General features: G+C 40.9%; 2 protein-coding genes and 1 pseudogene across 5 annotated transcripts; 1 reads left to right on the top strand and 2 right to left on the bottom strand.

Moving 5' to 3' along the window:
- The first annotated feature begins 34,150 nt into the window (after nt 1-34,150).
- On the top strand, nt 34,151-87,039 carry LIFR (LIF receptor subunit alpha). Of its 2 annotated transcripts, none has more exons than XM_071425512.1 (20): nt 34,151-34,282; nt 54,204-54,358; nt 55,044-55,164; nt 57,432-57,574; nt 58,990-59,153; nt 59,945-60,119; nt 60,404-60,670; nt 62,756-62,885; nt 64,681-64,844; nt 66,481-66,626; nt 68,940-69,105; nt 69,260-69,330; nt 69,755-69,968; nt 72,699-72,878; nt 74,483-74,584; nt 76,139-76,306; nt 76,948-77,109; nt 78,253-78,346; nt 78,888-78,966; nt 79,636-87,039. In XM_071425512.1, the coding sequence occupies exons 2-20, from the start codon at nt 54,277-54,279 to the stop codon at nt 80,272-80,274; spliced, it is 3,267 nt and encodes a 1,088-aa protein (XP_071281613.1). In that variant the 5' UTR covers nt 34,151-34,282; nt 54,204-54,276; the 3' UTR covers nt 80,275-87,039. The 2 variants fall into 2 exon arrangements, with proteins under 2 accessions (XP_071281613.1, XP_071281614.1); XM_071425513.1 differs by lacking the exon at nt 34,151-34,282 and adding an exon at nt 34,445-34,731.
- Nucleotides 87,040-91,958: 4,919 nt separating this feature from the next.
- Nucleotides 91,959-167,667, bottom strand: EGFLAM (EGF like, fibronectin type III and laminin G domains). 3 transcript variants are annotated; one of them, XM_071425515.1, is made up of 24 exons: nt 167,389-167,667; nt 151,933-152,042; nt 149,879-149,962; nt 148,732-148,758; nt 144,238-144,355; nt 143,855-143,990; nt 137,318-137,484; nt 124,323-124,438; nt 123,792-124,086; nt 121,211-121,311; nt 119,879-119,979; nt 118,644-118,788; nt 116,601-116,790; nt 112,695-112,820; nt 111,714-111,957; nt 107,358-107,469; nt 105,684-105,800; nt 103,300-103,480; nt 100,952-100,975; nt 98,750-98,828; nt 97,764-97,907; nt 95,188-95,271; nt 94,034-94,137; nt 91,959-93,521 (listed from the first exon to the last, which is right to left on the bottom strand). In XM_071425515.1, the coding sequence occupies exons 1-24, from the start codon at nt 167,495-167,497 to the stop codon at nt 93,367-93,369; spliced, it is 3,069 nt and encodes a 1,022-aa protein (XP_071281616.1). In that variant the 5' UTR covers nt 167,498-167,667; the 3' UTR covers nt 91,959-93,366. The 3 variants fall into 3 exon arrangements, with proteins under 3 accessions (XP_071281616.1, XP_071281615.1, XP_071281617.1); XM_071425514.1 differs by having other exon boundaries at nt 151,933-152,045; XM_071425516.1 differs by lacking the exon at nt 100,952-100,975 and having other exon boundaries at nt 151,933-152,045.
- Nucleotides 127,832-130,624, bottom strand: LOC139588752 (small ribosomal subunit protein eS6 pseudogene; annotated as a pseudogene).
- Nucleotides 167,668-288,358: the final 120,691 nt, after the last annotated feature.

Consider the following 288,358-nt stretch of genomic DNA (forward strand, 5'->3'; position numbering starts at 1 on the left):
AAGAACAACAAGGGCCTTGGATTGTTTTTCAAATAGGTGAGGCAGTCTTTTGGTTAAAACCAGAAGAGAAGCAGTTTGAGTCAAAGTGCCACAAGAAATAAGCCAGACTTTCAGAGTCCCCAAGTCTCACTTCAGTTTGAAGCCCTAATTAAATCATCATTTTAGGGTCATTACTGGAGACTTCTAAATTAGGTCCTTAATGGGAGTATTTCACTGCTATGTACATCCACAGAATAAATATGTAAGATATATGTAATGCATGTATTCCTACAAAATAAAGCCATATATTACATACAGCTTTTCCTTCCTACCTAGCATTAATAAAGAGAGTTAAGCATGCCATTTTTCTTTTTTTTTTTTCCTCCTAAGGCAACCTATTTCAGATATGAACAATCACGTTTTTGCAAGTTAAAGATTACATGGTGAGTTATTAACTTTAAACACCCTTCATTCCTGAAAGCTATGTGGTAGAGACATTTTAGGTTCAGGCAACTCCGCTTACATAAGAGAGTTTTTCTGCCAAGCTATTACCTCAGACAATTTTTTGTGTTGTAGGTGAATATTTACATAGAGATTTCTTCTCCTCACACAAGGATACTGGAGAGCCTGGATATCCAGAATATGGCAAAAGCAGAAATAAGGCAGTCTTGGGCTTGAAAAAAACTGAAGAAAAACATCTCCAAAAAGAATAGACAAAATGAAACCAAATGCTGACTTGTAATTCTGTCTTCTGTGAAGTTTTCCTCCCTCCTACTGCTTCCAGCATAAGCAGAGCTCTCTTGACACCTTGCAGATACTTAGGAGCACCTGGCCGGCTCTCAAGGGTAAGTCTCAACTTGTCTATGAGTTCACTAGAAAAACACTAGCATGTTGTTCTTCTTCCACCTGATATTTATTTTCAGTTTGCCTACAAAGACTCTGGTCAGTGCAGTTTCTGCTTCTCAGAAATTACACCAAATGAATGCTGATATGCTTGGCTTGCAACTTAAAGTGCCAAGTTAAGCAGCTGTCCTGAAGGTCTTGGGCTCCCTTGGGTGCCTGAGGTTTCTGTGTCCTTACAAAAAGAATAGAGAAGATGACAAAAATACATCCTCCTTTATTTTTTTCTTTTCACTGGTTTGTTGGTCTGGGGACAGCATGTACTAGTTAACAAGTCCTGCCCTTTCCTATTGTTATCCTAAATTGGTACTCTTCGGGCAACTAGACGGCTCTGTTGTTAGGCTCCCTTTTAATGTGTATTTCGATTAGGGCCAGCATTAAAAGGCTGCTGTGGGTGTCTGGCTGGAGACATACCATGGAGTTCAGAACTACTCAGTAGCTCCCTCTTTCAATAAAAAATATTAGCATGTTTAACGGGGAGGAAAGTGAGGGGTTCCTCACTAAACTATTGTCAGACTTTTAAGGAGTGGTGTCTATGAATGAACTGGAGGAAGGATGAAAAATCCTGCATAGGAAAACTGCTTTGGCACTGAAAAAGAGGTGTGAGCAAAGAAACTTTCAGACATTGGCTTGCTTCTCACTCCCACTGGAGTCAGTGAAGATGCCTGTAATTGATTTCAAAGGGAGAAAACCATGCCAGCATTTGTACAGAAGTATTTTTTGTATACTTCAATACATGGAACCAAAGTTCTGGCCCTTCTGTAGCTTATGTAATGGAGTGATCTCCAAGGAAAGGGAAAATTGGCTGCTATATAGACGTGGAAACATTCATTAATCATTGGATCAGCACTCTAAACATTTCCTGTTTATATCCAGAATGACACTTCTTTAAATTATACTGCCAGCTTCAATTTGGCATCAATGTCTTATTTTGTAAAAACAAGCTGTTATCAAATTTAACAAAAATAGAACAGTTTCCATGAAGAAAATTATTCTGAATGGCCTTTAGTTCAGACCATGTTTCAGAAAACAAACTGTCTTCAAAAGTTTTCATCTAGTCACCTCAGACTGAAAAACTGAGAGGAAACTGGTTGAAAAAAAAAAAGTTTGAAATTGTCCTGTATTTTCCACTTTAGCGGAAAAAAATGAATTATTAAAGAGATGTGCAATTCTCTGGCTCAGGTCATAGTAAATGAGCCTGTGGTGGATATCTTTCTAAAAAGAAACTGAAATTGTACTGCTCACACATAAAAACATCCATTCTGATTATTGCTGTTTGTCCCTCCTGCTCTCTCAGAATTTCCATGATCAACAGTTCTTGCTCTCTCCCATCCTCAGCCTCCCAGACCTAAACCTACCTCCTTTTTCTCATCAGGACCCAAATAAGTCACAGATTTTAACATATTTCAGATCACTGCATGAATGTATAAACAGATTTTGCAGGGGGAGAGAGAGCAGAAGGAATGAGGAGAGGGGAAAACAGCACCTGAAAGCTAAACCTTCTAATATTCCATTTCTGTCAATTGTTTTCAGCATGACAAGACTGGGTTTTTCACAGTAAAGGCAGACTAGCAATATCCTGTGATAGGAAAACAAATCATTTTTGGCACTGAGTTTAACTGGTGCAGAGCAGCTGTGTCTATGCAGTTAAACAGTTTTGCCCTCCGGGATGGTTTGGCTGTATCCAGACCACTAGCTGTGACTGACTCCTGGAAGCATACCTGGGAATTGTCTGGGAGACCCCCACTTGGCTTCAGCTGAAGCTGTGCCCCACTGTCCCACTGCTTGAACAGTTGAACAGGGAAGGCAGCTCATCAAGAATCACTCAAGTTCCCTGGAGCTGTTTGCTGGTGTGAAGGCAACCTAGTTGTTCCCTGGGTTGTAAGAACTAAGGACACTATACCAAAATAAAAAGTGCAGTAAAAGTTTAAGTTATAAAATATTCTGGGTTCCAGGGTCTCTTTGTTGTAATCATGAAGTTTCATTTTGACAGTCTGATGTATCTTTCCTCTCCCCTACACACCTAGAAAGGGAAGATCCTATACGGTAGTGGCAGTACTGGCAAGCTCTTTATTCCCTAGGGTTTATAAGTGAAAAAGAAAAGGACTTTATGAGAGAATATAGTGAAGAATGCATCCAGCCTCCCAGTTTTTCCCTTGCCTGTATGTTTTAGCCATCACATAGCATGAAAACACCATGCCCAAATATCAAAATCCATGTCTTTCACCCCCTGGAAAACAGGTAGATGAGTAATTTACCTAAGGCATGGTTGGCTAAAATATAGCAAATACCAGAACACTGTGTCTGTTCCTACTTCTTATCTGTTCTGCTGTTTCAGCACATAAAAGAAACAGACTTTAGTGACATATAAACTGCTGATGAAAGTGTGAGTCTCTTGTCATATTTTGCGTGAAGTAATGGTGAATCTCAGAGTTTGGCTGGCAAGGTAAAAAGGTCTTTAGTAGTCTCAGCAGAAAATCATTGATGCCCCTGTGTCTTGGCATTTTTAAATCAATTCATAAATATTTCAATAAGGAAGGACATATTCTAATCCAAGGAAATTCTTCCCAGTGTAAGAGAAACAGTTTTAAATTCAATGGGTTGTATCAAAAGAGGCTACAGAATAACTTAATCTTGTAATAATTTGTGAAATTCAGGTTGCAGGATATGGCCAGCAGAACTGTAAAACTTTGGCTTTTTGTTTGAGCTGTCCTGACATACATTACCCACAACAAAGCATTTGGCCTTTGCCTCTACAACACTGGCTTGTTCTGTGGCAGAGCCAGGAATGTAGGAATGTGGCTCCCAGCCAGGCTGGTGGGGAGAGGAGAATGCCCTCGACCTGGAGGATTCTAGCTCTTTCCATGTCTGCATCTTTTATCCAGCACTTTATGACATTTGAAGAGGGTGCTTTCCCATGCTGCCCGCAGCTGCTGTTCCCCCTGCTGCATCTGCCACTGTCAGACTCCCAGCCCGGGTGGTCGTGCTGGGTTTGTGCACTGTGGGCCAGCCAGGATGTGGCTATTGAAAAGGCAAAAGTGGGGAAGGCCAGAGCTTGGCTATATGTGCACAACAGCAAGTCAGTCAGTGCTCACAGGCTGAGAATACCACAGTGTTTGAGCTAAGGGAAGCTCTTTGTTTGCTTTTCCTTGCACTAGTGACTGGGTTACTTCAGCCAAATAGAAGGCTCTTTATTTTATTTTATGCTCTGTGAACCTGACCCATCACAAATCAATTACAAAAAAGCTTATAGGTTCTTTCATCCTGCTCCTCCCAGGAAGGGCAGCTGAGAATAATTCATACGAATAAATCTGATAGTTCCCAGAAGACTGTACTTAGTGGGCTTGAAGTTCTTCCTTGTGCTTCAAACATCCACTGAAAGAGAGAGTTGAGTTTCGTGTGAGGTAGTGGTAGTAGAAGAAAAGATGTTTTACACTTCATTTTTACCAGTGGGCAATTTCTGACTGTTCCTCTGTAACTTTGGAAAGCATCATCACCTAGGGTCCTCTCAGGAGATAAAGTCAGTAATAACTGCAGAGCAGCAGGGCTCTTGACTCTTGCTTGACACTTCACAGTTCTCCCTGACATCTGAATGTACCAGTTTCTGGAAAGTTTAAGGTTAAATAAGTGAGTCGTTTATTCTGTTGTAAAGACTTTTAAAGGAACTATTGTGAATTCATCCTCTGCCTGTGGGTCCAGATGTTAAAATTGACTAAGGCCCACCTCTAATTCTAAACTCAGTGGTAGTCTACAGAGGAATTAAATTTATCAGCAAGAATTTAAATTACATCTTTTTCCAAAGCCTGTTTATATTCCTTTCTTTAATCATACTTTCATTGGGCCAGCAAATAATTACATGGTAATAACATCATGCCAGATAAGCCACTTCAAAACCAGGAAGAAAGAAAAATTACAAACACTGAACTGGCAGAGAAGACGACCACTAGAGATTGCCCAAATGGTGCCACAGTGTCTGCAGACATTACAGGGAGACAATGGGATACTGTAGAAGGGATAAGAACCAGTTCTGGAGGCACAGTGTTTATTCAGAACATGGAGAATCACAGACTCTGGGATTTCTATTGCATGTGCCATATTTAAAGCCATATTAAAAGAGTATTTAAAGGTTGAATCTCTGGGATTTTAGATGGGAGTGGAGATGTAAGTGCTTTTGAGACCTTACAAGTCACTATTCTGCTGCTTTAAATACTTTAAGAGTTTGGCTTTTTGAGACTGAGGGGTGATACGATCAAAGTTAAGGATTTCATATGTACCGAGTAGCCTCCATTCCCATTCGCACTGATGGGAGTATGGAGACGCTGTCCTCTGCCTCAGTGTTGCTTTGACCCATCATTTAAAATACCTAGACCAAAAGGTAAGCTCTGACCTACATGAAATTGCTGCAACAAGTGGTGGTTTTTTGCCAGCTTTTCAGTTTCCTTTGCACCTCCCAATGGGATTGTGATGCATAATTTGAGTTTGCTAATTACTCTGGCAGGAAAGCATTCTGACAAGCAATATGTCACAGTATATTGTGTAATTGAGTTTAGGCCAAACACAGAGAAAAGAAGCAGGAAGGAGGTCAAAAATTTATTTCATCCCTTATATTTCTGTAGGAAGAAGGTAGGTGGACCCAGCAATCTCCACATGCTGGAGAACCCAAGAATAGTTTTCACTTCTGCTTATGAAACTGTACTGGAAGATTTTTTCATGCCACTCACTCTTGCAGGTCCAACACACTTAGTGCCTCCAGGCTGAGAGAGGAGCCACAGTCAAGTTCAGGCTGAATAATGCAGATTGAAGAGATACCTCTAGCTATCAAGGGTGTCTCAGTCCTAGAACCTCCATCTGTTTAGATGACTGAAATGAGTGGATTAACTCCCAAGGCCTAGGAAAGGGAAGTTAGTTCACTACCAACTGCTAGTGCATAGTGAAGGAGATATGAACATTGGTGCAAGGAGAATACACAGCAAACAGCATCCACAGCAAACAACCTCTGGCTCACCACATGGTTATTAGCTAACTTCTTTAACTTAAAATTGCCTCTTAGTTAAAGGGAGAACACTGGACATTTGGAGTTTGTATATCCTTACATCATTGTAAGGAGCTAACAAGGAGGAGTGTTTAAACTCCCTACTGCAGCATGGACATCCAAGGACTGTCTGTCTTTTATGCTAATTCAAATACTTGTTGCTGCTTTGATTTTGTGCTTAGCCAGTCCCAGTAACTGATTGCAAGGAGAGAGCTGTTGCTGGCAGTTGAGAGCTGCTATTTGTGAGCAGGTGTGAAGTTGAAGGACTTGGACAAGAGAAGGAAGCCTGATCTGTTGCCTTCCTTCTCAGCTTTGAAGAACCCACATAATTTGTAACATATATCATGGTCACTTTATGAAGAGAAGTGGCAGCAAATCAGAGGGGAAAGGGCTTATACATGGGAATATACATACCTGTATGTTATCTTGGAATTAATTGTGTGTGTTTGTGTGTAGGCATGTGCATGTGTGTGCCTGTGCACGCACACACAAGAGTGTGACATGTCTCTGCCAGGAAAGGCAGGGAGGAATTCACAGCTGTCGATAACACAGATGTCCACAACTGAGCCAGTGACTGCACACTTCCTTACAATCAGTGCTGAGAAACAGGCACTTAGCAGAGCACAATTCATCTTATCATCTGAAATTAATCACCTTTTTTAAAAGGCTGTTTCTCGCCATTATCTGTAAATGAGCAGAGATCCTTGTTGCAGAGGTGTGACATGAAGTGAGATGAATCCCACCTTTCCTGTCTGAGCTCTCTGGAGTATTCCACATGCAATTTACTGCATTATACGTTACTTACAGTGCTCTTTGTGTGACCTGGGTGTTCACTTGCCAAAGCCAATGAGTAAACCCGATCTGAATCCAACTGAAAATTATAACAGATCTTTCCACACAACAACCTCATTATTTATTACAGTGGCATTTGCTTTCATTTGCTTTCTTAAATACAATCTGAAGTGTAAGAATTATTTGGGTTTTGAAGGGTTCTTTTTAAAATTAATTGTTCATTGATCTACATTATAATGTGATTGCACAGATTGCACAGTGTTAGCACAATCAAAAGAACTTTGGATCATGGCATGGGGCAAGAGGCAGGAATCTCTTAAACTAATATTTTTGCTAAACTTTCTGTTACTAGAAAGAGTGTGAAGAACTAATTTGGCAGACAGTTGTTACAAGGTGAATGACTTTACTTCATCAATAAAAGCAGAGTAGATATCTGCCTCCTGCAAACACAGCTGGCTAGAATGTTAAAGGGCACCCCCAGGAGGAGCTAAATAAATTGTATTATGTAAGTGTTCACATTTCAGTAGCATCTACATTGATCACAGTTTTACATGACATAATGGTTCCCCAAGGCAACCATTGGAATTATATGATTTTTAAGGTCCTTTCCAACCCAAACTATTCTGTGGTTCAATGATTATTTGGCTTGGAACTATATGATCTTTAAGGTTCTTCCCACCCCAAACTATTCTGTGGTTCAATGATTCTATAAAGGTGCATCTTGGACATGCTCAAGGCAGTTCAGGTCCTCAAATTATGCAGAAAAAATGTCAGATGAAACCAATCTGGTTAGACATCCTTTGCTTGTACACAGAAATAATGATACAGGCGAAAAAAAAGGGGTTTCTGAGATTCACCCAGATTCATCCTACCTAGCTTCAGATGCTGAGATGTTCAAGTCAGAAGTCTAGCTGTTTTAACTCACTGTGGAAGAAGGGACAGCCCCAAAGACCAACTCAGATTTTGATTTAATTGCTCTCCCTATCTCCCCTGATGATAGAATAAATAAGTATCAAATGCAGCTACTCTGGTTACATGGATGAACATATTTCTGTTAGCACCTTAGCAGTCCTGTAAGGCATTCGTAGGGTCCTCAGCAAGTCCATCTGGATTTGGTATGTCAAGGGAAGAGCATATTTTTCCCTAGTTACTCAAGCACGAGTTATCAGTTGCTGTGTTTGCTGATAATCTCAAGATCTCATTCCTGAGAGTGCTGACAGAGGCATGCGTGGTGCAGATCTCAGGCTGTGCTAGCTAGAGGGAGCAGTAGTTACCAACAGTTCATTAACTCCACTTGCATTAGGTACTTACACAGCGGATGTTTACAGGCTGTCTTGGCTGGATTTATAATGGCAAGTGGTTGCTAGGAGGCGGGAAGAGATTAATCCTAAACAGAAAGGAAGGCAAGAGAATCAGCTTTTGAAAGGGCAAGAAGGACGACCCGGGAAAATACAGGCCTCTCAGTCTCACTTCAGTGTCTGGTAAGGTTATGGAGAAGATTATTCTGGGAGGTACTGAAAAACACCAGGTCAGTGCAGTCACTGCTCACAGCCAGCACGCCTTCACGACAGGAAGGTCCTGCATGTGGAGAGCACTACTCTCTGCAGTGCTGGAAAGCAGACCACTGCATCAGGAACTGGAAGGCACTTTAACCTTTCTTCCCACTGTAACTAAGAGGGAATTCTACATACCCTACCTCTTTCAGCATGTTTGTAATGGCAAACAGAATTTTAATGACCCCATAGGGTGCTGTTTGCTATTGCTGGAAATAAAAGGCCTTGTGCAGAAATACTGGAGAATCCAGAGGAGGATCACTAAGGTAATTAATGTATTAGATCATTGCCCCTATTAGGACAAGCTGATAGAGCTGGGAATGTTCAGCATGGAGAAGGGAAGGCTCATGGAGGGATCACATCAACATGTACAAAACCTGAAGGGAATCTGTAAAAAAGATGGAGCCAGGCTCTTCCCAGAGATGCTCTGTAACAGGCTGAAAGGGTATCAGCACAAAATGAAGCACAGGAGGTTCCCTCTGGACAGCAGGATACACTTTCCTTTTTTACTGTAAGGCTCACTGAGTACAGAAACAGGTTCCCTGGAGAGGGGGTAGAGTTTCTAGCCTCAGAGACTCTAATAGTCTACATGTTCCATGTAACTCTACATGGTCCTAGGCAAGTGGTGACCTGCTTGAGCAGGGGATTTGGACCAGATGAGCTCTAGAGGTCACTTCCGACCTTAGCCATTATGATACTCTATATATGTTAGCCTGGGAAGCATCTGTGTGGATTTGTGGCTGTCAAAGCTCAAGGCAAGAAAGTTGCCCTTGCACATGCAAGAGGATGTGAGTGGGGAAAAGATGTGAGTGGGGAGGAGATCACTTCCAGCTTATCTTTGGCTGTCTCTGTCCTTGCAAGCTGTTGAGGAATTAACACACATGACAGCACTAACATTTGCAGGAGGATTTTTGATCTATAAAGCTACATACCTCCTATGCAAGAAAAATGGCTGAGAAAAATTGTTTCATTGTTCCTGATACTTGTTTTTACACTCAGGAATCAGCTTGCCTTGGCACCTTTCCATCTCTGGAATCCAGCTGCCAACAGCCTGGTTTGGGTTTAGCTGACCTATTATTTGCTTTTCATCTTGAATATCATAGACCCAAAAACTAAAAAAAAAGGTGAATGTCACTGCAGCAATGAGTAAGTACTAAATAGGTTTTCTTTCATATGCGGTGTGTTCATACCATGGGTGTTTGTTAAACACCTGGCCTATACCCTCCTACAGTCATGCTTGAAAGAAATCCTATGCATGCAGGTTACTCCTCTTCCTCAAAAGTGCAACCTGTGATCCAGAACAGAGCAGTAAGGACTCCTGCTGGCTTTTGCAAGGAACCTTACAACCTTTCCATGCAAATTCATCAGATAAATAATAAGCCCTAATTTTTCCTACTTGATAGGAAAAAATAGCTTTCACAAAACTTTCAAATAAGATGACATTCTTCTTGCTTGGACTCAACAGGAGGAAAGAGATCATGTGGAAATTACCTAGGGATAAATAATTCTGGGGGCCTTGGTGTGAGTAGTTTTCTAACTGAGCTGAAGCAGAGCAGACATAGTATAAGATCTCAGATCCATGTGGGTGAAATAACTCTGCAAATGGTGGACCCAAAAGATCCTGGCACAGCACAGTTCTGTTTTCACTGCCAGTTGCTATCAGAAGTCACAGTTCTCATTTTCCTTAGTCATAACTACAGCCTTTGCTACAATACAACTTTTTTCAGCCTGACACATATGCCACTTCCCAAGTTGTATTCAGAGACCTTCCCAAGCAGTTGTGGTAGGGTTCCCTAATATGGAAAGTATATTTGAAGAGTGGGCAGAAAATGAAAATGTTACGTGGTCCAGAATCCTCTGGTTTCATACCTTATCCTGTATATATATGAAATGTGCCAAATTGGTCTCTCTGTATGAACTGAGCAATGTGCAGTAACTATGATTTGTGTAGGGTAAATGCTTCCTGTTGGTATTTTAAAACATACAGAGGCAGGCTTAAAATAATGCACCAGCCCAAGAAGTTCTTTAAATAGCACAGGAAATTTGATGAACTCTGAGTACACCAGTGACAGCACAGGAAAAGGAAAAAAAGAGATCAGATAAGACTTTGGTGACAGGAATGACAGTGGGATTATATTCTTCCAGAGGTTATCACAAGCTTGATTCTGATACAGGTAGAATGTCACTAATAAAGAGGATATTCTACCAGGATGGGTTATACTCTCCTAATTATGGAGCTGTTTCTGTGGCAACAGACAGAAACAACATTTACCCTGGTTTTGATGGCTTGTTCCATCTTTAATGATGCTTCCAGGGAATTAAGGAGAAAACAGTGATTTGTGGAAAAGGTCAGCATGGGAACATTTTTGTCGGGTTGTCTTGACACTGCTTGACAGAAAAACTCTTTCTATCAGACACCATGCTTGGTTACAGTTTTAATTATAGTCCTGCAATTGAAATTATAACTAAAACTGTATACACTAAACTAAACCTATAACTAAAACTGTAACTTGGTTACAGTTTTAATTATAGCCCTCCATATTGGAACGAGGGGGCAAGGGAGTGGGGAGCCTTATTCTTATGGCTGGTACATTGCTGCTATTAACAGCCACTGCAGAGTCCATCTCCCTCCCTGCCTCCTTCCCTCCCCCTTGTCTGTTGATTTATGTGGGTGTTGCCACACAGAATTACTTGATAATCTCATTATATCTAATCCTGTTTACTCCTACAAAGGAGACTGGCAGAGCTCCCTTGTTTTCCTATTCCTCTTTTCCTTTAGTTATTTCAGAAATATTCTCTATAAAGCATGGACTTTCAGAGTCAATGCTTATCCTGTTTACTGTCCTTAATTCCAGACTCATCAAATTCAGCACCCTGCCCTATCTCTTTCGGTAAATATTTTCTTTGAGCCAAGCATCACACAAACATTAGCTGTAGCTCTCCTTATGTTCAGTTCACGTAATTGCATTATTCTGATGCAATTAAAGCTTCTCAAATGACATTTTGTGTTTACATTATCTTTTATGCCTTTAAAAGTGGTCTCACAACATTTCTTCATGGGCAATGCAGTAAAGAAGACTAAAAGCTGTAAATGTCTACACATACTGTTGGTAGTTGAATACTAAGGTGCTTACTAAGGTAGATTCGCTTAATTCAGGATGTTTCTAAAGCATAGGGAATCACAAGTATGGTTTTGGTGATTAGAACCTCTTAACAAGGTTTCTAAAAGCATGTAAATGCTGTTGATATGAATACAGGTATTAGGAGCATGCCCACATAAACATAAATCTAGATAGCAGTTGTAAGGCAAGATGAGAACCATAACCACATGTACCTGTTTACCTTTTTAAGTGCTGGATGTAGCTAGCAATAGCATGCTTGATTTGATAAAGATTTCCATAGATAGGCTTAGTAATTTTTGTTTTACCTATTTAGTGCTTGTGAAATGTCCTAAGGAAAATGAAGACTTTTTCCTTATTTATATAACCTAGATAGTGAATAAACCCATTTCCTGAGTTTGTTTTAATCAAATAATCCCATTGTGAAGTGATAACTTTCAAAAGTACTGCAGTACACACTCTTCAGCACTATACAAGGTTTTGGAGGAAAAGAAGACTCACAATTTCCTAGTCATTACTTTTATACAGTTCCAAAAGCTACATTACAGTTAATTGTACTGTAATTCTTCATCATTAGCAGCATCATTAGCAGCATCATAGAATTTCTATGCTAAATGGGGCAGGAATTGTAGGGGAAAGTAACATGACATCGTTGGCTCAAAAAAGCAGATGAGTTTTCTGGGAATGGAATAAGAACAGTTCCACTCAAAAATCCTACATTCAGTCTTTCGGACCAAGATGTATGTAAGAAGATTATTTACAGCTTAAGCACCACATCTATCTTAGTTATCTATTGTACCTGAGAAAACACTTTCAGCATCCAGTATCTCAAGACTGCCAGCCCAGAACTGCCACACTATGCATTAGACATTGCTGATCATTTTATAGCATCAAAGAGCACATTGAGGCTTTGATAGGGATCTCCACCAGGACAGTTTTCAAGTAGGAATGATTTTCTAAGTAGGAATGATTATCTGATGGTGACAATGCAGAATCTCACTGTGGAGGGGAAAGAAAAAGGTTTCAGCACAGCCTCTGAATTTACAGAACTTAAAGTTATGAGAACAATAAAGTTCTTGTATTTTAGGGCCCAGATTTCAGTCCCATGTTTCAGTTCAGTCACCACTAGGAGCTTCTAAAATTAGGTGCTATGTAGCTGTTTATCTGCTTAAAAGAACTGTGTTTGACTTCCTTCCTTTAACATTTCTGAAATTTCCACCATCAGGCATTACGTCTCTCTATCGACCTTCACTCAAAAATCAGATAGCAAGAGGAAGTCCCTGTAAATGGAAGAATTGGTTTTACATCCTTACTCCAAATCTTTTAAAGAAGAAAGATTCAAAATTGGGTCCTGCCATCCCCCAGCTAAGGTCTCCAGTCACTGGCCTCTGATTAGACGTTTTAGACTGCTTAAGTTTTTCTGCTTCTCATAAAATACTGAAATACCTCCCGGGAGGAGGGATAGAAATCACAGCACTCCAGAGCTGTGTCCACAGCAGCAGTTCTCTTTTTCTTCCCTAAAGACTATCTCAAAAGTTTGTACTGAGTGAGATAATGTCTACAGGAGAAATAGAAGACAGTTGCCCCATTTGACATAGAAAATATCTGCTCTCAAATTTGAACCGGCCAAGATCCCAGGTCACAGGCTGAGTGTTTTAATTAACAGGCTATTAAGTTATTAATGGAGGCTTTTTTTTTTTTTAATGAGAACAACTTATTTGGACACAAATTGATTCAGCTGAGATGTTGATTCACAGAAATTGGAGGTATACACACACAGACTCCCCCATCATGTGATAGGAAACACATCCCACTGAATGGTGCCAGTTGTGAGGGAGGCTGTGACCAGTACTGTCAATACACATACTCTTATTGTTCTGTCTCAGGCAGCTCTAAGCTCCAGTACTCCTGGGTCTCTGTCAGCTACTGAACCTCCAGTTCTTGGTTTGCCACATGCAAAAGATGCTGGGTGTTCAACCAAAGCCTGCTACTTTTATCTAGGTGAGAAGAAGTTACTCTTTCACATTGGTGAATGTTGTTGCAGAATTCAGCACCAGTGATGTTCTCAAAGATTCACAGATGTGGAATTATGTAAAGCTGAGCCCAGACCTAATTTCCATGCCAGTGTCTTGCTCTTTTCCTCTACTCATCTGCTTCCCTATAGAAATGATTCTTAAAGTACAGAGGCCAGATTTGCAATCAAATATATCCTGTGGTTGTATTACTGTATAATAATTTACCATAAGAATCCATTAGAAAATGCACCTATTATAATGGCATAGGAAGTATCCCAAGTACTTAGCATTTCAGAATTTTCCTCAGTTTCCCTTGTTTCTCTCCTTTAAAATTTGAAAGCCTTTATAGCACAGAATGTGAGTAGAGTGTATTCCCTGGGCACTTCAGGATGTTGGCCTCTGAGGTAAAGGCTTTTTGAGACAGCTGCTGTTCCTTCTGCTGCCTTTCTTGACAACACCAGCCTGTTTACTTCATCTCCCTTTGCTTTTACCCGTAGGAGTCTTGCAGAACTCTTCACAGCTTGGCAGTTAAGAAGCAGAGCCAAGAAAACACTTGACAATTGACACAATTCTGCAACTGACACGTGGGTGACAAACATAGAGAAGCTCTCCATGTGCAGCTTAGGAGAGTAATTTGGTTCAGGCTGCAGAGTGCTGAGTAGCAGAAGACTTTGTAGTCTTCTCTATTGCACTGAGTCATTATTAGTTTTGAGATAATGACTCAACAGAGCATTTCAGAATAGAGCTATGCTTTATTCTAACATCAATCTGCGTTCAACAGAGAAACTAAATATCCACTTGAGTTTAAAAATGCTTATATAATTTGCTGAATCAATCCTTTACAAGCAGCCTGATTTTACAAGCAGCACTGCTTTTCTTCCTATTCCATTGTAGCTGTGATCCTGGCATCTCAACAGCAGGAAAGAGTGACTGTGCCCTAGGAATACAAACAATGGAATTTGAGATTAAAACATTCTGAGGAGAAACTCTAGGTCATCGTTTCTCTTTATCAGTTAAATTAGATCTACAGTGGCAATCCCACCCTGCAGATATGCACAGACACAGATATGCAGACATCCAGAGAAAGGCATTCATGCTCTTTTTGCTTTGCAGGCCACATAGTGATTTTTTCCTTTACAGGAATTCCCACAGACTTCTAGACATGACATGATGAGAGCATGCTCTCTTTTGCCTAAACAGTTTCAATTGATTTTATTATGAAAAAGGAATATTGGAATAACAACTGCTGTAGAGGACAATATGCCTCTTCTTCTGACATAATAGGTGCTGACAGAAAGAGCATGAAAATGTATTTTCTGTAAGATGTCTCAAAATCTCTGACAGCTGCATTTAGTGTTGTGTTTGGGCTGTAATTTTCAAAGGCAAGCAAGGACAGAAGCACTCAAATTCTGTGAAGTGGGGCCTTCATTCATTAGAAGCCTTTGAAGCTTAGACTTACTGTTCCATTCTGAGGCTCAAGAAATATCCTCTGCTCTACAAATCCCAACAAGGCATGCAGGGAACATTGTTACCCAGGGCAGGAGTACTCCAAACTATAGTGCAGAGAATATAAAATGACATGCACATGACAGCCTTTTTAATGAAGTTGGTTATATCCATGCTGTCTTTCTCAGAGAAGACAAGCAATAGTTTAATTGAAATAACATGATGAGTGGTGCCATGAAAAGAGAAATATCATTCACAGGTGGTTCTACCAAATGGAGGGAAAGGTATCCAAGACTATTTCTGCTTCCTAGGGAGGATCATCATTATTTATTTTAGCAGCAGTGGTCAGAAGGAGGAAGAAAGTCAAGGAAGATAGGATTATGTCTCTCTATATCACCAATGATATATCATCAAGCCTCTGAAATTATATTCTCCATTTTTATAATCCTTGAAGGAAAAAAACAAACTGTCAGTACCTCAAGCTAGTGGAGCATCCTGATCATAGAGAATATAAAAAATGTGCTCCCAGCAAAGAAATCCATAAAAACTTACAAGATTAATTCTGCCTGATTGTGATAATAGTCTTCAAGAATATTGCAAAGTGTGGTACCAAATAGTGATGTATGGCTTCAGCATGAAAGTAGCAAAGAAAGATGTGGAAGTCAGGGATCTAAAGTTTATTAGATTTATTAAAGTTTATTAGATTATTAATTGGTTTTGTCACAGTTAGGAATACAGCACAAAAATGAATAGCACCAAAATGTTCTTAATAAAAATGTTCAAGCATATCCATTTATTGATCAAAGTGGTTCCCAGTAATCAGATTGTACAAGATTGCCTCTTTTTGTCTCAAGAGGCAAAGCAGTAGTTTATAAGAGTGTGATAGCACAAAAATGGTAAGAAAAATCAGTAGACAAATTACAGGTATAACACAACATCCTGGAGGTATCTGTAAGACAGTCTAGAATAGGTAGCAATTAAAAACAGGCTTCAGGAGACATCATGACTTAGATTAAAGACGATAATTCAGATAATTCAGGAGAAGTCTAGGTGTAAGGACAAAAAAGCATTGAAAGAGCTCATGGCAATGTAAGTGGAGACAGGCATGTGACAGTGAGTATAGGAACCCCAAGCAGGTTCTATTCTAAGTGTGAGGTAATCATGATTAGGCAAAAAAGCACCTAGAGGACCATGCAGGGTTTTCAGGATTTGGCGAAAAAAATGAAGCAAGAGGAAAATGCACATAATGTGGGAGTATTTTATGTGAGCTACAACACATGGAGACAAGATCAGCTGTGAATGTGATAGCAAGGATGCAGTTATGGACAGAGGGAGAGAGGGAGGGAGGTTTTAGTGACTTACTTAGTATTGATGTGTTTAAGATAGCTGAGCTGTTTGAGAAAGATAAGTTTATAGGAGATTTAAAAGGCAGTTTAAGCTTTCATCAAGAAAAAAAAAAAAAAAGAAGAGTGGGGAATTTTAGAACCAAATAATTGTAACCAGAGAGATGATGGAAAGAACTTTGTGGGATGATGGAATAAGATAGATCAAAGACTACAGAAGCTGGCTTTGTTGGTATGTAAATCGTTTTTCTCCATCATTTATAAGAAAGTGTTGAAATAAACAATAATAAGTGTCATAAAACTTCCTACTCATTGTACCCTTTTGTGACATTGTAAATACCTTTCCCTTACACAGAAGAGAACAACTCAATAGAAATGTGGTTTCTGGAAAATAGGAGTGGGAGTACACAGAAAGACTGACTTTGTTGTGTCTTCTTAAGATGTCCAGGGAATCAGAGCACAACTATAATATTTTCTGGAGGAACAGAAATCAGGTGATCTTCACTAGTCCCTCTAATGTCACTAGTAATTTTGGTGCTTGCAGAAGAAAAAAGATACAAAGAATAATTGGACACCTCAAGGACATAGAAAGAAAAATGTGACTTAAGATAAATGAAGATAAAGCCAACTCAGATAAGAGAATTTCAGACAAGCTTCTCTATCAGCTGATAATTGTAGAGATCAGAACATTGGCAGTTAAAGTACCTCAGATAATTAACAATCAGGATTTCAATGGGAATATGGAAATTAATATCAATCTGAGAAGGTAAATGTATTAGAAACATGTGTTACTTTATTTTTAAATTATAATGCCAGAGTTTAGAATATACCAGACAAATTTAATTCATCTTGTTTTACATAGAAGTGACCCTTGGTGATTTACTAAAAAGACAAATGAATGAAATAACTTCAGAAACAAAATACTGCTCAAGCACGTGTGGGTAAGAAAATTAATTAGGAATAATGGGGGGTCAACAGACAACATGAATAGTCATTTAATCCCCATAGCTTCAGTGGTCAAAGTGTGCGGTTAAGATGACCCAAGGCAGACCAAGAAGCATCTGGGTAAAGCTTTTCCATTGCTGCTTGAGGCTGGTCAATCAAAAGGAAGAAAAGTGGAAGCACTAAGTTAAAATTGTGTTCTTAACACGTGTGACAAGCTACAGAAAAAATGTGCCCTAGCAGAAGGAGTTTGGGGCAAACTGAGGAGTCATGAGTCACTATGTTCTCTAAATCCGTGAAGGGGGAAAGCAGCAAGTATGTGGGAATGAAATGGACCACCAGCAGAGAATTATGCCTCTCAGGCATACCCACATGCCACAGGAGACAGGCGTGTAACAGAGGAGCACATTGTGATTACGGTCTGCCAAGTGGTGAGCAGCCCAGATCCTAAGCCATATCACCATTTACATCATGCCTGAGTTTACTCATCTAGGTCAAAATAAACAAAGGAGGAGCCTTACATTTTAAGCGGTTCTACTTCAGCCTAAGCAGAAGTTTGAATGTATTCCCCAAGTCGAAAAAGACGAGGGGAATGTCTGGCTCCTGGTGTCTCTGAAGCAAAAGTGAGCTGTGCTTATCATGCACACTGTGCTGCTGGGCTGGCCACACAGACAGGATTGAAAGTAATAACAAAAATTGAGATGTAGCTCCCTACTCATTTGCTGCAGGAGCTTTTCTGCCCAGAATTATCAAGCAGTTTGTGGATTTCAAGCCAGATTTAATTGCCATTATGAAGGAAAAGCCTTTCTCACTTATTTTCTGGAGACTCTAGCTTTTTGCCTAAGTATTTGAGAATGCACCTACTTCTGCCCTGAAATACACAGTAGTGAATAATAATGTTCCTGGTTCTTGCATTTAAGACATTATGTGTGCTGCCAAATAACACCTCAGTATCAGTAAGGGTTATGAAGTTATATTGCAGTTTTCCTAATGCAATCATGTCACATGCCCTAAATTGGGAAAAACAGTGACTTTTTAATTTCAAGAGAATAAGTAAGTTTTAGATGGTCATGCTTAAGCATGCTTTCCAATTATCTAAAGAAGGAGTGCAAGAACTGTCCTTGTCTACTCAAATGCAGCTGATTACTATTGATTGCCAAACTCTTTATTCCATATTCTTTCATGAAATCATTAAGGAAAGTGACACCTTTGGGCTTGGAAATCTAGAGAAGGGTATTTCCCTCCTGTAAGTGATTTTATAGCAGAATTATTTTTTAACTTAGCTTTCTGCTAAGTTTTATCTACAATTGAATACAGAAATAAAAGATTCACTAGTGCTTTCTGGAAAGAGTGAGAGGCACAGAATGAAGATAAATTACTTTACAAATATCTTCCAGATTTGAAGACAGAGTGCATCAAATGTTACTATAAAAGCTGAACCAAAGTTGAAGCTAAATCTATATTTTAAGAATACAAAAACAACTTTGGGTGAGTCACTGAGAACACAAAAGCAACCACAAAATTTGTGCACAGTCTATACAGTGACCTTGACATGATTTCCAAAACCTTTAATTTCTGTTGGTTAGGAGAACTAAACACAATATTTAGACAAAATACTGTGTTTTTGCAAAGTTTATGCTTTGCAAAAATGAAAAGGTTACTGAAGACATTAACTCTTCAGTGCTGTACAAATGTGGGAAGGATGTGTACTACTGAAAACTTGCACAGATCACCTTGGAAATGAGTGGCTCTGGGCTGCAAAGTATTTTTTGAAGAGAAAGAATATTTTCCAGTACATTTTTTTTGTAGTTTAGAGCTTCTCTTCTGGTTGTATTTCAAGATACAGTATGATGAAGTAATTCTTGTTTCATAAGAATTAGATGCCTAGTTTGCACCAGACAACTCTGACTCCTAGTATGGCCAGAGGCTGGTTATTTAGGCTGTTATCATCACTGAATCACTAAGATTCCTCTTTGCGCAACTTTTGTCACCTACTGAGAACATATCATGGCTTCTCTGCAGATACTTGTCCAAGTTAATGAATCTATGTTAGTGAAGAAAGTTTTCTGGGCTCAGAGTCCAGGGAACTTATCCAAAGCCCACTGGATTCAAAGGGAGCTTTTCCATGAGCACAAAGATTTAAACAAAGCCTGTTACTTAAACAAAGCCTGTTACAGTAACATGCAGTCCTGAAGGGAATGGTTGCTGTTCTTAAAGACATGTTTTATCAATATCAATGTTGTTGTGGTGTCAGTGGTGTCAATGCCTTCTGTGGAAGAAGACTGGTGAGAAAGCCATCATTAACATAAAATATTTTCTGAGTTACTCTGCCTGAAATGAAGAAAACAAAAAAAATCTGTCATAAAGTCTTCTAAAAAAATAAATCGCACTTAAATGGCTTCTGTTTTACATGTGGTATGAACACAAGTTAGTGAGGATGGCATTAGTGAAAATAAATAAATAGTGGAATGAAAAATTTGCTGCTCCTAAACACCAGTAGAAATTCTTATCACCTTCTCTCCTATTTGCCGGAGTCATGAGTGTGCTATCCCTTCTTTTCACAAGTGGAATGAAAAATCTTTCACAGGTATTACAAGAAAGCCTATATAAATTTTTATGGACAAGTCAGCAACAGTGTGAACTGGAAATTATATATTTATTATGATATTTTTCAATGCCATGGGTATTTTAAAGAGTAAGTGCAGTTCTCTTTTGTGTAGCCTGTAAAGAAACTAGGGATCTAAAGTGTTTTACACATTTGGTAGGAAACTGCATATACAATGCAGGTATTCCTTAAACAGTGTGTGTGACACAAGCAATCGATATCTTTTTTTACCCCTTCTGTGAAAAACAAGTCATTCTATAGAAAGACTTCAGATCTCACCAAGCAGGAAAAAGACAGCAGTAATTCAGTAATTGTGGCACTTCCACTTACTAATGGAACTCTGGGTTCTGGTCCTGCTTTAAGGGCTATTTATTTACGTTAAATAGTGAGTGGATTCAGGGCACAGTTCTTGGAGCAGGGGTCAGAATTCAGATCGCCCCTTCTTGTGACAAGTATTCAACTTGACACATTCTAATAGGAATCTGGAGAAATCTGTGTTGTTCTGGTTTTGTATTGGCTATCTTTAGGCATCTTTTGCAATAAGAACACTGACTGAAGGCAGTTGCACTCAGTGCTCAGAGAATTATTTATGAAAGCCAAGTGCTCAAGGGCGAGGCCATGTGTGACTTTGAAGTGCCTAAGGAAGAAGCAGATATTGGAAGCCAGACTTTCCAAAAACTCTTTCAAAGCCTCTTCCAGCCCTAGTTCTCTTTGTCTCTCAGTAGGCACAGGAAAATAGCTCACAGCATCTATAACAGAGTAATTTCCTGTGAACTAATACTCAAAATTGTAAGCGTACATTCATGTTATGTTACTATATGTATGTTTGACCCTCTTACTTATAAATTCCAGTCTGCTAAGGATAAGACTGACAGAAAAATTATTCAGATACTGTTCAGAGTGCAGGAGGAAATATGCTGAATAGGTCATTATTTGGCCATCATCTATGTAATGCAGGGGCCAAAAATGTTGAAAACAGATTTTTTTTCTCGCTGTGTATATTGAAGAAGAAAAGGTTACCCAAGGTTTTCTATGCATTTGGCTCAAGGATGCTGCAATATGAGAACATGTGATTTGTTAGGGAAATCCTATGTGACTCCTCTACAGCAGCTAACCAAGTAAACAAGAAGTGAGCTGGAACTTTCTGTACAAGGACTTTTACTGGAATCAGTCGGAAGCTTTTGAATATACTCAGGCTTCCTCGGGAGGTTCCATCTGTTGCTGCATGCATCATCTCTCAAACAAATGAACTTTGAACAGCTCATGATTTTCAGATCAAGGATTTCAGAAAAGGTTTTTCATCCCCTTACAAGTTCAAGGACATCTTACCATTGTCATTTCTATGTGAGTTGATAGACTTTTATAAAATATGTTCTAGACTTCTGTTTTTAATAGGAAATAAACAGCATAAACCTTTCATTTAATAAACACTTAATCTTAACAATTTTGGTGATAATCTCCCTCTATAATATGAGTGTCTTTAAAAGGCAATTTTTTTTGCATATCTCCACATGTAGTTTTCAGACATTCAAGCTGGCACTTAACTGTGTTACTAAATATGAAATCATCCAAAACGTATGTTCTTATTCTAAGCCTTCATCTATAAAAATCACCACGTCATTTCTTTATTTTACTCCAATGAAAATCCTATGGGATCACTAAATACTGAATGCTGAAGTCTATCATTATCAAATTATGTCACTCAGGAGAAGTCAGTGGTAATGTGTTCTTAAAAAATCACAAGCTGAAGACATAAAAAATGGGATTATTGCTGAAAAAAAAAAAAAAGAAAAGAAAGCTGGCCAAAGCACCTCCGTTCATTCTAACAAATGTTTTTTAGCCTTCTTTCTGCACTGAAATTTCCAGAGGAACATCAAGATCTTGACAGATAATACAGACATTTTCTGATATGAAAGTGCTTGTATTCAGAAGTTGGTGACAGGTGCATTTCGGTGTATTTGCCCCTCTTTTACTCCTCCTCTGTTTCTTTTTGTTTTGTTTTCTTATTTAAGCATTTTCACATTATTTCAGAAGCAGGATCTCAGCTCGAAATTGTAGGTTTGTGATTGCAGAAATAAATATCAGCAGTGAGAGCTCATCAATTTTTAAATTAATCTCCTTGTCTCTACAGTGATTATCCTGTTTGGCTGAGCTCAGTAGCAAAAGCACAACAATATTTCATGCCAGAATTCACTAATCACTGGATTTGTAAATCTGTGGCCATTGTCCTGTGAGTAATCTTCCACCTTTGCACCTTAACAACTACAGCCCCATGCTTTCCAATTATTGTTTCCAATACAGAAATTGCCTGTGAAAATTACTTCTCATGTCATATATGCTGTCATTTCTAAATCATTTGACTGAAGCAGAGCAAAGCCCCAAATCTATTCAAAACAGCTTATACAAGACTTACTTGTAGATGAAGATTGGACACTCTGTATTTAAGTTTTCAGTTCAGTTGCCAGCTCTTTGGGCTGTTGTACCAACCATTCAGGTTGAAAGCAAAACATGACACTGAGCACCTGTCCAGTCTCCAGGAATTATACTTTGTATCTAGGATATTCCTAATATTCATGTATCCTATCATTCCTGGTAGTTTTTTATGAGCCTTACAGGTAATTTCCTCTCGGGTCCCCCAATTCATCTGAGCAACTAAAAAAATGTAGGCTGTTGTAGATGATTCATATTCAGAGAAGAAGGTAGTGACAGAGTCAGACCTTTTGTTTTGTACCCTAGTTTATGTGCAAAGACCCCAGTAAGCCTGTATTCCTGATCAGCCTCTAACAGCTACATGCTCTTCCACTGCTCCTAAGTCCCTGTTTCTTTCGGCCAGCACTCATAGGAGCTCTCATCTAACTTTATATTGCTCATGGCATGTTCTTCTGCAGTGACTTCTCCTATTTTCATGCTACTTTCTCTTCCTGCTCATTTATTTGTTCGTTGGCCATGCAGACCTTCACAAATATGTATCAGAAAAGTTCTTCTAGCAAAAGTTTGGGGTAGAGAAACTGCTTTTTGCTGTTTTTTCCAAATACCAATAGACTCGTGCATTCCCTGGACAAATATTGGTTTCAGTTCTGTTATTCTGAAGCAGTGGGAAAATGGGTAAATGTCTTAAGGATACTGGAACACCCAAGATAGTCCTGTGACTTCACTGGGAAACCAAGAACACAGTATTTTATATGTCTTTTTCAAAGATCACTGGGAGATCAGTGCCAAAAAATGTACTTTGTAGAGATTCCAAGCTCCTGTCATCAAAATCATGTCAAGAAGATCACACTCCAAAGAGCATCGGGGAGGTAGAAACTGCTGATGCCTAAGGCAGCTCTACATGTTTTATTTTCTTTAGGTCTGGATCTGCATAACTTCTCTTGCTTTTCACAAGCCATCAGGACCTTGGATTTTGCTGGATGAAGGAGTCATATATAAAAATATTGTCATGGGGTTCTTCTTCTGTTCATAGAATGCCACAAATTCTTCATTATCTAAATAATTTTGGATTATTTTAGATGCTATAGGTTCCTTTCTTCAGAACTTACTAGGCCTTAACAGGAGATTTTGAAGGTCACAAAAAACACAGACTGGAAAAGTAAAATGTTGTGAAATATAGTCCCTTTGTTGTTTTTTCTGTTGCCTATCTTTCTGAGTTCTGTAAAAGCAAACTAAATACTTTTATAATAATAAATCAAAAAAATATAGAAAATTTACCAGCCTGGAACAAAAAGTAAACTAAGCTTTATAACAGAAGCAATATGTGAAATTTGGATATTGATTGTATTTTGGGTATAGATTGATCAGCAATTGTTACTTAATTTATCAAGGTTATTCAGAAGCTGCCCAATGTTGCTTCCCCTTCAACTAACAAAAGAAGTTTTCATGAATAAAACCCTTCCTCAAGAAAAATCAAAATGTATAGATTTTGAAACTTGCAAATATTATTCAGTGTTGCATTAATTTCAAAAGCAAAATTGCAAAATCAAAAATTATGTGTTAATTACATTTGTTTCCAAAACAAGCATTAACACACACCCTTTAAACATCATTAATGGGCTTTTAGGAATAAAATTATGGGGAAGAAAGAGTCACAGTGATAAAGTAACAATCTTTCTAGTGATAATGTCACTACAGTTATCCTCTCTGCTCTGTTCATCTTTTTCAGGAAAAGTTTTGCGAGATATAGGTCTTATGGAATGGAGTTCTTTTCCCACTAAAACTGACAGCAAAGGCTTGCACAGGCCTGATATGCTCCTGAATACATCAAAGACAAGGGATTTGTCACTTTGCCTGGCCAGATTTGATATTAAACATACATGCTAGTAAATATGGAGATGGTTTATATCCCTCAATAAAATTTAACATTTACATAGCTTTATCTTTCCAAATTGCTGTAAGCTGCAAATGACTAGCTAAACAGAAAGATAACCCTTCCTCTCCAATCTTTAGAGTGCCAAGCTTCCCATTTGTTTCCAGTACAGAGATTTCCTGTGAAAGTTATCTCTTGCACAGTGCTGAAATTAGAGGAGAAATTTTAAGGCATCTCTGGGAGACTATTTAGTGGGTTGGTTCTGCAGCTTTTGTTTTGTCTCAAAAGTTAAGAGTAGCATCACATTTGGTCAGTGACTGCTGCAGAATAGAATGAGGGCTAGCTCCCTGGAAATTTCTATGACACTTGGCACCACAGACTATAGACCTTTGTAAGCAAGTGCTAGAGTAGCTTTTAACCAGCTTCAGAATAACTAAGCAAAAGAGCAAAGGAGAGGGGAAGGGAGAACAAAAAAGAAAAAAAAAAATCCAATTAAAACAAGGAGAGAAATAGAGAGGCAATAGTATTTGCAGAGCTGTAGTAGCTAGTGAAACTAACAATTTTGGGGTGTTTAAGGTAAGACTGCACCCAGATTTTCTCTTCTAAAATTCAAATGCTTGTTTCTGTGTCAATCTGAGACTGATGAGTAGCTCCCTTTGGAAGAAGAGTTATTGTTGTACTTCTTCTTACCAGCTGTGAGAACCCATCCCACTGGCCAACTGGTACAAATTCCCCCTGAAGCCTTTGGTACACTCCCTCTTTCTGGAGTTGGAGCCAGTTGCACTACCAGACCAGACATCACATCCATGTGCAATAACAGCAGCCTGCAGTCTCTCTGGCAACCACTTCTTGCCAAAAAAAAAGCAATGATTTATGCAACCACTGTCATCTGTGCAGCATATAAGCTTATCTCCTAATTCCAGAGCCTCTCTCTGGGGTTGCAGGCACCGGAGCTGTGAGATTCTTGCTCTGCTATCACTGCAGGACAGTGCTGCTCTGTACTCCCAGCTGGAAACAGAATAACCAGCCCTTAATTCCCCAGAGTCACCTTTTCTCACTGCTGCAGAGCTTTGGCACATAGTCATGGCTGCTGTAAATCCTGCCTCCTCTGGATGTAGGGAAGGCTAGGAAGAAGCCTTTACCACTCGGATGTCAAAAGAAAACATGTTAATGGCACAGCTTACATTACTGTCGAAGAAGTGGGAGTTTCAGCAAGTCTTTCTGTCCAGGCTTTCTCTTCTGTGGGTGGGAGGAGTCAGTCCATTCTGAAATAGCTCAACACAAAGGGTAGTGTTCCCGTGAAGTCCGGGAAAGTGGTAGGATTGCACAAGAGAGTTGTCAAGGTTGCTGCCTGTAATAAGGGACAGGGTGAATCATAGTCTGTCACGGGCAAATACAAGTTTCTTCCCAGCTTTCTGAGAAAGCCTCACTGTTCTGTGTGAAAAACGCACAGTTTCTGTACCCAAGTACGACGGGGGGAAAAAAGCATGCCCTGCAGCAGGGATCAGAACTTTGCACTTTCCGCTCCTTCACTCCTTCACTTCACTTCACCACCTTCACTCCCGCTTCAGCCCTTTCTGCCTCCACTGCGTCCCTCTTGGTTTTTAAGGGATGTCCACGCTTCAAAATCAGAGTGGACAGTGCCCTCTAGCCTAAGGAGGCGGCCAGAGCACCCCGGGGGCACGGAAAAGCCTCAGGAGCACCCCCTTCCCATTGCACTCCAGCTCTTCCACTTCCCAATCAAACCTTCAAAGCCTGTATGCATTTCTTGTTTCTCCCTTGTGACTACAGAGAAACAAATTTCCCTAGTGTTTAAATCCAAGAGAGGGCTTCAGGGCCACAAATGCCAATTGAGGCTTGGGTAGAACTGTTGAGTAGGTAGGGCAAGACACGACACAAAATATTGGTGTTAATGCTATCATCTCCAAAGCCAGAAGAGATTCCATCAAAATGTGACTTCACACGGTGTGTATATTTTACATCTTAACAGGCCGGAACTTTCAGAGTCCTCCTTAGCATCAGTTTTGCCAGCTACAGGCATGAGACAGAAGACTGCATGTGAGGCCAGGGGTCTGGAACAAGGCATGGTAGAATTGCTGCCTGTTGGTACACAAAAGTCAAAAGACAACAAACCTCAGCTTACAGAGCTATGTAGAGGAAGGCAAAACTGAGAAAACAAATGAAACAACAGGAATTTCCTTTTGGCTAGAACAAGTGCTCTGTGCTCAGCAGGTTGCTTCCTGAGAGCCTTTTCCTGTGTTCACTAGATGCTTTATTGTACATTTTAGGTTCAGCAAAGAGTGTGTCAGGACCTTGACTTTTAAGTTTGCAATTTTCATTAGAGTGAAGGAGAGATAGCAGCCTATCCAAGTAGGAGGAACATCAAATTCCCAAATGCTGCAGTGTCTATCTATATCTGTCAGGCTGCATTTCACAGCAGCCCCATGCATTAAGCAGGGAACAGGCACAGGCTGAAGAGGCACTCAATACTTAGAGATTGCAACAGCCAGAATGCCAAAACCAAACACCCTCACTGAGGCTTCACTGAACTACCTCTAAAATTGCAGATAAAAGCCTAATAAAAGCTTCTGGCATGTATGTTCTCCTCAAAGACAGGCATTACTCCCAGACAAGTTAGTTTCCCTGTTCCAGGAGGCACCCAAATGAATCAGTTATAGAGTTTTGTGGAGGGTGAGCACTGCTGTCATGCTCAGATGTGGGCTCACAAAGAGTAGAATCCAGATGATCTTTGCAACTAGGGACAGAGCTCACCTCCCTCAACTGTGATGCCTCAGAAAATGGACAGAAGGCAAGTTCCTTTTTTCCTCAGATTCCTACTGTCAGTTCATCCTGGCTATTGCAAGCCTGCTTGAGTCCCTGGCTGTGCCTGAAATACTCCAATCCAATGGCTAAGGCACAAAGCTGAAGTTTGAACTTAGCACCTCCACCAGACTAAGGTCAGCCTAGAGCCCAGGACTGTGGTTTGACACACAGCAGGAGCGCTCCTTCAGCTTCTGCCCTTGGATGTTAACTCCAGCCCTATAGCCCTTTAATCTTCGCCCTTGGCTGTTTATTCCTGTTTATTCCTACCTCCTACCAGCCTTCCAGAGGCATGATGTTTGTACTTAGTGTAGCTCACAGCAGGAAAACTATTCAGTTAAAATATAACTTGAGGGGAGGTTAATAAAAAAAAAAAGGAAAAAAAAAGAAATCTGAAAAAAGAAAAAAGAAGAAAAGAAAAAAGAAGAAAAGAAAAAAGAAGAAAAAAGAAGAAAAAATAAAAAAAAAAGAGAAAAGAATAAGTAATTGTTTCCTCAATCTGTATTACTGTGTGGAAATACATAAAACATTATGTTTACACAATTCAGAATCACAGAATAAGAGACATATGATAGATGCTGAAGCTCACACTGGTGGCAAAAAACGTACCTGCCAAACCCTAATCTAGGCCAACACATGCATCAGCTCATTAAGAGGCATGAGATATTGTGCCTCACTCATGCGCTCGCAGCACCTGTCTGAAGAATGCGCTTTGCAGCCTCCCAGGTGAGCTGTGTTTCAGAGCAGGGAGGACAGAACAGAGACAAGTGACTGTGAATCCATTTTAGCTCAGCGCTGACAGATGTGGTTCTGTGACCCCTGGTTGGTCTGCATCTCATGTGACCCCAGTGGGGAATGAATGCCTGCCTAGACATCCAACTTGGCCAAGAATGGAAACAAGACAAAGCATGCTCAGTCACACAATTTTCAGTATGTACGTACATTTCTGGTGTTTCCACTGCTGTCAACACATGTTCTAAAAACGGTTTTGCAAGAAATTGTTCTCTGCCTAAAGAAGCTCAGCCTTGCAGCACTGATGCTTCAAAAAATCAGGCCCTGTGCAGACAGCTCCTTTGGCTTTACCAGGTTATGCAGAGGCAAATTAAAATTGCCATTAGTCTTCAAATTACTGAAAGCAAAAGTGCTTGTTACACCAGATGGGAGGATGTAAGGATGTACACAGATATGTAATTAAGTCAATACTAGGTTAGAATTGTATGTCATTATAGAGTTTTATTATTGTAGACAATAATAAAAATAAGGTTGAGAACAAAAATAGGTCCACATTGGTGGAAACTCCTAGAATAGATACAGAATTTGCAGCAATAAGTAACCTCATGCAAAGAATTGCCTGCTTTTATAAAAACTTCTTTCAGCCTGACTTCCAAACATGCTGGAAATATCTGCTTTACTAAGGTTAGCACTTCTGTTTGTGTTCAAATGCAGACCTTTTATTAGCCTACAAGAGAACTGTCATTAACAAGGGTAAATAAAACACTAACAAAAAAACCCAGTATTTTTAAGTCAGGCCCAGAAAGGACAAAGTTTCTTCTAATAACTGCATTTTTCCATCGTATTCTCCAAGGCCACACCTTGAGACATCTTATTTGCATAGTGTTTAGTACTGTAACATCCCAAGCTTTGATGCACTGCGTCAGGAAGTATTGAAACCCACATCTGAAAAACGACATGGAAAGACTGGCAGAAGGAATGCTGTGAACCATGTGAATACAGAACTTCCTGTTTTCCTGAAAAGCATTTGTTACATATCTCCACCTCCTCTCTAGCTGAGCTCTCTTTGTCTCCCTACTTCTATGCTGATGCATAGAAATTAGCTTCCAAGGAGTGAGTGGGCTAACAGCTCCATCCAAGGATAGTGTTGGAGAAGTCATATTTCTTTCCCTGGATTCAGTTCAATGTGGGTAGAGAGTGTTGCTGCCTGGAAGCTTTGTGCAAGGAGAATTTTGAAAATTCTAGGGACTTGGGATTCACTAAAACTGGCAGCTCAGCTTGAGTTACATGAATTCCGATTGAATGGAGATCAGCTCTGGAGTGCATCTAAAGTTCATAACAGCTTAGAGCACTTCAAATTTATCCAACGTTCATCAGACATGTTCAGGCCATGGACTTATGAACAGAAAATCTGAAGCAACAACTTACTAAGCCTTGAAGTACAGAGGGCATTTCTTGGTGAGATCTCTTAGAAATAGATAAAGCATGGCAGTATGTAGCTGATAAATTGGTGATCAGAAAAGTGTGACTGTCGGGAAAGGCACTGCACTGGAAATAGAGCCAACACAACAGTGACAATGAGTTGTGAAATAAGGAGCATAGTTGAAAGGTGCACAGAACATGACAGGATGTTTGAATGTGATACACTGCTGTCAGGGAGCCAGTGAAGCGCCTTGTAAAATTACAGGCATATGAATGTCTGAGATGTTCTTGGTATCTTTTATTTTCAGATTTCCATGCTTCTCTGGCTATTACAAATCTAAATTGCTTCTGACTCTCATAAATCCTTTTTTTTTTCTTATGTAATTAGGCCCTCCCAGTACTGTACAAAATATGCTTCTTCAATTTCATACCTATAAATCATACTTAGTTCTAGGACTGATTCCACCAACTCTTCCACAATCAGCAATATTGTAACAATTTGTTGATGTTTCTTCAAAAATTTATATTTAGCTTTATTCATTCCCAAGAACTATTCTATGTCCTATATCACAGTCTCAACAGCTGACCTCTCATGCTACTGTATTAGACTCAGCAATATGATGCATCCAACATGATGATTAAGCACGTGCTGTACTTGACACTACAGTGTAAGCACCTGCAGGATGGCACAAGTGCTTAGACTGAAAAGCAGGCCTGGCCTGCAGCTGTTAATTGGTTACAGCATGGAGATTGTTGCAGCAGGGGAACTTCAGCACCAGGTCCCTTCTCAGGCACCAGTTGACTGCAGCCCCTGTAGACATGTTTAACTGAGGTGTTAAGACTTAGCTGAATGAAATACAAATGGAAATGCCTGTTTGTGAGAGCACCAGAAGCCACACTAGAGCAAGGGTGGAAAGAATGAGGATTGCTAGACACAATGGGCATCACCGACCTTACTCAAATCAAGGAATGGTGAGGAGTGTGCTGGTTACATCAAGATCACAAGATAAGACCAAAAGTTCTGTTCCCTCAGCATAGGCTACTTGTCAGCTACTCCCAAAACTGTGCTCTGATAACATGGGCTCAGATGACATCTTCTCAAAGGAAGGCAGACAGGAGCCATAAAAATGTGAAAATGAGGATATAAGGTGATGGGCAGAAACTTTCCCAAAGGTTCTGTAGAGCAAGGCAAGGAAGAGGAAGGGTCTGAGGCAAGATCAGACCACAGCTGCTTGACTCAGGAGGATATAAAAGACCTGTTCAAAGGAATTGTTTGCAGTTGCCAGTGAAGATGGACCCAAGGTACTCAGTGAAGACTCAACAGGTGGTACCCCCCACTTCTATCCTACACACAAATGCCCTAGTTAGACACAAAGATCTTGGCATTTGGCAATGTGTGGCAATGTAATCCATCTCCTATCACCTCTGTAATGCATGGGAGAAGCTTTACTTTCACTGCCAACAAAAAGGGTCCTATTATGGACAGTGAATCCAATATTTCAACACCATGTATTTCCCGGGCATCTGAGGCAGATTTTTTTCCCAGTGAAAGGAATGTGAGTGCATTAAATTTAATTGGTTTTGGCAAGTAGTGTTTTTCTTCCTATTTCTTTTTAAATTCATGGCACTATCAAAGTTAGTGCAGGTCAGTAGATCAAGTCCTTCATTGCTTCTCCCTGTAAACACAAAAACCACAAAGGGCTACATGGTTTTCCTAGTGACAAGAAAGACCAAGGAATTTTTTGAAGCCCTTTAACAATATATTGCCAACATGTCCCTGGTTTTACAGTCATAGGTCTTTAATGATGAAGAAAATGCTCTGTATTTGAAAATTATTAATTACCAAGAGTTTATTTCTCTGGGATCAGTGTCCTCATTTCCAAGAAAAGCTCCATGTCAGCTTGACAACAAGAGATGCCTCCACTGAGAGTTCATAGGAAAGAACTGCTGCTTTGTAAGTGCACAAAAATACATGCACTATCCCCAGTACTCGAGGTTATTCTTGGCATGAGCAGAGGTTACTCCTGCATTTATCACAGCCAATCTGAGTTTTGTTATTGGCCTTCCTGAACACATTTAGTTAGACCCAAATTTACTTTGTCGGTTGTATTATATAATTTTGTTTTAAAGAAAACAGGAACTGATAGCCCATAAAAACAACCATTGGCAGACCTGTGCTGGAACTACTATATATTTGCAATTTCTGGCTTTTGTAAACACTGGTAGAAGTAGTACCTTTCAAACTTCTGGTTAAACTGTATGGTTTGTAAAATGTGCACACAGCTTCTCAGCAAAGGAAGTTCTCTAATATTCTTTATTGGCTGGAGGAAAGTGGGTGCCAAATACAACTGTGAAATGAGAAACAATGCACAAAGGAAAAGTTCCAGAACATCAACACATCCGTTCCTTTTCTCTGCCATAAATAACCAACACACCCTGAAACACAAGACTATATGGCTCCAGGAAACTCTCATTAATGAAAATGTCCTAGCTGGACTTCTCACTTTCATTTGGAATTACATGCCTGAGAAATTTTTTCTGACCTAGACAGCAGATCTGTTGTTCTCTAAGTAATACTAAGCTCTGAGATAGACTAAAATAAACTGAAGCTAACCTACTTTCCATAGAGACTTAAACCTCTCCCTCTCAATGTCCAAAATATAAGTGTTGAAAGGCACAGCCCTGCTGCTGTTGACATCAATGACAAGATCCTACACTGACTATATTAAGACATAGTTGTGTGTTCCAGCATCTGTCCTTCAGTTTTCTGGAAAACACAGATAAGGCAGGAAACAATATAAATGGTTTTCTTGTATATACTCTATGCAGATAAATTTCCTCATAAAGTATAGCAGCTATGATATTTTATGGAGAAGACGTCATGATGAGACTGCATGCATGCATAGTATATTTACTGAAGATCAGAAGTAGCAGGGTAATTAGGCCACTCATTTATCTAGGGGATGTTTATATTAAAATTATCATATTTTGCTGTATAAAAAAGAGATAACTGATACCAACCATCTGTAGTCTTATCCTCTTGAAACTTGTGCTATACAGACTTGTCATAAATTGTACCAGACTTAGAAATTTCTGTCTCCTTAACTTCCAACTGAGTCACTGAAAATTGACTCATTATTACAATATTAAAACATTAATACAAATTCAGGAACTATCCCTAGCTCTTTTTTGTCCTAGAACTCTCTTCTAATTTCACAATCACACTTTTCTGCTTAAAAAAACCATCAAACATACACAGCTCCTCTATGAAATGTCTGTGAATTACAGGAAAGCTATCTGGTTAACAAAACAGAGGAAATAGTAAAAATTACCATTGTTTCATTTTGTGATATATGCAAATCTTCTGCCACTACTGATGGTATCATGCTATAGGGCTTTTGGACAAGTGAGATGCCTGTGAGCCTTTACTAAAGTTGAAATAGCATGAGCTGCAGAAAAGAAAGGTAGTAAAATTTCATTTAACATTTTCAGTGCCTTTTAAAGACAGTTCTTGTGTCATTTTCTTGGATGGAAGTGTGTATCATCCGTGGCACAAAGTACATGCTACATCCTCAAGAAACTTAAATGCAGACTCTAGAGAGGGCACCAGGCTGCAGTTAATGAGATCTGGAAACGAAGACAGAGGCAGTCCTCCCTTGAAAAGGTGTGTACAATGAAATGTCCACCTTCTCCTCAAAGCTTGTGGTGCTATGGGTATTCCCAGTTTCATTGGGATTTGGTTGCTTTTGCATGAAAGAAAGTAGAAGGGCTTCTGGGCTAGAATACGAACCAAATGGGAAAATGTTCTTAGGCAGCTGACATATCAAACCTCTTTGTGCCTGCACTGAAGACTTCACCACAGAATTAGCCATCCAGCAGCCTTTCTAGTGAGGAGAGATGTGGTACTGTGAAAAGATGACTGATGTGCTGGAAAGGCAACTGCTTGAACCTACTAAATAGAAGATCCCTAATAGGAGTCTTGTGATAAAGTCTGTCCATCCTTGGAGTTCTGAGTGTTTCAATGTGCATCTATGTTCTGCTTGGGATTCAGCCAATGGATGTGGTTCAGCATGACTGAACCACAAGGTTCAGGTGCATCTTGCTGGTCTACTGCATGTCCAGTTCTGTTTGCTCAACTAAAAATGCTGGATAGGAGATAAAACAGTGCCACATTTCTTCTCTACAGAACAGCCTGTCTTCACTTAGACTGTGCAGGTAATGTGCAGGATGGCAGGAGAGTCTGGATTTGGGGACTTGAAATCTACTCAGCCATCATGGGACAAAAGTCTGGCCCAGGAATTCCATGCAAGTATTTGCAGTTTTCTGTCATCAGGGTTGTGAGAGAAACAAAAAATCTGCAGCAACTTGGAAAACTGCACTAGGAAAATGTAGGCAGAAAAACACAAGGAAAATCCAGCACACACTTTTTCTCCCCATTCTCCTGTGGTTGACTGGGGCACAACAGAAGAGCCACAGGCTTGCCAACTCTTCTGATTTTACGGGTCTCGTGGCATTTTTTTTTTAATTGCCCGACTCTTGAGACTGTGGGATTGTGAGGATTTCAAGTTTAATTTACAAGAGAGGCTGACATGCAACAGTTGCGGCTTCAAAGAAATGCTGGAGGTCAAGTCTCAGACCTCAAAAACTAGTGGCAAATATAAAGATAAAATGAATCAAGAATTGCCTGCATCTGTGGAGCCAGGCCCACCGCGTCCAACCCTGGAGGTCTGGCAGCCCTGGAAGCGTTCAAGGCACTTTTCTATAAAGGGTGTTTGACCGCATCCCTGAGAAAACCCGAAAGGCTCAGATGAGCTCCGCGCCTTCACCCTCCGGCAGCACACTCGCCCCAGCCCGCGGGGACCCAGCCCCACCGCCGGCGCTGCAGTGTCCCCGCCAGCTCGGCCCCACGGCACGGCCACGGGCGCCGTCAGCCCGCAGTGCCGGGCAGCTTCGGCACGGCAGCACCGGGGCTGCTGCAGCGGGGCCGAACCGGGCCGTGCCGGGCGGCGGGAGGCGGCGGTGCCCGGGGCAGGGCCGGGGGCGGCGGCGGGCGGTGCGAGGCGCAGGCTCCTCCCGCGGGCAGCCCGCCAGCCCCGCTCCTCCATCCCTCCCTCCCTCTCTTTCCCTCCTTCCCTCCCTCCCTCCCTCCCTCCCTCCGCGGCTCCATCCCTCCTTCCTGTCGGCGCTGCGCACTGCTGCCGCCGGAGCTGGGCCGCGCCGCGCACCGCCCGCGCACCCGCGGCATGCGGCCCCCTCAGGGCACGGCCGGGCGGCGCCGGGTGAGTGTGGGGCCGCGCCGGGCGCCCGCTCCCGGCCGCTCGCACCTGGGAGGGGGCGGCCCGAGGGGCGCGATGATGGATGATCCCTCCATCCCTCCCTCGCTCTGCCCGCCCCGGGGAGGTGCCGGCCGGGAGGGGCGGAGGGGGGGTTGGCAGCCCCACCGGGACCCAGCGCGGCGGCGGGGATTTTCGGAGAGCCCCCGGCTGCCTGCCTGGTGTCGTGCGGCTCGGGGCTCGGCCGGGGCTGGGGACAGGTGGCGGCGCCGGGGGCGCGGCGAGGGTCGGAGCCGGTGCGGGCGCAGAGCGCGGCAGCCTCCCTCGGGGCGCGGGGGGAGACCGGCGGCTCCTCTCTGCCGCTGCCGGAGCCTGCGACTTAAATAGAGGCTGTGTTTTGTCAACAGCTCATTCTGCTGGCCGGCAGGTTGGCTGGCTCGAGGACTGAGCAGCGGGTAAATACTATTTATGCCTTTATTTTATTTTATTTCATTTCATTTTATTTCACTTCACTTTATTTTATAATAAGTAGTACCCTTTTGAAAAACCGAATTTAGGAGGGGAGTCCAAAACCCCTTCTGTATTTGGGGAGCATCCAGACATGCTGGGTGCCTCTCTGCGCACTGGCTGTACAGGGACTCTGGCACAGCGGCAGCTGTGTCTGTTTTGAGTGATTGAATTTCTGATGTGTCTAGATACCGTGTTTGAAAACGATCTGTGAAAACCTTTGAGGCAGTTCTGTAAAGAACGTTATTCCCTTGTAAGATTCAGCGTGTAAATTTGAATTGACTGTTTAGTACTGTCAGGCTGTGTGTTACTTCGGTAGGAATTGGTTATATGCTTGCTTGCTTTTTCAGTTGTTATTGGTGTTGAATGCCTGGGAAGTTTGCTATGAATGGGAGTGAAAATCTGGATAGGTATTATAATCACCTCTTACTGAGGAGAGTGGGATAGTGAGCTGATGTGTAGGAATTGTCACTCTGATTCTTTTTGACAGACTTTTACACTTAAAATTGCCATTGCAAAAATAGTCAAATATTTATATTCCATTATCAAGGCCATGTCCTGTCAAAGTTCCTTCAGGAAAACTTGGGAATTGGGTTGACTTCCTGCTGTATTTGAAACTCAGCTTGTTACCTAACTAAGACAGTGTAACTTGCCTTTGATATCTCACCTGGAGGTCCATTCTGCCTTTTCTCCTTACTGTAGAAGAAATATTTAAATTCTTCCTAAACCCTTAGTTCAACCCGAGCATGAACCCAGACTGCTAACAAGGCTAAGCAGGCTTAGTAACTGTGAGAAAGATTGAACTCTATGTCATGCCATGTTCCCTCTCAAATCAGCATGTGGCATTGCCAGCTGAGACAGTATGTTTTTTTGGTGTAGATCCATCAGTGCCCACGTGCTCTATATATAAAGCTTTGCACATCCTGTAGGGAAGAATGCATGAATGCCTTGATCTGCAGAAAGTCTGTGCTTGTCCTTAGCTCATCAACCATTTTATGCTGCATGATTTTGGTGATAAAGATAAGCTTTGATTTCTCTACATAAAGGTGAGAATAGACCTAGAAGTCTCCTGGATTTGGCCACAATTTGAATGAAGATCAAAACAAAAATTATCTTTGATGAGGGAAAGGATTGGATGTGCAAGAGACAGGAGCAAATGCCGTGAGTGTATCCACAGAATGAGTAGCAAGCACCGTATCTGCACTTGGCTATTATTTGTCAGCATGAGTTGCTGACCATTAGCTGGAGATAGATCTGCAGGTTACTTGGGAGAGGATTAAAAAAGACAGATAGTCTCAGTAGACTGCAGGGCTGTGATCTACCCTGGAAAAATTGCAGAAAGTCACAAAAGGAACACTTACAAATCATTAAGTTGGAGCTGGTTTGGAATATAACTTTTAGGGAGTCAGTAGATCACCCAATTTTGTTTGCTTTCTGTTTACTAAGTATTTGCATCCTTTCATCTTATCTCTGTTTCACCTATTCAAACTTTTATCAGCACTACTGAGTGATAACAGTTTCCATTGTGCACTCTCCAAACGCACCACTTTAGTCACCTAGAGCAACCAGCGGCAAGCATTATCTGTGAATTAGATTGTGCAAAATCCCTTTACAGGTGTGCTGAGGAAAGGGAGAAACTTAACCTTCAGGTGAGGGCATTCTTGCAGACTTGCCGAAGGCAAATCAGGAATACATGGGAGCAGCCATATGGGTGGAGATGCTTCAGCATCTTAAGAGAGGAAGACTTTTTCACAGGTGGCAAAGCTGCTGCTGCTACTCTAGCAGGTATTCATAGGACTTTAATTTCAAGCACTTGCTGAGTTACAGTCTCTGGCTATAAGGTCACATCTATTTCAGCATCATGCAGCTGAGGGTGTTGGAAAATGTTTAAAAAAATATCTGAATTTATTGACATCCATATATATCCATTAACATCCAATGCTAGAACAGAATCTCTAAATGTATTAGAAACAGCCCTTTTAGAGTATAAATGTTGGATTGCTTAATCCAATGAGTATCTGACAGCAAATTATGTGCTTTATGAAAAGATATATTTAAAGATGTATTTAAACAACCTAGATGTTTGTAAATACTGACTCTATCTTGCAGAATGCCGTATATCCCAAGGCTGATGCAGATGAATTATGTTTTTCTTTTGCCCCTGAGATTTAGTTATGATTATTCTTGACCAGTAGGCATCAAATTTGTCTAAAAAAAGAAAAATAAATTACTTCTAGATAAGACTTGAGAAGTGCTCTATGCTCCAAAGTTGGTTGATACATTTTGTTCCATAAACAGTTTAATGTAAAAGATGACAATAATTTTTGGGACCAAGACCTGGAGTCCACAATCCTGCACTTCCAGTGAGTGACATCTCACAAGGACATGACTGTAGCACTGAGTCAGTGGTTGCTTAGGCTTCAGAATCGACAGAAGGGCTGGAGGAGTCTTCATCCTGACTCATCTGGCACTTTGAGTAGCCTGAGGTGTTTCTGATACCCCCGCAAGTGCTGCAGTGACTTGGGTTGCTTCAGAAAAGGGAACATTCCTGCTGTTTTCTTCTCCTATATCTTTAAACAAAAGCAACAGCTTTTTTTCTTCGGAACCTGATTCTTTGGTTCTGTGCTCATTTTATCAGCAGGTACAAGCAGGGAGTAGTTGCTTTGTGAATCTTGAGTGTTTAAGCATCAGGCAAGTGGTGTGGTCCTGTCAAAGGTGAGACTGAATCTGTGCATGTTGATGCCTACTAAGTTTATCATCACCTCTCCTTTTATTTCATTTTTCTCTCTAATATTTACCTGCAACTAAGTGGGATTTTCAAACATGTCTCTATTAGATTGAAGCATCCAAATTTGGGTTTTATACATGCTTAAATGCATTCAGGCATGATCTTCCAGAATCATATGGATTTCTTCCAGAGTCATTAGCATGGCAATGATGAAGGCCATACAAATTCCTTGATGAACAGACCTATTTTCTTACCTGTATTTTGCAGGATTGAGGGGCAGTTAGGATAACTATCACTAGAAAACACAGAAGTCCGCTGTGTTCTTTGCCTTCCTTCTCTACTGACTTACAAACTAACAGATTTTAATTAGAACAAATAATCTTTGGAAGTTCTTATCTATCCCTGGGAAATATATTTGGGGGCTGTTTTTAATGCACATTATCATTTATTTGCTGCTCACTGCTATCCTCCTTCCGCTGGAAAATTTGCAGTCCCTACATTTACAGTCTGTGGGAGCCCTGCTGCTGTGTGTGTCCGTAAGGTCCTTGAACTCCTGCGAGCACCAGAAGCTCAACAGGGCCTTTTGCCACTTTGCTGCTGTCTGCCTTTCCTTGCTGCTGTCTCTTGGAATTATTCCTAGTAGCAGGTTTCACTGTAAGCAGAAAGTGCTTAGGCTAAAAATAGCTCCTAAGCCATTGGTATGAATGTTGGTCAGGGTGTAAGGTTTTGAAGGGCATATGCACCCCCTCCTTTCTGTGCACTGTCTGGAGCTGGCACTGGAGTGAGGTCAACTGTTGCTACAGCAGAACCAGCTTTCCCTTATCCCACAGGCAGGGAACTGCTGAGTTGTCAGCTGTTGAGTCCAAATTGTGCCTTTTACCTCAGGGAGCACAAGTTATAAAAGCATGTGTCATGGAAACAAGGACAGCACTGTGGCAATTCCCTGCTCCTTCTGCCTTGCTTCCTACCCTGCCAAAAATCAGACCCTCAGCACAGCCCAGAGCAGAGGATGGGCTGCTGTGTTGGCAGGTTGGTTTTAGCACTACCTCCCCCCTCTATTGTGTTGTCAGGGTGCAGTCTTCTTTCTCATCCGTATACCCAGGAATTCAGGGGCAGTTTCCTGCAAAACCAAAAGCACAGCCTTTCAGCCAGCCTCAGTCTCCTGAAATTTCCTTTAAGTAGATAAAGATGTGCTTTCTTGAGGTTGATTTTATGTTGCAGCATTCTCTCCCCAGTCAGCCAGTTTCAGTGATACAGGATCATTGGTTAGGAAATTATTGTGGGGTTTTTTTCTTCATTTTTGGTGGAGTTTTTTGGAGATTTTTTTTTTTCTTTTGTTTTGGAAGGGAATGGTTCTATATTGATGAGTAATGTTATGCTAGTGTTCTCTGCCAGTATAGCTTACTGCATTTTCATCAACAGTCAAAAATACTTTATTATGGAATATACGTATATTCCAAAAATAGAGGTGTGCATTTATGCTTGCTTTGTACCTACAGCTGCACTGATAACAGCTTTATAATATTGACTGAACCTTGATAGTTTCATATCAAGGTTGCCTGGTAATTTGTAGTGCATAATCATGAGATTTAAATAAAGCGATGTATTTGAGTGTTTTCTTTAGGTGATAAACACTCTCTGAAAAGTATGCTGGAGTGTTTCTTATGCTTGCATAATTTTGTTGTTATTGCATAGGTTGCTTAAAGGTATAATGAAAGTACAAGCAACAGGGGTGGTTGAGGGTGGTTTACTCTATCAATCTGGCTCAGAAATGGTCCATGTTTTACTTCTGGGCCTCAGCCATCCACTTAAGCTAGTTTTGCTCCCTGAATAAATCAATTACTTCCCTCCAAGAAGAAATGCAGGCTCAGTTGACTGCATGTAACTCAGGCACAGTTGAGCATTTTTCTGGATGGTGGGGGTATGGCCTATGGCGAGGTTGGCTAGGGTGGTGAGCAGAGCAAGTCAGCTCTCTCCCAGCTGGCTTGATGCCCTTGAATGCCCTCCACATTGTGCCCTTGGGCATGACACACTTTTCAGCCTAAAGCTTTAAAAAATTGCTCTTTCTTAATTTCAAACATTTTGAACACAGAAGAACAGGAAAAGCTGCTTTGGAGCCAGCCTGGCCACTTGCTGCAAAATTGTCTAGCCCAGACTCAGGGTGGTCTCAAACAGTGTGAAGGTGAGCCCCTCTGCAGCATTTAGGCTGTGGGTGAAGACACCTCCACACTGCAGTCCATCAGGGTGGTCTGAGAATATCTGATATACGTATTTTCTTTTCCTTTATTGGCTGCATTTCAAATTACATGCATGTTTGAGAGTTGCACATCCCGCATATCTTGGAGAATCCATAGGAAAGAGAAATTTGGACAAGTGAAAGAAGAGTCTTGACTCTGCTCAGCGTGGGGCAGGTCTGGGCAGTTGCCTTTTGGGGTTATTTGGTAGTATCTGCCTTAGCCTGGCAGCCCTTCTCCTTTCCAAACAGGATTTAGCACAGTCATCCAGAAGCTCTTGTGCCAAGACTGCTCATCATGTGATGTAACTATGTTTGTATGGCAGATCATGGTTTTGTCCTTCTTGAACTGGGTGCTCTAATGGCCTCTCTTAAGTGTAGAAACAGTGAGGACAGAGCTTCAAAATATTTTTCTCAAATAATTGGTTTGAATATTACTGCAGGGCAAAAATGCTTCCTAAATAAAATGAACTTCAGAAGAAAATTATAATGGTCAGTATCATAGGTGGAGCTTCTGCAGATTCTGAAGTCCAGAGGGTGAATGTAAGTTATAAGTATTCCAATTATAACTAATTTTCACAATAATTCATGTTTTGGATCAGGTTCAGCCCTTGTGGCAAGGGACGTGTGACCTCTGAGGTTTTTACAGCTACTCTGGAGCTAAAACCAAGGAGATAAGTTTCTAATGTTTAATCCTAGGCAGAAAAAAGAGAGGAGGTGAGAGAAAAGGAAGAAAAAAAGAAAAATATTTATTTTTGTTGCAAGCTTATGTGTTGTCTTGAGTTATGTGCAACAAGAACAGAAGTACTGTGTGTGTGAGGTGAACTTAAATGTCAAACTCCTTTAGGGCTTCATCTAGTTGTGAGGATATTAACAACTGTTCCCTAGATTCTACCTGTTCCTCTTCCTTTTCCCCTCCTTCCCCCTGTTCCAAAGGTCATGGCTGTGGGAAGCCTTTGGTGCACAGGTCTCAAGGCACGTAACTCATATTTCATCTGCTAGAGCAGCATTGTCACAATTCCCAATATAGAACAGCCTTCTCCAAATTAAAGGTGATTGGTGATTTGTTTTTCAAGATGATGGGAAATTTTTGACCAAATGTTGCCGCATATTTCAAAAGACAGGGTCAGTCTGGATGTAAATCCAGCAAGATGTTGGGTGACCCTTTTATTGTAAGTCTTACCTCAAAGTCTGTATTTTGTACCTTTCATATTTCTTCCTTCACCATTAAAATCCTTTCTAAAGTGAGATCTGTGCATGATTTGTGCTAATCTATCAGATGGAGTAATGTGAACTAAAGGCTTTAATATAGTAAGACTTGCATTGAACCCATATTTAGAATTTCTTAGTAATTAATACACCCAATCTTATTTTAATTTCAACCAGTTCACTCCTCCTGTGAGTACCTTTGCCAACGCTTAATTAGTTTTGCTTTTCACAATGTTCGCTTTTCAGTGGAGGTCTACTACATGGCATTTCCTCTCGTGTCTTACACAGTGACTTAAGTTTAAATCCTTTCTCTGTGTAGGTAGTTGAGAACTGTGACCAAGTAATCTCTCTGAATTAAATAGTTACATTGTGTTAGCCTTTGCAACAACAGACCCAAACTGTTCAAAGTAATAATTTGATCCTGAGTATAAATCGACTTTGTACTGGATGAAACCATTTCCACTGCTAATGAATGGCTAGTTTTTCTCTTGTGTTCTTGGATCAACGGCTTTTGTAAGGTAGCTTGATCCATACAGAAAAAGTTGTTAGGACTTTTATTTTCAATATCTTTTATGTATTTATTTGCTTGAGCTGATGTTTTGAAAACTGAACGTTTTCCAGTTCCTTCCTCATATTTCAACTAGTGAGTGGTGCAGCTGGTGTTAACATGCAAAGAATGCATCCTTGAAAACGTTAGATTCTTGTCTGCTATCCTTTTCCCCTGGTGTATGCATACTTGCTAATCAGTAGGTAGCTCTGGGTTGAAATTTGGTCAGTGATTACTGCAGACAGAAATGGGAGCAAGTACTCAGCATTACAATAGCTGCTGTAGAATTAGGTCACTAACAGGCTTTCAGCAAAATAGTGTTAATTTTCCTCTTCACACACTCAAACACATAACGTATCCTTATAATTTCACATATTTTCTGAATGATCCTCAGGTGTGGCATTCCTAGCAATGGTTTGTGTGAGTCTTTCAGCTTCAGGTGCTTCATGTGAATGCATTAATAGTTCAGCATTCAGCTGTCCTGTACTGAAGACTAAGGAAAGAGCTCCTGCAGTTGGGCTCCTGCCAGCAGTGCAAATGTGAGTTTGTGCATACCTTCATTCATAAGTTAGAATTAGTCATATACTTATGTTTCTGAAATTCCAGAGCAATATGTGTATATATGTGGTTACTGAGGCTTATTATCTTGCTTAAATCTGCAGTGAGTCAGTCACGAGCATCATTCCTTGGCTGTCAAATTCCTCTCATCAGAGGACATAGGTGACCTCTGATAGCATTAAGCAGCTTTTTTCATGAGACCTGAGAACTAACATGAATAAGATGCTGCAATCTAAACCCAGCTTTTTGATGAGCTGATCACTTTAAGAATTTAACAAGTATTGGTAAAAATTGCCTCCACTCAATCTCTTCTTTTCAGGTAATGACCATTAGTTTTTTGCCGTACTTAATGATAGTCACTTGGTTTGGTTTTAGTTTTTAAAATTTTCTTATTTGGATGAAATCAGGCATTTGTCACTTGCATTTCTAGTACCTACATAGATATCTGATCTTTTTAAGCTCCTCTACTGTGGTTTACAAATCTTTTCTGTATATAATATTCTAAAGTAAAATACTTATATCTATGAGGTGTATGTATTGGCATCTAAATATGTTTTGCATTTATAGTCCACGTGCAGATTCTGTGAATAATTCTTTAGTATGGGAAATTGCAGAAATGGGAAAAGCAGAGTACTCTCCAAAGATGTTTGAGGTGATGTTATTTGTGTAATGCTTTGTGAGTTCTAATAACTTGCTTCATGATGAGATTGGTGCAAGCTTTTGTAGAATAATATTTCACACAAGGAATAAAAAATTATGTGTTGGTGTTTCATACCATAAAATTAAATGTTCTACTAGTCTGTGGATTTCGACAGGTGAACCTGTAAGGATGTGCTTGGCCTTGTGCATAATGTGCCATGTGTCTGGATAGACCTGACTAGATTCATGAAGAGCAGAATTTTTCCTAAAGAATAGAATACTGGAATAGAAACTAAAAATAAACTGAAACAGAACTTCTGATCCATATAACTACACCCAGATTTTAGTTCTCCAGTCCTCCAGCTCTTCAGGTTCCCCTTTCCCCTACCTTTTCTTCCCAATGTCTGGCCACCTCAATTTGCAGCCACCAGAGAGACCATTGAGAATTGTCGCACGTCTCTTGCTCCGGCAGTCAGACTTGCTCAGCACTTTGGAAACAATAGCTGCTTCATCGCTGACTTGTGAAACAAAAAAGTTAAACATATCAGCAACAATGCATGAAAAATGTGATGAACAACCTTCCATGGGAAGAGGTTTTTCCATTCTACTGTGTAGGATACAGAGTTTATTGGTGTCAGAAGCTAATAAGTAAGAAATCCTTCTTCTTTTGTGCTTTATCTGCCAGGTCAATGCTGAGAGAATTAAACTGTGAGATTTACTAATAATAGCAGGAAGGAAGAACCCTGTTAAGCATAGATAGAAAAGTTGAAATGACTTATGTGTGTAAAATCCAAGGTGTTTTTTCCTCTCCTCAGCCCTTTTTTATAGTCACCCTTCAGAAGAGAAAGACAAAAGAGAGCTTCATGAGGTGAGTCTCACTTTCAAGGGAGGATTGAGGGAGAAGAGGCAGATGCAAGTTGCAGATGCAAGTTACAGATGCTATAATGATGGTCATGTGAAAGGGATGTGAAGATGTGAGACGTGGTCTTAAAAATTTCTGTTTAATTTTCTTATCCTAACAATGAATCATGTCAGAAGAGACTTGGGGAACTAACTCACTCTATGTCCCATTAGTAGCAGTCTCAATCTTGTATGAGCTGCTTTCAATTTTAAATGAGGTGTAGCATCACTACCCTTGCAGATGCTGCTTTCTCAGCACTTGCTGGTGAGTTATTTACAGGGACTTAATTTTCTTAACTTCTAAAAGAAATTGCAGAAAAGCATTGCTTTATTTTACAGCAGTAAAAACCATGGATCCTAGCCATCATGTGTATTGTTTTAAAATGTTCATATCTTCATTGCTTTGTTTCTTCTTCCGAGCGTTATTTTAATGGTCCAGAGTTGCCTTTGCTATTTCTTCCTGTTGAAACCAGGACAACATCCCTGAAAAGTACATTTATAGTAGTATTTTCTATTCTGAGACCCTCAATGAAACACCTAGACAGCTGCTAGGGTTTTTTACATCAAGGAAAATAAACTTTCTAAGATAGAAAACCCCATCCAACAGACAAAATATAAACTTTTCATTTATATTATTCTGAAAAACTTTGGAATTTTCAGAATCTTTTTTGTGGACTGAGAGATTTCAGTCTATATTTGAATTCTATTTACAGTCATCTAGCAAAAATTGAAAACAAAATTTGAACTTTCCTTCACGTTTTCTTTTTAGACCATCTGCTGCCTAAACTGAATGATCAGTCTAAATTATTGGAAACCGAAAGCTGGGTGTTAATTTACTTGTAAAACAACTGCATCTTGTGCCTCTCGCATTGCAATAAGTGGTTTGTTTTAGTCAGGGCAATACATTTAAGGCAGTGCTGCATTGTAGAGGGGATAAGGAGCACACTAAAACTGATGTGAGGCTGTATGTTTCTTGGCAGCATCAAAGTCTATTGGATGGGTAGAAAGGATAACATGAAAGAGTCAGTTTATTTTGAGGCACTGGGTTGCTGAGGTGCTACAAGATCTGCAAATGGACCATAAACCCTTTGCAGGGTTATGGTGTTAGAGGAGCAGAGCAGCAAAGAGGAGTAGCGTTGCCCTCTGAAAGCTGGGTTAGTGTGCCTGCATGTCTTTTGGGTGCCTGGCTCCAGTGGAAGCTGTGAGCAGCAGGAGAATGAAGGAGTACTGTTACCATAAGCAGGCATGAAAGTGAGCCCATGTACGTGCATGAACTGTGCAGTTAACACAAATTTCTTGTAGCCTGTGTCTGTGAGAATTAATCAGGAAAGAGACCGTCTCCAGTATATTAATTAGAAGTCAGTATTTGCTGAGTGCTTAGTGCTCGCACTTTGCCACCTTAAAAGGAGGGACGTGCATGTATATATGCATAAGTAAAAAAGTCAAAGGGTAACAAAGTACAATTAAAACAGCATTTGAAGGAAATACATGAAGGAAATACAACTGATATGTAATTACACATGGACTGACTTGTTCTGATAATGTCCTGCCGTATTGTAGACCTTTCTCCTTTGTCAAGATTGGAAGGGGAATGGCAGCATTGAGGGCCCATTTGTGTGCAGAGCAGAGAGGAAAGTGTTTGCCAACCCCAATGGAAGGGTCGTCATACATGATAATATGCTGCAGTATGTCTTCATGTGGTCCATCAGATACTTATTAAGAGAGGAACTACAACCGGTCTTGAGAGCTTTTAATCTCAATAAAGATTAGTACAACAGGAATTTGTCAGAAAATATAGATCTGTAGTTTCAGGAATTGCCCATTTCCTTGATTAGTAAAAAAAATCAATTTATTTCTCGTAAGTGATTCTCATTCCTTACATTCATTCTAAAAGCATATTGCATAACTGTTGTTCTTTATTCTCAATATATTATTTAATGCGAAAGCTGCATTTCAGCATTTGATCTATTTATGTGCTCTTTGTACACGTGAAAAGAGACTTACTTTGGATTTGGTTCATTGTACCTTAAAAATAATTTGGATACCACAGGTTTTATTGTAAACAATGAAGGATTCCAACCCTTGGGTCACTGCCGGTTTTTTAAAAAAACACACTTGGAATTGCTTCAGTAATTATCAATGTTCTCTTATAAAACTAATTAGGCTTTTCCTGTGATGGAAAGAAGATTAAAGGTTGTATAGTTCAAAGTAAGTTTTTGGATACTTCCAGATAAAGGAAAATAAACTCTCATTAATAAGGTCGACTTCTTAAATGTTTGTGAATTCACAAGGGTGTATGAGCTGAAGAAAACCGGCAGGGACAGTATTATGCAGATAACATGACTTCTAAGGAACAGCAATTTTATTCTGCAATCTTTATAAAGACTGAGTGATGTGGTCTGGCCCTTGAACCTGACATTGAATAAAGTGCAGCTGACAATGTGGGCAGTTGACATTTTCTTATGAAGATGTGCTGTTTTGAGAACTACACAGTGGCTAACAGTATCCTCCAAAACTGAAATGTGTTTTGAAATAATTAGATTATGTTTTCTTCCAGTTACATGTCAGTAAAATGCAATAAGCACTGAAGAAGTGGAAACTTCTCTGTTTTCATTGGACTCTTGGTTTATGTACTAAAAAAAAAGAGGTGGGTGCATTTTTTTTTCTATGCTTTGCACCTGTATTAAGTATTGAGAAGGCATAGTGGATAGCCACTGGAGTCATGATAAGACGTATTTTTTAGTAATCAGACTTCTGTGCATTTGCTCACTGTGCTTGTTCCATGCTGTGTTGCAAAGCACAAGAATTCAAGGAAGTGTGTTGATCATGAGGTCACCAAATTCAAGTATATCAGGAAATGTGTGTAGCTGAATCAGATTTATTAAAGTACATCCCTCGTCTCCATACAATATTAATTTGCCAGTTGTAGTAAGTATCAAGAAAATTTTTGAATGGGTTAAAACGCAAGTGTGTAAGTGACTCTGAGCTGTTTCCTTCTCCTGCACAGCACAATAACCTACAAGATCAAAAATTCTCTTTTGGCCAGTAGCATTCCTTAACCTTCACCCCTTTGCTTTGTTCTTTGTTCAGATGATTAGGTGTTTTCCATCTGCACCTCTATGGCAGGAGAATTTGTGCTTGTTAATTTGAGCTGACTTCCTAAGGAAGCTGGGCTTATCTGATAATGTGTTGTCCCCTCACCCTTGCAGTAACCTTTGAACACACTGCTCAAGTTCAGTTCAGTCAGGACAAGGAGGTGAGATCTCTACTGTGTCCTTACAAACATGGTGAAACTCAGCATCTGGATGGAGAAACCCTGCTGAGGAAATGGCTGCAGAGTGAAGTCAACCTTTACTGTTCTGCAGTCCAGACTTTTCCAGCATGCCTTTTCTGATGTCTAATAAGGCCTAGGGGTAATCTATAATAATATTGTCCTAATATGTAACAACAATAAATCACGAACAGGCTTGCAAATATCCCAAAACATATTTAGTCTATTTTTGGTAGTATTTGGGTTCACTGTGTTTCACAGAAGAGTTTGTTTTTTGTTGTTACCATCTGGAGAGCAGTGCTGTGCTCCTAGTAGTCATTGGTGTGCTTGCATTTAAACATGTACTTGATGACTAATTGATATGGCAAGGACTTCCAAAATCAGGAGTGAGACTCCCAATTTTCCTTTGAAAGTGTTCTCATTCTTCTGAAAAATCTCACGCTAGGAACACTGAACAATGCGTGAAAAAAATTACTCTAGTAGGACTAAGAGTTTTTAAGTTAGCATACAGTTTAATTGAAAACAGGCATAAATCAATGAGAGCAAAAGGCAAAGTGTCCAAAATGCATATTTTGCTTGAAAAACAAGAAAAGTCATCTAATAAGTTACCTTTTGATTGTGGTAGAAAAATGTCATCAGTTGTTGCAGTGTTTCTTTGCTTTTATTGCCTTTCAGTCCACTGCTCTACCTGAGTGATCCACCTCTTCAGTATCACTGTGCTTTTTTCTTTCTAGCTCATCAATCCCAGCAGGGATATTCTTCCCAGTGGTCTCTGTCTTGTTCTTGTTTGGTGGGGCTTTTTTGGTTTACATGAGTAACATGAAGGAGTCTTCCACTGTACTTTCCAAATCCATCTCAAAATTGTATACATTTTGCAAATATGAAGTATTTGATGTCTACTTCTGCTACATATTTTCCTTTCTTTCAAAAGGCAGGTCCTGAATGTCTCAATTTTTGTGTATGTGTTGTGCTCTCCAAGAGGTGCTAAATGCTTTAATAAAATCATCCTTGAGTTGTGGCGCTTGTTCATGAATTTGTCATCTCATGCCCTTGCCAGGGAAAGGTGCTTCTCATGCAAATCACCACCTGGAAATAGCCTGCAGCTTTCCCAGTCTGCAGTTTGCTTATTTGTATTTCCATAGTGTCTAGCAGTCCTGGAATCAGAAAAAAAAAAAAACGAAGAACTAAAAATACTGGAATGCAGATGCAGTTGCAAGTTGGCCTTAGAAGCTGAGACAAGTGACGTACTTACTCCATCTGGGGTGCACTTTTACCCTTGTTGGTAAAATTTCTTGCTAAAATACTTGTGTCTGTAGGTGGTGCTTGAGACCAGGAGCTTTGAAAATGAAACGCTGAGGTGTTGATCCTTGCACTGAGCTTGTCTCCTGACTTCTCACTTCTTCTTGCTGGAGGTGCCTGCAAGATTAACTGCAGTATCTCGGAGGTGATGCTGCTGTTTGGCAGCTAGGGGAGGCAGTGAGGAGGGAGTTTTTCTTCTTGTGCTTTACAGGAAGAAGACCCTAACAAAACAAATGTCTCATAGGACTGTAAGTTTGGCCTTGTGTACTCCTGCACATTTACTGAATAATATATTAACACCCTGTCTTTGTTTTCTTTTCTTCCGCTGCAGATTAGAAGACATTTGGTGCAGATAGGAAACTTAAATTATTTTATCAGCTTTCAGAAAAAGGAATAGCAGATTTTTAAATTAATTCCTCAGAACTGGGGAAAGCCAGATTCCCAAATGGGACTCAGTCTCCGTTTATAAACAAGTTTCAGTGATTCATGTCCTGCAAATCTTTAATAAAGTGGAATAGTGCCATGTTATAAAACAGAGGGAAAGCCTGCATCTAGATTACTAGAGATTTTTGTCTCAACTTCGGAAATTTTTTCAAGGAGGTGAAAGAATGTACTCTATTGAAAAACAGCCAAGCTCCCTCTCCCTCAAATAAATCTTATTAATTCTTTTTTTTTTTTTTCATTACTCAGCTAGCTTTAAAGTCAAAGACTGAAGCCTGTGGGATCAGCTGTGCTAAAGAAAGGCAGTTCATCTTCCGTTTCTGTGTTCATTGCTTTTACTGTCAGCTGTATTGGCCATTTGCTTGGTTTCCCAGAAATGTGTACTTCTGGCATGGTTTTTCAGATAGGGGATTTTTTTTGGAAGCTTTCAGTTGGCAACAGTAGAATGCATAACTTGATATATGCATTATTACCTGGATGTGAGTGTGTTTTCTTTCACTTTGAAGGTTGAATTAGTATCTTTCAGCAGAGACAAGTAAAATGATCTTTCTCCACCTGCTGAGGAGAGTAATTTTTCTTCTAGAAAGGTTTGATCTAGGCACATACATATCACCTGCATTTCTGCCTGATAGTATTTGGCATGATGGCTGTCTGCTATTGCCAGAAATGCAACCTCTTATCATTCTCTACAATATTTTGGTGGTATGCTATGTAATAATTTTCCTTGAGAGCTTTTAATATCCCATTTGGTGGTAAATTATTATGATACCTTTAGCTATGGAGGCAAAATAAAAATATTAACTTGAGAAAATTTATTGGCCAAGACACTTCTTCATTTGCCTTTACTACATATATTTTTACTGATTTCATGGTTTCATCTAGACTTCTTGACTTAGTTTCCTAAACCTTTTGTATAAGCTGTCTTTTTAACCATTTCTTTTCAGGTATCTGTTTATGGAGCAGAATTATATATATAAAAACTCTGGCAACTAATCCTCAATTCATAGACGTTTTTAAAAGATGTATCTGGAGGCTTGTGACTGTCAGATCAGGCTGCAGGCAGAAAGCAGGCTGGAAAGATTATTGATTTTTTTTTCTTTAGCTTTTTTGTTTGTTTGTTTTCAAAGTGGTTTCCAAGCACTTGACTATGAAATACATTCAGAGACCAGAAAACTCAAAAGTACAACAAAGCTTTGAAGAACTTTTGTGCTTAGAGAACTGGTCTATTACAACTGACTAAGAAAACACTTTTTTTTTTTTTTTAAGATAATTGAGCATTTGGGCAGCTATGCTAAAAAAGAAAAGATACACAGAGCCAGTTAAGCCAAGAAATAAGTAGTAACAAACACAGTCAGAAAGAGACATACCAGTTATTTTCTGCTTTCCCCTTTAAGAGGTTAAGTCTAAAGAGGCTGGTAATTTCTTAGCTGCCCTCATTTCTTTGTCACAGAACCTTTTACCTTCTTTACAGCTGACATGGTTTTGAGGCAAAGCTGTCCTCACATATTTTCCCATTATTGTCTTGGAGTAGTTTTCCCTTTCTGATCTATCTGATCATTACAGATAGATACAGTGCGTAGATGCACTGACTGCATCAAAATGTCTTTAAAAGTAATTTAAAAGTCCATGATGACTGTTGACCTTTTTTAAATATTGGCCGCCAACTGCTGGCTTCAGTGGTTAAGAATCTGAATCTAACTGTTCTTTTGCTATCTTGTCTGTGTAAAAAGAAATTCAGAATTTCTTTTTTCTGACCACAGGTGCAAAGGTAGCATGGCATAAAGCCCTGGGCAGAAGTCAGGGCATTCCCATGTGCTGTACCTTCCAACACTTATTATGGAATCCTGCTTGTAGTAGCTGCTCTTAAAGAAGGGCAGTTTACACTGAAGCCTGTCATTCATGCCTGCTGTTGTTATGGCATGAATTTGCATGTGAGTACTTTCTGCATGCACCCACAATTTTTTTAGCATGGATTTTTGGGAGGCTCTTTCCATATTTTAAAATTTCAAAAGTGAAAGACCTTTTCAGGCAAAGACTTTAAGGTGAATTTGCTGTGCAAACACACTCATGCTCAGTCAGGAGGTTTGCAGTCCATTTGAGGATGAGATTGGAGTCTGAAGTATTAAATAAACAGCTACGTGGCAGCTTTGTACAGTATCTGAGGCTGGATCACACACTGATATTGAGTCAACAAGGTCTGAATGTAGGAAAAAGCAAATATGTCATGGGCTGTGTAAACACATAGGTTTGCCTTAGGAAAGTTCCTTCATTGTTCTTGATAATGCTCAGGCCTCAGGGCAGAGATGTTTCAAAACTATGGATACAGCAGCTTTGGTTCACTGAGAAATGTTTATTCCAGGAATGATCAGAAATCTAAAAACTGAGACTGGGAAATGGTGAAAAAAATTGGAGCTTTTAAGGGAGGCGCTATTGGAGATCTGATATCAGTCATCTTCTATGTAAGAGGTTGCTGCAAGGCAGAGGATAAACTGTTCTTTGTCTGCTGGAGATAGGACAAAGTAATGTGCTTAAAATGGACCAAGAGATAGTTGTGGAGCACATTTGGAATGCTGATGATAGTGCCAGTGAAGTGACATGAATATATTGCCCAGGGAAGTGAGATTGTTATGGGATGTGCTATTTTTTTAAGATGGACAACTGTTAAAAGTGGTTTAATTCCAGTAGCTTTTTCTAGTGGAGACAATGGACTTAACACCCTTCATACTGTTTTTAAAAACAAAGAGCTGCAGTGTAAAGACAATTATATTTAGTAACAACTGGTCTGGTTGCACTCCCAGGCAACCATGGTCAAGGTTTTACCTTCTTGTGACAATGTTGAGCTCTCTTGAACTAAATAAATATCCATGCTTCTAAGAGTACCTCTGTCTAGAGGATAATATGCTTTTCATACCTTTCAGGATAAGGAAAAACATCCATGCCTTGTTTGAGTTAGTCTTGAACTCACGGAAGGCAGCTTTCATCCAAAGAAAGTAAACTTCCTATTTTTAAAGTACTTGAGTTATTTTGTAACTTTTTAATTAAAACAAGGCTATAAATGGGAATCTTTTCTCCTGACTAATGGCATTTAATTATGTGACATGTGGCTTCTAATTGCCAACTTTTCAGCAAGTTATAAAACGTGAATAAGAAAATAAGAGCTAGGGAGTTTATTTTTGTTATGAAAGGTCGTGGTTTACAAAACTCTCATCATACCCTGCATGAGACTACATAGGTTCACTTCTGTGCCTGACTCTGAAACTGAAATTAAAACTATTAATTTCTCCTAACTGCTTGAGTTAGGAGAACTTGGTATGACTCAGATTTCTTGTAATGCACTGCTATGATGTTACTCTTAAAACTTCTGCGGTAGGAGGACAACTCAGTGAGCTACATGTTGAAAGAGGTGCAAAAAACCAGATTTTCCTAAAATACACACACACATACGTAGTTGCTGAATCTACCTCATAAACCTGGCAGGACTGAGCAGGTTTTGCATGTATCTACTCAGGTAATGTGTTTAGAGACTTGGGATTAACATGAAAAGCTTGAGATTTAATGAACATCACAGCTCAGTTCTCTCTTCTTCAAGTGGCATCAGTGCCTTTTAATCTTTCCTTGACTTTACCAGCTGATAGAGGACTGTCATGTGATTGTGCTCTAGAGCTTGAAATTCTGGGTTTGGACTTTTCTGCAAACTGGAAATAACCTTTGAAGAAGTCCTCAGAAAAAGATAAAATTTACATATACTTCATAGACTGAAATAGAAATTAGTAATTTTATTCATGTAACTTCCAGGCCTGTCTGAGTGGTATGCACGCTTTTTACAAAGTTGGAGGTTTATGAGCAATGTTTAAACCTGGAGAGAACATTCCATATTTTCATTAATAACTTAGAGAAATACAATATGAGTACCCTGAGATACACCAGAATGCAGAGGGAGAATTTGGCACAGAGATAAATATATTTTCTGTGCTGGTAGGTTCTTGATTCATCTTTTCCTGGATTTGTCAACCTCTGCTCCTGATCTTGCTTTTAACAAGCTGCACAGCATGGATATTACAAATTTGGAATATATGAAAAATACTCTGTGGTGGCAGTGTATCTTAAATTAGTATTTGTTTTGTGAGGTTTTCTAATTATTTGAGAACATGCTGAAATTAAAATAATTACTCAGCTTTATGGGTGCCCCTCCATATGTAACAGTGGTCTTGACCATAGCATTTGTCTCATCTCTTGTGCTGCCTGGACCTTTCCCTCAACCTGGTTATTGCAGACCAAGAGAAATGGCCTCTTGTGAGCAGCTCTGAATTATTTGGCATAGTGCTGCTGTGTTTCTCCTCATACAGTGCAGATTGGTAAAGGACAGAAGAGCATTTCATGCATTTCCAACTGTCCCCTAAGTGAAGATCCCTTAAAAAAAACAACCAAACAAAAAGCCAAGCTCATAAAAATACAGGGAATGAGGGAGCACAGTCCTGGTGGTGCAGGGAAATTCAGTGTAAAGGGATTTCTTTTAAAATTACAGAGACTTTTACACAAAGTTTGTTATTCTAATGATGTTTATCTGGCTTTGGAAGATATTCTGAGTCAAGGTCAGGAGCCTTTCAAAATAGGATCCTGGACAAAATGGGAACAAAGCTGCTCTGTAGGACAGGTCATATTCTAACATGAAAATCACCCAGCTCCTGCTGTTGGTTGCTGAGAAGATCTCTGGCTACGTGGTCTCTGGAAGGGTGCTTATGTCTTCACAGACTTCAGGTAGCAGGGAAACCATGCACCAGGTATTGACTGAGCTTTTAGATAGGTTTTCCTGCAGTTTTTCCCTTTTGAGAACAAAATCTGACAGTGCATGATGTGTGGTTGGAAGTGAGTTCACCAGGGTCTTGCTGAACAGCTGACCTTCTCTTTTTAAAACAAGAAGCTTGTTAAATCTTCAATGAACACACTAAACATGATACTCCAGATAAGTTTTTACTCTGAGGTCAGTGGTTACAGCAAGAATTATTTTTTGAGAAAGAAATGGCTCCCTTTTTTTCTCCATTATTTTTCTTCCAGGGGTCATTAGTTAACACTGATTGAACCAGTGATCCTGGGTGGTCAGATCTGGTTCTGCAATGTCTTGGGCATCCCATAGCTTTGAATCAGAGCTTTTTGGAAATTGAGCAAAGGAAAGAAGAAAACAGATGGTGTGTTTGGTCTTAAGTGCATAAATTAATCAGAGGACATTTCCAGTCACGGTATACAATATCCTTTGTGGATCTGGCATTTCATCTAAGATGAAGAGCCTTATCCTAGGAGAATACTCTGCCATGTCTGTTCTGTTCTGATATTAGATAGTCCTGAAGAGTACCTATGAACTGCAGAGTTTTATATGTCTATGATTCTTGAGGAAATGTCTTACAGAAAATGCATGAATCAGGGAGTTGTTGTAACAGAGAAGAGGTTTGTTTGCCAGATGAAGGAAAAGGAGTTGCTATGCCTGGGAGCATTACTGAAGAAGAAAAGTATATGGAACAAAAAGTGGTATTTGTGGCATACCAGGTCCAGAATTTGAAACTTTTTTATTTATTTATTTATTTCTGTATTTAATTTTAGAACTGACCAGCTTGTTGGAAGATGACGTTTACTCCTGCTTAAAGCTGCTATTCTTAAAACAAACAGTAGAAGAATGTGGAAGAACTCAAGCCTCCGCTGCCTTTTAGCACTAGCTATTTTATGCTTAAGAAGCTTAATGTATGGCCAAGAGATAGGTAAGTTTATTGCAATGTAATTCACTAACTCCTTTTTCTCTGTAGCTTCTGTACCTTGTAATTGCATTGCTTTCCTACTATAAGTACGTTCAAAACCTGTCACCTCTGTGGCCCCACACCATCCCAGGATGGAGGCAGTGCCAGGCCTGGTCTCTGCTTTCCACCAGCACTCAGCAGCATCTTGGAAACCAGTGCAAAACTGGGTGTTAAATTCTCCATAGTAACCACTGATAGTCTGCATACGCATTGGTGTAAATGTCTGCATTGAAACCCTTTTGCTGTATATGTTGGCCCTCTTCAGCCATTTCACACATTATCATTAACTGTCCTTCTGTCATTAATTGCCCTTCATGTATGACATGGAGGAGAGCAAAAAACTCATTATGTTAAAATCAAAGCTTGTGGTTTTGCTATTGGCCCAAAGCCTGCTTATTAGGCTAGGCAAGGAACGAGTATTGTGGAAAGAGGCAGCTGCCTCTGTTATACACATGAGTTTAAATCCAGATCTCAGGTACCTCTGCAAGTCTGTGGCTGTCTAATCAGGCACACAAATCATTCAACAGTTTTAAAATACTGGCCAGACATGCATGCAATAAAAATTTAAGGAGAATGGCTGCAGATGTGAAAAATACAGTTGCTCATTTTTGACCTGCAGTTTTTTACTGTATTTTTTATATTATTTCAGGCTCTCCAGGGGACCCCCAGAATTTGAAATGTGTAACGCACAATTTACATAAAATGCTCTGTACTTGGGATGTCTCTTCTAGAGGAAGACATGGACAAACTGACTTTTGCTACACTACCAAGTAAGTCCCTCTACATACCTGGCTAAAAATACCAAATTGTGATGAAGGTACAGTTTTTCCTCAGTCACTGCCCATGGAAATTGTGATGGTGTTGTTTCCCAGCATCTCCCCAGCAGTTTTCCTTGGGTGGTGCTTCCCCTAGGCCCTGTTAACTCAGGCAATGGCAGGGTTTCTGGCAAAGCTGTTCCATGCTAATAATTTGCCTGCCAAAATCTGCTTGCTGTTTTCAAAGGACTGGAAGATGCTCTTATTTACTCAGACTTCTCTGTGTGTCTGCCTATCCCTTGCTCAGAGTTTTCATAAGGGATATCTTCAAAACAGGTTCTGTCCAAAAGGAAATGAGAGTTGGAAGCAGTGAATCCTGATGTTGTGGGCCAAAGCAGTAGAATATATGACACAAGTGTTGAGATTCACGTGGATTTTGTGTGGAAAAACATGAACAATCTCTCAGCGACTGCCTTAGAACCTTTATAAATATTAAGCTGTATTAGAGGAAACATAAAAATTATTTCACAATTGAAACAGCTTTTCTGAAGTGAATGCAAGTTGAGAATTTTGAGAAAAGTTAAAAAAACTTAAATCTTCTGTGTGTTTTTTCACTAATGAGAACTACATGTTCAATTCCCCATGCTGTGCATCTGCCAAATACTTATCATGTGCTAGGGATGAGTTCAAATCCATTCTGCATCTTGATCCTGCCCCCAGTCCAGATATTTGTACTGTCTTTTGTTTTCCTGCAAATTCTGCAGGCAGCCCAGACTTTTCCTTGGGGTCCCAGGGCTTGGCTGCACTTAGTCCACCTACATGCTTGATTTTCTGTGTCTCATTATTCCTGCTGCATTGCCAGCTATCATTCCTATTTAAAAAACACCATATATATGACTCTGTGGCCAGAGTTCAGAAGTGCAGAGTTCATGAGGTACTGCCCTCTGAACAGGAACAGTCATGTAGCTGCTGCAAAGCAGGACAGGCTGGGGTCCCTGAAGCAGAAAGTCTGAGATGAGCTTGCAGACATCTCTGAGGGAAAGAGGTTTTGTTTTTCAGTTGCCCAAACATCCTCTAATAATATCTCAGTACTGAAGAGGAACAGCCTTTCTGAGCACTCAAGTCTCAGCTGGCCTTTGCTAGCCCAGAATCTTGTGTGAATCTTAAGAGTTCAACCCAAGCTCTTGACTCCAGCTGATGGGAGCTCCAGGGTCCTGTTCCAGTTCATGAGTGAGTAACAGTCCCTCAGCAGGAAGTCTGGCATTGTTCTCTCTGCTTTCCTTCCTGCCGTCATTCCCCCAAGAGGAAGGTCTGGATTTTTCCAAACTTTCTGCCTTTCTAGTTGCATATCAGTGATAATGAGCAAAGGGACTTGACCCATCCATTATTGTTTCCTGTATATATCTACATCTTCAAGACAAAAGCCAGATCACATTGTGCTGAGCACTGCACAAACATTAAGCACAGGCTACATTTTCACCTGGGATCTTAGGAATCCTCTGCCATGCTCTCTGCTCTTTCCCTGTGAGCTGAGCAGCAGAAGGGAGCTAAGATCTGTTCTAAGACGTGGACGTGGGTGGTAATCCTTCTCTTTCAACCCATGTGAGGGCACATGGGTTTTAAAGAAATGGAGGGAGAGTGAGTCAGGAAACACAAAGGGAGGGGACGATGCTCTTAGGTTTGGTTTGGGGTTTTTTGTTTTTCTTATTTCAAAATGTTGATTCATGGTGACTAGGTTTCAGAAACATGTATTTTGTTGGCCTCAAGTTTAATTAGATGTTAAGAAAATTTTTTCACAAAAAGGTTGTAAAGCATTGGAACAGAGTGCCCAAGGAGTTGGTGGAGTCAGCATTCCTGCGAGTGTTAAAAAGCATATGGATATGGTACTTAAGAACATGGTTGAATAGTGAACGTGGTGCTTGTGCTAGGTTAACAGTTGCATTTGATGACCTTAAAGGTTTTTTGCAACCTTAGCAATTCTATGATTCTATGATTTTGGTTAAAAAGCAAGGTCTTCACTTTGAAGTGTTCTCTTAACAACTAGTTGGTTGCATTTTGCAGCCACTGCACAACCTACCACTGTGATAAAAGTGACCTGAAAGATGAGGGAATGCCATTAATCTGATATTAACCAAAGCCCAAGCAAGTCCTTCACAAACTCAATATGGAGTTTTCTGTTTATTACAGAGAATTTGTGTTTTATTAGTGTGCAAGAATAGGACTTAACTTGCCTTAGCTTCCTATCAGCTGAAATAACTGTTTAATCCTGTCTGTCCTTTTAGTGGCCTTACCCCTCAAGTGTGTTTTAAAACTAAGGAGAGAAGAGTTGAGATTCCAATCCCAGAGAGCTCCATCACAGTGACAATCAAAAGCTCTGGAACTGCTTTTGCTACCAGAGAATTTGTAATTCACCAGAAAGACATCTGTAAGTATCAGGTCATATGTGTGTACCTAAGGCCTTTATACTATGTTTAACAACGTTTCAGATGCTTGCAGGTTTCTTTGACAATGTTCCTATATGTAGAATGTTAATATAGTGATTCCACGAAAAGCTTCCGTATATTTTTATAGATTGTGTTCTCTAACCCTTCAAGAGAAGGAATACTCCTCTTACCCATAGTTCATAGCATAAAAAATCAAGGGCAGAATGTGAGAAGGAAAACAAAATACAACAATGTTGCATCCCTCACTCTTTTCCCTTTTTAGTCCTAGTATAAATTAGGAAGCATTTGTAAACAAATTCCTAAACTACAAACATAAGTAAATGAGACTTTTCCCCACTTCTTTCCAGGCAAAGAAGGAAATTGTAAACAGGAGATGGCAGTGATGCAATCTGCCATGCTTGCTCTAGTTTTTACCTTTGGTTTCCCTGCTTACTCCTTCAGTGTAGTCAGATTCTAACGTCAGTAATGCTTCTTATCCATGGTTCTGTTTTCAGTCAAGAGCAGCTCAAGAACTTATACAAAATGCAATTCAAAAATATTTGGTCAACATGATAAGTCTCTCAGTTCATCACAGGTTATTGTGGGCAGTGTATTGATTGTGCTGAATACTTTGTAGGCTCTCAGATCCTTGGTCAGGACTGAAGCTGGATGTATCACACGTATTTTTAAAATGTTTTAGCTTGCACCAGGCCCAATGAACTGCTGTAACCCTTATATTATCAAGGTTCTTCCCTGTTTCTCAACCTCTTGCTTCACCACAACACATTTTTAGAAGAGATATTTCTGATTAATCTCCATGTCCTGTCCCTGTCAGGATCTCATGCCCTTAATACTTCTTGTAGCTTAAAATCACTTTCCCTGTGATCTTCAGAACCTCATGTGAGCTTCTTCTATCCAGTGCTTCTGGTCTCCTTCCTTGCCACTCTCCCTTTTGTTGCAAGTCCCCACTTCCCTGCTGGTCTCCAAAACATCTTCTTTTGGGGACTTTTTTTTCCCGCCATTCTCCCTAGAAGCGTTCTCATGCACACTTCAAACACTGCCACCATATTTCCTTTATCATTGTGGTATTGAAGGAAGGTTGGGAGAGACGGGATATCTTCCCTAGTATGCATTGCAAAGAGTCATATTCACAATCAGTTACTTGCCCATCTACATGCTGAGGTGTTAAAAGAAAATGCTACCTGATGATTCATCAGCACCTATGCTTTCCTGAGAACTCTCATGCTCAAGTAGCCACAGAGCCTTGTTCTAATTAAACAGAGGTTGAGTTACATGTTTGTATGGCTACTAGCCAGTTCAGAGCGCAGGGATGTGGCTGTTAAACACCTGTAGGGCTGGTGCTGCTGACTAATGACCTGAAAATGACTTTTTTTCCTCCCCCTGCCTCTTTTTCAAGCCTTTATTCCTGTCACTCCACACATCCTTAGTTTAATGCCTGACTTTCCAACTTCCACATTGAATCTGAAGTGGAGTGATAATGGATCGGTCTTCCCATATGGACTGGATGCCCTTTGGCAGATTCAGATACTCCGAAAAGAAGCTATGGAGGTAGTCACACAAGTAAGTACCTTTCTTCTTTTATGAAAAATATATATACAGTTTTGCCTTTTGTAATGTTCTGAGAGGTCACTTGAACAAAACTGGGAACAATGAAGATAGTAGAGCTTTGCAGGACCTGAGTGTAATTATGCTTCTGGCAGGTAACTTCTTGTTAAATTTCACAGTTATGGGAACACTGGCTACTGTACTGTTGGTACTTGGTCACAGCAATTTATTTTTTTTTCTGGTACAGGGACTTTGGAATTAGAACTTACTCATGAATTTGGCAGATACTTTACACCATTGTCTCTGTGTCTCCAACAGTGTCTCCAGTCTTGGTCATCTCTGAATGTTCAGCTTGCTATTTTCTTTTTTTGTAACCAGAGTTCTTCCAGGCCAGTTTGTAGCTCTGTGCTATAAATTTTAATAATGGACAAAAGATGAAATGTGCAGCCTGGGAACTAATATTAGACGAGTTTTATTTTGGAGAAGTTGAAACATTTAGCTGCTTATGAGATTCCCAGGGTGCAGTATACCTCTTTAAATGCTTGGGAATCCTCTTGCTCTCCCTCAAATGTCTGCCCTCTGGTATTTCTGGCTGACAGTCTACCTAGCTGTTAGGCTGTTTAGCCACTTAGACTTTTGTCCAGGTAAAGTCATAAAAGTTAGGTAGAACACTCCAATAATCAAGGAGGATTTTATGATTTACTTCACGATTTGCCATTCTGTTGACACTTTGGAGATTATATGTCACTATTACAGGTGTTCATAAGCTCTGTCTTGGTTGATTTCTTGGTGCAAAACCTTTGCAGGTTACTTACTACTCAAAACTGACTCATGAAGATGCCATTCTTTCTTGGAGCTGGACATCAGATATGCCTTTGGAGTGCACATCACACTATGTGAAGATTCGCTGTTACATTAATGCAACACAGTTTGTTGGCCCCAAGGATTGGAGTGACTGGAGCCCAGCAAAAGTAATCCCTGGTATGTTTGTTCCCTTGCAACCACATGGACTTTTATTTCTTTATAAGAATTAAACCAAGGTCAGAGGAAGAGCATTAGGTGGTTAGCATTAGGAAGAGCATGGGCTGCTGCCTTTGAGACTGTTATGATTAGAGAAATAATGCAATCACTAGTTAATGAAACCTAGCAAATATTTATTTGTATGCATTGGAGTGCTCCTCAGTCGCATTTTAGCTGATCATCACTGTGTTTATAGCAAATTGTTCATGTGAGGTTTCTTGTTTGTTTTCTTCCTTCTCTGCTAGGAAAAGATACCGAGCCTGGTGGAAGTGGAGTGTTTCCTCTGGACCGTGTGGTGGCAGTAGGTTCAGATTTGGTGTTTTGTTGTGTCCATGAAGAAGATGAGCACATAAAAAATATGACTTATGGATCGAAATCCTATACAATGATGCAACTGAGCCGTCGAAGCCATGCCATCAGAGTGCTAAATGCCAGTGTTTCAAATACCAGCGGAACAAATGTAGTGTGCAGACTCGAAAATGGGTTGGAAGGAAGTGTCGTGTTTGTAGGATGTATGTATCATGATTACTAACCTTAGGAAAATCAAAATCATTTTGAGACTCTTAAGGTTCTGCTAGGAAAAGAATACTATTGTGGGTTTTTTCCCTCCCGGGGAAAAAAGTTTTGAAGTTTGGTTCTGAAGTTGAACTGGGGATTGTACATGTTTGATTTCACTGTGGAAAGGCTAGCTCATGGAAGAGACACCAAGTCTGAAAGGATGAGAAGGTACCCATGTAATCCCTCTTTAGAACCTGCCCCAGGTTCTCTCATTGTTGTAAGGTACTTTTTCATGATCTGGAATGCCAAGTATTTTATTGCCATATGAATATTCAACCCCTGCCTCTACCAGTCTCTATCAGTTTAGGTTTACATCTGTTCTAGTATAGTCCATGACTAGGTGAGAGTAAGAGCAAGAACTGTAAGTGCTAACATTCATTTACCAATCAGTCAAGTGAAGACAACAGTTGCAGCAACAACAGGTGCTCATCCAGGGCAAAAGCTCCTTGGGGGCTAACTACAGCAAAGGAAAGCATTCTTCTAAAACATCCTTTTAGTGTTTTCTTTAAAGATACTGACTCACTCTGTATCTTCTCTGTGTAGGCATGCAAGGCTCAGACATATGTTCAGAAACAGATACCTATTAAAACAAATGACTTAACGTACCTCATTCTTCTTCCCCATAATTGGTCACTTTAAAGTTTTTTATGTTTTTTCCTCACAAGGAATTTGAGAGTTGTCTTCCAATAGCTGCTCATTAGAATCCCATTCCCGATTACAAATGCCTGCCTTTGAACTTAAGGTCCTTGGTGTTGAGGAAAAGGACAGGAGAAACTGGAATAATTTTGAAAATGTGTTCCAATCTCCAGCCTGTGCATCCTGACTTGGTCTGTTAAGGATTCACTAGGAAATGTAAAACATAATTCAGCCTTTTATTACTTCTCAGTGATATACCATTTTTACGTTATGTGTGAGAATTTGCTTTTGTGGGAAAATCTTCCAGGTAAATAGATCAAGAATGAAAGCTGTGACAATCCCATAGGATTTTCCTTCAATTTTTTTTTAACAGATGGGATGCCAAGTCTGTTTCTTATCAGTGTTTCTTTTTGTAGTACCTGCTTAGTGGGGAGAGGTCTTGTTCTGGTCCTCTTGCTGATGAGGGGAAGAAAAGGTGAAGGAAGTAAATATGCATACATATGCATACATAACACTTTGGTTAAGCCTAGGTCTAGCAAAACAGGTATTCTTTTCTGGCTCACTGCTCATAATCTGAGCTAGGTCTGCCGCTGTTGTTAATTAACACTGTGTGTTACCTCCCCTTCTCTAGGGCAGAGAGAAGGGGATATATCTCTATGTGGATATTGTTGCTCTACCTTTGGCATACGCTTTTCCAGTTTCATACAACTCAAGTGTACAAGACCTGAAATAAGTGCTCTGCCTAGTCTCATGTTTGCATGGTCTGTTGGGAGCACTGCCCATCTTTTCCAGCAAGGCACTCAACGCTGCTCTAGTATGAACACAAAGAACAAGACTTAAAAGGAAAAGATGGAAACTTCCAAAGCCATGGTGAAGAGGATGAGCCATTCAGGGCTTGCTTTAATTTTCAAATTCAGTTTGGAATTCATGCTAAAGGGACTATTTTCTTGACACGACTTGTTTGGAAAATTCAAAGCAGTGGTGGAGCTGGCATGTTAGAAAATGTGACGCACAGCCGACAGCATTCCTGCATTGCTCAGCAGCTGAACTGATGCTCAGAATTTCAGAAAACTCTTGGCATAGTTGCAGTGAAACACTTCCAGGTCAGAGCCTGGAGCTTGTGAACATGTTTGCATGAGATTTGCCAGATTACCCACCCACTTAGAATTCTAGAGTCAAGTGTTAGTCAGATGGGGCTGATAATTATCCATTTATTTTATTGTAATCTTTTAAAAGCATATTACTTCTGTGGTTGGGGTGTATCTATTGCCATGTATTTTTGAAGCATGCAATCTAGACCCAGCAAAACAAAAGAGCAATGCTTTCAGGAAGCCAGTGACTCAAATGTCACACTAGGATGGCAAAACATCAGCTAACTGTTTTGGTTTCCTTTCCTGCTACAGATGCTCCTGATATTCCCCAAAACCTCAGCTGTGAAACACCCAACTTTCTGATAATAAAATGCAGCTGGAAACCAGGCAGGCCCAGTGGACTATATGGAGAACGAAGAACAAAGTACAGTTTATTTGAAAGGTAAAATAGTCAGCACTACAAGTAGTAAAAGGATACAACTGGAATACCTCCATTGCTGCCTGGGACTTACTGCACCATACACATTTAAATGTAATTGCTTAGAGCCTAAAATACTTTCCAAGAGTTTCAGCAAGCTGTACCTAAACTAGATTTGGAAAACCTTGGTCTAGCTCTGCAAAATTCCAGTGGGAATTAAGGATAACTTTCCCTAAGGCTTATACCATTATGAACCCACAATCAGATAAAGGGCTTACTGTATCAGGCTGCTGCCAACATGTAGTCAAGACCAGTATGAAAATACAGGGAGACAGTAGGAGGCAATCACTAATTTTTAATTTTTTTATATGAAACCTGGTTCAGATAATTTCAGACATTTACTGAGCTTCTGGTAAGCAGGATGACAGAAGTTCACTGAGAAATAATTGTAAGACAGGTTGTGGGGCATTTCCCAAATGCCACTAGGGAAAATAGTAGTTAGCCTCCATCTGTTCTCCTGCCGTTAAGAATTAGAGCAAGCAGAGTAGATGTTAAAACATTGAAAAGGACAAATAACACTGGTTTCACCCACAGGAAGCAGTCAACTAGTGTTCTACTACATAGTCTTTAAGGCCAGGCCATGTAAAACCTTAAAAAAGAAGAAATATTGGAATAGCACTTGGAAAGTGCAACTACTTCGTTGGTGGTTGTGATTAGAAGTTAGTGAGGAGTTAACAAAATTCCCATGGTGAGAGGAGGCTCTTGTGTCATTCCAAAGGAGCAGTCAGGGAAAGAAGCCAGGAGAGGCCTGAGTCACACAAAATGATGAGAAATGGAGTCTCGTGGTGGCTTAGAAGCACACTGGAGGCAATGAGGTTTGAGTTACAGTCACAGATGTCATCTAGAGTGCCAGTGCTAAAAAAGCCGCTGGGTAGGGTGCAAAGAGGTGGACAAAACAGGGCAGATATTCACAGGAAAGGAGTTTCAGTCACTGACTGCCCATATTCATCTTATAAGTAATAATGTTGTCCAGTCTTGTTTTGCGCAGCCCAAATTTGAGAGATTAATATGATGCATTTCGGGATAAATACTCTCATCCTTATTGTCAGACTATGCTGAACTATAGAGCACAGTGTGGAGGGAGCTCAGAGCTCAGCTAGAACACAGTAAAAATGCCTGAAAGAAGTAGTTAGTTAAACTTGCGCTACTGAAAGAGAGGCTTACAGAGACTGTAATTAAAACAGATATATGTACATATGTACAGATACACAATTTAGATTTTATCCCTAAAGATGCACCACTGTTCTTGTCTGTTAACACACTGCCTCTCCTGCTTTTTATTAAAAGACAGCTGGGACTAGGGGATGTATTCCAGGCAACAAACCTGACTTCATTTTTAACAGGGCTTATAGAAAGACAATGTGTATAGCATCTCACTAGTTCACAAAGCAATTAAGAAAATTCTTTAAATGCAAATGTATGCTGATCTGAACAAAGATACATTCAATCAGAATCTTAGCTGTGACTTGTAAGGTGGTTTTACAGGACCTACCTGTTTTCCAGGCTTTTGAGAAGTGAGAGAATGGAAATGTTATGCTAGTGGAAGAGGAGAGTTTCATGTGAGAACAGGGCAAGTCATGACTGATGCCACTTTAACCTGCGTTGTGGTGTTAGATATGCCTCTGCAATCAAATCATTCTGTAAGCCATGTGAACTGAACCCATCGTTCTGTACCATGTTTTCAGTCTAGACTTGTGATTGCTGCTAGGAATTAACTTACTCAAAAACTAAGGTTTTCCCTCTTCTCTTTTCTTTGTAGAACATCTGGTAAAAATGTTTCATGCGAAGTCAATGAAATGAACAGAGACCATGTTTGTGGCTTTCCAGTACTGCCTGATCAAAAAATCTATGATTTCATATTAGGTGTCTCCAATCCTATCGGGCAAGCACAGTCATCTCTTTTGGTTGATATAACTCAAAGAGGTAAGACTTATGACTTACAAAGGGAAAATATGTTTCCTACATGCTGTTTGTTAGTTTTGTGTTTGAAGAGCTCTACATGGTATACTTTTCATTATTTTCCTTTATTGTCACTAGATTATTACCATATTCAATAATATGAACTTGAAAGCAACTCAGAGCATTTCATGAGTCAAAGATGAACTGTACAGGGAGATGCCAACAGCAGTGCTGCCTTGTTGGACGGACAGCTGCGTGATAAATTCTTATATGTGATCCAATAATTAGACAGCTGCTGTTTATCATGGAATCCCAGAGTGGCTGGGGTTGGAAGGGACCTTAAGAATCATTTAGTTCCAGCACAGCACACACACTCTCCACGCCCCACGTCCTGCCATGGACAGGGATGCCACACACCAGATCAGGTTGCTCAGGGCCCTCTCCAGCCTTGCCTTGAACACTTCCAGGGATGAAGCATCCACAGCTTCTCCGTGCTCATAAACAGCAAGTTTATGCTTTGTTTCACATTCTATTACCCATCAACAATTAAAATTTAGGTGTAAGTTTATGAACCTGTACGTAAATTACCCTGTATTTCAGTGTTTGCTTACAAGACAAAATATTACACAGTTTTACAGCAGCAGGATTTGGAGCATAAAAAAATAACGCGGAAAGACAGAAGGTAATATCAGGACTATTGTGTCCTATTGGTAATAGCCATGATCATCTGCTGTCAGGGCTTGGATAAAGAAGTAACTTCTCTCATCTAGACCTTTAGTTTAAAAAAGGAAAGGAAGATGACCATCTCTGTAGCACTGCCTTCACCACCCTTTTCTCCTCCACAGTCCCAGCTGAGATTTCAGGGATTCCTATTGGTTACAGTATTCTGCTGTTCTCCAAAAAACTGAATTAAATATGAGGATAGTACATTTTTCATTGTCCAGGTCCCAGTTCAACTAACCTGAGATTAGAATTGTCAGAGTAAATTGACAGTTGGGAAAAGCAAAATTTGTTTCTGTTAATCATTAACTGGGCTCTTTCACACCCAGGTGATATGCTACTGTTTCCTATTTGTTTCCTTTTCTTTCTTTCCTGCACTGTCTAGTTAATTTCCAAAGCACAGCACATCTTTCATTAAGGTATTTGGACCAAATCCAACAGTAGGTATTTTTTTACTCTGATAGCTGTGAATGTTAGTGCTGAATATTATTGAAAGATTCTATGAAGGGAATTTTGGGGTGGGATCATTTAGGAATCCTCCTTTGTCCGGGTCTGCAGATTTTAAGTACTAATTTAAAAAGTTCACGGAAGTTGAACAAAGTACAGTAAATTTCATCTGTCACCTGTGATCTTCTGAAATAGCTAGTGATTCACTCTTTTGATAAAATCAGTTAGGAGGAAAAATGTTTTTCTGTGTCTCAGCTCCTTATCATGTGTCCAGTACACTCAGTCTTAACTAAATCTCTTTCCATATTTGATAGCTGAGAAGATATCAGGAATGAGAGTGCTTGCAGGTGCTTTCCCAGCACCAGTTTTCCCAGCTGCTGATTGAAACACTTATCCTTCTGATTCTCTCTGACCTTCTAAAACAAGATTTTTCTGAACTATAGTAAATGGGTTTTTTTCTTGCGACTGAAGGTTTTTTTCTTTATTTTTTAAGTTCATCCGAATGCCCCAGAAAAGTTAACTATTACTGGGAACAACTCTACAAGCATCCAACTGCGTTGGTTTATAAATGGCAACTTTGCTGAGACCAGGCTTCTGTGTCAAATTGAAATTAGCAGTAGTCACTCTGAGAGAAAACTGGTAAGCATTGCTTGTAAAAGATAATTTTTTTGAACAAATGCTAAACTTTTTCACTGAACTAATCACATTTCAAATTTATATCTCACCAAGAGCTTCATTCTGATGGTCTTATTAAGTCATTAACGTAGTAATGAGTAGAAGTTATTTACTAAAGTTAGAAAAATTCCTGTTCATCTCTGTTATTGCCTGTTTTGGTTGGTGGGTTTTTGTTTTTTTTTTTTTGTTGTTTTGAACACTAGAGAAAAGCCAAATTTTACACCATGTTATTTGGTACTTGAAAGGAGTGCATAGTGCTTTATGCTGATCTTTTAGGTAACAGTCCATGTGCTTTGTCCTTCCTGGTGCAAGCTGTATTAACATACTCTTGTTCCAGGATGCATTGTTGCCCTGCAGACTTCCACACTGGCTGTTTCAGATCTTGAAGTCTGCAGTTGAATTTCTCCCTTTATTTTTTCCCCTCAGAGAGCAGTTCATTTGTTTGCTGCCAGCAGTTGACATGCATGTGGCCATGTTAGGCAGCTGCTAAACCTGCTCATATGTCAGTGATGCAGAGGCAGGATAGGGAAAGATTCTCCCATGGGATGGGAGAAGTTAATTTCCAGTTAAACCCCAGTTTACCTGGAGTAACTTCTGCAGCATGAAGTTAATGTGGGGTGACCTGTGTCACTGGGAAAGCCTAATGAGAAGTGCATTTTCAGCTGGCCTGAGATTTACCCCCAGTTTCTTTGTGCACACTTATCTCTGACCATTTCAAGTAGGCACATAGTGAATTCTCAGGTAGGTCTTGGTGCGCAGAGCCTGAATTTTTAATTTGAGCACATTAACCTCAGAGGCTTCTTTTTGCAATGCCTGTTTGATTTTTAGCAGTATTCTGTCACCCTCTGCACTTAGTTGCCAGCTGGGCACAGCTGTTGAGCACAGCCTTGAATATCATAAATTCAAGCCACAGAAATGATGCAGCTAAGACTGAAGATAATAATTATGTACATGCTTCCAAAATAAGAGGGTGCACGCTCTCTAAGAGTATTTTTTAAATACTTTCAGAGCACTTAATAAGTGCAGAAGCCTTAAGCTTTTGTATTTTGTCTCTAGTAACCTGTGTTAAGTAATACCAGAGATTAGGTACCACAAAAGGAACTCAGATATTTTTGTAATATGCAGCTCAAAGTCTGGGGCCTGGACTCATTTGTGAATTCTGCTACTGCATCAATCATCTGGGATAGTGGAAAAGGGTCAGGACTTCCACAGCAGTTTGATTCCCTTCACCTGTATCAGAGCCCTCACCCAAGGATATTTTGTATGCAGCAAACATCTTGGCAAAAGCTTTTATAGCTTTGTTTTATGGTTGCTGGTTGCTTAATAAAAAACTCCAGGAGTTCCCTGTCACAAAAGGAGCTGTGAAATTGCTATGGGGTTTTACATGGCATTTTGAGGATGTTTTCAGAAGCATTTCCATCTGCATGAGAGATTGTTGGCTTTTCTAGTATTTTTCAAGTTGTTATTTGGATTTTCTATTATTTTTCAAGTTGTCATTTGGCTTTAGAAATGCAAAATTAGTTGCATCGTAAAGTCAGTTGAGTCCAGTTTTTGGCAGCTGTGATGCACATGTGTTATAATTAGAATCAGTAAAAAATATTCCTGGGCTTAGGATTTCTTTAATTGTGAAATTGAAATGCTCTCTAGACTCACACCACTCTAAGAATAATAGGAGAGACTAGTCCTGTCATAAGAGCTGTGAACTGAGATCACTCGGGTAGGACCTGGATAATGTCTTCTAAAGGAAAAATGAAGGCAGCAGACTGCATGATAAACATCCTGCTCAAGCAGACTGTCTTTAGTGAACTTCTGTGCATGTCTCATAGGAAAAAGGCCTTTGTCCCTGCAAGGTGTGCATGTGTTCAGTGGAAGTGTGGGTTCTGAACACCAGAATTCTGGCCTGCCCCATGTGAGCAGTTTTGATGCAAATGGGAGAGAGGGGGACTGAATGGGATAGATGGGAAACAATCACCTGCTGCTGTGTGCACCCTGTTGAAGAATCACCCATGTTGCTGCTCCTTTTTGCACATTACTGTATGCTTCAAATTCTATCTGTGTAGAACTTTATTTTGGTGGATCTCTGAAATTTTTGTTCAGGGTGACTGCATGGGACATTTTTTTCCCACTATTTTCTTCATAGGGCTTGACTGCAGCTTTGACACTGTCAGTATTTTTGGGGGACAAAAACCCTCACCTTTTTAGGCATTAACTAGCAGTGTAATTTAGGAGAAAAAAAAAAATACTTGTATCATGTCAATTTCTGTAAATTTTGAACAGCACAATGTCTCCATACCTGGGCGGAAATCTTCAACTTATACAGCTCAGCTGAATGCACTGCGCCCTGACACCAAATACCAGCTCAGGGTGCGCTGCTCGGCTGCTGACCACTTCTGGAGGTGGAGTGACTGGAGCAGGGGGGTGGAGCAGACTACATCAGAAGCCCGTAAGTTCGTCTCACTCTTGATGATAAAATGTTGAACTTGGGAAGATACGTATTTCAAAATTAGTCATCTAAAAAAACCTAACTTTTCAATAGATGGTAAATTGTCTACTGTGCTACTGGGGAAAAATACTACCACTCTTATTTTTTTATTTAGCTCCTGCAAGAGGACCGGATATCTGGAGAGAGAGAAGTCCTTCTGGTGAAAGCGTAATAGTCTTCTGGAAGGTAGATAGAACAAGTAAAATATTATGTGATGTAACTGTACAAAAAACTATTTACTTTCATAAATTTATAAATATATATTAACGTTTACAAAAGTTTATAGTCAATAAACCAGACTGCTTTTCTTAACTTTTTATAGAACCATCTATTGAGACAAATATTTTTCCCCAAATAAGAATGTTATTAAAGTTTTATAATTTAAATATTGCTTTGAGAAGCATTTCACATGAAGAATTAAATGCATCTGAGTTGAAAATTAAAAACTTAGGAATTTACATGCTAATTCTCAAATTACACATAAGTTACTTTTTTGCCTTATAATCTTACACAGTCATCAGACTAGATCAGGAACTGTAAATTCATATTATCCTATGTCATCTTCTGTATATTGCATTTTGGTTTTAATGCACTCTTTGTCTGTTCATAGCCCTTATCCCTTTCTGAAACCAATGGAAAAATAGTGTCTCATGAAGTGTCCTGCTACCTGCTAGAGAGGCTACTGGAGCGTAAAGTAGTCTCTGAACCCTCAAACAGTACTGAGATAAAACTTGGAAAAAGTGACTGTGTAATTAGCGTTGTAGCCAGAAACCATGCGGGCTCATCTCCCCCTTCAAGGATAACAAGCGTGGAACTTCCAAATGGTGAGTGCTCCCAGCTGAGAATTAAACACCTTCAAAGCTTGAGGAATATCTAGGAGAGTTTTTTTATTGAAAAATAATGCTTTGTGTGTTTGCGTTTATTTCCCCACACAAATCTGCTGGGTGGGGGGACAAATGCTTTGCTTTTGGAGTAGTGTCTCACCAATTAATTGTGCTCTTTACATAAAATAAAGATGATAACGTGCAGTCTTTACAGCTATTTGCACTTTTCAAAAGCATTGGTGTGGATCCCTGATATTTAGGGAGGTCTGTATTCCTGTGTGGTTCTTGTTGAGACACTGAGAAGTGTTACATGCTAAAGAGATTCAGAAGTTTTGGAGGTGTTGTGTGGCTTTTTAAGGCGACAATTGTCAGTTCAATGCCTGAGAGCTCTGTAGGAGAACATTAATTGGGCTGGTTGGTAAAGTGTTGGCATCCTTGTGCTAGGGAGCCAGTATTTGAAAAGGAGGTAGGGCTTTAGCTTCCCAATTAAAACACTGCTGCTCTTCCTGAAGGCTTTGTATACAGAAATAGCTGAGCCTGATAATGATTTCCTGCTCTTAACACTGAGCTTGCAGAGTAGATAATATTGCAAAGCAGTTATTGAGAGTCCACGCTTCCCTGCACACCAAATCTTTAGCTCCATATCTGGCTGATGCTCTGCAGGGAGAACAGATTCACACAGCAAGGCCTGTCTCGACTTGTTTGCCAGGAGCATTCATGAGTCCACTTCTCCTTGCCCACCTGGGGAACAGGTGTCACAGTTGGTTGTCTGGCAGCTCAGGTTCTGGTAAGCATCTTTGTTGCCCTCCACTGGACCCATGCCAGGAATTCCATGTCTCTATTGTCCTGAGGAGCCCAGAACTGAGCACAGCACTGATGCTAATACCTGGTAGTATATTCTTAGTCTGCCCATTGAAAGGAAAAGTAACTATATGGGACAGTTGATTTGAAATGCTTTTATAGCTCTCCTTTAGCAGAGAAAGAGTCAGGATCTGGAAGTCAAAGAGGTCTATAATAGGTTTGTGGTGTGGGAGAGCTGATGGCAGCTAGAGCTTTGCATTCATTTATAGCTTTCTCTTAGATGTCTGAGGCTCCCTTTGGTGTTACCCAACTTGTACTCATTAAAGATTTGCTCCTGAGTTGGTATAGGAATTGAGCCACTGACTGGAGTCACACAAGATGACTCATTCAAAGAACTGGATGACATTTTTGCCCAGACATCTTTTCTGGCTGCTTCCTGTATGCAGTCTGTAAGTGCTTTTAATGTCAATAAGAGAGCAAAGGGTCTGAAGCTGGAGTTTATGAAAACTGAAAACACAAACAAAGGATACACTGCCATAATTAATTTGTCACTGTCCTTGAACAGTGCTCTGTAGAGAGTTGAGGCATATAATCTGGCTGATCCAGGCTCCCCTAACACAGTAGTGTTCTAGTGCTAGTAGTTATTTGTTCTTCTAGTCTGGGTTGCAGCTATAAATACACCAAAATGAGTAGTACTGCCCATGATGAATTTCTAGTCATCTAGCTCAGAAAATAAGGTGGTGTGGTGTATTTAAATGGTTTTTATGTGATTACTGTCAGTAAAAAACTCTTTTCTGTAAATAGAAAAATTAATGTCTGCTAATTAGAAATATGATCTTTTCCAGCATCACAGAAATATAGTTTCACTGGATGCATAGTAGTTTTTCTGGGGAAAGTATCAAGGCCCTTGTGGAGTTCATTTACTTATGTCTTTTTCTTGCCATAAGCAAGCTACAAAACAATTATACACTTAACTGTGTGCTAAGATTATTTAGAAATAGGTAGTCCTTTGACATTTGCAGCACATCTGTGAGAGTAAAGTTTTCATAGCACTAATTCTTGAAAACTGTCCTTGCCCTTCAGCCTTCCCTAGTTTATGGCTTTAATAAAATGAAATAATAGACTCAATGGGGTGCATAAATGAGAACACTGAAAAAGGAAAACTGAAACCCTGAGATTGTTTTTGCAGATCTGTCATGGGGCCACCCCTTTTGTGGTGGCCGTTGGAAACTGTCCCTTTGCTCTGCGGGGTCCCATGTAATGGACAGCCATGGAAGGCAGCTGCAGGAATTGGAAGCTGTTCTCAGATCTGATCACTTCACAAGGGCAGCTAGATCTTTGATAATCAGAAACAAGAAAAATAGATTAAAGGCAAAGCTTTTTTTTTTTTCTTTCTTGTATAATTTACCCTTGGTAGACTGAAGCCTCCATAAAGTTCACCAGGGACATGATTATTGATGTTGATTTTTCATGAAAAATGGTTGTCTGTGGTTGGGCAGGTGACAGCAAGACACTTTGAAAGAAACACAAAGCAAACCATTTGATGAAATGACAGCAGGAATTTATAGCTGGAGGCTCCTGCCAGATTGGTGTCAATTCATATTTGAACCTGACATCTGCTGTAAATCCTTACCTTGAAAAAGTGCTGTTTAAGCCAGTCCTGAGCTGCTGCATTTCTCTTCATTGTACTTAAGGCTGGCTGAGGGATTTGCTGGAGGGTATGTCTGATTGTGAGCACTCCAGAAAGCTCAGCTGAGTGCACTGCTTCGAATTCTGAGTTCACTCATGCCTCTCATTCCTAGAAATGATTGCCCCTAGAAATGACTGCCGTTTATAAAGCCATTGTGCTGTGGCTGGAAGGCTTTCTTTCATCTTGGCTTTAGAGAAGTGTCTGCTCTTTGATGGATTTTTGTGTCATCTTTGTTGCAGACAATGTCACAACAGATCAGGCCGTGGCAATGGGCAATGGAATTAATATTTCTTGGGATTCTTACCCCAACATGACGTGTGGCTACATAGTAAAATGGTGTCATTCATCTGGGTCTGAACCCTGTAGTGTGGACTGGCAGAAGTTTCCTGCAAGTACAACAAATGCAGTGATAAAATCTGGTAAGTCAGAATACTTTCTTGTGAGTCTTTCTGGTTGAGATCCCAAGCAGCAAGTGGAATGAGAGCAGCATGAAGCTATAGGTTGCAGATGGTTTGATTCCTGTGTACTTCTGTAAATAAATGAATTTCTTCTTGGTACTGTGTTTATTTTAATTTCTTACACAGTCTTGCCAAATCCAAATATCAGTCTTGATTTAACTTTTGTCATCCCGTGTTTATTAACTGTTTTGAAATTACCTCTTCTAGCTGTACGCCAAAATTTCCTAACTCAGCCTAATGCATAGTGGTTAATCTAGGGTTAGGGGTTTTATTTGGATTCTAACATAAACAGTGCTGCTCAGGATGGGAGAAGACTAATCCGTTGTTTTTACATGAGGCAAATTTTTTTAAGTGTGACCTCCATGTGTTGGCTTGCTGTCAACTATTGAAATTTCCTGGAACAGGGCACATTCCAGGTCTCTAGATGCTGGTGGGCAGATCAGGGAAATGAAATTCAGCTGTGGTGGGACTAGTAGCAGCAGAAGAGGAAAGAGAGAACCCATTAAAGATGTGTGACTTTTTTCTCTGCTTTCTATAAGGGTATATATTTGCCTTTTAGAAGAATTTACTATTAAAGTCTCCATTCAAGGAAACAACTTGGAGCTGTGTACATGGGAAAGTTGGGGGGATTGAGACCTGGAAGGAAGGGGGCAATATGTTTTTCTGTCTGTAATCGCAACACTGTGTCCATGTTGTTTCTGTTTGTGCTAGCTAGAGATTTCTTTTTTTAAGCAGACAATACAGTGTCTGTGATGCACTGCTTTACTCCTGAGCTCTTCACTGGGATGCTTTGTGCAGCATGTGACTCTTTTATGAGTTATCCAGCTGCTAGGGCTGGGCTTAAGCTGGCAAATCCACCTCTGCTCTTAGTCCTGCTAGGAGAATCCCTCAGGCTGGACCTGAACTCTTGAGAAACCCAGTTGACTTCTGTGTAGTTTCACAGTGGTATCTTGTTTAGAAAAAGTCTTGAAAGCAGTGTACAGCCCCAACTTGAGAAAATCCCAGAAAGTGGTAAATTATTTACACATTATAGTATCAAATATCTGTGCTTCCACCAAAGACATGGAAAGCATAAATATGCTGACTATCTGTGTTTTTTAAAGTGAGTTCAGGACTGAAGTTCATTGCTAAGTTGTTTCACTGTCACTTCTGAGAGTTTTCTGCATATCTTTTGTACTGTTGCTCCAGTAAGCCTGGTTATTTCCAAATGCATTTGTATTTCTGAGGAGGCAGGATCTACATGGCTACTGTGGGAGGAAAGGAAGGGGATTATTTCTGGTAACTTCAATTTGTGTTTCCCCATGGAAAGGGCAATTTATGCAATTTGAGTAGCTTGTTTTGAATCTTCTTTGTTTAGTACTAAGCTTTCTCTGGGAGCTAGACTTGGTTACTGCTTCTAAACCACATCTGATGGCATAGCTTTTGTAGAAATTACAAGCAGGAATGGTATTTATACCATTATACTTTCTAATTTTTTAATATGTACTTATATATCTGCATCATGTGAAATCTAAAAGCATTGTTCTTCTGAAGTGAAATATTCTTACAGCAGTTTTCTCTTGCAGCTCTCTTCAAACCTGGCGTGAGATACAACTTTTCTCTGTATGGCTGCAAATCCATGGGATATCAGTTGTTGAAAAACATAACTGGGTATATGAAAGAGCTGCGTGAGTGCACTTTTATCATTCAGGATCTCTGAAAAGTGAACTTAATCTGTGTTTGTTTTTTAGCTCAGTGTTGGTAGAAGGCTGAGACCAGAATCTCCATGCAGTACTGCTGACTTCTGTTTGTTCTGTGTATAACTGTAACACATTTCTCCAGCCACTTGCAGTTCCAAGCTTATGCAATAACCCTGTGTTCTCCAGCTTGTGTGGTGGCACAGAGTGTCACAGCAATTCACAGCCATAATTTGAACCACATGGCTGTGGTCCATTCTACACAAGAAGAGGCAACTTTTTTGATTCATCAGGTCCAAGTAAACTTCTAAGCACATCTGGTACAGCTCAGAAAATATAAAAAGTATCCATAACATTTCTGTGTTGAAATGAAAGCACTTCATAGATCCAAACTAGATCCTAGAGCACAACTACTTTGAGAATTGTATTCTGTCCTAGACAACCTTGTGTGGGTAACTGGGGTTTGACCCAGTGCTGAGCTTTGCTGGCGTGAAGATGCATTAGTGTCTGAATGCTTTCTGTTCCCAGGTGTCTGGACATGACTTTAGCCTTTAACATCATAGCTGTATGGTATTGTAACTACAGCACAGATTTCACTTTGAAGTTTAATGTGTTTTCTGCTAAAATAGTTTGCCTAGAAAACTGAACTGCTGACATAATCTGAGTCCTTGGAAATGGTGTTGTTTACTTCATTGCTAAGGTTGAAGGTGAGGTTAAGGCGATTTTACAAGAAACTCAATTGTCAGCCATTTGTATTTCTGCAAAAATTCTGAAAGGTTTCCCAGAAGAGTTTTCCATATGTGTTATGAACAGATCAAACAGAAGCTTTCAAGATAAAAAGACTTTGAGGGACTAATAATGAGTTGAGCGTGCAGAAGAAACTTATTGGGAACTGAGAAATGCACAAGAGAGCATAGATTCATGCTAAAACTTCAGATTTGCCTTTGGACAGATAACCATCAAGAGAAAAATTGATGCATTCTTAAACATGAGTTTAGCCATGGTGGTTTAAAGCTAAATGTCAGCTAAGTCCTGACATTATACATGGGGGTATACATTAGCTGCTGTAACACTTTCAGTAGGCCTCAGGTATTGGAAAAAGGACTTCTGTAAACTGCTAAGAGTAGTTCTTTTAAGCTGAGATGGTAAAATTGTGTAGGTTTTTTCTTTTTGTTTGTTTTAAGACAGGCTATGAGTTAAAGCCTGTAAAAGCTAACATGTATCCTCTGAATGTTTATACAATCTTTAGGGGTTTGTTGCAGGAAGAAGGGTATGGGTCTGTAAGAAGACTGACCAAAGAGAAATTTTTCTTCTAGCACCTCTTAGTAGCTAATACTGCAGTAATTATTAACAATTAGCTCAACTTTGCTGTATTTTTGTAGACTCCTGCTAAGGCTTTCACATGTACTTTACAGTGAGGAGTCTTGAGGAAAATGTTGGAAAATGCTAGCTCCAAAATAAAACTGATGAAATACTTACATGTTTTCAGCATTTTATAATAAGGCAATTTCTTACTGGTTTCTTCCTTCATAACTCTCTCTACAGCTCCAAAAACTGCACCAAATTTTATTGTTGAAGAAACTTCTTCAGATTCTATATTGGTAAAATGGGAAGACATTCCTATTGAAGAATGCAGAGGATTTCTAAAAGGATATCTTCTTTCCTTTGCAAAAGGTGAAAAAGATGCTTTAAAGCCTAGACTTTCAGAATCAGGTAAGTTAATTGTGTAGATTGCAACTTCCTTGCTTACATATTTCCTTTTTATTTTTTAATAATTTCATTTCACCTTAATAAAAAAGATGCTTTAATAATAATTCAGTTGCATTACTCACTGTTATAATTTGCTCCTTATGTGTGACAAAGGCATTTAAAATGCCTTTGTGTGATTAGCCCAGTTGTTTTTTAATATAAAGCAAAAGTTGGAGAAAACCCTGTCTCACTGAGGCCATAAAGTAATGCAGTGACTAAGGGGCAATGTGTCATGCTGTCCTGTGCTCAGATACCCTGGGGAGATGAGGTGGGGAGGTTGCAAGGCTATATTTAATAGGGTTAAATAAATTTAACATTCTTCCAGTGCCTGTCCTGTCAGGACTGAAGCCTGACTGACATTCGTAAGAGGACACTCAGGAGGGTAAGGAAATGTAGTCAATCTGCAGCAGCAGCACCACACTCCTGTGCTGCTTGGTGCTGTGTAAGCATGCAGCATTGCTAGGGTTCTTTATTTCAGTTTTTTTACACAGACGGTTCTTCTGGTTTCATCTGCTCACTTCAAGACAGTTTTGCTGAAGCTGAAGTTGTCTTTTTTAATCCTTTCTTACGAAGTTATGCTTTTCTTACTGCTTCCAAACAAACAGGAAATCCAGAACTTAAAGTTAACAATATCACTGACTTAACAAAGAAGTCTATGAAAATACTTGATCTTCAAGGCAAAACGAGTTACCAGCTGGAACTACAAGCCTACACTGCCGGTGGATTGAGCCCTCCAAACAGCCTCTATGTGGTGACAAAGGAAGACTGTAAGTTGATTATCCCCGTTCAGACATATCCCTGTCTTTAACACACGGGCTGTACAATGTATATAAAGCTGAGCTTATTTTGTTGGTTTATTCTGGTCCTGTAGGTTTGGGCCTACAGTCTAATTTTTACCTTTATTTAGTTGGTTATTTTTAAATACAAAAATACAGTTCAGAGTAAGGGAAACATCCTTTTCTATTACAGCTACTTTGTAGTTCATGGTAATGTATGCATAAAAAATAACTATTAACCTACTACTAAATATAGTGGAGTCTGAGCTTAGTTTTCTCAAACAGCCAGTTGTTTCTGCCAGGTTTCCCATTATGAATATCTGCTAATACATGATGGGAAGAAAGACATTGTGGAAATATTTATCAATTTCAGAGTTGAAAACAGATGCTTCTCTGCTTTGAATTCAGTTTTATTGATCCCTTGACAGAAGCAAACACAGAAAGACAATTACAAAAAAGAGATTGACTTTGGAGAATAAGAGAAAAAAAGTATTTCCTATGAAGTAAAAAAAAGAGAAAAAAAGTATTTCCTATTGATCCCTTGACAGAAGCAAACACAGAAAGATAATTACAAAAAAGAGATTGACTTTGGAGAATAAGAGAAAAAAAGTATTTCCTATGAAGGACTAAACACTGGGGTGCAACTAAAATCAAGCTTGAAGCATTTAATATCAATGGAAGAAGGCAGTGGAGATCTATTGGAGCTAAAGCTCAGGGATTAGAAGCATTGTAAAACATATAAAAGACAATGCTGTTTATGCAATTAGTTGTTGGCCTAGAAGAGCCATTATCAGAAACTGGGCCAGCTCAGGTAGCATGAAAGTGCAATGCAAGTGCTTAATGAGAACAGAATCACTGTACCTATGAGTCTTGTGCTGCACATGAAGCCTTCTGTAATTAAACAATCAGAGAGAAATATCTGCTGATTCCTGTAGTTATCAATGAATCTGTGAATTCCAGCAAAGGGAAAGGGTGATAGTGTAGGTCATTGTTTGCAGACCATTGCACTAGCTGAGTTTAATGGAATGGGGGGAATATTAGAAAAGTTTAATGGGGGGAATATTAGAAAAGCCATAAAACTTACTGATTATATTGGATATGTATTTACTGTCTCCTCTTTTTCTTATCCCCCAGCTGTAGGATTAATCATTGCAATTCTCATCCCTGTTGCAGTGGTGGTGCTGCTTGGAGTGTTGGCCAGCATCTTCTGCTACCGAAAGAGGGAATGGTAACTGCCTGCTCGGGTTCTCCTCTTTTCCTGGAAGTGTTTGCTTCAGTGCTAGGGTTTTCCATGATTTTAATTACTCCCTGTTTTCTCTATATACCCAAAGATGTTGGTGGGCTTTGTTCAATGGTGGGTGGCAAAAACACCATGTGGAAAGTGAGGGAGAAACTGAGCTGGAGAGAGGTCAGAGGGAGGAATGCAAAAAGCTTTTGCAGGAGCCTCTCTTCAGTGAGCACCGTTTATAAACAGTTCCCGAGTGGAAATAAGCTGGCGACATACTGTAATTTGTGTGCCCTCTACAAACAAAGATAGACGTATCATCTTCAGCTTTTAGTAAATGTGACATATTAAATTCCCAACTTAAAAAAAAAAAGGGGTTGCTGTTTTTTCCATTATACTCAGTGAAAGTTTAACACACTAAATCTTTGCACCAGATGTCTTCGGTATTCTGAGTTAAAGGGAAGTGTCCTGACTCCTTTTGTGTATTCACAATCTGTTTCAGGCCTTGCTATCTTTATAATAGTTTATTCTTTCCTCTTTAAAGGATTAAAGAAACATTTTATCCAGAAATCCCAAATCCTGAGAACAGTAAGGCACTGCAGTTTCAGAGGAACATCTGTGAGGTAACCCTTATTTTAAATCTAGTATTTTAAGCTTCTAAAAGATAAAACCAGTTAAAGAATTCTTTTGCAAACTTTGACTCATCTGTTCCAATTGTAGGAAAAAATTCAGTGGCAGGGGGAAACAAGCCAATTTACTGAGTAACTTCTGTCAGGTGCTATCTAGAGCTTTGTTGTTGTTAATGTAGTTAATTGCAATGTTTGAACTAGGAAAGGACTGTTGCATTTCTCTTCTTCCAGCTAATGAGAAGTGTCAGTACCTGATAAGAATACAAGAGTAATACAGGCATCTTTGTTGAAGTATTAGAAGAAGCAGGAAGTATGGAGATCTGCCATATCCCATTATCCCGGTAGATACATTAGTTGAGATGGGCAGAATATTTAAACAGCCTTCAGAAATGGGTTGTACAAAGACAAGATTTGGAGAAAGTTCTTAAAAATATACTGCAAGATCTCAAGTCTCTTTAATTTGCATAAAATACTTCTAACATTTACAGGAATGTGAGCCAGAAAATGATAAGCACTTTTTTATTTTTAATGTATCATTATAGTGGCCATGGAATGAGTACAGTCCACAAGCCACCAAACTGCTGTAATTTCAGCAACTTTTGCTTTCAGATTTTCCAGATCTTTTAGCTTAGTGTCTCCCCCTTCTCCTTTTTCTCATTTCAGGGGAGTAAGACACTTAAAACACTGGAAATGAACCCATGCACCCCCAACAGTGTTGAAGTGGTGGAAACACAGTCCACAGCTCCAAAGATTGAAGACACAGAGATGATGTCCCCAGCAGCAGAGACCACTGTGCCTGAAGATGGCTCTGACTCAGAAATGGAAAACCATGTTGTTGTCTCCTACTGCCCCCCTATCATTGAAGAGGAGATCTCAAATCCCCCTACAGATGAACCTGGAGGGTCATCTCAGGTGGTTTACATTGACATCCAGTCAATGTATCAGCCTCAAATTAAACCAGAGGAGGAGCCAGAAATAGACTTAGTGACTACAGCAGGCTATAAGCCACAAATGCAACTCTCTATCAGTGCTCTGAAAATAGAGGGCCATTCACCTGTGGAGGAAGAATTGGATAAAACTGCAGGTTATAGACCTCAAGCAAACACAAGTGTGTGGAACATGGGCACTCCAGACTCTCCTGGATCAGTTGAAAGCAACAATGAAAATGCATCTTTTGGGAGCCCGTGTTCAATTAATTCCCGACAGTTTTTGCTTCCCCCAAAAGATGATGAAGACTCTCCTAAACCCATTAACACAGGGTGGTCCTTCACACACTTTTTTCAGAACAAACCAAATGATTAACAGTGAGTCCTCATTGCATGTGAACCTGCCTTCTGAATAAGCTTTTATTCCTGGTATTGTTAAGAGAGGAAGAAGAAAAGTGCAAAAGGCATGAATTATTCTTGGAGACAGTCAGCAGAAGTTCTAGTGAGCTGAATGTTACCATGTTTAAGTTAGTCAAAGTGTTAATATTCCATTGTAATAGAGGCTGAGAGGCCAAAATTATAGCAATTTAGTTATTACTCTAGTAAAATATATTGGATGTAAGGGGTTTTGAATTTACAGCCCCTGATAATTATAGTCAAAGAACTCTGCCTACCTTCACAGAGTGCTCCAAGATAAACATGGTCTCATGCAATTTATAACTTGGAAAGATTGCTTTGCTTTGTTGCAGTTGTTCTCAACCATGCAGACTCAAATGATGCAGCACCAACAGATTTCCTTACTGAAGGTTTAATTTATAGCAAATCTCAGCCTAAGACTCGGAAACAATGTGGTTGGAAACTGTTGAGATCTTGTACCTAGTTATAAACAATGAACAAATGAGAGTGCTATTTTTTTTCTTCTCCTGTATGGAAGGTTATTGTCACTGTTTAACACTTACAAAGCAATGGCCATTCAAATCTGTTGCTTTTTGACTAGACACTAATTTCTGTACCTACTGTACAATGTTTATTAAATGTTTGACTCAGGGGTACAAACTTGGGGAAAAGAAGTGTAACACTGATTGAAACCTCAACAAGAACTGCATAAAGTTTAAAACTTCCTTTTTTTAAAAAAATACCTTAGAATGCTCTATATTTTTTCTATCTTTTGGTTAAAGAGTTAATCTTGCCTAATGTATTGCACTAATACATTTTGTATTTCATAGCTTCTGCTCCAGACCTCCTGCTTTGAAGTGGTACAGTAGTCCATTCACCCTCAGTGTTCAGCAGATTTGCACTATGCAGTAATGTAAGCCACGGGGAAATCTCTGTCAACTCACCTTAGCTGCTGAAGCAGTTTGGCACATGAAATTAGAGGTAGTAGGACTAGGTCCTTAAGGAGAAATTGCTTTTTGGATGGTCTTTATTGTATTAGCTTTATATTACCTGCTGTCTGACTGATCTTTGATCTTATGTGTCAACCCAACAGGACCTTCTATACAAATCCTACCTGGGACTACAAGGTAGGATTTCTCTAGTGGCAGAGAGAAACCCAGGGAGGTTTTAGTGCCACTAATTCTACCTCTCCTTTACCAGATATGTGATGCAAAGAAAGCTTAAATTATGTACATTTGTGTGCTTAAAGGAGTGTTTAGAACAATCATCTTTTAAAATGCTTGTTTTCCCATGTGCATCTCTAGACAACTGTAACTGTAACATTTCACTGTGTAAATTTCAGGCTGTGGCACACATGAATTTCACTAGTTTACAGGAGAAACTTTTGAGAAATTTACCTGTTTCTTCCTGTAAAACAGTGGGGAGGTATCAGATGAGCTTGATCGAAAAGGGTCTCCGTAAGGTTCTAACCAATTTTTTTTTTAATCTCCATTTCCTTAGCTACTGTGCTTTGTTTGGGGTTTAGATTGCTGTTTGGTTTTGGTTTTTGGGTTTGTTTTTTTTTTAATAAATAAGACATGGGAATGGTTTTCTAAAGAAAACAGATAAGGAGACTGAATTGGCTAGGCTGCTAGTTGTAAAGGTGTGAGAGCAGACCAGGAGGATGACTTGACAGACATTTGGTCTCCAAACCACATGATCTGGCTCTCAAAATAAAACCAAGTATAAGCTTAAACCTAATCACAGCACTGGGTGTTTCAGTTTCAGAGGCTGGCGTGTCTCTGCCATCTCCATAGAACGAAAGTGTAGGGGTGTTTCAGAACTGACAAAAAGGCAAAGCACTAAATAGTTACCATAGTAGGTAACAACCCCCTGTGTGTGCCTCCCAGACTAGCGAGCTGTGAAGTAGTAAAAACAGATTAGTCTGCAGGTCTGGCAGAGTGCAAGGTGTCTCTGAAAGGACAGAAAGTGCACATAGGATTCAACTGTTGAGTCTTTGAGTTAGCAGGGCTGCACGTGGAAACACAGGCAGTGCAAAGAGCTGACGTCCATTTGTGGCCAAGCGTCAGCACAAGAGAAGTGTCATAGCATATTACTTAAAACATTAAACTAACACATGAAAGGAAGCAGTTAAGCCCTTTGTGACTGATAGCTGGGAGGAGGCTAAATCCTAATAGTGGCAACTGTTTTTCATAATTGTTTTTTAGAGTATTTCTTTTCACTAGTGTAGATTTGGCTTAATGTGTCCATCTCCTAAGATGAATTTTAGCTTTTGCTGCTATATGCTTTTAATTGAAAGCAGATTATGTCATGGACAGCATGTATGGGTAGTGGTTAGGGTTTTTTTTTTATAGAGCAGATTCTCAGTACAGAGGAGCAATCAGTATTGCATGGTGATCCAACTGGAAAAAAAAAACCCTCTCTGTAGCAGAACAGCTGACCATGACGAATAACTGTGCTTTTCATATGGCTGTGTATTGCAAGAAACAAAATCAAACTGCCATTTGAGAGTACTAGGAATTTTTAATTTGGAGACTGGAAATCAAGGCAGCTTCAGAGAACACACAGAGCTCTCACAGGAAGCAGTTTAGGACCATTGTCAGTGTTCATATGGTGAATCACTTACACGTAAGCATCACGTACTCAGGTTTCCCAGTGTGCTGCTCCTCCTATTCAGTAAAGACAACAACATTTTAAATTGCTTCATTTCTTAGTGATTAGGTAAGGAAAAGCTCCACAAAATATATGTTCTGCTTCAATGTTGATCTTTTAAACTCCCTCTGACCTAGTTATTAATCTCTTTTTTTTTTTTCCTAATTCTTGACTATATATCTGGTGTTCTGACTTTCAGGATGCAGGTCAAAAAGGTCCTTTAACTGAAATGGCCTCAGTAAGAAGAGTGGGGCAGATGTGGAGAGACACAAGCTTGTGCAGTATCTGTAGCATTATTGTCACTTAATGCTGATGAGCCAGTAAACAGTTGTCATTCCAGCACCTGAAAGCTCAGCTGCTTCACCTCTGTGGTTTCCTTTGAGCCTATTCAGTGCTGCCTTTCGAATCCCCATCTCAGATCTTCAGCAGTGAATTCAGGTGCATAGGGAGAGGTGGTCTGCCAATGTGATCAGCCACCTCTAGGTACATGGAGCAGTAGGGATGAATGACCAGGACAGTCAGGGAACAGACTTGCTTTCTGAGCCCAAGTGCCATGTTAAACCAGTGAAGCATCTTTAGGAATGTCTTTGAACCAAATACTCTTTCAAAGCATGGTGCTCTCTTATAGCCTCTAAATGCTTTGATAACAGTTGTAAGTTTCAGAGGGGATCAGATTCTTTGTACTAGTGCCTTCTAGCTTCCTGATGAGCCTCTTTGGACAATTTTTTTTTCTGAAAATATCTTAGGAATCCTAAAGTTTAAACAGCATTTCCTTACCATCCTTTTGTGAAAAATCGTATCCTTTATTGAACTTATTTTTAGTTCTTTTGCCTTTTTACTTCATTTTTAGAAGAGTAGAAAGTGCAGCTTTAAAAAAAAAAATTAAAAAGAACCAAACAAAAAGCAAAATCCAACAACTTCCAGAAGGGATACGACCAGAAGGGATTGTGTCATGCCTAACTTCAGTCCTCCAGGATTAGTGTTCTGAGATGTAGGGTATTAATGCCAAGCAGTTGCTTTCTGAAGAAAGTCGTCGGTTCTGCTGCTTTTTATTTTTGAGCCATGCCTGTCATACGTGACAATTTAAGTTTTGTAATGGATTTTTGTACTGTTCACTGTACGTGTGGAACATCAGTCACATTTGTTGTATCATTGTGCACTCTCCTATTTGACACATTCATTATTTTTGGTTTTTTGACATGCCCGAGATGTGGGATCTCATGCTTGTGTTAGATTTTGGGATGGTAGATCTGCATGTGATATACCTCACAGAACTACTAGTTAATATATCAACAAAATAGTAAGCTAATATTACAGGCAGGCAGTGAATTACCTCCCCTGCTATGCAGTGGCTGTATAGGCAGACCTAGAACCCAATAACTGACATTTGCTGTCTTTATTATCTCTAGTTGCTGCTTTCATGGGTAAACCATTTCCAAAGGGAGCCAGTCGCTGTGCTGCTTGTCATGGCACAATTGGCAGATGCACCACGTTTCTTCATCCTTGGTTTGTGTGGGGGACCAGAACTTGACTTTGCTAGGAACGTGGCAGCAGCACACTCCTGCTGACCTCAAGCTTCAGGCTGCTCTGAAGAGGCATTTTCAAGTCACCTTTTTATGTTGTTGATAGGTTCAGCTGGGTAAAGCTGAGTGCCGTGGTGTTTCCTGTGATCATGAGTTCACTCAGTTGAACATGAATAGGAGCAAAAAGGAAAGTGATTGAGTGCACTGGAGAGAGAAGGTGATTAGACATCACTCTGAAAAGGCAATGATAAATTGTGTGCTCTGTTTTTAAATAAATACTGCTTTGTAAATAGAATACTTGTATCCCTACAAGTAGATAGAAATATAGTAAAATAATTTGACAGATATTAGAAAAATGTAACATTTAGAGAATGAGATTGATAACAAGGCTCTGTGTATCATAAATTTATGAAGAGCTTCCCGTGTAAATAGCATCTTATGTTCTGCCACAGACTTTGATGAAGACTTCAGTGCAAATGATATTTAATGTTTATAACACTAAGTCCTAACCCTTTATGCACACCTGTGCTTGCATCATCATGTGCCTAGGTGCGTATGGCAGAGGAAGTCGGCTTACAATTGCCAAAGTGATTTTCTTGGAGTCCTGTACAGTAATATATACCTTCTGAGACAGTTTTGTCTGGAGGAAGCACCTGCTGTCTTGTGCTCCTCCCAACACACTTTGCAACACTTGTGGTGCTTGCATTAAATGTTGCCCTCTGTGGATGATGCTCAAAGATGCTGTTGGCAGTATTTGTTGGTTTTTTCCCCTTGTCTATTCCTTAGCCAGCCTGGAAACACAGTCCCAAACCCCAAATGCTAGACAAGGATTTAGAAGTGTTTAAGTGTTTTATTCCCTTATATTTAAGACTGTCTTAGATATCTTGTTAGGAACTGTAAAATAGTTTCTTCCACCACAATTTTCTTTCCCCTCCCCCATTTATATAACTCTGGATTTTTCCCAGTGCTTCTCAGATAACCAGTGTTTGTTTCCTTTTAGCATGTTATACAAACAAACCTCAGATGATATTGGCAGGCTTTCTGTAACTTTATAAGTTGTCCCAGTGTGCATGACAATACTTCTCCCCCACAAAAATATCTATTAATTCCTTCTGCTTTTACAACTGAAACAAAAAAAGACCTCAAGAGGAATTCTGGGTTTTGGAGGGCAGGGGCTCAGCATCCCCATGCAGGTGAGGTGGTCTAATGGCAGGGTGTTTCATGAGAGGATGGGGTTAATCCCTCTCCAGTCTCACTCTCTTCTTGTGACAGCACTGTCCAGGTGACTTTGTGGTGTACCAGAGCAGATGAAATCCTTGGTTTTCAATTTGATACCTAACAAAATCTCTAGGACAGTCCCAAATCTGTATTTTGACTGAAAAGCAGCTTCAGTGGAGATTTATGGACAACTTCCACTAGAACGGTCAATACCTTTGCAGCTCACTTGGTCTCATGTTGTGCAAAAGGTAGTGTGTAAAGCTAACCCAGGAACATAACCAAAAGTGAAAATTTAACTTTTTCATTATGTGGATTAAGAAAACTTCAAAAATTAATAGCTTGAGCAGGGCAAAGTAAAATAGAAAGGTCACACCCTTTAGTAGTAACACAATAAAAAAGAATCCTTGAACATCACTCTGTCCATGTTTTCTAAATGTGGTTCAAGAATGACTTTGGAAACATTTTATGTTTTGATAGCATGTCAAAAGTTTGTAAAGGTGGGGATAACAAAAAGAGAAAACAACTGAATCATATCATATCTGAAATCCTACTTGAAGGTAACAGCAATTTGAACTTTGAGCCTGTTGTGGCACACAAATCATCAGAACTGGTGGAATCATACAGGTCACCTGAAAAAAACACACAACATTATACTATAATGCTGTAACTTTAAACATATACTGTGAATAGGTTCAATTTTTTTTTAGCTCTTTTTATACCATATTTTTTACAGCATAAATAATTTGCTTAGAGATGTTTTTTATGTTCTGTTTTTATGAAGATTTTAATGGACTTTTTTTTAATACTAGTGAAAATATTGTTTGCCAATTTGACATAGTCATCTACAGAAGTTAATGCTGAGAATAAATCAGTAGATTGAGCTGAAAAAATAGTCTTCATAACACACTAAATCTAATAAGTCATTTAGCATATTTTTGTTGCTGAATGATACTGAAATTTTCCAGCTTCCAAATCTGCTTTTGAAAAATTACTTCTTTCACAAATTTAGCAAAATCATCACAAGGCACTTTAATAAAGCTGTAGCATGCCAAGTAAAATACTGATTCAACAAAGTGTATCAATATGAAAATTTATCAGCTAAGCAGTTAAACAAATGCATGCTTAAAAAAGGAAGCATGGGATCATGTTGGGGATATACTATTTCAGTGTGGCAGTTGACATTTAAGACTAACCTAACACTAAGATACAACTTTGCATACAATTTAAACCTAGTTTGCTTGCTTGATGTAACTCCTGTTGTATTGCTTGGGTGTCTAAAAGTAAGCATGTGTTTAACAATTTTGCCATAGTATTGCCATGAAATTTAATAAATATATTTTCTTACACTCTTATATGTCTTCATATTCTTTGCTTTCCCATTTATTTTTTAATAGGAGTTAAATTCTGCTCATGCCCAGTACAAACAAAGTTATTTGAATTTTGTGCCAGAGTAAATAACCACAGGATCTAGCAAGCACAGCCTTGGCTTCCTGATAGGCAGAGTGGATAGTAACAAATACTCCCCAGGCGGCTTCTCCTCAGCACAACAGACCCTACCATTTCCAAGGGCCACTGAAGCCCTCCTGTTCTTGGTGTACAATGTAGGGACAGGAGAAAGTCCAGGTCACTTACCTGTGTCCTCCTTGGCTTGTGGCTCTAACACAGCTGGGGCTTGATGTGTGATCCCCTGCATGCCTGGGCTGAGGGTGTGCAGACATCAGCCCCTGCAGACTCCGCATGGGGGACATCCCTGTGCTGGGATGGAGTGGCCCAGGCTGTGCACTGTGGGGTTGGTTTGGGTGGTGTAGGACACTTTCTCAGCATGCTTTAGTGGAAATGAGATGACCAGCTACTGGTCATGGGCCTTATGTTTGAGGCCATTTATGTCTTGTCATTTGTGATGTGCCTTTGTGACAGCCAAAGAATTTTGTGGCTCATCTAACCCACAGCACCTTTACTTGGGAATGACACGTGTGCAATGACAGGTGCTGCACCATAGCACATCACACAAAACCATCATGGCATGGTGGCATTGTTCTCTCTCCATCTCTTTGGAGGCATCCTTGAAAGTCAGAGTCAATTCCTTCCCTCACAACAGGAGATTGGTGCAGCTTGATGTGACAGCAACTGGGCAGGGTGTGGGAGCTCCTCCGAGCACTGGGGAGATGTGGGATTTAGGTCTTTTAGTGGGACTGAAGAGTGCTGCTCTGAAAAGACACTTAGGGCTGTGGGAATGAGGGAAGGCTTGATTGTTTCAAAAGTGAAACCCACAGCTGTCCTCTCCAGCCCTGCTACTGCTCTGGTCAGAGCAGGGACACCAGGGAAGAGCTCCAGAGATGTCTCACTCCACCTGTGTCTCAGGTCTAAAAGATTTAACAGGATGATGGCTTTGCAATATCTTCTGAAGATATTGCATGTGATCAGATATAGCTAATTCCATGCTTGGCAAAACCAGGTTAATCCATCTGGGCTGTATATTTAACACAGCTTCTGGGCAGCTGGAATGAGAAGATACAATCATCATGGAGACACACAGCAGCAGCAGCAGAGGACCATGAACACAGGAGGTTTTTGCAGGGACCATGAACTGTCCCTTATGTCACCATCACAATGAGACTGGAGAGAGGGAGTCAGACCATCCATGTTTTCCAGCTGGTTCCAGCACACAACCTTATCTTCTGTTTGACTCTCCCTGTGCTGCCAGTGCTGCTTGCTCCCAATGTGGCACTGGTTGTAGCATTAAAGTACACACTCCCCTGGATCTGCAGCCACTGAAAGCTTCTCTTAACACATAAATAAAGCTTAAAGTCCCTCTGTATGAAACATTTGTTACCTATTAAAAGAAATCTGTGTTTTGGTAAGAACAATCAGTTCAAATGATTGTTTGATGATAATGAATGCTTGATGATAAATGAGTGATTCCATTTTTGAATTCTGCTTTGCTGACACCAAAACTAAAAATTGTAGAGAGGAAAAAAAAAAGGAAGCAAGTGAAATGGTAAAGAAAATATTAGATATTGCTCCTCACATGTTTTCAAAAGACAGAAAAAATTTAGGAAAATTCTGCCATGTCCACAAAAAGTGATGATGTAGGCTGCCACTACTGCCAATAGAAACTATTTAAGAGTCTGCAAAACAAAAAATTAGGTTGGAAAGCTGCTGTTTTGTGAGACAGAACATGGGGTGTCCGTGCTCTGCAGCTCTATTTCTTCCATGCTTCTCCATATATCTCAGTAACAAAAAGTGCTGGAAAACATGGCCTGTGGGGATGGTGTTGAAAGAACTGGCACGGTTGTTTTCCTAGAAAGAAAGACTGAGGGAAGATTTAAAAAGAAAGAGCAGGGGAAGAGGAACAATGTCATCTTTGTCTTAGTGCACAATGAACAAAGGAAAATGCTGTGACAGTGAATAGATATTCAAAAGAAATCAGGGCAGTCGGTCACAGCACTGCCAGGCAGTCTCCATCACAAGGGGTTTCACAAGAGAGCACTCACAGATGAGTCCTGTCCACAGGGACAGAAAGCCAGGACCTCGCAGAGCTGCAGCGACCACAGGTGCTGGCACCAGGCTGTTATTCATGAGTGAAATGCCTAAGTGCAGAATCAAGGGCACAACATCACAGTGCCCACAATGACTCAAACCAAGGAAAAATGGAGTGGGAGAGAGTTGGGGAAGGGGAACAACCCCACCCCACCCTCCACCACCCAAGAAATTAAATGGGGATAAAAGATATATCTGTCTGATGGGATGTGGCTGTTGCTGTCCCTGAGTAAACCACAACTGTACCTTATCTACTCCTTTAAAGTGAGGAGATTTTCCCCTTGAGGGGTGATGCTGTCATGGAGGGAGCTAAACATGCAGAGCTGGAACAATAAATTTTCCACCCAGCTTACTTTGCCATGCAAACAGAATGAAAACTTTTTCTCAAAAGGAAAGCCTGGCTGACAAAATAGCAACTTTTACAATAGGCAGCTATTGCAGGGTAATACTCCATCCAGGGAATGGGCAACTTCCCAACCCTGGCAGCCCCCTCCTCCTCCTCCTCCTCTTCACTCTTTTGCTCCCTGGGGCCAAGCTGGCAGGACTGGGATGGAAATGAGCTCCAGCTGACCCAGGACAAACCAGTGCAGCAAGGATTTTCCACCCATAGGGAGCGTTGCTAAGTCTCATCTAGCTTTAGAACCCCTTGACTTGCTTTCTTTTTCTTTTATCCTTATTTTCCTTTAGGATGAAGCAGATTAAACCTAACTGCTGGTTCCTAGCAGCTGGTTCCCATGGAGATGGAGGAGCAGTGGAGAGCAGCAAGACACACTTTGCCCTGGCAGAGTGAGGGGCAACCAGGAAGCAGCTCTGGCCAGCACCCAGTGCTCAGCACAAAGCCTGACTCAGCCCACCAAAGCTGGCATCAAGGCAGGTGCTCAGCCCTACTAAGTGGAATGTTACATGTTTTTGGAATAATGTGGAAAACTAGTAAGAAAAATAAGAGCCGCAGTTTAAGGAAGGAGATAAAATTGCAAAGAGAGGTACAAGCTCTTGTAGAAGGCTGCTGCCTTCTCTGCTGGTTTGCTCAGGTAACTGCAGCAAAGGGGACACTGCTCCAGCTGGCAGGAGCTTACCCTGTTCAGCACTGGGATCATGCCTTGCATCTGAGTCAGCCCGAGCAATGAGTAACGTGACTAATAAACATTCCTGGAGACAGCGAGCAGCACATGCAGGCCAGTTCCTGGGAAAATGACTAATCACTCTGCCATTCACTGTCCACCTTTCCCTTCTCCTTCCATGACCCAGCGTCAGTGGGGAGGGTGGCAGAGGGTGAGAGGGGCAGAGCCTCCACATGTGGTCAGATGTTCCTGATTTTCTGGTACCTGTTTCCTGTTCAGCCCTTGACATAGAAACCACAGTGGAAACGCATGCCCAAGCTTTACCAGGAAGAGTGGACACATACAAGAGGGATGTTTCTCAAACTGTCTTTAAAGGGATGCAGAAAGGATCCTTTTTTTAACGATTTAAACCATCAGCATCTTTGCTATTCGCACTCCCACCCCTGCCGGCCTGCACCACTGCAGCTGCTCCTGCTCAGCCTGCACCATTGCAGCTGCTCCTGCTCAGCCTGCACTGCTGCAGCTGCTCCTGCTCAGCCTGCACTGCTGCAGGGTGATGTTGCCAGCCCCGAATTCCCACGTGCTGATAGGCAGAGTTAGAATCAGGCATTTGGGGAGCTGCTCTTCTTTTCCCACAACAACAACAGAGGTATTTCCTACCCCCGCCCCTCCCTGCCCGACATTTCAGGAGAGTTGCTTTTGTTTTGGAGAAGCACCACCTCGTAGCAAAGCACCCGGTATTCTGCAGTCAATTATCTTAAAATAGAGACCTCTCCCACCAGATGTTTGTCTTGGAACTGGTCTCCAAACTCTGTGACAGAAACGAAAGGATGGGAAAGGCGAGACATGTAAGACAGAGCAGAGGATGATGCTGTTTGTGGACCATGGTAGAGCCCCATCCACATCAGCCCAGCATGTCCAGAGGATTAGGGTACAGCCAGTCAAATCTCCCTACTCTGTGCCAGGTCAGGACAGGTCACTAGCATCTGGAAAACCCCTCAAGCCCATAAGATGTGAATTTTCCCTCTCATGCAGCCAGCAGCTCAGACATGACACAAGACTGTGTCAGGCCACTCCCACAGGGCTACACTGAGTAGACAGAAAAATCTTCAGCCTCCAGAAATTTTAGTTTTCACTCTTTTTTCAACTCTAAACATTTTCCTTTTATATCCCAAGGCATCCAATTCCATTTACTTTAGTTTCAAAGGCACATCTTGATCTGGTATATTTTATAATGCTTTTTCCCAGCCACAGAGGGTTTCTCCTTCCCCATGGGGCTCCCAAGCCAAACAAAACTTTGCTTCTCCTGGGAGGAGAGCCATGAGTGTCTCCAGTTCCTCTGCAAGCTGCCTGTGTCTTCTACAGACTTTTTTCCCCAAAATATCATTTGAACAGGGGTCAGAACACAGGTGCACATCACATGATGGCACCACCACTGCCATTTTCGTTTTATTTTCTGTTTGTAGTAAGTGCCTGCATTTGTTTTTGACCACTGCTACCTTATCTACAAGGAGCACAAGATCCTTCATCTAAGAGATCAGGGTGTCCCTTTAGCATGCAGGACAGGAGCTGGGGTATCTTTGGCAGGAACTTGTCTGTACCATTATCTAGGTGTAGGTGTAGGTGGGATGAATCTAGGGAATGTGTGTGAGCTGTCAGGAGGCCAGGAGCACTCTGAGCACACTAAAAATGCAGCAGAGACCTCCTCACATCCATTGCTTTCACCACATCAGGTTCTTTCAGCTCACAGGCATTCAGATGAGCCTGTGCCCCTGAGGAAGTTTGTGGCTCCCCTGCCACAGGCATGTGGCAGGCTGTGGGGTGCCCTGCTGCATGGTTGGTCTCTCTTCCTCCCCCCAGCCCCTTCACAGGCTCACTCATCCACTTTGAATAGAGAATTAAGGAAGAAAAATCTCCAAATTATGAAATTCTGAACCACTCTTTCAGTGTCTCAACAGCACTCTGTTTGTGTTTGCCTGTTTAAATTATACTTTGGCAATCAAGGTTGTGTAAGTGCTGGTCCAGTGCCTAGAAAACATAACATTTTAAGAGGACTGTGACCTAGCAAGGTCTCTTGCAATAGCTTTTCTCACTTTTCTAAAAAAAAAAAAAAAATTATAATACCACAGTAGCAAGTATTTGCTCTTTTTTTTCCTAATCTTTTAATCTGTTTAAGACAGGAAAGCTTCATAATGTACAATTTTAAACTGTCAAAATTTACAGAACAAAAAGAGTCAAATGTAAAACTGGTCATAACTCACAAATATCCCCATTTAAACTGTATAATACAGACATTAAGCCACAGGTCACTTTTCTATTTTTAGGAAAGTGTGCAAAGAGCTAATTGTATAGTACATGTAGATGTTAAAAGTGATGCCATGTAAGCAGGTCTGCTGCTGCTATAAAAAATAGACAAGTATAAAATTACTTCTACAAAATTGGTTCATTTTTTTGTTGCTTGTAATAAAAAAGTAGACTTGTAAGAACTTTCCTCCTCAACAAACAACAATATTTTGAAACCAGCCATTGTAACTGTTATCCCACTACACAGGATGAAACATAACTTAGCTAAATCAGAGAGTGGTAGGGAGAACTGCTTGTTCCAGGACCTACATGTGAATGCAGGAATATGCTGCCCGATGGTGTATTTGTTGAACAGCACAGTCACTGTATCACTCCACGGTGGGATGAGTGCAGGTGTTTGAAGACTGCTTCCTCTGATACTACAAAAGATAACCTAAGGACCACAAAACACAGTCACTGAGCTACTCGAAACATCACACTTTGCCGTTTGCACTGATGCACAACCTTTAGCACTCACTAAACACTTAAGGGGTAGAGGGCATGGTTCATACACAAAATTATTGGTTTCATTTGGACGGGAAAGGAGAAGAAAGGAGAGGGAATGAGAGGGGGGAAAACGTTCTTTTTTTTTCCTTGTTTTTGGGTTTCCCTTTGGCTTTGTCACCTTCCCAGACGGGCAGCATGGTCTGGCTGTAGAGGACGGTGTCAGCCAGCTCCCGCTCAGCCACACACGCACGCACACGACGGGTCCTCGGCACCGGGATCCCTCTCTTGTCACTTGGTCCCACACGTGTTGATGTTCTTCCCGTTGGCAGCATCCTCCACCAGCGAGATGTGGTAGTCAGTGGAGAGCGTGAGGTGGGAGATGCAGCCCACCAGCCCCCGCAGGTACTGCCGGTTCGTGTGCAGGGCGATTTCCTTCATGCCCCCTGCGGGAAAGGCAGCTCTCAGATACTCCCCATGAGCACGGGCCTCTGCTCCTGCTTGGCAGGCTGCACGCCCAGCAGTGCCATCCCTAGTGCCCCTCGGAAGGGAATTTTAATTTATAGGTTGCTCTGTGTTGTTTTAAGTAATGATTTTAAGCACTTGAAACTACAGAGGGGATAAGCAGGAGGTAATGAATTAGGACACTAATTATTTATTCCAGAAATTGTATCATCAGTAAGAGCTGAATCAGTTTGTGCCCAGGTGTGGGGTTTCTAGCTGCCTCTTGCTGTTTCTTTATGTACCTGCCAGGAGTACCAGAGGGTGTCCTATAGTGCTCATCCCTCCTTATACCCACTCCCCCATCCCAGTCAGAGAGGCCTCCTCACACAAAACAGGCTGTGGCAGACTGGAGGCTGCTGTGTGACACCTCCACCAGAAGCTGGACAGAGCTGGACAGCCCTGCCTTGCAGCTGACCTCGCATTTGTGTCCTGAATGTGAATAATTAGCACCCACCTACGTAGAGATCTCCATTGATATTTAACTGCCTCATCTTCCCAGGGGATTTACCGGTCCTGGCACCATAATCGTCCACAGTTACTTTGCCAGATTGCCCATCCCTGAAACGAAAAGCAAATCACTCTTTTTCATCCAGCCTACAGTCAGAAGGGAGGAGGAGCAAAGGCATTTTCCACTTGCCAGGAGATCAGAGCAACTCAGAGCTGAGCTGGGTTCATGGTGAAGGCTTGGAACTGGGAAGCCCCACAGACACAGTGTATTAAGGCCATCCAGACTTTTCAGGTCTTAGGATTTTTTTTATAGATGTAAAAGACCTGCAAAGTGTGCAGGACACATTTTCAGAGCAGAAAGCGCTGGAAAATAATCAAATTGAACAGGTAGGGGACAGAGGGGATGGGCACATTCTAACCTATTGTTAAAAATCAAATGTAATGTTAAAAGTTAATAGCAGAAGATTCGACAGCAGGGGAAAAATGGGCAAGCTATGGTAAAACTTACTTTTAGGCAGTTTTGTTACCCACTAGAGCCATTTTACATATGGTCAGTAACAGTATTAACAGGAAAGTTACTTGATGGGTACTATTCTTGCTGAATTTGGTAACAAGTTGAGCTAAATTTCAGACTGTGATTTCCAGGGAATCAACCTCTCATGAAGAGAGGGATGTATGCTTTCCCTGCTGGACACAGCTGCCTCCCATGAGGTAATGTGTTATAAATATGAGTTATATATACACTGCAAGATGTCTGCACCTCCTCCAAATAGAAAAACTAGGTTTACACTGTCTGTGCTCCAATGCTTGTGCCAGCCCACAAAACGCTCACCAGGGAATTTTAAAATGCAGACATTAAAGAAAAATACTCTTGACCGAAATGGTACGGGTTTAACAGAATGTCTGTCACAGCCCCAGAATAGCCCTGCATGACTTTGGCAGCCTGCCCTGAGCTGTGCCAAGCTGGCACTGTAACCTCAAACACAGCAATCCTTGTGCACATCATCCTGAAACAGCCAAGCTGCTAACAGCTCCACTCCTAAGCGAGGTGTGAGTGTGGAGCTGCAGTGATTCACACCCCACCAGCCCCCAGAGACACCAACCAGCATCTTTAATGGCAGGGTGGCCCCCAGGTGCCCCAGATGGAGCCTGCCCACTCACCGAACAGCTTTGACTCTGTGCCACCGGCCGTCGCTGAAAGAGCCATTCACCGTGATGGAGGCAATGCCACTGCCCAAATTGTAGCTACAGTTAAAAAAAAAATTGAAATGTTACTGCCTTCCTTGAAAGGACCTGCATGCCAAACTGCTCAGGCATCCTTACTCCCTTTTGGCTCGGATTTTGGGGCAATCAGTGGAGTCCCAGCAGCTGTGTTCTTATTTTTTTTAAAGTCAGTCTCATGGACCAGCAGGAAAACTCCCTGAGTCAGAGTGGGTGCCATCACCACCTTTCCATGGGAGCAGGAAGAGAGCCTCTGCATGGCCAGTCTTCCCCAAAGCAGGGGACTATGAAGGTCAGTGATCTACAGTTTCAAATATGGCAAATAAATAAATTTCTGCAAGAGCAAATAAGCATGCAACCCAAAACTGATCTACAAACCGTTTGAAATATAGGGAAGGTTGAGACCTGTGATGTTAGAAAAGATGAAGTCTAATAAATGCAGCTGCTTCAGCTGCCACTCTAATTATTTCTTTGTGCTTGCTTCTACTAAAATAACTCAGCAGATATAATGTCCCCATCATGTTTACACTTCAGGCATCTTAATTCCTGGGTCCCTGAAGCTTGGGCCAACCTTAACAAAAGAGAAGTAGCTGCCACAGCACAGTGAGCTATTGAGTGCTCCGGATGAGCTAGCTGCTGCTGGACTTCAGCCTCTACAAAGCAGGAGGGATTAAAGCCAACATCACCATCTCTCCAAAAGAGACTGAACATGGAATGAACTCATGGCCAGGGTGAGCTTCTGAAGAACAGCACATTAAACTGTGAGCTGCCCAGTACAAACTGGGGTTACCCTAAACTTGTTTCCTCTCCAGGGGTTCAAGTGAGTCTCAGGCAAGAACCCCCTTTTATACCCAGGATGAAGACACCAGTGTAGGTCAAAAACAAGAGGATTTGAGTGTTCAGGATTGCATCAAAATGTTAGACCTTTGATAACAGAAATGAGATTCATATCCCTTATGAATCCTACTGCAGCAGCTATCCCACTACAACAGTGAAGTAACCTTTGACAGAAGCAGGAAGCAACAGAAAGAATTTCTAGCAGCAAGTACACTGTACATGGAATAAGGCCATAGAAAATGGGAAAGTAGAAGTGTGGTTTGGATTTCAAATTGGATCAGAACACAGATATCTAAACTTGAACTGCAGGAAAATTCTTCAGACAAATTCACAGCCCTGATAGTCTCTTGACTTCACCTCTCAAAAGATGAAAATCTAACATGAGGATCAAGCTTTCAGAATATTTTTTCTGCATTTGTCCTTTCACTATCTTCTCTGATGCTCCTCTTCAGTAAGCAGTTATTGCTTATGAGGGTTTTATTTTGGTAGATTAATTTTTCACTTTCCTAAATGAATGTGGAATGTACAAATATTTCAGTAAAATTCATCCGGTTTGGTCTAAAGTTTTTGACTATCTTTATCTCTGAGAAAGAGCAGCAACCTAATAAAAATTTTACTGTGTTTTGGAAACAGAACAGAGTGGCCACTTAGTATCATGCATGTTAAAAAGACAGTCCCTTCCAAAGACATTTAAACAACACAGTACTTCTGCAGAGTCAGTTCCTTGTTTATAATTCAATGAGGAAACCAAGAGTTTTTGCCAAGTTAGCCACTGTTAAATCACATTTTATAAAAAGCTTTAAAAGAAATTAATTTAAATAGAAATGTGCAACTTATCTATACATTCATGGTAGCAAAGAACAACCAGTTAAGTAAAGTAAAAAAAATAGCTTAAATAATAAACTCTCTGCCACATGACCAATGGTATCTCACAACAATCCACAATAGTGATGGCATCTGTGATTTGCTGTTTCAGTGTTTGCCTAACATAACCTAAAGGAGCACCATGAGGAAACACAAGGCTTTCAAAACACAGGAGACCCAAAAAAGCACCATGAAAAAACTTGCACAGGGTGTGCCTGAGTGAGTGCAAGGGAGAAAGAGATTCTGAAGCAAGACCCCAGCATTTCCCAACACTCCCCAGTTTCACCATTTTAGCAGCAGTATTACTGCTTAATTAATGATTCTGTGGACGGTGGCAGAAACAAGGTGTGGTGACAGCTGTGTGTGTGTCACAGGGCTGTATATCTGGGGGTTTGAGGTGGTGGAAGCCCTGCTCCTGTGTGCACTGTCTGGCAAAGAGTGAGCCCACAGTGAGCAGTGGCACCACCAAAGTTTGTCCTCGACCCCTGCCAGCCCTACCCTGCTCTGCCTGAGACAGATTTAATGGGTATGTGGGGGGCTTACCAAGAGTATTCATCCCCTCATAAGAAGGCTTTCAGAAAATCACAATAACGCTCTGATATTTGAAAACCTGGGAAGGAGGAGTGATGCAAATCTTGCAGCACATCACCTCTTCAACTTACATCCTCTCCCAGACAGCAAATGGGGTCCATCATTGAACAAAACTTTGAGGATGAGAGTGTCTCACACTGTGCCAAGGGACAAGTGCACTGTATGTGTTGTAGCAACTCCTTTGAGCCCTGTGTGTTACCCAAACAAGGGAGAGAAAAGCTCACCTGAATATTAATGCTCCCTCCTGAAGGCCTAGAGAGATGAAATCGCTATTGGGTCGCATGGGACTGTTTCCCCTCCACATCAAAAGGCCTTCCTTCATTGTGGTTTTAAACCTCATGAACACGTTCGTTCTTGTTCCTGATACTCTGTTTAATGTAGAAGGAGGAAATAATAGTAAAAAACTAAATTGTGCCAGTCTTCTTTCAAAAAAACATAAAAGATGATGCAGTATTTAGTCTCTGCTGGTCTGGTGGGTTACTCTCCTGCAACTCATTTACATGCTGATCTGTGAAAGATTCTGGCTCACATCCCCATTTCCATCATTTCAGAGCAGGGGAATTTAACTCATCTCTCTACACAATAGCTGCTAGGTAATTCCATACAATTAAGAGAAAATCCTTTTATTCCTCTAGCCTAGTGTGAAATCCTCAAAAAACAGATTTTGAGAATGCCCAGTAGATGTGATGCCCTCAGAAGCCAGAGGAAGGAGCATAAGAAGGGCAAACCTTTAGGTGGGAGGTGAGGACACTGGTGAACCCTTCTCTACTCAGTGCCTGAAATAAAGGTAGATGGAGGAATTTGTTGAAACAAGCCAACATTTGCTGTAATGTGGGGCTGTTCTAGGATACAAAGGAGCCAAGAAAGTAACTTTGAGGATCTAAATGTTAGGCTAAAGCAGGAGTTAAAAAGGAGTTAAGGTCCTTAGTCTCTTTTGAGACACAAGCCCTCTATGGCTGTTCTTTGCCCACAAGGAAAAACCAGCCCCTCTCCCTGTTTCTTGACAGGCTGCAAGATGCTCAAACTAAACCACAAGGATATGCACTTAAAATGCATTTTTCCCTGAAATTTAAAAATATGGCAGAAGTACAGTTAGAAATATTATAAGTACAGCTTAAAACATGTACATATACTACTCTCTCTCACATAAGGCTCCTAACGTTATAACATTTAAGAAACAGAATACTTAGGTCCACAGGAGATACATTACCTTTTCAGGATATCTGGATTATCATATGTGAGGTAACTGCGACCAATAAATTGTGGGATTTCAATTGCTTCTGTAATGGCTGAGAAGTCAATACAAAAAAATGAAGATGAGTGTCAGATAGCTGACTTGGAAATGGAAGGAAAAAAAGACTCTTTTATTGATTTACTCCTACAGTGGCAGGTACCTACCAGTGACACAGAACTGAGCTGAACCCACACTGCTTTGCAAACAGGCACTGCCAGATTTTGCCTAAATGTAGGGGCAGCAGTTAAGGGAGTTTAAATGGCTGACAGTCCCTCTGCTTACAGCCTCCATGTCAGGAGCCTAATGTATTGCTCCACTACAAATGTTAGTGCAGAAAATTACGAAGCATTGGGAAAACATTGCAAATTTTCTCTTTACCCCCATTTCCACATTCCTTGATTCTCTATGTGGCCCAACACTCCCTCTTGCCAAAGACTGTGCATTAACCACCTTTGTTTACAGGTTAAGAAACTCCTCCCCAGCTGCTAACAGAGCACCACATGCAGAGCACATTAGGGACCTCTCACCCTGCCAAGGGAGGCTGAAGGCAGCACACACAACCTGTGAGCAGCTCCCTGTTTTCTGTTTCAGTGTCTGTGACTGCCCTGAGTGGCTGCTGCCTGCTCAGAGCTCAGCCCTGGGGTGCAGTGTGGGGGCCAGGCTGTCTCAGGGAGGAGTCACAGAGTCCAGAGTCCCAGATCACTTTAGTCTACTGAAAACAGCTGGGACTATGCTAAAGGCTGCATGGCAGAGGCTGTGGAGCCCTTTGGTGCACTCAACACTGCAGTGCAGCCTTGGGGGTCTTTTTCTGTGTCCCCCATACAGCATTTCTCTAGGGACAGCCCCAGGTGCCCCTAGGGTGTATGGCTGGGACAGTGGCAAACATTGCAGCCAGAACTGGAGTGGGTGCACTGCTGCCCATGGAGAAGACTTTGGCAAAGTAACTCAGCTGTGTGACATACACCACGGAACATCCCTGATACAGAGCCCTTCACCAGGCTATGAACACTGGCCCAAACTGATTTTTTTGTTGAGTGAACATCCTACAGTTTGTTGCTGATCTCCCATAACTGACTGCTGCATTAATATAAGCCAGTTGTATAAATTACTTAAAATAGGTGCCTTCATCCTATTTTCTTACTGAGGAATAATCCCTTCAACCCACAGCTAATCCCATCTTTATAAATTTCAAGCTTTCCAGGGCAAGGATGCTTGCTTTCTTTACGCAACACAGGGTCTGGCTGGGCTTTTAGAGCTCACTGTGACACAGATATGCAACAATTGGTGTAGTTTGGCAGCCAGCAACAGTAATATGAAATTTAGCTCTAGGTGCCAAGACTGAGAATTTTAGATAGTGATGAATGACTGTTTTCACCATAATGAAATCAGGAAAGCTGCCTAATGTGTCTAAAGAAACCACCACAGGCCATGTCCAGCCTGCAGTCTGCCAATGGCGTTGGAAGATTGCAGAAAGCTGTGTTACACTGGCCAAACATTCATCGCCAGGTCTGACACTTCCTGCACTGGACAGCAGCCTCTGGTGGCAGCAGAGCATGAAAGGAGCCCTTGTTCCCCCTCCACACCCTGCACTGGAGCCCCACTGCTCTTGCCTTCAGCAGGGAAAGGTGCCTATGTCATGCAGCAACCTTTGCCTGTGCCAGAGTACTCTGATTTCCTCTAGAGAGCTTAATGGGCATTTACCTCTGCTTGCTCTTCATTTGTTTCTCTGAATCTGAGTGCAGAAAAACAAGCAAATTTTAGCAGTACCCTTGATGCAGTCAGGATCTTTGCAGCCGGAAGGGAGCAGAGCCAGTAAGGAAATCTAGGACTACACACCTTCATTCTTTGCTCATCATGATTCAGCAGACAAGCACCAAAGCTCTCATGCCAAGCAGGAGTGAGCTCTGGACTGCAGGGCAGCCTGAAGTCACACCACTAAACCCTCAGCCAGCTACCTGGCCCTCTGCTCTGCAAATACAGGGACAGCTCTATAGCCACTGTTCTGAGCTTGGCAAATGCCAAGTTTGAAATATCAACAGTATGATGTTTAAGGAAGTACTATATAACCTTAGAAAATATTTTGGCTTAATGACAGAAACTTGCCAGGCTTAATGGGAACCCAGCATCCAGACAAACACACAATGACAGCGCAGTTTTCACATAATTTGCAGTACTTACTGTTCAGGCAGTAACTTCCACACTCTGCAGTGAGTCAGCACAAAACAAAACAAGAACATTCTGGGTTTATTATTCTAAAGCATAAACATCTCTTTTAGTCCAACTTCATATCCACTTTTCTACAAATGTGTAATCAATCTCCCACCTACCATTTGCACAAGTGACTACAATCACCTGTGAAGGTAGTACTGTTTTCATAATTGGTTTGCTCCAAGTATCTATATTTGTCTGCTCAAAACACTCAAAGGGACAGACAAGTGGGACCAGCAGCAAATCCTTCTGCTAGTCCTGCTTCTCAAATCTCAGTGACTCACCAGATTTTACCCAGGGATCAGCTCTAGCCAAGGGAAAACAAGAGTTTGCTGTTCTATTCTATCTTACAGTTAAAGTATAAAAATATCTTTAGCACTCCCCCAGCTTGGACAGAAGATATAAAACTTAGCAATGCCAGCAAAAACTCTATTGAATCTTCTGGTAATGATCCATTACAATATGAATCAATATCTCATATACCTCATACCAGCATTACTTGAGTTTTTAAGTGGTGTGTGTAATTTTGAAGAATGAGGTGAGCTCCCTCAAAAGCACTTTGCTTTTTAGGGGTTTTTTACAGCAGCCTACCACCAAGAAGGATGGAGACAGCACCTTCACCTCACATACCTTCTGAGTGCACTAACCAAAACCCTCTTGTGAAACAGAAGTGACACAGATGTGCATCCCACCTTAACAATGTCTACACCCCAACAGAGACACAGGTAAGGATTATTTTGAGGAATCTGTTTCAGGTGGTTCTCATCAAGGCTGTCAGGGACTGAGGTTCAGGAGCAACTCCATGCTCTATGCACATCTATCAGAAAAACTTTCAATTTTTTGGGGCAGCTGAGGCTGCACAAGTGCAGAGAGGTTGAGCTGCACCTGAATAGGAGCCACAGGCATCAGGAACCGAAACCAGGTGGCTCATGCTTTTGGACACCCTTAAAAATGAATAAAGATTGGATTCACATAGAAAGCAGCACCCAGGATCTGGCTAAAAAAATCATAGGCAGAAGTGCTTCAGACTGTCTCTGAAAGCCTGGACATTTGCTGAGGTGACAACAGGGAGGACATGCCAGCCAAGCGGCACCACTGCTGGTACCACGGGCTCAGACACTGCTTCCTGGGCTCAGCACAGGCCAGGAGCTGAGCAGAGGTGAGGAGCTGCAGCCCCAGCACTGCCCACCAAACAGGCAGGCAGTCACACACCCGGCTGCAAAGGATGCCCTTGAATGACTGCCCTGGGACATGTGCTGGTACTGCTGCAGATACCATCTTGAAGCCAGGAATTTAGCACCCTGCACATACCTAGAAAGTCAAAATCCCAATTCTCCTGCCTCCCTACAGAAAAACCAGGGTAAATGACGTTGTTTCAGCTCTTAGACCACAACAATGTAAGCAAAGTGGTTACTTGCATTGCATTTTATTATAATGCTTTTGTTCTAAGATATTGTCTATTTTGAAAAAAAAGCCAATATATTCATTGCAATTTAGCCAAAACCACTACACTTAACTTTGAAGTTTATGACTGTGAGAAATGAAGCAGTGGGTGAAGACAATAATGTCAGTCACCTCTTCTGAACCGAGTTTACTGTTACATTACAAAACCTCCCCTCAGGAATTTTTTAAGATCAAGCTTGTCAGAAGGGAAACGACTCCATCTAGTGGAATAACCCAAAGCACACTTTTAAAATGCTTTTCTTGCAATCTTATCCCTTTCCTGAATCTAGGGTTTAAATTATTACAGTGGCTCTGAAGAAAAGAGAATAATGTGCACGTGGATGAGTTTTCTCCTTGGTGGTCTCCTTCGCCCCACCAAGGCAGGATCTGTGCAGATGGTGCAATCTCCATCAGAGCAGTCAGTGCCTAGAACAGGAGCAGACCTTGATGTGTGTGAGAACAGCGTTTGCTGTCAGCTGTATGGTGGATAAAATTACAAGGGTTATCCATGCTCATGCTTCAGGATGTAACATAACTGCTGGCTGGAGGACCCTGGCAGGAATTCCCCCTTTGCACAGCACTGCACAATGTGGGACGTGTACCAAGTGTGAGTGTTCAGTGTCGTTCACCACAAGCAACCAGATACCAGGTTGCTATCTATGGATCCTAGCCCCGTGCTGGGATAACAGTTACCACATTCCTAAATAACAAAACAAATTCTTCCCTAGATACATGGAAAGTGCACAGATGAAAGGGGTGCTCTGGCCCCCAGGGTTTCTATTTGAAGGCATGTACAGCAGCAGTTGTAGGTGCTAAATCTTCCTTATTTTTGTGATCAGCTCCTGACCCCTGGGTTGATATCCAGCTGTTGTTACCTTTTTGGCAATGCTGGCCATCGAAGCCCAGGGGACAGTCACACTCGTAGCTGTCCTTCTTGGGAACACAGGTGCCTCCATTGGCACACGGTGAGGTCACACAGGGGTGGGCAGCATTTACCAGGTTGATTCCAAAACTGAAATCCTGTTTCACATCAATTGTCCGGTCATTCAAGATAATCTATATGTTAAAAAAAAAAGAAAAAAAAAAGTGTGAAAAGATAATGTTAACACTTCCAAATCCACAGTATCATACTGCTAGTTAGATTATTCCTCTGAAAGACTTCCTTGAAATGTAACTCTTGAAACTTGGCCCAAACCCTATTCTTGTGTGTTTTCCAGTTGCAGAGGTCCAATTCATACTTTGCTCCTCCTGATGCCCTGGAGATTAATCTCTTTTGTGTCCTGTGAAACAGCCTCAGGCAACTCCTGTAAGGGGTGAAGCTGTGGGGAATTTACCAGGCCCTTGCCTGAACACTGGTGCAACACTGGTTGTAGCTGAACTGTGAGCTGGGATGGTAAAATTAGATGAGTGCTGCTGAAGAAAAGCATTTCTGAAATCAGAAAACCCCCCAGGAGATGAGTGTTGACAACAGAAATACTAAGCAGAACAGCTTTTTTTTCACATTTTCTATTGCTTTCTAGTATCTCATCTTGCCTGAAAGAAGCTAGAGTTAAGATGAATGGAAAACATAAATAATGACTTCACAAAACTGCTTGTATATAAATGGAAGAGAACTGCTAAATTCTGGGATTTTTCCAATATGTCACCAGCATATGTTCTCCAAAATAAACCAACATTTGTATAATCTCAGCTGACATCTCAGCAAGAGAGACTGCATGCAGGCACAGCATCTGATCTCAGCTACATCAAAATAAGTACATCTTAACAAACAATAGATTTTAAAGCCAGAACTGAGAAAGGTAATAGCTGCTCTGGCTCCTGCATAACTTGGACAATGCACCTTAGGGGATCCAGCCTGGAGAAGAGGTTACATAAAGCACCACACAACTCTAACAGCAGAAAAAATATCCAGTCCTGTCATGCAATGGACCAGGGAAGACTGTTATGTTTTCAGCTTCCTTCCAAATTTTGTTCCAGAGGTTAACAAGCCTCCACTCATAAAAACATGTCTTTTGTTTTAAACTTCTATTCAGTTTCCAGCCCTTGTTCCTCATAATGTCTTTTTCTGCATAATTCCAGGACCACGTATCCAAAAAAGTCTCATCCTTATCTAGGAACTAGAAGACCAAAACAAAGTCACTTCCCAGACTTATCTAATTAAACTAAACATATTGTGATCTTAGGTCTTTCTATGCACTGCATATTTTCCAGCACTTGGTGATGTTTGCAGTTCTATTTCTGTATAGTTCTCCAAAATCCTACCATGTGTAAAGAAGGCAACCAAATGTTCCCCGTGCCCAAAAGGCAGGCAGTACTTTTCCTTGACTTCCCATTCATGCCTCTGAGAATACAAATCCACCTTACTAAGTACATCATAGAGATAAAGGCTCACACTCTGCATTTCCCAATACTTATCAGAGCCTTTACTCTATTGTATGCCCCCTCACCTTGTAATTGTAACCTGTGTTAATTGCTCCCAGGCTCTCTATCTTGCATCCCAAAATACATTGTGTTTAGTCAAGTCTACCTTCCCAATGATGTTCACGTGTCTGACCTGTTCCTATCACTATTACTCACTCCCTCAATTTTCCTGAACTTCATGCTTTCTGCTGGACAGCTGACAAAGGCAGTAAAAATTGTCAGACTGAGTCACTGAACCATTTACACTGAGCTACAATTATTTTTCTATCCTGGAGCAATTGTTAACTGTACAGCTTTAAATTCTTAAAAAAAAAAAACAAAACAAAACAAAACTATAATTAAACTTGTGGGTTTATTTGTTATTTCTTTGCATTAATCTGATGCAACTCATTCCTCTAAAACTGTGAGGATTCAGGGCCAACCTTTCAACTTTATCCAATTATTTTAGGTATGTTTAGAAAGAAAAATGTAAGTTCAGTTTGCACTTTCATTTGATTATTTACTAGGCCTTTACAAACTGCACTTATGCTCAGCTGACCACATGGGAACATCATCCCTAATGTCTGCTAACAATGGAAAACATCTCATCCATTCATGTGCCCCATATAAAATTGTGAGAGGGGAAAGCAGTATGGTGTTCATCTCCATGGTGGTGTAAGAATGCAATAGGCAGACTTTTCACTTTGAAATAATCATTTAACCACTTCATGGTGGGCTCCTGAGGTGAAATCCTTGATTATTTTGAATATTGACAGTCAAATAATGGCAGGTTTGCACAAAAAGCATGCATGGATACAACAGAAATAAATGCCCACAGTGTGTTTCTCTGGGCACACACCTTCTGGATGCTCCCACTGAAGGGTCTGAAGATCCCAGAGTTCTTCTTCACATCATCATAATTAGGGACTCCACCAATGAATATTTCAGAGCTGCATTTAATCTGTGTAAAAGCCCCCTGCAAGAAACACAGAATAATATTTTATTAGAGTAGCTGGAACCATGCTTCTATCTTCAGATTAGCCCACATGAGTTGTCATATAGCTTATTTCAATGCCTCTTTGTACAATCAAGAAAGCCATTGTGGGACACTCTTGACTGACTTTACACTACCCCTGTCAGAAGTAGCTGAAAAATCTCAAGTATTTCAAAATGGAAATACTGAAGGAAGAAAGAAACTGACTCATTGTGTTTTCTGACTACATATCTAGCTTTATTTGCAAAGACTTGAGGTACACTGATGTAAATTTGTAACCAGAATTAGGTTCATAAAGCTAAAATCAGAGCAAAGTTCAGAGCAACAGAGACTCGTTCAGTATTTCCAACATCTAAGAGGATAACCTACTGTAAGATATGGGGCTAAATGAAAGAAACATTGAGTTTGCATCAATTACCAGAAGCAGCTGCTCAGGATACCTGATGGGAATATTCAGGGTCCTGGAGTCAAGTGAAAGTAAATTAACAGCTAAAGACAGAATAATGTGTAACTCCAGTCCTCCAGAAGCTTCTGTGTTTTCATGGTTCCCAGCCACCCTCCTCCTGGAGCACTGCAATGCAGCACTTAAGAGGAAAAAAATGGGAGTGCTCACCTTAACCCATCTATCTAAAGAAGTCTTGAGTGCTCCAGTCAAATGTTTCTCACTTGATTTGTTTCCTGATAGACAACTGGAATTTCAATTTATTTAAATTTTTGAAGAAAAGTCAAAGTTCTGATAGGAAAAGTTTCCCAGTTTTCTGAAAACCTGCTATGGGATTTTTCTGCTATGGGATTTTTCTGCTATGGGATTTTTCTGCTATGGGATCTGGAGTCTGGTTTTCTGTCTGCACTCTCCACTATATAAAAGACATTTCCCAAGCAGGTCTAACCTTGGCTTTTATCAAGATAGAAAATGTATCTCTGTGCAGGCATTTAAGTGCTTAGAGTGAATATCCTGCTCAGTACAAGTACAGTTTCACTTTATCACAAATTTGACTCACAATGATCACTTGGTGAGTGAAGAACAAAAAGCAAGTCATCGACTATCTAATCGTTCCAGCACTTCCTCTGGCCTGCAAATTACTTTAGCAAGAAGAAGACAAAGAAACAATTCTCTTCAGGTCTACCTTTCCAGGACAACATTCAGCAGGAGGTAAAAAAAGACTGGGCACATACTTTTCAGCACGATACTTCCCCAAATTACACCTCTCATAGTGCACACGTTGCTCAACAGATTTAGGCACAACAAGAGCCAACAGAAGAACCTCAGGAGGATATATGAGCCAGAACTAAAATGTGAGTCCAGTTCCGTGTCAGGAGCAGGTACAGTTGGGTTCCAGTGGGATCCCTGCCTTTATGGGTGTCCTTGTCCTCAGAGGGAAGACCTTGCGCACAAATTCCCAACTCTGGGCCTAAGACAATGTTACCCTAAAGTGGACACTGTTTCAAGCGAGTAAGAGCTTTGAGAGCAGGCTGTGCAGCCTACCATGCGATCACTGTACAGTCCAACAGCTGCCTTCAGGGCTGCCATGAGCTCACCTCTGCCATCCCTTCCACTGGCCTCTGCGTGTCCACCTGCAGGATCCCATTCTTGGCCGTGCGAGACACTCGCAGTTCATGCCACTGGCCCAGGCTCACAGGCTCTTCACTCCTGTTCCAAGGCAAAGAAATGTTTCAAGCATGTAACACTGTGCCTTTCTGATACTCTGCAATGTTAAAAAGTCAAGTCCTCTGGGATGATTTTCTAAATAAAAAAGAAGTATTAGCCACTGTGATTCTTCCGTTTTTAGAAAGTAACAATCTTCTGCAAAAACTATAATTCTAGAGCAAATAAAAAGCACTCTAGTTTTATTTATAAATGAAACACTATCACCAGCACATACTTTAGCCACCTCTGCTAAAGGTGAGTTTTTCTGCTCAGTAATTTATAACACGTAAAAACGAGTTTTTGTCTCATCCTCAATTCACTAAAAGCCTCCCACTTAATGGTTGGTCTAGCCCCACATTCTTCATCCTCTTTTAAAACAGAACTACTTTATGTTGGCTTATCAGCTCTATTTATGCATCCTGTTACATTGACATCTACACACACACACGTGCAGCCCGGATGCTGTACATAGAAGGGAAGTAATTAAAAAATTATCCTAATGATGTGATGAGATCTTGGCTAGGAACAATAATCCCCAGTTGTGCAAAGTATTCACCAGTCTCAAAGGAAGCATTTTTAAACAGTTCTTACAATCTTTATTGGCACAGCACTAATATGAATAGCAGCCTGTATATGAAGGGCAAAACCACATTCCCCTTCACAAGTTCTGTAGATCTTTGTATCTTGTTTTCAAATGCCATTTTACTACACTGGTTAAAGCATTTTATGTCTAAATGAGATGTAGCAGACTTTCCTCCAGGAGGACTGGAAACTTGTGTTCGATTTACTGACCAAGCTGGAAAAATCAGAACTATGTTATCTTGGACCCCTAAGACTTCCTAGCTTCAGTGAAAAAATACACAATTTCTGGGGATGAAAAAATGTTTTGTATTTTCAGAATACTTGCATTTAAAAACAAACAAACAAAAAAACCCCCCATATTTTGAAATGAAAAAAAAAAGGAAAGAAATTGTAATCTGAAATAGTGAGTCAATAGTGATTGAAATGCTGATTAAAAAATTTATATAATTTTGAAAATGTGCAAATAATATTTTCTTTTTTTTTCTTAACAATCAACAGTTTTGAAACCTTTCTGTTGTGGTTTTTTTTTTTTTGATCCTTGAAGTTTTCTTAAAGCTCATTTTTGTGTGTTTTAATGATGCTGCAGTATTATTTGACACTTCTGAATGATACTTGGTTCACAAAACCTCCACTAAAAATATTATCAAGCAATGCCAGTCACTTGTCCTTCTTCTTATGTAGGACCATTTAGGGTTTAACTGTCTTGGGTAAATCAACAGCTAAGGAAATCTAATCACCTTGAAGAAGTCAACATATACATATAAAGGAACCAGATAGGTTTGGCTACATAGTAAGTGGCCATACAGACATTATCTCCTCTGCTGCTTAGGTCTCATCATGCTAACCCTCCTGCTTTGCTAGATTTAATTACAATCAGGGATGATTAAGCCTTGCAGAGTCATCACTTCAGAGCTGCAAGCTCTTTTGTGGAATTCATGGGCTTTTTGAAACCAACATGAGTTTGGTAACACTTTCTTCTGATGGTTGAACACTCCTGGCTCTTCATGTGCTGTGGGGTTACTTTTTTCCCATGTAAACCAAAGCTTAAAAAATATACCAGATCATGAAGATCTTGATGCTGCTTGGCCAAGGGAACTCCCAACAACTTCTCCTCAGAGACATTTCAGTGCTCAGGTTCTGCATCGCTTCTGCCTGTGGAAGAGCACACTGTGCTGCTTCCATCCTGGGACACATCAGGAAATCACAACCTTCACCTGCATCAGCTCTCCTACTGCTGCTGCTGACGTACACAAATAAGCTTGCCTCATCCTAATTATAAAGTTATTATGGCTGTGTTCTGATTATAATATAATATCTAACAGCCTGGTGGTCCTGTGGCAGAGGTATCAGGATGACCAGAGCTATACCCTTGTTACAGACACAGTGTAGGCATGATATAGTATGATTAAGATGGACTTTTAAGTGGACATTGACCAGGCAGGCATGAAAAGCAGGGAATCTATTTGTCTTATTTAATCACTGACAGAGCTGATGACAGGGTGCAAGTTGCACATTTTATCTAGAAAAAGAGCTAACAGGACAACCTGACAACTTTCAGTGAATCCTGGTGGTCTCCTGAGTCTCATCCATTCCTCAGCTACCTCACCACACTCTTCTCCTCCACTGCATGTAGCTCAGGCAGTAGCTGCCATCCAGCTTGCTCTTCTGCTTTCCAGCAGAAAGGGGCAGTTTCTACTCCCAGGCATATGCTTGTGGCTCTCTTTACATTTCATAACCCTACATATCAGTTAAACTTTAGTACAAGGTGTTTTGAAGTGCTACAATATTCTTGGAAGAAAAGAAAAAATTTCAACTGTAATATTTTATGGTTGCCAGTAACAGGAATTAGAAGGCTGAAATCACTAAAGATTGAAGGCTGTTGTAAAAAGGGCTATTCTGAGTTGGAGAAAAGGTCTCCAAAATTAGCTATTTGGAGCAAAAGAATGGAATAGGGCAAGTATGAAGTGATTCTTCCCTTGATATATCCTCTCAGCTTCTGGCAACTTGTCATTTAGCAATTTCCTGAGTCAGAGGCTGCATCCGTACAATTGCGTTTGATCTCCCTCAATGGAGCTTTCTTCAAATTTCTCCAATTTTTTTTAACCTATTTATAGTTTTGGCATCTGTAACTTGCTGTGACGATTAGTTTCCACAACTTATTTATGTACTCCTCTGAAAAAAAAAAAACAAACCCCAAACCCAAAGAAAAAAAGTCTTATTTTCTTTCATTCCTTATTTTCTTTGCACATTGGAAAAATACCGAATCCTCATTAATCTTCATGCCATTTATTATTTTAAAACTTCTATCATACTTCCACCAAACTCTTTCTTTTCCAGGCTGAAAGGTTCTGCTGCGGAAGAGTTTTGTGGAAGATGTTTCATTCCCTCTCCTGGATGTCAAAACTACTCTTCCTTTTTAATTTTGCTAATTTCTTTTGAAATGATGCAACCAGAATAGCAGCAAGTTTTCAAGACAGGGTGCATTGTGGCCTTCAGCAGAGGCATTCTCCTTATTCCATTCCTAATAATTCTCTGCATTGTACTTAGGTTTCTGTATTTGTCTCTAAACAGTTTGCTGTTGCTTCCACAGAGCTATCCATGACGACTCCAGGATCTTTCTCTGTCTGACAACACTAACTGTTTTTCCACAGCTCTGCATTGTTAAGCTTGTGCATTATTTTGCATTTTCTCCCTTTATATTTCATATCTCATTTTGTCTGCAAAACTGAATGGGTTTGTTTGCTTGAGTCCTCATTCATTGCAAAATCAGTACATTTTCCCTAATCACAGTATAGTCAAAATTCCTCATGCCCATCCACAGGAATCATTGGTATGCAAGACTTGCAGACAGTGTACATATTTTGCATAAACTTTATACAGATCATTTCTAAATATCAGGTCAGCCTGGTCAAACTGGCAGCCTCCTGGGCCATATCCAAGATACTCAGTGCCTCTGTTCAGCCCAGTGCCTTTTCAGAAAGCCCAGGAACAGCTGCCCAGTGATTGGGCACTCAGTTACACAGGGGGAGAGAGCAGTGTTTTTGAGGCACTAGACATTAATTTTAGGATGCAATGAGTCACTTACAGAAGGTCTGTCTGGGAACCTTGGTGACCAGGTTAAACCACATATTTATGTTTTAGACAGCTTACATTGTATAAATTGGATGCTAGCCTCAGGTCCCTCAAAAACAGCACTATGAGGAAGTGGAGGGACATGGAGCTGTCTCTTCTTGTGCCACCTCCAGCCTGGCACCCCTGCTTGGAACTGGAAACCAGAAAGGAGGATGCTCACATAAGTGCCAATATTGTGAAATCCTATGGCTAGAAAGTATATGCATAAAATATTTATAGATCCCCTAACAGTGTCATGGGGGCAAGAAGGGAATTACTGCAATACCATATAGACACAACTGTAACATCTGCAGTAAGATAAAGCACAAAGCTTTGAAATACACTGACGTAGAAAAAAATCCTGTCCCCTTGACCAAAATTATTGTGCTTAATAGTGCTTCTGTGCTTCCTCAGAAGCAGGCACAAGAGACCAAGGGGCTCACACGCCTCATCGTAGGCTGTGACCCTTTCCAGCCCCCTCCTCTGCTGGATGAGCACCGTGACACTGCTGGGAAGCAAACACCATCTTTGGGAGGTGTTAATCATGCATTTACCTGATAACAGCTGTTCCTGAGCCACAGTCAAACCTGAACTCCACGTAGCCAGCCACCAGGGTGATGGAGAGGAAGTCCTTGCTGTCTGTGTCATAGCTGTACAAAAGGACACCAGTCTCTAAATCTGGACGAAATGTCAGCTCGAACTCCATGAAGGAAAGGTAATTCTGTGGTTCCAAGGGCCAGGGTGTGCTAGCAAATGATCTTAAGGATTCGTTGAACTGAGGTATGGCCAAGGTGAGTGCTGGAAATCCAGAAATCACAAGTAAGTCACTTGAGGTTCAAACATAAAGGATTGACTCTTACCAACCAGTGTCTGTTCCTTGTGTTAAGTACTTAAGCTAATGATTAGCAAAACAACCTGATTTTTTTTTGATCTAAATTAAAAATATTTCATAATCCTACCCAATACTAGTTAATCCCTTCCTTTTCCAGGGATGTATTTGTACTGTAAAGTATTTTGTACCTTTTCTTTAGTGATTCATAATAGTTCCTTTCAAAGTAGCAAGCATGCACACAGTGGGTGGTAGCATGAAAATTTCTACAGCATAAATAATAATGCCAGATGTATTTTACTACTTGCATCTCTGATATTAGCAGGCAATTGACATTATGTCCTTTACATTTCAAAATATACAACTGACACTGGTTTTAGGAGAAAGGTGGGTATTTTTTTAGGATTATTGAGCAGCTGTGGAGTGGTACATTATTTTAACTTCTGAATAGTAATTTCAAGATTCTTAAATACAGTTAGCTTAAATAAGCAGAGATGTTTGAGAATAACAGATTATGTAGGAGCTGTATGTAGCTCCAAAGCAGTAAGAGAAACGTTTCAGTAGGTGACTTAAAAAAGATGAAGTAACAAGTATTCTCTTCTGTCAGTGTAACAGTATGGACCTCCTCAGGTGTCTCTAAGTGGAAAATACATCAAACACTAAATAATACACACAAAGAAATAGAGGCATCGCAGTATCCACTCACCCTCCTCGCAATGATGACCTTTAAATCCAAGAGGACAAAGGCAAATGTAAGAGTCTGCTTTGCTTGCAGTACAGGTGCCACTGTTGATGCAGGCTGCCTCATCACAGATGCCACTGCTACACTCACCTAAACACAGGAGTCAGAACATCAATTTATCGGAGAAGTTTGTCAAAGATTTATTTGGCTGTTGATCGCTGCTACTAACCAACACAATTTGCTCTTATGCTCAGATTCTTTCCCAATTTGTCAAATGGCATGCAATTTAGACAAGGGAACCTGACTATTAGTATTTTTTTTTAAATATGAGACCAGCAAGACACCTTATAAATAGCAAAAAGTAGCCCTTACAAGCAAACCATGATAGAAATAACATTCAATCATTCCTTGGATTACTTAGTCTGCTCTTCTTCCTATTTTCTCATAAGATACAAATTTCTCTAAATTGTTTACATGCACCAAGCCTGGTTTAATTTTAATTATCTTAAGTGCTTCTTAGCTCACTATAAATTCATGCTATCCTGAGCATGGAAGGTGTTAATCATTATCAACTGATCTTATTAACTAAATGAGGTTGTCGACCCTCTTGTCCACACTAAAAGGGATCCATATCATCAACACATGGACTTTTTAAGCAGCATCTCTACTATGCTGGCACATCAATTTAAATAATAAGGATATCGTTTCTTCTTGCTGGATTTTAGCTGAAATTGTTGTAGAACAAATAAATTCTCATTTGCTTTTTAAAACTGATATCTATAAAACTGTCAATCTGAAACTACACAACCATCAAATGTACACACCTGATTGACGTTCTTGTTGAATTTATTTTCTCCTTTAGTTTCTGATCAAATAACTCTCCTCGTCAATACTAACAATTGATTACATTATCTGTATACATTAAGAGAGACCAAGTTGTGGTGTACAATGGTAAGCATACCATTTGGAGGGGCTTAGTGTCTTATAGCAAACTAAGAATTACACATTTATTTTGAGGGACATTGAAGTATCACCTCTCAGATGACAAAGGTTTCATGAGGCAGTTCTGGCAATAAACATTGGGGAAGTGTTTTACAACTTAAAGTGATATAGAGAAGTCTTGAAAAACTATTGCAAAAAGGGGATATGCCCTTTTTTTTGTTGTTGTTTAAGCACAGCACTCTGATTGAAAGGACAGTTTTGAAAGCAGGTCTCTACAGATCATCAGCAAGGTACTGGTGTTTGTACAGCACCAGCTTCACAGTTTGAATTCCCATCCCAAAGCCAGAAAGAAAACCACAAACAAAAATGCAGATATAAATGGCAGATGTGCTGGTCCAATCACTCTGCTCTCCACAGTGGAAAACAACCTTTTCTAACTAACTCAGGGCAGAAGCAGAAACAACTCACAGATCATCTGGCACCACTCCCTGATAGACCAGACTTGTCTCCTATTGCTCATCTACAAATCTCCTACCAGGACCACTTTTCATTGTAGGGAGGGCAGGTCTGAGTACAGCAGCCATGACACAGGACTCCAGGGCTGACCCGAGGAGCACAGACAAAACATAAAAGTCCCTCAGCAAGGAAAACATGCTCCTTTTCCATGGAAGGGGACAGTTCCATCTGCTCCATGCCCAGTCATGGGATCAGGGCTGCTGGCTGTGCTCATTGAGCTGTCTTTGTCCCTTCTGGCCTGCACTGTAATGGCCACAAGTGAATCAAGGCAGGACAGGTATCTTGTCCCTCAGATACACTCACCAATTATTGTGACACTGACAGAATAGCACTAGCTCTGTTTTACAGGCAAGGAAACAGAGCCAAGACGTGTAAACAAGGATCTCTATGCGTCAAGTGTGTGATCTCTGTGCATCAATGCTCATCTTTGCTGCCTCTGCTCCAGAGTTAATGTTGACAGTATGTTCCAACAGATCAGAGTTAAAAAAAGTCTTTGAGAAACAGAAAAGAACAAGGAAGACAACAACAACAGGACCAGTCATGGGACACCTGATTTGAGAAACAGCTTGAACTGGAGTAGTGTTGATATTTAAGGACATTGCTCTCCCAGTGTCCCAGTGGCTTTTCACAGCCTTTGGGCCAGCATAGGTGACTATGCTGAAGAGGCAAACCACAAGTGTGGTGGCTGCATTTGCTTGGCTCCAATGGCAGATAAAGAAGGAGAGAAACTGCAGGAGCAGTCCCAGTCCTGCCTTGTCTGCTCCAAACCATGCCCAGTGGCTGGACCATCCTCTGTTGGTCCCTCAGCTCACAGTGGGACCTCTGCTGTAGCCAGAAGGGAGAGCAGAGAGATGGATGGACCCCTCTGCTCACCACCCTCAGTTCTATGATCCATGTAGCACAGCACTCCTGATTTATATATATATATATATATATATATATATATATATATATTTCTGTTGGCACAGTATATATATATATATATATATATATATATATATACTGTGCCAACAGAAAAAAATCTCCAAGTGACTGACTCGCAAAAGTCATTCCTAAACCTTAGCAGAGCTTACTTGCAATTTTTTTTATTTTGAGTTATACTTACATGACCTATTGTTTGCAAGTCTCTTCTGTTACAGTTTCATATAAATAAATGTGTGCAGTGACACAAGGACAGCAAGGCTTTATCAGTCAGTTTTGAGTCACACATGGCAGAGCGCAGCATTTATTTTCATTGATGTTGATTGTTAATGCAGTAGTATGTGGAGCATTCATGGATGGGAATGAAACTAGCTGCATCCCAAGAGGCAATAGAGATTAGGGCTAGAGAAGTTCAGCAGGGCTTTCATCTGTCTAAATTCCATAGATTCTCAGTCTATCATAAAATTACACTCTGATTCCAAAATCTTATCCTTTTCAGCAACTGTTTCTTTGGCCAGTCTGTTCTACTCCTGTATTGCACAGAAGTTTGGCCATGTTATCTAGAGAATACAGAGCAATTGTTAAGAAGTTTCTCATAAATCATTTCCTTCTTGGGATGTCAAGTGCACAGCTACAGAAGAGAAGAAAGATGACATTGTGGCTGAAGGACGGCAGGGAGAGTTCAGTGGTATGGAATCTATTTCTCGCTGCTAGAACTTGCCTTCTGTCTTGGGTTTACCCTTATTCTTGCAATTTTAAGACTGGGAGATCATCAAAGTAAGGATTTTGTTGCCCTGCCTTTTTTCAAGTGCCCATTAAAAGGATGAAATAGATGAATAAATAAGACGGGACTAGTTAATTAGCTTCCCTACTTCTCCATCTTTTACTCTGTGAGGGAAAAATAATTTTATAATAATACTTCATAAAGCTGCTGGAAGTATTTTTTCCAAGCTATTTTTAAATCACATCCATGGCTCTGGGTAGCAAAACAAAGGATGGTATACAGGAAAGCCTATATGCTTCAGCAGTGGTTGGGTGTAACACAGAAAGCTCTCTGTAACATCCACAGGGCTGCTGTGGGCCTGAGAGATCCATGTGTTACTTTGGACAAGTGCAATGATGTCTTTAGGCAAAATGCATTTTGTTGGGTCCGTATTGTTTCAAAGGCAAGCTCAGCATACAAACTATTGATTTCTGAGGACATGACTGTGTCAGTCAGGGGCATGAAGCGGTGCCCTGAGAGCTGCTGGCAGAAATACCGGCGCAGTTGTAATGATATCTGCAACACAGATCCTACTGCTCACTGATGAAAAGGGGTTTACTATTTGCTGTGCACAGGATGTCCACAGAGGGCTTACTGGTGCAGTGTGATGAACTGTCCTACTACTGACCCAGCAAGAGAAATGTGCAAAGGAACAGAGGAAAACCATTGAAAAGTAGAGATGGTGCCTGCACCCCCTCAAACCTGGACCACCGCTCAATTTGTCCCAACAGGATAAAAAGTAACCCCTGGTTAGTCACTGATTAAAGGCCCCACACCATTGCACTCACCAACATCAGCACCACTGAGAGCTTTCCCTAATGGCCAGGGTCTCATGTCAATTGTCTTCCCATTGATGCTCAGGGCCTGGACGCAGCCCTGGAAGCCGCGGTTGGTGCCGGCGGCCCTGACCAGCCAGTACACGCTGGGAGCACCGCCAACGTAGAAGGGAGTCTGGAACGTGATCTTGCTGTACTGGCCCTAAGGGAGAGCAGAGCACAGCATGCTGTGTAACACATGTAACACAGGAGAAATCATTAAGCCACAGTGCTTTACAATCCATTTTTTTCCTCCATGAAGAACTGTGTCAGGGAATGTTGTTTGTTGGTAATTCCTTACCATTCGTCATTCCCTAAATCAGTACACCATTTGAAATCAACCTTTTTCACCTGCATCCCATCAGGATAACAAGAACTACTAAAAGCACAATAAAAACGACTAGAAACCACTGTTTTGAGGAGAAAGCATCATCTGTCTTTTGCTGCAATTTCTTCCTTTCTTTCTGCCAAAAAATTGTTCGTCTTCTAAACTGTAAGCCCTGAGGGATAGACCAATGAGATATTGTCTTTTAGACAGAACCCAGCAAGTGTTTGGTATTTAATAATTATGAAATGACAAAATAAGGTAAAAAACAAAGAAAAGGCAAAAGCCAGTAAAGTCACAACTTCAGCAGGGTTCTGCTCACTTTGCCATTGCTAAATGTACTGCCCATCTCTTTAACAAATCTATAGAAATCTACATATATAAGTTTACTAAAATTGCTACAGTGAAAGATCAAAAAACATCAAAACCAACAGAACCTTTTTGTATCACTGACCCAAACTCCATGCTACTGCGGCCAAATGAGTCACAATTCCCTCCACAAACTGATCAAAATATGACTTCTCCTCCTACTCAACAGCTCTTTCAAAACCCCACAGACCTTTAGAAGAAAATATTAAAAATTCTCAGTTATTTGGGGCCAGGTTTTACCAACCTGTGCTTTTGACAGCACTGACCTCTAGCCTAAAATCTTTCAGGATTTTTCACCCCTGCCCTGCCCCCATAGTGTTTATAACAATATACTCTATCACCATAGCCTGTATTTGGCCAGGCTAAATAAGCTGAGGTTATTGAGTCTGCAGGTGTTCACTTGCACAGTACACTGCAGAAGCTGTACACATCTCTCCTGATTCACATCTGCCCTTTGCATGGCCTCAGAGCACTGGTAACAGCAACACATGACACACTGAAATTCTTTCCTCTGTCATTTCCAGCTGATGAGAACTCAATACACTGCAATTTTTTCTCTTCAATGCCTGCACATAAAAGTGGAAAGTAATAAGACAACTGAAGCAGCTTTCTTTCAGGGCTAGGGATGGCATGTTAATAGTGGCTATCAAAGGATAGACATCTGAAACAATTTGAAATTGCCTTTTCTTCCAGTGCCTTAATTTTGTTTTCTGGCCCAGCAACAGATGAGCAAGTCAAAGCATCTTCCTGTATTATATTTTATCTTGTCAGCCTTGTATGAACTTACTGGTGTTAACATAAGTCAGGGCAGAATGTCTATCTCTATTACTATGCTTAAATCTTTGTCCAGAATATGCATGTAATTATACCTCTGTATACAAATCTCGTGTGGGTATATGCATCTTATACATAAATATATACTCATACACACATATGCATCTAATTTTTATGCCTGAGGAAGCAGAGCAGTTCTCTGAGGCTTAAAAAAGAAAATAATCAGGGACAGCAGCTGTGCAATCTAGTAAACTTCTAATGGCCTGTATTTGAGACTGGCATAGGGTAGATGAAGGGTGGCAGAGCAAACATGGGGTACAACAGGGAAACAGTGATGGGATTCAGCCCTGAGACATTTATCTCTGTGATTTCTAAATTATGTATTTGGAAGAATAATCTGTACTCTGATCTCAGTTCACTAAATGTTCTAACATCAATAAATAAACCTGCACCTTTTAAATCTGATCAGACTTCTGGTGGCAAGAAAAGAAACATCATCACAACCTTGAGAGACCCCAAGATTGAGCCACAAGGGCAGGATTACCAACCTGAGATTTTCCTGTCACTGGAGCATTGTCGTCCATCCTGAGCCAGCCATTCACCCCATCTCTGAACAATGTGACACTGTGCCAGTTCCCCAGCTTGATTTTGTTTTCACTGGTTATGATTCCAACTCCTGTGCCACAGTTGAACCTGGGATCATGAGATAGAGAGGGCAAAGTGACAATCTTACATTGACCAAATAAGCAAAAGTTGGTTTTAGATTGCAAAAAACATTCTTTTTGCACTTGGGAACCTCTCTGTTCCACACTGCATATTAGCACAGGAAATTCAGACAGCAAGTCTATGTAAGATCTGTCCCAAATTTCAAACTTCATTAATCTGTCTTTCAACAAGGAGAAGATTTTGCATTCTCTGTCTGTACCAAGCGCATTGCCAAGCTTGTCAACAGCTGAAACTCTTTCAAGATGGAGGGTATTACAATCTGAGCTCCTGCTATCACAGTAATTTCTCCTGGGAATTTTTCTAGCTCCCTGGTGAAAGGCAGTGATACATTAATAACTCTGCTAGTCTACTTGAAACTCAGTGCCGGTTGACAGGAAGACCTCCAGGAGAGCTGAATGTGCACAAAATGTCCCATTTTCCCTGACTGTCATGCAGTGCAGGTGAACAGAAACACAACTAAGGCACACCACCCACTTTGTTATTCCCCACTTTTAAAGGACTCACCCTCCCAATTTAGGAGATCCCGGAAATACTCTCTCACTTGCTTCATATCTATCAGACTGCAAGAAACAGTCTCCATCTTCATTTAAGAAACCTAAACAAGGTATCATCTAAACAAAACATATAAGATGAAGTTCCTGGCCCCTTGCTGTCACTACATCCTTTGTTTTGCTACATTATCTCCAAGCCATTTTCTGTGAAGCAAAAACACTGACTCAGTATACCACCAATGTACCATCAGCTTAGCAAATACAGTGGCTCACTGGCATTTCTGGTAACATAGCTATGAGCCCCAGACAAATGTCTTAAAGAAAACTGATCATTTTGCCTTTACTCTGAGGTCTGAATAAAAGAGCTCAACAGGGCCCATGTTCACACACTAAAGAAAGATGAGAGAAAAAGGTATTGAAGTACTCTTAAATGAAATTATACTGTCCATTTGGTGCTCTGTATGGGGCAGAAGTCAAAGACACTGGAGATATTCATCACATGTAGCAGTCCCAGGAAGCAGCAATAGCCTTGTCTCTTTACATCAGATTTAGGATGGAGGTTTTACCTGAACTGGAGGCTACGTCGGATGATTGCCAGTGACATAAAATCACCACGACCATGCTCATTTTCTCCACAGTACAGCAGCAAACCATCCTCGGATTCAGCCTGCAATCATTGCACCAACATGAAAAATCAAAGCCTCACAATTACAGATAAAAGCAAGCAGCAGTGGGGGACTTTTCTCCAGAAAAGGGTCATCATTTTTCAGAATGAGTTTTTAACTTGCCGAATCAGAACTTGTTTGATCAGTTTTGAATCCTGCATTTGAAAAACCTAGAAAATCACTGCCTTAATGGTTAAACAATTTAAGACCATCTCTTAAAGTACGATACTATCAGACCTGAAAAAAAGCCTGGAAGTATTACAGACTGTCAGACATATCCTATACGAGACTCGTGAGTAAAAAGTCTAGCAAGAATGTCCTAGCAAGCCTGGTAAGTGTTGACACATCAGACTCACTGTGTATGAATACATACACCCTACTTCACATGTTCCATGAGACTGACACTCCTCAAGCCAAACAGGCTGTGCTGGCAGCAATTCTCCATATGCTCATAGCAGCTGGCACAGTGGCTTTTTGCAGCCATCCTGCATTTTAAAATGGCAAATTGCCAGGGGAGTGTAAGATCAGCACGGAGGCGACTGATTGCTGCTGTTTAGTAGCAGTCTCCTTCCCAGATTGTCTGCTTTATCTGGGGGTGGGGATGCGTCCAAGAGCTTGGCCACCCTCCCTAGAGGCAGCCCTGCATGTTCTGTCCATAGTGAACAGACAGCACTAACACAAGCCAGCATGGGATTTATCCCCACTTTAGTCCTGCATTTTAAGTAATACAGTATCCTGAATGTATCAGTAGCCCGTGTCCCAGACTTCAGAGGGAGAAAATAATGTCCACTTAAACCCTGCAGGGTGGGAAAGGAATGCTATTCACAGGGCAGTGTTTTGCTTAGTATGACAGGATCATCATCTCTGGTCCACAAAGATACAGTATACCACTTTCAAACTCTAATTCACAAAAATTCTGTGTGTTCTTCAGCCTGTAGCTCATCCACCTGACTGTAACCTCACTCCTGTACATTGTTGCTAGCCCACAACTGTGAGTCCCAGGGGTTCTCTCATGCAGCACCTACCAACAATGGATGAAAACCCTTCAGCTGCTTACAAACTTAATTCACATTCACTGAGAGTCGAGCCAGATCTCTGCAGATGAAGGTTACACACAGGTTCACCACAATTACACTGAAGCTACACTGAAGCTAAGTTACAGCTCTATTGTCCACCACATCAGAGTGAGAAAATAAAATTTAAAACAGCAGTCTGAGAATTCCTTAAACTTACCCTGAATTCAAGAGTAATTTGAAATGTCTGATAGGACTTTTTCAGTGGTTCAAAGGTGATATATGAGTAGCCAAAGAACTGGGGATACTGGATACTAATATCTGAAAAGCAAAGAGGAAAGCATGTTATTTAGCAGTTCTCTTCCGAATAAAAATCAATATACACATTTAGTGCTAGATAACATCAGGTGGCAATGAAAGGCAGAGTTCCTCCAGAGACAACCATTAAGCAGTAGCAGTCAACAATCAGTTAACCTACTGCCTTGTCCTCCCACCATTTTTTACAGCTAATTCCTTTATTCCCAAGGACCTGGTGAACTTGGAAAGAAACAGGATACTGAGGGCCAAATAATGCTCAATAGTTGAATCAGAGTATTCAGAGGAAATTTTGGCAGGTTTTCATCCTTGTTATAGAAGAAAGACCAAACATTATCTTCTTTTAAGGACTGATTTAAGAAAGAGAGGACAAAGTAATTTTCTGTTCTGCAGGATTACAAAAACAAACATGGGAAATACGGCCAGACTCTGGGCAGCATTAGTCACTGCTACTCTGTAGCTGCTGCATCCAGCATCTGGAGAATCACTGGATGTCTCATAACAGCCCAGCAGCTTCCAGCACTTCTCTCAAATCAGCTCAGGGCAGAAGCTAAAAGGAGTGATGGGGAAAAGAGAGTCCTTGCAGGCATCTTTCCATCCCTGGCTGCAACAGTGGCTCTTTTAATTGCTCTTGTCAAATGGCATTATCAACCCTCACCCTTTGCTGTCTTGTGTTAGACCCTGTCCCTGAGAGAAAATGAAAATTAGAGATGTCTTACTGCTAGCCACTGTCAGCTGTAAAATTACCTTTGCAGCCTATTTTCCTTAGAAGCACTGAGGAGAGACACAGTTTCAGGTCAGAGTTTTTATATGGACAGTGGATTTAAGTCTAATGAGGAAGGAAGGATGAGGATTCCTATTCATCTTTGCTATTTAAATATTGAGTTTTCTCACTCAGTTTTTGAATCTGAGTTCTCTCAGCATTTTTGCTTGCAAGGCATACATTTTAGGCTGAGATGAAGGGGATTGGTGCTATAAACCTGAATGCAACCTTAGCAGAGAACAATTATCTCATGTCCTGATCACAAGTAGAACTGTCTGGACCAGAGTGCCAGGCAGCTGTTGAATGTGAAGAAAAGTCTGTTTCCATCAGATTAATATATTATTTAACAATACTGGCTGCTGAAGACAAACTCTGTACAGAGGAGTATTGGCACATGATGTTTACTCTGGAATAACACCCTCCCCTGTGAAAAACAGAGGGTTTGGGCTGGTGTTAATAGACTGCTTTACAAGTTGTATATGGCCTTGTCAGTTCAAATAAATCCTCAACTCTTCATACTGATCAAGGCCTAAAATCATATCTGCAGCTGTTCCATGTGGCTGAGTCACATCAAATTGTTTTCAGAAGGAGCTCTCTTTGTTCCAGCACTCCAGTTAAAGAAGATTAAGCACCCTCAGTGTCTGTATCCCTGATGCATGACGCTGTGCAACATGAAACTCTAACATGACCCCGTAGAAGAAACCTGTGTCCCTGATGCTTTGCTGTATGGCACAACCTTGGCAGATCAGATCAGCATGCAGAGGGATGGGCAGATCAGCTCCTTCTTAGCAGGAGGAACAGCACCTCCACTGCCAATGGGACATTTTCTTTTCATGGGCCCTGGCATTCATCTGACCCTTTGGTCACCAAACCAGAAAAAAAAACTACTTCAGGGGGAAAAAGTGACCTGCTTATGGCCTGGTGAGGGAGCTAGACTGTCTCAGCCAGAGATCTGCTCAGTGTTAACCTTGGGAAAGGGTGGGTTTAGGTCTCTAGAGGGAAAGAACAAGGCAGCAAGGGAAGAAGAAGTAGGACAGCCACCTTCAGCTCAGCAACTTCTTGCCATGGCTCAGCTGCCCTGAAAAGAGGCAACAGGATAGGTGGCAAGTCCTGCCGAACGCAAAGACTTCCTCACATGCTTTTTGAACTGGGGATGAGATTTTGTTCCTCCCTTGCCCAGTTTGCCTGACATGAGTGCTGCACTGCAGACTTGCAGACTATGGGGAAAGCCAAAAATACCTCTGCAGGTATTTTTACAATGGGAGTTTTCTCACATCCCTGCTGTGGGACCAGCACCATCTGGACTACACAGAAAATGGGGGTGGTTCAGGGCTTCAGCTGCTGCCAAAATGCAAGTATCAAAGAGGAGTTGAATGTCTTCAGGTTCCATCTGAGGGTGCCATGATTGGACCCTGTCACAGCTGGGTGTTTAACAGCATACCTGCTCCACCATCCCCTGACTCCTAGGTGGCGGAAGGACAATTAACTGCCCCGGTGCATCTTTACACAGGTTCTGCATTCAGCTTCATTAAGGAATGACTTTTCCCCACCTCACTGGGGAAAAAAAGCAAATGGGGCAATGCCAGAACTGCAATTTGCCACTGGTAGGGACCCACAAAGCCCAGCTGGCTATCCCCAAAGTGCACATTGGCGGGCTCTTTGCAAAGCCGCTCCTCGACCCAGACAAAGAGCAGCCAGCAGCCGTGGGCACACAGAAGCCCACCTTCCTGGCAGGTCTCCCCTGCCTTGCCCAGGTTGCAGTGGCAGCGGGAGCCGCCGCGGTCGTAGTCGTTGATGCAGAAGCTGTCGGCGGAGCACACGGCCTCGTCGCAGGACAGCTCGGAGAGCCGCGGCACGGGCGGGGACACTGAGGGCCCCGGGCTGGCAGCAGGGACAGCAGTGGGCTCGGAAGTGGTTGTCAGGACCCGTGACAGGAGCCTGGAACTAGACCCTGGAGTGACCTTAGTTTCGACCAGAAATTTTCTGTTGCCTCCTTTAATAGCAGGAAGTGGTCTGAGCTGAAAGGAAGAAACACCAATTCAGTAAAATTAAAATTCTGTGGGGAAACAAAATTAACACATTTTAAGATACAGATCTGAGGCAACAAACTCATCCTCAATGAAGAAAAAGAAGGGACCACATCACTATATTTAAGCACTTAATATCAGATATTGAACTTCTTGACAGGACCAGACACTAAAATATCCAGACTATAAAGAAAACAGAAATGCCAACAACAAATCTTGATATTTACCTCTTCTATATAAATGTCATAGTCTGAATCATCAATATCAAATCCATCACCATCGCCAGTCACTGTGTCTGTGATGTACCGATGTCCAAAGCTTCCACTTCCCAACTCCTCAGAGCCTGAAAAGACATAACTGGCATATGTCACTTCCTATAGTTTTTTGTCTTTGCACACAGCAATTCAGATCTTACTACTCCTTCCATTCACAACACTTAAACCTAAACTGATGCTAATGTTCATGTTGTGCAGACAATGCAAGTGTCAGTCTGGAGAAGGCAGATCCTGTCCAAGTGATATACACACAGCTTAAAACAAAGTGAAGACCTTCATTTAGTCATTTATTAGGTGATTAAACAAATAAAGCAGGCAAAGCTCAGTTCTCCCTCTGCAAACTGACTTGTATTCATCATTTTTCCAGGACAAAGGTATCAGATTTTTTGAATGAATTGTTTTTAAGTCAAGCTTTTCCCTTTTGGAAATACAGTCTTGTATCTGCCTTACTGGAACAGCAAAAGAGATGCATGCAGGCAAGATACACTCTATGTAGGATTTAATCTACCTCCACTGACTCCAAAACTCCTGAAATTAGTGTCCTGTGTGTATTCTTAGACTATTTTATAAATACAATTCAGCACCTTGAAACAAGAAACATTCACCTTCACCCAGAGGGTTGCTGGGCACTGGAACAGGCTCCCCAGGGAAGTGTCACAGCACCAAGCCTCACAGAGCCCAAAAAGCACTTGGACAATTCTCTCAGGCACATGGTGGGATTATTGGGGCTGTCCTGTGCAAGGCCAGGAGTTGGACTCCATGATCCTTCTTGGTTCCTTCCAACTCCAGATATTCAGTGATTCTATGGCCATGTGTTTTTCAAGTACATAATCTACTTCTGCCACTTCCCAGAGTGCTGAACTGTGCTTTGGAGGACTCTGGGCTGGGAACGGACAGTTTGAACAGTAAGGGGATCCTCATTTCTATTTCACAGAAAGTGTCTGTACTTTTCTGCACTTCACGTAGCAAATTCTGCCTAAACAGTGGTTTGTGCTTTTTAGCTATTAAAATTCACCAGGTCATGAAGAAACACAGTAAAAGTAACCAAACCATTACAGTTACTTGTCATTGCAGTGAGGCTGAGAACAGGTGTCTTTAAACCATTAAAACAACAGACTCATATAACTGCCTTTTCCATACAATATTTTTCCATCACTTAAAAACAGCATAAGCAATTTTGGTTTACAGTCTCTCTACTGAGCTGAGTGTACCTACCTAAATCTTTTTATACTCTCTCCTCCTTTGCTGTGATTGCAACCCAGAAGTCCTGGCAGGCAGTAATGAAATCCAACACATGTGCACCAGAGATGAATGTGTGCCCTGGCTGACTGACTGGCCACACTCCCTGTGCCCTGCAGGGGTTACTTATCAATGGGCTTTGCACATTACATCAGCATACAGAAAAATGAGAAACAAATGAGTAGAGATAATGAGGCATATACACTTGCAACCTAGAAATCATGCTGGACTGGGACAGAACGTGTGTAAGTCTTTCCACTCTAACATGTATACCTAGTCATCTGTAAATAATACATTTTATCTGTACGTTAAATAAAAGTATTCAGCACTGAGTTCAACCAAATGAGCTAAGAAGAGAGCTCCCCTCTATGACTGGTAACAATATGAGGCAAACAGGACAAACTACATCCAGATTATTTCTGCTACTGACTGTGAATGCAGAGGCAAAGGATTAAGTGTTAGGGAATCAGACTGCACATTTATGAACTAGTCCCAGTCCTACAAAAACTGGAATGAATTTCACCATGCTGAAATAAAAATGTAAAAATACCCTCTTACTCCTAGTATTCACTTTTATAATCATTCAGGTTAGTCATCATCCAGAACAATTTTACACCAGGCAGGAAGCTAGGGAGACTAAAGCAGAGAAGAGAAGAGAACAGTAGAGTAGAGTAGAGCAGAGTACAGTACAGTACAGCAAAGCAGAGTAGAGTAGAAAATTATTCAGTTGGAAGGAACCTATAATGATCATGTAGTCAAGCTGCAAGTTCTACCCATCACTGCATCACATTCCCTTCTTTGGTAAACAATGATTCTGTAAGACATGCATTTCTACAAAAGAGTTCCAGTGTGTAAAACCACAAATATATGCATTACAAATATGATTTGCAGTTGGATTGGTTTTGCACTGCCTGGTTCTTGCAGCAGGGTAGGGTTACAGGGGTAGCTGCCAGAAGCTTCTTCCATATCCAGCAAAGCCAATCCCTGGTGAGTCCAAAGATGGACATGCTGGGCCAATTAGAAGTTATGGTAATGCCTCTGTGATAACATATTTAAGAAGAAATCAAAACAAAGTTTGTGGTGCAGTTTTAATCCCTGACAGAGAAGAGTAGGAGATGAAAATGTATGAAAACAACATGTAGACCCAGGGTCAGTGAAGGAGGAGGGGCAGGAGCTGCTCCAGGCCCCAGGGCAGAGATTCCCCTGCAGCCCCTGGCGCAGCCCTGGGTGAGGCAGCTGTGGCCCTGCAGCACAGGGAGGTGCACAGGAAAGCAGAGATTCCCCTGCAGCCCCTGGAGGAGCACAGCAGAGCAGGTGGGTGCCTGAGAGGAGCCTGAGGGAGACTTGTGGGAAGAGGGCCCTGCCCCAGGCTGGAGCAGCCTGTCCCTGAAGGACTGCACCCCACAGAAGAGTGACCCAATGTTTGAGGGGTGCTGTGGCCCATGGGATGGACTCACACTGCAGTAATTTGCAGGAAGCTGCTGTCCCTGAGTTGGTGCCATGCTGGAGAAGTTCATGGAGAACTCTCACCCATGAGAGGGACCCCATGGCGCAGCAGGGGAGTGATTCCTCTCCCTCAGCAGTGAGAGAAGCCCTGGGTGATGAACTGACCACAACCACCATTACCTGTCTCCTTGCACTGCTGGGGTAGGAGGTAGATGGAAGAGGGAACGGGGTGGGAAAGGTGTTTCTAAGGGTTTTACTTCTCATTATCCTGCTCTGATTTTGTTAGTAAAAATTCACTTCATATCTCCAAGTTGAGCCTGTTTTGTCTGTGATGGTATTTAATGGTGATCTCTGCAGGTCCTCACCTCAACACATGAACCCTTCACTAATTTTTTTCTCCTCTGTCCAGCTGCAGAGAGGAGAGAGAAAGTGGCCTTGGTGAGGGCCTGGGATCTGGCCCAGATTAACCAGTCCTCTAACTGGAGAATGGGGGCAGTCATGAAGATTTTCAGACAAGGACAGTAACTGGGAGAAGTAATGGGCAAAACAAGTACTGAGAAGTGTTAAGTATTACAGAGTGGAATGATCATGGGGAATTTTTCTTGTAATTGTGGTGAAGGATCAAGGAGTGAATTTTGTGGAAGTTGTTCATTTTTGCTCTGTGTTGTGATGATTTTATTTTGGATTTAATGTCGGGGGTTTTTTTAAGTTCACCACAAAAGGGATTTATTGGTAATACCATGTACAATATCTTTTTAGTATCACATACAATGTCCTTACTTCTGCCTTGATTTAGATGTAGAAGCTCTCAACAAAGAAAGCCAGCTCTGGTTCACAATTTGTTCCCGGCATTTCTCATTGGCTTTGCTCATTCTCTTGGCAAAGAGCTTTGTATTCTGCTGCTTCCTCCTTGTTCTTTTGAGTGCCCTGCTTCTTCAGAGCAACATGCCTGCGCTTATGCTGCAGCACTTGAGTCACTGGATTTTAGGAGCCTTGGTTCTGGGCTTCTTGCCCCCGTTGTTCAGAGGCTTCCTCACAACATACTGGCAAATGTTATCCTTCTTAGACAGGTTGAACAGCCTGGGGACTCTGCTGGTCCTTTTGGACAGGGTAGTGTCAGTCAGCCACAGAATGCCCTTTTCACTCCTTTTCACTATGACAGAGTTCAGGACACTCAACTTTGCATCAACAATGCAACTACAAATGGATTTGTGCTTCCTCTCTCTAGTTCCTCTGGGGTGATAGCAGGAACGCTGCTTGCTGAGCAGAAGGCAGACACATCTGTGAGGCAGGACACCATGCTTCATGGAGAAACCTTTGTCATTGCCACCACTGATCCAGATGACATATCCCTCCCACTCCTCACCAAGGGAATCAGAATGGCACCGTGGCCATTCATTTCTCATAAAATGTTCTTAGTTTGCACCCACGTCCACTTCAATGAGCATTTGGCAGCCAATGGCTGGAAAAGAGATGTTCAGCTTCATCATGCTCACACCTTGACACTGCTGGAAGGGGCAGCACTAACTCAACTCCCTGCATTCACAGCAATTTTCAGCTCACTGAATCACAGAATCACAAAATTAACTAGGTTGGAAAAGACCTTTGAGATAATCAAGTCCCACCTATGACCTAACACCACCTAATCAACAAAATCATGGCAGTGTGCCACATCCAGTCTTTTTTAGACATGTCCAGGGATGGTGACTACAGCACCTCCCTGGGCAGATGGTTCTAGTGCCCAATCACTATTAAAGTGAAGAATTTCTTCCTAATGTCTAGCCTAAACTTCCCCTGGTGCAGCAAAAGATGTTTACTGCTTGTTCTGTCAGTGGTCAGAGAAGAGACTGACCAGCCTCTGACCAAAACCTCTTCTCAGGTAGCTGTAGAGAGTGATAAGGCCTGAGTGACAAGGTCCACTGAGCCTCCTTTTTTTCCAGGCTAAACAACCCAGCTCACGCAGCCATTCTTCACAGGGCTTGTGTTCCAGGCCTTGTTGCCCTCCTCTGGATGCATTTGAGCATCTCAGCATCCTTCCTAAGGGCCCAGACTGGACACAGCACTCAAGGTGTGGCCTCACCAGCACCACGTGCTGGGGGACAATCCCTGCCCTGCTCCTGCTGGCCACACTGTTCCTGAGACTGGCCAGGATGCCATTAGCCTTCTTGGCCACCTGGGCACACTGAACACTGTCCACAAAGTTTCATTGAAAATACAGGGAAACTAAATTTCCATGCATTTTTAGTAAGCTTTTCTGGGATATTCTAATTTGTCCCCTACTCCCAGCTTGCCTTCTGGGGGTGGATTCTGAGAGTTTTTTTGTCTCAGTACTGATCTTTAAATTTTGGAATGAGTAACAATAATCTGGAAAAAACCAACAGGGTATCAGCTCCCTCTCAGACATTGTTTGGAAGCTCAACATTTCCCCCTCACTCCCAATATTTTAATCACATGTTGGAGTGGGTAGAGGGATAAGTTCCCCCCTTCCCAACAAGTCAAAACTTCTCAAGCAATAGTATTGACTCTGATTAAAAGACATAGCTGAGATTAAAAGACATAGCATAGATTAAAAGCCATGTGCTTTTTCTTGAGAAAGCTTTATTTAATTTTCCAACATTAGTAAAATTTTCATGAGTCTCTGTCCTTTGTAACTTAGTTAATTCTGTTGTAGGGTGTGGTATCATCACCATCAGCTCTGCTCCATCATATACTAATGCCTCAAAAAAGAGCAGGCCTGCGGGTGATTAGCAGAGAGGGTGGCTCCAATCAGTTATCCCCCTCCTCCAAGGTGTGAAGGGAGGTGGCATCACTGACATCATGGTCAGGGAGTCCTGCCTCCCTCTCTGCCTCCTCATCTTTTACAGTGGGCAGAGTTCAGTGTGGTGGGGAGGAGTCTGGCTTTGGTGCAAACTCCTCCCTGGGGCTGAGGTCATGTGCAGGATGGTCCAGCACTGCATCCAGACTGGCATCCATGCTTCCCCCAAAGATGTTGATTTGCATTCTAAAGCCCTTCAGCTCTGCACAAATAGGTTTCTGGGTTCTAGTTGCTTTTGGACCATCAGTTCTTCCTCAGCCCTGAGGACAAGCTGTTGTTTCAGCTTTCAAGGCAAATGGCTCCTCAGCAAAAATGTACTTCTCTTTATGTTTTTTTATCTCTTTTGGGACAGCCATCTTAGGCTGACCACATGCTACCTGCCCAGGAGATTTCTTTTCCCCCTCTCAGGTCCTAGCTGCAGTTTTTGCCAGTTATCTCTTAGAGACATGCTTTACAAGTGTACTACAACTCCATTTGGAGAGCAACCCAGATATGCCCTTGACCTTACTGCTGGAGAACATCAGTTTTAACCAAAAACTTTCTCTCCTTATGCTGCAGCTAGCAGTTAACCATGTAGCTAACCACACAAAACAGCTCTTTGCCTAAAGTCAATATCCCTTCCACTCCTCACCAAGGGAATCACCCGTGACCTCTGTGGCCATTTGTTTCTCATAAAATGTTCTTAGCTTGCACCCGTCATCCACTTCAATGGCTTCTGGCCACCAGTGGCTGGGAAAGAGATGTTCAGCTTCATCATGCTCACACCTCGATGCCATGGGCAGGGACAGCACTAACTCAGCTCCCAGCAGCAATTGCTGAAAATTGCAGCAATTTTCAGCTCACTGAACACTGTTGCTCTTAAATCAGGTCCATGCTACTGTCACCAAAACCACTGGAAAAACAAAAGCTCTCCAACAACATTTTTTAAGTATTAGAGAATTAAAGCATTGCTTTATTCTGGCCAGGATCTGTAACAGAAATAATTTCATCCACACATTGCCTGGGTTGTGCAGAGAAAATCATTCCATCACACACGGCCCTTTACTAGATTTTTCACGTACTTATACAGTCAACATCAAGAGAAATCCATTGGTTCATTGGTCTTAAGTTACACAGTTCTTAGTATTTGGTTTCCTATTGGTTACTGATCCCTTTGCCTTCGATGCTAATTAAGTCCTCATTCTTGGTTCTCTTATTGATCTTTTCCCAGATCAGGTATCTCTGACACACCAGGGAGGATGATCAGGCATTGATGTTTGTTAATGGTTAATGTTAATTCCTTGTGCATCCTCCAGCAGCTCCCAGTCCATTGAGATGTCAAGCTCATCAAGCCTTGCCCAGGGAACAGTCCCTTAAAAAGAAACTTCCATTCCCTTCTCCTCAGGGTGAAGACAAACAAAACCCCTGACTGAAGTTAGTTAAACATTTTAGGAGTTGTATCATTTCTAGCACTATTACTTATTGCCTTTATGTTATGTCTGAAAGCATTTCAGAGCTAATTTTGTTCTTTCAATGTATAAAAGTATAATTTGCCTAAGAGCAATGGAAGCCATAAAGATAATTTGGGAATAAAGAAGGGAAAACTCACAATGATGTGTCAAGGGAAACAATCTAATCTGTATCCAAACAAGCTGTAATACACAAACTCCATTTTCTAACTTAGAAGTCATAAGCTACAAAATAAACATCTGTTATGGTCAAAATGCTGTCATATTTTATTTTCCTTCCAATCAAATGTTCTATTGGCTTAATGGAATGTAAGTTCAACAAGGATGGCAGGAGAGAAGCAATGCAGAAAATGAAGTATCCATATATTCATACATAGGAAAACGTTAGCTCTGGAATAAATATTCAGCTAAATGCAGTTGCATGTATGGGTATGATTTTAATGTCATGCCAGTTTCACAGAAATGTAACTCTCCTGATTTGAGTGGTTATCACTAAAATACATTAATAACCACCAGCATGCAATGAGATGTGCTAGCTTAGGAGAGACTGGCAGCTCTCCAAACAGCAGGTGTGCCACTTTCATCCAGCAGAAGAAAATGTTCCATGCTTTTCCAACAGAAAACCTCAGGAGACCAAATGTACCCACTGTTTGAAACTGGACAATGGTTCCTTTCACATTATTAACTGGCACAACACTTAGAGCCTGGAGAGAACAAAGAAGGTATGGCTTATTGTGTCTGGTAGAAAGACTGCTTTGAGGCCCTTCTTCAAAGACATTCACTATGTCAGTTTGGTGTCACCAGAATTAGTGTGACCTCAGAAGATGTCCTAATATCCACAGGTCTCCAGCTCTCCAATTTTTCCCCTTCCTGACTCTAGCTATCTGCATTTCAGCCAGCACATGCCACATTGCTCTACCTGCTGATCTGTGAGCAGTTTTGGTAACATGCAATGCACTTCGATGGACTTGGATGCACAATGCAGCTGCTGGATGGACTCACTCCTGACCATGTCTGGACTTACACACAGGACTGATGAGGTATCAGACCACTGGCTTTTCAGCTGCCTTGTCCTTCCCTACATTTGGTCTTCGCTCACTGGACATAACATGATAGCCACATGTGATGTGATGCAATATAACTACAAAACAGGATGCAGAGAAATTAACAGGAGTTTTTGTAGATAAACCATGACATCAGCCCATCTCTTAAGTGCACTGTGTTGCTTTCCTGGAGAGCTCATCTCATAATGGGTGGTAAATCAGGGACAATTAAGCAAAGTGGTATTCTGCAAATACCAAAACAATGACTGCAGAGATTATAAGCAGGCTATATTTAATTAAATCAGTATTCCAGTGTACAAGGAGATGAAGTCTGAGTAAGACCTTTTACCAGGTCCTATAATCCTGTTTTACAAATAATTGAAGAACTTGTGGGGGTCATGAACTTTGGACATCTTCTTTCCAAATAATTAGGGATTAAGTTATACTAAAGAAATCCTTCTCAAAACAAATACAAAGCCACAAAAACTTTTGTTTTGCTAATTAGATTGCCATCATCATACTGATAAAGAGACCTGAGAGAGTGTAGGAAGTAGAACAGGGGGCACTGTAACACAGACAGATTGAATGGAAGTGTTAACAGACTGACTGGCTTCATCCAGAATCCCCCACAGGTCTTAATCCAAAATACATCAGGAACATTTTAAAACACATTTTATGGATTTCAGTGACTCACAGTGTGACCCTGCATGCTGGCTGGCCTGACTGTTGCTTTTTGTCACTGTCCCTACAAGTACCTACAAGTGTTACCTACAAGTAACACTGCTTTTGTAAATTCTCTGGACATGTGTGGGAAACAGTTCTGTGGAAAACCTTCTCCCAGGACACATCACCACCATTTAAATCAAGGTTTGGGCCTCAGAGGCTGCCCCTTTTTTGTGCCTGGGCCTCAGGTGACACATTCAAGCTCCATGCAGAATATATAAGCATCTGTGGCAATGCCCTGCCCTGTGAGATCCTGGCAGTGACAGCCAGGAGCAGAGGAAGGGATGTGCCCTGCTTAAGCAGGCACTTCTGTCACGTTTGCTGTGGAGACAAGCAGGAGGGTATTTTTAACAGGAGACACTTCCTCTGCTGGTCTGGTAAAGCCCAAGGCTGGTGACCTTGCAGGCACAGTGCAAACTCCATCTGTTTCCCGAGGAGATGAAGGGTATTTAAGCAATGCAGGTGATGACTTTTTTTTTTTTTTGTTTCATTCTTTGGGACAGTTTATTTTGTTGTTTCTAAACTGAGTATGTGCAACCTTTTATTTTCCAGTGAATTGTCCATGACATTTTGAAAGTTTTTATACAACAAAATCCCAACAACTATGTAGGTGAAACGCCCACAATGTGCAACTGTAGTTAAGAAAGGCAACAAAAAATTGATTTATTGCATCATTTCCCTCTAGAAAAAAAATTAATGAAACCAAATCACAAATAAATGAGAACCCTTGGGGGAACTTGCCCTCTCTTTACTCTCTGAAAATGGAGCAATTAACGAAGCATGCATTTTTTAGTAGGTAAGGGGGTAACTGCTTATAATCAAGGCCACATGTTCTATTTTCAAGGACCTTGGGAGGTCTGTCACATTAGGTGAAACTGTCAGCATCCCTTTAGTGGAGCAAACCAAGACGATGTTTTCCTATGCTGACCTGAAACAATGCAGTCAAGAGTAGTGCAAATCCACCCCCATTTTAAAAACACAATGAGTGAACTACCTGTGAGAATGAGATAAACCTCAACAGAAAACATCCCCAAGTAGCATGGACTCATCTCTGCCTCAGCCTGCTGCCTGCAAGATCTGCAAGAGAACCTGTGCAAGACATCATGGACCCTGAAGGTCGTTTGTGTCTGAGGTAATGTTGGGAATTTGTTAATCAATTAAAATAAACATCAGAAAAGCACCACTTATGTCAAGTCATGCATAAAAAATCCAGCATATACAAGCATAAATCTGCGAATCTTTAAAATCCAAACACACTAAGGACCTTAGTGCCAGCACCATGTGAGCTAAATGTAATGCAAAGGAATCAGACATAACTTCTGCCAGCTTTCTAAGATATTTCAAGAATTTCTGAAGAATACATGGGCAGGCAGAAAACAGCATCAAAAATCTGTGGCATGTGGCATGTTTCACATGAAGGAGGAACCGCAGTAATAATGAAGGTGGTAATTCTTATAATGTGCACTCTGAAGAAAAAGGTGCTTCGGTTTCAGAGATACCAGCTGTCTGGCACCTTTTCAAACTCACAGGTGACTAAGAGGGCACTGGCTGGCACTTTGAGACAGCCAAGCAGCAGATGCCACCTAAGCCAGCCCCAGGGGATTATCAGGTGTCTGTGAATGGCACATACCCTCCTGCAGTGACTGATGAAAACCACAAAACTTTGAGAACCTCAAATCTGCTGAACACTAACACATGAGCAACTGAAGTGAGTGATTAACTGGACCAAAATTCTGGGCTTTCTGGCTGCTAGAAGCAGGAGGGTACCTTCAGATACATAATGTGAATTAGGAGTGAGTTTTAATTGGATGCCTTTGAGTACAGTGTGTAGTTCGGGGGGTTTTTTTCTATTCCTGGTTTTTTTCTGAAACTTGTCCACTAAATCATTCTTCAGAGGTTCTTAATGTTTTCGGGAAAAAAAAAATGTTCAGGCTCTGCACAGCTTTAATGAAGAAAAATTTTCTCCCAACAAAAGTTTAGCTTTTCTAGTAATATGCAGAGTACTTGTGTATCTGGTTAAGATCAAGTCAGTCTCCTACAGAGACACCACAAGGAAAGATAAGTGAGAGCTGCTATCAGCTAGACTATCATCTCAGCTACACTCCTCCCTTCAGAAAACCAAATAATTTATTTCTAAAGGCATGCATCCCTGACACTTTTGAGCAACACTCCTTGCTCTGCACAAATCTGGTTGTTGCGACAACAGGTATCCAGAAGATAATGCAGGTTTTCATGGGTAGTGGCTATATGTAGTTTTTAAGCCTATTTTCAAATAGTACACTGACAAAAGAACAACATTTGCATTTGCCAGAGGGTCCAGAGCACCACAGTAGCCCCAAGTGCAAGTGGCCTGGAGCAGGGCTGGAGCACATCATGGACATGGCATGGCCCTGGCCTGCAGGAGCCCTGCCTGCTCATGAGGGTCTCTGCCAAGCACTGCCAGGCTCTTGGAGCTGGGAAACCAAACTCTCAGCCGCTGCAGCACCAATGTGCCTACCCTGGGCCAGCACAGACTTTTTAAGCCAAATCAAAGAGCAGTGCAAAATGCATAATATACTGAATTTTCAGATCTGATCCAGGCATAGAGAACCAAGCTAATGTCCCTTATGAACCTCTCTAGAAATCAATGCTTATGCACACCAGATGTGAATCTGATTCCAAGCTCTAATGACAGAAACCCATGTTCTAGAGACATCTTGGCAGGCCTCTGCAGAACAAGTAGTTTCCAAGGCAAAGTGTTTTCCCTGGAGTACTGCAGTAATAAGCACAGCATGAGGATGATTCCACCCTTATTAACAGAGCTAAACACTTTATCTTTTCTGACCAAAGGATGCAGCTGCTAACATCCAAAGATAAACAAGATACCAGGGAGCACACATGTGCCTGAGGCAGCAGGAGCTGACCCTGGAGGATCCATGGGCCAAGGAACTCCAGAGTACACTGCATAAGGTTTTCACAAACATTTACTTCAGAAGTTAAACTTATGAGCTCAGCAGACATAGCAAACTACATGCAAACTGTTCAAGTGACTGAATTTATGACAGAAGGACAAAAGGAATGGAAACTGCCATATTAGAGTCAATGAGAAAATGGATTCCGCAACAGAGAGGCAGTTCAGAAATAAATCTTTATCAGGTTAAACTGGTGGATCACTAAGCATGTTGTTTGTGTTTTTGCAGCATGCAAACTCTTCTTGCAGAGCTCACAGTCCTACCTGAATGCTCATTTTCACTAGTTAATTAGAGATGGTTTGCAATTGAGAGAGTGAGAAAAGAAAAAAAAAAGGCACTTAAAAGTACTGCATAGTACACATTTGTATAGAAAAATTTTGGAACATTAATGATATAGCTCAGTTAGTTCCCATACCCTGCTGGCTTTGGCTCTGTTTCCTCCATTGTTTCTCATTGTGACATTGGATTTTTTGCTGTTAGAAGATGTGATTTGCATGATTCCCTATATGCTCTGTGTTGTCTTGGTTGGGATTCTCACATACAAGCTATGAATTTGGGTGTGATGAGGGGCAACAGCCCCTTAAAGTCAGCCTACAGAGAAACCAGTATGGCAGAGGATTGCATCCTGAGGAAGCCCAGCAGCAACTGGACCAACACTTACTGCAGTGTGCATGGTCTATATTGCTACACAAATGTAAATATAATAGTTAACAAGTTGTTATGTTGGCAGATTCACCTAATATTTTTGCTATGCAGCTTCTGATCAAAAAGGGGTGCTTATTCCCTTATATAATTATTTTCATGACTGTGCTTAAGAGTCTTACTCCTCAGAAAACTGTACAAGTTTGATTTGGTCTTTCTGAGTTGCTGGAATGATAAATGTAATATATAAGGTTCAGCTTCAAAGAACAGAAAAAATCAACAATAGATTCGTCTCTCTCATTTTCCCCCATGATATTCACTTATTAGTATTGCATGAAACCAGCACAAAATTCAGAAAGTAGTAATCCAGAAATAACTGCCAATGACCCCCAGAGCAAAGAAATGGCATGAGAGTGATTCTGCCTGGGTCTTTTCAGATCTTTGCTCATGGCTGGACTTTCACAGGGTGCCTGCTTGCAAGCTCCTCAGGCAGGACTGAGAGGTGTCAGAATGGAGGTGACTGTGCCTGGAGAGCAACTCTTTCCACCAGCAGGCCTCCACAGCTGCCCCAGATACACTTTATTTACAGATACACTTCATTTTTGTTTGGCTTTAATGACAAAAAGGTGTCTGTACTCACTGAATGTACGGATGACATCGCTCGGCGCACTGGCAGGGCTGGATCCAAAGGAGTTTGCTGCTCGGATGGCAAACTGATACTTGGTGTTTGGGAGAAGTCCTTTCAGAACCATGGACTCCATCTGGATCTGCTCTCTTATTACCGTCCAGTTGCTGTCAAGGTCTGGCCTTGAGGATGAAATGAAGACCAGATCTTGAATAATTAAAGCCGGCTGCATAAATTAGCTGCATTTATACTTTTCTAGGAAATACACTAATAAATGAGACAGAAATCTACTAAATCATCACTGAAACCCTTCACTCTTAAAGGATCAGACTGTGCAACCCACCATTACCAAGCTGTGAAGCCTGTGATTTCAAAACTGTATAATCATACAAACCCAATTACTCAGATTTTGCTTATAAAATCAAGGAATGACTGACAAATCCAGTCAATTTTATCTGTTTTGTGGATTTTGGATTCATAGTTTTCAAGTGAGGGTCTATTACCCGCAGTTACCACCTCCCTGTGTGGCTGTATAAAGCAATAGTTTGCAATAGAGGGAAAGGTCTTGATTTATTTCTTAAGAGTTTGTGTTCCAATGCCAGTAAGTCCCTTCAAACATACACAAGCATTAGCAAGATGAGAATCCAACATTTGATCTCACAGGTAATCAGGTTAATCCACTTACATAGGAACATATGGATCCAGTCTTCTCGTCAGAAAAACAGACAAAAAAAAGCAACCCAAACCAAAAAAAGCCCAAACAAAACCACCAAAAAATCCACACAGACAACCCACAAAACCCACAGAACAATAATGCACAGAACATGGCCTGTGTGCCCGGATTTCGTAACATTCCTATAGCTGCTTTTGGACAATGCCTAGTTAACTCCCTATTCATACTGGAAGCCAGCTGCCAATAAGTACTTCTCTAGGTGCCATTATATTTCAAGTGAAACCAGTAAAACCATTCACATGGCAGTTTGTTGTCAAGTTTAAATTCATGCATACAGGCACATTGTAAAGGGTTGGGCAACTTCAAGTACTCTGAGAGAGTATTCAGATGCTTTCACACCATTTCCACTCTCTCCCAAAGTGGCCTCTTCTTATCAAAGAGAGAACAAAATAAGAAGCTAAACAAATACAAACAACATAATAATGTAAACATTCACTCTAGGCCACCCAAAATATTAAAATTAAAGTTTATGAAAGTAAAATAAGGACAGAAATAGCTTTCAGAGAAAATTATTCCAGTGTCCTTGCAATATTTATTACAGGAAATAACCTCCAAGTGCACCCTGAATCTACCAGTGTTTACACAGGACTAGCTGCAAATGTTTCCAACAGTCTTCAAATTAAAAATTATAACACAACGCAGGCATTTTGTATTTGTTTATTTTCAGCTGGAAGGAAATGCCAAAGTTAATGTATGTTTTCTTTTAGTGGTCAATATAAGATTTATTGATCACTGAGGTCCATTGCTTTGTGCCAGCATGGCAAATGCAGTGGCAAAGCAGCAGCTCCCAGCTGCCTGTCTCAAGTGCACAGTGGCACACGGGACATGAGTATTTCATTGTCTCGCTAAAAATAAAAACAAAATAAGACAAACGCACAAGATGTAATGATAGCTAAACAGACCATCTTAAGTCACCCTTCACCACCATTTCCTGGTAGACAGAAGAGCATTTATTTTGGCTACTCTTCCATTGTTTCCCTCCTCTGAGCTTTTGATGCCTGGGCCAAAATGAAAATATATAGTGTTTTCCAAATGAAAGCTGTTAACACTGCCTCCTTCCAAAGGCTTGCTTAGTAGTGTTTTCAATTTTCCTGTACACATCCTTTTTTGGTTCTAATTCTCATCCAAGGAATTCCTGCTAGCTCAAGAGATGCCTCTTTGCAACAGACCTTGCCCGTGTGTCCACCCAAGTGGAAACAACACACCTTTGATGAAGGGACCCAAAGGAGGCACTGCACCCTGAAAAGATCTAGGAGATAACACAAACAGCAGGCTAGGCTTCAAACACACTGACTGTCCCTCCCAACATTTCCTTCTGCAGAAGTTTATAATAAAGGAAATGCCTGCAAACATGTAAGGATCTGCAGCTGAAGGAGGGAAAGAGGAAGATTTATCACTTGACCTTTGCTACTTCTCCAGAATGCTCCCTGTGTGAACAAAACAGTATGAGATGAAAACATGGCAAACAGATGGGGAAAGGAACACAAATTCAGCTGGTGAGTGCATCCAGGGCAAGCCAGCTCCCATGTTCCCTAAGATGGGAACATTTTGTTGAAAACTGTCTTCACAGTCCTTTTTTTTAATGTTGTATTTCAATGTGTTGTCAACTTTTACACTGGAAGAGCTCATTCTGGTACAACTTTTCCCACTTTTCTGCAGCAGTACATTCCCCAACAGAAGGGACAGCACCTTGCAGGTCAGCTCCAAGCACTGTATCTGTGACTGGGGAAATCAGACACCTTCCATGGACATTGCCTGCTCTTGATGCAGCTCTGCATCTCCGACACATAAACGCTATGCAGAAAAAAATCTAACACAAGTCATAGTGGTTTTAAGATAATAAATACATGGCTAAAGCAAATAGGACTGGATGGGTATAAACCAAGGGAAGAATTCCATGCCAAATGTACCCAAAATTTTGGATTATTGCTTTATGTTGTAACTTGGGAACTGATTCAATTCAGGAAGGTAATTCTTTCTGATGCAGAGAACAGCAATTTTATAGTCACTTGAACTTCCTTTTAAAATCACCTGGAAATTATTTAAGTGTGAGGCACCCCCTAGCAATCCAATTTTTCTAACGTTTCTGATTTTTCTTCCGTGCTGTATTTGTACTCATCTCAAGGGAAAAATTCATCTTATAATGGTTTTTAAAAGTATTCCAGCAAATAATAAATATGATGACAAGTACAATACATCATCATTTGCAATGGAAAAATCTCTTGTATAATATACTGCACTATAACATATTATTTTTAGCAACTATTATTATTTCACATTACTGTGACACTTTGTGCAAAATAGATCAACTGATATGGCAGGCCATCTGTGAGGAAAGGAAAAGTGAACAATTTTGGTAACTCATTTTCTTGTTCAATACAGTATAACGTTGTTAAGCACTTCCTCCCAACTATCCTTCACTCCTCCTTCTTCATCAGTTACCTTCTCATTCAAGGAGGTAATCTCATAAGCAGTGAGCTAAATACTAGTCAAATATGCCTGTTTCATGAAATAATCAGGGAAACAGTATTAAAAGTATTTTTTCCTAGACACTGGGAGGTGTCTCCCTGGTCAGATCTGTTGTTTCAGGTTCTTTTCAAACAAAAGCAAACAATGACTGTCTGGTTCAGTGCAGTGCCAGAGACAGTTCAGCAGGGAATGGATTCAGGGGTAGATTTTTCTGGGAGGGAGAGGGAAGGCTTCAAACTAATCAAGAAATCTGTGCACAACACTATGCTGAATCTGCACCACCCTAACATCTGAATACTAATAAATCTCCCAGTTTTATCAGCAGAACCTGCCTAGTTCATTGCAGCAGAAGTTTCATGTCACTACCAAGATACTGAAAAATTTCCTTTGCATGCCAAGATTAATATTAAAAGCTTTTGATTTCATCTACATACCAATGAGATTAAAAGAAAGTGACCTGATTGTTTTAGGGCATGTGCTGCTAAACACTTGTGGTTCTGTAGCTGCTATGTGGCTATAAAAATTCAGATAAATTAATCACCAAGTTTAAAAGATCATGTAGGCATTTCACGGATTAAAAATTTGAGTATTTGGAGTATTTGAGTGAAAATAACCAAGACATTTTTAAGAATTAATTTTGCATAGCATCTTTAGGAAAAACACCTAAGCTCATATACTTAAGTCTGAGGTCTCACTTAGAGACTTTCATAAAAATGTAATTTTTCATTAAATACTTTTCACCATTAACCAATAGAATATTTACAGTGAGCCTAAAAAGTTGCATAGACATATATATATATATGTTTTATTCCCTTAGAACTATCCAGTGAACAGTGAATCCTACAGTCTCCCTCCAGACTTTCAGCATTTAGACAAGTGGGATTGTGATCTCCTTAGCATCCTCTGTTAGTCAGCAGCACAGCAGAGTCTGAATTAGCTCAGCTCATCTTTTACCTGAAGCTGCCTGCTACCCTCCCCTGCCTGTACTGAACCAACTACTTCCTTTGGTCCCAAGGGAAATCCCTCAGGCAAGTGCTTAAATAAAGCACCAAATTTAGACCCTGAGTAGAGACAGGATGCAGGCGAGCTCTGGTTCTGATTAGATTCTGGTATCTCAAAACAATTAATATACTGAGTTTTCATGAATGCAATGAATTTCTCCAGTATCATAGCTGAGCAATTGAGAGGTGTGCTTTGTCCCAGCATGTTTTTCCTATGGTTAAAATCATAAAATTAATTCTAAGGAGATGGAATTTACTTAAACAATGTCAGAGTTTTTAGGCAGTTGTGCTGCGCCCAAGCAAAATTACAGATTTGCATTAGAAAGTTATTAATTTTGTAAAATCACAGGATAATGGTGTATTTCTTTGACATAAGAGGACCTAATTCTAATTTACTTGAACTGATTTGTTTTAGTCTTACATTGGTTTAATTTACTAGCTTTAACTCATGATAATACATTTTATAGTAATTAAAACTATATGCTGCAAAAGACAACGAAGCTTAAAGTTAAATGTTTACCTTTAGCTGCCATTAGGGCTTATGGCTCATTGAACTTACTCCAAATATACAACCAAGCTTCCAAGGCTAAGAGAGCATAATCCCAAGATTAACAAAGGCACTTTCAACTTAGCTTTAAACCTCAAACTAAACAGTGTAATCAAAACATTTTGCTGTTAGCAAATTCTTTCCCAAAGTCTAAAGCCAATGAAACACTGAAATTTCAATCACTTGCATCTTTTGACCTAAACAGCAGCTTTCCACTCCCTGGCTGAACAAAAACATTCAAGGGTGCACTTTTGGTGCATCAGATGGAGATGATGGTGCCCACTTCATCCATTAGCAGGCTCCTGGTGCTATGAAGAAGTTTACATAAGCCTCCAGGTTCCACTGTGCAGTCAGTCAGAACATAACAAAATCCCTTCCCCATCAACTGAGCACATGAGAGAGAAGAGATGGAGAGAGAGCAAAAAGCTCAGATAAAAATTGTGTTCAAAAAGAGATATTGAAGAAATGTCACTGTAGGTCTACAGCAGACATTACACAAAGGAGATAAGGATCTTCAGCTCTCATGTCCTGCCTTGCAGTGCACTGAATATTGGATGGCCTCCAACTAAAAATGGGGGCTTTCAGCCCAAATACAAAGTGCATCAGTTAACAAGTAGTTTTTCGGTCTGGGTATTCTTTTTGCTACATCAATATCTTCTAGATTGTACCCGTACTTCCAAAATCAAGTTCTTCCTGTGTGTTCTAACAACAACAATTTCTTTTTAAAAATTACTATGTTTTCCTTAAGAACAATTTTTTTTGACCTTTTACACATAGGAGTAGTTTAAGAATCAATTCTCTCTTCTGTTCCAGGAACCTCAGCTAAAACCTGTAATCAAGTATTTGCTCAAAGAATTAAAAGGGTGAATTTTACATCCACTGTAAGGGTAAACATTGAGACAAATAAAAATAAATAGATTTGTATGCAGATATTAGCTCACACAAGCATATGAAGAGTCACGTACAGATACTTGTTTATGCTTGCAGATACAATCACCTCCTCCTGGCCCTTTTTATGCAGCTTATAAAACCAATTTGTTGACTGGAAACTTCTGCCAGTTCAGTTCTACTGCTGAGAATTTTACGAGTTCATCATAAAAGAACAAAAAAAGCACCCCACCAACACCCCACTTTTCCCCCCAAATCTAAACAGAGAAATCAACATTTCACGTAAACTTGGTTAGCATTAGCATGACAAAGTGAGTCTAAATTCTGCAAACTCAAGACCAAAACAACTTTATGTTCAAGAGGTGTCTGGGTCTGGCAGGTTATGTGATTTATTCCTTTAGGGGTTACAGTGTTGGGTTGATGATCAGGCTGGATGATCTTGAAGGTCTCTTCCAAAAACTGATATTTCTATGATACTATAACTTTTGTCAGGTGAAAGTGTCAAACACACTGAATTTCCAGTCCTTGGATTATTTTCTAAAGCAGTCCAGGGAAACCACTCTGCCAAACATCCTTTTCTCAGCATGGTTTGACAGCATTTGATGACAGGAGAAACTTAAAACTTCATTAATCCAGACCGCTGTTAGAGGAAACAGATCAAATCAGATCTTATTTTTTTTTTCCATGAGAAAGTACAACTTATTGGTGATTTTATAACAAATTGGATCCTTTCTGGTTTTGTCTTTAAATTTCCATGGTAATTCAACACACACTGAGAGAAAAACTAAGCATACAATACAGAGTAAGTAAATAAATCATATCTATATGCAGTTGAATAGTGCAGTTGAGGTTAAAAAACCCCAAAACACTATAGTGCTCAAACACTGAAATTCAGACTCCACTAGCAAACTTGCCTGATAAACTCCACCGTGTAGTACTGGATGGGAGAACTTCCTTCACTCACTCCAGGCTTCCAGGACAACGCAACTTCTGAATCAGAAACCACCACGATCTGGGGCTGATAGGGTGGCGCAGGAGGCATGCACTTATCTAAGAAGAAGTGCAAAGGAGCAACATTAGAGAAGCAGCTGGGTTGCTACACACAACACCCCACACCCACAGACTTAGCAATCAAATTCACAGGCTTCTCCCCTCATGCTATTGCCCCTCTAAAACCCTACATGTGCAGAAAAGTACTAGTGAATTACTGTGATGCTGAACCCAACAGAGCTCAGGTGTGCGTGCTACAGGCATCTGCCCTGCCAGTCGTGCAGCAGAGCCCTGCAGGCAGAGTTACCTTGGGGTAAGGTTGTCACCTCCCTGGGCATGCTGGGCCGTCCTTTCCCTGCCCAGCTGTACGCTCCAACGCTAACGCGGTGCACAGTGCCCGGCTTCAGGTCGCCAATAACAACATCCTGCCAAGTCAAGAGCAGAAAAGCATGTTGTGACAGCACTTCTGTGTGACTGGGGAGGTTGCTGTGAGCTGGGACTTAGGGTTCTTTCATGGTGTTTTCCCTGTACTCTCTTTGGGAGATTGTCCTCTGCCCAGTACAGCTCAGAAACAACAAACACAAATAGAATCATGTTTCCTCTCAAGCTGCAGCTTTGCCCCAGGGGAATCCACAAGGTTGACCTGGACCCATTCCTCAGCATAACTCATAAGGTTGCAGATATTTGCATTTTATACCCAGCTTTTTCACTGGTGAAGTCAAAGGCACATATTATTCCCTCTGTTGAGCCAACTGCTAGCATTTGGTATCAGTCTGGTGTGTTTTCCTCTTTTTTTTTTCTTGTTTGTTTTTATTTCTCTTTTAAATTCAGAGGCCATAAAACCTCCTGAGAGTGAAGCAATTTGATGCAGTGTGAACTGATGATCCTTAATTTCTCACGGAGCAGAGCCCTATCCCACCATCTCTCACAATTTTATGAGCTCCGCTAACAGCCTTGACCTGAAGCGAGCATTTCCCTTATTTGTCCTTCTGCCATAAACACAGAAAGATTAACCCACAGACAACTACCATAAAGGAGGCAATGCTCAGCTCCATGTGAAGAGCTTGGGCTGATGAATACTCTTCAGAGGAGCCTGTTCAAATCTCCCAGAAAATAGAAAACATCACCAAAACATTACATTTCATCACTGGCTGCTTCACATAGCATGGATCAGCCTCAGACATTTAGATTTGATCTTTAACGGAGAGTACATACATGTGTACAGAAATTGAGTATTCTTTACCTGCAGCCTATCTGGAATGTCTATGTTAATCCCAAACTTATGAATTTTGACAGCTTATACAAGGAAAGAGAAATATCAGGTCCTATACCACAGACTGTTCTGGTGTGAAAAATAAGCACTTACAAAAAACTTGTTTTACAGCTACTATTCTTCTGGGTTTCATTCTCTGATGTTAAACACATTAGTCACAGTGTATTTGAAAATGTAGAGTTCTCCTTTTTCTTCATATTGGAACAAATCTGCACTTCCAGTTGCATTCAAATAGTAAACAATCCCAAAATTTTATTAACTGCTAAATTTCCTTCTGATGGTCTTTTGGAAAAAACCACTTCCTCTCTACTCTTTGGGGAACTTACATTATTACTACAACATTGTTCAGCAACACCCTGCCATCTGTCATTTCTGTGGACATGGTTTTGGAGCTCCAACACTGATTTCCTATTAACATGGATCACCTGACCACTATCTTGTTTTTTTATCTTGTTTTGCAGATCATTCACCCTTGATCTGCTCGAATGATCTGGACAGGTCTGTGATGAATCTGAGATGATAACAATGCTGGAATAGTAACTGTCCAGAGAGAGGCAGCAAGAACACTCACTCTGAAAGATTAATCTGGGTCTTTCAGTCTCACAGCTGAAGGGACTGAGGTCTTTTACAATGTGATCTGAGAAGCCAGTTGCTGAAAACCCTGTACCTCGTCCTGGTGACAGAAGTGATGCCCCTGCTCCTGCCTTTCTATCCTCCATGCCATACATACTGTCTGTCTGCCCTTAAACTCTGTGCATTTTTTTCCTGCCAGTATTCCTCTTTATTACACTTATGCTTATGAGGAGAAATCCTTCATTATCTGTCTTACTGTTTTCACATCATTCAGGAATAGTATGAAATAGAACTTGGCCCTTGGAGAAAGTTAGATACTCATGTATGTGCCTCATATTATTTTTTATTATTGTAGACTCATATTTTTTATTATTGTAGACTCAAGTCTACAATAAACTGAACTGAGAGAATTTCTTTGAGTTTCTGGCCAGTCAAGATCAAAGCCCTGATATCTGCTAAGGTATTCAGCAAGTTCAACGTGTGTGCCCTCAAAACCTCAGCAAGGTGTACTCATGTCTCACACTCATGGCTACCTGCCTCTCTCCATGAACACAGCCCTGGAACACACAGTGAGTATCTCTAAAACCAAACATCTCATCTTCAAGGACAGGGATATCAGTGAATAAGTAAAAATTCAGGACACCATCAAGCTACCCTGACCTGTGGCAATGTCAGGGAATAACCTCGTCACACCAGGAACACTTTCAAATCAGATCCTGGAAAAGCAACACAGCTCCTTGTGCCCCACTGTCCAGTAGCCTCAGAGTATATAGGTAATTTCTTTTTTTGCTTGTATTTAGAAGACAGGTCTGAAACCCAAGTTCTGTCCCTCTCAGAAGAGACAGAGTGGCCTCACAGATAACAAATTTAGGTAGTATGTGGAAGAATTATCCCCATAATTTTTGCAGTGCCCCCTCCACTCAGATTAGCTCTATATTTTGAAGCCTGATGCCCCAAACTCAACAATTGCTGATGATGCTTCAATCGTCACCAACTTCACTTTCTTGCCTTGCACGAGTCTCTTGCTAAAATCCTGATAAATGACATTTGGTGTTCTCATTACAATCTCACATTATTGAACGGGGTGAGACAATGTGATGCCTTTTCTGTGGTAGGGGAGCCGATTTCATACAGATTATCCCATATATCCCTCCCTGCCCTGCCACACTGCTTCCCTTTCCTACAAGTGTGTTGAAATTGTGAGGCTCAGTAAGCTGCCTCACAGAAACCAGGATTACAAATTGTTTTCCAGAGGAATGTCTGTTTTCTGTTTTGTTTTAATCCAAAAGACTATCAAACTCTGGATTACAGCACAGCTGCAGGAACTGAGCTGGTTTTAATGACACTCTCTCCCCTGGCGACAATTCCTTCCCTGAACTACTGGTCTCAGCTGGTCACTTCCCATTTTGTACTGGTATGTTTGTGATTCAACAGAGAGCAGTGTTGCTCTCCAGGGCTCTGTGCCCAGCCTAAAACCTCCCACCTTTAGAGCCTACTAATTTTTTATTGATTTTTCTTGGTTTTTATGCGTACTGGAGCTCCTGAATATTATGCCCCATTAGAACAACTGCCTGTACTAAAAGGTACTGCATCTGCACTTCCCCTGGCTGCTGTCACTTACATATTCTCTGCTTTATGATGATATAATACACAATAATACATTATCCACTTTGCTAACACACAAACACATAAACAGAAACAGGCAGTGCAAATCAGCTCTTGCTGCTACAGCAGTCCCACGTGGCCCAGAGAAGCCTCCAAGAAAGCAGCAGGGTCATACCAGCACCAGGAGAGGAGTGATGGAAACATGAACTATGCAGACCTAACCACAAAACTATTGCAGATTTCTGTTGAGTTTGGTATGAATACAACAGAAAGCATTTCGTCAAGAACACCACTTCCTGGAGGATTAATGACAGCTGGGAGCTGATTAATCCCAGCCATTCATACTTCTCCACAAGTACCCCTCAGAAGTGTTATTTTTATCAAGCAGGAAAAAAGTGTCCAGCATGGAACCTCAATTCTGAAATGCCATAATCCAGACTCAGCTCATCTAGGACTGAACCAGATAGTCCTGGTTCAAGTGCATCCTGAGGACTCAGCCTCCTGTAGTCCAAATAAACTCCCCTTATTTCAGACCACAGAAGCTCTGTGAGCTCCACCAACCATGTGAGATCTCTCTATTCCTAAAATAGCTCTCAGAAAACAGAAGTTTGCAAGAGGCTAATGATGCTAGGGATTTCAGTTAAACACTGAAATTGTTATCCTTCTCCCATCCAAACATGAGCACCTCCAGCTTGCTTCCTGCTCACAATAAACCCAACCTGTTTACTGCTCACAGGAAGCAGACTGGACTGAGTGCAGGACTGGAAATAATCAATCTGATTAATTCACCAGCTGCAAAGCCATTAGGAGAGTTGGTATTTCTTTCAAACTTGTTTTATACTAGTAGCTAGGCTCCCACTCCTTCCTCCTGGGCATTGCAAGGCTGGCCTCTTCCTGTGCTCCTCCTCCTCCTTGGCTCTCTCTGGACTGGCTCAGGTTTTTCCCTCTTCATCTCCTCTCCAACTGCCAGACTCTGTTCTTCCCTTCTACTGTCTCCCTGACTACTTGACTGTCCCCATAATCTCTAAATCCTCACGGCCTGGATAGACCTAATTTTTTTACACAAACTTACTCCATCCCAACAAGACATCCATAGATACCTCTGGTGACTGAGAAAAATTCATTGCTAAAAAAGGGAGCTACTTTGCCTACATGTATCCACCTTATCTACCTGTGGATTTTGAGGTTTTGAGACTAATAGTTTGACCACAAAAGATCATGTGTACGTGCTACATAGAATCAACATTTGAGATCAACTTTTGCATGTGTCTGTAGAGAGACCGAGTCAGAAATATTCAATTTTATTTTTAATCACATCTGTGACCAAGTTTCATGTGAAGCAATACTTACAAAAATTGCTTGTCCTTCGTGTTGACCCTGGAAAAAAGCAAATAGGACTTATTAAGAACTAAAATAATAAAAAGTGATGGCAAAAGCACATAAATAATGGGTCAGCGAATTAAAACAAGACCAGTGCTGCAGCATCTGTGTGGCTGTTAATCATCTGCATGAGTACGGGGATACAGACTTTCCTCTCCCACTGATTAAGAAGTACTGCTGTTAGGATTAAGATAAAAAAAATAGTGCTGTTTGATCTTTCTCAGCACTACTAGCAAAACTAGTTTTTAAGAAACAAAAAACGCAAGAAAGGAATACAGAGATAAAGATAAGAAGGGAGAAAATAATGCATGAATAAAGAAATGATATATCATGACAACAATATTGTTTTATTCACTGTGATCCCAGAATCCTGCAGAAGTCAGAACTGACAACCAGAGTGATGGAAACCTGCAGGAAATCCGAGCACCCTCCTCACTATTGCTTGTAGTGAGGAAGTGGGGCAGAAAAAGGGAAGGAGCAAAGAGAAGAGGAAAATGGGAAAAAAATACCCAAAGCAAGAATGCAAGGGAGATATAAAAGAAAAACATAACATTAAAAACAATGGAGAGCAATGAGAAAAAGTAGTCCTTTCAAGAACAAAATAAACATCAGCTAAACACCAGCAGCTGGGGGAATCTTCTAGAATATGAGCTTCCAGAACTGCAACAAAAGTGGCCATATCTCAGGAGGCCACAGTCTCACACAGAAACGGAAACACCCTGTGTGTTAATCACACAGCTGTGTCAGACACTGCAATACACATACAGTGATAATGCAGCTCTCTCTCATAGACTCATGTAATTCCACCCCTTCCATGTGTGAAAATGCATGCATTTAAGATTAAAAGTTCTATTTTAGTAGATTTCTTGACAAAGGTCAGTACTAGGAAGCTGAGAGCAAGTCCCAATAGTTTACACGATAAAACAGCAAGACAAGAAGGAGGAAAAGTGCATCACTCAAACACAAAAACATTTTGATTTCCTTTTGCTCCATATCCAGTGCAGATTTGGGGCTTGGATCCTCACCATATTTCACAAAACTACAAGGAGACAGTTGCAAGTTTCCACTTGCATGTTCTGCTCCAGTGTCCTGATTGTTGATAAAAAGAAATACTCACCATGCTAATCATATCCAGACTCAGGGGAACATCGTGTGAGAGCTGTTTAACTGCTTTGTCACCTTCAACTTCTGAGTAAAAGACCTTGGAAGAAGACATAGCCAAACCAGTTACCGCAATAGCTCAGTATTTCAGAATAGCTTAAGAATGAGTGCACCAGCACATCATTCTCACACTGAAGACAGAATTTGAGCCCATGATCCCCTGCCTTTTCAAATGCAGGAAAAGCTGAAGTTCTTTAATATTCCTTACATATTTGCTGGAAGTTGTCAGTGTGACCAAAGGACACCACCACACAGTGAATACACTTACCTAATGTGGAACAGAGTTGTAGTGCTTGTAGCACAGGCCTGAGCTGTTTCATTGTGCATCATTTGTCTGTGGTTAACATGGACAGCTGAAGAGTTGTGGGACTAGTCTGCACTATACAGACACCTTACTTCATGCAAGAAAGATGTTGACATTTCATGATTGTGACATTATAAAAATTGCTCTATCATAAAATGTCTCTCCATGTCTGTTGCCACGTACTGGGGACTAATGAGACAGACAGTCAGCTTTCCTGTGCACACAGACCCAGAGATGCCAGAGGGTCAAGGTATTACATTGGGAAGGTACTGCATTCCCTACAGTGAAGACATTTTGGGTAGAGCACTATTGTTGCTGCTTGTCATTGGTTTTATGATCATGCCACACACCAGCTCAAGGTTTGATAAAAGAAGTGGAGCTCAGATGCTCGATCTGCATGCATGAAGAGTGACCACTGTGTACGACTTAGGCCACTTACTCCCTGCACCTCTGTTTTCACAGAGAAGAGTGCACCCACCTACACACAGAGCCCGCCTGAGGCAGCTCCTGGCCATAGCAAGTCTTTTTGGAGTTTTAGACTACTATATTCTAGTTCATAGCACTTTCATAACAAAAAAAAGGAACTCTGCAGCTCGGCTGCACTGGTGTAATTTACAAGACTGTGGGATAAAGGAGCATGTGTGCCAGAAATGCCTATTGCAGGGATTTTTCTCTTTATCTTAGTGTACATTTATAGTAAGGTACTCAGTAGTATTCTGCTTCCCACCTTTTTACATAAAGCTGAGTTTTGGGCATTTTATTTCTGGAAATTTCAAATCTGTCCACAGAAAATGCTAATAAGAAAAACTGCTATTCATTTCATTTTTTTTGTTGTTGTCGAAGGGGAAAGCAACGCATTTTAGTCAACTTCTCACACCTTTGGTGCTAATTTCCCACTGACACACTTCTATTTTGGGACTGAGTTTCATTGCCATGGAATACCTGTTAAAACAATACCTAACAAAAATGAATGAATGGCATGTTAGTGCTCATTGTTTTTCTTCTTGCACACTAAAATACAGTCACCAGTTTAGCCTAGCCCTTCTCTTTTGTCCTATAGGCAGAAGGTAACATGGCAGAGGCTTGATGGGGGTCAGAGACTTCCCAAAAAAATTGCTGAGTGCAACAGGAAAATCATTCAGCTTCTTTAACAGAAACTGACTTCTGAGGTAGGGGGGAATAAAACAAAAGCCCTTTTGATATTTATGTCTGCAGGTGGGTTCCCAGGGATTCTATGCAGTACAGTACCTATCTAGGAAGAGATTCCATGAAACAGTCCTTCCCTTGTACCTGCTGCAAGTCTGGGAAGTTTAGAGGCTTAGTTTGAAAACATATTCCTGCTAAAGTAACCCTCAGGCTGGAAGTACAAGTCAAAGGATCTGCATGACCCTCACTTGCCCAGTGCAATATCGACCTGGTCTGCTCTACTTTACTGTGTTATCAGAGAGCACTGAGAGCCTTGCAGGAAAACCACAGAACAGCAATCTATATCCACTGCAGGCCCTTGGCATCCAACCCAAATGCACATCACAGCTTGTTTCTAGAACACGAGCTGCTTGTTTTTTAAGGTTACAGCTCAGTCCGCTCAAGCCCACTGTCCCCTGGCTGCTTTCTGGGCAGTGGCACTGTTTGTGAGGAGAAGGGGCTGTGCTGCTGGGTTCAGAGTGTGCAGCCTGAGCCAGGCAGCAGCACGGAGCATCACTTACCGTGTACCCTGTGATGGTGCTGGCGTGCTGCTTTGGCATCTTCCATTGCACGCTGAACGCTGTGCAGTTCAGTGAATCCAGCAGAATATCCAGAGGAGGCCCCAGCCTATCTGCTAAAAACAAAATGGCGTTGTGTGAGGAGCCATAGGACAAAACCCCTCTCCTCTTGCTGCTTGGCAGGTATGTCTTTCAAGAACAGGCCTGAAGAATAGCTGCCCTCACTCCAAACTATCAAACATATACCACTACTCAGATTTGACTTGGGTGCTCCTTTTCCCTCTCCACTTCTGACTTCCACGGTCCCCTTCCAGGAGAGGGGGTGCAAAGGGGGACATCTCTTCTTAGTGGGCAAGCTGTTGCTTAGCTTAGGAGCACCGAGTGCTTCAAGCAATGCCATTGAACAACTCATAGGCTTTTAAATTTGGTCACGACATGCTGGATACTACCAGGACCCAAAGACAGGGACATTCACACATTCATACTGCTTGTATAGTACAGCTGTGGCACAGATTCAGACTACTGGGAAGGTCTCCCAGTAATGGTCTGGAGGACAGCACCTCTCACACACCACATGTGTAAGTCAGTATGGACATCTTTGGGGAAGGAAAATCCAACCATGTGGAAGAGAGCCAAGCCATGCCACGTTCCCTGGGCCCTCGCCCATTTTCTTCATCAGCACGGACTTAGTCCTATGGATTACTGCTTGGCCCAGTGGCTCTGAGCACAGCATGTGCTACCTCCTCTGCTTACCTTCTGCCCTGCACTCAGCAGTAGCTGGAACCACACACCACCTGCTACCTAAAGGAGTGATACACCAGGGCTGGTGTATCAGTGTCCACTTAAAAAGCATTTCACATTCAGAAAACAGCTTTCCAATCTTCACAACACCCAATGAGGCAGATTAGCATTTCAGCTGCATTAGTAATAAGGAAGAAAGAATACCCCCTAAACATTCACTCTTAACATATTCATAGCATCCTTGTCTTACTTTCTGGGGAAGCTCTATGAGACAAATTTGCTGGAAGGCATAGTTGCTGAAATAATGAATTTTAACCAGCAATGACAAATAGTCATGTAAGGGAAGTTTCAAATTCATATTCTGAATGCACTATAGGCCAATAACATTATTTACTGAAAGTATTTGGTGAATAATTTGGAACAACAAATAAATTTGAACAAAATGCAATCCATTTGTAGACTATCTGCAAACAGAAAGATAACATCTGTTTAATAAGGAGCCACATAATGAATTATTCACTCAGCCCTAGAAAACACTACTATCTCCAGGTTGCAGATGATGAAAGAGACACAGAGAGCCAACAGTGACCTCAGTTACACTGGCCTATAAATTGTCACTGTGGAGTAAATACAAAGCCCTGGACTATGCCAGGGAAAACAAGAGCAAGGAGCCAGAGAGGCCTATATTTTTATCCTCCCTATTTAGTTCTCCCTAGAAGTGAGGGAATTCCCCTAACACAACAGGGACATGGCTGGATGCTTGCTTGGGAGCCAGGCATAAGCACCATCAGCCCTAGCACTGTCTTTGCAAGCAGCCTCAGGTGATGGCCAGGCTCACCACACACTGCATCCTGCCCTCTCAGTGACAGAGCCGTGTGACAGGCAGGCACATGGCACTGACACTGCGGGGAACCTGCAGCCAAGAGGAGGAAGAAAGCCAGCGGCAGCTGTGACCCAGGCACAGAGTTATTTCCTGGGGAGGCTAGAGGGCAAGGCAGAGAGGAGTATCTCATGCAGCATGGCAGCCCCAGAGTCCCCTGCTGTCACTGCTCCTGGCCTGAGAGCCCAGTGATGTGCATCTGGGGATTCAAAGTCACTTCTGGTTGTCAGAATTTCACACAACCTGGCAGAAAGTAAAAAATGTCCATTTCTGGACTGAACTTTCCCTCCTCAGCCACGGCAAAGTGATGGCAGGATCTGACACAAGCATTGTTTATGGCACTGAGCTGCAGGAGATGTCATGGCTTTTGAACAACCATATCAAAGAGGTTTGTCAGCTGACCACAACTGCTGCAGCACATGTCACTGCTCTACTGACAAGCCATTTTGAGATAAACCTGAGCTTAATGTATTTTGCATGATTTTACAGATCATCGTGTATTAAACACACTAAACACAGATATTGAAGCTGGTCTAAACACTTACATCTTTATGTCAAATGTCATGTTTAGACTATTAAAAATAATAAAGAGTTTTCAAGGGTAAAACTTTTGGGGTATTTGTAGCTTCTCCTACAATTGGGGTCAGAAATACCTCTTCTCAAAACTCAGAATGAAACCTCTGTTAATCTGGTAGGACCAGGCACAATGCAAAACCACAACAGAACCTCCTCCCCCGTGCACCCTGTGGATTGGGAATCTGCAGACAAGGGGGGTGAGACATATCCACTACTTGTACATGCTCTGAAGATCTGCCTGAGTGATGATCCCCCTGCCAGTGCCCTCTGCAGCTGGGTCAGTGAATACCTAAGAAGGCATGGAGGTTTGCTCTGATCACAAAGAACAAGGAGTCAATTTATATAAACAATAATATTAAACATGTTTTGTACAAACACAGTCATTCTCCTTGCTGGCCCATCAGGCACAGCCAGTTCAATACTGTCCAAAATGCTCTTATGGTAATGGAAGCAATGACTCCAGTGCCATGCAAAGGAGCCATTAATCAAGGGAGAGCACTCTCACACATATTATGACTATACATTGTGAAAGTATATCAAACACAAGAAGTTAATGAGGATTTAGCCTCATTAGATAAACAATGTTGAACTGACAATGTTGTGTTTACTCTTCTTCTTACAGCTACTTTCCTTCCCGTTTATACGTCTTTGGTTCCGTACTTCTAAAAATATGCAAAAAACACTAAACCAGTAAAAAAGTCACCAAAGAAGCTCTCCAAGTAAGCTGAAGAATACATAAGTCTTCCTGAGGTGGAGTAAATTTTGCTATTTCAAAATAATGACCATTATTTAAATTTCTGCTTCACAAAAGCAACTCAAATTAAAAATGGTGAAAAAGCTCATGCCATCAATACAAGTGTCACTTCCATTGTGGCTCTCACTGCTACATACAACAAGCTCTGCCCATATATTAAACACCCATGGGCTACCATGAGGGTGGCCACAGGCTAAAGGTGTGCCTCCTGGGGATGGTCCCCAGCCCGGGCCCATCAATGGTGTTATCCTTTACTGCAATGAAGAGATGAAATTCTTTGCTGTGAGGGTTCTGAGGAACTGTCACAGGCTGCCCAAAGAGGTTGTGGATGCCCCAACCTTAGCAATGTTCACAGCCAGGTTAGAAAAGGCCTTGAGCAACCCAAGGTTGGCAAGGAGATTGGGATTAGATGGTCTTTAAGGTCCCTTCAACCCCTTAGCATTCTACCATTCTACCACTGCCATCACTGAATCCACCAGCAGAAATGTCACTTCCACGTCTGTCCTTGTGATTTTGCACAGTTACCTCGAGTACACAGCAGAAACACTTCGAGTGAATCCACCCTCTGCTCCCAGGCCAACCATGCTGGCCTTGTGCAGGGCTCAGGAGCAGCTGCCTCATCCGGATCCTTTCCTCCAGCTACTCCAAAAAAACTGCTTATGCAGGAAGCTCTTCCTTCCTTCCTTCCTTCTAGTCATGGCCTGAAACCAATATCTTACTACAGTGATGAACAGTTGTGAGAGAAAACCTCAACTTCAAGCCAAATACATTTCTAATGTTCATAAGCTTCACATTTGAAGCACTTTGGATGAATTGGATAAAGCTCATCCCTACTAGTATATACTACTAGTACTACTATTTTAGACCAACTTTTAAAACTCATTCAAATTTAAAATTAGATTAAAATACTAGTGATTGAAAACAGTTTTAATCTTAAATACTGATGAATGGAATATCTGAAAGGATTTGTGTTAGAAATCTTTCTTTTAGAATTTTTATCATATTTTGAATTTAATCTTTTCTTTTTAGATGTTGTTGCTGTATCAAGGCATGCAGGTAGTCACAGTTACTTGCAGATCCTGAAACAACATGCAAATTCACTGATACAATCCACATGCAATAATACAGTAGTACATTTAAGGGAAAACAGAGGCTTAATTTCATCTTTATGAGTTTGTAGTTTGGAGAATCAAACTATTTATACTACATTTTCTGTCCTACTCTTACTAGAGAGCATAAGCCAATGAAAGGAGATAAGCATTTCACTATTTTACTCCTAAATCTCTGTGGGTAACAGCCTAGGAGGTACTGACTGAAGGGCTCCTTATTTTCCAGGTTGATGTGTCTCCCATTTCATGAAACAAGTGAAACTTGTTGATGAAATGCCAGCTGTCACTACTAAAATGTCACTATATAAGAAAAGAGGAGTAAAAAAAAGCTCAAGACAAACAATTCAAATTAATTATAAATTGAAGTTTTCTGAAAAAAGAAACACTTTCTAGAAATTCCTCTGAATTTCTTCTCTGTTTGAAACATTATTTGTGTTCACAAATTCACAAGAAAAACTCCCTATGAATTTTATTAAAATAGCATTTTATCATTATAATAGCTGTTTTCAAAGGAAAAAAAGCTTGTCCACTCCAAGAGGTGAAACAAAGTGTAGAACAGTCCATTCACTCTCTCACTGAAATATTGGTGAAATTCTTATTTATTAAACAATAAACAGTGATAAGGTCTTTTGCTTCCCTTATTTTACAGACAGAAAGTTATGCAAACACCACAGTGGAAGGAAGACAACATGACAAACTGAAAAGGTCAGGAAATTCTAAATGAAAAAAATATGCCATCTTTAAATTTCTTTGAAGCCTTTTCCAGCTCCCACTGCCCAGCAGCAGTACGTAAGAGAGCAAGAATGTCGCAGCCACAACAACTACAAAGGACAAGCTCTCAAAGCTGGAAAATCTCAGCCAGCCTGTCCCGGTTCTGCACCCGGAGCAGCAACATCCACACACTGAAAATCTTGGTAGTCATTTCTCTGAATGAATCACCTACCACTGCAACAGATCCTGCAGCAGAGATGGCAGGTAACACGGCCCTAGAGAAGGCATCATGGTTTTGGATTCAAACCGCAGTGCACAAATCTTTGGAGAGACTAACCTGACCTTCATTAGTCCTTTAAAAATACTGCAAAAGAAACCACAATGAAAAAAAATCTCTCAACATTTTAATTAATAACAGGCTTGGACTCATGTGATGTTTTGCTGATGCTTATATAGCATCTTTTATCTGCCCCAGGGACAACTGAGGTGACAATCACTGGGATTTTTATAGCCCTGCAAAGGGGAATGAAGGATAAAAAGCTCAGAACTTAAGCTACAGTGCAGCACCACGAATCCCATTAACAGCAAACAGGCACAATGTCACTGGTGGCTTTGTCGTGGCTTTTCCTGCTGTACCTTGGCCCTGCAGATCACTGAACAGAAAGGCAGCAAGGGGAAGTTCTCTCCTTACACTCCTTCCTGGAGCAAGGCTCTGCTCCCAGGAAGGCTCCAGCTGCAGCAAAGGGAAGGAGAGAGGAGGTGAGCTCTGCACAGTGCAACAGGGACTTCCACGATGAAAAGGAAAAGCAGTAACTACTTTTTTTAAAAAAAAAAAACACTTTTGGAGAGCTATATATAAAAAAATTCTGGCTATGGATGGTTATGCCCTGGACACACTTTTGAAGAATTCCTGGTGCTGAAGGTTATAAAAAGCAGGGGACATCATATCTCTGAGCAAAGTTTGTAGCTGTCTTGCCTTAGAATGAGCACATCAGGCAATCTCTATGCAACTCTTACAGTCTTGTGTTTTTAATGATTACTGCTGAGAGGCCAGTTTGATTCACAAAAGTGCATACATTCATACCTTGGACCTGCACCCGGATAACCTGGTGGAAGTTATGCTTTCCTAATGGAAGCATTTTCCACTTCCAGAGGAAATGGAGTATAGGTGCCTGTAAAAACTCCTACCAAGACACTCCACTTGCATAATTTCCAGGGTATTTCTGGAAGTCTGAGTCAAAATCTAACGCTTACTCCTCTAAAACCAGGCTTGTGCTTTGCCCATTGAAGCCCCAGTGCTGGGGCATGGCTGTGCCAGTTCCTGATATCTCTGCAGCACCTTGGCCTGGCAGAGGAAATTGGTAACCAGGTTCCTGCTGTTGGAGAAGGGATGGGGTGGCACTGAGGCTCTCCTCTCCCTTCTCCAGCCTACAAGCTGCTCGAATGCAAAGCTCAACACTTTTCCTGGCTTGGGATTTCCTGCCTGGGCTCCCACCTGCCTTGTCCCTGTGGATGTGTCCAGCCTGCAGCCCTGCCTGCTGCCCGCACACTGCCTGCCCTGCCCCTGCCTGCCTTCCCATCAGCTGCTTCAGTAGTTTTCAAGTAACTTTGAAAAAAAACATGTCTGAGAGATTTAACTTAAGTGCCAGAAGGCAGCTGAAATCAAGCAACAGTACATCACCCTGTGTAATAGACTTTTGTAATCAGTGGGGTGGGCTGCTTAGGAACCAGCATGCCAGCAGCATAGCCTGGCATCTCCTCCCACCTCTTCTGTCTCATGGGTTATGCATCTGAGGTGCTAGGAAGCACTGTGGAGGAGCTTCACAGACCACAGCACTTCAAAAAGTAAAAAGGCCTGTGAAATTTTAAAACTGCCAAATAAATAACTTGAAAATTTATTATCCCATTAATATCACTTATTTTTCAGGTGTTTGCTGTCCAAATCTTATTAACTCAATGGAACACATGGCAAAATTGTTCATGAGAGTTGAAAAGTGCTCTCCTTGATGTACCTTAATTGTTCACTTTATCTACTACACATTTCTTTTTTGCTGAAACCCAGAACAAAACATTTCTTGAAGAAACATCTTACTTGGTACAAGAAAATAATTAAAGGGGAGCTTCCTGAATAGTGCTCAGATAGAAAAAAATTAAAAGCAGACAATCACACATGCATTACATACACACATGCAAAAAGATTAAAGTGTAAAGAGGACAAAGCTGACCATGTGACAGGCCACAAATGTGCAGGGGGAGGATGTGACACACGTAGCATTTGGGTTTCCACAATCCTTCCAAGTCCTGAGTGACTGTTTTGAAGCTCATTATTCATAGACACAAATGATCTGGTACTGCCCCAGAAAGTATCACAAAAATCAGCATGTGGGTTTATTATCCCTGAGGGTCTGGCACAGGCCTCACAGAGGTACACAACACAAAGTGTAGACACCTCCCACCAGACATTTTATACTGATCACAATGCCAGAAAACACTAATTTCTCTGTAGAAAGCAGAATAGTTGGTCCAGTTGGTGTTTTCAGTCCATGACTGGGTGCAGGAGATCTCAAAGGAAGCTAAACCTGCAAGGTGAAACAGACATTTTCAGGAGATCCTCGTGACACTGCAAAATCACAGAGGGAGTGAGGCTGGAAGGCACATTTGGAGATCACCTAGTCCAAACCCCTGCTCAGAGCAGGCTCAGCTGCACCAGGTTACCCAAGACTTTGCATAAAGAGGTTTGAATATCTCCAAGGACAGAGACTCCAAGACCTCTCAGGCTAAATTCTCAGTCACTCTCACAGTAAAAAAGTATTTGCTCATGTTAAAGGGAATTTCCTGCTTTCCCTTTGTGTCCACTGCCTCCAGCCCTGTCACAGGGCATCACTGAGAAAAGCCTAGCTCCATCTTCATTACTTCCTCATCATTTATATGCACTTGTATGATTCCCATAAGTATTTTACTTCTGAAGAAAATCGGGCATCTTCTCAAGGAGCAGGAAATTCTTCCCCAGCTCAGTTCCTCCACAAGAAATGGGATCATTTCATTACCTTCTGCAGTCAGCAAGTCTCTCTATTCACTAGCACTATCAGTAAAACCAGAGGAAATTCTTTGTCTATACTAAGTGACTGAAATAACTGTGGTTTTTAAACCTGAATCCCTGCACTGATTTAGTGTGGGACACAGCCTGTGCTTTCAAAGAACCAGTTAGAAGCAGCAGGATGTGAGAGCTGAGAGACTGACAGGGAAGGACAAAACCCTCTTTGGTGCAAGAGACAGTAAGACATGGAAATATATCCCAGCATAAAGAACAAATACATAGGGCAGAAAATAGCACATGACCCAGGCACAGCTATGATGTCCACACAGCTAGTATCTAATGCTCCCTAATCCTCTCAAAGCATTCCCTGCTCAGTGTCTCCTGCAGCCTGCAGAGTCCCACCCTTTGTCTCAAACCTCTACCAGGGCTACCTCATGCAAACCATGCCCTTTACTCGGCATCAGCTGGTCCAAACAGTTCACTTTTTTCTCCCCTTTAAAGGCCTTTTAGGTGCTGTCTTGTTCTTTGTCCAGAAGTCCCTGAAAGAATTGCTTATATTCTGCAGGTTTCTTCTTCCATCCTATGCCCCTATGGCTCTGCAGGGGTAAATGGCCTCATCTCACCCTCCTGAGGGAGTCTTTTGGCACACACATGGACAGAGAAACAGTTCTTCACTGCCAAGTTCAACTCTGCCATTGTGACTGATCAGTTAAGATGGGAACATTAGCAACCTGCACCCCACAGGTTCACATGGGAACAAGAACACCATGAAACGGGAATGGGAACTAAAAATGTCAGCAGGACAGTCACCAATCTCCATGCATGGCTGGAGTAGCAGCTGCAATGCCAACATCTCCATAAACAATCATCTTCATAAAATGCCTGCTTATTTTTGAAAACATGTTACCTTCTCCTGTAATTGTCTAGAAAGCAGAATATGAAAGAGACCTCACATTTCAGTTCCAAGAAACAGATTTGGCTTCTGCAATCTCTAATTAAACCACAAAAATTTTGGTCCTAGACACATACGTTCCATCATCTACAGTTTGACGGGTTTTGTTCACAGCTTGGCTTCTTTTTTCCTAAAATGACACTCTAGTTGAAATTTTTAATGCATAAAAGCAATTAAACTTGAGTGAAATACTGTATAATTTTTGCCCTTAGGATTTTTTATCAAAAGATTTTTTGAGCGTAGAAAAACAAAGCCAGTCTTGATTTAAAACTTTGTATGTGCAACAATACCTTTGGCACAGCAGAAAGATCAGAATGATTTCTGTAGTATGATCAACATTCACAGGATGTTCATTTCCCATCATTTTAGAAAGACAATTTTGCAAGTTCCAAATGTACATAGGTATTGATATATACAATCGTTTTCATAGATGCCAGCAATTTTAACCTACTTTTAAAACTGAGAGAGCTGTGAAGAGTAATCTGTTTTGGGATTCTTCCAGCTTCAGAGATCTTTCTGTGAAAATAACACTGGATTGACTATCCTTTGAGGATGTGGGGAAACTCAGACCCACTCTGTGTCCACATCTCAGAAGAAACTGCTCTTGACACAACTGCTATCTGCACTGCTATATAAAATGTGTTTATTAGCTGTAAGGTTAACATATATAAGGGGAAAGACACCCTATCACTACTTGGGGATACACTCAGAAAGCCACGTTCAGCTCTTGGCACCTGCATATAGTTTCTACTTCCTAGCTTTAAAAATTATCCAGGAAAATTTTGGCGATGCTTGAGTGAGACATCTTTTTAAGAAAGGAAAGCCAGTGCATTTTGACTACCCACCTACAGTGATCCAGACCAAGAGAAGAAAGGGTTTCTCCCACGACCACATAGCTGTCCTATCCCTTTTGAACAAATGGCTCCCTTTATCAATATTGTGTGGATTCCTTTTTCATCAGAGCCCAATATCCTGATGGACTTTCCTCAACAGTAGTCTTTACTCCTGAGTGTAGATACTCTATGTTCAGTGGAGGAACTGGCATGAACTTGGTGTATTTCACACTATACACCTCTCACCTGCAGAGTTTTATGGATCATCACACAGCGTATCATTATCTAGGTTTGAGTTAGGCACCTGGTTGAGCGAAAGCTTTCCCCCTAAGCCTTCAATTTTCAGTGGCTTATGGCCTCCTGAAGCAGTTACTTTCAAAGATGAATTCTGGTGTGCTTGTTCTCAGCTCAGTGGCTCTAAGAAGTCTGAAAAAGTAATGTTGATATTTTGCTGTGGTTTGGATGGTCACATTATCTGAAATAACTAATCTGGTTGTCATGTGTAAGCATGTTCACTAAAAGTAAAAAGTAAAAGAAAACATCTTGCCTAGCCCTACCCAAAAGTATTTCCTTTCAGCTGGAATTAGTCTTGAAGAACAAGGAATTTGTTTGATTTGTGGATTTTTTTTTTTTGATAGATCATTTGTTTGCACAGAAAACAATTAAGAAATTTTATTCAAGATCATACATCTAACATAATCTCCTGTGTCCCTGTGATTTAGAAAGTCTTTTGTTATGTGATCATAGGCCACCATCACACATCCACTGATAAATATGGCACTGATAAATATGTACACTCAACAATGAAATAATAAATTCTGCAAAGACCTATTCATGGCTGTTTGCTTAGATTACAGATATCTTTAATATCCTTTAATGACTTTTTAATATGAAAAACTTTCTATAAGCATTTGAGAGTTTCATATCCTTGTGATGGAAAAGTTGTGAAAAGGTCCTATCAGTCCTGTTTTGAGGACATGAAGCAATAATAGTCACCTTTTTTGAATTAATTTTATTTTCAATTTTAAAAAGAGCATAAAAATAGCATAAACACATATCAAAAGAGAATAGAAACACGCAAAAGCGTGACTCCCAATTTAAGCATGAAGTTACAAACTTCCAAGTATTCTCTCAGCTAATCAATGAGTTTTAAGGGGCACTGAAGAGAACTCATGCAGTGAAATTTTCCAGTTTAAGAAAACAAGTTACTATTCTGTTCTTCAGGATGTCTTTTGGGTGACTGACACTCAGAATCCCTGCCATTAAGTTCAAGGTGAATATCACTGTTGGATGTGTTCACTTCCAATAAGCTGCAAACAGTACACAGTGATATGTCCTGTCTAGTCCAGTGTCACTGAGAGAAAAAGAGGGTTTTTTCTCCAAGGCACACCAGAAGACACCATGGAAGCATTGACTAAAATTGGGGTACAGCTGGGATGAGCACCCTATAGGAGTATTTTCACTGTCTAAAGTGGCATGGTTGGAAAACAATAAAAGCATAAAAACACTCCATTCCCATTTTTAAAAATAAAAATCTGGCCTGTGAAGGACTGGCAAGCCATCAAAGACAGGCTCCGACAGCCTCAAGGCAGAAAGATTTCCCCAGGATCACTCTAGTGCCCTAACTCCAAAACAACCCCTCCTCTCCAAAGCATCACTGTGAATCCCAGTATCTGCTATAGAATGCCTTGGCTAATTTTACCTTTCTGAACACTGGTGGAAATCTGAATAGTAATTTCAGACATTGGCATTGGCAAAACGTGCCAACAAAAAACATTTACTGAAAAAATATTTTCCTTGTACAGAGGAACATTGCAATTTCATGATGGAAAGGGCACAGACATTCTGCTGCAAGTGAGACTAACTAAAGTCAGAAAACATACTTCAAAATGAGTAACAGTGACACACAGAGTAACATGCTCAAGTGGACTAATTCACCATATTCATATTGCTGCCCTGGAAAGTATTCTCAGAATGCTCCTATCTGCATGAGGTGGTGATGTGATTGATCAGTTTTCAGAATTTACCAGCCCATGGACCTAGAGGTACAAGAGGAACTCCAATCAAAATCAAAATGTCACATACTGTTGTAATGCAACTTACACCTGAAGGTGACAAACAACAAATACATATGTAATGAGTGCTTGATTTTATTAGTGTTGAATAAATCAGGCATTTTTGAAACTGTAAGAGGATGATACTAATCTTTCCTCAAATAAATTATTCACATCTTCTTTATTAGTTCTAGCTCACAGATATGCACAGTCTCTGACAGCCCTACATCCCTCACATTAGGAATCATTCAGCTTCCAAGTCATTCCTCTTCTCAGACACTTCACTTCCAGCAGCAAATCAACCTTACCCTTGCATGCTTTACGTGTGGGATTTATGATGACAGTGAATAAGAATTCATCCTATTGTTGTTCCAAATAACTGTAATATTTAAAAACTCAAAAAAGCACCTTCTTTCCCAAAGACTGTTGCATTTTTCATATCTGTAGACCTGATTTCAAGGCAGCCTGACCTATTTTGATACATAAACACAACTAGAATTTCAGAAGTGTTATTTGTGTAGAGCTTTCAGCTCTTATTATAGTCAGATTTTCTAAAGAATTCAAGTATCCCAGTATCAAATCCATTGGAAAAAAAAAGTCATTTACTGTAGTCCTGACCAAGGATCTGTACTCTTTTGAAACTCTGGCCCTGGTATTGAGTGCTACTCTCTTGTAAAGTCTTCAGGCTTTAACTGGTCTGATTCCTCCAGCATTTACACAGAAAACTGGTGATATCTACTGCTGTGGACATCTGGGAAAGAGATACAAGCCAAATTCTTTATTTATATTAGCTGGCAAGCATAATATATTTATAAAAAGAGAAGCATTCCTAAGCATCAGATATGATTATTTTTACTCTCCATGCAGACCGTGTTACCCGTTTTATTATTCTACAGGGCGTTGGAATTTTACACTCTGTTACTAAAGAAGCATCAGTGCAATACAGTGCAACAACTTTATGGCATGAACATCCACAGGACTGGTCAGCTCTTTCCCCTAAAATTCTCTAAAATCACACAACCATTAAAATTAAATACTGTGTTTCTATTAGTAGCAGAGTAACACATTGGGAGCTAGCTTTAGACTCTCTATCCTTCAACCAGTTGAAACTTGAAACAGAGATGGGAAAAACCTGTGCCTTTGCAGAAGGCAAGAGCAAGAAAACAATGTGAAAGCAGCAGTATGAGTGCCAGCTTCTGGGAGTACAAGATATAGAGAATCCCAGGCTAATCTGTTCCCAGCTATACTATTCACCACACGGTGTCTAAGGATTTGTTTTAAGCCCTTCCCAAAGAGTGTGTCATCCCATTTTCTTGTCTCCAGAAAATGTATTATGTAACTGTAAATAAATGTTCAGATGATTTTAGCAGTCATCAGAATCTCTTGTATTTGAGTATGACAGCTCTTTTCCCTGAAGATTAATTTAAGAAGTTGCATTTGTGGCCATTTTACTACATATTTTTTACTTCACAAACAGATTTCTCACTTTGCTACTTTCTTGGGATTACAGAACTCATCTTTGTAAACTAAGCCCTGAACTGAAACCTGGGAAAAAATGGAGATCCATTTTACTCTCTTTTTTCTTTGATCCACAGGACCTCCAATTCAGCCTCTGTTACTGAAGATAACTGGTTTTATGACTTCTCTCTTGATATAACCTCTTGCTTTCACCTCAGTTAAAATTCCTGTACAAGTCTCACTGCTATCCATATTAAAAGGGCAAAATGAAAAAAAAAATCCTAAAGAACTTTTTACTATCTTATCTCTTCTTTACTCACTGAATGTGAGTAATTTTGGATGTGTGCATAAATGATAGTTCTTTTCCACTCTTAACCACCCAGCATATGATATGCTGCAAAACAAGGCAGAGATGTTCCAGCTACTTGAAACTACACCTGTTCTGAGTGTTTTGAGGGCAACATCTCATAGTAAGGACCTGGTCATGGCATGCTTGGGAGCCCTCAGTTCCAACAGTCCCCACAAAATACAGATGGGATTTAAATCATATATAAATACTGCACACAATCTCTGTGGGGGATCTCCCTCTTCAAATCTTGCTACAAGTGGATTTTCAAATGTTTGCACAGATTTTGAAAAAATTTTGCCCAATAAAACTCATTACTTCTTATACAGCAAAAGAAGCAAGAGAGGAATGATTGAATCAGTTGGTGAATCTGAAGCATATTATAAAAAATTAACATAAAAATGTGTGCTAACAAAAGTAAGGTAAACACAATACAAAGATATTAATTCATTTCCTTCACAATACTACAGTTAAATTTCCAAGCTTTAAGCTGTTTTAATTTAATGCATTTTCCCCAGGTCTGCCATTCTCCTGTGACAGCATAAACAAGTACAACAGTATGTTACAGTCAAAGAGTATCTTAAAATATTTACACATTTGCCTCCCCAGCTTCATATATCCAGTATTTTTAATGCAAACCACCAATCATCTCATTCACAACGCCTGTCTGCCTAATTTCCTCAAGTACTTAATGGTGGCTATTATGACAACCAAGGATCATGGGACTAGATCCCTAAGAGACAAGGTCAGACCAGTAAAATTAGCCATCTGTCCAGTAAGGGTTTTAAGCTCAGGCTGTATTTAAGTATTAAGTTTCCAACTGTACAGGGTCTTGTTTTCTTCTCACATGAGCAAGAAAAGGCACAATAGTGATTCTAAAAACCAGCAACAAAAATCTTTCAATACTGTGGGATGGACACAAAAAAGATCTAAAGCTACAAACATTTTGTGAGATGAGGCAGAACTTACTAAACTTTTTGTATTTCCAGCTGAACTGATCTCAGTGAATTTAGTAATAAAAGCCAGTGTTGGTCACAGACTCCAGGACAGTCACAGTGTTTGAGACAATCCCAGGCATTGTTATCTTCTCTTAGCACCGCAATTTGTAAAGTATACAGAATGTCAAACTTCACCATGCACTATGTCTCATCTTATTGTTTACATTTTACCTTACTGTTTCATATGCTGCAGACTGTAAAAGGGTTTTAACAGACTCGGGGTTTTAACTTTCAACCTCTAAGGACCGTGCAGGACCTCCTTGATCAGCGCGCAAACCTCCCCTGGACAGCCGTGGGAACTCCCCCAGGACACGGGCAGCGCTCAGCCAGGAGCAGGACCAGGAGGCACACCAGCCACATCATGCTTGGTACACGACAGCCACATTTTTGGGACAAAATCATTGCTTCTCTAGTCATTTTTCTTTCACATGTACTACTCTGTGTCTTGGGTTACTCGCTGCCACACATACCAATGTCACAGCCACGGAACAGCCTTCCCAACAGGTCACCCCTGACTGCTTAGAGGTTCACCTGGCTTCTAACTCTGCTCACGCCGCACCGCAGGTAACGGCATCCAGGGAAAACCGGATAAAATTTCCGCCAATTTCTTCCGCAGTAGCAGCAGCCTGGTCCTGGTTTGTAAATAGAGCGCACCCACCGGCACTGGGTGCAAGATGCCGGAGGAAACGGGTCATACACCGACCCGACGGGTCATACACCGACCCCGGCAACTTCGCGGGTCCCTGCCATTGCCTGGGCATCCTCTTTTCCCCGTGCGAGGGCGGCAGGGGCTCGCAGCGAAGGGCGAGGAGCGGCGGACGCCCCGCCGGGCTCCCGAAGCTCCCGGACGAGCTCCCTGACCGGCCCGACCTGCGGCGCTGCCCGCTGCCCACCCGGGCCCCGCTGCCGCCTGTGCCGAGCCGGGGCAGCCCCAGTGCCCAAGGGAACTTCGCCGGTGCGAGGGAGTCGCGGGGCGGGCACCCCTCGTCTGCCGCCGCCGCCCGTCCTACCTTGCCGGCGGGGGATGTTCCTGCGCGGCGTGGCCGTACAGCCGATGCACGAAGCCAGGAGCAGCACCAGGGCGAGGCAGCGGCCGTGACAGCCGCCCGGCACCTCCATGTGCGCCGAGTCCCCCCGCCCGAGCGAGCGCGGAGCTGGGGCCGCTGGCCGCGGGCGAGGGGCGCCGGCGCCCTGCCGGGAGCGGAGCGGAGCCGGGGCGGCGAGGAGCGGACAGCGGGGCTGGGACGAGCGGCGGGCAGGGCGGGGAGGGACGGAGGGAAGCGGGAGGAGGCTGGGTCCGGCCCTTTGATGGGATTACGGCCGCTCGGCGCGGGGCACGGCTCGGCACCTCCCCCCGGGGCGCCGCCCGCCCCAGCCCCGCCGGAGGGGTCGCGGCGTCCCCTGCCGGGAGACCCCCGTGCCGGCGGGGCCGCTCGGCAGCACGGCCCTGCCCTCAGGAGCCGCCCCTGGCACCGTGGGGCAGCGTGTGCCTCAGCGGGCACCCCGGCCCGTTCCTGCGCCCCGGCCCGTTCCGCCCGGCGGGACCCCAGCCCCGGCGCTGCTCGCCCCAGGGAGCATCGGCATTTGACACGGGTTTCTTCCTTTTTCTTTCCCCCGAAGGTACGGGGCTGAAATGCTAGCCAGCTGCTGGGGCGAAGGCGAAGCTAGGAAGAGGATTTGGTGAGGAAATTGTTGCTGAATTAAGAGGATAAATTAAGTTTAATCCCCCCCCCCCCCGCCCCCCCCAGATGGAGGCTGAGACCTATCCAGCCACTCAGACTAATATAGAAACCCCCGTGGAGATTAGAGGGGATGGGGAGGGCAGGGGGAGGAAGGCAAAGGGAAGTGCTGGAGTTTGACCATACAGGAAAAAAACTGAGATAAACAAGAAATCCAAGGCATCTCTTCAGAGCAATAAAACATTGGTTGGATGAAGGACCAAATCCATTTGATTCAGTATCCCGTCTTTGAAATTTAAAAGACAGAAGGAAGTGCAGAAACTTTGTATTAGCAGACATGAGATTATCTGTCCTCTGCTCCAGGTCTCATCCTAAGCTTGGTTAGTTAGAGATCAGTATAAACCCTGAAACACCAGAGTTGTTATGTCTTGAGGGTTTGTGTGGCCTTTGGTTTGGAAATTTGCTTCATTTGTTTATTTTGCTGTTTGCTTTGATAACTTTCGGTGGGTTTGATGTCCATATAAATTATGTATGTTTATACAGTCTCTCTGTGAATCTGTAAAACTGATACTCTGTTCAATGAGTTCCATGCTGTAATTTTATGACATGTGGAGAAAAACCAGGAAGAGATCAGAAGAAAAACTGTCTCTCTGTGTGGGAGCAGTGCTGATACAGGAAAATAAGGAAATCTGTACCTCTTTAGGGTATGAGAGGAGACAAGGAAATGGTGATGAAGTCCTTTTGGACAGAAGATTCAGAGGAAGGGATCCTGTAAAAGTACTGCAAGTACCTCGTGAAGTTGTTGGGGGCAGTAATCAAAACCTTTACAGGAGACAGTGGAGAGGACAGCCCTTGCCTGCTTCAGGAAAGGAGAGGAGACAGAAACCTGGTCCCCTTTGAAAGGGCATCATCCAAGCTTCAGAGTGATCACTGCCAGGAGAATATGCTCGAGGCTACAGGAATTAAAAATGAGGAGTAGTTTTGTTATCGTGATTGGGATGCCAGTGGTATGTCTGTCTCACACTCTTATCAGCCTGCCTTTGCAGAGACAGAGGAGTTGCAGTACATGTGGGAGAGTTGAAGGACTCAGGAATTCCTGGCAGGGTCAGTAACTGTGGTGTGCTAAGAAACTGCAGGTCACAGGGCAAAGAATGAACTCTGGACTCCATATTTGCCCAAAAGGCACATGGACTGCTCACTCCTTGGCAAAAATGGCAAGCAGATCACAGCCAAGGGTGGAGAAAAGCAAAGCCTGTCCTTTATGTACACTCCAAGTAATTGTGGTTTGTACAGTGTGCCGTCATCAAATTCATTACAATTTCTACTTTCCTTCTTGCTTGATCACCTTCCTCCCTTCCTTCACTCTCCCATTGCCTTCCTTTGACTTTCTTTTCTGGCAGTACTCATAATAACCACTGTTTGTCTTCTCACATATACCCATCTACCCAAAGTATTCTGTGATTAAGTTGTAGTTGGACATATTGAGGCCAAAATGATTGGAACACCAAAGTTGATACTGCTGAGTTTCAGGCAGTTATAAGATTCAGACAGATTTTGTAATTTTAATTACAGTTTTAGGAGATTATCTCTGCAGCCATGCAAGTTGGCAACTTGCCTTCTGCTGCGATGGAGCAGGATATTCAGTTCTGGATGTATGGAGAGGTGCTCTTCTTGAAAATCCTACCAACAAAGGTAATCCACCACAAGCCTGGTGAATACCCTCTAAATAACAACACGATTCCCAGCAGCTTTCTCACTGGTAAGATTTTTACACTCTCCTCATTGGCATAGTCCCTGTTGTCTTCCAGTAGCATACCGATTAAAATTAATAAAACTTGGCACACATTTGTTAATGCAACCTCTATCAGAGGGAAAAGCATTTTGATGGAGTATGTAGAATTAAAGCTTAGAATTTTGCTTAAAGTATAAACATATGCATTGCTGTTCACTGATCTGGGAGATGGCAAAATGAGTGAAGAGTTACATGAACTTTTGACAGTGCTGAGTTTTGGGAGGTTAGATTGTTGCTGAGTTTTGTGCCTGTCTCAGACTAGCTTGTGAGATACAGCATTGTCTTACAGACAAAAAATTACCTTTATCATGGAGGAGTCTCTTGTACCAGAAAAGCAGAGTTGCTAATTGTACCTCTTGTCAGCATATTCTTCCAGCTGCCTCTCCTTGTCCTCACCTGAAACTTGTTCTGTTTGGATTTGGCTTTAATCAGTGGTCTGCAATTTGATTCAGCCTCAGAGCCACCTCTATACCAGTGACGAGATTTTTGTTTGTTCCAAAGAATATGTAAAATATCCTTGTTTAGCCTGGTTTTCCAGTGGTTGTAAATACTTGTTGATAAGGACTGAGACGCAGTCTTTCAAAAGTCCATAAACCCAGGAGTCTAGTGGTGGTGGAGGCAATTTTCCATCATTATCTCCGTCACCAGGGAAGATGCTAACTAAGCCAGCACATGAACTGGGACATACTAGCCCTGTGTTCAGGTTGAATAGAGTACTCCATTCCTTCTCTTGCTCTGTAGCTCTGGGAAGGAATCATACTCCAGTCCACATAGTTTCTTACTCAGTGAAGCAAAGAGATACAACACAGAGAATTTTCCCCTCACCTCTTTTCCTTAAGAGGCAGTGCATGTGCATACAGCAATAGGGATGCAAGGAATGATGTCCTGGGAAGGCAGGAGAGAGTGTGTCTCCTACTTCTATGTACTCAGGCCCTTCTAAAAGCTCTACATCCAGAAGGATCAACGGATCAACCTGATTCAGTTCCATTAGCCTGTTATATCAACACGTGATTTCCAAGTGCTGGAATCCAGAGCCACCCCTTTTCCTTGAAAAGGTAAAAATAGATATAAATGCAAAGCACCAAATTTTCAAGCATGGCCATAACTGCCTTTCAGGTTTTGGAGGTCCAGTGTAGCAGGACTTCATTTTTTGGGTAAATTTCAAAGTTGGCACATCAGGACTCTCTAAGGAACAAAGTGTGCTTAGTAGGCATCTAGACCATTACTCATTCATAGTTAAAAATAGATCCCTACTCTTATTTTCAACACCTGATTTTACAATAAATCGCTGTGGAAGGACCTAAACCAGGATGTTTACCCCAAAACTATCTGGTAGAAGCAAGGAAACCTTTGTTTGTGGGCAGTGAAGTGAGCAGAAGAGAGGCTGGGGAGCAGAAGAATCTGTCCAGTGAGGTTAGCAGGCTTTTCCACTGTGATTCATGGGGGTAGAAGAGCCTCATCTTTGCCTTGGAGCTTGTCTTCACTTGAAACAGGAGTGTAAATTTATAACATTTTCCAGAGTTGTTGAACATGTGGATACATTTAGTCCAGAATAGGATTATAAGAAAAACAGTGAAAAAGTCTTTTGAGATAGAAGTGTACAAATGGGAGCATCTCATGTTGAAATGGGATATTTTATACCTTTATAATTCTTCTTACGATGAGAGTATAGGGGGCAGATTAAGACATTTGGAATCTGGACATTTTCATAATTATGAAGAATGGATTATTTTCTCATTAATTAAAGCTTTAAAAATTCTGTTGTTCTCTCTCCTTTTTTTTTCTTTAATAATCAGCATTTTTTAAAAGACAAATTCCAAATATGTAGCATTGTGTCAATTTGTTCATGATCCACTATAGACTTTCGTCAGGAGTTTTTCATGGGTTCTTATCAAAGGAAGAGCATAAACTTTTGACCTATTAAGGTCCTTTTAGTATGCCAAGGTCACTCTATCTATTTTAGCATCCTGGTATTTATTCCAATGAAATACTGATTAAGAGGTTTACCAATCTGTATATGTGTTAAATAGGATTATATAGAAGAAAAGATCTTTTTATTGACTTTGGTAACTTCATACATTTATGGAAGATGGAAGGACTATTACTTACTAGTTTTCAAAATTAAACCTCAAAAATGTCATATCACTTAAAACCAGCAAACTTTAATTTAGCAAGTCACGTTTTGTTTTATAGCAGTAACAAGCAAACCAATGGTAATTTGTATCTTATTATTAAATTAGAAACCAGTGATGTTTAATAAATTAATATATTTGTTGCTTCTACTAATCTTTATAATAAAGAATTGCCTAACTTTCAAAATGCCATAGGTGTGCATAGAGTGCATATGACAATATCTCACTTAAAGCCATAACTCTTCTGCATAAACTGTTCTTTCCTGGCTTAACTAAAAAGTGTCTTGGGTAGAGCTGTTTCAGCCAATATACATCTGAACACGTTAGGAAGTTCAGGCTGCCCAACAAACTCAAGGGGCAAGGGTCATGGAAACGAGTTTTCCTGCAGAGTTGGTGGGGCTTCTTCCTTAGTATATTATTAGGAAACACATAAAGGTCTATGTAAATTTAAACTACATTGAAACAGTGAAGGGATGAGTTTAGCCAATAGGTTCTTAGCTTCTGACACCATCAACTTATTTTAGATCTGGATCTCAGCTGAACCTTCAAGGCTCTTTCTTGCTTTGTGTTTTCCAGAAGACAGTCTATGAAGTCCTGATTTAACTCATTTAAGGGAAGGAACCCAAAACAATCCCTGCCTGCCATTTACTCATATCTCACTATAGAAACAACTGTACATCAGAGACATACTACACATGGACAGGTACTAAATGCTGAAAAAACAAGACCAAACAAACATCATCAGCCTTCTCTTGTCACATCAATTAATATTTGACATATATTTATTACCCAAACTGATGGTTTGAAGTCCATCAGCTTCACCAAGGGCTCAGATTCTTTCTTCCCTCCCTTGTCTCTCATAGGGACTGGCTGTAGCATTGCCAGAAGCACACATGAGCATCTGCAAGCAATGACTGTGCTGCAGAGAAGAGAGTCTTTACAACCTTCATTCACGTGCTGTCAGCTCTTTCTCCTAACCTCCCTGCCCCCTGCTCTATTCTGGGCTATTTTTTGGTCCCTCCATCTCTTTGCTTCCTATGATATTTCAGGATGGTTTAACTAAATATGTTTCACATGTTACTTTGTCCTTTGTACTCCATCAGGACTTACAAACCACAGCCAAGACCTGTAGCTGTGCACACAGAGACCAGGACATTACATAGAAAGGTCTTGTTGTGGCCCAGACTTCCAAGAATGCCACAAGTTAACTGCTGAGAACAAAAGTGGGGAATGGGAGGATGATGAGCAACAAGAAAAATGGTGGTCACAGCCCTGCAGTTATCTGGCCAGTACAAAACATTGCATTCCTCATTGCTGTCTCACTCTTTTGCCATCACTAATTTTCACTTTTTATTTTACGTCACATTAGTACTTATCATGTTATCAAGTGTTCTTCCCTAACACACTATTCATTTTTTATTAGTCACACTTTGCAGTATATTTATAATTAGATCATCTATATTTATAATTTATACTAATTTATAGTGAAGAACTGGTATACATTACACTCCTAAAACAATAGGACTACAGGGAATAAACAGTAGGTGTTCTATTTGTGGGCCAACTTTTTTACTTTGTTTAAAATTTAAAATAAATGTGATTAGGAGTGAGCACAATCACTCATTTGTGCCAGCACTCCAAAATGGATGTTGTAGTCCATGCATTCAAATGCTAAAATGTAATCCTCTAGTTTCTTTTGGTAAATATTACTTTTTCTGACTCCTGTAGCAAAGAATTTGACAGCTCTTCAGTCATAGCTTAGGGTTTCTGTGTGCTACAGATGTCCAAAGTAAGCTTCAAAGACCATTCAATCTGAGTAAATTTAACTCCAAGATTGGAAGATTCTTAAGCAAAGGAGCCCCATGGAAATGGGGCCCAGCAACATGTGTGGTAGCTTGTGAGAGCCAAACCTGACACTTGTTATTTATGAGAAAGCTATTTAGTTCTTCTTTCTGTCAGAATCGTTTGTGGATTTGTAGGTTCCTGGTTTAATAACCTTGTTTTACTTCTCCCTTCTTCTTCCTTAGTTGTGTTTTGGTAAGGTGGGGAAAGCATTGTTTTGAACTCAGACACTCAATGTCTTTTATTCAACTCATAAAGAAACAGCAGAAGCACAAAGACCAAAATACAAAAAAAAATTCACTTAAGAATATGAGCATATTTTTATACATCTCTCTCATCCTTTCATCTCAAATAAATCAATAATTCCAGTTTATTCTTTGTGATTTAGCAGAGCAAGTTCTCCTCTTGTCAAGTCAGTTCTTTGGACCTATGGTAAATGCAATGAAAAGCAGCAGAAGGAAGAAATGTGGTCTTTTACAAACTTGATGTTGCTTTAGACACTCATAAAGTTTACATGCAACAAATATTAAATATTTATTATTTGTAAGTGTGGGAGGTGTCGGAAAAATGATGGGTTTTTTGTCTTTTCTGTTTATGATAATGATATACTGAAAAATGAATGATCCACAATGCTTTGAGGAGCTCAGGGCACCATCTTCTTATTTGTTTTCCCATTTCAGTCCTTCTGCTGCTCTCAAAAAAAAGTTACGTCAAAGATTGTCTTTCACTGTTTTTCTGTTTATTATAATATGTATCATCTCCCCACCCTCTCATCTGTTAACTTCACAGACTAGTGTATAACTCCAGCTTAGGATATAATTTGCCAGGATATTTTTCCCACGTTTGTGATCAGAATTTCAGAATCACAGGATGGGGCAGGTAGAAAGGGCCACTGTGGGTCATCTGGTCCAATCCCCTGCCCAAGCAGGGCCATCCCAGAGCACACAGCACAGGACTGCATCCAAAAAAGTGGGATATCTCCAGAGAGGGAGACTCCACAGACTCTGTGGGCAAACTGTTCCAGTGCTGGGGCACTGCACAGTAAAAAGTTCCTCCTCCTGTTCAAGTGGAATTTCCTGTGCACCACTCACTGCCCCCCTTGCCTCTTGTCCGACTGCTCAGCACCACTGAGCAGAGCCTGGTCCATGCTCTGACCCCTCCCTGCAGTCACTGACAGACACTGATGGGGTCCCCTCTCAGTTATGCCTTTCAAGGCTGAACAGGATCAATTCTCTCAGCCTTTCCTCATCATGGAGATGCTCCAATCCCCTGATCACCTTTGTAGCTCTCTGCTGGACCCACTCTAGGAGCTCCATGTCTCTGTTCCATGCATGTCCCTCCATGCTCCAGAGACCAGCACTGAGCACAGACTCCAGGTGAGAGACCTCACCAGAGCTGAGTGGCAGGGTAGGATCACCTCCTTTGAGTTTCTGGCAGTGCTCTTCCAAAGGCATCCAGGATTCTGTTGGCCTTCCTGGCCACACGGGCAGAGCTGCTCATGCACAGTTTGGTGTCCACCAGGAGCCCCAGCTCCTGCTCCACAGAGCTGCTTCCCAGTAGGTGGGGCCCCAGCCTGTGCTGGTACCCAGGGCTGTTCCTCCCCAGGTGCAGGACCCTGCATTTGCCCTCTAAGAATTTCAAACTGTTCTTATCTGTCTATCTTTCCTACATGTCAAGGCTCTTTTGAAGGGCTGTGCAGCACTCTGGGCTCTCATCCACTCCTCCCTTCTTACTTGCCAGAGAGAGCACTAAAAGATGAATTTGCAGAAGGAGTGACATTTCTGGGAAGGTCATTGAAGAAGGGGAAGACTAAAAGTTCTGCTAGCTCAGTCATTCTCTTCTCCTCCTTCCATAGAGAAACATAAGCAATGGAGGAGAAAGCAAAAGTTTTAATAAGATGAATTTTTCTTTCCAAGTCAAGGAGAAAACTGCTGAATGAGTGTCATGGACCTTGCAAGAGCCATGGTCTTGAGTGTTCTAACACATTGCCATCGATAAAACATCATGTACTAGTTTACCTCTTGAACCTGACATTAAAAACCCTCTTGTAGGTACCACCTGGTCTCCCAGTTTACATGAATATAAAAAATAAGAGGTGTCCAGCTAATTTTGATCATTGATTCATCTAAGATCTTCCTCCTCTGTCTCTTTCCAAAGATCACTGAAAACTTCACTTGTCACACATTATTCACTGTCTTGAAACCCAGAGAAAATACCATAGAGATTAACTCCAGCTGTCTTGCAGATTTACAAGCCTCTAAAGAGTTTTTAAAATCATAATTTTTTGAAGATATCTTTAAAAGCAGTTTTTGGTATTTGCCCTAGCAGAGTAGTAATGTTTATATAAAAACAGCTGGTAGCAAGGTCCAGACAATAAACCATAAAGGCACCGACAGCACTAGGGTAGGATTAGAAGGTGAATAAGTTGTGAAACCTTTTAACTTTTCCATTTTTTTTACTAAGAAAATTTTAAAAAATAGATGTGTTATTTATTTCACAAGATATGTTATTTATTTCACAAGCTTAACTCAATGTGATCTTACATCTTTCTTGTCATTATAAAAGCCTCCTGCTTGTGTAAATATGAAAACAGTGGGTTACTGAGGTACTCATCCTAAAATCGTGATTCTTATTTTTAGGCTGAAAGATGTTTGAAACAAGACAGCAATTTCCTTTTGCTGACCTGCATAGGGTAATATCTAGGTTCCATAAAATTCTAGAGGGGCAAGTTCAACTGTGGCTACCAAGGGCCACTGCTTGGTGGTGGTCACTAGCACAGCACTGCCCAGACTGTTAACATAAGGGATCTGGGAGATTCTTTGTTTCCCCAAGAGCACATGACCAAATGAACTCTTGAGCAGCAGATTTTATGGAGTAGGAAATGTCATCATTCATCTTATTTATGTTTATAATGACTATGTTGTGGATCCATATTTCAGATTCCACGTGTCTTGGTGGGCTGCAAATACAAGGGAAATGGGGCTGATCTGTAATGCAGGAGATGAGGGTGCTATTCCATTGACACAACATAACTCTGAAGGTGTCTGATGGTCTCTGTGCAGGGCAGCTGGGCACTCACATCACATGTGATATCCATGCTATGTAAAACTCTCTCAAGTCTGGGTCAGTTGTGCAGAGTTCTGGCCTGCTCATGCATCTCCCTTTCCTTTGACTTTGAAATTCAAGGCCAGATTGTTCCAGCACAGTTTTCTAATGCCAAGGCAGTTTTGACATGCATCTCCACCCAACAGTCCTGTTATATTGCAGAGTGTGATACTGTGTTCCTGTCCCAATGTCCATCTTGAGCTTGTTTTCAAAAAATTACCACCCCAGTTTCAATGCTGACCACCTTGCCATTTGCTTCTCTGGTACCCACTGCTGAGACCCAAGTGCAGAGCATAGTCACTGTGAGGCAGTGGTTTTGCACTTGAAGTTATTCATTAATTTGGCCAGCTGTCTCCTTGCCAGTGGACATACCAATTTATTTTCTCTCAGAGACAGGGAACAGAATGGTATATTCAGCTTGTAATTCGAATATGAGTTCTCCATCTGATTTAGCATTTTTTGCTATGGGTCTAATACAAATAAGACACTTTGTTTGTAACTTAGACCACATGGTTCTGGAAAACTTATTAATGGAATTGCCTTACTGGACTGGAACCAAAGCTGGTAAAGTCAACTGAAAACCTTTTAGTGACTTCAGTGGATTTTGCATTTGTCAGATGAATGTTGAGGCGTTCAGGCATGATTTTTAATAGCTCTATGCTTGGGGATACATGAAGCTGCAACCATGCTGCTCCTATTCTAAGCAAAAAAGGGCAGTAGCTGTGAAACACAACTTTGTATTCTGATTTATGCACATATGTAGGATATGTTTGTATACAACTTCCAAACAGTGTGAAGGTCTCTGAGCTACACTGCTCTTGTGTAAGAGCAGAACTCTTGTGTAGTCTTAGTGAGAAGAGAGACCTGATGTGGACCCTGTAAGAACCCATCAAATTTACTTTTTAACAAAAATTTAAGAAGCAACAAATTATGCTTTGGCTTACAAGACAGGAGAGAGGAAGCCATTGAGCCAGCCCCCTAAAGACTGCCCTATTTCTTCGAGTGCACATGCTACAGATTATTAGGGTTTCCTAAACAGTCTTAATATCTGCACAGATATGCTGTAACAAGGACAGTAAACCTAAGGCTGAACTAAAACAGCTGTAATATTGAAAAAAAAAGGAGCTAAAGGGAAAAATAAAATATTTGTTGCTTTTTTTTTAAATATTCTTTTATAGGAATTGAGAACTTCACATTTTTGAGAGACTTCCTTACTATGTGCCACATCTTTTAAAAATTGTTTTGAATTGCAGTACTCTTAAATATTATCATTTCAGTGGTACTACTGTGGCTTTGGCCAGGTTTTCCTTTCAGAAACACATCTCTGTGTGTGTGGTCTAGTGCCTACTCTGCTAGTATAAAGAGCATGTGTACTGGGTTGGGATATGGATTCTTAATGAGTGTCATCAGGTCTGCTGCTTCATTAGGCCTGATTCCGAGGGATAGTGAAAATGTGCAAAAGTCCTTAAATTCTGTCCAGATAAAATTTCCAGACAGAACAAGAATAGCCAGAAAAATGGCTGCTCTAGTACATTGGATAGTGCCTCTTTCATGTTTATATTCTAGTAAGCAATGAGCTCTATCAATATTAGATAAACCACCTTCTTTGTAGAAGGAAGTAAATACTGACTCTTACACAATTTGAAAGCAAAAATACAACAGCTTATACTCAGAGTAATCTGTCCATCTCTACCCATATCTATGGAGCTATTCTGGATTTATAGTACCCTTTTTCAGTTCAGGATCATTTTTCAGGTCAGGCTCAAGACAGAGCAGTGATAAAGGGCACATACATAACTTTAGATTAAGTAGAGTGAACCAGGCTGTATTTCTCTATTCTAGTTACTAAAGTACCCTCCATATAATAGAGAAAAATCTCATAGACACTGGGAACAGGAATTCCAGGGATTTTATTAAGAGGAGATACCAAGTAATTTTTTGCTCTGTAACTCTAAGCTCATTGTTTTGTCTCAAACTGCCATAGCAACAAATGTATCTTTGCTTTGTATCTTTGCTTTGCAACCTGTTTTGTCTCAAACTGCCATAGCACCTGTATCTTTGCTTTGCAACCATGTTTCCTGAGGTCACTTTGCTGCTGCCAAACACACAGATGACCAATAAGGATATAAATGTATGTCCCCTTTACACCAGCTATATTATATTTCGTAATATATTAGGTCAGGTCCTTTGTTGGTTTGAGTCAGGCCAGCTCCTAGGATGCTCCATCAGCTTCAGAAAAACACTGCCTCTCACAGTCACCAAGGGTCTGGCCCTAGCACATTACCTTATAGCAGTAAGGGCAGAAGGGACAGCCTGCTCATGGAATAAGATTCCAGTGTTTATGTAGCCTGTGTTTTCCAAACCCTTCTGCGGAGTCATCAAGGCCTTCTTTTTCTTACTCATCCAGGAGGGAGACAATGACTGAGTCTTCCTATGAATTAAAAGCATTCTAACATTATATTTAACACTACAAACTATTTTTATTTTTTATTTTACATGGTGAAAGAACAGGTGTGTTTGTTCTCCCTTTGTCTACCATCAGGAAAAAATATTTTCAAAAGAAAGAAGGAAACAAGTTTGCCCATAAAAATTTCTCAGATCTTTAGGACCTTCCAGATGCACTCTGTTAACAGAAATAATAGAATCTTGAATCACATGTATCATATCTATGAGGCATCACACTGTCTCTTGGATTAAGCCAATTTAAAATGTATTGAATGCTGCTTTGTTGGTGTCACATTTAGATATCTTTCCTCAAGGATACCATTCTGTAACTTCCTAGAGTGATTTTTCTTTGATTTATTTCTATTACTGCACCAATCATTAAGAGTGTTAAGCCATTCTGTTTTCTGTTAAGAAAACACCTCTTGGATCCATCTGTTTTGTTCTTCACATGCAGCAGGATGGCAGTTATTAAAGAGGGTCATTCTTTAAATTTCTCTGACCAATGGACTCTATATATTTTCATCTTCTGTAGCCTGTAAATTTGTCAAGATCTCAGTTAACCAAATCTATTGTGATTGTGTTATGTGCATGTGGCATGTAATTAAGAGCATAAAATGTTTTATATCTCCATTTTTATAGATATTATATTTATACGTACTGCTGAAAACAAGTACTGTAACCTTTGCTCTCACTAGTAATCTAATGCTGACTTTATGCAGAATTTAATTCTTAAATAGCTACTGTTTTTTCTGTCCAGCACAGCCACATCAGGAAGACAGTGTCTGCAGTGTTCTGTCTCTGGTCTCACCAGAATGCTCTGGCTTTTCTGCTGTGGCTCTCAGCTGCACTGCAGCTCCACTCACTACCAGAGTCCAGAACCAACACCAAAATATAGCAAACTGTTCTGTTGGCCCCTGACTTTGAAGCACTTGTGACAGCACAGACATCTGAACCCTGCTGGCCTATCTGTCACCTTTGAGTGCAATAGAGTTGGTGTCACAATGATTGTGGCAAACTGTCCAGACATGCTCAGCTGCTGGTTATAATCCCATGCTGTAACCACTTCTCTTGCTATTTGCAAACCCATTGTTCCTGAACTCTGGAAAAACAAAAATAAAAATTGGTTTAGGTGGTAAAATCAGCGCTTAGTTTTCTTCATACGAACAAGAAGGACTTTAAAAACAAATAGGACTTAGAAATGCAACCATGCACTGGGGGCTTGGTCTAGGGACACTTTAAACACTTATGAATACCTAGCAATGTTATAAACAATTAAATTCCTCACCCATGTTGTATGTACACAAGATAGTTTGAATGTCATCCAGAGCTCTCAGAAACAAATGTGAACAGACCTTTTCAGCTGCAGTGGGAGTCTCAGAAATCAAATGTCAAAGTGCAGGCCTGTGAAAGTTGTAGGGGATCATTGGGGTTTGTTTATTGGCTGGTGTGACCTGCTGTTTGAGAACTAAATTGACATTGCTCCAACTTAGTGGGTGAAGAAAATAAAAAGACCTTCATTCTCCCCACACTACAAGAAGCAAACTGGTGACTTAGGAAAAGGATAGCAGTAGAGCAGAGAAAAATTAGTGCCTCTCATTCCCGTGGAAGCCAGCCACTGTTGGGCACTGACAGTAAAAGGGCAGGGAGCAGTGTGGTGCAATTCTGTAGGCTAGTGGTATCACTTTTCCAAAACAAATGGGGGAGCAAGAGGTAAGGATAAAGCCTATACTTTGATCCCCACACAAAGTGATGCTACTCCTCCCATCCATCTCAGCTTAGACTGGAGATTCACAATCCAGCCCTAATCCTGCTCTCCTGTCTAAGACCTGGTGGGTCAGTTGGGATCTGGGCAGCCTAGGTCCATGGCCCAAGGACAGTTGTAGGAGGGTCAGTAAACCAGGTCCTGCCCTTGGGTAACAACAGCCCCAGGCAGTGCTATAGGCAGGGGTAAGAGTGGCTGGAAAGCTGCTGGGTGGGAAAGGACCAGGAGTGCTGTCAACAGCAGCTGAACATGAACCAGTGTGTGTGCCAGGTGGGAAGAAGGCCAAGGACACCCTGGCCTGCATCAGCAACAGTGTGGCCAGCAGGACCAGGGAGGGATTGTTCTCCTCTACTGGGCACTGGTGAAGGCCACAACTCACGTTCTCTACCCAGTTCTGAGCCCCTCAGTACAAGAAAGGTGTTGAGGTTCTGGAGAGGGTCCAGAGAAGGGCAGTGGGGCTGGGGAAGGGTCTGGAGCACGAGTCTTTTGGGAAGCAGCTGAGGGGGCTGGGGGTGTTTAGTCTGGAGAAAAGGAGGCTCGGGGAGACCTTATCACTCTCTGCAGCTGCCTGACAGGGGGTTGTAGCCAGGTGGGCATCAGCCTCTTCTTCCAGGCAGCCAGTGACAGGAGAAGAGGACATGGCCTCAAGCTGTGCCAGAGGATGTTCAGGTCAGACATCAGGAAGAATTTAATCACTGAAACAGTATTAAGCATTGGAATGGGCTCCTCAGGGTGGTGGTGGAGTCACCATCCCTGAAAGTCTTCAAGAAACATGTGAATATGCACTTGAGGACAGGGTTAATGGTGAACATAATTGTGGTGCTAGATTGGACTTGATCTTAGACATCTTTTCCAACTTCAACAATTTTATGATTCTGTGAGTGAGGATCTACCTTGGAAGATGGTGATAGAGGAATACAATACCTTTTACAAAGGAAAACATTGGTGAAATAAGTTCCAGAAAAAAACCTTGCAGGGAAAGGGAAAATGAGTGGATCATTAGAAAATTGAAAGAAAGCTGCAAGTAACTGGGACATTTCTTTTCCAGAGCACTTCTTGGAAACAAAGGAAATGAAACCTTGAACTGACTCCTATCTGTGAAAACAGTTCTCCATGCCTGACATGATCTGGTAGGTACAGCTGATGCTGTCCTTCATGGCCTCCACACTGCAGTGCAGCAGCCCAGTCTGAGGTACAAAACTGCTTTTGTAATGGTTGCTGTTCCTCCCATGCAACAGGACAGAGAAAGGATGATCAGAGATGAGGTAGGACAGATAAACTTTTCCCTTTTGAAAAGAACAAAGTGATAAGGAGAGAGGGCTCTCTACCAGCAGTGGCTGTGTTGTTCCTCCCTTTCTCCATGAACAAAGGAGAATGATGACTTAGACAAGACACAGACTCTTGCAAACCTTTCCTTGCTAATTGGATATTAGATCTAAGAGATGCCCTTGGCCTCATCAAAATGGTCCAGCTCTCCAATTCTTCTCTTGGAAGTCTGTGTACCTCAATAACTACTCTTTGGTAAACTGGATGTATTTCTAATTGCTGGAGAAGTGAAATGCCTAACTTCTAGTAAGTGAGTGACAGGATTTTCTTTGTAATGAGTTAATCTGTGAAAGAGTGAGGGCCATCATTTCAAAACAAGATTAATATGGTCCAGTTGCCAAAATTGTGTGTGTAAATGACATCCATGCATAATCAAGGTGATGGAATACCTAACATAAATCACTACAAGGAAGGAACAACAACAAAGAAATTACTAGTGGTGGTTGCATGCAAAAAAGGGGTACTAGTTTTTTGACCAGAGTCAAAAAAAGCTTCATCAGAGGTGAGTGCAAGAATGTTTAGCACAGCCTTGACTATAAACAGATAAACTGTACAAATACAGAAGATAAAAGAAAATAAAAAAGCAGCTAAAAGAGAAGATTAAATCCACTTTGTTTGCAAGGCAAAGATAAAAGTACATGGATACAGGCCTGAAATGGGTTTAGCATAATGAAAAACAGGGAGATTTGAGATGTACACTCCAAAAGAGGATGTATCTTGATAGAGAGAGGAAGCGAGTGCCAGAGAGAAGAACCAGTGAAGAGCAAAGTCCAGGGGGAAAAAACTAGAGCCAAGTATGTAAGCGTGCAGGGTATGTAAGATCAGAGACATTAAATAAGTCTAGGGAGAGTGTTAAAGAGAGCAAGTCCAAGATGAAGATAAAGGAACCAGCTCAGAACTGCAGCTCTATTGAAAAGCTCTATAGGAGCTTTGAATCCCTCAATTTTTTGAGGAAACAGTTGGGGTGACAATTTGTACATTATAAAACTTGAGCTCCCGGAGTTACATGATCATATAGAGAATTAAGGACTTAATTTTAAAACTCAGTTGTTGTAGTTTAAATTGGAGGAAAAAAGAAGTGTTCTGCATAAATTCTAAAAAAATCCAACAGCAAAAGGCAATCTGTGGGAAGGAAATTTATTCATCTGGGTAATTTTACATTATTTTAAAGCAAATAATATTATTTCTGAACATCCACAGTCTTACCTATTCCCCAGTCCCACTTTGAGGACAGAAGTTCAGGGGAGCCAGGAGTAACCTCTCCAGTCCTTTTCAGATGCCCTCACAGCCCAGTGATGACTACTTGCCTGACATAGGTGTTATGATGTTTTACATTGGAACCAGAAAATACATATTTTAAAAGCATTATCCTGAAAAAAATCACAGGATCACTGAATGGTTTGGGTTGGAAGGGACCTTTAAAGGTTGTCTAGTCCAACCTCCATAAGCAGGGAGATTTTCAACTGGACCATTTTCTCAGAGCCCCATCCAACCAGACCTTAACTGTTTCCATGGATAGGGCATCCACAGCTACTCTGGGTCACCTGTTTCAATGTTCACCACCCTCAGCATAAAAAATTTCCTCCTTATATCTAGTCTGAATTAACCCTCTTTCACTTTAGAAATATTGTCCCTTCTCCTATCTCTACAGGCAGTCCTACTTGAAAAAAAAAAACCCTCTTCAAAGAAGATATCCATGTACAAACTTATATTACTGGGGTTATCCCAGGAATATCCTTTTGTGTTTGAGAAAAGGGGGTGCTATGACAGAACACACACAATCACACTCCCTCACACGCCTTTGAAGTAGGGGAATGTGACATGAAGGGTTGTGCAAGTGTTGGATTTCCCTTATCCAGTACAATTTAGTGCTTAACAATAAGAGGCCTTATGTTTTCACAAGGAGTTGTTTGTGCTGTACCTCCAGTAATAAATAAAATAGTCCAAAGAAAGAGAATGAGTGATGAAGAAACAGGATGCCCCAGGGCTGCTCATCCAAGGTGGCCCTGGGGCTGGAATGCTCTTTCTGGCACCCGTACAGCCAGACGTGGCTGCACTGGCTCTGCTTTTGCTCACATGGCCAAATGACAGCAAAGCCCCGAAAAATGAACCTTCTCCCATTCTGTGAGGAAATGAGAAGATAACCTGGGGTATCTGCAGCAACTGTCAACTCCATTTGCTTTTCACTGTATTCCAGGATATCAGTCTATTTTCTCCTTGGCTACCAGTGTCAATCAGCTACTAATAAAAAATCAAAATAAGGTCCAGACTTGTGATTTCATACTGTGACAGTGCAAAGCTTGAAAGCTAGTACCTGAAAGGAAGTGACATCTTATCCCAGGGGAAAAATGTGGATTCTCCTGTGCACCAGAGAATCAGTACTGACTTCTTGGCTGTAGTGGAGTGTAAAGCACAGCTGGGTGGAACATTTTGTAATTGTCTTTCAGCAAGTTCAAGTTCAGGGGGCAGGGTGTTAAAGAGCAGAGAAATGAGCAAGAGAACATATCCTTTGTGCTGTGACCTAAGCCTAGTGCAGACCCTGGCACAGCATGGCGAGGAGGACGCTGGAGCAGGCTGGAAAGCCAGGATTGATGGCTACTTCATCTCTTTGCTAGGGCAAAACTAGGACGAGGTGAAACATAGAACAGTGTAGTTTGTGAAGGACTGAGTTAACCAGCCATTTCTTTATGTGTATGTACATATACATATATATTTATATATGTATATAAATGATTCCACTGGCAATCCCAGTGTCCTTCTACCAGCACTGAGGCTGTGACTGAATTAGGCAGCCATTTCTTTAGATATATATATATAAAATTTTCCCACTGGTAATCCCAGTGTCTTTCTGCCAGCACTGAGGCTGGGACAGTGAGCTTAAGCACAGCACATCTCTGGCAGTTATCACCAATCTTGTCTGGCTGCTTTTGGTCATCTGAGGCATGTCCTTAGTGCACCCAGCTGAAACAAGTGGCTCCTCCGGATGAAAACCGTCATGTAAGGTTAAATTTCAAATCTTCAGCTATGAAACTGGAACAGGATGAGACCGACTTACCGTATTGGACATTAGAGCTGAGCTTCTAGGCTTAGCAAGATTAGTATCATCTCTGTACCCAGCACAAGGGGACTGAGTTTGTCTGGAGCATGAATTCTTTTCACCTCAGGAAAATCTGCAGAAAATCAGACAGTGCAGGGAAGTGATGGCCTTGAAGGAGGAAAAAGCTTCTAACACAGACATGTGCTAGGCATCAGAGCTCTGAAACACGTGAGTGACACAGCCTGGAATATGCTGAAGAGCAGCAGAAGAACCTGGCACTTTCCTGAGAAATATTTAGAAAAAAAAACAATGGTAGAGTGTTTTAATCTACCTCCCTGGGATGTGCAGAAGTTCTTTTCATTGGCTTATTAAATATTACCGTGAACTGGACAAACCAATTTTGGTTCTTGTTAGCACTGTGGCGAAAATCAGGACATTTTTAGGTTAAGCACAGCACAGATGTATAGTCTGTTTCTGTTCCTGCTTTGCAAAATACAGAAAATGTATAACATGATATAATATTGTGCAGATGGAGAGATACACTGGAGTTTATTCTTTTTTTATAGACACTCAGTTTTCCCTCAAAGAACTGCCTCAGCTTCATTTTCAAATTCCAAAGTCAAGTAGATGAATTAGTGGAGGAGAAAAGTTTCCTGCATTTCCTAATTCAAAGAGTCCCATCCACCCCTGGGAAAATAGCAATTTTGAGAAAATATTTCCATTTTTCAAAGCAACATTTTGAAACTAACCGAAGTGCTTATTTCAAAATGTCAGTGCTTAGTTTCAAATTTCTGGTTTAAGTCAGACTTTATTTTCTCTAATGCAACAAGGAAGTTCCTAGAGAGAAAATGTAAATCTTTTCTTGATGTTTGATTTTAGAGAAATCTGCAAAAGAGTGAATTCCAAGGATAATTTGCAGTTCAAGAACATAAATTATTTTCTGTGGAATATATAATGATCCATTTTCCTGCTAAAATTTGTGTCCTTGTTATTTCTTTTTGCCTTGTTAACATTACTGTGACATAGCTTCAAGTTAATAATAATTTATCCAACCTCCCAAACAAGCAAAGATTTAGACTAAAGCCAGTGGGAAGTTTGCCATCAGCATTGATAAGGACAAGGTGCAGCCTCAGGTTCATTGTCTCTATAATTTTATGTTACCAGTGTGTTTCGTCTGACTGCATATAACCTGATTCACAAGCTGATGCTGGATATTCAGAATCCAACATTCTCTTAAATTCAGATCATCAGACTGTGACTTCAACAGTGAAAAACCACTCATGTTGTGTCTGGAATTAAATCCAGAAAAATCTGTGTATTTTATTGGGAATTAATCAGAAGAGCAAGCCTAGGAATATGATCTATTTATTTGTTTTGCTACAGTATTTATATTATTGTTCTCTGTTTCTCTGTTTTCCCTTTGAAGAAATAAACTCTTGTCTTTTTGTTTTTGAGGTATTCATGTAATAAAAATCTAATTTTTTTCATATAATCCATTGTCATTTGTTTGTTATTGCATTGTATTTTATATGTCTTATAGCAGGTAAGACAAGACAAAAGAGTGAATCCTTTCCACAGAGAAACTTTTTCATTGAGTTCAAAGCACTGTGAAGCTGTGGGGAGTGTAACTGTATAAATAATTTAAAAGACAAAAAAAATAGATGTGGAATGCAATTGCTGAACATACACTTTTTGTCAGATGTTTAATATTTTTTGTCAAGGAAATGAAGTTAGTTTTATTCTACACCCAAGCTGCTAAAATACACACACACACACAGAGTCAAGCACAAACAACAGCACATAATAGCAAAAGACAAAAGTCCTTTCTTGCATTAGCTGTACTGGCTCCACCTGACTGACCCTATCGTTGGTCAGTGTCTTTGTCAGTGAATCAATGTAATATTCTCTACATTTCTAGTAATTTAAATATGCTAAGCTAGCAGGTAATGTTACTGATGGAAAATGTATGTGAAAAAAAGCTTCAGTACTCTGGGGAAAAATTTCCACTCTCTTCTCTACCTGCTGCTCTCCTAAAGATACCAGACATGAGTCTGGGGCAGCACCCCTGTGCTGCAGCAGAAGGTTCCTGCCTGTCTGTACATGGATGCTGGGATCATCAATATGTTGCTGTGCGCTGCTGTTTCTGTGCTGCAATGATCAGCAACAAAGAAAAATCTGAGTGTGAAGCCCTGTTTACAGAAATGGATGTTTTTGTCACAGGTCAGGAGTGCTGATGGGGTTTTGGGCACACAGAAGATGTGGGTTTTTTCTGTTTTGCCTAGAGGAGCCCAGCTGTTAGAGATGAGCAAAGATACTGCATGGCCACTCTGTGCTAGGACTCCAAAGAGGTCCTGCTGCCCAGACTTCTCCACACACAGATCCTCTCCAGCCAAGCTTGTGCAAATTTCTCTGTGAATGCTGGTATTTCAGCCAAGGATAGGCATGTTTGACACCAGCAGTTAAAACATTTACTGGGACAGCAGACAGTTTGCAGCAAAGCAATGCTAAGCACACATTTCACTGCACTGGTTTAAGATCACGGTGTGAAGAATGCTTATCTGCCAGGAGGGTCACTGACTGGCAAGGGAATTGCAGTATTTTGGTTATCTCATGTTAATTCCCCTGTGAGTGCTTGTCTCATTTACTCCCTGTGGAGGAAACAGAACACATTGGCAGGTTATCCCCTCATTGCTGCAATGTAACCTCAAAGAAACTCTGTGGCACTCAGCTGGATGTGCTGAGCCCATAATCGGGAGACATCTCACAACCTACCACCCAGCCCCCTAATCCAGCAGAAGAAAATGAAGCAAGACTGATTCTCATGTGGAAAGTGACCATCAAATAATAAGAGGTATTTAGTAGCATTTGCTCTGAAGGTAACTCTGAAGTCCTTTGTCTCAGACTTATGCCCAGATTCAGATTAAAAGAACAAAAAAGAACAAGGAGACTCCCATCTCCTTTCTTATATTTGATAGCAGTGGTGTAGAGGCAAAAGAGACTTCTGTGGGATATGTGAGGAAACTTGCTGTTGCTAGATATAGGCATTATAGTGTACCCCTGCACATCCCATGGATCGTTTTTCTTTGTGAAAGGTACTTCTGAGCAGCCCTATAACCTCCATCACTGATTTCTCAGAAATTTCTGCACAAACATTCCTGGATTATCCTTTCTCCTATAGCACAGGGCCTCGCTACTGTGGAAGGATGGAAAGCTGTGCTTTATCCAATTTACCATGTAGTAAATAGGACAGACATGTATTCTTTCTGTGGCAGAACACTTGCAGTGATATATTTTCGGGGGGACTGCTCGTACTGAACAGGCCTTTGCATGACAAGCTTAGCTGTTACCAGATTTGGTCCCTGTGTCCAAGAGCTAAGTTTTGTTCTTGGTCTGAGTTTCCATGCCCCGATCCCCTTTCCACTGTTTCCTATGGTTGGTAAAGTGCACGGTGCTGCTCTGATAAATAGCTCCTGCACACAGCCTGACTTTGTATTCCACATATCCATAGGCACTGCCTGATGAGAGGGGGCTTTGTGCTGCCAAGAGCTGCTGGTTGGAAAAATACTTCTGATCATGTATAGAGCTATTGTTGCTCAATACCACTGCCTAATCAGCAAAGCTGCATCCTAACTTCTGCTACAATATTCAAGGAAAATATGTATGTCAGCAAGGGATCCTGGGCAATAAACCCTCAATGGCCCAAGAGCTGGTAAGCAACAGAATCAAGATGTACAAGATGCAAAATTCACCCGCTTCAAAGGAGAAGACACACAGGAATATTTAGAAAAACTGGGAGCATTAATTTCCTTTTCTGTGAACATCATGCCAGGTGCCGAGGAAGCATTCACCTAATGCACTTCAATGCCAATTGAGCCTGTCGAAGTCAGTCTTCTGTGGGAGATGAGAAAAAGGCAGCAGCTGATGACAGCAATGGGCTGAGAAAGACATTGAGAGGCCAAGAGAAGCACAAAGAGAAGCTGTGAAGTATGATCCGAGCTTTGAGCTTATTTCAAAGTGAAGGTTAGGTATTTAAATTTGAAAATAGTGATGAACAAGAAGAAACCTTTGGAAGAGGGGTTAAGCTTAGCAACAAATGATCACAAGTGGAGGATCTATACCAGTGAAACTGAAAGTCACTGTGAGTTCTTACGCCCAGATAAACTAACAATTTATCTGATATTCTTTTCTTTAGGAGATTCAACCCATATTGTATATATTACCATACCACACTGAGAGCCCCATGCTCCAGAAGCATAAGATCAAGCTTCCATTAAAAACAAGTAAGATCCTAGCCTTTGCAGCAAGAAGGAAAGCTTATAAACATGAAGGTAACGGATACAAGTAGCTGGAATATGAGGTAATGAAGCTTAAGAGCTACCCCTTGTATTTCAGCAACAATCTTACTTCAGCACACTGTGTGCCTCAGGGAAACCACCCATGGTGTTGTAGGACAAACAGGAGTTCAAAAGGGCCCCTAGCGCAGGCTCACAGGACTAAGAGGGGCCTTGTGTATCACTCTCCTGGGCATTAAAGGCAGTCATGGAAGAAAACTTCAATGTGACGACACCAATGCTCTTTGGGTACCAGAAAGAATAGGCTACCAAGAGCCTCGCTCGCTCTGCCTAACAGCACCAGAGATTATAGATATAAGATCAGTTCATTGAAAGAAATTGAATTGCTATACACATTATATTGTGTTCCGGAGAACCTTTAGACTTGCTCTGATTTTACAGTAGCAGAAAACTCCCTCAGATCAGTTTCACAAGTGATTTAGTGAGGGTCTCTGACTATCTTCACAGGGCTGTTTTATGTTCAGTGCCTACCTGCAATGTCACTGGAGTATTGTGGACACACTGTCATGCTGCATTACAGTTTGACAGTCCCCAGTCTTAGACCACCATCAGTGACTCTGAAAGTTTTTTACTAGGAAAGGGTTACACTCTCCTAGCTGGTGGGGGAACTGAGCTATGGAGAAGGGACCTTCTGGAGGCCTCTCAGCCTTTGCAGGCTCAGAACTACTCAGTGCAGTCCTAATTTCTGAGGTGTTTCTAGGACTGGAGGGTGCTTCTGTTCCATCTGTGCCACTGGAGTGGTTTAAGTCATCACAAAGACCACCTCTGAATGTTTCTTGTGTTACAAAGAGTTTCTCATCCTTAAGAGAGGAGATCTAAAGGCAAAACAGGCACTGGAAAGTTTGAATATAAGCATTTGGGTTAAAACAAGCATTTGCCTTTAGCTTAGTGGAAAGATTCCAGTACCTGAAAAACTGCTACGTCTGTGCTTCAGTTAGTTTTACTGATCTTATGCATGTGCCTTTCCTGTCTTCTTATTCCTTTAGAACTGACTTTTTAATTATTTTGATAATAACTCCTCAAATCTGATTTTCAAAAAAGGCTGGATAAGACTGTGTTTGTTGAAACAAAATAAAACAACACAAAAATAGCTCAGATTAACCCCAGGTCATTTTGCTAGCAAAAATGGAGGAAATGAGCCATGGAAGAGAAGGATGGATGGGAAAGGGAGGGTGCTGGGGAATGATATTTCATTTTGCAAACATCAAGATACCATCTGAGTGTTGGCAAGACACTTGAATTCCTGAGCCTCCCATGTGTTGGATATGTCTAATGTCTGAGGTAGGAATAATCAAGAGGCTGCTCTAACACTTGTGTGTCATCTGCAGAGCAGGCACATCAACCCTCATTGCCAAAGCAATGTTAACTTGGATACCTAAGCTAACAGTTTGTCTATCCACAACCTTTTCCTTAGATACCTAAATACAATTTACTTTCACCCACCTTCACATAAAATATAAACAGGAAACTCACCATACCTGTCCATAGCAGGATCTCTGGGTAAAAATTGGTATCAAAAACAAAAGGAAAGGCCTTATTCCACGGAAGCACAGTCCCCCCACCACCAAGTTTTTTCCTCTTGTTTTTAAATGCAGCAATACAAATATTTATTTTGTGATAGATTATGGATGTACAACTGCTAGCTACACAGTGCACTGAAAATTAAATCTTCACCCAATAGCCTTAGATGGAACTTGCAGGAAACAGCATAAATAAAAAATGTATTATTCATTACTTCATTGCTTATTTGCTGTGAAGGATATAAGAGTTCAAGTGTTCAAGTGGCTTATGATTTCATAATAGAATAAAAATGAAACCAATGGTGAATATGCCCAACATTTAAAAACAATTCTTTATTAAATAAAACCTTATTTCCTATGGTGCCTTTCATACCAACTATATTCCAACAAATTATGCATACTGAAAGAATCCGATCACAGAGATAATAAATAGGAATGGGGAGTGTAATGAAAGAGATACTGTGAGACAAGGGGAGAAACATAAATAATATGCTACAGAAAAAATGTTTCTCTACTTAGCTTTGTACATAATGATTACCTTGATGGGATCCTGTTGGAAATGGCAAAAACCCCAGCATGGCTCATTTTCAAAGGCCACAATCAGCAACAATTTATCAGCTGCTGCACTGGAGGATATGCTGATGTTTAAAGGGCCCATAAAAGCTAATGGAAGGCTTTTGCTTTCTTTGTGTATTGGATCAGGCTTGAGTGTACATATTAAACCAATAATACACTTTTTTTTTTTTTTAAATCTAGATCTCTACATCAAAAGAACAAAACTCCAAAAGGACTTTTTCAAGAATGGCAACAAATCACCAAAGGAAGATAAAAACTCTTTTAACTCTGCAGATTTGATGTCTTTCTGGCACTTTTTACTCGAGTGTCATTTCACAAGATACTTGGAAGAAAATGTGTTTTCAAACTGCAAAATAAACTTAGTGGGGTGAAAAAAGGAAAGTTACATTTTTCTGAAATGCAAAATGTGCTACCTGAGGTATTTGACTAATTGAAATGTTACTTCAATCAGGCAAATATTTTCTATTATGAAAATTTAAGTCCTCAATCCATTATAGTGAAAAACAACAAACAAAATATTTGCAAAGATAGAGACCTGAGCAAAATAAAAACAAGTGTTAAAAATACTGTCCTTAAACTAACATGTTCCAGCTTCAAAATCTACTTTACAAAGGCTCAGGACAGACTCAGTTTTCAATCTGGTAAAACAAGTATGATACAGGTACTTAAAAAAAATTATGGTAATATAGTCTCATTTCTTTTTTAAACATGTTATGCTGATTTCACAGATAATCAATAGTGATTTTCAAACATTTATGAACGTACCAGATTTAAATATAAGATGTGAAAATAAGACACATTTTTTGATATAAAAAAGACAGAGATTCTATACTAGTCGAGTGGATTAAGTACTATAAAAAATCATGAGACAATGATTTCTATGATTATATTCTAAAAGTAAAAATGAGGAAAAGTAAAAAGTTATTTAAGGGCAGCACTGAGATAAGGAATGGGCATAAGGAGCTAAGGCAAAAAGAAAAGTGTATTCCCAGTGAAAGCAAGTTAGGTGGTGTGGGAGAAATATACTACAGCAGGGAGAAAATTCATGTGGCCACAGATCAATTGGAGTAGAAGCCGGACAGAAATGTGGGGACAAATGAAAAAAGAGTTTCAAATTCAGTGTTGGCAGAAGTCAGTGCAGAAAAAGCATCAGCCTGTCACAGGCTGAAGGATGATCACTTCATAGAGCAGTTTACTTTCACCCACCTTCACAGGGAAGATGTGCTTAAAGCTTTCTTTGCCTCTCTCTTCAATACAGATGATGGACTGAGGACATCCAGTGCTCTAAGCTGGAGGAACATGGCTGTGAGAGTGACCAGTTCTCAGCTGACCATGAAGTAGTGCAGGATCAGCTACTCCAGATGAATCCTTGAAAATTATGGGGCCTGATGGGATTCATGGGAGAATACTCAAGGAGCTGGCTGATGTCATCACAAGGTCTCTCTTGATGACTTTTGAGCAGTCTTGGGAATCTGGAGAGATCCCATTTGACTGGAAGTTGTTCTTGTTTTCAAGAAAGGCAAGAAGGATGATCCTAGAAACTACAAACCTGTCAGCCTCACTTCAGTTCCTGGTAAAGTTATGGAGAAAATTATTCTGGGAGATACTGAGAAACAACTGAAGAGTGACACAGTCATCAGTCACAACCAGCATAGCTTCATGAGGGGGAAGTCCTACTTACCAAACCTGATTTCCTTTCATGGCAAGGTAACCCACCCAGCTGATAAAGGAAGGAAGGAAGCCAATTGATGGAATTTTTTTGCATTCTGGTAGATCTTTTGACAGTGTCTCCCAGTGTCCTTCTGGACAAAATGTCCAGCTCACAGCTGGACAAACACATCCTGTGATGGCTGAGCAGCTGGCTCATGGGTGGGGCACAAAGGGTTACAGTGACTGAGGTGACATCAGGCTGGCGATCTGTCACCAGTGGGGTTCCACAGGGCTCCATTCTCTGCCCTGTGCTCTTCAACATCTTCATAAATGACTTGGACACAGGACTGGAAGGGACACAGAGCAAGTTTGCTGAAAACACTAAATTGGGAAGAATTGTTGATGTCCCAAGAGCAGACAGAGCCTGCAGGGTGACTTTGACAAAACAGAGATGGGCAATCACCAACCATTTAACTTAGACAAGTGCTGGATTCTGCCCCTGGGCCAGGACAACCTTAGATGTACTGACAGACTGGGAAGGAGATGCTGGGAAAGCAGTGCTGGGGAGAGGGACCTGGGGCTCTGCGTCCATGGCCAAGTTGAACATGAGCCAGCAGTGCCCTGGCAGCCAGGAGGGCCAACCCTGTCCTGGGGGCATCAGGCCCAGCATCACCAGCCAGGCAAGGGAGGGGATTGTCCTGCTCTGCTCTGGGCTGGGGCAGCCTCACCTCGAGTGCTGGGGGCAGTTTAGGGTGCCACAAGATAAAAAAGACATTAAACTGTCCAAAGAAGATCCACAAGGAAGGTAAAGGGTCTGGAGAGGAAGCCATTGAGGTGTCACTGAGGTAGTTTTATCTGTTCAGTCTGGAGACCTCATTGCAGTTACAACTTCCCCATGAGGGGAAGAGGAGGGGCAGACACTGATCTCTTCTCTATGAAAGGACCTGAGGGAATGGCCTGAAGCTGTGTCAGGAGAGGTTCAGGTTGGATATTAGAAAAGGTTCCTCATCCAGAGGGTGGTTGGGCACTGGAACAGGCTCCCCCGTAAATTGGTCACAGCATCAAGCCTGAAAGAATTCAAAAATTGTTTAGACAATGCTCTCAGGGGCATGGTATGACTCTTGGGACTGTTCTGTGAAGAGGCAGGAGTTCAATTTTGATGACTCTTGTGGGTTCCTTCCAACTCTGGATATCCTATGATTCTATGACATAAAAAATGGTTGCAAATGGTGCTGGAACACATTTAATCTGGGAATCAGAACACTAGTAATCATCAAATAAGTAAATGTCTGAGTAAGTCCTCTGACAGGACCAATCCCGGGACAAGAATAAAGATGTTTCACAGGTAGCTGGAGTGGATGAGGTAGTGTCCCACAGAAACCCAGACTTACAGCTCATGAACCTCTATTCCCACTATTGTTTCACCTTCCCAAAATACTGCTGAACCTAGCTTTTGAAAAGCTTAGGTCTGTTCAAAACCTTCCCAACTTCAAGAGTCTTCTTTCCATTCTTGTCTCAAACATCTTTCACAAGCTCTTTGTTTCTTTCAAATTACTAGATTTCCTTCTGCTGTCCTAGATTTTGCTCCTTTCTAAGTTGAAGGTCAGTATCTGAACCATTTCCTCAACTGCTCTCTTATCACTGCACTGCAAATTTCCCCTCCGTACGCGTTGTACAGCCAGAGTCTCCGGTGCCTTTTTCACCCCAGGCCTGCTAGAAAGTCTCCCCTGAGATATGTCATAAGTAGAAATATGAAGTCAAAGAACCCCAGATTTTGGCAGCAACTGCTGAGAACATGCTGAAAATATGAAAATATTTTCATTCTCCAAGGGGAATACCATTTTGTGATAGGCTTGAGAAGAAAGGGAAAAAAAAAAAAGAAAAAGGAAGCACTAAAAATCTCTTTGCCAACAAAGAAGACAAGCTTTGTTAATCTGTTTTAACACTGAAATAGCCATAAAATTCCTAAGCCATGTTATTTCAGACTATCTTAGTTTATCTGGTTATCTGGGTTTACAAAGACACCACTTCCCAAAAAGACACTGTGATTTTTAAGAAACACTAACTAGAGACAAAAACCCTTCATCTTCATTTGAACTTTACCAAAGGGTCCACCAAGCAGGGCTGTAGAAACACAACGGTTTTCCTTCCTAGTAAAACACACCACACTAAATATTTTTTCTATTTTCTCAGTCTCTAACTGAGCAGGTACTTGAAGGGAGAACCATTGCAAGTGATGTAATAGTCAAGACCTAAGGTTTCTCCTAGTAATCTAACTCTAATTTCTGTGGACTCTTCCTCTCTTTCAAACAGGTACTATACCATACCCTGACGGATCTTAAAGTGTTTCATCAGAACAAATGTTGATTAGAGCAAATAGAAGCCTCAGTATTGGCTCTAGTGGTTTTTAGCCTAATTCAGAAAGGCAAAATCAGGTCCAGGGCTGGAGTAAAGGTGAGAAAATTCCATGTGGAGAAATCTACACATTTTAAATAATGAGAGCAATGAGTTAGGAGAGCAACACACCTGGGATCACAGTGGATTTTACATTCTTCCTTGCAGTTTAGGTGTCTATAGGCAACTGTGTTACTCTCGGCAAATACTTCAACTGCTGAAACCTTTCTAAATACTTGCATTAGCAACTGTTTGGCCAGTATCTCTGGTCTGTACTAAAAGCATGTCTGAAAAAAAGTTCTTATAATTCTTTGCATTTATAAAATAAAATTTTAAAAAAGTAAACCCAGCCTATTAAGACATTTTTGAGTAGTATTTCTACTGCAAAATGAAAAAAACAAATTAGAAATTAGCTTTTCACCGTACATATAGTTTAGCCACATTTAGAACAGGGTATCCCAAGTTCAACTGCCTAGATAACACAGGAAAGAAATTCCAGGGCACTGTGATAGCTGTAGAGTCAATAATTGCAACAAATTTTACCTTTTAGCTCACAAATCCTGTGTTCTCACCCTAAAAGCAGGAGGAGCAGCTCTTGACTTTTTTTCAAATAATAAAAAGATACAGATACTCAGGCAGCTAAATTTCCATATCCTCAGTGGAAGAGTTATTAAGTGGATTTCTGTATGCTAAGCAGAGCAACTTGTGTATCTGTGGGGGTCTTATATATGTTTAGAGACAGAAGAGTTGACATTTTGAAAGACAAAGCCTTATTTAGAAAGGCAGTACCACAAAAGAAACAAAAAGCCCCAAACATTATTAATAACAAGTTAGGAACCAGCTTTGTAAAGAACCCTTGTGTGCGAGCTGTGAATAGCATTACAGCCCAGGTCCTAAACTGTTTTGTTCATTCTTATCCCCTGAGGTCCAATTAGACTTTCACAACTTGCTCAACTTGAACCCTTGAATGAAGCCCAGCTTCTAACAATAAATTCCCACTGAAATCTCGTTTGATCAATGTGTTTTTTGAATATTAAGCTTCTTCTTCAGTATTTCTCAAGCATCAGGATAGAGATGAATAAAGAATCTGTCTTTAGTAGGACCTTTTTATTTTAGAGATTATAAACTTTCGTGGCTAAAAGAAGTACCAGTTGAGCAGAATGACTGCAATCGCTGGGTTTGTGGGACATCTAGTGGGAAAAGAAGGTTACTGTCATGGTTATGCAGTTTCTCAGACATGCTGCTCAAGAAGATAACCCTGCAAGCACAACACCATTAAGCACAATTGTGAGGAACACAAGGGTACCTGCACCTGAGCGCCTGGGAGGAAAGTCATCCCCTGCTCTACATCTGCTACATCTGAGCCCGTTTCCAGGAGCATGAGCGCTTTGTGCTCTTCCACCGCAGCCTGGCAGCACAGGCACACTGAGGGAGGCACTCCCTCTTGCTGGCTGTGATCTTGCACATGGTAACGTGGTGAAAACAGTGGCAGAGGTAGAGCAGCACAGATATCAGCATGGGCCGGCAGCTTCAGCGTGTTACCAGAATCCTGAACAGCCTGCACCCTCCCATTGCTATTTCCCCCAGCCATAAGTCAGTAAGCTGTGCTGGGTCACCCTATAGGTTTACCCAATTCAGGACTCCTCTCCCAAAACAGCCCCTGAAGGGCCACAGGTCTCAGTGTACCTTCCCTGTCTTCAGACATTCCTGGCACAGAAACAATTCTGAGCTTTCTCTTTGTGTCAAACAGAATTTTTACATTCAAGGAACAAATCCTATCTTTTAATCCACACTGCCACTCACAAACTTCTGCCAGTGTTTTCCACAGTTCATAGCCCACTATGAAATACATAATTTTGATGTTAAGTCTGGCACTACCTTGTTTCATTTGGCATCTCTCTGTTCTAAATCGTTATGAAAAAGAATCACAGAATCATTGAGTACTTTGAGTTGGAGGGTACCTTTAAAGGTCACCTTGTCCAACTCTCCTGCAATCAGCTGGGACATCCTCCACTAGGTCAGGATGCTCAGAGTCCCATCTAACTTGATTTTGAATGTTTCCAAAGGTGAGACATCCAACATATCCTATTTCAGTGCCTCACCACCTTCCTTGTAGAAAAAACTTTCTTCCTTGTGTCTAATCTAAATAGACCATCTGCAGTGAAACCCCACTACCTGTAGAAATTGTCTTTGTAGAAATTGTCGTTTGCATTAGACAATGCAAAAGACAATTTATTCTCAAAGATTGGGCTCTTTTTCCAGATACCTTCTCTGTGTCTGCCTGTTTAGACATCTCTCCTTTTTCTCTCTCTAACATGCCTTTCTTTGTAGGTAGCAGAATCTTTGCTCAGTTGACCTTTGAACTGATCCTGCTGCAAATCTAGGTTCATCTTTGCCACCCTTTGAAACTTTTTTTTTTTTAATTATTTCTGGTATGCCATCTCAATGACAGCAGTTCTGAGCTGAAAACAGTCGTCAGGATACACTCACACCATGAATTTCTGTAGTAGCATAGTAGTATGTCCCTGTTACTTACTTTTCCTTTCCCTTTCCTAATAACTCTTACTATTGTGTGCTTAACTGTCACTGCAAAGTGAGCAGACACTTTCACAGAAATATGTCTCCTTCCTCAGAGATAGTAATTAGTGCTGGATCTGTCATAGTACCTGTGTTTTTTTTCCTTTCAAATGCATTTCTGCATGTTTGGTAGCATTGGATTTTACTACGTATTGTATCCTCTAACCTACCAAGTAGCATGAAATCTTTCTGCTGGGCATATTCTCCTGTATAGCTCTTTCTTGGCTTTCTTGTCATGAGTAGTTTATCATACGCAAAATTTGCTATCTTCTCTTTTTCCTACATCATTTATGAATATGTCAGATAGCACAGGTCCTAGGTTCCCCACAGGACTGAGAAAACAATTTTATTCCTACTCCACATTTCTACCTGTAACTATTTATCAATCTAGGAGGAACATTTAATCTCAGTCTTTTATAGATTAGCAGGTTTTTTTGACACTTTTTTTTGACTCATTGTTGAAAGTCTCTTGGAGATAAGCATGTGCTCACATAACCGAGAGCTTCATCAAAGAAACCCAACACAACCCTGAGCTGCTACTTTCTTCCTGTAAAGTCACACCCAATCCTTCTCCACTGTGGCATGTCAATTCATGTCTCTACTAAATCTAATTTGCAGTGGTGCCATGGAGCCTGAATTGAGTTTCCCTAGGCTGTCTTTTTTGTCACACTCTTTTGTATCATCCCTCACTGCCAGTGACTGCCCCAGGCAAGAGCAAACCCGTAACAGTGCAGGGATAGGATCTCAGTTGCAACCAATTTATACATCCTGAGACTAGGATGGGGGGGTATTCATGTCTGAATGCATATTTGGTGTCTCTGGTTCTTTTTAGATCCCCATCCTTTTTCTCTTACAAATAACTTACCATTACACCAATGCCCACTGGGAATAAGCCCAGCTCAAGACACGGCATTTTTCCCTAATTTAAGTAAGCTGATAAAACATAAGCTTTACCTGTTCAACACAGGTAAGGAAAAGCAATGTAAAATGAGTGAGAGCTCTTCCTGTTCCTGACCTTCGCCAATTCTCCTTTCAGTCTTGTATATCTCAGTTCTCCTCTCTCTATTCTCCTGCCCTCAAAACTCTCTTCAAACACAATTCTTTTAGAACCAGATCAAGCTTCACTTCTACACAATTTCTCAAGTTCCTCAGAGTTGGGATGCTTGCCTGTCTTCATGAAACTGCTAATATTGGAGATAGAGCCCTGAATTTTTTTATATTGTAAAGTCAAATAAATGTAGGTGTGTAACTTCTTTCTTTCTTATTTGAACAATAGGTCCTGCAAAGACCTTTCTTTCCTCATAAAATACAGTTCATGACGCAGGAGAGCTTACCTCATTTTTCACAATCACTGCACCAGCAAGGTTCACTAATATACACTGATGTGTTAAGATTAAGGAAGAACACTGCCTAAAAGATCAGCTTTGCATTGTGCTTTGAAGGTGACAACATCTGGCTTTGATTGACTGCTGCAGAAATTCTGGGATGGTTTAAAGAGGCTGCCATGACTCCAGTTATGAAAAATACTCATTTACAGGCAGCTAGCAAGAGAAGAAGAGAATAAAGGTGTTGTATCTGCCTTTTTGCCATGAGTCACAAAAAGAACAATTGGCTGAGAGATATATTCAAGTAGTTAATTGAGCATTGCTTGTAATAAGAGGCATTTTTAATGCTAGAAGTTAGCCATGCTACTGCTAGCAAAGGGATATTCAGAGCATGTCCTCATACATCAAATCTCTGCTATGTTGTTTATGAGCAGCAATTTGAGATCAGGATTGGATTTGCAGAGGTATGTGAATTGTAAACAGTTTGCAGAAATGGCAACCAAGATTCCAGCATGCTTACTGTAGGCCTGGAGAGGTTTGTGAGTCCTTATTGTTCTTTAAACTTAATTACCAGGTACAGTTAAATCCCAGGCCAGATTTTTATCTTACATCATGCAAGGAAGGCTGAATTTGATCTTTTGGAGGCATGTCAGTCAGTTGCTGGGAATATCATATGCATGGTCAGCATCAGATATGCTCGCTTATGCTATTTCAACACTGCTAAAGGAATCTCTCCTAGTATTTTGTGTTCAGCCCTGAAATTAATTCAAATAAATATGGTGAGGTCTTTGTCTAAGGTCCTGTGTAGAGGACTCTTCTCACTAATAAAGCTTAATCAAGAAAGGAAAGTAAGAGCTCTCTTATAATGCTTTGGAAGAAACTGAAACTGCTTTGGAAGAAACTCCATTTTATGCAGTACTGCAGTATCAATACTTGTAGACTCACAAAATACATTATTTGTGGAAGAAACAACATAATATGATCATTTCAATCACCGCAAGTTCAGGAGTTCAAACTTTCAGTTAATTGGAAGACTGCTAAGGAAAACAGGCTTCCTGCTAGTGGGTTTAGGTTGAAAGTGAGAGGTTCTGCTTGTCGGAAAAAGCTGAAACCCTCATGTTAACATCACCAGACAAAGCATCCCAGGAACAAAAATGCAGGACAAAATCAATGGTTTTAATTTTCGGGGTCCAAAGTTTTACACAAACTTGCAGTAAGTTCTAAAGATATGGGCTGCCATTTGAAAAACTTTATGGCAGTTTTCAGAATTTGATTTGCACAGTGTGCAACTCTGGCCAGGGATTCTCTTGGTGCTTCCCCTCTCGGTAAAAGTCTACACAAGTGTGCTTGTGACAAGAATATTCAGTCAATAAATGGGGATTTGTAAGTTTAAAATAGCATCAGCTGAAATAGTAGGCTAGCATCATGTAAACGTTTTTGCACTTTAAATTCTGATATCAAGCTTTTGGCAGTTGACACAGCCAACATTTTTTCAAGCCGCTTATATAATGCAGGTTAAGTACCGGACTTAGCAAAGGAAAGGAGAATGAGTTTGACAGCTGAAAATTGCTGCTCCAAGAAGTTAAAAGAGACAGGCAAGCAGGTTTAAAGAGCGGAGTGACCAGAGCCGGGGCGAGGCGGGCAGCAGGGGCGCGGGCGACAGAGGGACAGGGGCTGGTGGCCGCCAGAGGGACCCTGGACCCCGCAGGACCTCTCTCCGTCCTTCACCCGGCTCATTTCAGTGCTCCCGCTCCCTGCCCTTGTCCCTTTCCTGCCCGCTTTTACCTCCCAGCGAGGATCCGTTTGCACTGGTTTCAAATGCCAGAGATGCTCCTTGGGGAGACAGGTGGGAAAGCCATCGTAAAAACAAAAACAAAACCCCCCAAAAAACCCTAAAAAGAAAACAGTAGAAGAAATTGGAGAGATTCAAGAGAAGAAAAGATACAATTTTCAGATTGTATCAAGATTCAATAGGAGAAAAGTACAAAGGTTGACCCCTGAAAAAAAAAAAATTGAAAAAAGCAACAAGTCCGAGGGCTTATAAAGAATGGGGGTGAAGGGAGAGGGAGGAAGTGAAAAATGTACAACAATAGCTGGCATAGATTGTTGTTTTCTCTACTCTTATTAGAAATAGAGAAACAGCTAGGAGAAAATCTGAGCAGGAATGTTATTATGGAATTTTTGCAGATGAGACAAGCAGCCCAAGGGAGGTGATTCTGCCCTTCTACTCCGTCCTTGTGAGACCCCACCTGGAGGGGAGCTGCATCCAGCTCTTGGGTCTCTAGCATGAAGAAGACATGAACCTGTTGAAGAGGGTCCAGAGGAGGCCACAAAGCTGATCAGGGGGCTGGAGCACCTCTGCTATGAGGACAGACTGAGAGAGATATTTGGGATATTCAGCCTGAGGCAGGCAATGTTCCAGAGACACCTTATTGAGGCCTTTGTGTGTTTAAACAGAGATTATAAATTTGGATTAGATATTAGGAGTAAACTGATATTCAGAGGGTGATGAGCCACTGGAACAGAGAAGCTGTGAGTGCCCCATTCTGGGAAGTGTTCAAGGCCAGGCTGGATTCGGCTTTGAGCAACCTGGACTGGTGAGTGGCATGGAAAGGAGCTAGGTTCAAACTAGGTGATCTTTAAGATCATTCCAACCCAAGCCATGCTCTGATTCTAAGTTAAGCTTTAGGATGCATATTTTCAGCTACTCATAAAAATTTTACCATTTGTTCTCATTTTTCTCACATTCATTGAGGAGAGGTTTTTCCTAAAAAAAAATTCTGATTAATCGCTGCTACTAGATGGAAGCAATTTCCAGATATTTTACATGAGGCTGAATAATTTGAACATGGTTTGGGGTTTGACTTCCCATGGTTGAGATTCTCATATTACCAAGATTAACCTTATTTTCATTATAAGTTCTTGGAAATGAATGGAATTGTTCCAAGTTAAAATTAGTTTGTTCAGGAACTTTGCCTTAGATTAAAAAAATAAAGTTCAGATTATTAGCAGAATTTTGAATATTCTGTTCTGTTGTTTTGCTTATGAAGCAATCTGTCTGAGTCACATAATTATACTTTTTGTGGTCCAATTTCTTTTTAAATGTTATGCTAATATATAAGCCTTGCAATTCTCAGGAAAAAAAATCTGAGGATCAGAGCTGAGTAATGCAGTTACCTCTTTGGAATTTGGCAAGGTTTTCCCCCCACGAACGAATATAAAAAACAGTTTTCAAAGGTATTAACTGCCCCATTTGCTTCAACAGGTAGAGCCTGAAATCTGCTGTAAATACTTGACTTCATGAACCTACTTTAGTGCTTCTGCACTTACACTGCCTCAAGTGCCAGAAACACTACCTGCCAAAGGTCTCCAGCTTTATCTCTCCTCTTTAATGTTTTAATTACTACCTACTAATACAAAAATGCCTGGGCATACTTCTGCAGTCAGACCAGTCTAGTGAAACTTTTGAAGGATCTACTTTAGATACAGTATTTTCATCAGAGATAAGTATAAAGATCATGCTTCATTTGAAAGCCTGCATGTAATCTTAAAGTAGTTGGTCATACTATTAGATGCTTCCTAAGTATGTTTTGGATTTAACAGCTCTGGACTTCTTACATTTTTTGCCGAGACTGAAATTGTAACAAGAACTGGAAAGGCTGTAAAACAACCATCTTAAATATACCAGGAATGTCAATAATTCAGCATGCAATTCTTTCAGTTAATACTGGCTTCTGCAATTATTTGTGGTACCCATGCAGCTGAAGTCTTTTTGAACAGAAGAAACACTGGACACAGCCTTTGCATGCATTGTCTTCCCCAGTTGTACTGCCCACTCCAGTCAGCTTCAATTTTTTCAAATGCCAATTAACAGGTGTGAGAAATGCTACTTCTTACCCAGGGACTGATGTCTGCATAACACTGATACTATCTTGGCAATCCAGTCCGCAGCATAAATATCATGGTGTTTGAGCCCTTGGGGCCTGTGGAGTTTACAACTATGCTGTCAAGATCACTTCGTTGGGATAGTCCTTGAAGTCCTGCCAAGTTGTAGGGGACTCTGGTGCTTTTATGTGCTCCCAAGCACAGCTCTGGCTCCAGGAGTCAACACTCTTGTCAGGCTGAATGATGGTGTGAATCTCAACTCGCGAGCTGAGATTCCAGTGGGGAGTGTGACAGTGCATGCTTGCATGATGATGCCAGAGAAGCAGGTGACACTGGCAGATAGCTGCAAGGAATAGTAACTGGGTGGGTTCTTGTTACATATCCTCAGAACTTCACAGGATGGAATTTGAGAGAGAGGAACAGTTATAAAATGAAGTTACAAAATCCGGATGTCCTGATCAATTCGAGACAGTTGTAAGGTACCTAACACTGCATGCACAGGCAAGAAGAGCATTCAGCACTGGGTCAGGATCTGTTTGCATCATATTTTTACTAATCCAAGGATTAATCACATTGCAAGTCAATGAGCTGTTACACTCATCCAGGCTCTCCAGAGACTGCCTGGAGAGAAGAGAAGGGGTCGGTATGTCAAAATAGTGACACGAGGAGGCGCAGAGCAAGTATGTTTTCCTTGTAATAAAAACTACATGGGCCCAAAGTATTTAAACACAGCTTGTAAAGAAAAACAAGAGTTAAAAGGGCAAAGTTTGTCTCGGCCACATCCCAAAAGAAAGTTGGAACAGTTCTGAATTTGTTCTTCTGCATATACAATAAATGGAGAGAAAAAGCAGTAGTTTGTCATCTGAAGCACTTCACATTTGCTAGGTTTCAGGAATCCTGAAAGCCTTCAAAACTGACAGAACTCTTGCAATACAGGAGATTACTAATAGGTTTCTGTGAATTACATGCATTTCTGCAGCTGTTAACCATGAATATTTAGATAGCAGCATGCCAGTTTTTCACCTGGGCCAGAATTCAAAGACAAGATCAAACACAGTATTTAAGCAGATATATTCATTCTGCTGACAGCTGGGGCAGATTTTGTAGTTATCCTCAAGTTCTACTACCTGCCACAAATAAATGTACTAAAATCTTAGCTTAGCCATGGAATATCTGCTGAATGTCAAGTGGTTGTTCCACTGTCTTGGTTTTCCAACTATTTACCCAAGGGTACAAGCCTGTGAAGATCTTTGTGCATGCTTCCACTGGCACCAGCAGCTGGCCATGCAGTTCTAGTATGGTGAAGGAGGCTGCTAGACTACTCACTGCTTCTGAAAATCTTTTCTCTTGTAGCTCACCCTAGTACAAGGGAAGGTAACCAGATGAGACAAAAATCAACAACAGAAACCATATCTGAGAGATGCCATTAGTGGATGTATTGTACCTTTCCCTGTGCTGACCTTCAGGGACAAATGCATTTAGATAAGTGTTTGTTTGAAAAGGTTTTTGCAGTATACAAGGCTGTTCAGTTTCACCAGTCTCTTTTAAGACTCCATTAAATAAATCCACATTCAGGATCAGTTTTGCAATCTACTCAATGTCCTTGACCTCTCACAGGGAAGGACTGCTCTGATGAAACACTTCTGGCAGAATTGTCCCAGCTTCAATACATGCTGAGTATCTTCTGTTCACTGAAACATGCAAAAATTCATACAAATTACATATTCAGAACAAACCCTGATAAGATTAATTTTGAGCTCAATTCTGCAAGGTATTTTCTATTTACTGGAAGCCTCTGGTTGACAGGGTTGATGGTATTCAGTAGCCCTTTTTAAAAGCGAGCTCCTATGTAAAGCACTGTAAGTGTTGATTTCTTAATAAATGTGAAATAAAGCAAAAATAATTCACTGGTCAAAGTGGTTTCTCCATAAAGCATCAAGGAAAATTACTCAGGTAAGTTAAGCCTTTGAAAGGAAATCAGTGTTGCACTACTCAAGGATAAGGAAAGTTATAGCAGGGTTGTATACAGACACTTTTAAATTCCATTTGAAGTTTTAAAAGGACAGGTTTGTGCCTTATCACATGGCTGCTAATGAAGCAGTCTCACACTGTCAGATGAAGATGAGATGGAGGTATCCTGCAGAGGAAAAGCAGGTTGGTACTACAACCTGCTGTTCTTGTTGATGCTCACAGTAAACAGGTGGTTGCTGATTGCTAAACATTGGCTTTTCCCAGTGATAACTTGATGGGTTACAGTTACAGCATTCAGATTGAAAGAATATTCCCAGCACTCTGAGAGATGGAAGAATAAGTTGAGAGATTTAGCTAAACCAAGATGCTCTGTGAGCTTGTGTGAACAGAAGATTTGGCTTCACAAAAATCAATGGTCATGTGGTTCTGGAGTAACAGTGCAGATGCCCACACCAAGGAGCTGCAGCTGCTTCTTTCTGCTGTCATTTGCCCTTGAGCTACCTCTATTTCTGTCCAACACAGCTCAAGAGCTTAGGTACTTACCAGCCACCAGCTTTGCTTCTACTTCTGCAGTCAACAGAAGTTTGCACTATGCTGAAACACTGGGAACAGAGCTCTTTCCTGTGAGAAAGATGTGCTTTATTTATTCCCTTCCTTTTATATGGAAAATGTTTTCAGGTTTGGCATCCTCAAAGATGTTTGCAGAAATCTGTGCTGGTCCTGTAATTCCTTTTATTTCCCCTTCAGGATCTATGCATCTACTAGCATGTATTCTCTTAACTTAAGAATTCTCTTAACTTTTTCATCACTATCAGTGTGTATCCTGCTGCATTATGCTAAATGAAGCACACTGAATACAAATATAGAGAGAAAGCAAAACCAGCAACCCATTTCCAAGCACTCACACTATGGTCTCAGGTGGCTGCAACCAGCAATCTGCTCTAATCCTGTGCCTGTGTGGATCATTATCTTGAACAGACAACTGCTGCTGGCACTGTTCAGTGTGTGGAGGGGTGACTCCATCCTGATGGCAGTGGGTAAATGATACTGCCACCCACAAGCACCTGTTCTGCCCACGTGGCAGGCTGCTGGAGCAGTCTGTAGAGACATGGCAGACTCCTCCAGGCACAGGACAGCATGCCCTCTGGAACAGGGGCGTGTCTGGCTGCTCCTGGGCACACATACTCCTCTGGATCTCAGCTCAAACCTCCAGGCTGTAATGCAACTCAGACTTAAAAACTTGTGCACCACAAGCTTGGAAATGCAGAGCAAAGTCTCTACAGCAATGTAGAGTCTTCAAGGCTGAAGAAGCCATGTCTAATCTCCATGCAGGGTCCTACTCCAGTTTTATAAACCCTAATTCTCCTCTCAAACTATCCCAGGACTTCAGAGGCTGCTTTAAACAATTGTTTAGAATTACTATGCTCTTGCCTACAAGGGGATGGGAGACACAACTTAGCAAGATGAACCTGCACGTCCCTGCCTTAAGATTCCTCAGATATTCCTTCTGCAAGGAGAACTGTAAAAGCTGTTTCCTTAGACACAGGGGACTACTATGACAATCTCACCACATAATTCCAAATGTTCCCAAATGTAGGGAAAAGTTGTTCTTAACATAAAGGCATGACCCAAAAATAGGCTACTACTGAGCTTTGTGCCTGCTACTATTGAATGCGCTGCTGAATCTAAGTAGGAATTTTACACTACTAAAATGAATTCCTGAAGGAAAATTTACAGGATTCTCTTCATTTAGGACTTCTATTTCAGAAAAATGAATACCGTACAATAGAGATTAAATTATTTGTCCAACTTTATTTTGCTCTTTATCATACTTTGCATCACACTATTGGAAGGAAAAGGATCTATATGAATTTCCAAAATGAGGAGGTATTACCTTCAGATACTTCAGGCTGTTGTTCCACCATTCCCAGGGACAAGGATGCAGGTTTTCTATGGCCATAGGTGAGATGAGTATAGGGATAGGGTTAGGAAAGCTGAAGGTAAATGTGAATGCAGAGAGGAGGAGCTAAGGACACAAGGAAGTTACTGAGATCGTGGTATGCAAAAGGGAAATAAAGTACTTTGGGATGTCTTTGATATAGGAACTATTGCTAAAGTTTCATATGTTGTGCTCTTTTTATTCATCTGTGTCTGAACCTCTGTAGGATGGTACTAACACATTGGGAGGATCTTATTTCTGGAATCACAGTGGCTGACGTTACATCCTCAGTGCAGGTTGCAATGTGCTCCTTTAGATCTCTGCAACTCAGCCTGGCCTAATTCTCAGCTCACCAGAACACTGCCTTCCATTAAGAGTCTGAGCAAATCCAAAATTTAACTGCTCCTATGACTGAGATAGGATTAGGAGATTTTTCTGGCCTAGGAATTTAATTCTGAAAACAACTAAGCAACCATAGGCTCTGTGATCTTTGGGCCATACCAGCTGTTACAGGACACCACAGAAGAATGGTCAGCTGATGGATGATTAAGAGCTGGCTTTAGGCTACTGTGACAGGGAACAGTTACTTTCTCTTTATCAAGAAAAAAAAAACTGCCCTAGTCCAACCATACATAGCTGCCAACACAAGGAAATTCCTTTGCTTTCAAAGCCAGGTGATGTCTGGCACTATCAGAGTGGAGTTGATATCCACACCATCTGCTCACTAAGCCTATTTCCATGGACAGCTAATGAAGAATAGGACTGCAATATAAATCACACACTACCTCAATATGCATTATATTCCCTGCCTGGACCAGCCCTCTGCTGAAATGGATGCCTTACTGCAGTCAGCCTCAGCAGGTAGCTTTGTTAGAAAGGGTGGTCAGGTCTGGATCACCAGAGTAGCTGAGTACAGAGCTGGCAAGAGCAGTCCAGTCCTCAGCTACAGACAAGTCTAGGCAGGGATGCATGCTTAGAATGCAAGTTTAAACCTCATTCAATAGAAAAAAAATTATATATATATATATATATATATATATACACATATATACATATATACATATATACATATATACATATATACATGCACACACACAAGACTGTGTTGGACTTATTGAGGAAAAATCAAATACCATATCCATAGTATTAAAAAAACCCTGAAAAACAACAAAAAAGACCAAAAGACCCTCAACCAACGAACCAAAAAAACCCCACAAAAACAACAACAAACAACAACCCAAAAAAAAAACACCACGAAAAACAAACAAAAACACACTAAAAAGCAAACAAAAGAAAACAAAAAAACTCCACAAGCAGAACTTCACTCATTTAAATGAGAAGATGAGGCTCTGATGCATCTTGTGCCACCAAAAATAAACATAAATCAAGACTTTTATTTACTAGTTTCAAATTTTTACTATGTGCGGTCTACTGTGTGTAGTTGTACTGTGGTAGGACACGTAACTCTTTTATAAAATGAAAAAAACCCCTTCCTAATTCAATTTTCGTCTTAATTCAATTCAGAAATTTGCATTTGGTTCCCAGAAGTATTCTATCTTTAAGCTTTAGGAAATGAAGAAAGTGTTTGAACTTTAGAAATTCCTTGCCTCATTAGTTTCAGCAGATGCACAATACAGTAATCATCACGAGTGCTGTAACACTCATGTAGCTGACATTTTATTAAAAAATGGAAATATACAGATGTGCTAATCCCTGCAAAGTGCACATGTATCACCACAGATGACTTTTTATTCTTAGGCCACGGTGACCAAGGGAACAAATGTGTGGGCATTAATGATTTCCCCTGCAGTGTGCTCCACTAGGTCATCGCCAGCGCACGGTGTTTACTCTGGTTGAATAAAATGCTCTGGGCAAGTAACATGAAAGAATCTGCAGGTTGGTATTTGGGGCTTTTCTGTTGTTCTAAAATGCTCTGAAAGGATCACTGCTATCTGTACATGGTTGTGTGAGACAGCCCCTGGCTGTTAAAGTGTACAAGCATTGACTGATTTCTTATAGAACTGCTGTTGCAATTTTCAGACATGCTTCCCAACCCTTCATAAGATATACAGCAGGTATTAGTTATACTTAAGGATATCAGGTCTGTGAAAAGTGGAAACATAAGTTAAACAGAGGTGCTGACATTCTGTCTGACATTGTGGATGACACAAGCAGCCAGATCACTAAGTGAATAAACAGAACTTTTTATTTTCCCTGCAGCTATGTGAGCTCTGGTTATTTCTGGCACACCTGCAAAGCCTCTGTGGAGCTTAAGATAAGTGTCTCACAGAGAAAGTTTGACTTAAACATACATTTTGTGTGTGGGATCTGATTTTGGAAGAGATGGACCAACAGTATTATTAGAGAGCCATAGCAAAGGACTGTGAGCTTGTATATGTACCAGTTAACATCAACACGAGGGAGAGGTTTTGTGTGCACTCCTCATGCAAAAGGTACAGCTGCATATTCAGGTGGATAAAACCCTCATTTGGCTTCATATGCTCTCTATGTCTTAGGACATTTGGATTAAAAGAAAGAATCTCTGTTTTGTCCCATTGCCTGTTCCACAAGTAAAATCATCACCACTTTCATTAGGACAAGTTATAAAGCACCAGTTGCATTGCTTACAAACAGCCTTTGAAAAACACTGGTACTATAATATATGGATAAGGTGCTGCTTCTGCTCAGAACCCTCAGCCCATGTGGTGCACTACTCTTTGCAGCATAATTCCTGGTCCAAGCAGGACCAGTTGTTGTTGTTGTTGTTGTTGTTGTTGTTGTTGTTGTTGTTGTTCTTCTTCTTCTTCTTCTTCTTCTTCTTCTTCTTCTACTGCTACTACTACTACTAGAGGCTGAATTCTCCTTCTTTCACTGAAAGAATAAACAAAGCCAAAACCAGCTCAGGTATTTGTGCTGCCTCTTTCTGAGTATGCTAGAGAATGCACCAGAAGAGCCTTCTTTCTCAGGAAAGATTATCACCCTAATACATTAAAAAATATTTGCTCAGACAACTTATTCACCTCCCCAGTCATAAATGAAAAAAATTTCCTTTAGATAATAGTACAAAGAGACCAATTATTTTTGCTTGTAGAAGAAAGTGGAAGCACCTTCAGGAATGTGTTACTTAGCTCCAGTTCCTTCACTACCCAGAGGGAAGCAGGCTGTTTAATGAGATGGCAGTTGACTGAACTTCATTTACACACTAAAGCCCGTGGAAAACAGCTTGAGAGGCAGAGGTGCAAATGCTACTGATGCTAACCCTCCACTCATCAGATAAAGACGTATGCCAGAAATGTCAAATAGGCAATTCTTCCATTTTCTGATTCTTTCCTATGGGAATATGTTATGGATATGGTCAGGAACTGGAACAACAGGGAGAGGGGAAAGCCTAGAAATTGTGCTATTTTTTTGAATCACAGCCCTGCAAACCACAAGCTGCCTGCTATTTGGTTTCCTCCTCACCTATAAGACTCTCAACTAAATGTCAGGTCCCCAAGAGTTTCACCTAGTGACAGTGAAGCCAGTGAGAGCTCTGCTACCATCACAGATCAACTATCGTGCACAGGAGTACTTAGTGTCATTAATTTAAGAAAAAAAACCAAAAAAACAAACAAAAACCTCCCAAAAACAATTTGTCTCTTATCTTTCCTTTGAAGACAGCATGGCAATGACCTTTCTCCATGGGAGGCAGGCAGTGCTGCCTGCAAGTCCAGGTTGTGACTGAAGATGAATAAGGAAAGGGAGGACTGGGCCAACAGCAATATTCATTTCCCAGAACTTCTATTGCTCTTCCAACATGTCTGTTATTAAGAACTTGGTACTTTCGTAACACTTAGATAATGGGCAGTGGGTGTTTCTATGGTGACATATTGAGAACTCAAAGATTAATGTGTCATTTTACTATTTCTATTCTGATATCTCTATGCTGATAAAGGCTTGGCGATCTCACCATCCCATTAGTAATATTAAATACTGTGAACCTAGGGTTTAGGAAGATATAAGCCATTTTAAAATTGAATGTGACCAATAAAATTCTCTCTGGGCAGTTTTCCAGTGCAAACATTCTCCAACCTCACTATCAAAACATGGTGAAGAAAAGAGCTACGAGACATTTCTTTCATAATTGAGAGTAAGGGATGTGAGTTTCTGGGGTTGTCTTTTACAAATAAGATGAACATGCAGATATTTCCAGTTTCAAATAATATTGCAGCATGGATCAGAAATGTTTGGAGGAGCTTCATTTAGATTTTCCCATCGGTGTTGGATTGAATCTTTGGCAAATGGAAGCCTCTCTGTTATATCACTCCGTTCTAACAAACTCCACTCCTCTCATCCATAAAAGATGGCATTGTTTTTGTAAAAGAAAACTCAGAGTAAAGCCCAGCAAGCATGAAAAGAGCTGAATTAAGGCCTTGGTGGGGGCTTTCCTTTCACAGAAAAACCTTTCTTTTACCAGTACAAGGCTGAGATGAGTTAATCACCAGCCTGATGAAGTCAATCCCTGTTCCAGTACACTTTCTCCAAGGTCATCCAATGAGTCGATGCATAAAGTGGGCTAAGAACATAGGAATTGTGTCCTACAAGAGCAATAGTTCTACTATTGATCCAGGCTCTTGGTATTCCTAAAGTTTTCTTTTTTATGGGGAACATTAGCAGGCTGCTCAAACCAGGCAATTTTTGAGACCTCATGCAAAATATGGAATGCAGCAAGTCAGCATCAAAAGACAGGTGTGAGTGCTTCAGAGGCCTTTGGGAAGGGTTCAGAAATTCATCCAAGACTCATGATGAACTTTAACATTTAAACATTTTCTCAAGAGAGAAAAAAAAAGAATTCAAACCCCAAATGAATGGGAGTAGAACGTGACCCCGGGAAAGGTCATTAAAGCACAGAGGCACTTTTCCACTCTGTTTGGTTTAGACACTAGAATGCAATCAGGATGCCTGGCAGCTCTCCACTCCTACAAGCACCTTAGTAGCATTACATCTAAATTTGTATATCCTACTGCCTTATGTCTCAGCCATAACAGGATCTTTTCTCTACCCTGAATAAACAAAGCCTGATCTTTTCCCATATCATTTCTATTTCAGTAGAAATAAAGCAGTCTTGTTATTGGTCTTGACTCCAGTAAGCTGCTTCCCTCTATATATGGGCTGAGGCACACAAAATGCTGAGCTCTTTCTGGACACAATTTGAACCTGGATTCAAGATGACACAAGCAAAAGCACATTTGCTCAGACTTACTTTGTTGGGGGGGGGCTTCCAAGAAAGCATCAAATAGAAGAGCAAGTGTTTTGAAACAGCTGAAAGAGAACCTTGTGAAGCACTGACCACCACCAGTACCTGTAAGGTCTGAAGGGAAGGGTGAATGCATTGGGCATGGAGGGGAACTGGAGTTGGCTTAGCAGCTCAGCTGTGCTTAAATTTAAAGAGACAACACTTAACCTTTTTTTCTCCTTCTTACCTTGCCTTATAGTCACACAGGGCTTTCCATGAGTGTACACTGGAGTTTGTTGCACCTAGACCTCAATAGATTTAACGCCACTGATGAGAACCAGAGGACAAGGCACAACAAGAAATCTTCCACACAGGCTCTCAGGCCACATACAGAAAACAGTAGTTTGAAGATTGTCACAGTATATTAAAAGAAGAAAAAGGATCACAACAATGTCAGCTTTAACTAAAGGTAAGCAAAGCTTCAATCCCAAAGTATCTTCACAATAGTTGCCAGTCTGGAAAACCATTAGAATAAAACAAGGGACTATTGTGGACTTTACACATGGGCCCTAACTCACCTCTTTCCTCAGATGACTGCCTAAATGTGAAGCTTTGAATGTTTAGATAGAGTTAAATATCAGTAAGTAGGGATGATTCCTCAAACCCATAAGATTCCTCTCAGATGACCTCCTCTTCCTCAGATGGCATCCTCATGTCCAAATGCCACTCCATAGGAAGCTCTCTTTAGGCTTATGGGAAAGGATGGGCCTGAGAAGCAAAACTGCTCATCCTTCTCATCCACATATCCTTTCTCTAGGACACTCTAACTCCCTCTGATGGTATCCACTAGATTTAACCTATTTAGACAGCAGAGTAACCTGACTTGGCATCTGCTGTTGCCATTCAATAACAGTTTCCTCTCCCATGTCCATAAGTCATTGTTAAATGAGGACACGAACAAGGCAGCTTCCTATTTCTGTCCTCCTTGATGACCCATAAACATGAATTGCTTTGATGGCTTTCAGCCCTTTTCCAGAAATAGGTGTCCCTAGCACTGGCTCTTCCCAGTCTCTTCCTGCCTTCTTTCAGAGCAGGCCTGTGCAGCCATGCTAGTGCTGTCCCTATACAGGGAAGAGACTGTGGGAGGTGAGACTTTCACTGCACACAGGAAGAGGACATATCAGAAGGCTTCTCACCTTATTCTTCCCTCCTAAGAGCAAGAGAGCTCAGGAGCCAGGTAAGCTTGGTCACAGGTTAGACTCAGCTTCCTGTGCAAAGTTTTCTCATAGCATAAAACATACTTGATTTAAAAACTGCATAGCACACACGCTCAGCTGCCCACAAGTTGGCTGGAAGTCAGGAAGTCCCAAAGCTGGGTTTAAAAATCTGTTCTCACAGCTTGAAAATAATGCTCCTAAACCTAAGGACAGTGTCACATGGGGAATCATTAACAGAAGTTTGCCACTGATTTTGGAACGTAATTACCTCGTATCAGTGAAGGTTAATTTCAGTTAAATAGATGATAGCAATATCCTTTGAGTCTGGGTAAGCTGATCTAAGATGAAGCTGCCAGTTCAGTGATTTAAAATTAGAGCAATGCTCTCCCTCCTTCAGGCCCCCCAGCATCATTCTTGTTACCACATGCTAACCCCGCTGCAATCTGATGCTGTACCCGATCAAGAATTGCTATGCTCAAGTGGGAGGCAATGAGAACACAAGCAACACTGCTACAAAAGTCAGAATTTTCTTTATTGCAAAAATGGATGAAGAAATAGGAGGGTCTGTTTCTGCGGCATCCTGATGGCACTGTGTGCAACCCCTGTACAACCCTTTCTTTGCAGGACAGGTATGTGCCTCTCTGGAGGAGCTCCCCAAAGAGAGCACAATGCAACAGTTGTGAGGGGTATCTGGAAAAGAGAAATAGGGAGACAGACACCAAAGGGCTAATGGAGAATAAATATTCTTTCATTAAAACCAGATAGCTAAAGGAAAGAAAGAGAAACCCAAAGAGCACACTCACAACCAATTATTAACACTCCATGAAACTGAAAAGCAATTCCTTCTCAGACTTGTGGCAGTCTAATTCTCAAGGAAGGGCAGTCTGGTGCCCTTCTGCAGTGCATCAAAGCCTTTAGCCTTTGTCCATTAGGGTTTGCACATCACTGCCTGGCCACGCCAAGTCTGCTCACACATAGGCAAAATAGCAATGTTGTGGCTGGTGATCTGGCCCTTAAAACACAGCAACTGAGTTTCAGCCAGAAAAAACAGGAGATTCTGTCTCTTGGGCCATTTGGGTGGTGCCTCATTGGAGAAAAATTATTTTCTTTTAAACATCAGTATTCGGCATCCCCTACTTATGTATGTGGACAGAGTACAGCAGAGCTGTATATCTATGTTTCCTAGTTATATTAGATGAATATAACAAGGATTCCTCTGGCTTTTATGGCCCCTTTTCACTTTTTGCAGTCTTGTTACATGACAGATCTTAAATTCTCTGCAAGCTTTAAGCCAGAACAAACAGCTCCAGTGCACGAAAGGTGAAAAAGCAGTGACAGACCATGTCACACACACAGCTAGGACTGGAATCAGTAAAATGTCACTCACATACCACTCATATGGAGTCAATTTTTGAGATAACACTCATATCCAAAAAGCCCATTCAGCTTTTAAAATGATCAATAATAGAACTTTTAATGGTTACGTCTAGAAACCCACTAGCAATCCTAGATAAAAAACTTCCCTTCCCCCCTTTTCCTACCTAAAACTTGTAAACCAAAAGCACTTTCTTTTATACTCTGCATAATTTTTAAAGATGCAATTTTACATTTCTCTGTACTGACTGAATTCTATATCTTCAAAACAACTACTAATTTTTCTCTCCCCTAATGTTTCCCTCTGTCTAAACTTTTTCCCTAATTCCCTTTAAAATGCTCATTTTTGGATGCTTTCCTGTCACCTGGTCTCACTCAAAATTTTACTACATTCATCTTCAGCTCTTTTGACTCAGTTCTACTCTCCTGGAGATCTGAGCAGGATGATATACACATTGCAGTCAATAGAACAATATAAAACTGTTTTGAGAGAAGACCCAGATGGAGAAAGACATATGAATCCTGGGCATATGAGGACACACTTGCTGTATTGACCCTGAGGGGTTTCAAAACAGTTAATGCTGTCACTGAATTGAAAACTCTGTTTTATGCTAGTAGCACATAAAGCTCTTCACTCTCGTCTGTGGTTGCCTGCAACTTATCAATAAGTATTTACCATACCTTTTTCACATAAATGACCTTCATACTCTGAGTTCAGCATGCCCATTACTGCTTTGTGCCACAAGATATATCGGTTGTTTAATAAAACTGTTGTTAGCAGGAGCCTGAGAAATGTGTGATCACATCCTTTCTGTTTGGACACTGTGTTTTTCTTGCTTTGTGCTGAGGAAGCTGAAGGGGATACAGCTAGGATGACTGGCAAAGGTTTTCCATGACTTCGATCAGAAAATTTTAATCTGTGATCTAAACTTTACCTCATAATACTTTGGTTTTACAACTGTCTTCACTCACAAATCCAAGTCCCTGCTCCCACCAAGAGGAAATGTGGCACTCTCTTCCCTATATTATTTTAATGCCAAATGGAAGAGTTTCATGAGAGGAAGCAGCCAAAGCACCATACATCTTCATCTAAAACGACATAACTCATAGTAAAGCTTGCCAAAGTAGTCAGAAATAAAAGGTCTTGCTTTCACCAAGCTATCAGCTGAAAGCTGGGTTCTTCTGAAAGCATCTTTGATGGGAAAATACTTTCATACCAAAAATGAGAGAGAGGCTGGCCACAGGTATCGGCCATCAGCAGCACCAGAACTGTCAGCTAGACACAGGAGAGCCTTAGAGTGTAAATCCACTTTGTTTGGACAGCTTCCCCTATGACTAGCCCTCAGAGAAGCCATTTATCATTTGCAGAGCAGCCTGGCAAGGCACTGCAGGGCAGAACCAGGTCCCTCCTGTTCCTTCTGGGGAAAGCCTGCACTGTGACACTCCTGCCTTGCATGGCCTGGGGCAGCTCCTCTTCCTGATGCATTTGCCTAAGGTGAACCCCAGTCAAATTGTGGAGCTGTGTCAGCCACCAAAGGAGGTTTGCTGTGTACTGTCATCTCCCAGCAGGACGCCTGTGGTTGTGCAGCTGAGATACTGCTCCTCTCTCCCAGCCATGGGTGTGCAAGACATCAGGAGGGCAGGAGAGATTACCCAGCCTGTAACCCAGCAGTGCTCTGGGAGACAGAAGGGCACACTCTGCTCTCCTCTCCTCGTCCTCTTTCTGGGCACTGGAGAACACTGGCCTCAGCTGATGTAATGAGGGTCTTTGAACACAAAGAATTAATATTTCAGAGCCTGCTTCCACTGGTAACATCTGTGACAGCTCTTACTAAGTGCTGCACACCAGTGCACAACTAAACGTGCCAAAATTGATGAGGAAACAGATCACACATTTATGGGGTGCCCAAAGGGAAAATGTGATGTCAATTGACCAAAGGCAGCCCAAAAACATGCACAAGAGGTGGGATAAGGACCTTAAAGAGTTAATAGGACCAGTTAGGATACTATTTTTGGACTGCCCTGCATGAGGAGACAGCAGATTTCTCAGCATGTCAGTGACCTCCTCCTGCCTACGCTTATCTATGGCTGCATATAAGACTCTCCTTGTGAGAGTTATCACTGGAGCCTTTAAAAAGCCCATAAACCCAAACACTACATGGGAGATGAGACACTAAAAGGACAGGGTGAAGGGTTTTCTTAACTGATTCATCACTAAGACCATTTCGGTTTGTTCTAGTGACATACAATAATAAAATTTACACAGTGCTGTTTTATATCAGAGAAATTTATTGTTTGGGAAAGCTGCTGTGAGGACAGCTCTGAAGAGACCTGCTCCTGAGAGCAGTGGCCACAGAAGCAGTGCTGTGCCCAAGCTCACTGCAGGCAGGGGGGTGGCTGCCTCCTGCCTCTGTGGGGTGCAGGCAACCTCCAGCCAGTAGGGAACCAGGTGCTGCTTTTGAGGAGCTGTCTGGGATCAATTGATGCGGTAAAAATTAATTAATTAATCATCCAAGTACTTCCAGATATGAAGGATTTTAAGACATTACCCAAATGTGATGGTTCAAGTTGGAAAGTCCTGGGTTGCACCACAGCAAAGAACAATGACATACATCAGCTCTCTACGGAGGAAGGACAACAGATGGGGGTTTATCACAGTGTGACATTTTCAAATGTGCCTATGCTATTTCAGAGACTAATGTAAGAAAAATCTGGGGCCAGTTACTCTGTATTTTCAGAGAACAAAATTCAAGCTCAATTGAGCAGTTTTTAAATTCTGTTTCTACAGGATTTAACCAGTATTATTCAGCAACTCTTTTGAATGGAAACAGCCCTTTAAAAGATTTGAAGATTTGCTTGTTTATAGTTGCAATTTTCCCATTGCAAAATTCTACATATTGAGTAAATCACATGGTTTAGTGATTCATTTGGCAATTTGTCTGCATAACAGATACAAAAGACTTCCAGCTGAAAACACACCTGGAGCTTCTCCTCTACAACCCACGGTGGGTGGCAGTAGAGGCTTGGCAGACAGGGCAGAAGCAGCCTGAGTCACTGAGATGTTTATCTAGATGTTAGCAGATGTTGAGGGTGACTTCTCATATTGTTTTGTCCCGTTTAAAAGGAAAAAAACAAAAAGTTTTCTTGTAACTAAAACAAAAGAGACAAAACTGGTTGAGAAATAAATTCTTGTTCACCACCCTGTCCAAAATTGTTCTTGTACTTGTGTTCTTGGAGCAATATGCATAACAGACACTGATTTGTTTGATGCTAAGTATGAGTAGAGCTTGTAGAGGCTTGAAAGACATTTACCTTCCATGTAATGGCAAGTATTTGCCTTTAAGCTACTTTCTGTTTGATGCAGCCTGCAAAGCATTCAGTCCTGAGAAGAAATGTTAGAGATATCTGTGGTAGAAATTGTCTCAGTGTGGACAAATCAGCAGCAGTAGTCAGAGATCAGGTGGCCACTACCAGATGTTGTGAAATTATACCCAGGTCCTTACAGCATGGTATTGAGGTTTTAATGACAGCCATTCCCAAGACATCCCTAACTCAGAACACCTGCCAGAAAGAAACCTTAATTAAAGTCTGCATCCATCAAAGAAGAAGTCTTTAAAGTTTGGCCAGGAGGAACTAGAAACTAAGAGGTGGCTGTGGTCTTATTTGTGCTTTCCTGCTTTAATGGTTTTGTCCATTCAAACATTTTTGCTCCATCCCAAAAAATGTCTGGATTCCCTCACCTCATGGGAAGCACAGTGGTAACTTTCCGAATTTTCCCAAAGGATGAGGTAAAAAGCACAGCAATTTCCTCCTAGTTCATCTTCCAACACAGCGATCCAACAGGCTGCTTTGCAAGCACTCACAGTATTCAGATCCCTGTACTAAAAACTGATCTCAAACACAGGTAGGATGGAAGAGTCCCCCAGACATCTCTCCTGTGCCCAAAATGTGGTGACTCACCTGGGACTAGGCTGGCACAAAGGAAAACTGGTGGCTGAGTGAGCCACAGGGAGGTCAGTGGGGCTCTAAAACAGCCTTTATATGAAGCTGACTCAAGTTTATCAACATTTTAATATATATTTTAATGAATGATTTCCATATAATTTGCATTCTCCTTTTTTCCAGAGTTTCCGATGTAATTTTGTTGTGGTTTTGTGGATTAAAAGTTTCTAAAATTGCATAAAAAAGTAAAATTTTCCACCCCAAAACTCCTATTCTTAACTGGGGTGCACAATTAGAGTCCCCACTACAGAACTCATGCTACAAAAACACTAGACATATTAGTAGAAAGAAAAAGGATTAGCTACCAAGCATTAACAGAAATCCAAAAAGGAATATTAGGTTTATATAAAAAATATTTTTGTCAGTAAAAATCCATCAGAATACATTACAGCTTGCACAGATTTGTGTTAATTAAATCCACTAGAATAAGAAAGGACAGAAGAAGTGCAACCTGATTTCACTAAACTTCTGTCTTTTACTGTAGATGCCTTGTTTATACTAGTGAATTCATTCTTATGCCAGGACTGAGCACATCTTATTCTTCTAAGTACATAAAAGTAATTAACTGATCTGGGGGGGGGAAAACCAAAAAAAAAAAAAAAAACGAAAAAGGAACATAATTTCTTTGAAATTCTGTAGGGCAGCTGTCAGCACCCATGTATCTGTTGAACACAGTTTTACTTCAAGTGGTGCATTTGGAGGTGACTGTAGAAATCCGCTGTCACTGTGTCTGAAGGGAATAGGAGGTTTAAAATTATTTATATTCTGACTGTTCCTCTGGATTTTGGTAACACAAGTCACAATAGAAATTTAACTCATTTATGAGGGTAAAAGCTTTGGAGATTGTGTTGTTGGGGGATTTTTGATTTGCTTTTTTCCCCTCCTTTTTCTCCTCTTTAGACTTTCATATTAAAGATTTTGTTGTGAAATGAATAAAAAGCAACTTCCAGTCTGTTGCTTGACTATTTAGGACAGATGTGCTGCCAAAGTCCAGCATACTTTTTTAACTGCTTACACATGTACTCCAGATGAGTTTATTGGTGTAACCTAGGTTTTATTCTTGGTCATATGGCTATAAATTAAAAATACAAAATAACAGCTTCCTCCTACTCTTGCTTGTTAAATTAATCTACTAACTAAACTATTTTTCTTTCTTGCCTCTCTGTTTAAATTTGTCAACATAGGCTAAAAGTCCAAAGCTGATGGAGATAAGGAAATATTAAGGAGGAGTTTCAGTTAAGACTCAGTCAAATTGGATTAGAGATCAACTGATGATAAACAAGTTACAAATTGATGTTTTGAAAATATATATATTATTAAGCTGTCTCACAACTACAGGATCCTTGTCATTTGACAATGTAAGAGATCTCAGACTCTGCTCTTCCTGGAACTACTGCAACGTTGCAAACTTTGTGCTCAGTAAAAGAGGAGTAAAAGTTTTTTAAAACTAAATGATGAATCCAATTTATTTGCAGTGCAGTTCCATTTACTTGCCCAAAGTCAGCATAGTAATGAGTTGCAACCATATACATCACCCAGAGGATTTACTGAGTGAAACTGAACAGGTGTCTCCAAAAGAGGTCACGTAAGACAGGAAAGATCACATGGAATGGCAAACTCAGCCATGGTCTCATGGTGTTATCAGGTATATGCCTACTGTGTGCATATACCTGATAACACAGAAACACCTCCTTGAAATTAGCTCTGGGAGTTTTGTCAAAACAGCAGTTGTAACTAATCCTCTCAACAATGTGTGTAGGTACAGTGAATTCTATTTCACTTGAAGAGTTTCACCAGTGTCCTCCAGACACATAGACCTGAGCTGAAACAGAAGTTGCATGCTTAAGACAAAAAGGGATTGTTTAAATTCTGTGAGATGTGCTGGCAGGAATTCATGTGTGGTCATCCTGAACTTATTAAAGAAAATGGATCCATGATGTGCCATGATTTTTTTAAGACCCGGTTCAGGGAAGCTGCTAGAGGCTGGTTTCATCTCTCCTATACCTTGTGCTCTGAATTGCTTCATCTAAATTTGGAACAAATTCCATCCTTTTCATTGCCTTCAAGTACTCCCAAGTCACGAAAACAATGAAAAGAAACTCAGAAATAACTACACAGGATTTTCATAGGGGTAGCAAGAGAACAAGGCACAGACTCTCCAATCCTAAGGGAACATCTAATTCCTGTGTTGGCCCCAAGAACAATGAATATGTGCAGAGTTTTAGGGAACTGGAAACAGAAGTTACACCACAAAAAAGTGCACAGTGGCAGAATACAATATTGGAGATTTATTTTTCAGGAACATTTACATGTGACTATTGAAATGTCAGCTACTTTTCCAACTATAATTTATTTTAACTTAAATGTCATAAATGTATGACATTTAAATTAAAATAAATTATATTGACATCTTTATAATGAAGTCACGATTAAACTTTAATGAAAGGCTCAAAATCTACCAGCAGGATGTATTTTTTGAATGGGTCACCCACATCAAAGATGCCATATTCCATCACAGGGATAATATTTTTAAAATAGTTTCCTAGATTCACACCCTTCCAACAGATTATTCAGAAGGGAAAAAAATTAGAGAGTTCAGTCTGATAAGGGCAGAGTGCTAGTCGTTCTTGCACTAATACTGCTGTTTGAACAGGTTAAATTGTGGAGGAGGACTGAGAAACAGGCTAGTCAGAAGAAAGAGAAAGCTTATTCCAAGAGAGTACGTGTTTTAGATATGTCAAAATCAAATGACTAATTAAGACAATAATTCAAATTAGAACCAGCTGGTAGTTTAACATTCCTCAAACCCTTACTCAGCAAAAGTTTTCAGTGTTTGCCTGGTTTGAGTCCCACCAAAGTCCATTAACAGTCAAAGAGCAGTTCAGAAACTTTGAAACCTCACAATAATTTTCCCTATTTGAAGATTTCTGAGGCTTTGGTCTGGTGTTAGCTAGCTCAGTCCTGTGCAAAAGTTTTGTCCAGCAACACCAAACTACAATTATGTTTGGTATAGCCTACATATAAGCACAGTAGCACAACACACAGGGTAAGGTTTTGACTCTGTGAATCATCCTACTCAAGTCTTGGTGACAAGAGACACCATTCAGATGCCAGAAATCCACTCTGTGGAGACCCGATCACTGGAAAAGCTTCTTCCTTATCCTTTTATAGACCAACTTTTCCCTTTTTGAGACCATATTTCCCTTTTAAAATTTCTATATAATCTCAGCTAATACAATTGTTTCAGATTATGCAGTTTATTTTGTTTCTATGACAACCTGGGGACAAGAGCTCCAGTGATTAATTACACATTCTGGAGCAGGATCCTAAACTTCTGGCATTGCCCAAGCTGGCCACATTTCCATCAGTTCAGAAGTCTTTTTTCCACATCAGAAGAACAAGCTTTTTCATTCCAGATACTCCCTAAGCCCAGAAGAGAAGGCAAGCAGTTCTACAAAACTGCCCTCCAAAAGTCTTAGTGTACAGTAGAAAGTCTCTAACAGAGCCCTTCATGAAAGCTTTCAAGTAAGTCACGGATTCTTTTCCCTTAACAGTTGCCAAGGACAAAATTCAAGACAGTCACAGAAGAACTAAAGTAGTTGCTGTCACTAGCAATAAACTCCAGAAACTTCAGCAGAAATTTAAAAGCTCTCATACTACTATAGAATAATAATTGGAATTCCCTTCTGCTCTCTCAGACCACATAAAGTCCATTGCAACCTCTTCAGGTTTTATTCTGGGCTTCAGACCTCATGAAGAAGGATTTGTGGTGATTTTCTGAAACCGCTAACTTGTCAGAAATTTAGATGTATCCTCTGGTTATCTCAAGCAGTTTGGACATATCCTTAGGAATGTAGCCATTTTTGTTCTGGAAAGGTTTTATTGCTGCTATTTTTGAGATATTTTGAGATAATTGCTGCAAAGTTGTTTTCCTGTTATATTCTTTCCCCTGCTGCATTCCAAATAAAGGGTTATTGATGAATCTTTTTGATGCACAAAGGCTGCCATCATCTCGTAGTATGAGATAGTGGATGTAGATTGTGGAACATTATGTTATATATATATGGGAAATAAATCACACTTCAAGTTCCTTAATGTATATTTCACAGTGAAGAATGTGTGTCTTATATCTTCTTTTACAAATTTAGTCAAGATCTGCAAATATTCTTAGCAAAAGGGGAAAAACATTTGGGAGGGGTAAAAATCCTTCTTGGCATGTTTGTATGAATTCTCTGAGTGACAATCTGAAACCCATCAAATTACTTGCTTTCCCATGAGACTGAGCTCCTTAGAAGCATAATCTATTCTGAGACCAGTGAGCAAGGAAGAAAATAACCTTGCAGTATCCTTTAAGCCTTATCCAAACAAGAGTCAGGATTTTTTTTAAGTGACTAATGACTGTAGGTGCCTTGAGATTCCATAAAGAGGTCTGATTTCCAGGGCTTAAGGTGTTGCCTGAAAATAGCAGCCTTGCTGGTGCCTCCTGTTAGCCAGTCTAGCACAGAGACACCACAACTCGTTAGACTTTTCCCTTACATCAACTTCTACTGTAACCTACTGATGATACTGAGTGTGAAACAACCCACAACCTTCCTGCTTCAGAGACTCCTCCATGCTTCCTCTCCCACACGAGACTGAAATATCTGTCTTGGTTGTTTGAATCAAAATTGAGTAATTCAGTTTGTCAGACAGAGAAATTTTGGAGACTCTCATGACTGAGATGTTCTCTAGTTCCAAACCCCAAATGGGAAGAGAAGAAAATGAAGTGCTTTGCCCCTTTAGATGTCAAAGATAACCTCCAAGCTGTAAAGCAATCAACCCACATGTTATAGGGACCTCAAGCAGACAGACTAAAGCAAAAACAACCAAGGTGCGAATTTCAGCAATCGATCTCCAAGCCAGGATTCACTTCAAAGGATACTCGTGATTATTTGAGTGCTAACATTTCCAAACAACTAGTATAAAAAGAAATATCCTGTACTGGGTTAAGTGACTTTTTTAAAGGAGTGTAACTCATTCCGACTGATATACCAGGGAACATATGTTAAAAATCAGACTCTCTGCAGCATATGAACTGTTACAATTAAAATAATGAAAGTCTACCCTCCAGAGTAAAAAATGAATATGCCTTTAGCAGTGATACAAAACAGCAGTGCAACATTTAGAAGCAGAAAACTCCACCGTATTTTGAAAGGCATCCCTAGACCACCTTCAAGAAGGAATCATTGCCCACTAAGATTTCACTCCCAGTGGTCTCATCCCTTTGTGCCTTAGAGTTCTGTTCCCAACCATTATGCTGTAGATGGCTTAGGCCATCACTAGGCATGGATAGTTTCACTGAAGATATTTCCCAGGGAGGACAGGAGATGAGAGACATTGCAACTGGAAGCATTTACAGCATAAAAATTCATATACATTGGCCAATGTAGCATGGTCTCCTGCTTCCTCTCTAACTGTAGAATCAGGATACCATGTGTTGTAACTGAAATAAAGGGAAATACACCCATGTCTGCAGCAGGCCAGAGTCTATCTGTCCTGAGTGATGTTGTAGGTTTAAAGATAGCCATTATGTGTGAATTAACCATTCATATTCTGACTACCTATATAGTTGATTTTGCTTGTCACAGACATGTGCACCTGCCAGGTCAGAGAAAGGAGCCTGGGAAGACAGCAAGAGTGTTATCCACTACTAGGTCAGCCTGTCTGCTTTTCTGCAGGTGAGCCTTCTCTGCTAGAGAGTCTGTGCAGTCAGACCAGGGAACAGACACTGGGCTGTATTCCTGTCAAACCCCACTGACAAGGGCATGCTCACACCAGCCTGGGAAGCAGCCAGCTCTGTGGTTTCAGACCTAGTGACTACTCATCACTCAAAACTCTTGCCTTGAGCCAGGTCATATTGTCAGGCACCTTGGGAAGTTATTACCTCCTGGAGAACCCAGTCTTCCAGGCCAGTGTGGAATATTTAAGCTCTCTGTTCAACTGCAATGTTAATGGCAAGGTGCTACGGCCCAGTGTTAATGGCTCACATGCAGTGGCAAACCACAGGATCACTTACCAGACAGCTCAGCTGCCTAGGTTATGTTCCAGCTGAACATTTTGGATTCACAGCTAAGACAAAATAACTGCTATATGAGCAGTTAAGACAAAATAACTAAGACAAAATAACTGCTATATGAGCACTCAGTTCACTTCAGAAGAAAGCTGAACAATTTCAAATCAAGAGGAAACTGAACTGACCCTGTTCTTCTCAGCTGTGATTTCCTGATTGATAGTGCAAATTCTACATGTCCACCATGTAAAATTACTGCTGTCTCTATATTGTTAAGATTGGCCAGTCAGAACTTCTTTAAGCTGCTAGTCCCTAACAAACATTTTGTAATGTGACAGTGTTCAGACTGAGCTTTTTTTTCCATCTTAGCACATGCTTGTTCTGCTAAACACTATGCCAGGATTTCTGAATATTTCTTTTAGAGAATGTTAAGGCAGATAGGTAATCCTTGGACTTCTGGACAAGAAATTTATTTCTTGGATATGTGTTAAGTTGCATCCACAGCCTGTTATGTATAATATTTCATTGCTGACTGTCACTGTCAGGTGACTGTCAATTCCAATATGGCTGGTCATTGCAAGCTTGAATTTTCTTCAGTCTCAGGGAGGATAAAGAGACCACAAAACTAGTAATCTGTGGGCTCCATCACAAACAGCCAGAGCTGAAAACCCTCTGCAGACTTCCCATAAAGGATTTGTATGGCTCCAGTGGCCAAAAAAAAAGGTGCACATTTGGAGCTCTTGGAAGGAAATTATATCTGATTCCCACAAAAGGTTTTCCATGTGAACCTGGCTCCTGTGTCACTCTTAGATGCAACGTCATGTCTGCATGGAAATCTCCTCTGTTGCCATCTCCTTTACATTGAATGGCAATACAAACTGCCATGTTATATTTCCCCCTTATAACAACTCAAGGACTTCATTTCCCTAATGTAAAAATAGTGATGGCATCTGTGTGAGTATCAGCTTGATATTGGCAGTCAGATGTCTACTCCCACACTTGTGAAGAACCCTGCCTCACATATTTGCTCTCATACAGTTTGTGCTCCATGAAACATTAAGAGAAGAGAAGGGAGTTTTTCTTGCCCACCTTTGAGCAGCATTGATCAGTTATACACAAGAACTCAGAGTGCAATGAACATGCATTTCAAACTGCGTTCAATCCTGCTGCTCTGTTGCACAAAGAAACAACTGTCCCTCACACACAGGCAAGATGCACTTGGCAGACAGGCTTTGCACACCAGGGGAGCAGAGCTTTACACCAGAATCTGGAGACAAGCCTTCCGACACAACCCTTCATTTGCCATCAGACTGCAAAAAGAATCACAGAATTACAGAACGTTCTGAGTTGGAAGGGACCCACAAGGATCATCAAATGAGCACCTTTGCTTCCTTTCCTAGGAAGTCTGGGATCAATGCAGAAGGAAGACCAATTAGGGCCATGATGATTTTGTAACAAAAAACACTGACCTAAAGGTCAGAGCAGACTTGAGAAAAAACACATCCACCTAATGGAAGAGTCAATCGGGCTTCCCTCTGTCTGGCCATACCCTCACTATTTTAACAAGACAGAATTAAACCTGACTATGTTAAAAATGTTCAGTTGAAAACTGCAAATGATGTTACTGAACTCAAGGTCCTTGTCCTTCACCACTCTCATCTTCTTTTTCAGTGTCATGTCTTCTCTTCTCCCTTCCTTCCTCTCTTCCTAGTCAGCATTTTTGAAGTTTATATCATACTCAACTCTGGAATTTCAGTAATGTGCTTGGAAGTTGCTCCTAGAGGCCAAACTTTATTCTTTTATGTGAGTTATTTTTTGTTTCATTCTTGAACAGGCATTTCTTGGAAGCGCAAGTACTCACAGAACCATAGCACACGGCAATCATGTAAATATTAATATTCACACAGCATTGACGATTACAAGATAATTAGAAGCTATATAACCATGTAACTCAGTTTATAAAGAGTATGACAGTTATAGGACCAAATTTTGTCTTTCTTCCAGGCCTGACTCCTTGGAATCTCTTTTTTCTTCTTTGTTTATGAGGAATTAATCATTTGGAACCTGATCCAAAAAGCTCTAGGGTCAATGCAAGTCCCCCATTGACTGCAGCAGATTTTGGTCTTCGATTAAGTAAACTCTCTTGAGTCCTTGGCAGCTCAGACCTCAAGCACATTACCAACCTCCTGGTATCCCATCCCTCAGCAACATCAAAGCAAGATGTCAGAAAACTTCCACATGGGATTCACTCTCGGAACAGATAAGAGGGTCGGGCAAAGCCCTCCATTTGGAGAGAGGACATGCATGTCCTCAAGCACATTAGGTCACATACTGCCACAGCCTCATTAGACTACAATGTCTGAGGGTCCCTGCCTGGCTCTACTCCCACCTGGTAGCACAGGCCAGGTCCTGGCAGACAGTGACACTCACATTTCCCCAGAGAAGCAGAGGGTCTGTGGGGCTCTGCTGCAGTGGGAGTTGTGAAACAAGGCTTGGCAGGCATAGCAACAGGAAAGAGTGTTTCCAGCTTCTCCCTCTCCTCTCCAGTCACCACTTTTGATCAGACGTTGCTTTTTTGGTCGCATCTATTTCTTTTTCTGGCTTGCACACAGTTATGAAGTCAAACAAACAAATTACCCATCTGAATACAGCCCTTGGTGGATTTAGAACCTATTGCTTTATGGGAGTTTACATTCAATCTCTGTTTTTACAGATTTATTGTTTTAACTGTTTTTATTCTAGCTGTAGAGCATCATGATAAGGAGATGCCAATGGACAGATTTGCTCTCACATATTGTAGGAGCCCTTGACGGAACCCAACTGTCAACAGACTACATCCATTACTGAAAAAAAGGATGTGTTTTAGACTAGAAGAAAATTCACTGGTAAATAGCAAACAATAAATATTTAATACTGGGCGCTTTTTTTCCTCTTATAAACCACGGAAAGTCAGTCCTTAGTTCATTATGTTCACAGGGAAGCATTTCAGAGATGTTCACAGAGTAACTGCATCACTCCACTGGAACAATGAGACCTCAAATAACATTTTATGGCATTCCCTCAAAACCAAAAGAACCTCCTTGAATACCTTTTCACCATACTTTTTGTGTGCACATATTTAGTAAATCCCAGAAAAGTTGCAGTGAGTCTTTTGAAGTTAAAGTGTTTCTCAGGTAAATATTTGTGCTTTAGGTGCTTATTGCTACAGTATGTTCTGCAGTTGTCTCCATCCCGTAGTTTTGGAAGACTGGATTGAAACAGATCTTTTTTAAAGCTACTATGTCACCATCACAATATTGCATGGTATCCAAAAGAAAGCGATTCATAAGGTGAATTTTAAGTTGTTCACACTTCACAGTGATTCGGTTATGTCTTATTCCTTCCTCTGCCCCTACACAATCTGTGCCCTGGGGCTGAGGTTTCACAATGCTACCATGTCCCAGCAACTTATTCCCACACCCTGTGTTGCTCTTCCCTGACTATTTGCATGCTCTCCAGAACAAGCTACTTCATGTTTTGGGCAAAATTTCTTCAGTAATTAATGTTTGACCTCCAACTAGTTTGTGAATTAGTTTCAACTATACGTGTAAACAGATCATTTAAAAGCTTGTATTTAGTGTTAAAATACAAATTGTGAAGGCTTTCTCCTGAAGACTTAGACAACCTTGTATGTATTCATTGAAGAATGAATTCCAAAACACTACCATTGACTAGAATCTAGTATGTTCTTTTTGCAGTCATTTTTAAAGTCAACATATCATTCATTTGCATTAGTTTTCACAAAGAGCAGTTCCTCACTAATCCCTGAAACTAAATACACAAAGGAGGCTGAACTGAATTTTGGCTTTGGTATCGAATAAAGAAAATGGTTTGCTCTTATGAATTTGCTTATATGCAATTTTATTTGCATGTAAATGGTCAAGATTCAGTTCAATAATTACTGACTGTTCAACCTGAAGGGAAGAAGTGATGTGAATTACCTCCATGCTCCCACTAATTTTGCCTGTGTCAGGAAGTCATAGAGAGGGACAAGAGGTGGCCATGGAAGGGAAGCTCTCTGATGCTTTTAGCAGTGCTGGAGCTGCAGAAACAGCAGTAGCCAAAGCTTTGAAGAAGCAGTAGTTGAACTTCACATACATAAATAAATTCATAAAAACTTCACATACATAAATTCAACACTGTAGTACATTTTCTCTGGAGTATCTGTAGTTGCATGTTCTTCTGAACAGCAATATGTCTACATTTTACAAAAAAATGGAAAACATTCCATTCTAAATCTAAAAATTAGAGGCTCCATCCTTTCAAATAGACGTCTGCAGTCTTCTAAAAATTGTGTTGCCATAGAGATCTTGTGGGGCAGATCATGTTACCACATCATTTCTACAAACTTTGAATTGTATGAGCATATGAGTAATTGAAGTCAGTCAATGCCAACAGCCATAGAAAAAACTCTTACTTCAACTGAGAAGAGAGATATTTCATGTTCAAACCTTACAGCAGAAGATAAGAGGGATACAGGCTTGCATTTGGAAAACAAGTCACAACTTTACGCCGCAGCTCCTGAATGAGGCATCAGGACATATGGCAAAGAATATCAGAATGAGATCTGGGCAATGAGGTAGCAATGGATATTCTCTCCAAATACTCAAAAAGCTGAAAAAATAATAAAATATCTCCCAGCATGTACATTAAAACCATGAGCAAGCCAAACTGTTCCTTTATCTTGATTTCTTATGCATACTAATATATAATAGGCACATTCAACTAACAGTAAAATCATTCAATTTGACTGTGGATTTGGAAAGCAGATTTTTTAAAAAGTCATATATACTCTTTCTGATGATTTTTATAATATTCAATCCATCTGTCTCATGGCAGCAGACAGGATAATTCAGTACCTCACCCCAAGGATGTTGCAGCAAATTTTCCAGGATGCTTGCAGGAGGGCTCTGTCCCTTCATGTTCAAGTCTGTAACAAACTCTCTTGATGACACCCAGATATGAAAAGAAACCTTTCTGTTTATATCAGTTCTCAAACCAGTACAACACTACCTTTTCTATTGCATTGTCCGTTATCTTATTCAGCCTTGTACTTTCAGATGTCCATCCATAAATCAATTAAAAAATAATTCTCTCCAAATGCAGCCTGTCATTTATGAAAAACCACACCATAGAGCTTGTTTGACAGAAAAAAGATTAGCTCCTAGTTTGATTAAAAGTGAATGGTAGAGCATCTTTTGAGGCTTAAATTTGGTGTGGCCAAGTGTGTCATAATCTTTGTTTCTCCATGGGGTTGACTATCCCCATGCCTAGACATCATCATTGTCACTGAGCCCATTCATGATTTCAAGAACATGGGCATTTATTACTGTAGAAGCTGACAGGAAATTCTAAGGTATGGAGCATGAAAACTGTGAACCACAGAAACGTAGACACTGCCAGCTCTGACACCAAAGGAAAGCCCTGAGGCTACAGCTCCCATCTGAGCAGCAATAGGCCCATGGAGGACATACCATTAAGCTAGCTCTGTCTGGAGGTGAAAGGAAGAATGACAAGGAAAAATTCATCAGGAGGGAGCTGATTCCTTCAATGAGAACCAAGCTGGCCCTGGAAGGTTCTCCCCAGACTGCAGATGCAAAAGACAGAAAAACCCTGCAAGGTTTTTGGGGCAATGAAAAGTCAGCTGAAACCCAAAAGATTCTGTTAGATATGAAGTTGCTGTGATTAGATTAAGTGTTCTCTTTCTGTAATTTCTTCGTTTACCTCTTTTATAAACATTTGTAACTGTTGCCTATATTGGATGCTGTAAGTACTTCTCCTGGCATACCTCCCAAAACTCTCCTTTAATTTAAACCAGGCTAAGGTAGCTGTGTAAGATCAAAGTGTTTTTCATCAAGACTGGTGAATTAAAAAACATGAGTATTAAGAGACTGTCTCGTGTTTTAGCAGCTCCCCAACATATTTCAATAGAGTCAGAGGGTAAAGGACCTGCCTTCACAGAAATTTCATGAGCTGACAGAAGACTTGGCCCTGCTAGGAAGGAGAAATGATCCTGTGAACCTGGCCTTCCCTGGTACACAGCAAGGTGGTGGAAGCAGTCCTGTGCACAAGGAGCCTCCAGGAGATTTTTCTAAAGGAAAAACATGTTTATTTTCCATGATTGCACATGGCAGACAGCACTAGACAGTTGGGCAGACCTGCCACTCTCAGAAGTCATACAACTCTCTTTATTTGCAAAACCAATCCTGGAAAATCAGTGCAGCTGAAAAAAACCTGGGAAGGTTCTGAGTGTGCAAAACATGTAGTTTCACAGTTCAGCCTCAAAATCAAGCCATGGTTGTGTTAGAGTGTCATGATAGCTGTTTCAGTACATTTTTGCTCTTAAGGTTTCCAAATAGGGCTTTAAAGTTAAAAAATAATTTGTTTGTACAGTCGTGTTTAATCTGTGCGTTGGATTCATGTGGACAGGTCCCCTTTTTTAGAAAGAGCAAAATTCTTTGACCACAGAGTCAGGTTTTGGAGTGTATTTAAGACAACATGTTCCATTTAAAGTATGATTCACAGGACAATATCAGAATGGTAACAAGGTTCACTGCTACTTGTAATCTTCTTTTTGCTTTAAGAACCAGTGGAGAATGAGGCTTGTGCCGGGTGCCACACCCAGAGACCAGCAGGCTGTCTCCACAGGAGGAGCTTATTGAACACAGACCCCGGGAAACTCACAAGCCCCTGGAAAGCACAATGCACATAAAACAGTGGCTCCTGGGAATTGGAGTGGGGCATTGGCCAGAAGGTTTAGGCAATGAAAGGAAGAAAGATACTGTAAAATATGGTAGGCAAAGAGATAAGAGTAAAGTGGCACAGAGTTGAAGAAGCCGAACAAAAGGGAATGGGAGGATGAACACAGGCAGGCAGCATGGCTAGCTGCAGTCCAGGCAAAATTCTGTGGATTTCTGAATGCCAGAAATTCTGGGTTGTGGCTGGCTACAGTCTCTGGCCAGTTCCTCTGCAGGCTTCCCCATGGGCCACGCAGTGGAGTGGGAAGGAGGAGGCACCTGGGCAGGGCTCTCCCCTGCACACCTCTGAGTTCAGGAGGTTGCTGGCAAGCTCCATTTCTCCCCTTCCCCTCCCTCCGTGCAGCAGGCCCAGATTTGGCTGCCTTCACAGCTGCAGCTGTTCCTACCAGCTGGAATCAACCGTCCTGGCCCTGTTCCAGCTCAAAAGCAATTACATTCTTGCAAGTGGATATTGCAACTTCCTGTCCTAAACAATCATGTACTGTTCCTCTGCACTTTTAACCAGCTGCTGCCTTCTTCTCAGAGATGGCTGCAGGCACTGGGGTGGGGCCCTGGAAGAAAGGTGGTGGTGTTTCAAGAGCAGATCATTCCTGAGTAGGTTCACCTGTGGCTTAGAAAGGTCAGGGAGTGCTTCCTGACAGCTCTGAATATCTGTATATAGCTCTCAGGGCTTCAGCAATATATAATAACATTACCTGGGCTGGACACTGCAGCAGGAGAGTGCTTTTTCTTGGCTCAAATCTTCCAGGAGAAATCTTCCTCTGTTCTGAGCTTCATAAAACAATGCATCTCCAATAATTTTTTCAAGAACTACCTTCCCTTTGCCAAGCATCTAAAACCAGAGCCTGGCCCATGACACCTGGAAAGGAGTTTTGTAAAATGTCTTAGTAAAAAAATTGATGAAGGCATCCAAATGATAAGTGGGATTACTGGTCCCAGACTAACATACCTACTTACCTGCAGCTGTTTTTTTTAAAACTGTTCTGCTCAATCTCCAGCTTCTCCAGGCTTATTTTTTGCATTCTAACTTTGCTACATGAGCAGCATGGATCTGAGTTGATCATAAGGCTTTTTATTTCTGTAACTTTTTCCACACCTGAGCTTTTCAGAGGCATGGATTTCACCCATTAGAGAAAGGTGCTCGCACATTCATTAATGTAAGCACAGCACAGAGAGAGGCAAAGTACCTTGAAAGACAGAGTAAACACACGGAGAAGCTGGGAACCAGGCTCCCAAGTAAAAGGCTGTGAGCATGCTGTAAAAGGTCAAAAGGATTTTGGGGATAGAAATTCCCGCTCAGACAGGCACCATCTCTTGTAGCAATCAGCAGATCCACACCGACTAGTCAGGGCAGTTAAACCCCTCTTTTCATCTAAGAATAATTGACTGCATATTTGGGGAGTGAGAGCTTTTAAACATTGCTGATTCTTACCTCCTTAGTTCCTAGTGCCCAAACCTTGATGTCTGTAGTTAGTGGCCTGTGGATGTGCCTGTGATTTACTTGTACCCCCATGTCAATGAGACAAAACAAGTGAGCCACAATTGCTTTGAAAAACTGCACAGGGGTCCTACCAAAGGTCCATCACAGCCCCATCATCCTGTCATCATTCTTCTGTCAAGCCCTGCTTTCAAGATACTGTTGAGTATTTGGATGTTTCATAGTCTCAAACAATGTGTTAAGTCCTGGCGGTGGAAATATCCAATATTCTACTAACAGAGTGCTCCTTTACCATGACTAATAAAGCCTGATATATATTTTCTGAAATTCTGAAAGTGCACTTAACATTATTTTCCATTATTATTTGCACTTTAATAGACCAATATTAAGTGATGCACCAAAAAAAGAAGCATTTGGGGGAAAAAAAATTAAACTAACAGTAACGTGGTCTTTCCACCTAGTGTTTTAGATTTGTGATAGGCTCTCTCTTGGTTGACAGCCAGGTGGTCCTAAATATAGTGTAAAACCAAATATTTAAGTGTAAGGTCTAATCAGACAGGGGGGTTTGGTTGGTTTTGCATTAGGATTTTCTTTTTTTTAACACATTTCTTTCAAGTGCTACAAAGGCGGCTGCAGATGCAGCAATTGATAAATTTCTCCTCCAAAGGAAGTATTATATGTTCTGGATTCCCAAGGTAATGCTACAAAGAGCAAGTACTAAATACTATGACGTATGGATTTGAGTGCCATAATTTATAAAAATGTCTCAAAGTGTTGTACAGTACAGAAAAGCGTGCAGATAAATCATAGAAACATAGACACTAGGTGTAGTATATTTTCAGCATGTGCTGTCTGCCAGTTTGTAACATATACACCTGCACAGGGGAGTGCTAGAAAGCAATACATTCAATATTATTTATTACCTATTGTATCACAAAGCGGTCTTTATCTGCATATATCACTTGAATACTCTGCTTTACACAACTGTACTCTGTTACCCACAGTTATCTCTCATGTATGACATTACCTGAGCAAGGCCACTAGAGTGAGAATGAAACAGGGTCACTGAAAAAAAAATATTTAGGATTGTCTTACTGAATTTCCACAACATCCTGATCTCACAGGAGTTTCTGATTTTTTTATCTTTTAATTTTGTCTCACAGAACTGCCTTCTCCAGTTTTTCCCCCTGCTAGCTTTGTGCTGGATGATCTCCAGCCTGTCTCGAGAATGGGAACACCTCACTTGTCCCTTCAATAAGCAAATCTTGTTCTTCCTGCAGCTCTGTGCACAGGCTGAGAACTGAACCACCTGGTACCAGAAGACAAACTTACCACATTTAAAAAACTCACTTCCTTGCACTAGTGAGTGAAAGAGTGGATCTCCAAGGATCTGCAATAACCAAAGTCAAAAAGATCCCTAATTCTAAGTCTGGGCTGAGGAGATACTTATATGCAAAGACTGCTTATGATGGATCCAGGAAATTCATCATCAGCTCCACAGTCATCACTGAAAATTTCTTTGGTTGTTTTGGTTTTTGGGTTTGTTGTTTTTGGGATTTTTTTTTTTTTGGTGGGGGGGGGGGGGTGTTTATTTTGTTTGGTTTTGGTTTTTTTTCTTTAATTAGAAAGCTTTGGGCTTTTTAAAACTTTGGGTACCGGGAAATTAAAATGAAGCTAAGAGAATGTTCTTCAATTCATTTTATCACTGGCTTCATACTCTAACACCACTTCCAAGACTTGATAATATTACCACCCTGATTTGAATCTCCTCCCAGTCCTCCTCCCAACCTTCTTTCTCACATAAATAATCTTGGTCTCTTTTCTACCACTCTAATAGCATGTTTCCTATCTTCATCTCAAGCACATCTTTTTCTAGCCTAATTGAACTTTTCTCAGAGCTTGGAGTGTGATCTAGTCTAATCTTTTTAGTTTTCCAAGTCCTGTTAATCAAAGAAAAATAATTATCAATTTATCCAAAAAATCAGACAATTCCCATAGTCGTGGAAGGAGTTCCTCCTTTCCTTACTATCATCTACACCTTCCCTGTGCCTTGTTCTCCATAGCAATGGTCACACTGGCTGAAAAGCTCAGGATTTGTTTTTGCACTGGCACATCTCTTGCACTTATCGCATGCCCCATTCCCTTGGGAATTTAGATTGCCTTTATTAATTGCCCATTAGTAACAACATGTCATGTTGATTAACAGTTTAAAGAAAACAAACAGACAGTTCCCATTAGTTTTTAAAGCTTCTCTCTGAGTGTCATACTTAAGTAGTTCCTCAGGGACTGCTCTTCAAAGTCTGGTCCATTTTGCTGGTAAGAGTCTGCTATAACATACCAAGCATCCAACTCTGTAGAAAAGGATTTAAGAACTGCAGAGTTTAATGGGCAGATGCTCTCTTCCTGTCTACCTTGCAGGACATTTTACTTTTTCATCACAAAATCTGATGATCATAAAAGAAGGTTTAGGACATGACTCTTTCCAGGGTTATGCAGCTGTGTTAAATCTATTAAACAGTGTCTAGCATCCCTGTGCCTTACCATAAACCAGTAAATACTATACAACAGGAAAGAGATTTTTATAGCCATAGCTATTACTTGGAGCTGTGAGGGTACAGCTTTTCAGGTTTGTAGAGGAGAGATTTTACTCCAGACTCACTATTTTTCTGTTATTTTAAGTGTCAGATATAATTTCAGGATGGCCCATTCCTGTTCTGAACCACCATCATATACAGGCTCTCTATCACTGCAACTGAAAAGCAGGATTTTTTTTTTTTCACTACCACTTACAGAGTTATGTTGAGTGAATATCACTTTTTTTCTCAATATCTATGATCAGGTACAGGACAATGAAACTTTGCCACACCCTGTAAAACCCCCTCTCTGCAGTTCTTAATAGCTTTGTTCTCAAAGCTGAGACATTCCTTTTTAGCATTTCTAACCCTTCTCGGTATACCTATGGACACGTGCTATGGACACATGGTTTGCACACATGCTGTAACTTTTCTCTCTTCACCTGCCAGATTTATCATGGAAGAGGCTGATGGCCCATGCAGTCCAAGATTAACACGTGGCCAGATGGAGGCTTTAAAAGATAATGTCCCTGAGCAGATCGAGGAACCTTCCACAGAATAATTCAGGCTGGAAGGGACCTCTGGAGGTCACCTAGTCCAGCCCGCTGCTCCAAGAGGGGCCAGTTTCAAACATAGATCAGATTTCTCAAGCCATTCCAGTCTCAAAATGAGCTGGTCTCTGCCAGAAACCCAATAGTGACACTTCCCAGAAAAATAACCTTATATAGCATCTTTCCAGTAAATCAGCTACAGAACAAATAGGTTTAATTACATCCAGTACACTTTCACAATTGGGTAGTTCCATGGCAGAGAGTAGCTCACTATACATGCATCTTCTCCTACAGAAGAGGGGCAAGCAGCTCAATTGGATAGAAGATATAGACAAAAAAAAAGGCTAAAAAGTTTGGTGCCATAAAGTTACAGACTAGTCATGTGTTACTTTCCCATTGTTAAGATGCTCAACTCACCTTTAGTCTGTCCCACCCCTGGGACATACGATCAGCTTTTCTTCTCTGCAGCCAAATAGTCATTAGTTTTAAAGCCTGTTAGCATCAACTAAATATACCCATGACATTGTCTATTTCAGCTTTTCTGCATATATAAAATCAAAGAACCAGCCATTAGAAAACATAAGTATTTTGTCATGTCTGCAGGACTGGAGGCCTCAGGTACAGGTGACTGCCATGTTGATACGGCTGTGATTCCCTTGGGAAGCCCTTGAGCCATTCTGGGGGCTCACAGTAGCATGCCTTCAACAAAAGTTGGGAAGCTTCCACAGCCTCCCTCCACTCCTAGTCACCTTCCTACAAAAGAGAACTCAAACAGCTCCCAGTTACACAGCTTTTAAATTAGATAAACAAACAGGAAAGTTGCAGGGAAAAAGAATTAATAAAATTGTCATAGTGGTAGGAAAGAGTTATGTTTAGAAAAGAGGTTCAAATTCATTTTTTTTTCTCACAAAATCATAATCTCCTTAGGGAGATGGGCTGGGTTTTTTTCTATTATTGCTGTTGGACAGAGAGAAGTAGATTTTGCATCTTCCAAGAGGAGGGAAAATGCAAAATAAAAGTTGATTTAGTTTTCAGACTTCCAGCACTGAAGATTATCAAGATTTGTTCTTCAGTTTCAATCAGCAGATTTCATTGGGGAAAAAAGAAGTTTAAAAAAATGCAGATATTTTTATGTCCAGTCTTCATAAAACCATTGGAAGCTATTTTTGTATGTGTGATAAACCTGTAAGAAACTTAAAACAGGGTGATTAATTGAAAGAAGAGAAATGCCAGATCAGATACCACTTACATTTTTAATGCAGAAATTAGGATTTGTTCCCTTTAAATTCCCCTACTAACATTATTCTTATTAGTACCACAGTACATGGGGTTTAAGACAAAGCAGTGCAGAGTGTTCTCTAAATCCATGCATAAAACTGAGACTATAGACACTTGCATCCTAATTCCACTTTTATTATTCTCAATAAAATGGAATCTTTGAAAACCATAGAGGATCAGTGATGCTAGCAAATACATCTTCCAGCTGTTTTTATGACTGTATGACTAACGCACAGGTAAAGCAGTAGAAAACTGAAAGCAGTTTAATTATGTACAGACTGGTGATTGACAATACCACTCCAAACTCCTACTTATACCAAAAAAGGCATCAAACACCACTGAGTCTCTGGGAGAAGCAAGGCAATCTGTGCAGGCTCCTGCAAGCAAGGCAGGAGTCTGTCCATTAATCTGTCCCTCTGCCCTGCAAGACCAAGCCCTTTTAGGGACATTACACAGTGACAGGGACTGCAGCATAAGAAGGTCTGATATTCCCCCTTGATCTCAAGGACATGCGATCACCCCAAGAAAACTTTTCCATTCCCTGGATACTCTGACCCCATAGATCTCCCCTTGCATAGCAGTTTTGCACAGGGCTTGGCTGAGCAGAGGGCGGATCTCAAAGAGCGGAAGCTGGCAAGCAGGCAGGCAGGGAGGGCAGCTCAGGCGAGGCAGGGGACAGGAAGGGCAGAGGACAGCACAAAGCCAGGCCACACCAGGCTACACAAGGCAGCCCAAAGCAGAAGTCAAACAAGCATCCAGGGTAATATCAGCAGCTCATCAGTTTGATAACGTCGATTGCGCATGTTATTTGGATTACAGTACTCCAGTGGTATTGGTACATCAGCCACTGCAAAAAACTCCCCAAGCAGCATGGAGAATTTAGAACACAGCTCTCATGAACTTCAATGAGAATGATGCATCTGTCTCCTGCGGAAGCTTTGAAGCTCTCGGCCAAAAGTATTCTTAGCCCTACTGTCATGCATGTCCCCAAAGAGACAAAAAAAGAAGGTGCGAGCATGTGAGACCGGGAGCGGACGTGGTTGAGGAAGTGAGAGACCAAGTAGAGCCTGATCTGGGAACCCTGCAGAGACAGATCATGTCCCTCAGGCTTTATGTTATCAACACTTGTTTGGAGGTAAAGAACAGGGCTTTTTCTCCTAGCAGGGTGAGGGAGCCAGTCTGGAGCATTGGGCTCCCAACACTGCTTTCAATAGAATTCCCAGATCATAAAAGCCAGCTCTGGTATCTCTACCTGACCCTGTGGACACAGAAATCAGAATAAGCAAGGCAGAGAAAATAGTAGAACAAGGAAACAAAGGAAAGATGGGTTTGCAAGAGCTGAATGTACAAATATTTCAAATCAAGTTTCTTCTGCATTTATAAATTGTGTTTTCTCAGCAAGGGCCTGGATGTGGAAAGGGAGAAAAACAGCTCCTAGACAGTCTAAAATAACCCTTTTTTGCAACAGTGCAGTTCAGTATCAATGCACCTTTCTTCTTGTTGTATACACAGATTTTCACTCTGGCCTACTGCAAAAGGTTCAATTCCCCTCCCCAGCTGCACCTGCATTCTTTACTTGTGTGTGGTCTCTTGCATCACCACAATGCTGATATCATCTCCTGCTCCTAGCTCAGAAGGGCTGGAAAGCAATGGCTAGAGCACATTATTAACAACCAGTATGTATCTGACTCCTCTGGAGCTTGAGGGTTCGGGGGGTTAGAAAACACTTGTGTGGAAGAAAATGTCTTGCAATACTTGTGTGTGACCACCTTCCAATCCTTGTGAAGCTAAACCTTGTGAAGCTAAAGTCAGAGCTTTCTGTGATGAATAAGCAACACACAGGGAGCTGCTTCTGCACTTTGGAATAACCCTCTGTGCCTCATAAAGGCATTTCATGGAGAGGAGGCAAGAATTAAAGTATTTTAGGTACAATTTTTGTGGTCCCTAGAAATAAGGAGATACCTAAAAGTTTGATGAAAAGTCAAGATCAGTAATCTTATATGTCAAGGAATTAATTAACTAACAATTTTTTTTGCTTTTATCTTCATTGTATCTGCAAGGGCAGAATGCCAGTTCAAAGCCTGAATTCAACTGAGCATAGACGTTGCTATTGTGTATTCCTTTTTTTCTGCAACCGCTCTTAGAGCCTGACAGTTTGAAATTACATTTTCATGTTGGAGCTGTATTTTCACAAATCCTGGAAGTTAAATAACTCTTAGAATAACAGAGAAGATATTACATTGCCAACTAGAGTTGATATTCTCTTTCATTATTTGTTTCTATAAATAGGTATGATCTTTTTTTTCTGGAACATAGTCTCATGTAGAGCAATACCTTTTCCTCAGATGGCATCAAGAGGCACAAAGTAAGCTTAAAGTTATCCACTCTGTTTACTCCACCTCCTTTCAAAGCTCTCACAAGAGACAGGGCAGATTAAAGGATGTGTAATCATGTTGCTACACAGGAGTCCCAGCAATTCTGAACCTTGCAGGGATAAAACTGGAACTACAAAATATCCATTGCACTTGAGAAACCATTCTTTCATATTAGGTGTCCCTAATGTTTTGTCACCTTTCTGCACTTTCCCAAAATAAACTGCAGGATTACAAGATCCACAAGGACTGCATGCACCGAGCAGGAGGATTTCCACGGCCCCCTAATGCCCAAGAGACTGTCAGCTTCAACAATTTGTTTAACAGAAGCGATAGATATTGGTGGCCAAGAATTTGTCTGGTGTAGGTAGCTGTGTTTGCAAGCTGCAGTTTGAGATGCAGATTGAGCTCTGGGTGGGAGTCTGAGACAAGAGGCCATGAGCTGCCAACAAAGATGTTCAACAAAGGGCGTAAGAACCAGTGGCCAGCCAGGTGAAGGGACACTTGGGGACACAGGAGGAGTGTAGGACTAAGGAGAAGGAGCAAGACTTGCACCTGGCCTGGACAGTGAGTGGGTAAAAGCCCAGGTGTTCCTTTGTTGGGGGTCCTTCCTCAGCAGCCCCTCAGCTTGAGCTGTTTCTGTGTCACTGTGCTGTGGGTAGATGTATATGGAAAGAGACATCCGAGACTCTGCCAGGGGAAATGCAGGGTGGAGCCCGTGAGGGAGCCTGGTCTGACTGAGGGGTGGGCAGGAGCCCAGCAGGGACCCCTCGGAGCCGCCCACGGTGGAGGGGCTTCGGTCCCAGCAGGGAAAGTCCCTGACCTCGGGGCTGAGGCTGCCCAGGCCTCGGGAATGGTCAGCCTGGGAAGTTCCCCTAACATAGCAAATAAATTAAATTAAATCATTGCAAAGAAATTAAATTAGATTACTCCTCGAGGTTTCTGTTTGATGGTTTCTTTTAGGTTTCTAACATAGCTCATTTTCAAGACAGCAGTTTAAACTTCCATTGCATAGTTCTTAAGCACCACAAACATTAAACATTCAGAAATTACAAGTTATGTTTTAAAACTGCAGTTGTTGTTGATGAATCTTAGGTTCTTAGTTTTGACCCCAAGAATGCCATTTCCAATACTGTCTCCCTAATCACATGAAAAAGCATCTCATTTTGAAAGGAAAGAAGAAAGCACCTTTCAATTCTGCAGACCTGACTGTGGAAAGGTTTCTTCTGTGAAAAACATACGAGGCCTAGAATCAAATCTAGGCGAATGAGCCTATAGTAACCCTCTAAAAACAAAAATATTTTTCATAGCACAATAGAATCTGAAACATATGCAATGAAAATTGAAAACTAAATCTAGTTGTACAGAATTCTTTATGCACTCTGTAGAGCAGAGTCTGTCCCTAGATTTTGTACATTTCGTACGTCTCAGTCAGAGCCATGACATACTGCAAGAATTGATGCACATTCAAATGTAGACCAAAGATGGCTGAATACAAGTTTTCTGCCACTGAACTGCAAAAAAAACAAGTATGCATTTATGTACCAGGATTAAGGAAAGAGAAACATGGAAACTGAATGCTTTCCAGTCAGTTGATTTAAACTAAAATACCGTTAAATTATTAAGTTCATTAAAATACATCTTGAATTAAAAAAACCTAAAGAAAATAGTGGCAGCATGCAATACAAAATAGAAAAGAAAATTTTCAGAACTATTGTACAGGAATTTTGTGTGTATCAAAGTATTTTATTTTCATGGAAAAAAAAAAGAGTGTATAACACTAAGACCTTACCTAACAGACAATAGTCCTGCACTTTCTCACACCTGATCTAAACCTTGCTTTGGAAGTTACCATTAATATAACAGTTGGATCTGCACTATTCTGAAGTATCACATATGTTTAAATAATGCCTGGCAATTTCACAGTCTTTAAAACGTAGTGAAATGAACTTCAGATTGATTAATTTAGGGTATTGTGAAATTTCCTGTTTGTATTATCCTAGAAAAATACAAAGGCAGCTGGATATAGTCACTCTGGTCCGTGTCCTCCAGAAGCAGGCACAACCCTCCAGCTCATGGGAAGGTTGGAAGAGCAGGATTTACTACCACATATTTGAGGACGACCACACCAAAACTGTGCCTACAAACCTCTTGGGATCATTCCATTAAAAACAAACAAACTAACTAACTAAACCCACCACAAATAAACAAGTAAACCCCACAAAAATAAAAACAAACAAACAACACAAAACAACAAGCAAACAAACAAAAACCCCAACCAACAGCTAAATAAGCAAGCAAAGGAAAACAAAACAAAACACAAAAACCCCAACAACAAAACTCCATACTACTCTGATTTAAATTCCTCAGTGGTTTGGGGCACCAGAACTACTGGAAGTGGGGAAGTGCATTTTCCATCTCACAGAAGTCACTGTAACTGTGGTAAACCTAGGTTAGGCACCCTGTGCACGATTTGAAATTACCGACATCCTCCTTCCCAGACTGGCATTTGTTAAAGCTGATGGTACCTGAGCTCAGGCAACAACAGGTCATTTTCCAATGCCAGCTGCCATTTCCTGGGCACAAGACCTGGACAAGAGCCTTGCCAGAGTCAAAACTACCCTGTCCCACCATGGTTTGGCCTCACAGGTGTTGCAGTTCAGTTTTCAGAACAATTCACTGGTGAAGTATGCCTGTGAAGCCTGATCAGATTGTTAAACTTATTTTCTCCAAAATCTTAGCTCACTCACAGGTGTATAGACATTTATGAAACCATGAAGATCTCTTACTCATCTTCAGACATATAACAGCAGTTTCTAAGTTACCTCTGGTCTGCCCTGTGCAGACAGCCTTGTCACTGTTTCTGCCAGCTCCTTTAGCCAGCACAGGTGCTCTGACATCTTTGTAAACAAAGCTAACAATATGATTTTGACATTAGTAAGTAAGAGTGGATTGGCTAAACTTGATAACTTGTGGTAATTTCATCACATACTTAAGCATTTATTTACCCAAATGAACTTGAAAATAACTCTTAAAAAATTAAGATGATGTTAGTTATGAACTAAACCATCAAATCTGAAAACAGCTTGCACCTCTGAAGCATCCTGGCCTAGAAATAAAAATAGGAAAGTGATTTGTTAATAGGATGCATCTCCCAAAGGGGAACATGCATCTTCCTTAGAGAGTCTTCCATTGCTCCATCAGTTGTCTTTTATTCATAAAATCCCTCTCAAAGGAAAATAAAATTTGACTTCAGGTATTTTAGTGTTGACTGGCTGCCAGATCTGTTTAAATCATCTGTGCTGGCTGAGAAAAATGTCCTGAGCAGTGAGCAGCCCTGTAAAAGCTGGAGCCAAGGACAACTACACTACTCTGTGTTTGCAGTTTTTAAGTACTGCCATATCTCTCTTGCAGTCTGGAGCAGTGACCTGACAAATACACCCAGGCTAGTAGAGTGAGCACACACAGAAGTTAAGCTATAGCAGGACAGGTCTCTCATCATATCTACATGTGAGTTTTGCTGGTAGCTCAGAACGGCCATGCAAGCCCACAGGCTTCTGGAAGGCAGCCTACACAAATCTTACCAATTCTGCTTCAGCTGGAAAACAGCTGTACTCACAGTGGTTATTAGAATTCACCTACAGTGAATACACTAATAATACTATGGGCAATAATACCAATTCCAAGTTTTATACTTAGGAGAGACTTTTTAGTGGTGCTCCTGACCCTCCAGCCACCTCCTAGGGAGTACAAGGCCCAGAGCATCACCACGACCTGGGCACACCTGGCATCAGCCCGATGCCACTGTTAAGCTCAAGCAGGCACACTAGCTGCAGAAAAGATGTGTTTTAGGCAGCCAAGGAGACACCAATAGTGAGCAGGCATGAAAAGAGGGATTTAAACCAGCAGAATGAGGGAAGAGGCTACCTTTTAGTCATGGTATCTGCACTGGCAGGTTAAGTCTTCGTCAAAAGACCAGCCAGTGTTTAACATACACACTCATACTGAAGGACAACTATTTAAACAACTGCCTGAGAGTGCTTTTAAGAAATCAGCCAGAACTAATGTCAGATAAAGGAGAACAATCATTAAAACATTCTCAAAGCTTTATAATATGTCTTAAAATAGCATCCTTGCATATAGGAATGCCAGAAGATTAAGATTCAATATCTCATGATCTACTGTGTCTAGGAACAAGTACTTTAATACTATTGGAATTGTGCCCTCTTAAATCTTTGACTGCATATTGTTTCCATCTCTAGTTGTAATGAGTGTCAAAGTCGCCTTTTCTAAAACATTATTGTTTGCCATACATGGGTATGATTTGGACTTAGTAGGTCACATTTTGAGGAGAAACAGATTATTGTTTTGGGTTTGTTGGAGCTTTCTTTTGATTTTAAGATGATACCTTTTAAAGGTAATGTAAACAACTCACTATTAGCACACAGCGAGCCACTTCAAAAGCACAAATTGTCACAGGACTCTCCAGCTCATGGGTGTGACTTACTCAGATTTCCTAAAATGTGAGAGCATGTCGCAGTAATGGTTTTGCCACTCATTGGGCTATCAGTACAACTCAAATGTAAGTCTACTGTTTATGATTCATGGCATCACCCCAATGCATGCTAGCAAGAATTTGTAGCAAACATTCCATCACAGATTCTAACACTACTTCCACATGAGTTAGTATGAAAATGTCAGTACATCTGCCACAATTTTTACCAAGCAGTGGTTCAGAAGCACTGAGTTGAGTCCTGGGCTCCCCAACACAAGAAGGATATGGACCTGCTGGAGGAAGTCCAGAGGAGGCCATGAAGATTATCAGAGGGCTGGAGCACAGGCTGAGAGAGTTGAGGCTGTTCAGCTGGGAGAGAGGAAGGCTCCAGAGTGACTCTGGAACCCCTTCCAGTACCTGAAGGAAGACTATAATAAAGCTGGAGAGGGACTTTTTACAAGGGCATGGAGTGATTGGACAAGGCAGAATGGCTTCAAACTGAAAGAGACTAGGTTTAGATTAAATAATAGGAAGACAATCTCACCACTGTGAGAGTACTGACACACTGGCACAGGTTGCCTAGAGATGTTGTGGATGCCCCATCCCTGGAAGTGTTCAAGACAAGGCTGGATGAGTCTTTGAGCAATGTGGTCTTGTAAAGGTGTCAAGGTGTCACTGCCTTTGGGAAGGGAATTGGAACTGAATGATCTTTAAGGTCCCTTCCAACTCAAACCATTTCATGATTTTGTGAATATTTTGAGATAAAAATCAGCAAATCCCCAGCTGCAGATCATGCAAGTATTTTTTTTTTCCTTGTGAAAAAAAAAGATATATTTTTAAACCCAGTTTGCTCCACCCAAGCTTTCCTTTGGATAAACCAGTTGGGATTTTCTTCAGTAATGACTCTGGCTATGCTTTCGCCCGTTCATCCACACAGCCCACACAACCATTTCACAAAATAAGGACAACAACGTAGCACATCTTGGCTACAACTAACATGAGAACAGGTGGTTTTAAAGAGCAGTGTGGTCATCAAGGACTTCAGGGCTGAAAAAACCACAAAGATCACTAAGAATACCTAATACTGTATTTTATCATTGTTTTAGTCACATTATGTCTTGAAACTTAGCAATGATCTTCAACCAAGCAGATGCACAACCCCAAACCCCAGCTCTGAAAGTCTTTAAAGATATGATTCCAGTTTCCACTCATTGCCAACACCAAAGGAAGCCTATCCAAATGCAATATTCAAGTGATTGTCTTCGGCTTGCACCCACATTTACCTAAAATGACACCGTTTTAATTTTACTTAACTCTAAGGGGAAAGTGCCATTCATTAGTCATCTGTCTTAGGTAGGAAATGCAAGATGTGGCCAGGGGTGTGTATTCTATTGATAGCCATCTGATAGAGGTGGGGCTGTTGTCTTCTGTTAATTGGGTCACCTGATAAAACCAGATGGGGCAGTTTTCTTTATCTCTTCCACAACCAATCCTCCCTCCAGGAGATATCTTCTGTTCATGGGCCATTGAGTCTCACTGCATGACTGATGAAATTACATCATCCCACTGGGAGATGCTCTGTCCAGGGGGAGGAGCCAAGCATTCCCACCTGGATATAATCTGAGCCTTGGAACACCACAGGCAACCTTTTCACACTGGATTCCCAGAGGAAGACCAGGCCCATCTACACCACCACTGGACCTTCAGAGGAAAACTGCACCCTTTTCAGGATCACTGCTTCAACAGAACCACACCTGTCACTGCAGGAGGGCTGCAGCCACCATTTAATGGGACTGCTACAACCCACTGACCCACAGGGTGTCAGGTTGTATTCTGACTCTGTCAGTGTTGTTTTATATTGCTGCATTTTTATTTTTCCTAATAAAGAACTGTTATTCCTACTCCCATATCTTTGCCTGAGAACCCCTTAATTTCAAAACTGTAATAATTCAGAGGGAGGGGGTTTACATTTTCCATTTCAAGAGAGACTCCTGCCTTCCTTAGCAGACACCTGTCTTTTCAAACCAAGACATCACAATAGCTACATCCTTCAATTGCACACACTGACTCCTCCTCCCCAGTGGATGGACAGCTGGTCCCACACCTTGGTTGTCCTTTATCCAGCTGGGAGATGCATACCAGGAAAAATGTCACTAAACCAGGAGATGCTGGAACAAAATCCTTTATGACTGGAACTGCAAATATTTGGATGCCTGTCATCTTGAGCCACCATAGGCCATCCTGTAGCCATAAATGCAATCAATCACCTATTTGGAGGTTTCAGGGAAGATTGCTAATGGTTTTCACATTATTTTTTCTGCTAGCTTGGAGAGATCTACACAAGCACAAGAAAACCTGGGTTTGGTTCTTGTTGCTTTATCATAAGCTTAAGGTCTTAAGGTGAATGTTATTAATGGCATTCAAGCCTCTCTTACCGACTTCAATGGTTAAACAGATAATAAAAACATCCCCAGACCTTCCATTGACTAAAGGATCAGAGCCATGTCTTGTTCCTAGCACAGTCATTTGGAAAACCCCCAGCAAGCCAATTGGAAATCAGAAAAATATTTAACTTTTGCTCGCAGGCTATTCCCTGCTCTTTCCTTTCCCAAGGATCCATAGTAGTTCCCCTGCTGCAAATACTTAGTTTTGTTGGAATAACTCAGCATCCCTACGGTTACAGGTATTTGATTGCCCTTTTGCTCACCTTACTACAGGAAATTAGCAGGAAAAACAGATGGGGAAGCAAACACACCTAACTTTGACAGAAATCTTAAAGATCTATATGTGAACATAATTTTTAGCACAACTCCCAGCTAAAGAGGGTAGGTTGAATTACCCCCTACTGTGTTGCATCAAAAAATCAACAAATAAGAAGTTAGAAAGAGTACCCAAATCACAAGTAGCCAATATTCACATAATTTGCTGGAAGCATCTAATTTCCATATCTTCACAAAATATGGTGAAAGCAAAAATCATTGACAATTTATAGCTTCTGACACACAGAATATGTCAGCTGTGGCTATGATGAATAGAGACTGGTTGCCACAGGGAAGCTGAAGCTGGCTGGCCAAACTCAGAGAAAGCAAAAAGAATGAAGAGTTAAGGAAGGTGGGCCAACAGAGGAAGAGCTTGTATGGCTAAGAGTAAATGGGTCAAGACACCCTGTCAGAAAGGAAGAGCCAGAAAGACATAAAATACCCACTCCTTAATGGGGTGAGATTTTTTTAATGAGCAATCTGTGCTTTTACCCTGATGGTTGTCAGGGAATACAAGAGCCTTTTTTGAGAAAGGTTCTGGTGTATGTTTATATCAATCAGGTGAAAAGGTTCCTATGGGGCCAAATGCACTTCCTTTCTGTTGCTCCTGATATTGCCAGCTGTTCTGGGCCTTTCCAGATGAGGAGGGAGAAGAAGGGGAAAAAGAACAGCAGCATGCAAAACATGTATTGCACAAATCCGCATCTTTACTAAGAGTGTGCTTCAAAGAGGGAAGGATATGAATCTGTATCTGCAAGTACATCACCTAATGTACTGATGCATCATGCTAAACGTCAGATCCATCATTAAAGCCGTAGGAATGCCAGGTACTGAGAGCACTGGACCTTCAGTAGTGTTGAGGCTGTTTTGTGCTGGCCAGTTAGTAAATGTCAGAAAGAAGGAAAATCAATTTTTATCGTATACCTAAAGTGAAAGCAAAACTGTGCAATCAACTTATATGCCTATTGACTATATAATGAAAAGTGCAATTAGATATATTGCTTTCAAATCCTGCCATAGTCAATGGGAGCATATGGAGTCATGGGAAGCATGTGGGTATATTTGAGTGTATGCTCTATCTAGAAAAGAGCAGAGAGGTAATCAAGTTAGAATTAAATATAGTTATACCAGTTCAGCTAGACCACACAATTCATTTCTAGAACACAAATAACAACTCACGAAGTGAATGAGATCATTAAAGCCAATATACTTAAAAAATTTATTTGCTGAAAGCATGGGACTGAAAGCTTTACTTAGAAATGAAAAATCTAACAAATTGGCAACAAAATGTAATATAGGAAGGAAATAAAAATAAATTCAGAACAGCAGGCTGACTGCCACAGATAAGAAACAATAAAAGCTGGAAACTAATTCCTGACAACTGAAAATTTATGGCACTGCAAAATACAAGTGACGACCCTCAGACTATTTTCATTTAGCAGAATACTCAAAAGCTTCTTCTGAGAAAATTAACATTTTCACAATCAATTGTACCCATTTATGTTGGCTTCTTGTGTATATTTATACACACTCACCATATCTATGATTTTTTTCCTGTGTTATTACAGCAGGATTTAGAAACTGTGTGCAAATTTTTAGCTCCCCTTCTGCTAGATTCAATAGTTATTTGGATACCCAGAAAATTTTGGGCATCCAGATTATGATATCCCAGAAAATTTTTATGCTGAAAAAGTAACTTACAGCATTTGATGCACCAGTATGAACATACAAAGATAAATATTCCAAGGAAAGGAAATTAAAAATCTAAGCTATTCAGATCCATTTTCTTTCAACTGTCCAAAGTTTTGCTTTTTATATCCTTTTGAACTGTGTTCTTTAGTACATTTCTGCTTATATTAAATACATAACTTAATACACCTAGGAAGTGAAAACTATTCAGCCTTTTTCTATCCCGACTCCTATGTATGCATGCAGTTAAATGCATGCAGTTAACATTTCCTTAAATGCAGTCAAAAGTAATTCACAGCAATTGCTTGACAAGATGGCAACAGAGAGTAAGATAATTAGCAAGGAAACCATCAGGACTCTGCAGAACCAACCAACTTTACTCCTACCACTTGTAGGAGCATCATCATACTAACAAAGGACCAAAGGGCATTTCAAATCTCAAATTTCAGAACAATTAAAGCTGAATAAAAACCTTGCAAGTGGTATATCTCATGTTAACAGTCTTCATTACATCTGTGCTGTAAAATGAATGGGGAAAATATTGATGTAGGTACAATACAATACAGTGCAACCCCCTAAAAAACCTTAGGTCACTTGCATTACAGGCTGAAACACTGAAGTGCCTGCCCCGTTCGGTCCTGTTTTTATTTTATATAAAAATCACATTTATGGGGCAGACCAGTAGCTGGTGATAAGGCTTAAGGTGGGGGAAAAATAGTCTTTCCCCTGGGGAAAAATATTGGCAGCAAGAAACTTAAATAAGCAATATAGAAAAATACAGAATAGCAATACAGAAAAAATAGTGGTTTCCCCTGTCTGCAAAATAGACTGAGCCCAGTACTTTCTTAACAGGGCATTTCTTCTCAGGAACAGAATACTGACTGTCTCAAGCAAGAGTGGAAAGGGATCCAGGGGCATCAGATAATTAACCCCAGGCTTCTTCCTAAGAAGATTAGTCAGGGCTGAACACCAAAAAGGTGACAGTGATCTAGTAGAAGGGCGGTATCTTTCTGTTCCACCTCTCAAGTCTCTCCTCATCTTTCAGCAAGTGTGGGAAATGTCAGCCATAAGGAGTTGTTACATTCCACTTCCTGGGGAGAGGAGCACTGCATCTCACATGGGCTCCAGAGGCAGCAAAGTCTCCTGGTTCAGTGGCCATACCAGAGCAGCCCTTCACTGATTCTTGCAGGTTTCCAGAACTAGATGGGGTCAGAGAGGAAGAAACAAAGCAAACCTCTGCAAAGCACTAAAAGAGACACCTTAAAAGTCCTCAAGGCCTAAGTTTAAGGTTTAGTCTCTACTCAGAGTGAACAAAGAAATGGAGATACACGTTCTGCACCCTGATGGCAGTGTGAGGAGAAGCCAGTGAGTGAGAGGCCATTCCTCAACTTTCCTCAGTCTTTCTTGCACCCAGGAGGTGCTCTTCATCCAACTAATCTTCTACTCTTCCTAGCAGGGAAGTAATAGGCTCTTCTTTCCCCTTGCATGCATTAGTCCCCATTAGATAATCAAGGTATGATTTTAATTTCTGCTGAGTTCTATCCCCTGCATAGAGAAACAGCAGCCACACAGCACGAATACCTCCTTCCAACCCCAGACCCAGTGGGAAACTCATACACTGTAGTTCTTATGAGCCCAGGCATATCTCATTAGCAGATAATCAGCAAGCAGATCAGTCACTAAAATATGAGCATTTTATCACAAGAATAGAGGGAACTCTGCAAAGTATACTTTTACCACATTTCGTATGGTTTGTTGTGATTTTGAACATCCAGCCCCATGATTTTGTGTCTCAGAGAATTGTTTTTATGTAACAGCATCTGGATGGGTAAAGACCACAAGAATACATGATACAGTCTGTATTTCAGCCCTGGATATGTAAATACAAAAACTTGAAATCAAAATGTATGCATTCTGCATAACTTTGTGGTCTACAAAGTAACAGGAAATAGATTTTGATGTGATTTATGCATAAGTAGATGTAAAATAAATCCAGCAAAATTTTAAAATATTCTCAAAAGCAGTGAGAAGCATTTCTATCCTGAGCATAGGGATCTTGACTCAAGAGGGAGCTAGGTAGCTGGATTTATAAGCAGAGCATTTCAATACTCTTACTCATTTTCATTTGAAAATTAAGAAATTAAATAAACCTGCTTATGCTCACAATTGATCCTATTGACAAGACAACAGCTAGGATTTTTATTCCCTAGTGTAGAACTCATGACTGCACACTGATGGTGATTTCATTGAAAGATTTAAAATAATGTCTTAAATTCAGCTGAGGTGCCTTTTTCTGTAAACTGCAGAACAGTGTTCAAGAAATCCTTCATTTTTGCCTTCTCTTTTCAGATGAGAATTCAGAGGATACTCAACTCTTCTGAACTAGTAAAGCAAAAGTAAACACAAGAACTAGTAAAGTAATGGAATTACAGAATGGCCTGGGTTGGAAGGGACCTTAAAGCTGGTCTCATTCCTACCCTGGTGCCATGTCCAGGGACACTTTTCACTAGACCAGATTGCTCAGAGCTCCCTGCAGCCTGGCCTTGAACACTTCCAGAAGTGTCACTCAACTTATTCTTCATTCCCATCAGAAAACTTTAACAGTATCTGCCATATATTTTTTATTGCAAATATAAATTTTCAAGAGATCAAAGGTAGATACTGTGACCTGATATTTTGCCGCACAGTTTGCTAAAATACTTTTACTAGGTAAATTAGTTTAACTAGCTTCAAATATGCATTAAAAACAGAGTGAACCTAAAGAAGTCTTAGCAGGAGACAAACTCTATCACAAATGTTGACAGAGCCACCCAGACACAGCAGTGACAAAATTATGACAAGCCAGATAAATAAGGAATGGCTTTACAGAGAAAGATAATTTTATGGAATCCCTTACAGATTTTCTCTATAACTTTTTTTTTAGGGTTTGAAATTTATAAGTAATGCTACCAAAGTACTGTAAAATCCCTACTATAATAAAAAAATAGCCTTAATCATAGGGGGAGAGCAAAAGTAAAATACAAAAATACATACTGTAGAAAATATTTTGAGCAAAAAAATGAATGTGTTTATGTTTCTGTGCTGGCTGGCAGGGGTGCTTCTGGCAGCTTAATTTCCTGCTGTAAACAGTAGGAGAACTGTACCCAGCTCTCCCAAGTGGGCAGATGGGAGCCATTTATTTACTGTTTCTCCAACACAAAACTCAACTTTCTAAAAACAATTTTCAACTTTCAGTTATGACTTCTTGCAAAATTATGATGATGCTTCTCACACATAACATCATTCCACTCAAACTTGTGTTTGTGACTTCTGGTACCCTTGAAAGTGCTGTGGGGGGTTGCAGGGCCCAAACGTAGGGAAAGGTGAGGGGCTGGCTCTGGGCTGGGGTGGGCAGTGGGAGAGCCTGAGCCTGTGTGCCAGTGGCAGCACACAGACCTTGGGACTGCCCCAGACTCTTTGGCCACCCCTGAGGATGACAGGGCTGTGTTCACCAGCGCTGGGGCTCTCCCCACAGCCAAGGAGGGAATGTAGTACACTCACCCCTCCAGCCTGCCAGTGTTTCTCACTGTCCCACAACTAATAATCTCTCCTGTTGATTTCAGAATAGGTGGAAGGGAAAGCAAAGCCTATTCACAAAGTGTTGTGCAAAGCAAGTAAGAACATCTGCAGTGGTTTCTCTGGAGGAAGGTTCCTCCCCATGCTGGCTAATGACCACAGAATTTGGACGAGGAAGGAGGGAGGGAAAAACCTTATGGCCTTTTGGCACTTGCATTCCCCTTCTTGTCACCAAATTGTAAAATGGGAATCAGTTACACAAGATTTGTTTCTTTCACAAATAAGGAGGGTGCTGGAACCAATTGATTTATTTATTTAAGTTGTACAGTAATGGTTTTGCTCTCTGAAGTGACAAGGAAAGCTTGTATGAAGCAGACATATTGGTGAAACTTTATGTTGGGACAGAGTCTACAAAAGCAAACACACAAACCCAAGCCTTGTCATCTCCACCCCTAAATTCAAAGCATGTGACAAACAAGCACCACACCAAAATCTGCAGAAGTTATGTTTAGTTAATTGCATTAGAGTTTATTTACATATCATAATTTACAGCAGCAGGAAAGAGCCTTAGCTAACAAAAATGGGCATTGCTTCATTTCTAAATAATCCTTCTTACTTAGCATATAAAGAAAATACTGTTTAACTAAGGGTTAAACTTCACTACCATGCCAGAAAGCCATCCAAGTTCATTCTGCTGTAAACAAATTCCACTGCCAGTTAACAGGCATTATTACTGTAACTCTGAGAAAAGTTCTTAAATAACTCTGTTTGCCATGAATACATTGAATTATACATTAAAAGATCAGGGTCTTCCTTCAACTTGGCAAATGTTGTTGTGGCATTTACCAACTAAGAGAAACATGTCAAACATTCAGCTAGACAGCATTAAAACCTTAAACCCCTTGGGGACAAGGAAAGCAACATCTTTCTTTGAAAACTCAAATGAACAAAAGTGGACTTTAAAGTAGTATATGAAAAGCAGAAAGAAAATAATTAACAACAGATTCCTGCATTAGCTCTCCTTGTTTGATGCCTGATGACAAGCCACATATAGTACTAAATTCTAAATTACAAAAACATTACATATGTGACTGGATCAGGGGAGAGCAAGGGTGCCTGTCCTGAGAGGCTGGAGATGAGCAGCTGCTGCCTGTGGCAGGAAGCATGAGAGGCAAGTCTTGGGCTCTGCAATTTGGGAGCAAGTCTGCCTGGGATGGGGAGAGGATGGTACAAGCAACCTAGAAATGCTATCACAACCCATTCACCAGGGCTTTCTGGTTTTTAATTCTCCTGTTGGTTCTAGTGGGAAGGAGGAGGCAAAAAAAAAAAAAGCTGTAGAATATGTCTGTCTTCCACATCAGTGGGGATGTGCTGCACAGGGCAGCCAAGCAGCAATAGCCCTTCCCACTCAGGAGGAACACAGCAAAAGGGTAACAGAGGACAAGTCAGCAGGATGAGACCCTATGGCATGTGGCAATTGGCTCTTTAAGGTTCTTTATGCAGCAGCTACAGAATTGCTAATGGCTGCTGCTGCAGTGAAGGTTGTTTTTGATCTCTGATAATACCTGTGGGTTTCCCAGTGGAGTATTAACTATTCAGCCAGCCAAATTCAGCCAAATCAAAACTTGGCAAAAATAAAAATTTCCATTTTGGCAACCAAACATTCAAAATACTTTTTTCTTCACTGTTTTTGAATTACAAGTGGAAAATTATACATGTGCGTCCACCCAGCTAGGCAAAAGCATACAGGACTCCAAAGCCCACTTTCTCAAACTATGAAGTAATCACTTAGTTTTATTTAAAAGTAGACAGTTATTAAAGCTGAAAAAAACCCAGGTCAGTTAGAACTAGACTCAGGAATGTCTGCAGGTTTCAGGAAAACACAGTCAAGAACATCATGACACAATCATATTTGAGGTACATATTGCCAATAACCTGTAGACAGTCTTGGCTATGTCCTTAAATTTTGTAAACATACATGTTTTTATTTACTTATTTAACTTCAGGCTTTGAGTTACTTTGGAACTGGTTTTAAATGTCACAGAACTCCCAACCCAGATAAAAGAGGAAAGGAGGTTACATGTCTTTATTGTTTGAACTCTACACAAGAGAGGAGACATTTCTCACTTTGCTTCTTTAGAGGTATGATATGCAATTCTCTACCTAGAACTAGCCAGAAGAGCTGCAATGCCTTCATAAAAAGAGCAATACAACTTAGTGAGCAAAATGTTTATAGCAAACAGTTCCATGCTAATTTAGTTTCTTTTGAGCAAACTTGTAATTTGGCAATACTTCTTCAACATCCACCTTTGCACTGGTGGAAGCTGACATTCACACAAATGGACATGACTTTTTCTGCTCTCACACCTTGAAAAAATTAAGCATCTTTCCAATGAGAGAAGCAAAAGAGCAGAAAACCTCCCTACATTTAACTCTGACTTCAGGGAGCTTAAGAATTCCACCTAAAACAGCAACTGAAGTCTTAGACAGCCCAGCAGTCCTTTTCAACTTTCTCTTCCTAGAACAGGGACTCCAAACACCTACCTGAATACTCCAGCTTGAGGAGAGTGGTCACAGCTGCTTGGCATAAGACTCACCAAGCAAACACAAACTCCCTCCTCAGCTTTCCAAACAGACCGAAAGAATCAGCAGCTTCCCATCAAAGTCAGTAGGCATCACCATCACTCCCTGAGTGGCCAGGCACCAATTAATCAGCCCACACTTTCGGTAGTAGCCCCCAAATAACCTCCTCTCTGAGCTTTGATTTGTTTCAAATTGTTCAGCTGATCTGCTCAGCTGTCAGATAGCAACTGCCAGTGTGACCCCAGCACACATCTCAGACTACTCATCACTGGGCAGTTGCTGTACCCTTCAGCTGAGCTGTTCTGCTCTGCAAATATGGGATTCAGGTTCTGCTCCTGTTGTCCAGGAAATTAAGAAATTATCCCCTGCTGCTAAAGGGGCAAAATGGGTCATCAGGACCTATTCTAAGGCAGGTTGTTTGGGTAGAGCTCTGAATAAGAGGCAACATGAAGAGGAGGTTGACAAAAGAGCTTTTTCATGGTGCTAGTTCACAGCATTACCTATGATGGAACTGCCCAGGTTATGGACTACTTTTAAACAACAATTAGGCACCTAAGGAGCTGCCTTAGACTAGCCATGGCAACTGGACCCTTTGTTATGTTTATATTACTGGTTATCCAACACATTTCACATCAATATTGCTAGAGAGCAAGGAGACATCCAGTCTTTAGGGGATCTCCAAAGTAATCTAAAAGATAAGGGGAAATAAGCCCATGCTACACCCTAGCATCTCTATATTTCCAGCTTTACCATCCAATATCCTTGTAGCACACGTTTTAACCTGAACAGACAAGACCCAAAGGCCAGGAGCAGGACTAATAAGAATGGGGAAAAAAAGGTGAAATGCTTGGTGGAAATTAGGTGGCTTTGAACAAGTTGCTGAGAGACAGAAGGCTTAAAATCAGCTGAGTAAACAAATTGCAAATGGCAGCCAGCAGGGAAACATTTGAACCCAGTACTATTACTCGCTAGGCAATTCAAAATATGCTATTTAAAATTCTTGTTTGCTATAGCAAAACTCTTTCACTTGTATATCTTCAGGAAATAAATAAATATATATATATATAGCAGTAGAAAAACATAAGTTATCCCCACCAGTTTTTAAATCACAGCTCATATTTGCAGATGCATTGTTCAATACTTTCCACATCCTAGCCAGCAAGTCTAACATTAGGCTATGGGGGAAGAGTGTTATAGGCTTTTAAATCATTCCTCATATGTGCTTGAGGTGATTTATGTGACAGCTATGCACTGAAGTCCATATATTCACTTAGAAAAATGCACCTTCCAGAACAATATAACTAAGTAATAGGAATTCAATTCAGGTAGATTTTCCAGTTTCCTCTAGTGACCCCCAAACAAGAATGCTTGTCTGTAGACAACAAATTGAATTAGGATGTTTATTGGAAGAGGTAGATGACCTGACCCATTAAGCCAGCTGACATTTAATTGTAATCTCTGACTGAAAGGGCTATTCCTGGAATTTTGCTTTTACTTTGGGTTTCTCTTGCTTAATCTTCTGAGGTATTTTATATGCTCTTCCTGTAGGAAGGTTATGTTGCTAGAATTTCTTTGTGTGAAACACAGGCAGCTAGCATTTGCTGTCATTTTATTTTAATATTGTCTTCTCAGACAAACCTTAATTTAAGGTCCATTTTTTTCACATAGAAACAATAGATCTGTATCTGGGAGTCACCTACATAAAGCTTCATTTGTCAGCAGCATTCTGCAGTGAGACTGCCAAGATTTGGTCTCTTCTTCATTACATTCTCTATCAATACTCTAACATGATTAACTTGCATCTTAATCTGGCAACATGGTACAGAACGCCAACATGTTTTGATTTGGTATAGTGTAAAAGACATTTGTAATAGTACTTTCCTAGCACATTATGTATAAGGAGGAATTCATTTGAACTCATTCTGTAAAACAGAGCTAAGCAACAGGATACAGATTGCTTTCTAAGTTGAGCTGCAATATGTTACACCTGATTTACATAATTCCATAATGTGTGTGGAGCCTTTTGTGTCAGACCCGTGACCAAGGGGTCAGTAGGACTGTTTCACCCAGATACCTATAAAACATGTATAGAGAAATAAAAACATGAGATTGGGTTGGCACAATACCAGCCCATTGTTAGAAAATACACTGCATTACCTTATTGAACTGAAGCACTAAAAAGCTTCAGTGTGATTTACTCTTTTACTTTTTTTTCCCCCAAACTGACAGCATCAGTCTTTTTAAAGCAAATCCTTTTCTATTCACAATTACATACTTATTTTCTGCTTCATCAAAGCAGTAGGGAGCAAACAAATCTTTTAACAACATTCCTCTGAGTGTCATAGATTGTTCTTATGAATTTGACATGTCATTTGGCTTCAGGGACTGATTGAAGGACACATATAAATGGAAACAAAACCACCAAACCCCAAAACAACTAAGGAATCTGTGTTACGATTTTATGCTGCCCAGTATTTTGATAGAAACTAACTCAGTGGAATTTTGTCAACAAATTAAAATTGCTTCCTACGTCAGGGCTCAGCATATTTGACACATTCTATACCCACCTTTTTTGATCCTTATATCGTTTCCTTCCTTCTCATTAGCTACTTACATATATATATATATATATATATATATATATATATATATATTAAAAGTCACAACTGTGAGTTTTCTCACAGGTTGATTCATTAGGCCATTTTTTTGTCTTTCCGTCTCCTACCCACAAGTTTATTGCCACAAGTGTAGCTCCTTCCTTGGTGAGTGCCTTTGGAGGCCTGAGTGTGCTATCACATCAGCACACCGCGTTGAGAGCAGGAGCCCCACTGACTCAGAAGCCCATAAGAGGAAGCCCAACCTGACAGAATTATTCCTCTTCCATAAGAGGAAGCCCAACTCTGACACACTTCCCTGCTTGTTCAAAGAACAGCTGGAAGTGCTGTGAAAGGCTGCTCAAGGATATGCACACTCCCAGGCTGGCCAAACTACCATGTCTTAAATAATTGATCCTATGTCCACCAAAGAGTTTTGTTTCAATACTTTGAAAGAATATTACTTCTCATGAAAATAACAGGTGTCTCTGCACCCTCATCATGCCTGCTCTGTAGCTAAAGTTTCTGCAAATTTGTGCCCATTCTGCATGGGCTTTCACATGCAGAATGAAGTGAGTAGAACTTAGTAACCTGTTCTTAAAAACTTCACTGAAAGACCTAACAAAAGAATAGAAAGAGTTTTGTCTTGCAAATCCCTGATGCTCCCTCTAGCAAAACCTTTAAGCAAATTCACCTATCAATTTTCCAAAATCAATTTATTTATTCCCATGCCTGAGATTAATTAAGTACTTTAAAATCCAGCAAGGTTGGGTGCTTGGAGGGTAGAGTTTTGAACATGTTTTGCAAAGCTAAGCTTAAAGCAGGCACTTCTCTCCCCTGAATTTGCAATTTTTTCATATTAGAAAGACAAAACTATTTGGGCTTGCATCTCTAATTATTGCACGAATTTGGCATGAACTACTCATAGAAAATCTGATACAATTGTTATTCATTATTCTAGAAATCCTGAATGCTGATGTAATGTAGCAATGTACATGTTTTTTCATGGGGAGGGGATGTGAAAGGGGGAAGAGGGCTTAACCTCGCAATATTTAAAACCAAGGCTGACTTCTAGTTCTGTAGGGAATTTAAAGGATGTCTTTGCTAAAAGCAGATGCGTACATACATATGTGTTTACACATATGTTCACACACAGTCAAGCTTGCTGCAGGACCTAAAGGAATAGGATTGAATTTGGATAAGAGTCATCCCATAATTATTGAGGAACTGGTCACTCAGGCAGGAGCGTCAAAGGTGCTGACTGTGGTCCAAACCACATGGCTGTGCTTGGTTCTCTGTGGAAACCAAAAAAAAGATTAATAACCACATTAGTCAAAAGGATTCTTAGGTCAAGACAGAATAACCTTTGTAAATCCTAAAAGCAGAGGATGTCCTTTCCAGTTTGGTTACTGGAGAATGTTTTATAACTATTTGGTCATAGGATCAAAGAATGATTTAGGTTGGAAGGGACATAAAGATCATCTTGTTCCAACTTCCCTGCCATGAGCAGGGACAACTTCCACTAGACCAGGTTGCTCAATGACCCACTCAACCTGGCCTTGAGCACTTCATCTGCTATTTCTCCTGGCAACTGTGCCAGTGCCTCACCTCCCTTATAGTGAAGAATTTCCTCCTAATATATAATACAAACCTACCCTCATTCTGTTTGAAATTGTTACCCCTCCATGAAATCTTACACCACCATGCCCTTGTAAAAAGCCCTTCTCCAGCTATTTTTTTAGAACCCCTTCAGATACTGGAAGGTGCAATGTGATCTCCCCAGAGTCTTCTCCCAGCTGAACAGCCCCAACACTTTAAGCCTGTCCGCATAGGAGAAGTGCTCCAGTCCTGATCATCTTCATGGCCTCCCCCGTGTCCTTCTCATGCTGTGGATCCCAGAGCTGGATGCAGTGCTCCAGGTGGGATATCATCAGAGCACAGCAGAGAGGTAGGGTCACCTTCCTAGTGGTCACACTGCTTTGGATGCAGCCCAGAACTCAGCTAGCTTTCTGGGCTGCAAACACACATTGTTGGGTGTCAGCTGTATTCCTTAAAAAGCAATCTCCTCTCTGCTCCTATGTATCTGCATTTTATAAAAATGTGTGGCCAGAGTTAAATATGTTCTCATTCGAAGAAAGCAAATATTAGGTCCCGGTATTATGTTCTCAGAATACTTTAAAAGATTATATAAACTTATGTCAGTTCCCCCCCCCCAAAAAAAAAGTATCAATTTTAAAATCTGCAGTTTGTACCGTACAGACACACATAAAATTTCTCACAAATGCTATCAAATATTGAGGCTTCTAAACAGTCAATGGAACTTTAATATTTGCATTTATCTCTGCTTTTCATAATGCATTCCTTCTTTAGAGGTGCTTGAGGCTGCCTTCCCAACATCCCAGAAGTCAGATTTACAAGCACAGCTACAAAAGATGCACCTGCAAAATCAGTCTTTACTGAGCTCTATGGCAATTCAGTTTTTACCAGCCCGGAGTGAGAAAGACAGCTCTGATTAGATACACAGATATGGATTTGTTCCGGAAGCCAGGGAGCCTTTATATTCAACATCTTTTAGTCTTTATGCAATACTTGCTGAACAAACAAGTAATGAGTTCACTGGAGGGGAAGAATATGGTAACAGACTTCTGGAAATGTTCTGTCAAATGCTGTATAAATTAGGGACTTTAGACTAAGGCCAAAGAGAGATGCCAATGGAAGAAATTGAAAAGGAGCAGGTGCAAGTCAGAAGTGACAGAAGAAATAAATTTACTACTTATACAACTAGAACTAACCAAACAATAAGAGCAGACATACTAATATAATCCAAATTTTAAAAAAAACCTCAAACAACTATGGCAAAAGCCTTAACCAAGTATGCCTATAAACAGACTGATAAATTAAGTACATGCTCTTTCTGTATTTTATAGAAGGAATTTTACATTCAAGATAACAAAAGGTGATATCTTCCCATTTAATGTTGATATTCTGCTGCCCTCCTGGATATGCCCTCTCTTCCCATGCATTCCATCATTTTCATATCTAAAGACCCCATGCTAGGAACTTGCCTTTCTTTTTTTTCAGCATCATAACACATCCAGGAATTTCAATATTCAGACTATTGTATCAAATAGAATAATTCACAGAAATCAGCAACTTCAGTAAACTTCTTATAAAACCTTGGAGTACTTTGCTTCTCTAACCAGTGTCTTGAATATTTCTGTTCCCAACTCACATCTGATGATCTATAGCTTTGCTTCCCAATCCCACTGTCTGCTCTGGCATTTGGTACACCAGCTTCCAATGTGCTCACAGCTGCCCAGCATCTGCCACAGACTCTGCTACTGACCAAAAGAGTTGGAGGGAGGTCTGGGCCACAACTTGACTGTTCACAAACTTGCCACCAGATTTCAGTCAAACTGTAATTATTCTGTTCCTGAGTTTCAGCTGTGCCATCTAGTTATTTTTCAGCATCTCTTGAAGGAACTCAGATGCAAAACAGAAAGGTATTTTTGCCTTCTATCCCAAAGAAGTTAAGAGTATCAAGCATCACTTAGGATTTTTCAGCTGTAAGTTATCTTAACATTGTATGTTTTGGAGCTACTGGACTTAGTTGGTGTCTCTTTTTCCTCTGTTCAATCTGTGGTAGTCATACAGGCAACTCACCTAGGTAGCTAAACACGTAGATCCAAAAGATACTTATCTCCTCCTAAGGAAAGTATCTGCTAGTGACTATAGAGGGAGCCTAACTACTGCCTAAGCCTGAATGCCTCACTTCTGTGTAGCTCTTAGGTGAGAACATGAAGCCACACATAGTTGCTATATGCAGTTAGAGACATAACTTGAACTGGAGGTTTCAAAAACAGAGAATAGCTCACATATGATGATTTTCAGAAAAATAAAATGATATAGATTAAGGAGCGTGTAAGAATTCACAGCCAGTGATGCTTTAGCTGAAGTGGTGTCTAACCAATCTGCCATACAGCTGCTGTGAATGGTACTGACAGTCAGTAGTAATGCAAAGAAAACTGAAAACTGTAGATCAAGACAGACCCTGGTATTCAGACAGAGAGAGGTTTGCACATCACAAGATTGTTCCTTTCAACAAAAAGGTTGGGGCTATGTTCATGGAAATCATCATCGGTGGGAGACAGATATCAAGGTATCGCTGAATGAAGGAACTTCCATGAGTGGGAAGATCTGGATTTTTAGCCTGGCATCAAACTGCATAAATGGACCTTCTAAACCTGTAGTGACTCATGTTTTGCTGATTTGTGATCATCTCATGGAGGATTAAGCAGTTGTGCTGAAAATAAAAGATCTTGGATTATAGCTTGCCAAAAGATAGTTTGGGGTCTGGGTGATCCTATCATGATTTAAAACACAGGTCAAGCTAAATTCTCATTTGCATCACAGCAACTAATTTACACCAGAACACATACAGTCTGAGGATTACTGGGGCAGTTCAGCCAATACAGGTCTTCAGACTAAAGGGAGACACAGGGGATGCATAACACTTCTAAGAGATGGACATTCTGTGTCAAATAGCTGCATCCCAACCACTGCAAGTCTGCTGATCACAAGCAGCCTGTTACCATTTCCACCAGTACTACCACAGTGTTATGCTCTGAGGTACTCAGTCCTACAATGTGCTCTCTGTCTCAGTAACAGACTCAGCTCAGAATGCCTTGTGGTGCAAAATTGTTTTAGCCTGTCACCATCTCTTAATTCTCAATAACTGACAGAAGAGCTAAGACAAAAGATAATTAAGTCCCTGATCTCTTGAAATTTCCAGTTCAACATTGCCCAGAGATCATTTGTGAAATGTTGCCACCTTGATAGACTGAGCATATTCACAGTCCCACAGGACTACCCATATTTGTGCAGCACAGTTTGCAAATTGCATGGCAGAAACAAAAATTATATTCTAATACAAATAAAACAATATTCTAGGACTCCCTCCAAGGCTATTAGGACTTCCTCTGCTCAGTTAGTTTTGGCTTTGGAAAATTACAATAAAAATACATGCTAACTACAGTTCCCCTACTTTCTCAAGTGTGGGAATTCCAGGGAGTACAAATCTAAAAGGGGAAAAAATGTTATTTAAAATTCTTCATGTACCTACATACATATGACATTCAAAGTAACTTTTAATGTATTTTTAATTACATACTGGTCTGTCTATTGAGATACATATTAATAAACTTCACAATAAACCAAAGATGCAGACACTTGAAATCTTTTTCACCACCACATCCCTGGTACTCAAAAGTCCCCTGCCTGTCTGTTTCAGGCCTGAGACAACAGCTCCATCAGAAATTCCTCTGATGTACCACAGCTAGATCAATGGGCTACATCTGTAAGAGCAATTAAAAGTTCCATGATCAAAGCTGAGACCAGCTAACATGTAATGGCACAAATAAGTTTGCTATCAAACTCACACTGCCTGAAAATTGCCACTGGAGATACCTTGCTCTTGAACAAGCTGCCAAGCCTTTCAGAGTTTGGAGAGGTAACAGAGGTAAAAGATCAAGGTCCAGTGCCCAGCACTCTTTAATCTTCTGTAAAAAACAATGGTCAGATCTCATAGAAACGTTAAGTCTATACCACTGTCAATTTATTACTCAAATTTCTGTAGCAATATCAACTCTTCATTGTCATTACCCTGGTTTTACTATCAGAGTAAGATCTGATTTTCTATACCACCTCCACTGGTGCTTCCTTGGCCTGAGCCCCACTGATTAGAGATAACAAAAAGCTCTGTGGTTTCAACCCGGGTGAAGTGAGTACCCAGAGCAAAGGAGCGCCTCCTAGTCTCCAACCCTATTTGTGAATGTAAGCTTCCAATTTCTGTCATAGAGACTTGGTCCTTTCTCTGGTGCCCAGGCCAAACCAGAACACACCACCAATACGCCCTGGCTAAGCTACATATCCCAAGGCCTATTTTGTAACTTCTTTTTTCCTTCTTGGCAGTCAGATGCAGAGAACTTCTAACCACACTTTTAGAGCTGGAACACTGCTGAAATAAAAGGACCCAGTGTGTTGAACTATGAGTAAGATCCAGTCCAGGTCTCATTAATGGTGCTGTTAGGTCCTGGTCTTGCTTATGACCCACTAGAAGGGAGACCAGAAGTTCCATTCTTAAAAGCCTGCCAATTCTTTTACTCTTAATGGCAGTTCCTCTGCAAGCAAAAAAAAAAAAGCTACAGGCATGGAGACAGACAAATCTGTGAGTCTTTCACTGACTGGACTTTCTTTGGAGGGACATGGCACTGGAAATTGGGATCTGAACAGCAGTGAGATCACACAGTCAAGCTTCTGATCTTGGGCCACCACGATGCAGTACCTAACCCTGCACATTGCATGCACAGGCTGGCTCAGACACAGAGGACCTGGGAGTGGGCTCTCTGTCCCGCAGCAACTGCTGCCCTGATTCAAACTCACCCAGAGGGGTCACTCACCCAGGGAAGCCACTGCTGCAAAGAAATTATGTAGTGCTTGAAAGGGGGTGCAGATTAATTGGGTTTTTTCCCATTAGCACTGGGCAATGTCTTATGCTGCCATGCACCAGATGATCATTATAGAAAAGACTTCAGAGATCTGTGGTAACAGATCTCCCCAGATACCAGACCATGAGCACTACAACACAGAATCGTGCTCCCTGTTGGCAATGAGCAGTGAGTACTTGAATCTATTTTAAAGAAGCAAACCAGAGATGAAATCAGCTGCAGGCTCTGGAGAACTGGAAGAAAAAGCTTCCCAAACACAGTCCATGAATAGATAAGTCCCCAGAAGTCAAGGGCAATCCATTCACCACTAAGAAATGCATCCCAGGAACATTAACTTCCTGAGAAAATTAAATATGGGGAATATTTTTGGAACATACTAGAAAGCTAAATATATTTCCTTAACTGCAAACAATCATTTAACATAGTAGGTTATACAAATAGATAAAAATTTCATAACTTGTTTTATCTGTGCTTTCAAAAATGTTTCAGTATAATGTAGGACTTCTTGCCAGTGCACAGGGTTTTAAGGCACCTGCATTGCCTTTAACCACTTCAGCAACTGACAGTGCTGTGCCATATATGTAGGAAAGGCAGCCTTTCCTGTTAAGGCCATTTAAGTGCAATTTATTTCTGTACAATGCTGAGCATTGTAGGGATAGTTTTAGAGAAGTGCAAATGCAGTACTAGTGCTGCAGAGATATTACTTGCTACACTAAGCTATATTTGACTACTGACAAAAATCCTCCTAAAGTCAAAATCAACCCCTTCAACATCAGCAGGAAGTCTAATGCAGCTGGAGCCATTCCCTTGCATTTTAAAGATATCTAATTGAAAAGTATAAAAATCAGATGAAACCTTACATTTAATAATAATGCTTGATTCACTCCTGGTTTTGTTGATTCACTCCATTTCCTTCAAATTGTATCTCAACCTGAGAGGGAAAAATCCAAGACATACTATTTCTAGACACACTGAAGCTCCAAACCTCCCTGTGTCTCTTTGATTTTGTGCCATTAATGAAGATCTACTTAAGGAACTAATGCTTCATTATGTTTAAAACACTTTCACTGTAGCCAAGGCTGGTGACATCTTATTGCACCAAGTACCAAGTACTGGTAAATTCAGCTGCTTTTACTTCGGTTAGTGAACTGTACCACTGTGCAGTCCACCTGCAAATGCTGTCTGCATTTACCTGCTTGATTGTGATCTCCAGAGAACAGAATATTTGTCCCAAACCAAAGATCTAAGTTGTGACCCAAAAAAAAAGGTCCTGAGGTAGAAACCCTACACTGAAGGTGAGAGAAAGCCCCCCAGAACTGCACTTTTACTGCATTTGATTCTACTTTAGTACATAGAATACAACTTTTCAAACCTCTGGCACTCTTCTGTCCTTCAGGAAGAAGCAACAATGATGGCAATGATGGAATCTTTAGCAACCAAAAAAAAAGTTTGTACGTGAAGGGCTGCAAATCATGTTCACGTTCTGGGAGGATATGTAAAGAATGCACCCAAAATACTGTCTATTTATGGCACCCCAGAGGTTTTCATGGCAGTCAGGGTTTTCCCCATTTTCTATTCCCTCTTTCACTTTTGGCAAAGAGCAGTAATTCTACTGCCAAAACAAGTCTCAACTCATAACCTATTGTCTTGAGAAAAAAAAGCAGCACAGTTGACAGCAGCTTTTCTCCAATTCAGATGTTCTTCTTCAGTTTCTGAAGAGCCAGAAAATATGGTAATTTGGACTGTTGAGATCCCTTTTTTTCCCATGGAGATACTGACATTGATTTTAACACCTTATTGATTTATTCCTGAGTATATGAACCAAAGAGAATTGCAGCTTCTGAGTATCAAAAAAAAAAAAACCAAAAAACCAAAAAAACCAAAAAAAACAAAAAACAAAAACAAAACAAAACAAAAAAAAAAAAACCAAAAAAAAAATCCCATATAACAACAAAAGAAAACAAAACCCATGAAACGAAATAACCTCTACCCTTAACACACTATTTTGAACACAGAAGTTCAGTTCATTGTGTCCTTTCAAATGTTTTAGAATGAAAAACTAAAACATTAGAAGATATCATGAGTCAGAGGAAGAGACAAAGTATTAGTTGTCATAGGAGACCCACAGTGCTTCCTCTTTGCTGTTTCACTACTTTAAATCATTTTATGGCTCTCTTCCATACTAGGATTGTTCTTTTGGAAGTTCATTCTATTCCTAATTCCATCTTCAAATGCAGCTGGCTAATGCTGTGTGGATATTCAGCTGTCTCCTCTGGGAGGGATTCCTCTCTCTAACCAAGTCATGCAAAAGTTTGACAGAAAACATGAAACAAAATTCTACCTAGTTTGTTACCACACTGGTTATGTGATGTTGTCTGAAACTAACAACAAAGATGCAATTAGGGTATTAAGTGTGGATGTTTGCATTTCAACCTGTAAATAAATGGGAAAAAATCTCAGGGAGAATTTGTTTTGATTTAAGAAATGGGATTCTGCAAGGAAAAAAGCATTATCAGAGATTTTCACTGTGTTTCAAAGGATCGTATTGCACAGGGCACACCTGATGATAAGGCCAATGAGCCACAAAACACAGAGGTTTCTCAGCCACCTTTTGAATAGAAACCTACAGTGCTATCAGGAAACAGAAGTGAACAATGAGAGAAGAATACAAAAAAAAAAGGTAATGTACATTTGGACCTCTTAAATATTTACATTTCAGTTATAGATAATTCTTCAAGGTTCATGCTGAAAAACTATGTTTCAAAGGAAGTGATATTTTCAAACTGGCATTCCCACCCTTCTTTTTTACTCACTGGCTAACCCTCCCAAACCAGATTTTTAAATTAGAAAAATAAAATTAATAGAAAATTTAAAAGCTAAAAATTCATATAAATAGGATAATATTTATCTCTGCTGTGGTGTTTTGCTTTTCTATTTGTCCATCTCCCATCTCAAATTTCAGGCAGTAAATTGTCTCTGCCTCCTGCTCTGCTTGTTCAAGGCATAGCACAATCTGAATTAACAATACATAAGGGTTTGCTTTTTAACATTTCAGACTGTATTTGACCTATATTTCACCAGGCTGTGCTTTGCATCAGAAAAGCCCTTGTGAAAGCAGACAAGCAACAGAAAGTTATGCTGGAATGAACAGCATTAAAAAATAACCATTTATTTTGGGCAGAGAATAGAGCCATTGCTGCTCTCTTCAAATGCCAAAAAAATGGTGGACATCTAAACAAAAATGTTTTGAATTTGTTTTGTTTGATCTTATCTACAAATTAAAATGTATTGTGATACATAACAAGGTTTTTGGCTTCTGTTAATCTGCTACAGTCTGCTTGTCTAAGAAAGAGAGAGACAGTAAGGGGCAACAAGGTCAGTTGGGTTTTACAGTCTATCCTCATGCTTCACTTGCACCTATTTCCAGAAATGTCTGTATCCTTCTGGCTGTCTTAAATGCCTTCCCAGTCCCTGGTGCTCCTCATGTCTATTTAAACACCAAGACTGGAGCTGCAATCAATGAGATGGAAGACCAAAAGTCAATACAACCAATAGTTCAAGGTAAGAATCAAAAATCAAAATGATGTAGAGCTAATTAAGGCTTGACATTTATAGAGAAGAACTATGACCTTTTGATGGCAGGCTTTAGAACCTCATCACATATGAATTTTCTCCACTGAAAGAAATATTGACTATACACATTAGCAACAAAATTATGTAACAATATTCAAAACCAATATGTTTTGTGATAGGTACTTTTTGTTTTCCCCAAGAGTGGAAAGGATTGAAGATCTTAAAAATTTACTTAGTTAACACAGCTAATAGAAATGGTCAAAATAATGGTGTACATTGTGTTTTTGTAACAGATGGAATTGTTGGGCAGGATGTGTTTCATTGACAAAGTAAACTGATAAGCCTGTTTTTATTTTAAAAAATTAAAATTAAAAATGTATTTAGTTAAGTCTAATATAATTGACAACAGCAACAAAATACTTTGCATTTGTTTTCAGTTCCATCAGAAAACCGCTGATCATATTGTACCATTAATCTGCGATGTTGGAAGTCCTAAAAAACCTTCTTGTTCTCAAATGCCCAGCTATTAGCTCTCTATTGTAAAGAGCACATACAGTCACAGAAACACAGAAACACAGAATATCCTGAGTTGGAAAGGACCCATAAGGATCATCAAAGTCTAGCTCCTGGCCCTGCACGGAACCATCCCCAAGAGTGACACCAGCAAGCTGCCTCAGAGCATGGTCCAAAACACCCCTTGAACTCTCTCAGGCTTGGAGCTGTGACTGGTTTCCTGGGGAGCCTGCTTCAATCCCCAGCCACCAGGATGAAGAAGTTTTTCTTGATATCCAGCCTAAACCTCCCCTGACACAGCTTCAGACCATTCCCTTGGGCCCTGTCACTGGTCACCACAGAGAAGAGATCAGTGCCTGCCCCTCCTCTTCCCTTCATGAAGATGTTGTAGACTGTGACTTCTAAGTTCTGCCTTTAGTCTGCTCTCCTCCAGGCCGAACCGACCAAGTGACCTCTCCTCAACAGCTTCCTTTCCAAGCCCTTTATCGTGCTTCTGCTCTCGTTTGGATGCTCTCTAATAGTTTTAAATCTCTTTTCTATTGTGGCACCCAAAGCTGCCCCCAGCACTCGAGGTGAGGCTGCCCCAGCCCAGAGCAGAGCAGGACAATCCCCTCCCTTGCCTGGCTGGTGATGCTTGGCCTGATGCCCCCAGGACAGGGTTGGCCCTCCTGGCTGCCAGGGCACTGCTGGCTCATGTTCAGCTCACCACTGACCAGGAGCCCCAGGTCCTTTTCCATGGCACTGCTCTCCAGCATCTCCTTCCCCAGTCTGTCTGTTCATCCAGGGCTGTCCTGGCCCAGGTGCAGAGTCCAGCCCTTCCCCTTGCTGAGCTTCATGCAGTTGGTGATTGCTCATCTCTCCAATTTGTGAAGGTGTTGCTGCAGGGCCTTGCCGTCCTTGAGGGAGCCAACAGCTCCTCCCAGTTTTGTATCTTTTGTGAACTTACTCAGTGCCCCGTCCAGTCCTACATCCAAGTCATTTACGAAGATGTTGAAGAGAGCTCAGAGCTGAGGATGGAGCCCTCAGGAACCCCACTAGTGACAGGTCACCAGTCTGCTGTCACCCCATCCACTCTTTGTAGGCCACCCATGAGCCAGCCGCTCACCCATCACAGGATGCTTGTGTAGGTTTATCCAGCTGGGGACTGGACATTTGTCTGACCAGAGTGTGTGAGAGAAAGAGTCAAAAGCTCTGCTAAAGTCCAAAAAGATATTATCAGCTGGCTTTCCTAGATCAGCCACGTAGGTTACCTTGTCTGAAAGGAAATCAGGTTTGATAAGCAGGACTTTTCCCTCAAGAAGCCATGCTGGCTGATGGCTCTGTTGTCCATCAGGTGCTTTCCAATACCTCCCAGAACAATCTTCCTCATAACTGTCAAACCACTATGGCCTTGCAGCCTGAGGTAGGGAAGTGCACATTCCTGAAAACAGAAACCGATCCATCTGAAAAGGACACTGAACAAAAAAAAGCAAGGTTTAATAGCAGCAGATCCAGCCATAAAATAACTTCCTGTTCACAAAAAAGTGAAGTAACATAACATTGCCTTCACCTCAGCTCCCCAGTCTTGATATGGAGACAACAAAACCCATTTATTTTGCATGCAGGCCTCCTAATTCTCAAGGTTAAAGGTCCCAGAAGAGGCCTTCCTACGACTCCCTTCTTACTAACACAGAAAGGTTCACTTTCATCCTGGTTCCTAGCTCTGTAACTGCAAATGCATGAAAAACTGCTGTTACATATGCAGAGCTGCTGACAAGGCTGGGTGTTATAACAGCCTTGTGTAGTGAGCACTTGTATTTGAAATAGGGCCCATGCTCATAAAGAAGATGGCATAAAGAATGGAACACCTGTTTTCCATGTTCAAAGCATTGGATACATAGAAAAATGTTCACCCAGTGTAATCGATGTTGCTGTGTTTATAAAGGGGTCTTTCAATAGAGAAAGTAGAAAATACCATGATTCATATTGTGATTTAGGATATGTATACAAGTTGCACAGACCTGAACATACAGGACTTAAATTAATTCTCCATTGATTGCGTATGGTAGGAAATTCGTATTTTCAAAAGATGGGCTAATAATAAATAAATTAATTAATTTAATAAAACTAAGCCCAGAAACTTGAGGAAGTTTCAGCTGTCAGATTTCATGTATAATTTGGCTGCCTGTTCTGGCAGAGGAGGAAGCTTCAAATGAGGTCCTTGTACTGTGGCAGTGAGGCTATGGTTTGTCTTTGCTTTGGACAGGGTGAGGACAGGCCCTGCCCAAAAAGCCCTGCCTGAAAATAATCTCCAAGACAAACAAACCATCAAAACAGAAACAAACAAACAAACCTTGCCCAGACAGTGCACACATGGAATTCATATCCATTATAGTATATTAAAGCCAGTGGAAGGCCAGCAAACTCCCTGAAATTAATGGGAAAACCAGACCTAGTGACAGCAGCCAAACCAAAGCTGACTGACCACACTTTTCTACACCAACTGAAATGACTGTGCAAGATTTCCTTCCAGCTCAGGGTAACATAGCTGATAATAAAGAAGATGGTTTTTCTTCAAAAAATAAACACCTCCAGAGGTTCAGAAGGCAAATATACAAATATACAGACAGCTGTAATATGGAAGACAACCTCTCCCCTCCCTTTAGTCCCTTTTCTCAGTGCCATTTTACTGCATGGACCAAGCATCATTCACACTCCTATTTAAAGGACACTCAACAAGCAGGATGCAGGAAAACCAGTGTTTGAGACCTGTTTTGTACATGCTACAGGCCCTGCTGTGGGAGAGGATCATGCCAAGCTCAGGATCTCTAAGTTATTGTATAGCTTGGTTTCCCTGGAAGCTCCTGACAGTCTCATGTTTTAAATCAGCTTCCTGCATTTGTCTCTTCCCTGAGAAGCTCAAGACTGTCGCTGACACAGGAAGAGATCTCTGAGCAGTGGATGGATTTTCACCTTCAAGTCCTCTGCCACTTCTCCCTTCAGCTTGTAACAAGCGGAATAAACCAATTAAAAAGCCATCCTACCCTCAAAGCAACTCACTGTTGATACAGAAGACACCCTGGTCAGCTTCAGCCTGGACACAAATCTGTCCTTTGAAATTGGAGCCTCTTCTTTTAGGAAAAGGGGATATTTATATGTATGTCTGCATTAAACATTACTTTATTAATTATTACCCATTTTTTACATACACAAAATCAAGCAATAGTGAATACAGAGAGACTGTCAGAATAAGCAGAAGACTAGAAAGGCCATGGCACACCTGGAATTAAATATGGCCAAGAGGGTCAAGGATAGCCAAAAACACCACCAACAAAATACACCAATAATAAAAGGAAAACAAAGGATTATGTGGGCTCATTGCTAAATGGAGAGGGAACCCTGGTAACAGAGGACAGAGAGAAGGCATAGTTATTGGATGACTTCTTTGCATTGGTCTTCACTGGTAAGACCAGCCCTCAGTGATTTCCAACCCAGGAGACCAGGGTAAAGGAATCTTAGAAGGAAGACTTTCCAGTGGTAAAGAACTGGGTCAGAGAACACCTAAACAAAGTTGACATCCACAAGTCCATGGGCCCTGACAGGATGCATCCAGAAATGATGAGGGAACTGGCAGACATCACAGCCAGTGGTGTCATGATCAGGTTTGAAAGCCCATGGAGATGAGGGGAGGTGCCCGAGGACTGGAAGAAAGCAAATGTCACCCTGGTCTTCACATCAGGCAAGAAGGAGGACACAGGGAACTACCAGTCAGTCGGCTTCACTTCAATCCCTGGAAAGGTGATGAAGCACATCATTCTGGAGATCATCTCTATCCACATGGAAAACAAGAAGCTGATCAGGAGTAGTCAGCATGGATTCACTAAAGGTAAGCCATGCTTGACCTGCATGATTGCTTTCTACAATGAAACAGCTACCTGGGAGCTGGGACGTGAGGGGAGAGCAGGGCAGAGAGCAGTTGTCTATTTCAACTTCAGCAAGGCTTTCTGCGCTGTCTCTCACAACATCCTCATAGACAAACTCAGGAAGTGTGGATTGGATGAGTGGCCAGTGACATGGATTGAGGAATGGCTGAGTGCCATACCCTAGAGGGGTGTAATCAGTGGCACAGGGTCTAGTTAAAGACATGTCAGTATTGGTGTCACCCAGGGTTCAATTCTGGGCCCAATCCTGTTTAATTTGTTCATCAATGTCACGTTCACTGACAACACAAAGCTGAGAGGAGTTGCCAATAACCAAGAGAGCTGTGCAGGCCTTCAGAGGGATTTTGAAAGGCTGGAGAGATGGGCAGAGATGAATGTGCTGAAATTCAACAAGGAAAAATGCAGAGTCCTGCGCCTGGAGAAGAATAACTCCAGGCATCATACAGACTGGGGACCAATCTGCTGGAAAGCAGCTCTGTGGAAAAGGACCTGGAGGTCCTGGTGGACAACAAATTGTGCATGAGTCAATTCTACCATGATGTTTTTGTTAGCTAATCTTTTCAGGAACATTTATACTGTGGATGTTTTTCTCCTCTGCTCTGAAGACATATGTGATGTACAGCAAGAGTTCCCTGAATTTGTTAGAGGACAGTGCTAATAGTTAGAAGTCCATGAGTTTCCATGCAATGGAGAAACTTGTCAAACTTCAAGGAGATTTTTTTCAGTGCAATTAATTTATTATGTTTCATTTTTCTTAGGTGACATGGAACAAATGCATAAAGACCATAAACTTTTTTCGCCTTCTGGGAGCGCAGCCAACAAAGAAAAGAGATAACTGATATTTGTCACTCCTGTTTTCTTTTGGATAAATTTCTAGCCCTTGTTTTCTCTTTGGAAGAACTCCCTAAGATCATCTTCCAATGCAGAGTTGAAACACATCTATAATCCCACAAACAGTTCCTCACGTTCCCAGCTTGCTCCATATCCAGCTGCAATCCAGATACCATGTGACAACATCAGTGTAAAGTTGAGTCCAGACTATAAATTCTGCCTTCCCATGAGCAGACATGCAGCTGTCTGCACCATGCATGAGCGTCCTTGATGTCTCAGGACTAGCTTGCCAGTAAGCCAAGGACACTGAGGGATCCAGCGGGTGTCAGCTCAGACCGACCTGCCAGGCAAGGGAGATAACATTACAGACAGGGTTATCATCATGCCAGCAGTGCAGTTTTCCCCCAAATTCAGATATTCCCTGGACACAGATGCCCCTCTGTGCACAGCCTGACCACTGCTGCTAGCCCAGGATGTGGTGTGTACACCAGGTGAGGTGGAAGGGGGGAGACTAACACCCCTGAGATGTGTTTGTGCACAGCACACTTCAGCCTGCTGCTTTCTCTAGACCTCCTTGAGTAGCATGACTGGATCATGTCTGGGCTTACAGTTCTTCATATCCTTTGACCGAAGAAGCTTATTTAAGTTACAAAGCCCAGACCTTCTATAATTATCCTTAAGTGTTCCAATTCTGTATATATTAAGTCCAGAAATATTAACGGCATCACAGACTGAGCTTGAGTGTGCTTGAACACTTGGTTAATTGGAGGACTTGGTCTCTCACTGCTCTGTATCTCACAGGTACATGGGAATTGCCACAGCCACATCATCTGATTCACTTCTAGTGTGTAACAAGCTTAACTTCAACGGTTAATTTCCTTAATAATAACCTTCACATTCAATATTTTTATTCTGTTACTAGACAGAGAGAGAATTGACACAATTGGCTCTTTGCCTTCCTTTGGCCCACACTTGGTATTTCTCACAGATCTGTCCCTTTCCACCAGCATGCATTGGTGCCATTACAGAAAATTCAGAATTCTTCTCAGCTCTGCTAAGGCTATAATATTTATCTGTGTCTCTATTAGAAATGCATTTCATTGCTTTGTTAGCAGACATCAGATAATCTCACTTGTATCAGGATAGTATAAAACCTTATCAGTCTGACTATCTAAGACACAGTACTTCTGCTATCCAATGTTCTGTCTTATAAATCTACAGCTGCCTTAAACTGAGCTGCCTTAAACTTGCAGCAATTTAGTTTTTGAGAGCTGTTTTAGACTAACAATAATGAGTTTAGAAATACAATTTCAGCTGCTCCCCAAAGATGTTCAAACTGCCAAGATCAAATAAAACTCTGTTACAATACAGGCACAATAGATTAAACATGTTTTTTGGGTTTAAATCTTTTTCCAGCAGTGACGTTGTAATCTGCAAGCCAGAGCTATATGAAGACCATACACTGAAATACTCCCAACGGGAAACAAAAGAAAAGTACGCAAAAAACTCACTGGAGCCTATTGCAATCTCACAGTCCTGAAATAAGTATTTCCCTCAGAAGTCAAATCACTATGCAGTGGTGGTAGGGTTATTCTACGTTTTAGTTACAGCTGTGCTTCATTGCCTGTATAATTGTAGAACATAAAAAGGAAGGAAGCAGGGGAGGCATTAAAGTCTCTGAATGTTTTTGATGGGATCTTTTTCTGTCCCAAGCGTGGGAGGTGAGAAAACATCAGAACTTTGGGTGTAGTAAAGGCAGCTAATGACACTCAAATGGATGTGAAAAGTCTTTCATGGTGAGTGTAGAAATATGGCCAGGGCAAACTGGTTTATGGGCAGATGGGCAAAAATTTCTTGGAAAAAGTCCATGGCAGCAGAGTCATCCTTTAAAAATAGCACTAGTGGGGTTTAGTTTTCGTTTTAGCATTAGCTCCTTCTCCATCCAGTTTGTCATTGCAGCAAAATCTCTGGGAATACCAACATCAGTGCATAGAAAGGTAAGAGGAGGTTTTCTGTACTTTTTCAAAGGCTACTGAGGAGATTGGGAGTTTTCTCTTGGATTTCTGAAACTTCTATGAGACCCCAAGGAGAAAAGGGGGCTTTTCTACAGAAGTACATCATACTTATGCTATATTGCAAACATTGATTTATTGGACAGCAAATGAATACCTATGTTTCTCTGTCCACAGTATCACAAAGGACTTCAAATTTTCGCTGACAGTCTCCTCTCTTCTATCTTTATATGAAGCGTGTTCAATTTTTTTGGCAGGGTTGCATTTACTCCTGCCATTTCTATTTCATATCCTACCATTATCACGAGTTCAGTAGATTACGATTGTTATCATTTTTATAATTTATTCAAGCAATTTATGCTACTAATCAAGTAGATGTCTGAATAACCTAGCTCATAATATGGTGCTGCCTTTTTGCCGTAGGGAAATTATGTTTATGTTGCCATTATATCTGTGTGAATATCTATGCATCTCCCATATCTCCCCTAACAGTGCTCAAATGCCTTTACCAATTTCAGTTGAATTTAACTGAAAGTTCAGCACCTGCCATTCAGAGAGGGAAATAAAGACAGATTTGCCACTACTGCCTCTGCTGATGGCAAGACAAGGTGCTCTCATTCCTTATCCACTCAGTCCTGCTGGGCAGGGTGGGCTGGGCCACTGAGCAGGCACGAACCCCTCAGGCAGCACACAAGGTCACTGACCCATCAGTGAGATGGCTCTCAGGCCATAAAGATGGAGATGGGAGAGGGTCCTGAGGACATTGGTTGTGATGAGGATCTGAGAGGGGCTCAAAGAAGTAAAGGGCCAGGGCTGTGGGTATTAAAGGAGGAGGTAGCGGGGAACTGGGCAAAACTGAGGGCATGACAGTAATGTTGTACAAAGCAGACAAGGAGAGAGACAGATGTGGCAGGGAGAGGAAAACAGGGGTCCTGCAGGACAGCCTGCATTGTATGGATGACCGATCAGGAATCCATAGGTACACTCAATTTCTCTGTTCAGGGAACAACTTGTTATGATCATGCCTGATAGGATATTTGGTGTAAGTCTGTTTACATTGGCACCATACCAAGTCTGTGGGTTTGCTGGTATTCTCTGAATTCAAGGGTAGGGTGACCTTCTATGTCCTGTGTTTTCCTTTGTATAAATTGAGATGTACCAACAACCAAGTTCACAGGAAAAAGTTGGTCTTTTCAGTGAAACCAGAGATTCTAGTACAAAGGTTAAAAATGGCTTCAAAAAACCTGCTTCTTATATTTTCTTAGAAATCCTGCTTTTTTACAACTAATAATACCTTCTCTTCATTTTCTGGACATGTAAACAAATTATTTTTTTAATTATAGAAACATTGAAGACCTAATCTCAAGTTTTTTGAGGGGTTTTATTTGAAAACTTATGATTTTGTAAGCCTAGGTCAAAGGTTTTCTTTTAAAATGGTTGCTCTTGTCACTACTTAGAAGCAGTTGCCGGGGAGAGATTCTGTTCTCAGCTCTGCCAGTGCTTCCTCATGGGACCATGACATTTAAATTTCATGCTTTCTCACCCTAATCCATCTGTAAAATGAATGTAATAGGCAACTCCATGAAGTTGTTGGGAAGCCTCTTTAATGCTTGACAAGCATTTTCATGTCACCCCACAGTTGCTTGTATAAGCAGAGTATGGTAATTGTAAGTGCCTTATAATTCCTATTTCCTTTTCTCAGCCTAGTCTTGTGTCTTTTTTCTGCAACCTTGTCACAAAATACTCTGATTTCATCCAGTGGAATTTATCTAATATGTGCTAGATAAGGACAACCCAAACAAATGGGTTTGTCTTTTATAACACAGATACAGTACTGTTTGTTTTCTAAGAATGTATCTCCTCCACAACTAACTTCTTCTGGCATCTTAGCAGACTTTAATGCTGTAAAATTTAAAGAAACTGTAATCCACATTGTACATGTATACAAATTTCATCTAATTAAATGGAAATTACACTGTACTGACTATTTTTCTCTTAAAAAATATTGTTGGTCCAAGTTTTGAAAAACACATGAAAAACCAGTCTGGAGGTAGATGGAAAGCAGGATCCTGTATTTCAGGAACCCTTTTCTGTGCAACTTCAACTCTGTATAATTGACCCATCTTCATTAAATTAAATTTTAAATAAAAACCAAACCATGCAGTATAAGCGTAGCTGAACGTAGTGTAATTCCACATTTTGATACCAAGAATAAAAGTAATTTTCCTATCACAGACAACACAAAAGCTATCCTGGCTAATGCTACATCTGTGACAATCAGAGAAATCCAAGAAAATATGCAGTTAATGCTGACGCTTTCTTCTCAGTGCTTTTCAACACATCATTCTCCTAGGAAATTATTCTTTGACTTCCATGGAAAGATTTCCAGGTGTCAGGGTGAAATGAAACCTAAAACCATGCAGTGAGACCAGCTTCTTCCTTCTTTCTATGCAAGTCAGTGCAGGTTACAGCCATGAGCCTTATCAGAAGGACAGAACCTTTGCCTGTTCAGAGCACAGCTGATACAGATTAGAACAGAGGACTGTGATTTAAAGTATTAATAAAGTGGTGGGAAGCACATGCCCTTTCCTCCAGATCTGGGATTTCTACTCCCTTTGGGAGCAAGGCAAGTAATATACTTTACATTATTTGCTCCTTGTACAATATGCTGACTTTAAAGCATCCTATCTTAAGTCTCAAAAGTTATGTACTAATGGAATAACTTAATATCTATTGTACAGTCACTTTAGATACTATACAACTACTTCTGATTTTATTTGTTTTTAATGGTTTTGTACTGAGGCAAATGGAACAAGAACAAGAGATCAATACTGAAAATGTCATTTAGTATCTCTAAAGTACCATCTCCTTCACTATCAACACATCAGTATCTACCTCCAAATTGCCCATATTGTCAGCCAGAATGTTTTGTTAACATTTCTAATGTCTTTGGTATTTCCCTGGTAGTGCATTTCACACAGACTGTAAGCACCAGCCAAATAACCCATTTTTCCTACCTCAATTCACTGTATATTTTATATATTCTGCCAAAAGTTTGATAATAACAGGGCTTAGGGTAACTGGTGTTCTAGGACCATAATTACCAGCTTGTTCTTTGTTTTCATTCTATATTTAAATTTCGGGTTTCTTTTGTACAGAGAGGTTATTTCCTGCTTCTGCAGCATGTAACAAAATAAAATCCTACTGACTGACGAGGGATTCTAGCTCTTGAAGCTTAATAACACCAAACCCTACTCTGATGTCCTCTAAGAAATGTGTCAGAACCATGGAACTCTGAACATTACAACACATTCATGTTCACACTCAAATGACTTAGAGATGGGTATCTACATGCAAAATTTAGGCCTTCTGTCCTCTGTTTACCATCTGAAAGTATTCTCCTTTTGGCTCAAAAACAAAGAATGTTGCTGCAACTAGGGCACTAGCCATATCAACTACCATGCCTGGGCACAGGAGAGATGCATGTCTGTACTGGCCTGTGTATGCTTAACCTTAATTTTTTCACCAAAATATCTCTTAGGTAAATTCATTTTTGCTGCTGGCCACAAAGCTGTAGAGATCATGACCTGTACTGTTCAGCTCAGTTCCTGCCCCAGGCTTAAACCATAGTTTAAGGTTTCATCAAGGGCTTTCTGCATTTTAAGGAAGAAAAATTCCTGTAAGTAGTTCACCATTCCCAAAATGGCAGACTTCATACCAGAACCACCTTCTTATTTTTTCTTGGAAGCCTAAAGATTTACATTAGACCAAAGCACTCCCTAACTGAAATACAGGCATGTAAATGAGCCAAATTCGAGGCCATGTAAGGTACAAATTGGAGCAGAGATCTGAAGATGACTTCCAAGAAAATGCTTTAGCTACCAGGCTATTGAGCTTTTCAAGGAATGTCCTCTCTCCTGTTGAAGAGGTTGTGATAAAACAAGTGAGAACTGTGCAAATACCTGATTTGGGATGGTTTACTGAACTGAAAGACCACCAGACTAAAGCTATTTAATTACCTATTTTTGCGTAGATAATTAAATAATCGCTGGAGCAAGAGCTTGAACTTAACGCTTCTTTATTTCAGACTGATCTCTGCTGACTGAGCTGCTGGCCAGAAGTGAAAATGCACCACACGTTCTTTCCCCTCCTCCTATTCCAGCTGCACTTTATGTGAGAAAGTCCTGGCTTCCCACCTCCTTGCAGAAAAGGATTCATGGTTGTCAATGCTAAGAAGAAACAGAGGCCCCTTCCTTCAGAATTAGCTGCCTGAGCCTCTTTGAGAGACAGAGTAGGATGAAAGGTTTCCCACATCCCCAGGTTCTCTGGTCAGTCCCTGTCTTGGTGTCCCAAGAGAGGATTTCTGTCCTTTCCCAGTACTAGGCAGACATCCCTAGCTGCCTGCATCAGGACTGAAAATTCTGCCATTCAGGACAATGACTGAAAGCTCAACCCAATGACTGACAATGACTGGAACCTGAACCCAAACCCAAACAGGTTGACGTTGCCCTCAGAGATTTCTCACCAGTGCAAATTTCTGAACTTATTTTATTTGAGTGATGCACACAAATGAGAAAATTTTGATGACTTCCAGACATATTTGAGACTTGTGCTGAACAAAGCTAAGTGTGTAATATTAAATAATTCTTACATGTGGCTCCAATGCTCCATTTTGGCCAGGCATTATTAAATTAGAATAGTTTATTACCAAATGGACATTGAGATTACGGAATTACAATCCACTCATAAAATCGTTTTGCAACACTTTTATTCAAGCCACCCTTCACTAATTAAATTCCTATTAGAGAAAAACAATAGGAAATAAAAAACAGACTAACGAATCAAGATAACCTGCTCTTTAACAGTTGTCTTTTTCTTATTTTGGCCAAAATCTCTGACCTAAGTTATGGACCTGTTAAAGATCTTGCAAGCCCTTAATCAAAACCAAAAGGATTTGTGTGATATCAAAATTAAAATCAGGCTGAAAATAAGTAATGTTCACATTGATGTTGTTTTTCATTAAAGAAATATAACTGATTATCCAGAATTAATTGTAACAGGTGTTCCAAACAGAAAATGTGTTCGCTATTGATTTATGCATTTTTCTCCTGAACCATGAAAAATTCATATTTATAATGCAATATGACATTTGTTATCCATCAATTTTATTGCACATTGTTTCACATGCACTCAGCAGACCAGGCACTGCACAAGCCTCAGTCAATGCCTCTACATTCACTTTTAAAGATCTGCTGGGGAACAGGAGGGTATTGCAGGGTCTCTAAAGTGTATCCAAACACAGACCCACAGTCAGCCTATGGACTGCCTCCAAGCTGCCCATCTGAGGGTACCCATCTTTCATTTTCCAGAGAGCATTTCCAGTTACACATTCACCTTACAGAGCTTGCTTTCGTTTACTTTCACTTGCGTTCAGTCTGGTCCTGGAAATGGCTGCAGATACCCTGTAAAAGCTAACCTAGAGCACCTTAGAGAAAGATAACCTTAGCTCTGAAAACACAAGGACATGATGCTTTCTTCTGCAAGGACAGCATGCACACATCCCTGTGGCATGTTACTGCAGTAGGGCTTCAGTGCAGATGGATGCATCTGCCTTTCCCAGAGTGCAGCAGCAGGACCTGTGACAATTGTGGCAAAAGTGAATAGATCAGACTGAATAACTGACTTAGGAGAGATGAGTAAACCAAAACCCCCAACACCCTGAGAAAAACCTTCTACTTTTATCCAGCAAAACAAGCAAAAACATTTCTCACGTGATGCATTCCATTGGCAAGAGCAGGGAAAGCTACCTTAGAGAGGGTTTCAGGAAATCCATGCACATTACTGAAAGAAATACACCTCACTGCTGATTTTTTTTTCTGCTTAAAGATACCAGACTGCAGCATTTCAATCTTTTTTTTCTCTAAAATACTTCTTTTTATATATTAAAAAAAATTGTTGAATTCTAAACAAATTCATAAATAATTTCCAGAAAACTGAAATTTGATCTTAAAAATGAATTTGATAAACAACTATCAATGATGGTGAAAAGCTACCAGGCACTGCACCATAGGATCCTAAAGCTGTTGAGTACCTCCCAAGAGGCATTTGGTTCTGTACAGACTCAGGTTGTTACAGAGGCAGCCTGAACTTGATGTCCCCATGGATGAACTTGTTCCACAGCACAAAAAAGATATCAGTGACTAAAACATCCAGTTCCCTTTCAGGTAATGTGGCAAATACCCATGTGACCCACTGAAGAAAACAAATAAAGGCTGGCTTGGGCAGTGAGAATCATGCCTAAAGTGTGCAAAGTTATAACCAAGTTCAACCATCTTTTGTACATTTTTACCATATTGTGCTAAAATTGTGCATTCCTATTATTATAATATTTAATATTGTTGCTTATTTGGAAGGGTACAAAAACTAATTTTCTAGGAAAAATACTGTTTTCAAATATGAAGAGATTGAAAATGAGACCTTATCCTTTATTCATGAGAGACAGATGTTATTTTTGGCTTCATAGTTTAATGAATACCATATCATGTTCTTTATAACCTTACACCAGAAATAACATACTTCTAGTGCTCATGAACTTCAAACCATTATCAGTAAAAGCTTCTATTAAAATCCAGAACTTCTCTCAGTTTTCACTGTAAATGCTTTAAGCTGTCAGCTACAGTCCCTATTATGGCAGGATTTTTTTATCCTGAAAAGACATAATCCTTAGCAGTGAGCTAGTTGAGATTGAAAGTTGCAATATTATTCCTATAGTCTTTACTGTATTTAATTTACTTATTTAATGTATTTTTGACATATTTTTGTGTTTGCATTTTGGTTTATGGTCTTCTGAAAGTAAAAATACTGCATCCTTTTAAAAATGCTGTTACACTTCTGTTTACTTTCACTGATTTGGAGCAATGCCTGCCAGTAAGTATGAGCTGAAACTAATTACCATCAGCACAAAATCTCCAGGCTGAACTGGGATGCTGTCAAAAATGCAACCAGAAAATGAATAAAATGCTTCTTGGGAAGCACAGATCAGTTTCACCAGCCAGTGACTACAATGAAAAATAAAACCCTGCATACAGTTATTCTTAGCATTTCATTTCTGTATGGATAACTTTCTTCATACAGTAAAGGTTGTGGCTAAATCTGCTTGGTTTAAGCCAGTTACAAAAGATTTTGTAATGCCTGTGTCAGTGTGTACAATAGGATTTTTCCCACTGCATCTAATACAATGGCTTGAAACAAATAAGGCTGTTCTAAGAAAGATCCTTAAAATCTAAAGTTTCAGGCATCTGTCTCAGCTGCATATGCCAGAATACAGCAGTATATCTCCCAAACAAAGCCACCCCAAGCTTCCTGGGCCTGAAGTACAAATCAACATAGCTCAGGATTCAGGGCATGGAAAGGTAAAATACCCTTGTGGCCTAACACAAACTCAGGCTTTGTGAACAGATCATCTTTGGAGGCGTTCAAATTATCACTTATGTTCTCACAGCCACAATAAAGCCATTCTAGCAATTGCAGATCCTGAACACTACAGCTTTCAGCTACAGCAAACTGCTGCTTAGGCTTCACACAGGAACCCACCAAGAGTGTTGAGGTCAAATGCTGATTCAAAAGCTTTACTAGGAAATATCAAGCTGTCAAGGGACATCAAGAAACAGGAGCAACACAGGATTAAACCAAAAATCAAACTTATGAGCAGACCATGCCTCATATTGCACAACTGGGCCAAGCAGCATTTCCACGGCAGGGGAAGACAACTATCTGGCACTCCAGCTCATGATCAGCTTGGTTACAGCACAAGTCAGCACGTCACAGAGCAAAAGGGACGTGATGAGAGTAGATCCCATGTTGTTACTGTTCCCACAGAAGCCAACGCTGTTGAAATAAAAAAAAAGATTACCCAAAACCACATTTCTTCACAGGGCAAACAGAGCTGCTAGATGTGTGGAGCACACCCAGTGACAAAAGCCATCTGCAAAGACTCACAGCAGCCCACATGTACCAAATTCTGGGAACAGTAAGGAGAGCCTCAATTTACACAGACAAATATAAATTTATGGCCTAGTGCAGGATGACCATTTCTCCTGGGCACCTTACCCTCCTTTACTTTTTTTCTGAACAAAGGAACTGCCACAACTTCAGCCAAAAGTTCCTGCTGCTCTGTATCTTGTCTCTGATGATAGCCCAGCAATCAAGAAAAACAGAGTAGCAGTAATACCAATAATTATTTGCATTTGCTGTACTATCAGTGTGAAAAGGGAGTCAAATGTAAAGTCTGACTTACCTTTAGGAAATCCACACACTTAGAATAATTGTTTGGCAAAAGAACATATCTCTGAATGCATATATGAAACCCATCAAAGGAAATGAAAGTATTACTGGCAGCAAAAAACACAGGTTAAAGCTGCAGTCAAGTGACTTTAATGCAGCTGAAGAGAAGACAATTTATGATGTTTAGACTACACCAGGGCTGGTATTGACAAATTGTCTAAGTAGGCCAAAAAAACACTCAAAACTTGGGTAAATTTAAATATATCTCCACATGCACATGAACGACTTCGAATGTTTTATTATAATTCCTTTCTTTCCTTTTTTGATATATCATACATAATATAATTCATCCTTCCTGACCACTGACCTGGAAATTTAAATAATGAAATACCACAAAATGCTTTGAAGTTGTAACATCAGTGAGAAGTGCTCATAAAATATCTTCAACTTTTATTATTGTTTGTGCTCTTTCATCTTAAAATCATCAAACTGACTTTTTCAGATACCTTGAGATTTCCTTGTGTTTCCTGCACTCTGTTCCTGATGGTCAAGTTTTATCTGAAAAAAAAAAAACAACACTTTTACGGTTCCATTAAAATTAGATAAAAGTCAGAAGCATAGGGTAAGGTATGCTGATACAGAAAAAATTCAAGTCTCATAAAAGGGAAAAACAACATATTTCTGTAGACACTGACAAGGAAGAGCAAGATACTGAACAGGCAACACCAGTATTGTTCCTTCACAGTGCTGATTTGCATCAGATGATCATTTGTCCCCCAGGTTTTTTTCCTATTACATATTTTCCTTTTATCATAGTGCTCAGAATGTTTGCTGGAAAAATGCAAGGTGGAGGAGCCAAAATACTGTCTGGAGAGCTGGCGATTCCTTAAAACATTTCATCACACTGTCTCCACTTGAGAGACTTGGGATAAAATTCTTCCCTGGTTGATTGAGCTGATGCAAGGATTAATCTATCAGTATTTTAGGTATTTTCAAAAGGACAAGTTCCATACAGAGTACAGTCCTCCAGAAATCCAATTCCAGAGCCTGTGGCTTTTACTTTTTAGGCTATATTTTGTAAATAGTATAATAGAGCTGCTCTGTAGACTTAGATAACTACATATTAGCAAGCCCTATTGTGTGGGGCAAAAACTTGTTATGAATCAGTGGGAGGGAGCCCTGCTCCTTCAGGACCAGGCTCTAACAGATGGGAGAACAGCTTCAGCACAGAGAGATTCTGCACACAGTTAGGCACTTAATTCTCAGTTGATTCAGGAAAATGGGGATTACATTCACATGGTACCATAGAGAGTGAGGCAGAGAGCTCAGAGTTAGAGCCAAATGTGCTAGCATGTATTCACAGAAAGGAGCGAAGCTGTGCAGAAACCTTGGACTCTCAAACCAGACATGTCCTCAGCATATCATGGGCCTGATACTAATTAGACTGGCTGTGAGGCTCATAGCCAGAATGTGCTGCATTGTGCCAGCCATATTGCTTCTGACTGCAAAGTTTCACAGTTCACTGCCTGAGGCAGAACTTTAAAAGATTCTACAAGTGCCTCTCAACATCTCTAAGCCACATACCCAGGCTTAAGAAAGGGTAGTTCCAGGACCTCTACTAATGCTGCTCCTTGAACTTAAGTCACTCCAAAAATCTGATACAAAACAGCTGGAGCAAGGACTGAGGCTGAAAGGAGAGGTAAGGATGGAAGATGACAGACAAAAGGGGGAAAGCCAAGTCAGTTTTAGGATCTGGAGGGAATTGGGAACTGTATATCTCAGCCACCTGCATCTTTGAAGCAAAAGTTCTAAACCCAGAAGCTGTCCTTGATGGATGGACAGCTACGGTGACTGGAAATGCATCCCACAACAGCAGTTTCATACCCTCCCTTGGCAGCTGTCTTTTTTGTTCTATTCCTCTAACAAACCCTCCCTGCTCAATTTATGTTTGTTCCCGCTCCATCAATAATTACTTCTACCATCCTCATGGATTAACATGAACAATTATGCTGCTTCTACTTGTAAGACTGTTTTGATGTGAGATAGTCAGGTCCCATGTTCCCATCAGTCATCTCTGCATTACATATTCTCACTTCTTTTCCTCACAGGTCTTCATTTCCAAAACATCTATCACATTAGCTGTTTTCCTTTGATCTCTCTCCAGCTTGTCTGGGGCTTTTTTAAAACACGTTGCCCAGAATTGAACACAGGATTATAAATCATGTGTTGACTACAGCAAGCTAGGAACACTTGCCTCACATGTAATACTCTTGGTAGTTCAATGAAGTACAAGAGTAGCTATTTTTCTCATTAGTACTGCACTGTTTACCTATTCAAATCACCATCCGCTATAACCCCCAGATACTCCTCTATGGGTTAAATACATATCCCAAAAGATCTCCCTGATTCTATATTTATCTTTTCTTATGTGAAACGTGCTATTGTTTGCATTTAAAACTTCACTTGACTGATTTCAGTCTGCTTCTACTGTTGTCTTTGACCTGTGTTCTACTGCATTCATGACTCTCTTCAGACTATTTTTTTGAAAAGGTAATCATGAAGACTCTGAGAAACATTTAAACCTCCGTGAGTACAGAGTCCTCACACATCAGCATATCCTGGCAATGAATAAATAGCAATTACTGGTTATATTGTCTAAACTAACTTTAGTCAGAACAGACTAGAGTCTCACTATGACAGCTATAGCTCTGCCACATACCTGAGCTTTTCAGAGGAAAACTTCACACAAGAAAGATAACCACCAAACACATAATTTAACGGGTCGTGAGTGATTCATAACAAACCCACATTATCTTCTCTTCATTGTCTTACTTTCCTCTGTTAAGATTTCCCTGTTCTCTCTGTAACTGTAGTATTTAAGGACCCCAGTGAGTGAGAAAAAAAATATGAGGTTTTTTTTATTCTGTACAAATCAACAGGAAGTGGGTTCATTAACCCAAAACTTGGTGTGTTTCAGTACCTGAGCTAACACATGCAAAGCTACCTCCAATCTCTACATTGCAGTCAAGCCTGGAACACACAAGAGGAGCTCTTGTTATCCTTAAGTACAGTCACAGAACACAGAATAAAGCAGACTTCTGGCAATCACTGATAGATAACTGAGCACTCCTAAATTAAACACACCTCCTGCTTCTCTCTCCTTTCATTATGATCACCGCAAATTTAAAGCCTCCTTAAAATAAGAAATTTTGTAAAACATTTATAGTGTTTCATTCTGTATCTGCCAGCAGAGAGGTCCAGCAAAAGAGAGGCTTTGGAGTCCAGACTCTTCTAAAGCATTTGTTGTGTTCATCAATTTTCATTTAATTCTGGCAGAGAAAGCTAACTATGAAACAAAACTTAAAAAGTGGAAGGAGTACTAGCAGATAAAAACAAACATGACAGATGTCTGCTGAAACAAAGTGTGGAAAGAAGGCCAACTGATTGAAGAGTTTGGGAGTGATGTAAAACTGAAGGACAAAATACTCATATAGACAAACCAAGAGGAGAAAGGAAAACAAGCTGGGTCAGTAACACAAACCAGACCTTCATAGGATCAAAGTCAAAAGCTCTAGGAGACAGATTAAAACCTTTGACAAATAACCCTTAACAATGCTGGTATGACCTGCAATTTGAACAAAACTGTTCATTCTGGAATGAGGTGGATATGGCTATTGAACAAGAGACATGATTGAACAAAGATACTACAGCTGAACAGAGTCTGCACATCAAATTAGATGAGTATGCTTGAGGTTCACCATGGTAGAAAATAAGATCACTAGCAAGCAACACATCCTCACAAAGGTTTTGGGTTTTCAGCCCAGACAGGCATATGCTACTAGAGTTTAGGCAATATGCTGTTCACATCTTCAAATAAAGAAAGCACCAAAAATCTTGTTTTGTCCAAGAAGTTGTCAGGCATAACATTGGTCATTAGAGACAAGATAGTCTCAGCATACAACATAATTCTCACAAATAAACTCCTTGTTTTCGAAAACCAGCAGTGCTGGGTGATTACATGTGTACTTCAGTCATATCCCATAAGAACCTAACTAGATTACAGGATGCTCTTTATAAAGTTCGGGAAGAGTGAGAAATACTGAATTAATCTAATATACTGGCCTGAAAATGCTACCAAAGAGCTGCATCAAAAAAAAGTGGTAGGAAAAAAATGTGGGAATTGGGCTAGAAATAAGTAAGCCCAAAAGGAAGCACTGGAAGTAATTAATGATGAATGAAATTACTGACTATTCAAACCCTATCTCTTTAGAAACCTTCCAGAAGAAAAGTCTTTGGCATCGAAGAATAACTGGAACTGCCAGAACACATAACTTCCTTAATCTTCAAATGGCAGGAAGAGGGACCTCTGGGCATTACAGCTTTCAGTGACAGAAAAACCCTAGACCTCAACTTAGATATGACATTTTCTTTCCTATTGTTACATTTACCCTGCCTACCATTCTCTTGACTACCTCTCCTTCACACCTTGCTA

The sequence above is a fragment of the Agelaius tricolor genome, unplaced genomic scaffold (assembly GCF_023055355.1).
Source record: "Agelaius tricolor isolate 1412-34295 unplaced genomic scaffold, bAgeTri1.0.p SCAF_4, whole genome shotgun sequence".
Classification (NCBI taxonomy): Eukaryota; Metazoa; Chordata; class Aves; order Passeriformes; family Icteridae; genus Agelaius; species Agelaius tricolor.

Bases quoted from the DNA above. Each gene is read 5' to 3' on its own strand.
- LIFR (XM_071425512.1), top strand. From the start codon at position 54,277: ATGTGGAAGAACTCAAGCCTCCGCTGCCTTTTAGCACTAGCTATTTTA. The intron at 72,879-74,482 runs GTAAGTCAGAAT...TTTCTCTTGCAG, and splicing joins AAATGCAGTGATAAAATCTG to CTCTCTTCAAACCTGGCGTG. The intron at 74,585-76,138 runs GTGAGTGCACTT...CTCTCTCTACAG, and splicing joins TGGGTATATGAAAGAGCTGC to CTCCAAAAACTGCACCAAAT.
- EGFLAM (XM_071425514.1), bottom strand. From the start codon at position 167,497: ATGGAGGTGCCGGGCGGCTGTCACGGCCGCTGCCTCGCCCTGGTGCTG. The intron at 148,759-149,878 runs GTGAGTATTTCT...GCTTTTTTCCAG, and splicing joins GTCTGGATATGATTAGCATG to GGTCAACACGAAGGACAAGC. The intron at 119,980-121,210 runs GTAAGTTTAAGG...CAATGATTGCAG, and splicing joins AAATTACTCTTGAATTCAGG to GCTGAATCCGAGGATGGTTT.